Source organism: Leucoraja erinacea, chromosome 35, assembly GCF_028641065.1.
Source record: "Leucoraja erinacea ecotype New England chromosome 35, Leri_hhj_1, whole genome shotgun sequence".
Taxonomy (NCBI): Eukaryota; Metazoa; Chordata; class Chondrichthyes; order Rajiformes; family Rajidae; genus Leucoraja; species Leucoraja erinaceus.
Window position 1 is genome coordinate 4,920,789 of NC_073411.1, and position 288,358 is coordinate 5,209,146.

A 288,358-nucleotide genomic window follows, 5' to 3' on the forward strand; every position below is an offset into this window, starting at 1 on the left:
GGTCCACCACACCCAGCAGCTCTTCCTGGTCCTGCACCCCTTGCATACTCCCGACTTCTTCAGCCAGCGTCCCCTCTTCCTGACCAGCCCAGTCCTGGTCGCCAAAGCTGCCCTCGGGTGAGGGGGAAGCGATGGCCTGTGCACAAGGCGCTGTGGAGGGAGTGCCTGAACTCCCCCTGCTAGAGCGCCCCTCACGCAGCGAGTCTCGCTGGAGCACCTGCTCCAGGAGCTGCTCCATGCGGCTCAGGCGGCTGTCTCTCCCCCGAACGGGTGGAGAGACGTCCCCGTCCGACAAGTCGGAAACCACCGGCCGGATGCTCTTCCTGGTGGCTATACAACCAGTCCGCTGCTCAGGCGCTAGCGGGACTGGGCTCGGCCCGGTGTCGGGGATGGCGGAGCGCCGGGTAAGCGGTCCTACCGCATGCTGCCCCCCACAGACGGAACGCTCCTCCGTCGGAGTCGAGCGGGGGACAGATTTCTTCGAGAGCCTTTTCTTGATCGAACTCATGTCTGAAAAACAAATCAGAAGGCTCTCCTTGCAAAAGAAAAGCCGACCTCAGAGTAACTTACCTGACGGTCCGACTTTTAAACTGCAGCGGGAGCGCCTGACTCCCGCTGCGGCCGCTGTTGCATTGCTGAACGCAATGCCACGCATGCGTGCTGAGCGGGCTCTTCACGTAGTCACTCACGTGACTCCGAAGTAAAATTTACAATTTTACTGGAGTCAATTAAACCTACAAACCTGTATGTCTTTGGAGTGTGGGAGGAAACCGGAGTACCCGGAGTGAACCCACGCAGGTCACAGGGAGAACGTACAAACTCCGTACAGACAGCACCAATGGTCAGGATCGAACCCGGGTGTCTGGTACTGTGAGGCAGCAACTCTACCGCTGCACCACCGTGCCGTCCAAGAACACAACCCAGCTTTCCTGCACCTCTAACCATTCCATTGTTCATAAAACAACCATTTTTATGTTATTTTGCACAGTTTTAAATTCCCTTCTATTGCAATAAAGATCCACACAGCAGCTTAGTCAATGTTTTATTGCACACGGGGAATGAGGAGGTTGTCAAGTGGAAGGGATACACTTCACCGATAATGTTAGTGTGCGGGTGGTTCATTAACCAGTTTCTCCGTTTTCGAAACAAGGAATTAATCTACAAGAGTTCCAGAACCTCTAGTGGAATGCATCTCCCTTCCAAATGTTGGTGGGATGTGCCAACGCTTCCAGGAACCTGCCCTCTACTCTATGTCAATCCCTCAGCGTGACTTACATACTTGTCATCATCAATTGAGCCTTCAGTGTCAATTCCAGGCCACGTGAAAGATGAAACAACAGCAGTCTCATCCGACTATATTTTCCCATCGACAGAGAAAATGTCTTCAAAAGTGCAGTTAGAATGAAACCTTTTGTCATTGGGGATGAAGCACGTTACAGCTGTGTGTTACTCGGCAACATAAATACAAAACTATTTTTGACTGGGAATTGCAACAACACACAATGATTTCAATCACATTCCAATTGGACAAAGTTGCGCGCGACCCAAAACGTCAGCGATTCCTTTCCCTCCCTAGATGCTGCTCGGCCCCCGGAGTTCCTCCAACAGTTTATTATTTGCTGGCAAAAGTCATGTCCAAAATGTAAACTTGCTCTCTGATGCCATCTTGCAGATTGGAGGGGGCGATGGGGTTTTGTTGATAGTACTTAAGCAGACCTCATTTTGCAACCTGTACTTCCACCAAACTAAAGCCATGGATTCATCAGGATTCATTCATTCTTTGAGGCCAAGGATCATTGATTTTCTGTGCGTAATGTGGAGATTTGCAACCTTGTATCCTTGATACTGACCTAGAGCTGGGGCAGGCAGTGTAAATATTCTCAAGGAATATCCCCAGCGAGTATGTACAGCCAGCATCTGACTGGTTTGACCGCACAGGTTTGGAGGGATACGGACTATACGCGGGCAGGTGGGACAAGTGTAGCTGGGACATTTTGGCCAGTGTGGGGAAGTTGGGCCGAAGGGCCTGTTTCCATGCTGTATCACTCTATGACTGCGACCCTTACAGTGAAACACACAGGTGCAAACGTTAGGAGAAAGAAAAAAATAATGTCTAATGCCTCTGTCCCACTTAGGAAACCTGAAGGGAAACCTCTGGAGACTTTGCGCCCCACCCAAGGTTTCCGTGCGGTTCCCGGAGGTTTTTGTCAGTCTCCCTACCTGCTTCCACTACCTGCAACCTCCGGCAACCTCCGGGAACCGCATGGAAACCTTGGGTGGGGCGCAAAGTCTCCAGAGGTTTCTGTTCAGGTTTCCCTCAGCAAAGCTGTTCGGAAACAATTGCCTTTTTTTCCCCCTATTCTGAGATCAAAGGTGCGATTTATCTGCAGTTCATTCTATAAATCTAATAGATACTATCCAGTGCTGGATTTACAGAGCAAGGCTCGTTAAAATGGGAGATATTTTAGCACCACATCAAATCACAGATTTGATCATTTTCTTTAGGATGATTGGTCCCTAAAATCACGAGTATAATTTCCCTCAGTCTGAAGGAGGTTCTTGACCCGAAACATAACCTATTCCTTTTCTCCGGAAATGCTACCTGTTACCCCATATCTGAGGAAGGATGTGATCGCTCTGGAGAGGGTCCAGAGGAGGTTTACAAGAATGATCCCAGGAATGAGTGGGTTTACATATGATGAGCGTTTGTTTGCACTGGGTCTGTACTCGCTGGAGTTTAGAAGGTTGAGGAGGGACCTCATTGAAACATACAGAATTGTGAAAGTCCTGGATAGAGTGGATGTGGATATTTCCACTAGTGGGAGAGTCTAGGACTTGAGGTCATAGCCTCAGAATTAAAGGACGTTCTTTTAGGAAGGAGATGAGGAGAAATTTCTTTAGTTGGAGGGTGGCGAATCTGTGGAATTCTTTGCCACAGAAGGCTGTAGAGGCCAAGTCAGTGGATATTGTTAAGGCAGAGATACTGTAGATAGATTCTTGATTAGTACAGGTGTCAGAGGTCATGGGGAGAAGGCAGGAGAGTGGGGTTAGGAGGGAGAGATAGATTAGCCATGATTGAATGGCAGAGTAGACGTGATGGGCTGAATGGCCTTATTCTACCTATCACTACTGACCTTGTGACTTATGACTCCAGCGTTTTGTGTCTACCTTCAGTATAATCACCGCACAACATTAACCGTTTGTTTATAGGTGAGCATGTTGTGTGTTTAACTGTATTGCTTCGAGACCTCTGAAAACCTTCAAAACCAAAAGGGGGACTTTTAATTTATTGGATATGCAATAGCAGGGAAATGTTTGTTGTGCATTCAAATAGGACTCTTCACACTGAGTGGCTCGAACAGATTGTGATCCAGGCTCCACCGATGAAGAAATAGGATTCCAACGGAATGAATCACTAGTGTCTTCACCTCACTCCCATGGGACCAAACTCGGCTTCACAGCTTTAAGCGTTTAATTGAGGCTGACACCTCCATGATGTCAATGATGCACCTCTGGAGGTCCTTTCGTTTGGATTAAACCCACCTCCCCCTGTGTCCGCTCAGCTGGGGAGTATAGGAGCCCGCCAAGGATCCAGACCAATTCTCCAGCTGTTTCCTGCGGACTTGGTGGGCCCAACTCAATCATGCATTTCTCGAGAGAAAAAAAAAAATTACACTTTAAAAGTACATAATAGATTCCGAGAAGACATGGGGCTCGTAACCTTGTGAGAGATTACATAAAATAAATGTCGAGTCTGAAGAAGGATCTCGACCCGAAACGTTGCCTTTTTGCTTTGCTCCATAGATGCTGCCTCGCCTGCTGAGTTTCTCCAGCATTTTTGTCTATCTATAAATAAATGCAAGTTCTTTCTTCAAAAAGTTTAAAAACTTTCAAGAAATAGTTTGGGATTTTCTTCTTTTCATTTTTTTTGCAGGAATTCAGGTTACATTTTGCAGAATCTCTTTTATCTGCAACCTAACCGGCGACAAGCTATCGTCTCTAGGGATGAGCGGGCTCGGATGATACAGATTCTTCCTCGCCCGCGAAGTACTCGGTCGTGTGTCAATGAGGGGCAGCCCCCGCTGGACTTTGCCTCCTGTGGGCATTCGGAGTTCCATGAGTCACCGCAGGCTGCCTCTGTGTCCGGAAAGTGAAACATTCGAATGCGACAAAGGCCGTTTGAGAAAGATGCCCGTCTCTGTGTGAGGTCCACGTTTTCGTGCGATGGCCAGAGAACCGCTCAAGTCGGGCCTCCATTCACGGCTTTGCTCTCGAATCTCACAATCGGTTTTTCAGGCTGAAAGACAGAAATGTACACTGAATGCTCTAATAGAAACATAGAAAATAGGTGCTGGAGTAGGCCATTCGGCCCTTCGAGCCTGCACCGCCATTCAATATGATCATGGCTGATCATCCAACTCAGTATCCCATCCCTGCCTTCTCTCCATACCATCTGACCCCTTTGGCCACAAGGGCCACATCTAACTCCCTCTTAAATATAGCCAATGAACTGGCCTCAACTAACTTCTGTGGCAGAGAATTCCACAGATTCACCACTCTCTGTGTAAAAAATGATTTTCTCATCTCGGTCCTAAAAGATTTCCCTCTTATCCTTAAGCTGTGACCCCTAGTTCTGGACTTCCCCCAACATCGGGAATAATCTTCCTGCATCTAGCCTGTCCAACCCCTTAAGAATTTTGTAATTCTCTCTATGGCAAGAATGTCTTTCCTCAGATTAGGTGACCAAAACTGTACGCAATACTCCAGGTGTGGTCTCACCAAGACCCTGTACAACTGCAATAGAACCTCCCTGCTCTTATACTCAAATCCTTTTGCTATGAATGCTAACATATCATTTGCTTTCTTCACTGCCTGCTGCACCTGCATTCCTACTTTCAATGACTGGTGTACCATGACACCCAGGTCTCGTTGCATCTCCCCTTTTCCTAATCGGCCACCATTCAGATAATAGTCTACTTTCCTGTTTTTGCCACCAAAGTGGATAACCTCACATTTATCCACATTATACTGCATCTGCCATGCATTTGCCCACTCACCCAACCTATCCAATTCACCATGTAGCCTCCTAGCATCCTCCTCCCAGCTAACACTGCCCCCCCCCCCCAGCTTCGTGTCATCCGCAAACTTGGAGATGTTGCATTCAATTCCCTCATCCAGATGATTAATATATATTGTAAATAGCTGAGGTCCCAGCACTGAGCCTTGCGGTACCCCACTAGTCACTAGTAATCTGAAGCAACTCTATCTCTCAGTCCGAAGCAGGGTCTCGACCCAAAAAAATGTCACCCATTCCTTCTCTCCAGAGATGCTGACTGTCCCGCTGAGTTAGTCCAGCTTTTTGATTCTTATCTTCAGTTTAAACCAGCATCTGCAGTACCTTCCTGAACATACTCCCCCTCATAGTCTCCTCCCCTCCCTCCTTACCCCCTTTCAACATTCCCGCATTGTTTTTACCAGTTCCACGGTTTTACTGTAGACTTTAGAGATACAGCGTGGAAACAGGCCCTTCGGCCCACCGGGTCCATGCTGACCAGCGATCACTCCGTACACTACACACACTAGCGACAATTTGCAGAAAGCCAATTAACTGACAGACCCGTACGTCCTTGGAGTGAGGGAGGAAACCGGAGCGCCCAGAAAAAGCCCACGTGGCCGCGGGGAGAACGTGCAAACTCCCCACAGACAGCACCCATTAGGCAGAATCGAACCTGGGTCTCTGGCGCTGTAAGGCAGGAACTGTACCGCTGTGCCAGCGGGCCACCTGACGTTCTCCAAGAACATTGCCCAATGTTCTCCACATTGTTTCTTGAGGTCACACCTTCTCCAGCCAACAATGGACCTACCAGACACGTCCTGTCTGATCTCTTGTGGCTGGCCTTGATCTTTTCTAGCCTCCTATTCTTCTCCTCCTACCCCACCCCCGACCTTCCTCACCCCCTACTTTCAGTCTAAAGATGGGTCCCGAGCCAAAATGTCACCCACATTTTTCCCCAGAGATGCTGCCTGACCCGCTGAGTTACTCCAGCACTTTGTGTAGGTCTTCTCCAGAGATGCTGCCTGACCTGCTGATTTACTCCAGCACTGTGTGTCTGCCTTTAATGTTAAACCGCTTGGATACATACACCCACCCGATTGTTCTGGCACAGACTGAGGCCACTTGGCCCCTCCTGGCTGTGATACCCCCTTGTGGATAGACGCAAAAAGATAGACACAAAATGCTGAAGTAACTCCGTGTGACGGGATGGTGTGGTTTAAACTGAAGATAAGAATCAAAAAGCTGGACTAACTCAGCGGGACAGGCAGCATCTCTGGAGAAAAGGAACAGGTGACGTTTCGGGTCGTGACCCCTCTTCAGACTGAGAGTCAAGGGAGAGGGAAACGAGAGATATAGACGGTGATGTAGAGAGCATCCTGGAGAGGAAGAGACTACAAAGAGTAGTAAACACTGCCCAGTCCATCATCGGCTCTGACCTCCCTTCCATCGAGGGGATCTATCCCAGTCGCTGCCTCAAAAAAGCTGGCAGTATCATCAAGGACCCACACCATCCTGGCCACACACTCATCTCCCTGCTACCTTCAGGTAGAAGGTACAGGAGCCTGAAGACTGCAACAACCAGGTTCAGGAATAGCTACTCCCCCACAGCCATCAGGCTATTAAACATGGCTCGGACAAAACTCTGAACATTAATAGCCCATTATCTGTTATTTGCACTTGATCAGTTTATTTATTCATGTGTGTATATATTTATATAATGGTACATGGACACACTGATCTGTTTTGTAGTCAATGCCTACTATGTTCTGTTGTGCTGAAGCAAAGCAAGAATTTCATTGTCCTATAAGGGATACATGACAATAAACTCACTTGAACTTGAGATATAGAACAAGGGAATGAAAGATATGCAAAAAAAGTAATGATGATAAAGGAAAGAGGCCATTGTTAGTTTTGTGCACGGTGAAAACAAGTTACAGACAATGAGACTCAACAAGATGTCTTTGAAGTTGGTATGACTTTGGTGGGGGAGGGATGGAGAGAAGGGATACAATACAATACAATACAATACAATTTGTTTGTCACTTGAACCTCATAGAGGCTCAAGTGAAATGTTGTTTCTGCAGTCATACATACAAGAAAAAAAAGACCCAAGACACAACACAACTTACACAGACATCCATCACAGCGCATCTCCACCTCGCTGTGATGGAAGGCAAAAAAAACGTATCTCTCCCCTGCACTTCCCTCTCCCCCCGATGTAAGAGTCAAAGTCAGAGCCCCCGGCAGGCGATAACAATTGTCCCGCGGCCATTTACGCCGCGCCGGGTGATGTAAGGCCACGCTTCGGGTTACTTGAAGTTAGGGAAATCAATACTCATGCCCCTGGGTTGTAAGCTGCCCAAGCGAAGTATGAGATGCTGTTCCTCCAATTTGCATTTGGCCTCACTCTGATAATGGAGGAGGCCCAGGGCAGAAAGGTCAGTGTGGCCATGGGAAGGAGAATTAAAGTGTTTGGCAACCGGGAGATCAGGTAAGTACAGGCGGACTGAGCGGAAAGTGTTCAGCGTAACGATCTTTCAGTAATGCAACATAAAATAGTCTATTACCACTAATTGGGAGTTACCGAAGGTTCAGCTAATAAGATTTGATGATTAAGGCATTCCTGCATTTATTTTAATTAAATTGTTATTTATCTTTTTTTTCCAGCTGATTAACTCCGGCAGTTAATGAATAGTTTTGAGATGAAATGCTGATGTTATTTTCACTGTAGTACGTACCTTCAATGACAGCTCTGTTCTAGGTAGTAATACATTTCTATTAACAGGGCTGTTAGCAAAGCCTTTGAACGACACGAGTCACGGAATCGAAATCAGATGCCGGGGGCTATGCGGCTGTTAATTTGTACAATGCTATTCCTATCCAGGCAGAGAGAGAGGAAAATGTCATCCCAAGAGTGGGACTAGCACAGACTTGAAGCTACAAAGCCATGGGTTCCTAATCAGACAGGAATCAGCACATTAGAATTGTGTATGTAGGAACTGCAGATGCTGGTTTAAACCGAAGATAGATGCAAAAAGCTGGAGTAACTCAGCGGGACAGGTAGTGTCTCCGGAGAGAAGGAATGGGAGATGTTTCGGGTCGAGCCCCTTCTATCTGAGGAATAGATTGTGAATCTGTGGAATTCTTTGCCACAGAAGGCTGTGGAGGACAAGAAAATGGATACTTTTTAAGGCAGAGTTCGATAGATTCTTGATTAGTACGGGTGTCAGGGGTTATGGGGAGAAGGCAGGAGAATTGGGTTAGGAGGGAGAGATAGATCAGCCACGATTGAATGGCGGAGTAGATTCGATGGGCCGAATGGCCTAATTCTGCTTCTCGCACTTATAATTGTTTCTCTCATAAGCCAGTCTAGGCATTCAGCAAGATCTCTATTTTGCAGCTGAGAGCAACTGCTCGACTCAAAATCAATCATTTTCTGTTAGTCTCTGCTGTTCCCTGCAACAGTTCAGCATGAAGCTGATTTGCTTTCATGGTAAGAAGTTTCTCTTACATGGCATTTGAGAATTGTCCACAATTAACTGGATGCACATTATAAAACAATGGTTGGATCAGTGCAGTCGCTAGTCAGTCATACAGCGTGGAGACAGGCCCTTCGACCCAACCCGTCCATGCTAACTAGGTTTTATAACTGCTAGTCCCATTTGCCTGTGTTGGGCCCAGATTCCACTCCACCTCCCCTATCTTCTGGATGCTAAGTTACATGACTTGTTAATAATGGGTAGGAAGGAACTGCAGATGCTGGTTTACACCGAAGATAGACACTAAATGCTGGAGTTACTCAGGCAGCATCTGTGGAGAGAAGGAATGGGTGACGCTTCGGGTCAAGACCATTCTTCAGACTGAGAGTCAGGGGAAAGAGTGATAAGAGATATGGAAGGGTGAGGTGTGAAAAAGACAGTTCAAAGCAGAAGATGTTCAAAGAAATGTAGAATGGTTGACAGATTCCACCTGGTCAGCTTTGGAGACACAAGGAACTGCAGATGATGCTTTGCACAATAAGACACAAAGTGCTGGAGTAACTCACAGAGTCAGACAGCATATCTTGTTAGAAGGGTTGGGACCCTTCTTCAGAATAACTGTAGAGATAAGGAAAAAGGCTGGCTTTCATTCCCCAACTCGCCCCCCTCACAAACAGTCTGAGGAAGAGTCCCATTGTGAAACGTCACTTATCCATGTTCTCCAGAGATGCTGCCTGACCCGTTGAGTTACTCCAGCACATTGTGTCATTTTCAGTTAGATCCTTTCCTTATAAAGCAAATCATTTGATTTATGAGGATGTTGCCAGGACCAGCGGGTCTGAGCTATAGGGAGAAGTTGAGTAGGCTGAGACTTTATTCCTTGGAGCGCAGGAGGATGAAGGACAATCTTATAGCCGTGTATAAGATCATGATGCACAGAGTCCCTTGCTCACAGTAGGTGAATCGAGGACCAGAGGACATAGGTTTAAGGTGAAGGGGAAAAGATTTAACAGGAATCTGGGAGAAAACAGGAGCAGGGGGAGGAAGCCCACGAGGTCACAGGGAGAACGTGCAAACTCCACACAGACAGCAGGATTTGGATCAAACTTGGACATGTACATGGATAGGAAATGCTTCGATGGATATGGGACCGGATCTTGGAGAAAACCTACGCAGGTCACGGGGAGAACGTACAAACTCCGTACAGACAGCACCCGTAGTCGGGATTGAACGCGGCAATATGGTATCCCTATGCGGTTCCAAATAAATGTCAAGATCCTTCTTTATGTTTACAAAGCCCTTAACGGGCTTGCCCCCACCTACATCAAAGGTCTGCTTACCCACCACACCACCTCCAGGTCCCTCAGATCGGCCGACGTGGGGTTACTGAACATCCCGCGGTCTAGACATAAGCTCAGGGGCGACCGCACCTTTGCGGTTGCAGCTCCTAGACTGTGGAACAGCATCCATCTTCCCATCAGTACTGCCCCCTCCATCGACTCCTTTAAGTCGAGACTTAAAACTCATCTTTACTCTCAAGCCTTTCTTGACGTCCTCTGAGTGAGAGCTATATGTATGTATTTATGTATGTACTTAATCTATTAAATAATGTTGTATAACGTTAGTGTCTCCACCAATGTAAAGCACTTTGGTCAACGAGAGTTGTTTTTTAAATGTGCTATTGAAATAAAATTGACTTGACTTGACGATCCAAGCGCTGCTGTGCTAATCTCCTAATCCTGATCCCACAGCCTTTTGTCCTTTCACCTCTGGCCTTTGTCCAACCACTTGCCGTTGAAATCATCCCCCCCCCCTCCCAATCACCTGTTAAATAATGTCCCATCTTCAATACTTAGTTCCCTGTCTGTTGATGGCCAATAAGCCAAAAGCCTGCTTCACCTCCATGTCTATCTGCGATGCCACTTACACAGAATTATGTGCTTGCACTCCTAGTTCTCTCTGCTGCAAAACACTCCCTAATGCTGTGTTCATTTACTGTTTGCGATACTCGATCCAATTGAGGTGATTAGTATCAGGAGTAGTTTATTTAGCGTTGAGGGAAGCTGTTTCTATTTCGAAAAAAAAGACTCGCTCATGGGAGCGTTTATTCAGCTGTGTTTAGCTTAGTTTTTAGTTTGGAGATACAGCGCGGAACCAGGCCCCTCGGCTCACCGAATCCACGCCGACCAGCGATCCCCGCACACTAGCACCATCCTACACATATAGGGACAAGTTACAAGCCAATTAACCTACAAACCTGCATGTCTTTGGAGCGTGGGAGGAAGCCGGAGATCCCAGAGAAAACCCAATCAGGTCACGGGCAGAACGTACAGACAAAACCTGTATAAATAGTCAGGATCGAACCCGAGTCTCTGGCGCTGTAAGGCAGCAGCTCCACCGCTGTTCCACCGTGCCACTCTATTCTCTGAGGCGGTCTTTGAAATCAGATTCTAAAACGCCCTGATTTTATCACAACTGGTTTCAAATTTTTGATTAATAATAATAATAATAATTTTATTTATAGAGCACTTTAAAAACAAACATAGCTGCAACAAAGTGCTGTACATCACTAATCATTGGCAAAAAAGTTAATACACACCAAAAATAACAATCAAAAGAAATAGTAGGAAAAGACATGTAAAATAAAGAAACATCAAAAACACCACAAACAGAAGCAAAGCCTCAGGCATGGTCAAAAGCCAGGGAGTACAAATGTGTTTTAACACTGGATTTGAAGATTAGTACGGATGTCAGAGGTTACGGGGAGAGGGCGGGAGAATGGGGTTAGTAAGGAGAGATAGATCAGCCATGATTGAGTGACGGAGTGGACTTGATGGGCCGAATGGCCTAATTCATCTCCTAACACTTATGACCTTATAAATTCAGATCCACCTCTCTTGTGACACTCATGCAGTCACGGTGGCACAGTGGTAGAGTTGCTGCCTTACAGTAAAATGCAGCGCCAGAGACCGGGTTCGATCCCGACTCCGGGTGTTGTCTGTATTGAGTTTGTACGTTCTCCTCGTGATGTGCGTGGGTTTTCTCCGAGATCTTCGGCGGTGTTCCTTCGCTCCACCGCTTCCCACACTACAAAGACCTACAGGTTTGTAGGTTAATTGTTTAATCGGGTTGATAAAAATGTTAAATTGTCCAAGTTGGCGATATGCAGAGTACTGCCCTGCTGACTACAACATTTCCGAAGGTTCATGCTGAGCGGATTAAACTCAAGAGCCGTCACCAGCATCAGCTTCTTTAGCTGATTGGGGCCGGGCCTGACCTACTTCTACTGCAGTGAAGAGCAGAAGATGTCACTGTGTGATTATACCCACAGCTCTGACATAGGTCAGACAGAGCAAGGGGCTCTGTGCCCTTTTCCCAGGGTTACATCTGCACCTGGGTGGTGTTAGAGAGGGACTACACGCTGCCCACGGGCACCCTGGAGGATTTCCGGCACCGCTGGGCACCGCGGGGGGTTGAATGCATCCGTGACAAGGATCGTAACATCGTTGTTTAGGAGTGTAACATTTAGGAATATTTGTTCAGATAAATATCTAAGAAAGAATTGCAGATGCTGGAAAAATTGAAGGTAGATATAAATGCTGGAGAAACTCAGCGGGTGAGGCAGCATCTATGGAGCGAAGGAACAGGTGAATTTTTGGTTCGAGACGCTCCTTCTTCACCTGTTTAGATAATTGGGTGCTTTTGCATTATGGTGGTGGGTTTGTTTGATATTATTTTGTATTGTATAATATTATTGCAATAATTGATTACGTTTATTTTTGATTAAAAAAAAGATTTGCTGCATGGACATGTATGTACACGAACGCTCCTCCGCCCCCTCCTTCTTCCAACCTATCCCCCAGCCTAACCCCTTCCCATCTCTCTTCCCCACACTCCCTCCTGCAATGCACCCCCCCCCCCCCCCCCCTCCCTCAGCCCGTCTGTCTGTTAACCTACAGCCAGTAAGAACTTGTACAGAGCCCTAGTGAGACCACACCTGGAGTATTGTGTGTAGTTTTGGTCCCCTAATTTGAGGAAGGACATTCTTGCTATTGAGGGAGTGCAGCGTAGGTTTACAAGTTTAATTCCTGGGATGTCATATGCTGGGAGGATGGAGCAGCTGGGCTTGTACACTCTGGAGTTTAGAAGGGTGAGAGGGGGATCTTATTGAAACATATAAGATTGTTAAGGGTTTGGACATGCTAGAGGCAGGAAACATGTTCCTGATGTTGGGGGAGTCAAATCCAGCAGCCACAGTTTAAGAATAAGGGGTAAGCCATTTAGAACGGAGACGAGGAAACACTTTTTCTCACAGAGAGTTGTGAGTCTGAGTTGTGAAATTCTCTGCCTCAGAGTGCGGTGGAGGCCGGTTTTCTGGATACTTTCAAGAAAGAGCTAGATAGGGCTCTTAAAGATAGCGGAGTCAGGGGATATGGGGAGAAGGCAGGAATGGAGTACTGATTGGGGATGATCAGCCATGATCACATTGAATGGCGGTGCTGCCTCGAAGGGCCAAATGGCCTACTCGTGCACCTATTGTCTATCGTCTAATTTCAATGCAGACACCAGAATCGCAGATGCTGGTTTACACAGAAAGACACAGAGTGCTGGAGTAACTCAGCAGGTCAGGTAGCATCGCTGGAGAACACGGATAGGTAACGTTTCAGGTCAGGGCCCTTCCAGTCTGAAGAAGAATTGAATCGTTCCATAGTCGGTATATATAACCATGGTGACCGGCCTCAACTTTCACTCATACGCTCATTGGATATTCCTTCCACTTCCTTTCCCTACACAAGGAGTCTTGTCTTGTAGTCATCACTCCCGAAGAGTCCTCCAGGGACTATACTGGAAGTATCCTACACCCACTAGGGACAATTTTGACATTCACCAAGCCAATGAACCTACAAATCTGTGCGTCTTTGGAGAGTGGGAGGAAACCGAAGATCTCGGAGAAAACCCACGCAGGTCACAGGGAGAATGTGCAAACTCCACACAGACAGCACCTGTACTTGGGATCGAACCCTCGTCTCCGGCGCTGTGAGGCAGCCGCCCTACCCGCTGCTCCTTGAAGGCGGTGAAATTCAAGCCTCAAATGATGAAGTAAAAGAGAGCGATGGGAAGGGATTAGAGATGAAACGGGTTCAAAAGAAGAACACAGAATAAAAAGTAACATTGCTGTTCGTGAGCCACGGGAGCTCTGGGGCGACCAGTGGTGGAAATGGGATTTTCATTGTGAGCTGAGAAGCAGGAAAGCCAAAAGATAAAACCATGAAAGAGAGGATGTGGAAGGGTTCTTCTTGTACCAGACGGACTGGGAGTTGGCAGCAAAGCACCTCTGGGGATCCAGAGCTTAGAGAAGAAGGTACAACATCGGGGATGACCCGTCTGGTCAAGCTGTGCAGTGACAACGCATCTACTGCGACGTTTGACATTGTGGCTTGCGTACTTGATGCACTGAACGTCATCAGGCGTGAAAGGAATTTCCTGCACTGAGACTTCACAAGTTCCCCTCGCTAGGAAAGAACATTTCAGCTGCGAGCCTTTCTGTTGTCATCCAACATCTAGTCCCAGAGGTTTTCTTTCAACTATGCCATCAGGTTTACCTCAGTTTAGTTTACTGTCATGTGTACCGAGGTACAACAACATCCTTTATCTTCTGTCGGTTACCCAGTCAGCGGGAAGAATGTACGTGATTACAATCGAGCCATTGCACAGTGTACAAACACAGGGTATGGCAACTTTAGACTACATTGCAGAGGGTGGTGAAAATTGGTCCGGGTTCCACGCTCGGAGTGGTGGCCAAGTGCGCTGTCTGCGGACAGCGCTTGCCAAGTGCCAGGAGACCCCGGGAGGCGCTTCGATCCCGTTGACTAGCAGGTGGGCGCTTGGCGGCTGTACGGACTTTGCAACGTACCTCGGTCTCCCCCCCCCTGACCCCCCCCCCCCCCGCATGGGTTTTTTCAAATCGTTTGCTATGTCGCTCTTCAAGGGAGATGCTAAATGCATTTCGTTGTCTCTGTACTGTACACTGACAATGAGATCTTCTGCTTCCTCCCACGGAGTTTGCTCCAAAGACGTACAGGTTTTTTTTCCGAATCTTGGCTTGGAGTAAGGTTGTAAATTGTCTCCCTAACGTGTGTATTCGATAATGTTAATGTATGGAAGAAGATGGCGGGACTGTCATATGCTGAGAGAATGGAGCGGCTGGGCTTGTACACTCTGGAATTTAGTAGGATGAGAGGGGATCTTATTGAAACATATAAAGATTATTAAGGGTTTGGGCCACGCTAGAGACAGGAAACAGGGATATCCGGGGGGGGCACCGTTTAAGAAGGCTATTTAAACGGAGGTAACTGATTGGGAGTCTGTGGATGATGTCTCAGAGGGCGGTGATCCGGTTCATTGCTGGCTCGAAGGGCTCTGAATGGCCTACAGGGGATATGCACCTATTGGGGATGATCAGTCATGATTACATTGCTGGCTCGAAGGGCCGAATGGCCTACTCCTGCACCTATTGTCTGTTGTCTATTAAGCCACTGGTTGGCGTGGACTCGATGGGCCGAAGGGCCGTTTCCGTGCAGCATCTCAAAACGAAATTAAACCAAACTAAATAAACCATTAGGCCCCTGTCCCACTTGGGAAACCTGAACGGAAACCTATGGAGACTTTGCACCCCACCCAAGGTTTCCGAGCGGTTCCCAGAGGTTCCCGGAGGTTTTTGTCAGTCTCCCTACCTGCTTCCACTACCTGCAACCTCCAGCAACCACCTGCAACCTCCAGGAACCGCACGGAAACCTTGGGTGGGGCGCAAAGTCTCCAGAGGTTTCCGTTCAGGTTTCCTAAGTGGGACAGGGGCATTATTTACCGTTGGAGTTCTGGGAAGGCAAAGAGGTCCTGTTCTCTCTGGGCTGGTCTGCGATGAGGATATACTGTAGCAGAATAACCTGGGGCAGTGCAGTCTAGGAGAACTGAAACTATTCATCAGTTTTTTTACATGTTGATAAGTCTTTCATTACGCAGCCCTGTCTGCTTCTGCTGGCAATTCATCTTGATCACAGTAAATGTCACCAGAGCCGAGCAAATTAGTAAACAGGGCAATCCGTGGGTGCAGGAGTAGAGCAGGCAATTTCTGAAGTCATCTCACATCGGGCAGTAGAAATGATGAAAGGGTTAAATAATTCATCAAGCAGACAAGCCTCACGGCGCCAGAGACATGGTTTCGATCCTGACCTTGCGTGCTGTGTGCACGTTCCCCCTGTGACCCGCGTGGGTTTCCTCTGGGTGCTCCAGTTTCCTCCCACGTCCCAAAGGCATAAGGGTTTGTAGGTTAATTGCCCCTCTGTACGTTGCCCCTAGTGTGTACGGAGTGGATGAGTAATCGGGATAAGGCACTAGTGTGAACGGGAGATCGATAGTTGGTGTGGAGCCTGTGAGCCTGAGGGCCTATTTCCATGCTGTATCTCTAAACTAAAATGTACATCGACATTGGACCAGAAACCAGAGCACGTCTATACCACATTCCATGAGGGAGTTATGGCTGGTCTTTTTCCTCTCTGCCATCTTCCCACACAATTCACACTCCACCTACTCACACCCTTGTATACACTCCATACTCTTCCATATAGTCTACACATCCACTCTGTTTCATAAAGCAGCCAACATCATCAAAGACTTGCCCCACTCTGGTCATTCCTTCTTCTCCCTGCTCCTGTCTGGCAGAAGGTACAGGAGCTTGAAAGCGCACACTGCCAGACTCAGGAACAGCTTCTTCCCCTCTGTTATCAGGCTTCTGAACGGTCCTTCCATAATAGACAATAGACAATAGGTGCAGGAGTAGGCCATTCGGCCCTGCAAGCCAGCACTGCCATTCAATGTGATCATGACTGATCATCCCCAATCAGTACCCCATTCCTGCCTTTTCCCCATATACCCTAACTCCGCTATCCAGCCCTATCCAGCTCTCTCTTGAAAGCATCCACAGAACCCTGCCTCCACCGCCCTCTGAGGCAGAGAATTCCACTAGGCTGGGGTACTGTCCGATTCACCTCTACCCCATTGCGGACATTGGACTTTGTCTCTGGAACTGTTGCACTACAATGCTGAGAACTATATTCTGCATTCTGTATCTTCCCCTTTGCTCTACCGATTGTACTGTTTGCCTTGATTGTGTTAACGTCCAAAATTATATGTTGATTGGATAGCATGTAAAAAACACAGCTTCTCACCATACAATTATACAATATAATATCATTGTTACACGTGACAGCAATAAACCTAAACCTATACTAACCGCATACAGGGCCTGGGTCGGCACCACAGAGGCGTCTGGAGAGAACCCGGCAGCAATAGCGGAGCGGTCAATGTGTTGGTCGATGATGGCGCCAACCAACGGATGAGGACGGACACGGGGAAGGGAGGACGCCGCTGCCGGGGGACATAACAATGGAGGACCCGGCGTGGGGGGAACGCCGTTAGGGAGGGAGAAGGGGGGCAGAACAAAGGGGTAACTGGCAAGGGGGTACTTTGTAAGTGTCCTTTATGTGGCAACTATTTGCATACCTTGGGTAAAGAATTTCACTGTGACTTGTCACATGTGAGAATAAAGTATTCAACAGTTCAACCCTCTAGTTAGACAAAATTGCTGGTAAGGCAAGGCAGCGCCTTTACCACCTCAGGCAATTGAGGAAATTCAGAGTGTCTCCGAGGATCCTCCAGTGCTTCTACGCAGTGGCGGTGGAAAGCATCTTGTCCGGGAACATTACCATCTGGTTTGGGAATTGCTCTGCCAAGGACAAGAAGGCTCTGCAGAGAGTAGTGCGTTCGGCCAAACGCACTATGGGAACTTCACTTGCCCCCCTGCAGGAACTATACATCAGGAGGTGCAACTCCAGCAATATCATGAGAGACCCCTTCCACCCCTTGCAACGGACTGTTCCAGCTGCTACAGTCAGGCAAACGCCTCCGTTGCCATGCGGTGAGAACAGAGAGGTTGAGAAGGAGTTTCTTCCCAGAGGCCATTCGGACTGTAAACGCCTATCTCACCAGGGACTAACTCTACTGAACGTTTTTCCTTCTATTATTTATTATGTAAAGGTATATGTGTGTTATGATTGTGTTTATAGTTTGTTTGGTTGTTTGTCTTTTTGCACAAAAGTCCACGAGCATTGCCACTTTCATTTCACTGCACATCTCGTATGTGTATGTGACAAAAAAACTTGACTTGACTTGACTTGGAGAAACTCAGCGGGTGTGGCAGCATCTATGGAGGGAAGGAAATAGGCAACGCTTCGGACCAAAACCCTTCTTCAGACTGATGCAGGGTGGGGGGGGGGGGGGCGGGAAGAAGAAATGAAGAGGAGGAGCCAGAGGGCTGAGGGAGAGCTCAGAAGGGGAGGAGACAGCAAGGGCTACCGGAAATTGGAGAAGTCAATGTTTATGCCGCTAGGGTGCAGACTGCCCATGCGGAATATGAGGTGCTGCTCCTCCAGTTTCTGGCGGTGCTCACTCTGGCAATGGAGGAGGCCCAGGACAGCGAGGTCGGGTTTGGAATGGGAGGGGGAGTTGAAGTGCTGAGCCACAGGGAGATCCCTCTAGTTCATGTTCACAGGTCATAGGAGCTGGATTAGGCCATTCGGCCCATCGTCTTCTCTGCCAGTCGATCATGGCTGATCTATCTTTCCTTCTCAACCCCAATCTCCTCCCTTCTCTCCATAATCTTTGACCCTTAATAATCAAGAACCTGTCACTTTCCGTTTTTAAAATACCCAATGACTTGGCCTCCACAGCCATCTGTGGCCATGAATTCCATATATTCACCACACCTTGACTGAAGAAATTCCTCCTCATCTCCTTTCTGAAGGTACGTCCTTTTATTCCGTGGCTGTGACCTCTGGTCCTAGACTGTCCCACTAGTGGAAATATCCTCACCACATCCACTCTATCCAGGACGTTCGCTATCCTGTAAGTTTCAATGTGTCCTCTCATCCTTCTACGCTGCAGCGAGTATAGGCCCAGTGCCGTCAAACATGCAACATACACTCATTGTCCCATTTTTGGTTCATATGATGACAAAACAGTCTTGTCTCTTGCCCTCATTCATTCAATTACAATGGGGATGAGACAGAATGCCCGATGCAAACTCCAGCTGATGTAAACTAAGTTACAGAGATAGGTTGAATAAGTTAGGTCTTTATTCTCTGGAGCGCAGAAGGTTAAGGGGGGACTTGATAGAGGTCTTTAAAATGATGAGAGGGATAGACAGAGTTGATGTGGACAAGCTTTTCCCTTTGAGAATAGGGAAGATTCAAACAAGAGGACATGACTTCAGAATTAAGGGACAGAAGTTTAGGGGTAATATGAGGGGGAACGTCTTTACTCAGAGAGTGGTAGCGGTGTGGAATGAGCTTCCAGTGGAGGTGGTGGAGGCAGGTTCATTGGTATCATTTAAAAATAAATTAGATAGGCATATGGATGAGAAGGGAATGGAAGGTTATGGTATGAGTGCAGGCAGGTGGGACTAAGGGGAAAAAAAAATTTGTTCGGCACAGACTTGTAGGGCCGAGATGGCCTGTTTCCGTGCTGTGATTGTTATATGGTTATATGGTTAATGCCATCCAATATAACCATATAAATGTTTAATGTGTTCGTTTCATATGAATAAAATTGGCGTGTGTTAATACTGTGCGGTGCAAGGATGTCCCTTGTGCTTTACAACCAATTAGCTACATGGCAAATGCAGTTGGCTGTTGGAAAGTAATAACTCGATTTTTTTAACAGCGGCAGTAACTCGATAATTTTCGAAAAGGTTAGCGCTAACATTAAAATAGCAGGTAATAATTCACAAGATGTCATGGCTGTAATGTATGGAAAGTGGAAAATGATGGACGGACAAGCGGGTGACACAGTGGCAGGCCTGGACAGTCACTTTGTTGCATCTGACGTCTTTTTTTTAATGGGAGGATTTGAAGCTTTTGGCACTTGCTGCTTCCGAGTGACTTCTGCACTTCATCAAAAATCCGCAGTACACCAAGGCCGTTGTCACTGAGAATCCAGTAACTAAACCGCTGCCTCTTAAAACGTCTAATGAGGCCCCGAACTACGAACCAAATGAATTGGTATCATTGCAATGAATTATTCTGCCAGATGTGGTCCAGGCGATTACTCCTACCGTGAAAAGCATTTGACCAAAAATGAAGGATAATTTATTTTCCAGAATTTATTCCCCCTGTCTGACCAGGTTGCTTACGACGCTCAACCCGCCTGAACCAACCTGATCTCCAGGTTGCTAAATACTTTAATTCCCCTTCCCATTCGCACACTGACCTTTCTGTCCTAGGTCTCCTCCATTGCCAGAGTGAGGCTAAACACAAATTGGAGGTACAGCATCTCATATTTCGCTTGGGCAGCTTACAAGCCAGCGGTATGATTTTTGATATCTCTAACTGCAGGTAGCCCTCCCCCACTCAAGATGCACCAGCTATTGTTCTCACCTAACAAACATCTAACAATGGCCTGTTTACTCAATCTCCGATACTTTTTCACTTATCTTTTATACATTGTTCTTTATTTCTCCACATCATCGCCGTTATCTCTCCTTTCCCTTATCCCTAACCAGTCTGAAGAAGGATCTTGACCTGAAACATCACCCATCCCTTCTCTCCAGAGATGCTGCCTGCCCTGCTGAGTTACTCCAGCAGTTCTGTGTCTATCCTGCTTGAAATTATTCTCTGAAACTGGACTCCAAGTGTTTTTGTTCCAGATTTCAAATCTCATTTTACAGAGACCTTATTAAGTGCAGGGTAATCTTTTCCAACGAGTCTACTTGTAATAGTGATTATTCCTAGTTACGTCTGGGGAAAATGCAGTTTACATTGAATTCCAAATACTCATGTTAAAATACAAACAGAAGGACTCTTCCATCGCAATATATTTATTAATGATGAAGACAGAATTTTGCTTGTGTATGTACATATCCAAGGATCTAATTACAGGTTATAATAGCTACTGTAGGCTAGATTGATTTAGTTTTTATTAGAGATACTGTGTGGGGATTTATCGAGGGGATTTATCGCAGTCGCTGCCTCAAAAAGGCTGGCAGTATCATCAAAGACCCACACCATCCAGGCCACACACTCATCTCCCTGCTACCTTCAGGTAGAAGGTACAGGAGCCTGAAGACTGCACTAACCAGGTTCAGGAATAGCTACTTCCCCACAGCCATCAGGCTATTAAACCTGGCTCAGACAAAACTTTGATTATTAATAACCAATTATCTGTTATTTGCAATTTATCAGTTTATTTATTCATGTGTGTGTATATATTTATATTATAGCATATGGACACATTGATCTGTTTTGTAGTAAATGCCTACTATGTTCTGTGTGCTGAGAATTTCATTGTCCTATCAGGGACACATGACAATAAACTCACGAACTTGAACTTGAACTTGGAAACTGACCCTTAAGCCCACTGAGTCCGCGCCGACCAGCGATCCCCGTACACATACATTATTTTACACACACTAGGGACAATTTACAATTTTACCCTAGCCATTTAACCTACAAACCTATACATCTTTGGAGTGTGGGAGGAAACCGAGCGCCCGGAGAAAACCCACGCAGGTCACACGGAAAACGTACAAACTCCGTACAGACAGCACCCGTAGTCAGGATCGAACCCGGGTCTCTGGCGCTGTAAGGCAGTGTCTCTACCATTGTGCCACCCCTTCAATACACATATTTTACGCTCTCTAGCATCAACAACAATTTTGACTGAAAAAACATCCCAGATTTTGCTAGGATGTGATGTCTTGCGACTTATTCCCAGACCTATACTGATCAGCTTGAAACAACTTCACTCTGACCATTGGAGAACGTGCTGCCATAGACTGGACATCTCTCCAGCTGGAACTGTGTTGAACAGTGCACCACCTAGTCCTTGCCCTGGAACACACAATTGAAGGGTTCAGATTCAGATTCAGTTCAGATTCAATTTTAATTGTCATTGTCAGTGTACAGTACAGAGACAACGAAATGCATTTAGCATCTCCCTGGAAGAGCGACTAGCAGACGATTTGATCAGTGTCTTGATTGGCATTCACCGAGGTACGTTGTTGAGTAGAGTGACAGCCGCCGGAAAGAAGCTGTTCCTCGACCTGCTGGTTCGGCAACGGAGAGACCTGTAGCGCCTCTCGGATGGTAGGAGGGTAAACAGTCCATGGTTGGGGCGAGAGCAGTCCTTGGCGATGCTGAGCGCCCTCCACAGACAGCGCTGGACAGACTCAATGGAGGGGAGCGAGGAACTGTGATGCGTTGGGCAGTTTCACCACCTCTGCAATGCCTTCCGCCAGAGCAGGAATACCACATGCAGTGGTAAGGGTGCTCTCGATTGCAGGCTGGAGTTCACCAGGATCTGAGGAGACAGATGTTCTTCAGTCTCCTCAGCATGCTGATGAGCCTGATGCTGAAAGGTTGTGTTCCAACCTACATGGAGTGTGTGAGGTTGCAACCTCTGTTCCAATACCTAAGGGGGCTGCTTCTAGCCTTCTGGCTGCATTTCACACCCACCATCCTCATCTTTGGACACCCTGTGCGTAGGTAGGGGAGAGGGTAGGGCCGAGGATGTCCCGATTGGGTTACTCCTGGGCCTGGCCAAGCTGGCTATCCACGAGTCACTTGCCCAGGTGGAAGAGGGCTCCGGAGTTACTCTCGTGCCCGGGTGGTGCCAGAGAGCGCTGTCCACGGGCACCCTGGGGGATTTCCGGGACCGCTGGGCACCGCGGGGGTGGAATGTATCCTGAATATGGATGGTGATATGATTGTATAATAGTTTATTTAATATCTAAGACTATTTGTTATTACGGTGGTGGGTTTGTTTGTATTGTTTTGTATTGTACATAATTTTTGTAAATAATTCATTACAATTATTTTAGGTAAAAAAAAAATGACTGAAGGATTCAGAAAGGAATAGATAAAAAGTGCAGGTGAAATGAAGTCCTGATGAAGCAAGGTGAGACCATTGGATTCCCAGGGTGGAAAGGTCCAACATAGACTCATGGAGTGATACAGTTTCATGAAGGTCTCCTCTATAATATTAAACATAAGAGAGAATTCAGACTCTTGCCATTAACCTTTGTTCTATAAGATTATAATGTGTGTCATAAGTAGAAAACAACAAATTACAATCAGACACACAATGCCTCTAGTTCATGGTTTCTTGTAACATTGAACCACAACATTGGCGTAGTCGAGCGGGTCTTGCTGGGAACAATTTTGGCCGGGGTCTCGAAGAGGGGAAGAAAGTGCACTATCAAACCCTTTAAGTCTGAACTCCTAAGAGTACCCGGGAACATTGTGATCTGGTTCCCTGCTAAGATCTGATTCCCTGCCAAAATTTTTCAGAACATTGAACCACAACATGGAAACAGGCCCTTCAGCCCAACTTGCCCACACTAGACAACATGTCCCAGCTACACTAATCCCACCTGCCCGCATTTGGTCCATATCCCTCCAAATCTGTCCTATCCATGTACCTGTCTAACTGTTACTTAAACGTTGGTATAGTCCCAGCCTCAACTACCTCCTCTGGCAGCTTGTTCCATACACCCACCACCTTTTGAGTGAAAAACAACCGTAGATGGACACAAAACAGCTGGAGTAATTCAGCAGGACTGGCAGCTCGTCTGGGGAGAAGGAATGGGCGTTGTTTCGGGTCGAGACCCTTCTCCATACTAGTTAGGGATAAGGGATCACTAAATACTCTGAAGAAGAGTCTCGACCCGATACATCACCCATTCCTTCTCTCCAGAGATGCTGCCTGTCCCGCTGAGTTACTCCAGCTTTTTGGGCCTGTTTATATGTTCTATGTAATGTGTAAGTGCAGTGGAGAGATAAGTTTTTTTGGCCTTCCATCACAGCGATGTGATGGATGTGTATGTAAAATGTAAATTATGTTGTGTCTCGGGTCTATTTGTTTGTAATGTATGGCTGCAGAAACGGCATTTCGTTTGGACCTCAAGGGGTCCAAATGACAATTAAATTGAATTGAATTGAATTGAATTGAATTGAATTAATGGGCCATTATCTTGATAAAGTGCTGTGAGGCAAATGATGTTGCGTAAATGATGTGCAAATGACACCCACGTGGGACAGGACCCTTTACGTGTCAGGATCGATCCCGGGTCTCTGGCGCTGTGAGGCAGCAGCTCTACCCGCTGCACCACCGTGCCATGTGGTTAGTATGTGTGCAAGAATGCTGACGGAAAATTGCACGTGTGCTTGTAAACTGATCATAATCCTGAAATAAGATAAATACCGAGAGATAAAACCGTTCTTCAATCCACAGTTGAGCCTGCAGAGTAAAGTTATACCTCTGATGCACCCAACAAGGTTACTGCAAAAAAACATGTTCTCTCACTGCATTTCATCATAGTGTCATAGAGCGATACAGTGTGGAAACAGGCCCTTCGGCCCAACTTGCCCACACCAGCCAACATGTCCCAGCTACACTAGTCCCACCTGCCCGCATTTGGCCCGTATCCCTCCAAACCTTTCCGATCCATCAAGGCCAATGACCCACTGCGATAGAAAAGCTACACGCAGAAAATATAAACGGACACAACACGGGGGTGAGCCCTCTGTTTCCTGAGAGGTCGTTGGTGAAGCAAGACATTGCCCTGTGATAATTAAATTGGGAGTTAGCCGTCGAGATCACAAACCCTGTGTTCTCCAGGGAGCAGGAACGCTTCTCTCTGGCTGTTTTTATGTAACCAATTATGAAGCTTGTAATTGCTATTTTAATTTTTAATGAAATGCCTGGTGCCTTCAGCATTCCATTATTGCAGTGTGAATTCCTGACATGACAAGCCTCTTATCTGCCAGCAATTTAGTTTAGATTAGATTGAGTTTAGTTTTGAGCTACAGTGAGCTTCACCCCCCCCCCCCCCCAACGCACACCCTCACCACCCCACACAGCCCCCACCCCCCCCCCCCCACCCCCACCACGCTCCACACAGCCACCACCCCCCCTCCCCCTCCCCCCACCACGCTCCACACAGCCACCACCCCCGCCCCACCGTCTCCGCGCTGACCATTGATCACCCGTTCACGATAGTTCTATGTTATCCCACTTTCTCATCCACTCCTTGAACTACACACTGGGGGCAATTTACAGAGGCGAATTAACCCACAAATCAAGGCTGATATCAGGCAACTTATCACCAACTAGAGAGCGGCGGTGAGCTTTCATCTACTCATTCAAAACCCTCGGACTATCCTTAACTGCACTTTACCTTGCACTAATCGCTATTCCCTTTATCCTGTATCTGTACACTGGTGTTGGCTCGATTATAATCATGTATGGCATTTTCGCTGACTGGTTAGCACGAAACAAAAAGCTTTTCACTGTACCTCGATACTCGTGACAATAAACGAAACAAAACTACATTTCTACGGTGCGCATTTCGATCTCTCGTCGCTGCTTGTGTGCGGTAAGACATCTTGACATTTTCAGATCAAACTTTTGTTTTACTCTTTCAACTCATTCATCTAACACAATAACCACTGTCATCTCAAACAGGCTGGTGCTATAAGCAAAACTCTTGGCTTTTTTCTTAGTCAGTTCCTGGGGATTTGCTGGCTTCCCGCTGGATCAAGACTAATTTGCAGGGATATTGCAGAATCCATAACTCCAATCTCAGCCATCGAGCTCTGCAGTTTGTTTTGATTACATTAGAGATACAGCGTGGAAACAGGCCCTTCGGCCCATCGTGTCCATGCCGGCCAGCAACCACCCGTTCACTCTAGATCAGTTTTATCCCATTTACGCATCCACTCCCTACACACCAGGGGCAATCCGCAGAAAAACAAACAGCCTTCAAATCCACACGTCTCGGGGAAGTGTGAGGAGACCAGTGCAGCTGCAGGAAACCGACACGGACCTCTTTTCCGGTTTTCTCCATCCACCACCTACCCCCCCCCCCCCAACTACAATAAAGTCCGAAGAAAGGTCCTGACGCGAAATGTCACTTAACCATGTCCTCCAGAGATGTTGCCTGACCCGCTGAGTTACTCCAGCATTTCGTTTTTTTGTTGTTGTTAAACGAGCATCTGCAGTTGCTTGGGTTTGCAGGTGACAAGTAAAATGGAAGCGCGGTCACAGGGATACACACTTAAGTCAAATCAAACTCCGCACAGACAGCACCCGAGGACTAGATTTCCACCCTGTCGACCTTATCTATGCCTCGCATAATCTTAATTATATATTTCTATCTCCTCCCCTCAACCACCGATGTTCCAGTGAAAACAATCTTTGCCCTTTTTGCTGAAACCCTCTAATCCAGGTAGCGTTCTGATATCCTTGTAACTCTGGTAATCTGCACCCCCTCCAAAGCTTCCACACCTTTCCTGCAATGGGGGCGACCAGAACTGCATGCAATACTCCAAATGCGACCTAACCAACATCCCATGGAGTTGCATCACGTGTTTGTGGCATCCATCCTAAAATTAATCTTCAAAATTCCAGCCGTGGCCTAACCTGTGATTTTTGTTTAATGGATTCAATGCTAGATTGAATGCAAGGTGAGGGGGGAAAGATTTAATAGGAATCTGAGGAGTAACGTTTTCACACAAAGGGTGGTGGGTGTATGAAATAAGCTGCCAGAGGAGGCAGTTGAGGCTGGGACTATCCCAACACTTAAGAAACAAATAGACGGGTACATGGATAGGACAGGTTTAGGAGGGATATGGACCAAATGCTGGCAAGTGGGACTAGTGTAGCTGGGACATGTTGGCTGGATTAATTTAGAGGTACGGAGTGGAAACAGGCCCTTTTGGCCCACAGGGTCCACACTGACCAGCGATCCCCGCACATTAACACTACCCTATACCCAATAGGGACAATTGTTTTTTACATTTACCAAGCCAATTAACCGACAAACCTGTACGTCTTTGGAGCGCGGGAGGAAACCGAAGATCTCGGAGAAAACCCACGCAGGTCACGGGGAGAACGTACAAACTCCGCACAGACAGCACCCGTAGTCAGGATCGAACCCAGGTCTCCGGCGCTGCAGTCACTGTAAGGCAGCAACTCTAGCTTTGCGCCACCGTGCTGCTGTGGGCAAGTTGGGCTGAAGGGCCTGTTTCCACACTGTACCACTATGAATCTTTTTAGTGGGTATTTTGGTTTAGTGAGTAAGAAAGGGGGAGCTGAGGAAGGTGTACCTCTACTACTCGAGCGATTTTCACTAAATCATGTTGTGTTCATATCCACTCATCTACAGAATCAGCACTTTCATTCTGTGCCAGGCAGTAATTGTCCCATTGTGTTTGAAATATCAGTTCTGCAATCTTTGCACCAAAACCCTTGCAATTTTAATATAGACACAACTTAATGAAAACCAGAAAACTGCAGATGCTGGAAATCTGAAATATCAGCGAAGATAACAATTTAATCTGAGCAAGTGTGTGCGATATACACTTTGCGAGGTGAAATGGGAGGGGGAAGTATATAGTTAAAGGCAGGATCCTTCATACCACGGAATCAAGGGATATGAGGGGGAAAGCAGGAACGGGGTACTGATTATGGATGATCAGCCATGATTATATTGAATGGCGGCGCTGGCTCGAAGGGCCGAATGGCCTGCTCCTGCACCTGTTTTCTATGTTTCTACCACGGAAGGATTTTGTGGTTCAAGTCCATAGCAACCAGAAGGTAGCAACACACGTGGACAGAGAGGTAAAGAAAACGAATGGTGCACCTGTCTTCATCGGTCATGGCATTGTCTTCTTCACACACACGCACGCACACACACACACACACGCACACACACAGACACACACGCACACACACAGACACACACGCACACACAGACACACACGCACACACACACACACACACACACACACACACACACACGCGCACACACACACACACACACACACACACACACACGCACACACGCACACACACACGCACACGCACACACACACACGCACGCACGCACGCACGCACGCACACACGCACACACACACGCACACACACACACACACACACACACACACGCACACACGCGCACACACACACACGCACGCACACACACGCACGCACGCACACACACACACGCACGCACACACACACACACACACACACACACACCACACACACACACACACACACACACACACACACACACACACACACACACACACACACGGAAATAGTGAGGCTGCCTCTGATTTTCAGGGACAGTTTCTTCCCGGCTGTTATCAGGCAACTGAACCATCCTAACACAACCACAGAGCAGTGCTGAACTACTATCTGCCTCTTTGGTGACTCTTGGACTATCTTTATCGGGCTTTGCTGGCTTTATCTTGCACCAAACGTTATTCCCTTCTCACGTATCCGAACACTGTAAATAGCTCGATTGTAATCGTGTATTGTCTTTCTGCTGACTGGATAGCACGCAACAAAAGCTTTTCACTGTACCTCGGTACACGTGACAATAAACTAAACTAAACTAAAAGACTTCTGGTCGCACGACTGTGTACACTCAAACAATGGGCAATGTTTCCTGCAAGCGGGTACCAATGGCTAACAGTATTCATCTCTGAGATTCCTATTAGTGAATTAACATTTAAAAATTGCCTCCTCCCTTTTGAAGAACACTTTTCACTTGACTTGATTTATTTTACATTCTGGGCCCACACAAACGGTGACTAAACAGCAAGTTGGCAGAGAGATTCATGAGGAAGCAAATTCTATTTCTGAAGATTCAAAAATATATTTCATTTGCAACAATATGAATTTTAATACATCTCTTGTTAACCATTTCGGGATTGTGAAGGAGGCTGTTAAATTCAATTTTTGCTCTGGGCAAATCTTATTATATTTGAAAGCATAGAATTGTTATGCTGAGATGGAAGTGTGGCACGGTGGTGCAGCGGTAGAGTTGCTGCCTCACAGCGCCATAGACCCGGGTTCGATCCTGACCATGGGTGCTGTCTGTACAGAGTTTGTACGTTCTCCCCGTGACCACATGGGTTTCCCCAGGTGCTCCAGTTTCCTCCTACACTCCAAAGACGTGCAGGTTAATTGGCTTCGGTAAACATTTACACGGTCCTGTCGAGATGGTGCTCATGTCTCAGAGGTAACGCCTCACAGCGCCAGAGACCCAGGTTCGATCCTGACCACGGGTACTGCCTATACGGAGTTTGTAGGTTCTCCTCGTGACCACGTGGACTTATCTCCGGTACTGCGGTTTACTCCCATATTCCAAAGACGTGCAGGTTTGCAGGTTAATTTGCTTTGGTAAATTGTCCTTAGTAGGATAGAGCTAGTATACGTGATGATGGCAGGTCAGCTCGGACTCGGTGGACTGAAGGGTCCGAGTCCACACTGTATCTCTAAACTAAGATGAAGGCCATTTGGCCCATTGTGTTAATGCTGGCTCCTGGTAGACTAATCCCACAATACAATTTATAGAACACAGAACAGGTGCATCTTAGGAACAGTTCCTTCATCCCACAATGTCTGTGCCGGATATGATGCCTAGATAAACTAATCTGTACGTGATCGATATCGCTCCATTCCTTACACATTCATATGCCCATCTAACATCCTCTTTAACGCCACTGTCGTATCTGTCTCTATCAACACCTCCAGCTGTGTGTTCCAGGTGTGTTCCAGTTTGCAGACGACACAACAGTGATTGGGCTGATCACCAACGGTGATGAAACAAAATACAGAGCGGAGGTGCAGAACCTGGCGGACTGGTGCGCACGTAACAACTTGTCACTAAACACCTCCAAGACCAAGGAGCTGATTCCTTGCTGATTATTGACTTCAGGAGGTCCCATAATGGAGAATATGCCCCAATCTCCATTTACGGGGACAGTGTGGAGGGAGTGTCCAGCTTTTAAGACGATTGAAAAACAGGTAACGCTACTTACTTGGTCTGATGTTTGGACCCCTGCAGATGAGCGTGGTATTGTTCTATGGAGTTCAGGACAACATGACACAAACTGCAGCTGTAACTGCGTTTTAGAGCTGCAAGAGAAGACAGCTTAATCAGACCGTTGTTGGGCAGAAGGTCGATACATACGCTGACTTTCATTACTCCCAGAATCTCACACACCCACCCACCTCACCCTCACCCAACGTTTACACAAACGAACCAATGTCCGAGAGAGGCGCGGTGGCACAGCGGTAGAGTTGCTGTCTTATGCCCCTGTCCCACTTGGGGCCTGTTTCTGCTCTGTATCTCTAAACTAAACCGGCCAACAGGTCCCAGCTACACTAGTCCCCTGCCCTGAACGGAAACCTCTGGAGACTTTGCGCCCCACCCAAGGTTTCCGTGCGGTTCCCGGAGGTTGCAGGTGGTTGCCGGAGGTTGCAGGTAGTGGAGGCAGGTGGGGAGACTGGCAAAAACCTCCGGGAACCGCACGGAAACCTTGGGTGGGGCGCAAAGTCTCCAGAGGTTTCCGTTCAGGTTTCCAAAGTGGGACAGGGGCATTACAGCGCTTGCAGCGCCACCAATCCCCATTATGAGTAATGTCTGTACAGAGTTTCTACGTTCTCCCCGTGACCACATGGGCTTGCTCCGAGATCTCCAAAGACATACAGGTTTGTAGGTTTGTAGGTTATTTGGCTTGATAAAAGGGTACATTTTCCCTATTGTGTGTAGGATAGTGTTAATGTACGGGGATCGCTGGTCGGCATGGACTCGGTGGGCCGAAGGGCCTGTTTCTGCGCTGTACCTCTAACACAGCGGTTCAGGCAGCATCTCTGGAGAGCATGGATAGTTACAGTTTAGTTTATTGTCACGGTGATTGTATGGCGGGGCAGATTTAATGGGCCGAATGGCCTAATTCTACTCCTATTCCTCATGACCTTATGACATGTGCTGAGGTCATGCTTTTCCCACTGAGAGTAGGGAAGATTCAAACAAGGGGACATGACTTGAGAATTAAGGGACTGAAGTTTAGGGGTAACATGAGGGGGAACTTCTTTACTCAGAGAGTGGTGGCTGTGTGGAATGACCTTCCAGTGAAGGTGGTGGAGGCAGGTTCGTTTTTATCATTTAAAAATAAATTGGATAGTTATATGGACGGGAAGGGAATGGAGGGTTATGGTCTGAGCGCAGGTATATGGGACTAGGGGAGATTTTGTGTTCGGCACGGACTAGAAGGGTCAAGATGGCCTGTTTCCGTGCTGTAATTGTTATATGGTTATATGGAGGTACAGTGAAAAGCTGACAGATATGTGACGTTTTGGGTCTGGACTTCTCCACACTGATTGTAGGGTGCGGGGGTGGGGGGGGGGGGGTGTTAAGCAAAGAAAGCTGCAAGAGAGGGGTAAAATCAGGACAACGCCTGGCAGGTTATAGGTGTAGTAGGTGAGTAGTAGGCAATTTATTAACGGGTTTTGGTCACAGCGGACAGAGTGGCCACTAGGGGGTGGCAAAAGGCAAGGGCAGCACTACTAATGAGAATGTACATGGCAAGTTTCCAGATGATACAGAAGTGGGTGGGTTTGGCGGTCACAAATTGCAGCAGGATCTTGATCGGTTGGCCAGGTCGGCTGAGGAATGGTTGAACACAGAGAAATGTGAGGTGTTGCACTTTGGAAAGTCTAACATGGTCAGGACCTACACAGTGTTGTAGAGCAGAGGGATCTCGGAGTACAGGTGCATGGTTCCCTGAAGGTGGACTCGCAGGTAGATAAGGTGGTCAAAAAGGCTTTTGCCACATTGGCCTTCATCAGTCAAAGGACTGAGTATAGACATTGGGAGGTAGACAAAAATGCTGGAGAAACTCAGCGGGTGAGGCAGCATATATGGGGCGAAGGTTTCCTTCGCTCCATAGATGCTGCCTCACCCGCTGAGTTTCTCCAGCATTTTTGTGTCTACCTTCGACTTTCCAGCATTTGCAGTTCCTTCTTAAACATAGACATTGGGAGGTCATGTTGAAGTTGTATAAGACGTTGGTGAGGCCACATTTAGAGTATTGTGTCCAGTTTTGGTCACTGTGTTATAGGAAAGATGTTGTCAAGGTGGAGAGGGTGCAGAGAAGATTTGCGAGGATGTTTCCAGGATTCGAGGACCTAAGGTATGGGAAGAGGTTGAGCAAGCTAGGACTTTATTCCTTGGAAGGCAGGAGGATGAGGGGTGATCTTATAGAGGCGTACATGATCATGAGAGGAATAGATCGGGTAAATGCACAGAGTAGGGGAATCGAGAATGACATAGGTTTAAGTTGAGGCGGGATAGATTTAATAGTAGGTACACAAAAAAGCTGGAGAAACTCAGCGGGTGCAGCAGCATCTATGGAGCGAAGGAAATAGGCAACATTTCGGGCCGAAACCCTTCTTCAGAAACGTTGCCTATTTTCTTCGCTCCATAGATGCAGCTGCACCCGCTGAGCTACTCCAGCTTTTTTGTGTATCTTCGATTTTCCAGCATCTGCAGTTCCTTCTTAAATAGATTTAATGGTAACCTGAGCAGCAACATTTTTACACAAAGGGTGGGTGGTAGGTGTATGGAACGAGCTACTGGAGGAGGCAGTTGAGGCAGGTACTGTCAAAACCTTTAAGAGACATTTGGATAGGATAGGTTTAGAGGGTTGTGGGCAGGTAGGGATAGTATAGATGGGGCGTGTTGGGTGGCGTGTGCAAGTTGGGCCGAAGGGCCTGTTTCCACACCGTATTCCTCTATAAACTAAACCTGAGTTGGAGCTTGAAGCTGCCTCTGGACATGACAGCTATAGTCAGTCCTCTGCTGAGGTTCCATGGATATTTTATCTGCATGAAACAGGCTGCCGGTGGAGTGTGGAGAAGCATTGTGGAGGACGGGGTCGACTGAGGTGTCTGGAAGAGATTCGAACGGTGGGGAGGTCGGGGAGGTATCTGAAGGAATGAAGCTGTGAGCTGGTAATTGAAAGATAATGAACAGTACGCGTGGTGAAAGGGAAGCAACAACCCCTGTGCTACTTTCGACAGTTCCATTAGCACACACAGCGCCTCGCGCATGCTAATTAATTTTTATATGTGGATTTTATTTTCTGAGAAATACTATCTGTCTTGTGATGGTCAGCTGAAGTTATAATTAATATTTGAAAGTGGTATTAAATGAAATATTGCTTCAAATGTACTCACTTCATCCTTTGAGTGTGTATTAGAAACTGCAACAGTGATTTGGCTCTGAAATACATTGTCGCCGCGTTAATTGTCTCCTGATGTCTAGTCTGTCAATAATGCTTCAGGATTGGCACGTACTGCAGCACCAGTTGCCTGCATTGGTGTAGCGCCTTTAGCATGGTGAAACACCCCAAGGAGGGCAATTCTGGCCTCAACCCAAACCGGACGGTGAAAGTGTAGGAAGGAACTGCAGATGCTGGTTTGCACCGAAGATAGACACAAAATGCTGGAGTAACTCGGCGGGGCGGGCGGCATCTCTGGAGAGGAGGAATGGGTGACGTTTCGGGTCGAGACCCTTCTTCAGTCCCGATCCGAATCATCGCACATTCCTTCTCTCCTCCAGAGATGCTGCCCGTCCCGCAGAACTTCTCCAGCACTTTGTGTCTGTCACCGAATGTTGAAAGGCCTGGATAGAGTGGATGTGGGGAGGTTGTTTCCACCAGGCTGATAGTCTAGGACTGTGGGGAAGAAAAGGACACATCTTTAAAAAGGAGACAAGGCGGAATTTCTTCGGTCAAATGTGGAATTCATTGCCAAAAATGTATCTGACATTTAAGAATATTTGTTGAGATAACTGGGTGATTTTGTTTTTGGTGGTGGGTTTGTTTGGTATAGTTTTGAATTGTATTGCAATAGTTGATTGTATTTATTTATGTTTAAAAAAAAACCCCAGCAAATTACAGGAAAAGGTTAAAGTGTTTCTGCTTAAAAATTCCAAGGACAGCGATTGTGGTGGATTAATCGAAACAACTAATTGTCCTCCATTGATTTAATGTTTGCTTGTACTTTCTTCACTCACCTCAGTAGACCTGGTGGTGCTCAATTAAAGGATATAATGAAAGTCCAATTAAAAGGCTGTAAAATGCACGTAAACTACCACAGGATACTGGGAAGGTTAATTAAAGAAAATCTACATATAATGGATGTTGAGCAAGGACCGCTGGGGTCCAGACAAATCCCTTCCAACTTTGTGTTTTAAATTCTTCTTTCCAAGTAGGCTCTTGGAGTCATACAGTGTGGAAACAGCCTCTTCGGCTCAACTTGCCCACATGGACCAACAGGCCCCATCTTCACCAGTCCCACCTGCCCTGCGCTTGGCTCATATTCCTCAACACCTTTACGGTCCATGTACCTGTCCAAATGTCTCTGAAATGTTGTGATAGTCCCTGCTTCAACTATCTCCTCTGGAAACTCGTTCCATACACCCACCACAATAGACAATAGACAATAGGTGCAGGAGTAGGCCATTCGGCCCTTCTAGCCTGCACTACCATTCAATGTGATCATGGCTGATCATCTACCACCCTTTGTGTGGAAAAGTTGCCGCTAACTTCTCTCTAGCTCTCTCTAACGTCTACAGGTGCACAGTCGAGAGCATGCTGGCCAGTTGCATCGTGGCTTGGTTCAGCAACTTGAGCGCCCTGGAAAGGAAAAGACTACAAAAAGTAGTAAACACTGCCCAGTCCATCATCGGCTCTGACATTCCTTCCATCGAGGGGATTTATCGCAGTCGCTGCCTCAAAAAGGCTGGCAGTATCATCAAAGACCCACACCATCCTGGCCACACACTCATCTCCCTGCCACCTTCAGGTAGAAGGTACAGGAGCCTGAAGACTGCAACAACCAGGTTCAGGAATAACTACTTCCCCACAGCCATCAGGCTGTTAAACCTGGCTCGGACAAAACTATGATTATTAATAGCCCATTTTCTGTTATTTGCATTTTATCAGTTTATTTATTCATGTGTGTATATATTTATATTATAGTATATGGACACGCACTGATCTGTTTTGTAGTAAATGCCTACTATGTTCTGTGTGCTGAAGCAAAGCAAGAATTTCATTGCCCTATCAGGGACACATGACAATAAACTCACTTGAACTTGAACTCTTAAATCTTTCCCCCCTCACATTAAACCTGTAGGTATATCCTCTGGTTCTTGCTTCCCCTACACTGGCTAAAAGTGTGCATTTAACCTGTCTATTCCTCTCATAATCTTATACATCCCGACGTGCATTCACCCCATCTACTCCCCTTGTGGATCCAATAGGTCGATGGGAGGTCAGGCCCACTCTTTAGTTGTGATTTGGATGGTTCAGTTGCCTGATAACAGCTGGAAAGAAACTGTCCCTGAATCTGGAGGTGTGCGTTTTCACACTTCTGTACCTCTTGCTTGATCGGAGAGGGGAGAAGAGGGAGTGACTGGGGTGAGACTGGTCCTTGATGATGCTGCTGGCCTTGCCTAACATTAATCAAGGATGTCTCCCCCGGGCACTCCCTCTTCTCCTTCCACAGTGCTATGGCTATCTGTGTTTATTTGTTGTTCTTCATTGAAACTTTATGTTAGTACAGTGTATATATTATCGACTTGCATCTGGTGGCCTGGACTATTGGCCCTGAGAAGTGTTCACACCACATTCCAGCAGCTGGGCAAATTACATTTAAGTAATTTAATTACTCGAGTTGAAATAAATCTGGTATAAGCAGCTGGCGTTGGTAATGGGCATGAAATTACTGGGCGGTTGGAGCAGTGCATCTGGTTCACGATAGTATTTACAGAGTCATGGAATGTGGAAATAGGCCCTTCGGCCCAACTTGCCCGTGCTGGACAGAGAGACGATGCTCACACCGCGGACCCCCGATCGGCCCCACGGTAACTGTGCCGCCGAGAGCGCGGGGGGCCGACAATGAGGTGGGCCATTGGGAGTGAGGTGGGCCAGTGAGAACAACAATGAGGGGAGGGGGGGGGGGGGGGGGGGGGGGGGTGGGGGGGGGGGGGGGGGGGGGCGGGGGAAAACCCGGCAGGTGTCTATCTCCTTTGTGTCTATCTGTGTCTATCAAGCAACTTGACTGTGTGGCCAAGTCACTATGTGTGTGGTATAGCTCATAGTTACATTGGCATCATGGCCTGTGCTTTCCAACACAGAGAAGCTTCTAACTAGTTTTATTTTAATAAATGCCGACTTCCCAGCTTCTAAATGGTGCAGTTGCTGCCTCACAGCGCCCGAGTCCCGGGTTCGATCCCGACTATGGGTGCTGACTGTATGGAGTTTGGACCTTCTCTCTGTGACCATGTGGGTTTTCTGCGGGTGCTCCAGTTTGGTTCCACACTCCAAAGATGTGCTGGTTTGTAGGTTAATTGGCTTTTGTAAATTTACAATGTAGATACATGACATGGGAATAACGTTTAGTGCAAGGTGAAGCCAGCAAAGTCTGATCAAGGATAGTCCGAGGAGCACCAAAGTGATAGATAGTAGTTCAGCACTGCTCTCTGGTCGTGGTAGGATGGCTCAGTTGCCTGATAACAGCTGGGAAGAAACTGTCCCCGAATCTGGAGGTGTGCGTATTCACACTTGTGTACCTTTCGCTTGATGGGAGAGGGGGGAAGAGGGAGTGGTCAGGGTGCGACTCGTCCTTGATGATGCTGCTGGCCTTGCTGAGGCAGCGTGAGGTATAAATGTAGTCAATGGACGGGAGGTTGGTTTGTGCGATGGTCTGGGCCGCGTCCACAATTCGCTGCAATTTCTTGCGTGCCTGAATTATTTTTCTCTGCAGGAGATTAATTGCAATCGATACCGCCAGATCATCATTACAAAGCATCGGCTTGAAAGGGCTCTCACAAGTACAGAGTCACTCATTGTTTGCGCTAAAGCCTCACTCTTCTGTTACCTTGCTAGATGGTGAGTATCAGCTGCGAATCCTGCAAACTGATACCTGGCTGGTGACAGTAAATGAGCGAGGAAGAAGTGTCCTCAAGTACTCTGCTGTTGTCACACTTCAGTGAAGTGAAACAGGCCCTGCATCAATGTGTAAGAAGGAACTGCAGATGCTGGTTTAAGCGAAGGTAGACACAAAAAGCTGGAGTAACTCAGCGGGACAGGCAGCATCCCTGGAGAGAAGGAATGGGGCATCTCATATTTCACTTGGTAGACAAAAGTGCTGGAGAAACTCAGCGGGTGCAGCAGCATCTAAGGAGCCAAGGAAATAGGCAACGTTTCGGGCTGAAACCCTTCTTCAGACTTCTTCTTCACTTGGGCAGCTTACAGCCCAGGGGTATGAATATTCGAACCAGCACCGCCATTCAATGTGATCATGGCTGATCATCCCCAATCAGTACCCCGCTCCTGCCTTCTCCCCATATCCCTTGACTCCGCTATTTTTAAGAGCCCTATCTAGCTCTTGAAAGTATCCAGAGAACCTGCCTCCACCACCCTCTGAGGCAGAGAATTCCACAGACCCACCACACTCCTCGTGTTTCCTCGTCTCCGTTCTAAATGGCTTACTCCTTATTCTTAAACTGTGGCCCCTGGTTCTGGACTCCCCCAACATCGGGAACATGTTTCCTGCCTCTAGCGTGTCCAAGCCCTTAACAACCTTATATGTTTCAATGAGATCCCCTCTCATCCTTCTAAACTCCAGGATCCAGTGGCATGGAGTCCAAGACGACTGGAGACCCTTTTCTGCTGCAGCCTTCATCCGCCTTCTCAGCCGTTGTGATGCTCCACTAAGGTCAGCCATCGTCCTCTGCCTGTTCGATCATTGAGGTCTTGGTTGGATTGCTCTTTGTCCGAGTCCTCCCCCTCGACCTTACTGCCATGGGTGGCCAGACTAGGAGCATAGCTCCAGACGGCATCGCTCTCAGGATCTCAGGACCACACAAGCTTCTCCACCACGACAAGGTGACAATCGACGGAGAAGTGGATGTGGACAGTGAATGAACCAACACACCCCTATTTCTCAATTTCTATTCCTAGGCGGCATTGCACACACAGATTGCATGAATCATCATTGAATTTAATAAAACTCCTTTCCAGAATTGTGGTTTCTGATATAGTTAGTCATAGAGTGATACAGCGTGGAAACAGGCCCTTCGGCCCAACTTGCCCACACTGGTCAACATACCCCAGCAAAACTAGTCCCATCCAACTTCACAAAGGCAGCACCAAAGGTCAGACATGATCCTGGGTTGCTGGAGCTGAGATACAGCAGCCCTACCCGCTGTGCACACTTTTCCAGCAGTGCATGACTATAATAACAGATGAAGTGTTTCAGATGCTCAGGTACCTGATTTTGAATACAGCGGATGTAAGGAAGGTCAAAATGTAGACCATTACATTTAAATAATGAACTGTAGATGCTGTTTAATACCCCCATCAGAAGCCTAAACATGGAAACAAGGGACTGGTTGACACAAAAGGACACCAAGTGTTGGAGTAAAAGCCCTGTCCCACTTACGTGTCCTTGGCACGCAAATTACGCGACCTTGTGGTCGCGTTGAGGAGCACGGGCATCGTGTGGCCGCGCGGGGCAGGTCCCACTGAGAAGTGAGGAGGGGTATGTAGTTGTGCGCGAGATCGCGCGGGGCTCCGAAATTTTTGTAGCGAACTAAATCTTCGCGCGCCAACGGCCTGTCGCGTAACTGACGGCCAAAGTGGGACAGGACCAAGACCCTGGCGCGACGCAACGTCTCACCTCCAACAGCAGCAGAAGCACGCAAACGATCGCCAAGCTCAGCCTGGGGCTCACGGCCATTGCGGTCCAGATCCGCCCACACTTCTACTCCCAGAGCGGGGCCAAGAAAATTGAAGGTGGACACAAAATGCAGGAGTAACTCAGCGGGACCGGCAGCATCTCTGGAGAGAAGGAATGGATGACGTTTCGGGTCAAAACCCTTCGTTCCGACTGAAGAAGGGTCTCGACTCGAAACATCACCCATTGCTTCTCTCCAGAGATGCTGCCGGTCCTGCTGAGTTACTCCTGCATTTCGTGTCCATCTTCAAATGACGTCACGCGCTCCAGACGGCTGTGCGGGCGCATGAAATCGCGGGACCATCACTCCTCAACGCAACCATGAGGTCGCATAATTAGCGTGCCAAGGACATGTAAGTGGGACAGGGGCTTAACTCAGCAAGTCAGGCAGCATCTCTAGAGAACATGGACAGTTGATGTTTCGGGTCAAGAGCCTTCTTCACTTAACCATGTTCTCCAGAGATGCTGCCTGACCTGCTGGGTTACCCCAGTTTAGGTAGGGATGAAATAGTTAGAGGCAGTTCTAAATACTTATTTAAGTTGTAATACAACTGAGTAAGAAAATACAGCGGTAAGCTCAAAGCAAGAGAATTTTGTTTTGTAAGCCTTCTGAACCTTTTTGCCGAAGGGAAAAAAAATGTGCGTAATGTTCTAAAAAATAGAGAGGAAACCAAAAGGGACAAACCAAATGCGATTAATGAACTAAAACGGCAGGAATAATAAAAGCTGAGGAAATGTTCCATGTTACATTTAGACAGAAAATTAAACCAGGAGCAAAATGATTGAAAAATGACAAAATACTTTTTCTGGCAAAAATTAAATTTCATCCTCACAAGTTATAAATCAATTTAAATAAAAGATAAATTAACAAAAATCAAAAGATAACCATCAGGTTTATTTAAAAAATCACTGAATGGAACTAGAAGAAAACATTAGGAAATGAAATGAGACAAATGGCGAAGTGTACAAAAACAAAATTAAATGAGGCTATCAATTATTTTAATGAGTCTGGTAGTTAGTGGATCTGATATTATTTCTCATTATATCATGAATATCTAAATTACACAAACTCAAGGCTATTATTCAAAATGGTTAGTTCAATTAGAATTTTTTTATTGGATTTAGGCTAATGATACAATACATTAAAATTAGATGTGTAGGAAGGAACTGCAGATGCTGGTTTACACCGAAAATAGACGCAACATGCTGGAGTAACTCTGCGGGACAGGCAGCATCTCTGCAGAGAGAAGGAACGGGCGACGATTCGGCCATTCTTTTGAAAGGTTCTTCAGCTGATCTTTTTCTGAAGATCTAAAGATCTCAACCTCAAACGTCACCCATTCCTTCTCTCCAGAGATACTGCCTGTCCCACTGAGTTACTCCAGCATTTTGTATCAATCTTTGGTGTAAACTATCGACCGTGGTTCCTTCTGCCCGCCCATGGCCTCTCACATTGAAATTAGGTCTAGTTTGCCAATGAGTTCTTTTATCTTCTGTCCAAAACAGGTAGCTGGCATGTAATGTATGTCATGCCTTTTACAACCTCTCAAGAAGAGGAGGAATAGCAATAGGTATATGTTAGTGCTACATGTGACTAGGCAGAGTGATATTATTTGCTTGCATACACAATGTATACAAATAGCAGCCACCTATGGTGCTGACACCCCCTTTTGTTCCCCCACGTTGGGTCCCCATTGTCCTTTGTTCCCCACCCCTCTCCCCTCTCCCCGCCCACGTTCTCCCCCCGCCCACGGTCCCCCCTACGTCGGGTCCTCCATTGCTCTCCCCCTCCCCCCCCCTCACAACATCCTCCACTCCCTCATCGATCCACGAGGCAACAATGCCGCCGCTGCCGAAGCCGCCACGAGGCCCCATCACCGCGGGTCTTCACCGCTGCCACCGCCAAGGCCTCACCGTTGCCGACGCCGCCTGTGGTGCCGACCCGGGCCCCAGCCGCAGGCTCCGCGGCTGCTTCGCACGACCTGGGCTTGTACCCGCAAGGCCGTGGCCAGGCACTGACCCGGGCTTCTACGCGGCGATTCGGCATTGGTAACGGCCTCCAGCTCCGTGCTAGCTACAATAACTGCCTTGAACAGACACTTGGACAGGTGCATGAATAGAAAAGGTTTAGAGCGATGGGGACTTAATGGGACTAGCTTTCATGGGGCATCTTGGTCAGCATGGATGAGATGGGCCGAAGGGCCTTTTTCCGTGCTGTATGTCTCTAGTACATCTCACTGGTGCAGATTACTCCGTAATGAGGTACCAGGGAGAGCTCATTTCCAGGAAGAAAGCCATGACAATAAACTCACTTGAACTTGAACTTGAACTTTAAAGGAAAATAAAGGGAAGCACAGTTCCATTTTCAACAAACCGGCGCAGCAGTAGAAACACAAGGTGCGTGTACAAGTATTCTGCTTTATATTACAGTAAAGCAAATGGTAAATGTTTGTACGTTCTCCCTGTGACTGTGGGTTTTCTCCGGGTGCTCCGGTTTCCTCCCACACTCCAAAGACGTGCAGGTTTGTAGGTTAATTGGCTTCGGTAAAAATTAGCATGTAGGATAGTGAGTGCTGGGGGTGATCGCTGGTCGGTGCGGACTCGGTGGGCCGAAGGGCCCGTTTCCGCACTGTATCTCTAAACTAAACCAAGTTAAACACTAGGGATCAATTTACCTACTAACTTGTTTAAAGCCACGATCATATGGTACAGTAGACTCATTGGGCCAAATGGCCTAATTCTGCCCCTATATCTTGTGGACCTTTTCTAAGCCCTTCATGATTTTATACATGGACAGCGCCCGGCCTCCTATGATCCAGGGAAAGATGATTTATCTGAGAGCTCTACCTCTAAGTGCCTCGGGGTCCAGTGTCTGGCCGAGCTGCTCCATTAAGTCCGCCCTCGCGGCATTCTTCTTGTGCTTCTTGCCGTCGTAGTGTTGTTGGGCCATCATGGGGTTATTAAACCAGGCATTACACAGCTGACAGAATCGGGCCGAGTCTCTCCTCTGTCTTGGGGGGTTTGTTATTGTACTGCGGATGGAAGGCAGCTGCTTCGGTTCTGCAACAGAAGAACAGGTTTGTAGGTCAATTGGGCTACAATGTAAATAGTCCCCGTGACAGCGTGGGTTTCCTACGAGAAACTTTGGTTTCCTCCCATACTCCAAAGACATACAGGTTAGTTGGTTAATTGGCTTTGGTATAAGTGTACAAGTGTAGGTTAGCGCTAATGTGCGGGCAACGCTGGTCGGCACGGGCTCGGAGGGCCGAAGGGCCTGTTTACGTGCCGTATCACTAAGACTAAAACAGAAAGATGTGAATTAAAAGAGAAAAATTACTCCTTGTGCTTTGAACTATGATTGACCACTCAATACTCGCGGGTTTCCTCAATCAGACATTATATTAATCGCTAAAAAGCACACACACACACACACACACACACACACACACACATACACACACACACACACACACACACACACACACACACACACACACACACACACACACACACACACACACACACAAACACACAAAACGCTGGAGTAACTCAGTTGGTCAGGCAACATCTCTGGAGGGCACGGATAGGTGACGTTTCAGATTGGGCAATTTTTGCATGTTTTATTATTTCTCATTTTATCATTTCTATCATTTTACTTGGAAACGTGGAAACAGGCCCTTCAGCACACCGAGTCCACGCGGACTGGCGATCACCTGTACACCAGTTCTACCCTACACCCGATTGACAATTTACGGAAGCCAATTAATCTACAAACCTGTACGTCTTTGGAGTGTGGGAGGAAACCGGAGCACCCGGAGTAAACCCACGCAGTCACGGAGAGAATGGACAAACTATGTATAGACAGCACCCGTAGTCAGAATCGAACACAGGTCTCTGGTGCTGTGAGGCAGCAGCTCTACCGCTGCACCACTGTGCCACACAAAACGTCATTAAAACATATTTGATTTAAAATGACAAAATATCACAGAACATGGAACAGTGCGGGTGAGGCAACATCTCAGGAGAGAAGGAATGGGCGATATTTCGGGTCGAGACCCTTCTTCAGACTGATGCCAGGGGAGGGGGTGGGACAAAGATACCCGACCTAATCTACCTGATCTCCCGGTGGCTCAGCACTTCAACTCCCCCTCCCCCACCCATTCCCAATCTGACCTTTCCGTCCTGGGCCTCCCCCATTGCCAGAATGTGGCCCAGCGCAAATTGGAGGAACAGCACCTCATATTTTGCTTGGGTAGTTTACACCCCAGTGGTATGAACATTGACTTCTCTAACTTCAGATAGCCCTCGCTCTCTCTCGCCATCCCATCCCCCTTCCCAGTTCTCCCACTAGTCTTACTGTCTCCGACTACATTCTATCCTTGTCCCACTCCCTCCCCTGCGATCAGTCTGAAGAAGGGTCTCGACCCGAAACATCGCCCATTCCTTCTCTCCAGGGATGCTGCCTCATCCGCTGAGTTACACCAGCATTTTGTGTCTACCTTCGATTTAAACCAGCATCTGCAGTTCTTTCTTACACATAGAGCAGTGCAGCACAGGAACGGGCCCTTCGGCCCACAATGTTTGTGCTGGACATGATGCCAAGTTAAACTGATCTCATCTGCCCATACATAATCCATATCCCCCTATTCCTTGCACTTACATGTGCCTATTTATAAGCCTCTTAAACGCCACTTTCGTATGTGCCTCCACCACCACCCCTGCCATTGCGTTCCACGGCCCCACCGCACTCTGTGTAAAAAAAATGTCCTTTATATTTAAAATAAATCTGCAGATGGATCATTAAGTCCGTAGCACAAAACTTTCAAATCAACATTCCCATAGTAGATTATTCTATTCCAATTACCTACCATGACACACCATCAGTTATCATTCATGTACAACCTCAGGACAAATGTTTCACCAATATAGATTTAAGTCTCTTTATGTGCAATGGGCTGTGTTGACCTGAACTATGGGCTCTCTCCGAAGGGCCCAGGTAATGGGGACACCAGCTTTAACATGTCCTTAGTAGACCCGGCCTGGCCCTTTTAGGATGCTGGTTTGTCAAACTCATTAAAGTCTGAAGAAGGGTTTCGGCCCAAAACGTCGCCTATTTCCTTCGCTCCATAGATGCTGCGGCACCCGCTGAGTTTCTCCAGCACTTTTGTGTACCTTCATTAAAACTAATTCTGTTGGCACTCTAGGAGGCCTCATAAGGTCAGAGGTGATAGGAGCAGAATTAGGCCATTTGGCCCATCAAGTCTCCTCCGCCATTCAATCATGGCTGATCTATCTCTCCCTCCTGGCGTCATTCTCCTGCCTTCATGAACCACATTTTATGCGGGGGTTATGTTCCTCAAAAAGAATTTGTAATTCAAAAACTCATAAATTAAAAATATAACTCTAAACATGAGTAACCTTGAGTGCAATATTTGAAAAATGGAGCACATAAATTACAATTTGCTACTAATTAAACAAGCACGATGTTTCCAAAGCACATTAAATAAAACGTGTAAACCGCCAGGTGCATGTACAAGCATTCTGCTTTATTATACAGTATTTTGATCACAGAGTCCACACTGCCCAGCGATCACCCCGTACACTTGCACTATCCTACACGCTAGGGACACGCTAGGGGCAATTTACTATTTTTACAGATGGAAATTGACCTACAAACATTTTTTCGTTTAGTTTAGAGATGCAGCGCGGAAACTGGCCCACCGAGTTCGCACCGACCAGCGATCCCCGCACATTAATACTATCCTACACACACTGGGAACACTTTACACATACACCAAGCCAATTCATCTACAAACCTGTACGTCTTTGGAGTGTGGGAGGAAACGGAAGATCTCGGAGGTTACGGAGAGAACGTACAAACTCTGTACAGACAGCGCCCGTGGTCAGGATTGAACCCATGTCACCAGTGCCGCAAGCGCTGTAAAGCAGCAACTCCACCGTGGCCGCCCATTTCTGTCAGGTGACCTCCCAACCTGTACGTCGTTGGAGTGTGGGAGGAAACCGGAGCACCTGGAGAAAACCCACGCGGTCACAGGGAGAACGTACAAACTCCGTACCAGTTTCTAAATGAATCAGTTTGAAGAAGGGTCCCGACCCAAAATGTCATCCTATCCATGTTCTTCAGAGATGCTACCTGACCTGCTGAGTTACTCCTGTGTCTTTCCTTGGTAAACCAGCATCTGTAAATCCTTATTTCCAGTCAAAGGTCATAGCTGTAAGCAGCCGCAGCGGAATATGAGGTGCTGTTCCTCCAGTTTGCGTGTGGCCTTATTCTGGCAATGGAGGAGGCCCAGGACAGAAAGGTAAATGAGATGCCAACAGGCCTGCCATGACTGTGTGCGAAAGGACACGCCTCACATGCTGAAACACGCGTGACAGGGCTGACAGGGCAGGTCAGGTGGATTAGCATATCAGGTATGGAGCCTATCAGAGCAACTGGTAGCAATGAAGTGACTGTGGATGTGGAGAGGATGCTTCCACTAGTTTCCTCTAGGGGAAGAGTCGAGGACCAGAGGACACAGCCACAGGATAAAAGGACGTACCTTTAGAAAGGAGATTTCTTTAGCCAGAGGGTGGTGAATCTGCGGAATTTAATGTCTCAGTGGGGGCCACGTCAATGGATATTTTTAAGACAGAGATTGACAGCCCCTTGATTAGCATGGGTGTCAGGGGATATGGGGAGAAGGCAGGAGAATGGGTTTGTGAGGGAAAGGTAGATCAGCCATGATTGAATGGCGGAGTCCAGGCAACATCCTCGTGAATTTCCTCCCCACCATCGAAAGGATTTACCGCAGTCGCTGCCTCGTGAAGGCAGCCAGCATCATCAGAGACCCACACCATCCTGGCCACACACTTATTCCACCCCTGCCATCGGGAAGAAGGTACAGGAGCCTGAAAACTATATCGTCCCGGTTCAGGAGCAGCTTCTTCCCTACAGCCATCAGGCTATTAAACACTACAACCTCCAAATAGATTCTGACTGCGTAGACTGCGGGACTATTTTTTGGCTTTGCACTATTATTGTTTGATATTGTTTTATATATATATATACATTCGTAACTGTCACTGTATGTCATGTTGTTACTTGTTGGCGGAGCACCAAGGCAAATTCCTTGTATGTGAATACTTGGCCAATAACCTTACTTAATATAATATAATATATATATGACATATTTAATTGTTTATACCTCACGGTGACTCGGCAAGGCCAGCAGCATAATTAAGGATGAGTCGCACCCTCCGCTCCCCTCTCCCATTGGGCAAAAAGTGTAGAAGTGTGAAAACACACACCTCCAGATTCAGGGACAGTTTCTTCCCAGCTGTTATCAGGTAACAGTGCCATCCTACCACAACCAGAGAGCGGTCCTGAACTACTATCTACTGTACCCCATTGGAGACCCTTGGACTATCCTTGATCGGACTTTGCTGGCTTTACCTTGCAGTAAATGTTATCTCCTTATCATCTATCTACAGACCGTAAATGGCTCGATTGTAACCTTGTATTGTCGTTCCGCTGACTGGATAGCACGTAACAAAAGTTTTTCACTGTACCTTGATACACGTGACAATAAACTAAACTGAAATGAAACTGATATAACAATATACCACTCTTGACTCATGATCCAGTCAAATCATACTATACATCAGTACATTTGACAGCACTGAGCCTGTACTCGCTGGAGTTTAGAAGGTTGAGGGGAGATCTCATTGAAACTCACAGAATAATGAAAGGCAAAGATAGATTGGATGTGCAAAGGATGTTTCCACTGGTGGGAGAGTCTAGGACCAGAGGTCACACTCAGAATTAAAGGGCGCTCTTTTAGAAAGGAGGTGAGGAGGAACTTCTTTACTCAGGGGGAAGTTAATCTGTGGAACTAATTGCCACAGAGGGCTGTGGAGGCCAAGTCAGTGGATATTTTTAAGGCAGAGATGGACAAATTCTTGATTAGAACGGGTGTCAAGGGTTATGGGGACAAGGCAGGAAAATGGGATTAGGAAGCAGAGATCTGCTATGATTGAATGGCGGAGCAGACTCAATGGGCCGAATGGCCTAATTCTACTCCTATAACATCGGTAAACAATTCATTAGCATTTGAAGATCGATTTATCAGCAGAGTTGCCCACAGCCATTTCCCAAAGATATGCCTGGACAATCTGTATAGGGACTGACCTTGTATTTAGCAAAACATTTTGCAAAGTTACACCAAATATGAAAATATAGCACGTGACAACGAGCAAATTAAAAGCACTATTGTAGCGACATCTGGTGGTGACTTTGGGTAGTCAAACCCTCAGATTGGCTGCATCAGTCACGTGAGCGTGGGGGGGGGGGGCGATATTCGCGCGCTTGTTACCAAGTTGTTGCAGTCTAGTGCCACACTTGTGGAAGTAGCATCGTTTTAGGCTGTCTTACCGACCTGAGTTTATTCGTTGTTTTTAACGTTGCAAAATAAAACTATTCACTCACCGTCTCGACTCGCCAAACTATAATATAAAGTAGAATATTTGTACATGCACCTTGCGTTTTTACATATTTGATTTATGCTCTTTTGAAATATCGTGCTTGTTGATTAACAGCAAAACCTAATTTACGCGCTGTATTTTTGAAATAGATTTTTGAAAGATTAAACTTCAAATATTTGGTTTTATGTTTTTAATTTATGCATTTTTGAATTACATGTTACTTTTCAGGAATGTAATCCCTGCATGAAATACAAACTGCAATAAAGCAAATTGTACAAATTTAATGTTTGCTTTGTGCTACAGCAAATATACAGAGTAAGCGAGCGTTTTTGATAACATTCTATTGTGTGTTGCATAATATTGTTGGGGTGGCTATAAGAGTTTCTGGCTCTCTTGTGCGGCACGGTGGCACAATGGTTGAGCTGCCCTCTTACTGCGCCCAAGACCCGGGTTCGATCCTCACTGCGGGTGCTGTCTGTATGGAGTTTGTCCTTTCTCCCTGTGACCGCGTGGGTTTTCTCCGGGTGCTCCGGTTTCACCCCACACTCCAAAGTCGTACAGATTTGTAAGTTAATTGGCTTCGGTAAGTTGTAAAATTCTCCCTAGTTTGTGCAGGATAGTTTAGTTTAGTTTCGAGATACAGCGCGGAAACAGGCCCTTCGGCCCTCCGGGTCCGTGCCGACCAACGATCCCAGCACACAAACACTATCCTACACACACTAGGGACAATTTACAATTTTAGTGCTAGTGTATGAGGTGATCGCGGGTTGGGGTGGACTCGGTGGGCCGAAGGGCCCATTTCCGCGATGTATCTCTAAAATCTAGTCAGAAGGGTGGCAACATTTTCATTACAGCCCAGGTGCTGCAATAATCAAACACAATCTGTCTGTAGTAACGAAGCATCTGAAGATATCTTTCGCCAAGCCGAGTATCAACACTGACAGACGGATGTTGTAATGGCTGTCGTCTTTTCTTGAGCCATCTCAGTACCAACACTGCTGCCACTGACTACATTTAATGAGGGATTGAAATGGTATTTTTATTGTTTCAAAGAGGCCAACATATTTTTCCACTCAACAGAACGATAGAGGAAACAATTCCAACAACAAGTTTGACCTGGTCAGCAATCCCTCTACAAACTAAGGTAAGAATCTCATTTCATTTTCCATTCCCATATCAGCTATCTTTGCGGGGTGCTGAGTTACTTTGCTATTTTTAATTTTGACAGCTACATTCACATGGATATAAGTGCTACAGTATCACTGAAAGTTTTATGCTGGTCTGGTGCCAAACTTTAATTGATCTCACTGTTGTAAAAGCATCCAATATTTGTGGTGCGTGTCGCCAACCATACAGACAGCGTTGATACAATCGGTTGGAGTTGAATGGATTGCCTTGACAGTCCTGCTTAACTGCTGTTGGAAGACTGAATCGTACTTTCAATAGAAAATACACAGTTGGTTAATTAAGATGATTGCAAATTCAGTGATGGCAACTGAACACGTTTGTCTGAGATGTTTAAGAAAGAACTGCAGACGTTGGAAAAATTGAAGGTGGACAAAAAGTGCTGGAGAAACTCAGTGGGTGAAACTAACTCCTGTGAGTTTCTCCAGCATTTTTGTCTATGCCTGTCTGAAGATGGCTTCCGAACCACAACGTCACCCCTCCACGTTTTCCAAGGATGTGGCCTGTCCCGTGGAGTTGCTCCATCACCTCGTGTCCTTTTTGGTAAACCAGCGCCTCTGGGCACTGGGAATGATCCCTTCTAGGGAGCAGGGAGGGCAGGAGAACGACAGAAACAGCTTGAACGAATAATCCTCCGACCTCATCTATTGCATCCACTGCTCTACATCGGTGAGACCAAGCGCAGGCTTGGCGATAGCTTCGCCCAACACCTCCGCTCGGTTCGCAACAACCAACCTGATCTCCCGGTGGCTCAGCATTTCAACTCCCCCTCCCATTCCAAATCCGACCTTTCTGTCCTGGGCCTCCTCCATGGCCAGAGTGAGGACCACTGTAAATAGGAGGAGCAGCACCTCATATTTCGCTTGGGCAGTCTGCACCCCAGCGATATGAACATTGACTTCTCTAATTTCAAGTAGTCCTTGCTTTCTCCTCCCCTTCTCAGCTCTCCCTCAGCCCACTGACTCCACATCTCTTCCTTTCTTCCTCCCCCCCCCCCACCCTCTCATCAGTCTGAAGAAGGGTTTCGACCCGAAATGTTGCCTATTTCCTTCGCTCCATGGATGCTGCCTCACCCGCTGAGTTTCTCCAGCATTTTTGTCTACCTTTGAAAAAATAATCAATGCACAGAGTCTTTTACCCAGGTTAGGGGAATCAAGAACTAGAGGACATAGGGTTAAGGTGAGAAGGACAAGAGTTAACAGGTAACTTGAGTGGCAACTTTTTCACTCAATGTTTGGCATATGGAATAAACTGCACTCCCTCAGGCCCTCAGGCAGTAGTTGAGGCAGGTACTATGACGAGATCTTGGATAGAGTGGGTGGAGAGGATGTTTCCACTAGTGGAAGTCGAGGACTAGAGGTCATAAAGGGCATTCTTTTAGGAAGGAGAAGAGGAGAAAGCTCTTTAGCCAGAGGGTGGTGAATCTGTGGATTTCTTTGCCACAGAAGGCTGTGGAGGCCAAATCAGTGGATAATTTTAAGGCAGAGATAGATACTTGATTAGTACAGGTGTCAGAAGTTATGGGGAGAAGGCAGGAGAATGAATGGAGTTAGGAGGGAGAGATAGATCAGCCATGATTGAGTGGCGGAGTAGACTTGATAGGCCGAATGGCCTAATTCTACTATCACTTATGATCTTTTGACCTTAAAAGACATTTGGGCAGCTACATGGATCGCAAAGGTTTAGAGTGATATGGGCTAAGTGCAGGCAGATGGGACCAGTGTAGATGGGGCACCTTGTCCGGCGTGGGCAGGTTGGGTTGAAGGGCCTGTGTCCACACTGTATGACTCGATGACAAGGCTGTATCGTGCTGCCCAACAGCTGGAGAACGGCTGCATGGAACAGTCCACCTGATCTCCCAGTTGCCAAACACTTTAATTCTCCTGTGCAGGAAGGAACTGCAGATGCTGGTTTAAATCGAAGATAGACACAAAATGCTGTAGTAACTCAGCGGGGCAGGCAGCATGTCTGGAGAGAAGGAATGGGTGACGTTTCAGGTCAAGACCCTTCTTCCTCTAGCAATTCCCACACTGACCTTTCTGTCCTGGGCCACCTCCACTGTCAGGGTGAGGCCCAGTGCAAGTTGGAGGAACAGCATCTCAAATTTTGCCTGGGTAGCTTACACCCCAGCGGTATGAACATTGACTTCTCTAACTTGCATCCCCCCTCTCAACGTCCCTCCCCCAACCTCGTCATTGTCTAAAGGGCCTGACCCACGGGCATGGGAGTCCATGCGGCAAGCGCGACGTAAAGGGCTGGTCCGACCAGCATGTGCATGTTACACACTAGGCACAATTTACAGAGGGCCAATTAACCTACAAACCTGCACGTCTTTGAATGTGGGAGGAAGCTGGAGTACCGGGAGGAAGATCATGCGGTCACAAGGAGATCGTGCAAACTCCGTACAGAGAGCACCCGAGATCGGGGTCGATCCCGGGTAAGCTATGGTGCTGTGAGGCAGCAGCTCCACCACCGCACCACCATGCCGCACTGCAGTGCACCTACGCACCGTGAAATACACCCACGTGCAAACACTCTCGACCCTTGAATGACTGAACGACACCGGGGCCACAATAGTGAGAGGTCGAATCTCGAGCCCCTTGTCAATCATGCTCCTTACAAAGTTCCCCGGAAAATCAGAGCATCCCGTCTGACGGCGATAGCCTGGGCAGACACCGCCATGCGATCCAGCGGGCAGAGAGATGATCAGGGCTGAGCTGTTCGAGCGTGAACTTCAATGTTTACCACGATCAAGTTACTGGCTCATAATTGCCATCTCTTATTTGTTACTGTGTGTACATTTGATACCGAAGTCTTAAAGTGGATGGATACATTGAGCCAAGCGTTTGACAAGGTCCCACACTTGCGATTAGCGTGCAAAATTAGAGCACATGGTATTGAGGGTAGGGCATTGACATGGATAGAGCACTGGTTGGCAGACAGGAAGCAAAGAGTAGGAATTAACGGGTCCTTTTCAGAATGGCAGGCTGCAACTAGTGGGGTGCAGCAAGGCTCGGTGCTGGGACCCCAGTTATTTACGTATAGGAAAGACATGCAGATTCTGAAGAAGAGTCTCGACCCAAAACGTCGCCCATTCCTTCTCTCCAGAGATGCTGCCTGTCCCGCTGAGTTACTCCAGCATTTTGTGTCTATCCCCAGTTATTTACAATATATATTAACGATTTAGATGAAGGAATTAAACGTAACATCTCCAAGTTTGCGAAGGACACAAAGCTGGGTGGCAGAGTGAGCTGTGAGGAGGAAGCTACGAGGCTGCAGGGTGGCTTGGATAGGTTGGGTGGATGGGCAGGTGCATGGCAGATACAGTATAATGTGGATAAATGTGAGGTTATCCACTTTGGTGGCAAGAATAGGAAGGCAGATTATTATCTGATTGGTGCCAGATTAGGAAAAGGGGGGTGTGACGAGATCTAGGTGTCCTTGTACATCAGTCACTGAAAGTAAACATGCAGGTACAGCAGGCAGTGAAGAAAGCTAATGGCATGTTGGCCTTCATTGCGAGAGGATTTGAGGAGCAAGGACTTGCTGGGAGCAAGGAGGTCCTGCTGCAGTTGTACAGGGGCCTCGTGTGAGTACCGCAGCTGGAGGTTTGTGTGCAGTTTTGGTCTCCTAATTTGAGGAAGGACATTCTTGCTAATGAGGGAGTGCAGCGTAGGTTCACCAGGTTAATTCCCGGGATGGCGGGACTGACACACGATGAAGGAATGGATCGACTGGACTTATATTCACTGGAATTTAAAGGCACGGAAATCCCAATCAAAACATGGGGGGGACACAATTTCTTGGCAGCCGCGCGCCGCATACGCACACACACGAGGCTTCGGCTGTGGGCCCTGTGGAGCCCTCCCCCCGTCCCCCCCCCAGGATTCCCGCCCATGGTAATTTAGAAGGATGAGAGTGGGATCCAGTTGAGGTGGTGGATGACTTGAACACTATTTGGCCCCTTTAAGTCTACAATGGAGGGTTATCTTGCTATGAAAGATGACACACTATCAGCAAAGGTGATTGGGATTGCAACCACATGACTAGGTCTATGGACCTCTTGTGTCATTGTCCACTCAATGGGCCGAAGGGCCTGTTTCTAGACTGTGCCTCCAAAGAATGATCTGATTTGATTGAACAGCATAGAAAACAAAGCTTGTCGCTGTACCTCAGGTGTGTGTAACAGGAATAAAGCCAAACCTAACACCATTAAAACCAACCATCCTTTTCATAAGATCATGTGATAGGGGTAGAATTAGGCCATTCAGCCCATCAAGTCTACTCCACCATTCAATCATGGCTGATCTATCTCCCTCTTTTGACTTGCTAATGTGCGGGGATTAACACTAGGATAGTCTTAATGTGCGGGGATCGCTGGTGGACGCGGACCCAGTGGGCCGAAGGGCCTGTTTCTCTGCTGTGTCTCTAAACTAAACTAAACTAATCAAGAATCTATCTAGCTCTGCCTTAATTATATCCCCGGACGGCCTCCACAGCCTTCTGTGGCAAAAAATTCCACAGATTCACCACCCTCCGACTAAAGAAACGTCTCCTCATCTCCTTCCTAAAAGAACGTCCTTTAATGCAGAGGCTATGACCTCTAGTCCTGGACTCTCCCACTAGTGGAAACATCCTCTCCACATCCATTCTATCCAAATGTTATACAGGAGAACAACATGTGTCAAAATGGAGAGCATCGTTAATCCAGATCGAGAGTTGCCTGTCAGACTGATGATAAAGTGGAACCTCAAACCATTTGACACGAGTTTGCAGAAATGATAAATTGCAAGCTTTCTCTTTAAATGCGGATTTCTTGTTAAATACATTATTCCACATCTTGGCACAATTCGACTGGCACAAAAACGCTGAAACAAATCTGTCTTAGGAAAATGCCATTAAGTGGTGATGCGGAGAGCTGACTAGAATGGGAAATGGCACATTTTTTCTTGTGAGCAAAAATGTGCGTCCTTTGAATCTGTTGTAGAGTTATTCCTGTCTAATCCAACCCAACCCGCTCAAAATGAATCATGCAATTTGGCGATCATCTGTTCTGTTTCTCTGTGAGGAATCACCACTTTTTAAACATTTGATGCTCTTTTGTCTCTGGGTGATGGAGGAGGAATGTCAGAAGATGTTTAGTATTTGGAGGGAGATGGCGCCAGAGGAGGGAGATGGCAGCCTCACCGTCAGTCTGTTCGTTTTTTCATCCTTTTTGTTATTTTTAGTGTTTGTTTAAAGTTGTTTCTGTTTGTTTTATTTTGGGGGGGGGGAAACTTTTTGTTTCAAGTACTTACCTTCCTGGAGAGGTGATCACGTTTCGGATCACATTCTCCAGGCTTTGCGGCCTACCATCGCCGGAGCTGGAAGCCGCCTCGGAATGTCGTGAGCCCGATGGCGGGGCCTGGACTTACCATCGGAGCGGATCCCTTGCCTGGGATCGCTCCCACCACAGCCTGCGGACTTACCATCAGAGGCTCGCAGTATTGGGAGAGGCTAGTCGGGAGCTCCAACGCCGCAGAAGGTTCGTCCAGTCCCAACACGAGGTTTGATCGCCCCCGATGCGGGAGCTGAACGCCTCGACGTGGAGGGCCCCCAACGCTGCCGGCTACGGGACTCAAGACCGTCCCGTCAACGGGGGGCTCGTAGCCCCCGACCGAGGAAGGCCAAAAAGGGAAGGACTTGGAACTTTATTTTCGCCTTCCATCACAGTGAGGAATGTGTCGGAGTCACTGTGATGGATGTTTATGTCAAAATGTGTTTTTTTGAGTCTGGTGCTTTTTTAAATTGTATGACTGACCTTGCCAGTGAATTTCACGACACCAATTCCGTACATTAGCACTATCCTACACACTCCGGACAATTACCAAACCCAATTAACCGACAAACTTGCACGTCTCTGGAGTGTGGGAGGAAACCGGAGCACCCGGAGAAAACCCACGCGGTCACAGGGTGGACATTCAAAGCAAATATAAAATGTGCCAATTCCTTTTCCAGTCAATGCTTTGCAACACAACTTAATGTCATTTTTCAAAGACAGATTTCCTTCAGGTCTTTGTGCCAATCGATTTGTGCCAAGAGGTGGAATAATGTTCCAGAACCAGGGGCCACAGTTTAAGAATAAGGGGCAAGCCATTTAGAACGGAGACAAGGAGACACTTTTTCTCACAGAGAGTGGTGAGTCTGTGGAGGCCGGTTCTCTGGATGCTTTCAAGAGAGAGCGAGATAGGGTTCTTAAAAATAGCGGAGACAGGGGATATGGGGAGAAGGCAGGAACGGGGTACTGATTTGGGATGATCAGCCATGATCACATTGAATGGCGGTGCTGGCTCGAAGGGTCGAATGGCCTACTCCTGTACCTATTGTCTGTTGTCTAATGTATTTAACAACAAGCACAAACTCCGTACAGACAGCGCCTATAGTCGGGATCGACGGCATTGTAAGACAGAGACTCTACCGCTGTGCCACTGTGCAGCCCTGTATTGGAATAAAAAGTTTGCCTGCTGCCTTATAAACAAATGTTATAGTTCAAAGTTCTCGCTTAGAATCCAAAATAATCCAACAGTGTGCCATTTTGATGCAAGTGACCAAAACACTCTACCCAGGCACCAGTCAACGAACGTTAGAGAAACCAACAACATTGCCTCTTTGGCTAACATTGCCTAAAGGCCATCTCGGCCCTTCTAGTCCGTGCCGAACACTTATTTTCCCCTAGTCCCATCTACCTGCACTCAGACCATAACCCTCCATTCCTTTCCCGTCCATATACCTAATATAACCACATAACAATTACAGCACGGAAACAGGCCATCTCGGCACTTCAAGTCCGTGCCGAACACTTATTTCCCCCTAGAATTGTGAATGGGGAACATATTACGCAATGTGTGCAAAGACATATCGTATATGCTACAGTATGCTTGGAATACATTTATGGTGTACAGATGTGAACGCTCTTGCATCCATTAAGTGTCCATGCACTATCCATTGGCTCAGTGGTAGAGTTGCTGCCTTACAGAGCTTATAGCATCGGAGAATAGGGTTCGATTCTGACTACGGGTGCTGTCTGTATGGAGTTTGTACGTTCTCCCCATGACCCCGTGGGTTTTCTCCGACATCTTCAGTTTCCTCCCACACTCCAAAGACATACAGGTTTGTAGATTAATTGGCTTGGTATAATTGTAAATTGTCCCTAGTGTGTGTAGGATAGTGTTAGTGTGCAGGGATCGCTGGTCGGCACGGGCTCGGTGGGCCAAAGAGACTAGACTGGTCGAAGTACTAAGATGGGGGAGGAATGGAGAGAGAGAGAATATAAGTTACTTGAAGTTAGAGAAGTCAATATTCATACTGCTGGGGTGTAAGCTGCCCAAGCGAAATATGAGGTGTTGTTCCTTCCAATTTGTGCTGGGCCTCACTCTGACAGTGGAGGAGGCCCAGGACAGAAAGATCAGTATGGAATGACTGTGAGGGGGAGTTAAAGTATTTAGAAACTGGGAGATCATGTAGGTCTAGGCGGGCTGAGCAGAGGTGTTCAGCGCAAAGATCTACATCAGATGCCCGGAGCTCTGAAAACGAGATCAGTAAATTTAACTGTCATGTCACCTTCATTTCCAAAAGTATCAAGTCTACCCCTGGGAGGTTAGCCCACATCTTGCCTCGGGGCATGTTACAGTTTCAATCGGCTGGAAAAACCACACTGACAATAGCTCCATTATCAACCATTGTAGGTTGACAAAGTGACCATCCCATCTTGAACACACAAGGATAAGGGGCAGAAGAGGATTATATCTTAACCAGGCAAGGATGCATGTCACAGTTCAGGAGTGTGGAGTTCAAGGCTAAAGGCCGCACAGTGGCAGAGCTGTTGCTTCCCAGCGCCAGAGTATCAGATTCAATTCTGACCTCACGTGCTGTCTGTGTGGAGTTTGCACCTTCTCCCTGTGATCCGGGTGCTCCGGTTTCCATCCACATTCCAAAGACCTGGGGCTTTGTAGGTTAATTGGCTTCTGTAAATCGCCCCCCGGTGTGTGTAGGATGGAACGGGCGGCGCGGTGGCGCAGCGGTAGAGTTGTTGCCTTACAGCTTTGTTGTCACCTTCTCCTGCAGGAGTAGGCCATTCGGCCCTTCAAGCCTGCACCGCCATTCAATACGATCATGGCTGATCATCTCCAATCAGTTCCCCATTTCTGCTTTCCCCCATATCCCTTGGATCCGTTAACCCCTTCAGCCCACTGAGTCCATGCCGACCAGCGATCCCCGCACATTAGCACTATCCTATACCCATGCCGCCCTTGTTGATGGTGAGCATGGGCTAGATGGGCCGAAGGGCCCGTTTGTGTGTTTGTGACTGCACTTAGGAAATGGTGAAAAACTGAAATCTGCTGGCAATTACCTGCGTCCCTTCTTCTTTGGGAATAAAATATCCGAGAAGGTTATTATCAAAACTAAACATATGTTTTAAATGACCCGAAGCATAGCTGCCTGTTCATTAAGTTGCAATACTGTACTCAGCCTCGATTAAGAGTCATTACCCTCAGGGGTATCCAGAGAAATATTGTCAAGATTTTAAGATTGCATTATTATGCTGGACGGCAGCAATATGCTCGAAGTTATGCAAAATTAATTTTTGAATTATATGCACTGTCTGGAGCTGCTTTATAGGAATTGAGTTCATTTCTCTCCAAGTTAGGTTCCATATGGTTTGCTTGAAACAACGTAGCCTGTAGATTTCATTGCTCCATACAGTGTCTCCAGCATTTTGTGTTGGCTGTAGACCTGACTACAGTGGAGCAAGGTCCAGTGTGGCTGTTGTCTCCCTGCATTAGTTGCAGCTGAAATCTGCAGGCTTGGCTTAGCTTTTAGTTCAGTGATGCAGCGTGGAAACAGGCCCTTCAGCCCACTGAGGCCGCGCCGAATCCCGTTCACACCAGCCCCACGTTATCCCACTTTGCCATCCATATCCCACACACCAGGTGTGTTGGAAGGAACTGCAGACGCAGGTTTAAAACAAAGAGAGATGCAAAGCGCTGGAGCAACTCAGCGGGTCAGGCAGCATCTCTGGAGAAAAGGAATAGGTGCCGTTTCGGGTCGAGACCCTTCTTCAGACTGAGAGTCAGGGGAAAGCGAAACGAGAGATACAGAAGATGATGCGGAGAGATATGGAACAAATGAATGAAGGATATGAAAAAAGTAACAATGATCAAAGAAAGGTAGAGCCTACAATGGTCCATTGTTGACTGTGGGCTCGGTGATAGTGAGTTATACAGGCTACACACTAGGGGCAATTTACAGCGGCAGGTTGACCTACAAACCTCCATGTCTTTGGTGTGTGGGAGCATGGTTCATGTATACACCCTCAGTCCTGAAGCAGGGACTCAACCTGAAATGTCAACCATGCCTGTGCCTCCACAGATGCTGCCTGACCTTCTGAGTTCCTCCAGCAGTTTGTTTAACAGTTTTAATCAGAAAATTGAGCTTCTTTTTACATTGAACCCAGGAAGATCGCAGGTGGTGGAGGAATCGCGACTGTTGTTTGGCACGGTGGCGCAGCGGTAGAGTTCCTTTGATTCACAGCGCCAGAGACCCGGGTACGATCCTGACTACAGGTGCCGTCTGTACAGAGTTGTACGTTCTCCCTGTGACCATGTGGGTTTTCTCCGGGCGCTCCAGTTTCCTCCCACATTCCAAAGACGTTTTCTTTGTACGTTAATTGGCTTCGGTAAAAATTGTAAATTGTCCCTGCTGTGTGTCGGATAGTGCTAGCTTCTGCAGTTTCCTGATTCTACATACAACAATCATTCTACCCTGTTACATCTTTATTCTAAGTCACTCATAATTACTAGTAACATTCACTTTACTCCATTAATGTATTCCCGATTCCTCCAATCTACTTCCTTGTGGCCCTTGCACTTTTTAAATATTCACACTTCTTCTGCAGCTGCAACACTATTGTTTTCCATTTTATTATTATTTAATAATCCCACTCCGATTATTATCCCTGAAGTCTGAAGAAGGGTTTCGGCCCGAAACGTTGCCTATTTCCTTTGCTCCATAGATGCTGCTGCACCTGCTGAGTTTCTCCAGTTTTTTTGTGTACCTTCGATTCTCCAGCATCTGCAGTTCCTTCTTAAACACCGATTATTATCCCGTTTGCATTCCTTGATGCACTCTTGAATGATTTGATTATACTAGTGTTAGACATGATTCAGGATAGCAGGCAAAACAATGTTTTTCTTTATATCACAGCACATGTAGCAATAATAAACCAATAGTAATAATAAGTCGAAGGTAGACACAAAATGCTGGAATAACTCGGCTGGTCAGTCAGACAGCATCTCTAGAGAAAAGGAATAGGTGGCATTTCGGGTCGAGTCTTCTTCAGACCTTCTTGAAACTTCTTCCGATCTGAAGATGGGTTTTGACCCAATTCCTTCTTCCTACAGTTAACATTGATGTCCATGCAAAACCATCTAACAATGGTAGTCAGGTGTGAGGAGTTTCGAACCAGAACAGGCCAAGTTCCATTGAGGCTTCTCAATGGGTTGAATGACCGCTTTCTTGAGTTGAACTGAGGTGAAGCCCCATGCAATGGGCTCGAGCATCAGACACAGAGCGATAGACAACACACGTGCATGATGTATCCAGAGTACTTTGGTTTGCACAGTTGATATTTAGTGCATGGTTTCTCCATAAACTGGGAAGGTAATGAATTATGTGTAGGAAGGAACTGCAGATGTTTACACTGAAGATAGACACAAAATGGTGGAGTAAGTCAGAGAGTCAGGCAGCATCTCTGGAGAAAAGGTGACGTTTCGGGTCAGAACGTCACCTATTCCTTTTCTCCAGAGATGCTGCCTGACCCTCTGACTTACTCCATCACTTTGTGCTTATCCTCGCAATGAAAAAAACGGTTTGTGGTGTTGATTAATGATTCGATTCATTACATCTTACATCGGGTTAGTTTTGGGTAGAGCTAGAGTGAATATTGAATGAAAGAAAATAATTCTAGCAAGTGACATTTGTGACTAATGGAGAAATTGGTTTATGGCCAGTTTTCAGGAACCAAAATACTAGCGTGCAGTATCTGACTATCTGTAATAAAAGACCGTTTTGTTATCCAACACTGGATTAGAATGGAATGATGTGGCCAGCGTGCAACTCAAACAGCAGGCAATAACTGGGGACTGAAATGTTCAGTTTTATCCGATAATAACCACAATATATAATCCCCTTGGACCTGCGGTTTAAAAAATGTCAATAAACCGTGCCAGCCGCATAGTTTACAAAGTCAACATGCGCTTTGTTTCAAGAATTCAACTTTTGGAAGTGCAGGTTTTGCGCTTGTGACCGATGGCGTTTGTTTGTGTAGAAACAAGGAACTGCAGAAGATAGACACCAAAAGTTGGAGTAACTCAGCGGGGCAGGCAGCATCTCCGGTGAAAAGGAACGGGTGCAGTTTCGGGTCGAGACCCTTCGTCAGATGCCTGAAGGGCTGAAGTCCATATATACAACATCGACAGCTCTGCCCTTATCGACCTTAATGGTCACAAAAACTCAATCAGATTTGTGAGCCACGACCTCCCACGTACAAAACCATGCTGACTATCCCTAATTAGCCATTGTCCTTCTAAATGCCTATATATCCTATCCCTCAGAATACTCTCTGCTAACTTTCCAACTACAGATGTTAAGCTCAATGGACTTTAGGTCCCAGCAATTTCCCTGCAGCCCTTCTTGGATAGAGGCACAACATTTGCTACCCTCCAGTCTTCCGGCACCTCTCCTGTATTTAAAGACGACTCGTAAATTTCAACCATGGCGCCGGCAATTTCCATCTTCTCTGTACGTTTTCCAGCTTGACAACATGTTTCCTATAACATGGTGCCCGGAAATGAACGCAAACTATATCTCAATAAGGCCACCTCTCAGCCTCGAAGGTTCTGAAGAAAAAAGTCATGACAAATGTGTGGCTCCCAACTGTGTTTGATGCAAATGACAGTTTTTGGTGAAAAGAAAGAAACTAAATATTTTTTGCGGAGCCATGTTTGCTGACACTGCACTTTTTTTTGTCTGGATATTTACACAGAGTGTAACAGCAACACTGAGGGAAATATCTACTTGAATTAAAAAGATCATGTTTTGGTGCTTGAGCAATTAAAAGGAAACCAAACCTAAGACAACTGCGGATATCTATCCCGAACTATGGACAAGCAGAAACCATCCCAGCTACTAAACTTCCCTCCAATGTGTTTTAGTAACCGGATATCAGAAGCGGAATTTGAGCCTCCTTGCTGAATCAGTGGTAAGTGTCTTCACTAAATGCAGGTATCACCAGCAACTTCTGTTGTTCTTCGGTTCCGATGCCGGAGTTCCGATCATCCCGGCGAGAGGGTCTGCACATCGGGCCGCCGTAGCGGCGGATGCGGAGGGTTCGAGACCCCGACCATGGGTGAACAAAGAGGAAAGATGACTGAACTTTATTGCCTTCCCCCATAGTGGGAAACGTTGATCCCCCTGTGTGGGGGATGCTCATGTTAGATTCTATCGTGTATTGTGTTCTTTTTATACGTATGGCTGAATGGTAATTCAAATCTCACTGTACCAGTTGGTGCATGTGACAATAAATGTAACTTGAACTTCAACTAGTCCTGGATCTACTTTCTTCGAAGGCTTAGGAAGTTCGGCATGTCCCCAAAAACTCTCACCAACTTCTGCAGATGCGCAGCAGGAAGTGTTTTGTCGGGATGCATCACGGCACGGTTTGGGAACAGCTCTGTCCAAGACCACATGGAATTGTAGAGTTGTAGACGTCGCTAAGACCATCACACAAACCAATCTCCCTTCCATTGACTCCACCTACACTTCACGCTGCCTCGGCAAGGCCAGCAGGACTAGTCTCACCTGTTCTCCCCTCTCCCATCAGGCAAGAGGTACAGAAGTGTAAAAAAAAATAAGCACACCTCCAGATTCAGGGACAGTTCCTTCCCAGCTGTTACCAGGCAACTAAACCATCGTATCACCAACTAGAGAGCGGTCCTCATCTCCCATCTACCTCATGGGAGATACACAAAAATGCTGGAGAAACTCAGCGGGTGCAGTAGCATCTATGGAGCAAAGGAAATAGGCACGTTTCGGGCCAAAACCCTTCTTCAGACTGAAGGGTTTCGGCCCGAAACGTTGCCTATTTCCTTCGCTCCATAGATGCTGCTGCACCCGCTGAGTTTCTCCAGCATTTTTGTGTACCTTCGATTTTCCAGCATCTGCAGTTCCTTCTTAAATACCACATTGGAGACCCTCAGACTGTCTTTAATCGGACTTTACTGGACTTTATGTTGTAATAAACGTTATACCCTATATCCTGTATCTGTGCATTGTGGACGGCTAGGTTGTAATCATTTATAATCTTTCTACTGACTAGATAGCAAACAAATAACCTTGGTACACATGACCATAACAATAAACTAAACCACGTGATCTCCCGGTTGCCAAACACTTTAACTCCCCTTCCCATTCCCATTCCCATTCCCATTCTGTCCTGGGCCCCCTCCATGCCAAACATAAATTACAGGAACAGCTTCTCATATTTCGCTTGGGCAGCTTACAACCCAGCGGTATGAACATTGACTTCTCTAACTTAAAGTAACCCTTGCATCCCCTCACTCTCTGTTCCTCCCTCACACTAGAGATGCTGCCTGTCCTGCTGAGTTACTCCAGCATTTTGTGTCTTTCTTCGGTTTAAACCAGCATCTGCAGTTCCTTCCTCCATGTACTCGTTTCACTGGTGTCTTGGTGAGTTCCTCTGTCTGTATACTCATTGTCAACTATCGTACAGCCTATTGTGTGCACCACATTTCCTTGAGTAGCATTGCTTTTTACATCTTTCATTCATTTCTCCTGTACCCTGTGTAACTCTCGTTCTCCTTTCCCCAGACCTCTCAGTCCGAAGAAGGGTCCCGAAACGGAACATCACCTATTCCTTTTCTCCAGAGATAGTGCCTGACACTGTGAGTTCCTCCAGTCTTTTGTGTCTGCCTTCATTCTATACTCAATAGATGAAGGTCGATGTGCCGAAAGACTTCTTGACCATCCTATCTGCCAGTGCACCACTGTCATGGAACTATCCCCTTTGAATTTGGGTTGATTGTATGTATGTATAGTATTATCTGATTTAGACAATAGACAATAGACCAGGCCATTCGGCCCTTTGAAACAGCACCGCCATTCAATGTGATCATGGCTGATCATCCCCAATCAGTGCCCCCGTTCCTGCCTTCACCCCATATCCCCTGACTCCGCTATTTGTAAGAGCCCTATCTAGTTTTCTCTTGAAAGCATCCAGAGAACCGGCCTCCCCCGCCCTCTGAGGCAGAGAACAGATTTATTGGATAGCCTGATAACAAAGCTATCCACTGTACATGATAATAATAAACCTGAACCTGTTTGAATTTAACCCTTTGAATGTTGTTTTCCATTATATCTTTAATGTTTAATGTTTTATGTGTCGTTTCTAACTGTCACTATATGTTATTGTCACTTGCGGGCGGAGCACCAAGGCAAATTCCTTGTATGTGAATACTTGGCCAATAAACTTATTCATTCATTCATTCAATCATCCAATCATTCATTCATCCAATCATTCATTTATTCAATCATGCATTCAATCATGCATTCATTCATGCATTCATTCATACATACATACATTCATTCATTCATTCATATCTACAATCACATCTTAATTTCTGTTTAGCTTAGTTTTAGTATTAGCTTTAGTTGCATAGAAGCAAGCCCTTCGGCCTACCAAGTCCATGCCGACCAATGATCACTTTACCCAAGGTCTATATTTTACACTAGCAAACCTTTACAGAAATCAATTGACCTACAAATATGTACATCTTTGGAGTGTAGGAAGAAACCGGAGCACTCGGAGAAAACCCAAGAGCTCCCAGGGAGAACGTAAAAACGCCCTACAGCCAGCACCCGTAGTCGGGATCGAACCCGGGTCTCTGGTGCTGTGCAGCAGCAACTCTACCGCTGTGCCACCCCTAAATAATCCGTAAAATAAACGTTGGATCATACAATCAGAAAAACAAAACTCCAGCAAAGAAGAGGCCATTTAGCCCATCAGGTCTGTGCTGGTTATCAGTAGGGCAATCCCTTCACTCTGCTCCTTCCCTGCAGATTATTCTGTCTTCTATCCTGACCCATTTCCTATGTAACGGCCCAAATTCGTTCCATTTCCACACCCGACAGCTGGGAATTCAGACATTAACTTCTCTCTTGTGAAGAATTATTTTCTCACATTTCTTTGCCCCAAATTTTACACGTGCTTCTCCTTGCCTTCAACTGGAAGATGGTTCCCGCTTGTCCCTAATGCCCTGTCCCACTTAGGAAACCTGAACGGAAACCTCTGGAGACTTTGCGCCCCACCCAGGGTTTCCGTGCGGTTCCCGGAGGTTTTTGTCAGTCTCCCTACCTGCTTCCACTACCTGCAACCTCCGGCAACCACCTGCAACCTCCGGGAACTGCGCGGAAACCTTGGGTGGGGCGCAAAGTCTCCAGATGTTTCTGTTCAGCTTTCCTAAGTGGGACAGGGGCATAAGGGACTTACGATACGATATACGATACGATAGAATTTTATTTATCACAGGAGGGAAATTGATCTGCTGACATTCATAAAAACACAAATACACAAAGCAGAAGAAACATGACATTAAAGTGACAGGTGGAAAGTCTTGGGGGGAGGTGCAAATTTGGGGAGGGGGAGGGGAGTCAGTCTCAGTCTACCCCACGACAGAATGCGGAGGAGTTACACAGTCTGATAGCCACAGGGAAGATGGATCTCCTGCATCTTGGTGGAACCAGTCTGTTGCTGAAGGTGCGCTGTGATATTTACATTCAACCTATCTCTATCATTCCATCATATCTGGATAGACTTGTTTACCTCTCTAGAATTTAGGAGATTGAGAGGGGATCTTATAGAAACTTACCAAATCTTAAGGGGTTGGACAGGTTAGAGCAGGAAGATTGTTCCCGATGTTGGGGAAGTCCAGGACAAGGGGTCACAGCTTAAGGATAAGGGGAAATCCTTTAAAAACCGAGATGAGGATCTTTTTTCACACAGAGAGTGGTGAATCTCTGGAACTCTCTGCATCAGTGGAGGCAGTTCATGGCTATATTTAAGAGGGAGTTAGATGTGTGGTCCGTGGCTATAAAGGGATCAGAGGGTCAAAGGCAGTAAATACTGAGTTGGATCATCTGCCATGATCATATTGAATGGCGGTGCAGGCTCGAAGGGCCGAATGGCCTACTCCTGCACCTAATTTCTATGTTTCTATGTTTCTATCTGCTTTCACCCTCCTTAGCTCCAAGGAGGACCTCTCCATCTTCTTCAGTCAGAGCAGGTATGCTTGAGGGGGTTACAGGAGAGTGTGGTCATCTCTCAGTTGTCATCTCACCATGTAAATGCTGCATCGTGGACAATGGCAACGTGTTTCATTGTCCGCGCTAGATTGGTAATATATAGGTTCCCCCCTGCGTCCCAAAGGCGGCTTGTTCTCCAGTAACAGTCTCAGCTCTTGGCGTGGAGAGATCCACGCCTAATGGGGACTGGGCCACCACGGCGAGGTGAAGGACATGTTGCAGAGGGTGCAGCCCCTGTTCTTGTCCACATCAGTCATCGTCTGCCCTGCACAAAGGAAAGAAGCAAACCTTTAGTGGTCGATACTTTACCCCCTAGTCCTCCTTACACCCTTCAAACCATATTCCCTCTCGTGCAGAGATACACCATTCATGAGAGATACACCACTTGTGGAGAAACAGCACGCGGATATATCGCTCTCGTGGAGGTACGCCTCTTGGGGAAATACAGTCCTTGCGGAGTTACAGCACGTTTGGAGATACACCACGTGTGGAGATACACCATGTGTGGAGATACACCACATCTGGAAATACACAACATCGCTCTCGTGGAGGTACACCTCTTGGGGAAATACAGCCCTTGCAGAGTTACAGCACGTTTGGAGATACACATCTGGAGATACATCACATCTGGAGATACACCACACCTGGCGATACACCACACCTGGAGATACACCACATCTGGAGATACACCACATCTGGAGATACACCACGTGTGGAGATACACCACGTGTGGAGATACACCACACCTGGAGATACACCACACCTGGAGATACACCACACCTGGATATACACAACATCTGGAGATACACACGTCTGGATATACACCACATCTGGAGATACACCACGTCTGAAGATACACCACACCTGGAGATACACCACATGTGGAGATACACCACATCTGGAAATACACCACACCTGGAGATACACCACACCTGGAGATACACACATCTGGAGATACACCACACCTGGAGATACACCACACCTGGAGATACACCACACCTGGAGATACACCACACCTGGAGATACACACATCTGGAGATACACACATCTGGAGATACACACATCTGGAGATACACCACACCTGGAGATACACCACACCTGGAGATACACCACACCTGGAGATACACCACACCTGGAGATACACCACACCTGGAAATACACCACACCTGGAAATACCTGTGTGAGCGGTTACTGAAGCTGTCCATTGAGGCAGCAGAGACAAGCTGAATTCAAAAGATAGACACAAAATGCTGGAGTAACTCAGCAGGACAGGTAGCATCTCTTGACAGCAGGAATGGGTGACCTTTCAGGTCGAGACCCTTCTTCCGTCTGAAGAAGGGTCTCGACCTGAAACGTCACCCATTCCTTCTCTCCATAGATGCTGCCTGCCCCGGCTGAGTTACTCCGGCATTTTGTGTCTATCTTTGGTTCAAACCGGCATCTGCAGTTCCTTCCGACACAAGCTTAAGACAAACAGTCGGGAAAAATATCAGTGGCACTAAACATTTGTTAAACAGGCAAAAATGACACTGGAACTGCTCGTCACACAGCGTGGGGCATCTGCTGCGTTACTGAGCATATGCTCTTGGTCACAAACCACTTATCTGTAAAGGATGCAGCAGGCGCGAAAATAAAAAAAACTGCGGAAACGAACAGCTGTCCGCACAGTGGGTCTGTGAGCCGTTGCAGAAAGATTCACCGCGGCCCAATGCTTAATTATTCACAGTCAGCAAGCAGCAAGTTCAAAGGCGGGAGTGGAGGAGAGGGATGATTTCAGCTCCGCTTCGTAACGTACAAAGTTAATGGCCGTCTTTCTGTGGGGGGGTGCTGTTGTGAGTGTTCCCTCGTCAGTCACTTGCTGTTCAACCAAGTGGCAATGAAATCCGTCTGCTTTGTAAGCAAATGTACTCCTCTGAGGAAAAATCTACAAAGGGATTAGGATTTGTAAACTGCTTGTTTAAGAAGGAACTGCAACACTGGAAAATCAAAGGTAGATTAAAATGATTTGTAAACTCAGCGGGTTTAGTAGAAGGAACTGCAGACACGGGAAATCAACGATTCGTCAAAAATACTGGAGAAACTCAGTACGGGTTTGCAGTAGTGACCTCTATGGAGCGAGATGGAACACACCAAAGACGGCAGGTTTGTAAGTAAATAGTTTCGTAAATGAAAAAATGTCCTAGTGGGTATAGGATAGTATTTCCTGGTCGCTCCATAGATGAAGGGCCTGTTCCCGTGCTGTATCTCTAAACCAAACTAAAGTAAATAGTGAAGTACAGTCTGAAGAAGGGTTTTGGCCCGAAACGTTACCTATTTCCTTCGCTCCATAGTTGCTGCTGCACCCGCTGAGTTTCTCCAAAATTTTTGTGTACCTTTGTTAACTGCTTGGTTAGTTTAGTTTAGAGATACAACGCGGAAACAGGTCCTTCGGCCCACTGAGCCTGCGACGACCAGCGATATCCACACACAAACACTATTCTACACACACCAGGGATAATTCACACTTATACAAAGCCAATTGACCGGCGAACCCGCACGACTTTAGAGTGTGGGAGGAATTTGGAGATCCTGGAGAAAACCCACGTAGCCACGGGGAGAATGTACAAACTCCGCACAGACAGCACCCGAGGTCAGGATCAAACCCGGGTCCCTGGCGCTGTGAGGCAGCAACTCTACTGCTGCGCCACCGTGCTATCCTTTTGTAGATGCTGGTGATGTCGGTGCAGTGCGGATGCGGGGAATGCAGTAATTTTTGGAAAACCGCACCGACTATTCCACCCAGGATTCGCACAGCAGCCCAGCGGTAGAGTTGCACCCTCACAGCACCAGAGAGCCAGGTTCGATCCTGACCTCGGGTGCTGCATGTGTGGAGTTTGCACGTTCTCCCCGTACAGTTTTGATCTCCTAATCTGAGGAAAGACATTCTTGCCATAGAGGGAGTACAGAGAAGGTTCACCAGACTGATTCCTGGGATGGTAGGACTTTCATATGAAGAAAGACTGGATAGACTCGGCTTGTACTCGCTAGAATTCAGAAGATTGAGGGGGGATCTTATAGAAACTTACAAAATTCTTAAGGGGTTGGACAGGCTAGATGCAGGAAGATTATTCCCGATGTTGGGGAAGTCCAGAACAAGGGGTCACAGTTTAAGGATAAGAGTCTTTTAGGACTGAGATGAGAAAATCATTTTTTACAGAGAGAGTGGTGAATCTGTGGAATTCTCTGCCACAGAAGGTAGTTGAGGCCAGTTCATTGGCTATATTTAATGTTAGATGTGGCCTTTGTGGCTAAAGGGATCAGGGGGTATGGAGAGAAGGCAGGGATGGGATACTGAGTTGGATGATCAGCCATGATCATATCGAATGGCGGTGCAGGCTCGAAGGGCCGAATGGCCTACTCCTGCACCTATTATCTATGTTTCTATGTGACCGCGTTGGTTTCTTCCAGGCGCTCCGGTTACCTCCCCCAGCCCAAACACCTGCAGGTTTGCTGGTTAATTGTCTAAATTTAATAGTAAATTGTAAATGCTTCCCTAGTGTGTAGGATTGAGCGAGCGTAAAGGAGTGATCGTTGGCTAGCACGGGCTCGGTGGGCCGAAGGGCCTATTTCCAATGCTGTACCTCAAGAACTAAAACTAAAACAGGTGACTAAATCACCATTCACCGTGCTTTCTGATGAGGCTGCAAGCATGATCAGACTGAGGGGAAACTCACAGAAGAGTGGTTTTTGCAACTATCAGCAGCTGTGGAATTTAAAAAAGCATCATAATCCTACCAGGGAAAAAAACTGATCCGAAACGGGGGGGATGGTTTTCTCTATGCACTTTGGATAATAAAAATGTTTATAAAAGGGGGATTTACAGTTTCATTGCACACCGGATGCAGAAAAATCCTTCCTCTGTATCAATCAGAGGCTGCATAAAAGTCTAATCCCCCCTATCCATATTTTCACAATGGTTTCATGCTGAAACCTAATATGACTGAACTAATAGTGTAACAGCTACACTGGTCTATCTCTTTACATTGTCAAAAGCTGCCTGTGATACTAAGCTTTTGATGAGAGCTAGAATATCATGAAAGATTACAGCAGAACTTGGGAACGGCTCAGGGTTTCGGACAACTAACGGAAATCTGCAGAATTCTACAGCAGCATTTTCCATAAACACCAGTGATTGTAAAATGGATGTAATATTTTGTACTGTGCACAATACAAACGTCACCTATCAATGTTCTCCAGAGATGCTGCCTGACCCGCTGAGATACTCCAGCACTTTAGACCTTGTTAGATATTCACATGCATGACACAAGAATGAATAGTTGATGCTGTTGTTTAAAATGTATACAGGAGTCAACAAAATAGAGAGAGTACAGAGGAGATTTACTAGAATGTTGCCTGGGTTTCAACAACTAAGTTACAGAGATAGGTTGAATAAATTAGGTCTTTATTCTCTGGAGCGCAGAAGGTTAAGGGGGGACTTGATAGAGGTCTTTAAAATGATGAAAGGGATAGACAGAGTTGATGTGGACAAGCTTTTCCCTTTGAGAATAGGGAAGATTCAAACAAGAGGACATGACTTCAGAATTAAGGGACAGAAGTTTAGGGGTAATATGAGGGGGAACTTCTTTACTCAGAGAGTGGTAGCGGTGTGGAATGAGCTTCCAGTGGAAGTGGTGGAGGCAGGTTCGTTGGTATCATTTAAAAATAAATTGGATAGGCATATGGATGAGAAGGGAATGGAGGGTTATGGTATGAGTGCAGGCAGGTGGGACTAAGGGAAAAAAAGTTGTTCGGCACGGGCTTGTAGGGCCGAGATGGCCTGTTTCGGTGCTGTAATTGTTATATGGTTATATGGTTATACCTTAGGTATCAATGGTTTGATAAAGCAGGGGAAACAATAACCGATAAACACCATAAAACTTAGGGGCAGTATTAGGTCATTGGGACCGTCAAGTCTACTCCACCATTCAATCATGGCTGATTTATCTTTCCCTCTCAATCCTTCTCCCTGTAACTTTTGACACCCTTACTAATCAAGAACAGATCGAATTCCACCTTAAAAATACCTATTGGCTTTGGACATTAATAAAATTAGTAAATATCAGGTGATAGAAGCAGAATTAGGCCGTTCGGCCCATTAAGTCTACTCCGCCATTCAATCATGGCTGATCTATCTCTCCCTCCCAACCCCATTCCACTGTCTTCTCCCCATAACCCCTGACATCTGCACTAATCAAGACTCAATCTATCTCTGCCTTAAAAACACCCATCGACTTGGCCTCCACAGCCTTCTGTGGCAAAGAATTCCACAGATTCACCACCCTCTGACTAAAGAAATTCCTCCGCATCACCTTCCTAAAGGAACGTCCCCTAATTCTGGGTAGATACTGAAGTAACTCAGCGGATCAGGCAGCATCTCTGGAGAGACGGAATGGGCGACGTTTCTGGTCGAGACCCTTCGTCTGACTGATTCCTACACATTTTGTCCCCAAGTCTGAAGCTATAACCCCAAGTGCTCGACTCTCCCACTCAGTCTTTCAAAGCATTTTCTTATTAAGAAACCGAGGCCACCAGGCTGATTCGGTGCATATTTGTTATGGGCCTGTCCTAATTAGGCGATTTTTTAGGCAACTACAGGCGACTAGTTTGTCGGTACATGTTCGCTGGTGTTCGCCGGGAGTAGTCCCCTCAGTTGCGCAAAACGTCGTAGCATCTTTCTGGTCACCGCTAAATTTTCAACATGATGAACATTTTTCAACGACAGTGGGTTTGACGCCAATGAGCCTAGCTTGACTTCTCCTGACGTAGGTGCTATCGTTGGTTGTCGCCAGGATGGCGTAGGTTGTCGCCGGTTTTTCAGCGACCTGCTACGACTATAACAGTCGCCGTCAGTTGACTAAAAAATCGGCAAGCGGGACAGGCCCATTTGTATTTAAAATGGAGTCAATATCAAAATTCCCAGCAATGTTGCAGGAGGCACGACATGATGAGAAGATAATAGTCTGTCGGGCCTGAACAACTATGGAGACTTTATTTGCGAGTTTAAGAGAGTTTGCGCTCGCCACAAGCTCGCAGCATGGTCGACACGTGGTCGTAGGTGGTCTCTGGTACGTCTCCTTCATGGTCGAGAGGAGTTCCCGCATAGTGGTTACTACTCGCTGCCTCAGTCTGGTCGAGGAACCAGGACGAGTAAAAATTGGTCGGCATGGAGAAAATCGATATTTTTTTACTCGTAGGTTTAGTCGAAGTAGATCGTATTAGGTCGGCATGTTATCGTAGGTAATCAAAGGTAATCAAAGGTAATTGAAGGTAATCCAAGGTAGTTGTAGATAGTGTAAGATAGTCATAGATGGTGTTATATAAGCTGGTCGAAGAAGGTCTTCAACATAGTTGAAGGAGGTCGAAGAAGGTCTTCAACATAGTTGAAGGAGGTCGAAGAAGGTCACATAGTTGAGGTGTTCTACTTAGTCAAAAGATGCCAAATTTTTGGCGATACAACAGGACCATGACACTCTCCTAAACTCACAAATAAGGTCGCCATAGTGGGACAGGCCATTGTCTGATTCAGTGGAGCCTGTGTGAAATATTCTTCTGGCTCATGCACAGAATCCCAATGCAGAGTTGGCATATTGTTGCGTAAGATTATTCTCACACTTCAACAAGACATTTCACCGACCATCACGTTGGTCGCTCTCGTGGACTTTCTCCCGAAGTGGCCACATCACCAACACTCTCAGGAACTTCCCCAGAGAATGTGCAGTGTCCACGAACTCAAAGAACCAAATACCTAAGCATTGACAATCCCCACTACTGCTCCTCTGCTAACAGTTAGTGGTTGAGAGAAAGGTTGTCCACTGTTGATAATGTACATGCAAGAGGTTATTGCTTCACGTCTGAAGAGCCACTGGCAAAAGGTTGGTGATACAGCTGAGTGCCTGATTTTCCCTGATCATTACCACCCGGGAGGCCTTGGACTGGCGGAAGGAACTTCAGACGCTGATTTAAAGCCCTGTCCCACGGCACGAGTTCATTCCAAGAGCTCTCCCGAGTTTAAAAAAAACTCGTGGTAAGCACGGAGAATGTACATAGCCGGTACGTCGGAGCTCGGGGACGTCTCTTAGCGGCTCGTAACGCTAACTGCAGGTACTCGGGAAGACTCGCTAACGGCAGGTAAGCGCGGGAAGACTCGTGAAGATTTTTCAACATGTTGAAAAATGTCCACCAGAGCCCCGAGTATCGACGAGTGGCCATTACCGTAAATCTCCGAATCAGGGCAAACTCGGGAGAGCTCTTGGAATGAACTCGTACCGTGGGACAGGGCTATTGCACCGAAGATCGACACAAAATACTGGAGTAACTCAGCGGGTCAGGCAGCATCTGTGGAGAAAAGGAATAGGTGGCGTTTCGGATCGAGACCCTTCTTCAGTGTCAGAAGAGCTGGGGAGAGAAGGAGGAATCACAGAGGGGGTGCAGCAAGAGAGGGTCGGGAGAGTCGGAGAACAGGAGGGATTACCGAAGGAATCTTCAGAATCACAGTCTGAAGAAACGTTCTTGACCTGAAACATCAGCTATTCCATTTCTCCAGAGATGTCACCTGACTCGCTGAATTACTCCAGCATTTTGTATCAATCTGCAATTCTTTTTACCTGGGTTTCACATCCTCTGCATTCACAGTTCGACACCCACTCCCTACAAACAGGGGGCAGTACACAGAGGGTCAATAAACCTACAAACCCGCACGTCTTTCGGATAAGGGAAAAAAAACGGAGCACTGGAGGAACCCCATGTGTTCACGGGGCGAACATGCAAACTCCACACAGACAGTACGCAAGATCAGGATCGAGCTTGGGACTCTGGATCGAACCGGAGAGGCAGCAGCTCTACCCGCTGCACCAAAGCGTTGCACCAAAACGAACTTTGCCCAATTGCAGTCAGCAGCCAAAATTGTATCATGTACTTGTCACTTCAAAAACAATGAGTACAGCAAAATGAACATTAGGAATAATTCAGCTCTGCATATCCTCTCCAAAAATGATGACCATCTGTATTTGGAATTAATAAAATCATCTCGTTGCTGCGTTTCATTTCTCTGATGTAGCGAGTTGTACTGTAAATCCCTCGGTACAAGGCTGACTGCGAGAATCAAACAGGCAGCAACAGAAAAAACTGCTTCCGTCACTTTTTATTTTGAATTGCAAACAATTTCTTTCTGTTCTGGCAACGTCGCTGTTCCTCAGTTGCTCCTCTCTTCTGATTATGTTAAAACCTGCAGCAGAAACATTGGGGTTATTGGCAAGATGTTTGCCGCGACCATTGTGATTGGACTAACAAGATTTGAATAATGCCATTAGTTAACATGGTGCTCCATGTCTTTGTGTCCACTACCTCAATAGACTGGATTAGAAGGGAAATGTTCCCCATCACTTGTAGTGGATCTGAAGTTCTAACCATTGCTGGAGGATCAAGGCTTTGGTGCACGACCTTTGTTGGACATAGAATTCACGCGACTGGAGAAATGGTCGAGAAAGCACACCAACAGATGAGATAAATGGATATTTAATTTAGAGATTTCAACACTTTGTTAGTTACTTACTTACTTAAATTCCCCCGTCCCACTTAGGAAACCTGAACGGAAACCTCTGGAGACTTTGCACCCCACCCAAGGTTTCCGTGTGGTTGCCGGAGGTTGCAGGTGGTTGCAGGTAGTGGAAGCAGGTAGGGAGACTGACAAAAACCTCTGGGAACCGCACGGAAACCTTGGGTGGGGCGCAAAGTCTCCAGAGGTTTCTGTTCAGATTTCCTAAGTGGGACAGGGGCATTACTGCCTATTATACCTCCTGGCATGTAGGGCAGCAACGACGGCCCTCCAATCCTGTCTGTTCTGGGCTAGCTTCTGGACTAACCCAGGTCAGGTCCATAGTTTTCATTTCCTCCTCTACAGTTCGACGCCAGGTGGTTTTTGGGTCTCCCTCTTTTCCTTTTCCCTTCCGGTGTCCAGTGCAGGGCTATTCTTGGGATGCTGTCTGGTTCTCTTCCTTTCGGCTTTCACCATTGACATTCATCCTAGCATCTGGAAGTCAATATCCCTGGAAGTCCACCAGGCCCAGTAGTGTTAATTCCTTCACTTGCTGTTTCCGTAACATAATTGTTTTACGAGACAGGGCTCTTAGCCCTGTGCTCAACCTCCAACCTGGAGGACCAGTGGATCGCTCTTCGTTTCGCCTCTACCCTTCGACCTGTCCAGCATGGGAGACCCTAACAGTTCAAGTTCAAGTTCAAGTTCAAGTGAGTTTATTGTCATGTGTCCCTGATAGGTCAATAAAATTCTTGCTTTGCTTCAGCACAACAGAACATAGTAGGCATTGACTACAAAACAGATCAGTGTGTCCATATACCATTATATAAATATATACACACATGAATAAATAAACTGATAAAGTGCAAATAACAGATAATGGGCTATTAATGTTCAGAGTTTTGTCCGAGCCAGGTTTAATAGCCTGATGGCTGTGGGGAAGTAGCTATTCCTGAACCTGGTCGTTGCAGTCTTCAGGCTCCTGTATCTTCTACCTGAAGGTAGCAGGGAGATGAGTGTGCGGCAAAGATTGTGTGGGTCCTTGATGATACCGCCAGCTTTTTTGAGGCAGTAACTGCGATAGATCCCCTCAATGGAAGGGAGGTCAGGGCCGATGATGGACTGGGCAGTGTTTACTACTTTTTGTAGTCTTTTCATCTCCAGGGCGCTCAAGTTGCCGAACCAAGCCACGATGCAACCGGTCAGCATGCTCTCTACTGTGCACCTGTAGAAGTTAGAGCGACGAACAGGAGACAAATCTTCCGCTGGCATAGCTCTTGTGGTCACTGAGACACACAAGCTCCCCGACCACGACAAGGTTACAATTGAATTGGGAGCAACACTTTGTTACGGTTCCCCAATTCCAATAGTTCCATCACCCTGCCTCAGGTGCTTCTTGGGCTCAGCTGCAACTCAGGACACCACCCACGTTGGTTATGCCAATTGAGAATAAATGAAACTAGTCTTCTGGATGAGATTCATTCTTGCTCGGGGGAAAGTTCCACAATGAAAAACCCAGTTCTGCTCATGAAAAAGTACAATTATTTTTACTGCTCAGCTATAAAACATTGAAATGACTGTGAATATCATTGTGATATTTTAACGATTCATTCTCTTGGCACGAGCTTTGCTGACTGAGATCCACAGGAATGGACTCCATGGAAAGAGGCTGGTTCCATTGGAATTGTGGAATGGGAGGGGATGGATCCATTGTGGACTTGGGCACTTATTGGCCGTCATGGTTTTGGCAGGGAGTGGAGATAGTGAGACTTGTTCATACATTGTATTCCGGTCAAGTAGAAATTTAAGTTTAGCCAGCCCGTGAGAACTTTAAGTTCATAAATTCTCGTCGGAACAAAATTAGGCCATTCGGCCCATCAAGTCTACTCTACCATTCAATCATGGCTGATCCATCCTTCCCTCTCAACCCCATTCTCCTGCCATCTCCCCATTACCCCCGACACCCTTACTAATCAAGAATCTGTCAATCTCCGCCTTTAAAATATCCACTGACTTGGCCTCCACAGCTGTCTGCGGCAATGAATTCCACAGATTCACCACCAGACTAAAGAAATTCCTCCTCATCTCCTTTCTAAAGGTACGTCCTTTTATTCTGGTCCACTCATGGAACCATCCTCTCAAGATGCACTCTATCCAGGCCTTTCACTATTTGGTAAAAGTTTCAATGAGGTGTCCCCTCATCCTTCTAAACTCCAGCAAGTAGACAATAGACAATAGGCCCAGTGCCTTCAAATGCTCATTCTTCTTAATTCCTGGGATCTCATAAACCTCCTCTGGGCCGTCTCCAAATATTCTGGGCCGCACAACCTTCCCCAGATACAGGGCCCAAAACTGCCCAAAACTTCTTGCCTATTCATATACAACTGTCCTAAGGAAAATATTTTTGAAACATTTTCTCTTTATTTCATCCAAACTTGCTGTGTACTGCAGCCCCTCCACACTTGCCTGCACACACCTACCCAACCTCTCCTCTCCAGCTTTCTCCTCCCTACCACAATCAGTCTGAAGAAGGGTCCCGACTTGAAAAGTTGCCTGTCCATTTCCTCTGCAACGGCTGCCCGACCTGCTGAGTTCCTCCAGCACATTGTGTTTTGCATAAGAATCCAGCATCTGCAGCTCCTTGCATCTCCTGTCCCATTGACATATTTCAAAATTTGTGGGTTCTTTAGACTTTAGAGATACAGTGTGGAAATAAGCCCTTTGGCCCACCGAGTCTGCACCGACCACCAATCACCCTGTACACTAGCAGTATCCTACACACTAGGGGCAATTTACAATTTCCCAAGCCAAATAACCTAAAACCCCTGTACCACACAGTACGAGTTCATTCCAAGAGTTCTCCTGAGTTTGCCCTGATTCGAACTCGGAGATTTACGGTAATGGCCACTCGTCTGTACTCGGGGCTCTCGTGGACATTTATCATCATGTTGAAAAATCTTCACGAGTCTTCCCTAGTACCTGCCGTTAGTGAGTCTTCCTGAGTACCTGCCGTTAGCGCTAAGAGACGTCCCCGAGCTCCGACGTACCCGCTACGTTCATTCTCCGTGCTTACCATGAGTTTGATTTTTTTTAAACTCGGGAGAGCTCTTGGAATGAACTCGCACTGTGGGACAGGGCTATAAGTGTGAGAGGAAACCGGAGCACCCGGAGAAAATCCATGCAGTTACTGGAAGAATGTACAAACTCCATACAGACATCACCCGTGGTCAGGGTCGAACCCGGGTCTCAGACGCTGTAAGGCAGCAACTCTACCACTTCGCCACTGAGCCACCCTAATTGCCCTATTTTCCTCATCGGCCACAGGAGTGGAAGTCCGACATCCTTGATCTTGATCAAGGGATTGATTTGGGAGAACATGGATAGGGAAGGTTTCCAGGGATATGGGCCAAACCCAGGCAAATGGGATGAGCTTAGATGGGGCATGTTGGTCGGCATGTCCATGGGTGTGTTGCTGTGCTTGTGTGACTCGATAACTCTGATTCTATACCTCTCCCATGGTATCATCGGCAGACAGAAAGTCATTTTAAAAACACAAAAATCAGATTCTGAGAAATGTGAAACTGATTTTCTTTTGGCAGTGAAAGTCCAAGTTTCAGATTCAAAGTCAAAGTCAAAGCCAATATTATTTGTCACATGCACCCGGAGGTGCAGTGAAATGAATTTGCCAGCAGCAATACACCAAAAAAGAAATTGCAATACACATTAAGATTTAACACAAACATCCACCACAGCATTCTTCACTGTGGTGGAAGGCAACAAGGTTCAGTGAGTCCTCCTCCTTTGTTCACCCGGGACCCGGGGCCATAAACCCTCCGTAGTCGCCGCTACGGACAGCCGAATGTACAGGCCCTCTCGTTGCGGCGGTCAAATACACTCCGCAGCTTGGAGGTCCTGAATCGACATTTTCCTACCAGAGACCGTGGCTTCAGGATGTTATCGGCCGCGGGCCGGCCTATAAAAGTGATATTGCACGATTGCAGCAAAATAGTGAGACAGACACTTAATTGTTTGAAGAAGTCTGAAGAAGGGTCTCGACCCGAAACATCACCAATTTCCTCCTATCCAGACATGTCTGGATCCAGACGTATCGGAAACGTACAAAATTCTTAAGGGGTTGGATAGGCTAGATGCAGGAAGATTGTTCCCGATGTTGGGGAAGTCCAGGACAAGGGGTCACAGCTTAAGGATAAAGGGGAAATCATGTAGGATGGAGATGAGAAAAACATTTATCACACAGAGAGCGGTGAATCTCTGGAATTCTCTGCTACAGAAGGTAGTTGAGGCCAGTTCATTGGCTATATTTAAGGGGGAGTTAGATGTGGCCCTGGTGGCTAAAGGGATCAGGAGGTATGGAGAGAAGGCAGGTACAGGATACTGAGTTGGATGATCAGCCATGATCATATTGAATGGCGGTGCCGGCTCGAGGGGCCGAATGGCCTACTCCTGCACCTATTTTCTATGTTTCTATGTTGCTGATCCCGCTGAGTTACTCCAGCATTTTGTGTCTATCTTCGGTGTTGACCAGCACCTGCAGTTCCTTCCAACACACTTAATTGTTTCATTTGTCTGAAGTGCTCTCGTACATTATTTAATGCTAAACTATGTGGATTCTGCTCACGGCAAACAGAATTCAACATCATAGTTATTGGTCGTTTTTTTAATTAAGTAACCAACAGATGGGAGGAGGTGGCCCTCACCTTTTGTTACACAGTTTGATTAGATGATGTTATTAAAGATTGCAGATTTTTTTTCCCCTCTCTTTATTCATTTTGTGGCTGGATCTTTGTTGCCTTTTATTATGATGAAAGTAATTAAGGTTTTTTTTGGAAGGAACCAACCAGCCAATAAATCTGGCATTTGCAGCTGTTCCACATCTGTCAACAACCACTGAGGGAGCCTGCTCCACCAAACCCCAACCTTGCATTCCCATCACCGTTGACAGGTATATATGTGGCCATGGGTAGGAGCGGCACGGTGGCGCAGCGGTAGAGTTGCTGCCTCACTGCGCCAGGGCCCCGGGTTCGATCCTGACCTCGGGTGCGTGACCGCGTGGATTTCCTTCGGGCTCCGCTTTCCGCACACACTCCAAAGATGTGCAGGTTTGCAGGTTAAATGGATTCTGCAAATCGTAAATTGTCCCTAATGTGTTGGATAGTGCTAGTCGGTGGGCCGAAGGGCCTGTTTCCATGCCCTATTTCTAAAGAAAAGCCTAAAGGTTCATTGGAGGTGTAGTTTCGGTTTTTTTAGTTTAGAGATACAGAGTGGAAACAGGCCCTTCGACCCTCCGAGTCTGTGCCGACCAGCGATCCCCGCACACTGACACTATCCTACACACACACATTAGTGACAAGTTTACATTTACACCAATCCAATTAACCTACAAACCTTGTTGTCTTTGGAGTGTAGGAGGAATCCGAAGACATTAGCGAAAACCCACGTGGTCACGGGGAGAACGTACAAACTCCGTACAGACAGCACCCGTAGTCGGGATCGGATCCGGGTCTCTGGTGCTGCAATCGCTGTAAGGCAGCAACTCTACCGCTGGAGGGTGCCCGAAAGTCTGGCTGATGAAAAATAGAGCTGAGAGGGATTGCGCCAGAGGCCCGGGTTCGATGCTGACCTCGGTTGCTGTCTGTGTGGAGTTTGCACGTTCTCCCTGTGAACACGTGGGTTCCCCCCGGGTGCTCCGTCTTGCTCCCACATCCCTAAGACGTGCGGGTTTGTAGGTTAATTGGCCCCTCTGTAAATTGCCCATGGTGTGTAGGGAGTGGTTGAGAAGGTGCGGTAACATCGAACCAGCATGAATGGGTGATCGATGGTCGATGCGGGCATGGTGGGCCGAAGGGCCTGTTTCCACGCTGTATCTCTGAACTAAACTAAAGCTAAACAAAATGTCCATTCACCTTGCTGGTTCCAGTCGTAACCCACCAACAGTAAAGCTGTTTCATTTAACTGCGGATCTTCCTGAGTTCAGTATAACAACAAGCTGCTCCGTTTTATCATCCAAACCAATAAACAAACAGCTGGAGGCAGTCTGTGTGAATGGGAGATTGCTGGTCGGTGAAGTCACTTGGACAACTGGCTTGGTTCCATGCTGCAGCTCCAAGCTCAACTAAGTACTCATCAATGACTTACAAACTTCGACAGATCAAGGCTTTCTTCCCCCCCCTCCCCCACCCTCCCCCCCTCCCTACATCAGACTGAAGAAGGGTTTCAGCTCGAAACGTTGCCTTTTTCCTTCGCTCCATAGATGCCGCCTGTCCCGCTGAGTTACTCCAGCATTTTGTGTCTACCTTTGTTTTAAACCAGCATCTGCAGTTCCTTCTTGTGTTTGGTTTGTAGATGAACAGTGTGGCAGAATTAACAATTTGATTGTGACATTGTCTCCAAACTGTTTGAGGAATATTTATTAGACCAGGATATTGCAAAGATTAAAAAAATTCCGTTCTTTTAATATATTGTGAGGGAATTTTGTTTGGATCTAGGGAGGGCTGAAAAGCAGATGAGATTAATAGTTGGTAGACAAAAGTGCTGGAGAAACTCAGTGGGTGCAGCAGCATCTATGGAGCGAAGGAAATAGGCAACATTTTAGAAAGTTGAACATTTTGATCTCAGAAGCTCAAAGCTTTGCTGTTATGTTCGCCGATATTAAACAACATTTGCTTTGTTCCTTCATTTGGATCACGTTGTTCAGAACATCAAAAGGCCAAGTCATTAATATTACAGCATATTGCAGCATTAATATTAATGTGGTACTAATAAAGCTTACACGACTTAGTAATCACCAAGCAATAATATCGTAAAGATATTCTGCTCACAGGATTATGGAAAAAAAAATGACATTATGTTTTTTTATTTAACATTTGACAGTTTCCAGTTCAAGGGCAATAGAATATAATTCTTATTCTCCCCCCACCCCCCCAAAGTCAGTCCGAGGAAGGGTCTCAACCCGAAACATCTCCCATTCCTTCTCTCCAGAGACGCTGCCTGTTCTGCTGAGTTACTCCAGCATTTTGAGTCAATCTCAAAAATATAATGAGTTACTTTACTAATAATTAGGCACTTGTAATAACCAATGCCTAGTTATTAGGTGTAACTAACCAACTCATATTGCTTGGTAGTTCAACGAATATGAAGAACAAATGTCAAAAGTGCTGGAAGAACTCAGTGGGTCAGACAGCAACTGTGGAGGGAATGGACAGTCGATATTTCAGGTCAAACCTAATTTCTTCTCTCCATTGTTGGTATGGAGGTACAGAGGTTGCATCATGGCCTGATTCAGCAACTTGAACGCCCAGGAGCGAAGGAAACTGCAAAATGTTGTGACACTGCCCTGTCCGTCGCCTGTTCTAACCTCCCCATCGTCGAAGGGGTTTACCAGTCGTTGCATCAAAAAGGCAGCCAGCATCATCAGAGACCCACACCACCCAGGTCATATTCTCATTGCACCACTGCCATTGGGAAGAAGGGAGAGGAGCCTGAAAACTGTAACGCCCAGGTTCAGAAGCAGCTTCTTCCCTACAGCCATCAGGCTATTAAACACCACAGCCTTAAATAAGCTCGGAACTACATAGACTATAATTGTTATTATTGCACTATTATTGTTTTTTTTTGTGCGTACGTATGTGTGCGTATGTGTGTTTTTGTGTATATATATATATATATACACACACATATGTGTGTATACATATATATATATACACACATATATATACACACATGATATATATATAATATATATATATAAATATATACACACACACACAGTATATATATATATATATCAGTATGTATATATATACACACAGGTATATATACATATGCACACACACACACATACACACATATACATATATGCGTATTTGTGAATGTATATATACACACTGAACGTTTTATTTTCTCTCTCGTTTATTATATTGTTTACAGAGTACTATGTTTAAATGTTCTGTTGTGCTGCTGCAAGTAAGAATGTCATTGTTTTATCTGGGACATATCACAATAAAACATTCTTGACTTTTCACTCCAGATCTGTAGAAGTTTGAGAGCCATTGAAGAGTACTTAGTCGAGTTTCGAGCTGCAACTCTCATGATTTGGTTCAGGTACGGTAGGTTGCAGCATTGCCAGGTGACTGTGCCTCACTTCATCTCCCAGCAGGTGTGGTAAAGGGTTCAGCATGTAGGCTGAATCTCACAGGCCTTCGGAGTCCACAAACACCAGTTCAAATCTTTACCCGGATACAGATTCACATGCACTACAAATAACATCAGGGATACAAATTGATGTGAGCTCCAGATGCATTTAGATAATGAGTCGGAAGGAACTGCAGATGCTGGTTTACACCGAAGATAGACACAAGAAAGCTGGAGTAACTTAGCTGGACAGGCAGCATCTCTGGAGAGAAGGAATAGGTGACGTCTGACCTGACCCGCTGAGGCTCTCCAGCTGTTTTGTGTCTATGCATTTAGATAAAAGTGGACATACAGTGTTGCTGAAGCAAGACCCTGGCCGTTCGAAATGAGTTCTGATTCCTACAGATTTCTGTAGGAAGGAACAGCAGATGCTGGTTTAAACCGAAGATAGACGCAAAAAACAGGAGTAACTCAGTGGGACAGGCAGTCTCGACCCAAAATGGCACCCATTCCTTCTCTCCAGAGATGATGCCTGAAGAAGGGTTTTGGCCCGAAATGTTGCCTATTTCCTTCGCTCCGTAGATGCTGCTGCACCCGCTGAGTTTCTCCAGCACTTTTGTCTACCTTCGATTTTCCAGCATCTGCAGTTCCTTCTTAAATGCTGCCTGGCATCCCTTTGTCCCAAAAAGTCGTGAAGAAACAGGCCCTTTTCCCAATCGAGTCGGCACTGATCAGCGACTCCCGGTATGCTAGCGTTAACCTACACACTAACCTTGCTTGGGCTTTGGACTTTGTCTCTGCAACTGGTGCGCTACAATGCTGAGAACTATATTCTGCACACTGTATCTTCCCCTTTAATGCCCCTGTCCCACTTAGGAAACCTGAACGGAAACCACGGGAGACTTTGCGCCCCACCCAAGGTTTCCGTGCGGTTCCCGGAGGTTGCAGGTGGTTGGCGGAGGTTGCAGGTAGTGCAAGCAGGTAGGGAGACTGACAAAAACCTCCGGGAACCGCACGGAAACCTTGGGTGGGGCGCAAAGTCTCCAGTGGTTTCCGTTCAAGTTTCCTAAGTGGGACAGGGGCATTACTCTACCTGTTGTACTTGAGTTTGACTTGATTGTATTTATGTAGACCATGATTTGATCTATTTGAACAAAGCTTTTCCCAGTACCTCGCTACATCACAGACTAGAAGACCACAAGATGTAGGAGCAGAATTGGGCCATTCGACCCATCGATCGAGTCTACTCCGCCTCAATCATGGCTGATCTATCTCTCCCTCCTAGCCCCATTCTCCAGCCTTCTTCCAATCACTTCTGACACCCGTACTAATCAAGAATTATCAATCTCCACTTTCAAAATACCCAAAGACTTGGCCTCCACAGCCGCCCGTGGCAATGTATTCCACAGATTCACCGCCCTCTGGCTCAAGAAGTTCCTTCTCGTGACCCTAATGAACCTAAGCATGGTTTATGGTTCAATGATGCCTTTATGGTTACTTGCGCAAACAGCAGGGAAGTTCTTGTCTTACAAACAGTCCAGTAGAGTATTGCCGTACTGAAGCACATCTGCGATGAAAGCTGAACCATTTATCCTCTCCTGTGATTGCTGCGTTGAACTCTAATCTGACACTTCTCTGCGTGAGCTGCTTGGGTGTTGATGGGAATGTGTGCGATCGGGAAAGCAACTCTCAAATGTTTCATCAAAAGGAACTGCAACTGTTGGTTTGTACCAATGACAGATTCAAATTGCTGGGACCAACTCAATGGGTCAGGCAGCATCTCTGGGGAACATGGAGAGGTGGTGTTTTGGGTCGGGACCCTTCTTCAGACCGATTATAGTGAGGGAGGGTGGGGAGTGGTCGAGGGTGGGGTGGGGGGGAAGAACCGATATGTCCTTGTGTCTTTCTCGCATCCAGTGTACAGAAAAAGACACAAAGTGCTGGAGTGACTTACCGGGTCAGGCAGCATCCCTGGAGAACATGGACAGATGACATTTTGGGTCAGGACTTGGGAAGGGCACCTACCTCCAGCTAACAGTGATCTATTCTACATTTTCCTTGACCTTCTTATGTCCCCTTTGATCTCTCATTTTCACACCTTACCCTTCCATATCTCTGTGTCACCCTCTCCCCTGACTCTCAGTTTGAAGAAGGGTCCCGAAACGTCACACATTCCCTTAATCCAGAGTTTATTTACTTTAGGTACACAAAAATGCTGGAGAAACTCAGCGGGTGCAGCAGCATCTACGGAGCGAAGGAAATAGGTAACGTTTCGGGCCGAAACCCTTCTTCAGACTGTACTTCACTATTTACTTTAGTTTGGTTTAGAGATACAGCGCGGGAACAGGCCCTTCGACCCACCGGGTCCGCGCCGACCAGCGATCCCCGCACATTAACACTATCCTATACCCACTAGGGACATTTTTTACATTTACCAAGCCTATTTACTTACAAACCTGCACGTCTTTGGAGTGTGGGAGGAAACCGAAGATCTCGGAGAAAACCCAAGCAGGTCACGGGGAGAATGTACAGACAGCACCCGTAGTCGGGATCGAACCTGGGTCTCCCTGGCCCTGCATTCGTTGTAAAGCAGCAACTCTACCGCTGCACCACCGTGGCGGTGCTGCCTGATCGGCTGAGTTACTCCAACACATTGTGTGTTTTTTTTCTTCTTAAACTGGCACCTGCAGTTCCTTGTTTCTACTGGCTAAATTCTGCCCTAGTTTATTTGAGTCCAGTTGTATAATTGTGAACACACCCAAGAACTATTCTGAAATGTTCTTAGAAAGAATAAAATGCACAATTCAGCCAAGATTGGCCAGAACCTCGGTGTTGTTGTAAGCAACTCGGCTTGGCATCTGCCTAGTAATATAACAGATTGGTTTTGACACTTAGCTGATCATTTGCGCCTGCAACAAGTCAACTGCTCTGCTAATCCAGTGCTCAATTTCAGCTGACGGATTAGTTAGTTATACCTGTCCCTAACCCATTGAAAAGTTTAGTTTAGTTTAGTTTAGAGATACAGAGTGGCAGCAGGCCGTTCATCTCACCGAGTCCGTGCCGACCAGCGATCCCCGCACACTAGCACTACCCCACACACACGTCGAACAATTTACATTTATACCAAGCCAATTAACCTACATACCTGTACGTCTTTGGAGTGTGGGAGGAAACCGGAACACCCGGAGAAAACCCACGCAGGTCTCTGGCGCTGTACGGCAGCAACCCTACCATTGCGCCACCGTGCCGCCCTGAGTTAGTATAGCACTTTTAGATCTACCTGATGAACCGATTTAATTGAGACAGAAGCTGTTTTTACATTAAACCTTGAATTTAAACCAGGGGCCACAGTTTTAGAATAAGGAGTAAGCCATTTAGAACAGGGACGAGGAAACACTTTTTCTCACAGAGAGTGGTGAGTGTGGAATTCTCTGCCTCAGAGGGCGGTGGAGGCGGGTTCTCTGGATACTTTCACGAGAGAGCTGGATAGGGCTCTTCAAAATAGTGGAGTCAGGGGATATGGGGGGAAGGCAGGAACGGGGTACTGATTGGGGATGAGCAGCCATTATCACATTGAATGGCATTGCTGGCTCGAAGGGCCGAACGGCCTACTCCTGCACGAAATCCTCATGCGCCATCTGCATGACGTATCGCGTACGTATCTATTGTCTATTGACTTCAGCGCTCAAACATAACAGCCGCACAGTGGCGCAGCAGTGAAGCTGTTGCTTTGCAACACCAGAGACCCGGGTTCGATCCTGACTGTGGGGTGCTGTCCGTACGGAGTTTGCACCTTCTCCCTGTGACCTCGTGGGTTTTCTCTGGGTGTTCTGGATTCCTCCCACAATCCAAAGACACGCAGGTTTATAGGTTAATTGTCTTCTGTAAATTATAAATTGTCTCGAGTGTGTAGGATAGTGCTAGCGTACGGGATGAGAGATGGTCGACGCGGACTCGATGGGCCGAAGTGCCTGTTTCCACGCTGCATCTCCAAAGCCTAAAACCTAAAGTGAACCGTCTCAATAAAAGCATGTCGATCACTAAAATCGAATCTATTGGTATTCCACAAAGGTTCACTTTGCACTTCACGCTTATCTTCACATTGCTAATGATTGTGTAGTAAGGTTGGCTTCCTTCCGCAGGTAAAAATTGAGTGTTAGGAGCAGTGAGCAAACAGCAATCTATCTTCCAGACACATGTCAGCCAGAAATCTCAAGGTTGTTCCCCATGTCTATTCCAGAAACAGCAGCATCGCCGTTCCTGTGCGAGGCCTGCTAATGAAAGGAGGAGACACCTCACGGCGTTTACCTCAGATAGATACAAATTGCTGAAGTTAACTCAGCAGGTCCTTGATCCCACCTGCTGGTTTACACTAAACGTTATTTCCTTTATCACGTATCTACACACTGTGAATAACTCGATTGCAATCATCTATTGTCTTCCCGCTGACTGCATAGCACGCAACAAAAGCTAGTCACTGTAGCTCGGTACACGTGACAATAAACCAAAGTGAATACTGAAAAGGTCAGGCAGCATCTCTGGAATAAAAGAAAGGGCCTGTCCCACTTGGCCGTCATTTGCGCGCCATTTACGCGGTCTCTAAAAATGTGGCTGTTGCGCTGTGACACACGGGTAGCGTGGGACGGGCGCATGGAGAGGCGTGGAGTAGTGTGGAGTTCAGCGCAGTATCAGGATTTCGTGCTGCACGAAATCCTCGCGCGCCATCTGCATGACGTATCGCGTACGCACGCTGATGCATTGTGTACGCACACTGACGCATTGCCGTTGAATGCTGGCGTCCCGACGTCTCGCATGGTTACGTCACCGTGCATAACCATGCATCACCGCGCGCCGCAGGGTATTCTAATGTCATCACGTGCACCAGACGGCATGATGGCGCGTGATTTGCACACGACATCGCGCGTAAGAACGCATTGGCCTATTTTACATATGACGTGTAAATGAGGAGCAAATGACGGCCAAGTTGGACAGGCCCTGAACAGGTGACATTTCGGGTCGAGACCCATCTTCAGACTGCGCATCAGGGGAGAGGCAAATTGATGTTATTCAAGCAAACCTCAACCACCTTCGCCTGAGGTGGAGGAAGAGGAATCTCAAACCCAAGTCCACAAGGGATTTCTCAGGAGGATATCCAGAGGTATCTAGTTCATCTTGATGAGAAAAACCATTAGCTTCCTGCTGGATCCAGTGTTCACGTACATGATCGGGAAGCGGAGGCGAGGGGTGGAGAGTTGGCATTCAAGCCACCATTTGCCACAGGCATTACATAATTGTGGAATTCTTTGCCACAGAAGGCTGTGGAGGCTAAGTCAGTGGATATTTTTAAGGCAGAGATGGCGAGATTCTTGATTAGTACGGATGTCAGAGATTAAGGGGAGAAGACAGGAGAATGGGGTTAGGAGGGAGAGATAGATCAGCCATGATTGGAGAGTGGAGTAGACTTGATGGCCTGAATGGCCTAATGCTATTCCTATCACTTATGACCTTATGACCCACTCACTGAGCCTCTCATCCGTCAGTACAGCAAGCAAGTAATTGTGTTGGAAGGAACTGCAGATGCTGGTTTAAACCGAGATAGATACAAAAAACTGGGGTAACTCAGCGGGTCAGACAGGATCTTTGGAGAAACGGAATAGGTGACTTTTCGGGTCGAGACCCTTCTTCAGACTGAGAGTCAGGGGGGAAAGTGAAAGGAGAGATACAGACGGTGATATGGAGAGATATAGAACAAATTAATGAAAGAAATGCCATAAAGTAACGATGATAAAGGAGACAGTCCCATTGTTAGCTGTGGGCTGGGTGAAAGTGATTTATACCGACAATGAAACTAGTACATCGACTAGGGCGGGGGAGGGACGGAGAGCGAGGGGAAGCAAGGGTTACTTAAGGTAATTGTAATGTTCACATCACGACACAGGATTGCTGCAATTATTCAATCAGGGTTTTCTGCAAGGATGGAGTAATTGGTTTGATTACACTCTCTGCCCATTGAAGATGAAAGTTTGCAGAATCTACATCATCAGAGGTTCCATATCCTGGCCCCTTCTCAGTAGGCTGAGGCCAGGATGTGATTCGTCCTCGACTAGGTCACCAGCACAATCAAGGACGAGTCGCACCCTGGCCACTCCCTCTTCTCCCCTCTCCCATCGGGCAAAAGTGTGAAAACGCACACCTCCAGATTCAGGGGCAGTTTCTTCCCAGCTGCCATCCGGCAACTGAATCTCCTTCTTCTTGCGTATGGCGTGCACAGCCTAACATTGTAGGACAACTTGTTCTATTTGATCTTACTTGATTGTGCACGCCGGGTTGATTGCATTCGTCGAAACAGGGCGGACCACATGAAGGTTGCAATCTCCCACCCCTGGCAACTGAATCATCCCACCACAATCAGAGACCAGTCCTGAACCTGAGATCGAGTCCACTCCACCATTCAATCATGGTTGATCTCTGCCTCTTAATCCCATTTTCCTGCCTTCTCCCCATTACCCTTGACACCTGTTCTAATCCAGAATTTGTCTATCTATGCCTGAAAAAAAAATACCCACTGACTTGGTCTCCACAGCCGTCAGAGGTGATGAGTTCCACAGATTCACCACCCTTTGACTAAAGAAGTTCCTCTCACCTATCTAAAAGAGCGCCCTTTAATTCTGAGGCTTTGCCCTCTGGTCCTGGACATTCTCACCAGTGAAAACAGTTGGACGCAACTTACTTGGTGTTTGTAGTGTTCAAGAGCCTGATGGTTGCTTGGAAGAAGCTGTTCCTAAACCTAGAGTCCATGTCTGGTCCATATCCCCTCAAACCTTTCCTATCCACGGTCTTTGATTAGAAACATTAACACTGTTTCTCTCGCTACGATGTTGTGTAAGTTCAGTTTAGTTTAGTTTAGTTTAGAGATACAGCAGCGCGGCCACCACTGGGTCCGCGCCGACCAGCGATCTCCGCACATTAATATTTTCCTGCACACACTAATTACCAAGCCAATTAATCTACAAACCTGTGGGTATTTGGGGTGTGGGAGGAAACCGAAGATCTCGGAGAAAACCCACGCAGGTCACGGGGAGAGTGAACAAACTCCGTACAGACAGCATCTGTATTCGGGATTGAACCCGGGTCTGTGGTGCTGCAAGTGTTGTAAGGTGGCAACTCTGCCGCTGGTCCACCGTGCCGCTCTCTGAGCATTTTTTGTAATGTTCTGTCCTTATTTTGGATTGAGAATGAGATAAGACTGCTGCTCTTTGAGGCTCAAGGAACACGTTTCATTCTGTCTGGGCAACGTAGAGTAATGCGATGGAACCTACCAGCCTCAGTCATGGGATTGCTCATTTAAAGTGATATAGGCTCTGAATAAGACTGTTTGGGCATTCACAACAGCTGACAAGACACTACCTTTGTGTCGGAAGGAACTGCAGATGCTGGTTTAAACCGAAGATAGACACAAAAAGCTGTAGTAACTCAGCGGGTCAGGCAGCATCGCTGGAGAGAAGGAATAGGTGTTGAGACCCTTCTTCAGACTGAGAATCAGGAGAAAGTGAAATGAGATATATAAAGTGATATAGAGAGACGAAGAACAAATTAATAAAAGATATGCAAAAAAGTAACGATGATAAAGGAATTTAGAAAGATGAGAGGGAATCTTATAGAAACACATAATTCTTACAGGATTGGACAGGGTAGATGCAGGAAAAATGGTTCCCATGTTGGGGGAGTCCAGAACCAGGGGTCACACAGTTTAAGAATAAGGGGTAGGCCATTTAGGACTGAGATCAGGAAAAACTTTTTCACCCAGAGAGTTGTGAATCTGTGGAATTCTCTGCAACAGAAGGCGGTGGAGGCCAATTCATTGGATGTATTCAAGAGAGAGTTAGATTTAGCTCTTAGGGAGAATGGAATCAAGGGATATAGGGAGAAAGCAGGAACGGGGTACTGATTTTGGATGATCAGTATATTAAATGGCTCAAAGGGCCGAATGGCCTACTCCTGCACCTATTTTCTATGTTTCTATGAATCTTGTTAAACTGTGGGCTAGGTTAAAACGAGTTACAGAGACAATGAAACTCACCAGGTTGACAGTGAAACTAGCACAACGACTAGGGAGGAGGAGGGGCGGAGGGAGAGGGGATGCAAGGATTACTTGAAGTATTTTGTAATGTTGCCATCGTGAAGCAAGGTTGCTGTAATTATTCAATCGGGTTTTTTTTGGAAGGATGAAGTAATTTGTTTGATTCCACTCTCCCAACTGAAGATGAAAATTCACAGAATTTACAGAAAGTTCACAGAATGACACCTATTCCTTTTCTCCAGACAGAGATGCTGTCTGACCCGCTGAGTTACTCCAGCTATTTCCATTCATCTAAGATGCTGTCTTAGTTTCTTCTTCACCCATTCGACCCCTCGAGAGAGCCGGGTCCGACCTCCTTCATCCAAATGATGAAGGACGGACAGTGGCACAGCAATAGTGTGCGTGGGGTGGGGGCAATGAGTGCCATTTGGCATGGGCCTCATGCCTGTCTGCTTCAAAGGCATCTTGATTTGGTGGCCTCTAAAATTGAGGGGGCCTCTGATTGATCTTGGTTTGGGGGGCCTCTAAACTTAAAACTGCCCTGGGCCTCAGTTCGTCTATGAGAGGGCCTGCTTACAGCACTTACAGCGCCAGAGACCCGGGTTCGATCCCAACTGCGAGTGCTGTCTGTACGGAGTTTGTACGTTCTCCCCGCGACTGCGTGGGTTTTCTTTCTGAGATTTTCGCTTTTTCCTCCCACACTCCAAAGACGCACAGGTTTGTAGGTTAATTGGCTTTGTGTATGTGTGAATTGTCCCTAGTGTGTGTGTAGGGTAGTGTTAATATACAGGGATCGCAGGCACGATCCGGTGGGCCAAAGGGCCCGTTTCCGCGCTGTATCTCTGAACTAAACTAAACTAAACATTCACACAGGATACGGACACTTCTGCCAATACCGGTGTTTATGACCCTTCCCTCAGGTCCCCATTATCACAGGAGATAGTTAAGACTCAACCATGTTGGAAGATCTGGAGTCCAAGTTGGAAGACTGAGTCCAGAATGTTTAGCAGGTCTCCTCTCCTGGAGAATACTACTTTACTGGAGAGGTCTGAGGAAGGGCCCCCGTTCAAAAATCACCAACCCATGTCCTCAAGAGATGCTGCTGACTCGCTTAGTCACTCCATCACTCTCTACCCAACCGATTGTGTTCTGAGGACCCTCATAGGTTATTATTAGATAATTCCTTATTAATAGCTAGAGGACTAACTGACAGCGATGCAGCAGGAGAGTTGCTGCCTTACAGCGGCAGAGACCTGGGTTTGATACTGCCTACATGTGCAGTTTGTATGGAGTTTGTATGTTCTCCCCATGACCGCGTGGGTTTTCTCCGGGTGCTCCGGTTTCCGTCCACATCCCATGGACGTGCAGGTTTGCAGGTTAATTGGTTTCTGTAATTGTCCGGGTGTGCAGGAGTACGGGCGATCGCTGGCCGTCACGGACTCGGTGGGCCGAAGGGCCTGTTTCTTTCGCTGTATCTCTAAAGTCAATAGACAATGGGTGCAGGAGTAGGCCATTTGGCCCTTCGAGCCTGAAGCCTAAAGCTTTGTGGCTACCATCACTGAAACTACCTTTAATCACAGATTTATTTAATTACTTGACTTTCAATTCTACAATTACCGCAGTGGGATTTAAATTGATATCCCTTGATTAATGGCCTAAAAGCGACTGTGACTGTGTTACACACTATGCCTTCATACACCACTGAATCATTGAACTATTTCTACCTCAGTAACCAGGCCAGAATCTCACTGGGACACATGCGTTTTATGAAGAGCAGGAGAGGGTTTCAGTTTTACTGCTCTCCTTAGATGCAATCAGCTGCACGATGATCGATTACCTTTTGTAACACGGAAAGTCATTATCTTTTTGTTTCAAAAATAAAATCAGACTCCCTATTAATTAGTCTCGGTCAACTGGCATCGATGTCGCAACAGTCTCTCCCTTGTTCCGCACACACACAGTCCTCATCGACTCAGTTTCGTTCGATCCCAGAGAGAGACAGCCGCAGACACATGGAACTGCAGATGCTGGTTTACAAGAAAAAAGGACCGGAGTAACTCAGCGGGTCAGGCAGCAACTCTGGAGGACAGAGATAGGTAACATTTGGTCTTCAAACTGGGGTGGGAGATTGCAATCTTCACGTGGTCCGCCCTGTCTCAACGAATGCAATCAACCTGGCATGCACAATCAAATAGAACAAGTTATCCTGCAACTTTAGGCTGTGCACGCCATACGCAAGAAGACGAAGTCTTCAAACTCATGTTGTTATGACAGGTATCCCTTGAGTCAGGCTGACCCCAAGGAACGTCTTACATTCTGTCGACATGTTTTTCGTTGACCAGGCAAATCAAAGCAATGGATAAGAAAATACACTAACTTAGATGGACTTAGACTTAGATTCGAAGTCTAATACACTAATGCCTCTGCTTCCTCAGTTCGGCATGTGCCCAGCAACTCTCACCAACTTCTACAGATGCGTCGTAGAAAGCAATGTTATTGGGATGCATCACAGCATGGTTTGGGAACAGCTCCATCCAAGACCGCAAGAAATTGCAGAGAATTGTGGACGCAGCCCAGACCATTATACAAACCAACCTCTCTTCCATTGACTCCATCTACGCTGCCTCGACAAGGCCACCAGCACAATCAAGAACCATTCTTGCCCCGGTCACCCCTACTTCTCCCTAGAGTTACTACCTACCTCATTGAAGACCCACAGACTATCTTGAATCGAGCTTTACTGGACTTTATCTTGCACTTCATGCCATTCCCTTTATCTTGTATCTGTACAATGTGGACCGTTAGATTGTAAACATGGTCAGTCTTTCCGCGGACCGGTTAGCAGAAAAAACCACTTTGTGCTGTATCTCGGTACACGTGACAATAAACTAAACTAAACATGAACGTACACTTTTGTTTGTCAACTACCTCCTCTGGCAGCTCATTTCACACACCTCCAAACTTTTTTTACACAAAGAATGGGATGGGCTGCCAGAGGAGGTAGTTGAGACAGTTACTATCACACCATTTAAAAAGCATTTGGATAGGTACCTGGAGAGGTATGGTTCAGAGAGACATGCGACAAACATAGATGGGTGGGACTAGTGTAGATGGGGCATGTTGGTCGGCATTGGGCAAGTTTAGAGATACAGAGCGGAAACAGGCCCTTCGGCCCACCGGGTCCGCGCCAACCAGCAATCCCCGCACATTAACACTATCCTACACACACACACTAGGGACAATTTTTACATTTACCAAGCCAATTAACCTACAAACCTGTACATCTTTGGAGTGTGGGAGGAAACCGAAGATCTCGGAAAAAACCCACGCAGGTCACGGGGAGAACGTGCAAACTCCGTACAGACAGCGGTAGTCGGGATCGAACCCAGGTCTCCGGCGCTGCATTCGCTGGAAGGCAACTCTACCGCTGCGCCACCGTGACCACCCTGGGCCGAAGGGCCCGCTTCCACGCTGTATGACTCTATTTAAATGTATCTTGCCAAATATTGAAGGTAGAGACAAAATGCTGGCCTAACTCAGCGGGACAGGCAGCATCTCTGGAGAGAAGGAATGGGTGACGTTTCAGGTCGAGAAGCAAATATTATATCGTTTGGCATCACTCAAAGAAGTTTAGAAATTACTGTGAACTTCCATCACACAATGCAATGACGTGAACATCAATTCCTCAAAAAAAAGGCATTGAAGCCTCTGACATTAAATATGTTATTGACATTTTTTTTTAAGTATAAACAGAAAAAAGACTCATTAGCTGTCACACGGTAATGTCGCAGACAGTTGTGCCTGTGCTATATTTCTTCCAAATTAAATGTTACGGCTTGAAGTTGTCATGATTAAAAACCACAAAAGGCAACATTTATTGTCGCCTTATTAATATCATTTCCCATTTGCAACCGGGGAATACATCGCTGCATTGTTCTCTGGTGAGACACATCAATAACTTGTCAAAACTGAAGGTAAAAGGAATCTATTAATGTAAAGTAGATATGTGGATCGTGGAAAAAATAATGCATGCGTTGTTAGCTGCGGAGGTATAGACTGATGTTTGTGTGGGAAGGAACTGCAGATGCTGGTTTAAACCAAAGAGAGGCACGAAATGCTGGAGTAACTCAGCGGGACAGGCAGCATCTCTGCAGAGAGGGAATGGGTGACGTTTCGGGTCGAGACCCCTCTTCAGACCTTTCTTCAGAAGAAGGGTCTCGACCCGAAACGTCACCTATTCCTACTCTCCAGAGATGTTTCCTGTCCCGCTGAGTTACTCCAGCAGCGTTTTGTGTTTATTATAGACTGATCTTGTTTGCTGAAGCATTGTGAGGGAGATGCCGGGAGAGGCTGCAGCCATTTTCATGAACGTTTAGGAAATGGGGTCATAAATGTATATTGGCCCCAAGTGCAAGTAAAAACAATGGGAGGAATTTATAACAGGAACTACTTTGGCAGAAAGAACAAAAAAGCTGTATATGGTTTAAATGGAGTGGGATAGAACAACATAGAATATAGAACAGTTCAGCACAGGAATGGGCCATTCGGCCCACAATGAACATTATACTAGTTAAAGTGTTCTCAACTGCATGTACATGATCCATTCCCTCTAATCCCTGAACTTCCATGCGCTTGTCTAAAAGCCTCTTAAACACCATGGTTCACCACCTCACTGAGAACAAGGAGGGACCCAGTGTGTGGGGGGGGGGGGCTGCAAAGAACAAAGGGGGAACCGGATTGGGGAAGAGGCATCGAAATCGACGAGGGATACTTGGAATTATATTGAACACCTTCAGAACCTTGTTGATGCCCTTTACATGGTGGCTTTTTGCCAGGAGCTTGCCGTGACTAATTACTCAGGGTAGGCTTTAAAAAAATCAGAAACCGCGCATGCGCAGATTGTTCTCCTCTCCGTAAAATTAAAAAATAAAAATAAAGAAAGTTACAATTCAATTTGCCCAAGGCTTCCAAATCTCCTTCATTCTGAATTACTGAATGAATGGGTGTGTGTGGGGGGGGGGGGGGGGGGGGGGGGGGGGGGGGGGGGGGGGTGGATGGCAGACTAGACGGTGGGAAAAAACAGGAGCACACCGGGACAAGTTGAATCAGTGCTGATCTTAGGCCCCTGTCCCACTTAGGAAACCTGAACGGAAACCACTGGAGACTTTGCGCCCCACCCAAGGTTTCCGTGCAGTTCCTGGAGGTTCCCGGAGGTTTTTGTCAGTCTCCCTACCTGCTTCCACTACCTGCAACCTCCGGCAACCTCCGGCAACCGCACGGAAACCTTGGGTGGGGCGCAAAGTCTCCGTTCAGGTTTCCTAAGTGGGACAGGGGCATTATTGAATGACAATAATAAATGAATAAGTTTATACTAATACTAATTCAAGGGACCAATTAGGGGGAGAGCTCCTTTCATAGCATGTGGGGAGTCTGTGCCAAGTGAGTTATTTACGCAGCTATAGACCAAAGATCTCAGAGGAATCTTTGCTATAGACCCACTGCACTGGATGGCCTCCTCCGTTAAGTGTGATTCAAGGGCGCAGGATACCACTAAGGCAACGCTGCTTGTTGATATTATTTTCCAATTTCCACTGAAGAATATGTTTGTAAATTGTTCCCCTGAGTCACATCAGTAGTCTGCTTGGGTAAGAGCGTTCTGTTCCAGAATGTGTGCACAGAGGCGGAATAAAACAAAACCGTGGATGTCGGAGACCAAATATCCTGCTGTAGACTGTTGTGTTGAAGAAGGAACTGCAGATGCTGGAAAATCGAAGGTACACAAAAATGCTGGAGGAATTCAGCGGGCGCAGCAGCATCTGAAGAAGGGTTTCGGCCCGAAACGTTGCCCATTTCCTTCGCTCCATAGATGCTGCTGCACCCGCTGAGTTTCTCCAGCATTTTTGTCTACCTCATGCTAGACTGTAGGCTGGACTTAGTACACAACATGCTGGAGTAACTCAGCGGGACAGGCAGCATCTCAGGAGAGAAGGAACAGATGAACTTTCGGGTTGAGACTCTTCTCCAGTCTTCATTCTGAAACGTCACCCATTCCTTCTCTCCAGAGATGCTGCCTGCCCCGCTGAGATATTCCAGCATCTTGTGTCCATCTTCAGTGTAAACCAGCATCTGCAGTTCCTTCCTTCCCATTAGTATCCAACTCCCGTCCCCACCTCTTTTCCAGCTGTCTCCCTTCTGCTACAATCATTTCTGTAGAAGGGTCCCGACCGGAAACGTCTCGTGTCCATGTCCTCCAGAGAAACTGCCTCACCTGCTGAGTTACTCCAGCATGTTACAAAACGATACGATACGATAGAACGTTATTTACTCCAGAAGGGAAATTGATCTACCAAAAGTTATAAAACACAAGATACATGAAACATGAAATGAAAGTGACGAGTGGAAAGGATTGGGGATGTGCAAAGATTGGGGAGGGAGGTCAGTCTCAGTCTACCCCACGACAGAGGAGGAGGAGTTGTACAGTTTGTTAGCCACAGGGAAGAAGGATCTCCTGTGGCGTTCTGTCCTGCATCTTGGATCCAGTCTGTTGCTCAAGATGCTGCTCAGGTTGACCAGTGTGTCATGGAGGGGGTGAGCTGTATTGTCCAGGATGCTCTGCAGTTTGAGGAGCATCCTCCCCTCCAAGACCAACCTCCCGTGAATCCAACTCCAACTCCAACTCCGCCCCAGGACGGAGCCGGCCTTTCTGATGAGTTTGTTGATCATTTGTGAGTGTGTGCTTTATGCTGAAGTAGCATGGACTTGTCTCTTAAGAACTGCGCACTTTGCACTTTGCAATGACCTACTGGTGGGATGCAAAGGATTAATTAGCTGTGACTCTGAAAGATCCAGAATCATCATTGCAGCGAAAACTCGATTTCGGCGAAAAATTCAATTTGGTGCATCGATGCAGCTTTGGATCTTGAGAAGAAGCAGTTCGGAAATAAACCATCTCCCAACAAGGAAAAACACAAATCTGCAGCCACACAATATAGCATGGTCCAAGGAGCAAATCATTATGAACTTGCACAGTTGGCAGTGTTCACCAGCGTTCCAGCAAGCAACAGAACTATCGCACTCACCACAAGTAGGAATATTACCGATTTACACTGGATATCTTAAAACAATGAGATTTCAGACAGTGACGATGGCATTTTGGGTTTTGCACGTTAAATGGGTTCAAGATATAACCAAGATACAATTGTCTAAGTTTAGAAGCTGGTTTGCACCAAAGATAGACACAAAATGCCGGACTAACTCAGCGGGACAGGCAACATTTCTGGACAGAAGGAATGGGTGACAAATTGTATCAACGTTTACTCCAAATCTTGTTCTCTGGTCACCATACAACGTGGAGAATAAGTTGTGTAGGATGGAACTGCAGATGCTGGCTTAAACCGAAGATAGACACAAAAAGTTGGAGTAACTCAACGGGACAGGCAGCATCTCTAGAGAGAAGGAATGGGTGACGTTTCGGGTCGAGACCCTTCTTCAGACCCGAGACGTCACCCGTTCCTTCTGTCCAGAGATGCCGCCTGTCCCGTTGAGTTACTCCAGCTTTTTGTGTCTATCTTCGGTGTAGAGCAGCATCTGCAGTTCCTTCCTACATATTAAAGATAGAGTTAAGGGCATGTCCCACTTAGGAGATTTTTTGGGCGACTGCAGGCGACAGCCGCAAGATTTTCAACATGTTGCAAGTTTTTCGGCTACAGTGGCGACAATTTTTGCTGTCGTAGGTTGTCGCCAGGTGTCGTAGGTGAATTCCATTAAAACTAGTCCCTGGTGGTCGCCTGCAGAGTCGAGTAGGTGGGACAAGCCCATTAGGTTTCCAAAAGAGTTAAGCTTCAAGAACCCCAAAAAACTTTCTGAAAGATATTATAGTTCCAATCTCTAACAGTCATAAACTTTTACTTTAGTTGCTACCCCAGGCATCTGGATATTGGCTGGAACATTTGCAATCCTGCAACATCGATTGAAGCCAAAAATCTGCAACATATGTGGGATTGGATATTGAATATCTAATGCCTGAAGGGTATCTTATTTTTATCACAACAGAGGACAACAAAAAATTGAAGCAGGTGTAGTCCATTCAGTCCCTCATTCCTGTTCTATCATTCAATAAGATCGCAGACCATTCTTTTTATGCAGCACCAGTGGCATGGCTGGTAGAGCAGCTGCCTCCCAGCTCCAGAGACCCAGGCACCGATCCTGATCTCAGGCGCTGTCTGTGTGGAGTTTGCATGTTCTCACCGTGACCCCGTGGGTTTCCTCCGGGTGCTCTGGTTTCCCACAACAGGGTGGCACGGTGGCGTAGCGGTAGAGCTACTGCCTGGCTGCACCAGAGACCCGGGTTCGATCCTGACAACGGGTGCTTGTCTGTACGGAGTTTGTACCGTCTCCCCGTGTCCTGCGTGGGGTTTCTCCGAGATCTTCGGTTTCCTCCCACACTCCAAAGACGTGCAGGTATGTAGGTTAATTGGCTTGGCATCAATGTAAAATTGTGCCTAGTGTGTGGAATGTAGTGTTAAATGTGCGGGGATCGCTGGTGGCGAAGGGCCTGTTTCCGTGCTGTATTTCAAAACTACTAAACTAATCATTGTGGAAGGGTGCGGGCTAATTGGTATTCATAAAGGTTGCTTCTAATGTGTAGGGAGTGGATGAGAAAGTGGGATTGCATAGAATTGGTGTGAACGGGTGATCAATTATCATTATTGATTTGGTGGGCTGATGGTGCAGGAAGGAACTGCAGATGCTGGTTTAAACCAAAGATAGACACAAAAAGCCCTGTCCCACAGTACGAGTTCATTCCAAGAGCTCTCCCAAGTTCAAACTCGTGGTAAGCACGGAGAATAAATAACGTCAGAGCTCGGGGACGTTTCTTAGTGGCTCGTATCGCTAACGGCAGGTACCCGGGAAGACTCGCTAACGGCAGGTGAAGACTCGTGAAGATTTTTACAACATGTTGAAAAATGTCCACGATAGCCCCGAGTACCGACGAGTGGCCATTACCGTAAATCTCCGAGTTCCAATCAGGGCAAACTCGGGAGAGCTCTTGGAATGAACTCGTACCGTGGGACAGGGCTATTATTCAGCGGGACAGGCAGCATCCATGGAGGAAAGGAATGGGTGACGTATAGATTTGTAGGTTAATTGGCTTGGGTTTGTATACCTGGTATAAGTGTAAATTGTCCATGGTGTGTGTAGGCTTGTGTTAATGTGCGGGGATCGCTGGTCAATGCAGGTTCGATGGGCCTGTTTCCTTGCTGTATCTCTAAACTAAACTAAACTAAACTCAGCGGGTCAGGCAGCATCCCTGGAGAACATTGATCGGTGATGTTCCGAATCGGCACCCTTCTTCAGACTGTTGCCTCCAAAGATGCTGCTTAACCCATTGGGCCCCTCCAGCATTTTGCTTTGTGCTTGTTGCTCCTCACTGCCCAAGCCCCCGTCGCGGGGAAGAGTTACACCAACACACCGGCTTGGCAATTAGAGTAAGACTGCTTACGTTTTCCGCTCTGAGCTTCTTGGCAGGACATCCGCCATCCACGGGATGAAGCATGTAGTACAGACGCACCTTACTCGCGTGCTTCCGGCTCTGTGGGGAAGAAAGTTGACAACATTGTAAAATCCTCATTGTCAACATCCTCGTGAGAGGAATAGATCGGGTAGAATCTCTTGCCCAGAGTAGGGGACTCGGGGACCAGAGGACATAGGTTCAAGGTGAAGGGAAATAGATTTAACAGGAATCTGAGGGGGGGGGGGGGGGGGGGTTCACCTTTTCACACAAAGGGTGGTGGGTGTATGGAACAAGCTGCCAGAGGAGGTACTTGTGGCTGGGACTATCACAATGTGTAGGAAACAATTAGACAGGTACATGGACAGCGCAGGGGAGGTCGGAGGTCTGTTTGGCGCCTTGGGGTCGAGACGGGGTCAGAGTTAGGCCGAGGTGGACGGGTCACGTCGCTGAGGTTAAGTGGGACCCGGCATGGGTGTGCCACTGAGAATAAAGGGGGGGAGGGTGGTCTGGGTTGAGAGGGGGGGGGCAGAGAACAAGGTGGACCTGGTGTGGGGAGGGGCCACCAAGAATAATGGGGGGGGGGGGGGCCTGGCATGAGGGGGAGGGGAGGGGCAGAGAACAGGGTGGACCTGTCGTGGGGAGGGGCACGCCAAGAATAAAGGGGGTCCCGGAATGAGGGGGTGTGGGGGCCGCCAAGAACTAAGGGGGTCCCGACGTGGGATGATGAAGAATGGGCGAGTGCTTTATGTAATTTTCTGGCGACTCCTTTTTGCTCTTTTATCTGCAAAAACAAAGGATGTCACTGCACCTTGGAAGGTACAAAGTGGCAATAAAGTACCATCATTATCACCACCGTGCTTGCAACGGACTCTCCATGGCTGAGTAAACTAAATGCTAACGCTGTACTCTTGGGACACCTTTCCGCTCTGACAGTACACTTGAGATGCAAATTGCACCTGATGTCTGAATTAATTGTACACGGTTTTCACATTTTATTGTTTTCGCACAGTGCTTTTGAGGTTCTGATAACAACGGGCTTGATTAAAAACACAACCTTGATGACAGCCACAATGATAAGACATCTACTTACGAGTTGTGCATCGAATACTGTTTAGCCCCCTTAAGCCAGTTAACCCTACACGCATCATTGACTTTAGTAAAGACCAGCATAATGATAATTACAGCTGTTGCCAGGGACTTAACTTGTTCAAATTAGTTCAGAGTCATAGAATCAGACAGTGATACAGTGTGGAAATGGGCTCTTCAGCCCAACTTGCCCACAAAGGCCAACTGCACTAGTCCCACCTGCCTGCGCTTGGTCCATATCCCTCCAAACCTGTCCTATCTATGTGACCATATGTAAGGCAGCTACTCTACCGCTGCACCACCATGTCAACAAGCTACAGAAGATACAGAAGCTTGAAGGCGGGCTCCATCAGACTCAAGAACAGCTTCTTTCCCACTGCTATCAGGCTTGTGAACGGTCCTTCCATAAGCTAGGCTGCTGTCCGATTCACCTCTACCCCATTGCGGACATTGGACTTTGTCTCTGGAACTGATGCGCTACAATGCTGAGAACTATATTCTGCACTCTGTATCTTCCCCCTTGGTCTACCTGTTGTACATGAGTTGACCATGATGTTATTTATATATAGTACTAGTCTACGTGGGAGGGGGGGGATAGTCCCCCAATACAATGTTCCACCTCTCCACCAATTCCAATATTGGTGGCCAGTGGAGGGGTGGGAGGGGGCGCACTTTCTGGAGCACTAGTATGGGTGTTGTGGGCTGAAGGGACTGGTTTCCAGAGGGCTAGTATGGACATTGTGGGTCAAATGGATTCTTGCGGTGGCAGCTCAGTCACTCAAGCCTGATGTGCTGGCAGCTCACTCACGACTGGTGGGCTGGCAGTTGACTCACGGCTATTCTTTGAAATTCCATTTCAAGCAGGGTGCAAGGCCACCAATTTCAAGTGCAGTTTCATACCACTTCATGCAGGGTGCAAGGCCACCAAACTCAAGTACAGTTTCATTCCACTTCAAGCAGGGTGCTAGGCCACCAAATTCAAGTGCAGTTTCCGACCACTTCAAGCAGGGTGAAACCACCATGAAACCACCATAAAACACCACACTCACAGTTCAGTAGACATTCAGTGCGTTCAGTTGATTCACAGCTCAGACAGTCATGATCTCTTCCTCCCCATCTTGCAGAGACTGGGCCACGCCCGCACTTCCGGGTTTTATAATCCCTCCCCCCTCCCACCGGAAGGGGCGTGGCCTTCATGGCGTGATTGACAGGAGAGAGATCCTCAACATTTTTTAAACACTAATAACACTTTTGTTGTTCATTGAATGGAAGGATCCTCTGCACCTGATGAGTGGAGGAGGACTGAGTAAGATGGCCAAAAATCACAGCCGTAAGTAGTAGCATTTTATCTAAAATCAATATACAGTGCAAACAGGAGGTTGTCAAGTTTAGACTTTTAATCATTTGCCATTTCAGACCAACCACCACCAACCATTTGCTGTGCTTTACTTCAAACCAACCACCACCAACCATTTGTTGTGCTTGATTTCAAACCAACCACATTTTCATTTTCAAACCACATTAAGGGCACTCAAGGTCAGTAAAATCACACTCACAGTTTAGTAGACATGTGTTCAGTGTTATTCACAGCTCAGACTGAGAGACGTGACCCTCTCGCTATACCATCTTGCAAAGACTGACTGAGGCACTCAACACTTCCTGGGTTTATAGTCCCTCCGGAAGGGGTGTGGCCGTCAGGAGAGAGAATCTCAACATTTTTTTTAAACACTAATAACTCTTTTATTTTTTATCGATGGGAAAAATCCTCTTATCCTGCGCAGGGATGGGGACTCTGAGTAAGATGGCCAAAAATCACAGCCGTAAGAAGCAGTGTTCTTTCTAAAATCAATATACAGAACAACAGGAAGTGGTCAAGATCAGAATTTTAGTAACATAGATTATCTGATCTGATTGGAAAACATGCAAAGCCCAGAAACATGCAAAGTGTTTCACTGTACTGAGCTACACATGACAATAATAAACCTAAACTTAAATCAATTGGCAACACTTCACAGCGAGCGGCAGAAAGGATGCTTTGATATAAATTTCTCTGCCTCGTATGGCTTTGAAGGTTAGATGTCATATAAAATTATATTCAAAGCCAACCGATACACCCACAACAATAACATTCCCCCCCATCCTTCCAATCCAAGAAAATCATCTGTTGGTTTAAAATTCACTGAAAGTACTTTTGGTTCTTATACTCCTTTGATATTTTCCACTGCTATATTGACATTTTTGCTCATTTAATATAAAGAAGAAAAATTATAATTTATTAAAACCTGCACACAAAAAATTCTTGCCAGGCTTTATCAACATAGATCGGCTTCATTGAAGTGATGTGGAGTGAAATTACATCAATGAAACAATAAAAGGAAATTATGCAAATTTCAACCATGAACAATGATGGGAAATATTCTTTCATATTTGACCTTAAAAAACCTACATTTCTTTTGTTGTGGAATAATGCAAGTATCGATAATAAAAGTTTGAAGAAGATTCTCGACCCGAAACGGCACCCATTGCTTCTCTCCAGAGAGGCTGCCTGGCCCGCTGAGTTACTCCAGCATTTTGTGTCTATAGATGATAAAACATCTTTATATAAATGTATTATATAAATATAAATGGGCACTTCATGGGCGACACAGTGATGCAGCGGGATAGTTGCTGCCACACAGCGCCAGAGACACGGGTTCAATCTTAACTGCTGGTGCTGTCTGTGTGGAGTTTGCATGTTGTCTCCGTGACCGCTTGGGTGTTGCAGTTTCCTCCCACATTCCAGAGACATGCGGGTTTGTAGGTGAATCGGCCTCTGCGAATTGGCTGTAGTGCGCGGGATAGAACTAGTGTTTGGGTGATGGATAGTCCGAGCGGGCTCGCTGGGCTGAAGGACCTGTTTCCACGCTGTATCTCTAAACTAAGCTAAAATCATCCTTTATCAAATTATTGAGGAAATGCATTGCATTTGCTGGGATTCTTGCACAATTGCCATGGCAACTTCACACACAGAGAAAATGGTGTTGCTTTCTGATTGTCACGTGTACTGAGGCAGTGAAAAGTTCTTTGCATGCTGTCCAATTAAATCAGATCACACTGTACATGAATCCAATTAAGCCAAACACAAGTACAACATCTAGTTCAAAGAGTTGCTGCCTTACAGCGCCAGAGACCCGGGTTCAAGCTCAAATTGATTGGCAAATGTACCAATTAAGGTACAGTGATATTTGAGTTAACATACAGCCATACTAAGCAAAAAGCAACAAGACACCCAGCACATAAAACAAAGTTTAATATAAACATCCACCACACCACCACACAATCCTCATTGTGATGGAAGGTGATAAATTTCAATCATCTTCCTCCTTTGTTCACCTGTGGTCGGGGGTGTTGAACCCTCCGCAGTCGTTGCTGCCGGCGGTCCGATGTCCGAAGCCCTCACGTCGGGATGATGGAAACTCCGGCGTCGGGACGGATTGGAACATTCCGCGGCATGGAGCTCCCGAATCGGTCTCTTCTTACCGGAGACCGCGGGCTTCATGGTGTTAAAGTCCACAGGCCCCCGCGGTTGAAGTTTTCACAGGCGATCCTTGGTAAAGCTCCGCCATGTTAGGGGGGGGGGGTTGGACGGAGATACGATACGGAGAAAAATGGCACCTCCATCGAGGTAAATGATTGATCCTGACTGCAGATGCTGCCTGTATGGAGTTTGCATGTTCTCCCCTTGACCATGTGGGTTTTCTCTGGGTGCTCCGGTTTCCTCCCACATCCCGAAGACGTGCAGGCTTGTAGGCTAATTGGCTTCTGTAAATTGTCCCGAGTGTGTGGGATAATGTTAGTGTCCACCATATATTTGCCCTCATAATTTTTCGTACTTCTATCAAGTCTCTCCTCGACACCTACGTTACAGAGAAAACAATCCAAGTCTACCCAACCTCCCCTGTGGCTGAAACCCTCTCCTCCAGGCAGCCTTCTGGCAAAGGTGGACAAAGGTGCTGGAGAAACTCAGCGGGTGCAGCAGCATCTATTAGCTATTTCCTTCGCTCCATAGATGCTGCTGCACCCGCTGAGTTTCTCCAGCACTTTTGTCTACCTTCAATTTTCCAGCATCTGCTGTTCCTTCTTGAAGCCTCCTGGCAAACCTCCTCGGCACCATTTCCAAAGCTTACACATCTTTCCTGTAATCGGGCGAACAAACTGTACATAATATTCCACCCCCTTCCATTTTTTCTTAATCAACGATTTAGCCATGGGCCCTAGCTCTTTGTAGTGGATGCCTGCCTCTTTGTAGTGGATGTCGAATAATCCATGTTCCAGGCATACATACACCTGCCTTATTAGCTCTAACTCCGCTACATTGACGACTGCATCGGGGCTATCTCCTGTACCCATGCAGAACTCACGGACTTCACTAACTTCACTATCAATTTCCATCCAGCTCTCAAATTCACTTGGATCACCTCCGATACCTCCCTCCCGTTTCTTGATCTCACCACCTCCGTCACAGGAGACAGACTATCCACTGATGTCGATTACAAACCTCCCTTTTCATACCTCTAGTTTCCCTCTCCCCTGACTCTCAGTCTGAAGAAGGGTCTTGACCCGAAACGTCACCTATTCCTTTTCTCCAGAGATGCTGCCTGACCCGCTGAGTTACTCCAGCATTTTGTGTCTATCTTCACAATATTCCAAGTGTGGCCTAACCAAAGTCCTGCAGAGCTGCATCATGACCTCCTGGCTCTTATATTCAAACCTTCCACCCAGTTTTGGATTTAACTTTACCCCCCTCACTCGGTTACAGCAGACAATTGGATATAACAGACACCAGACCTCTCCCCCCATGGACCGCTATGACCAGGGTTCATAAGATCATGTGCATAAGATCATGTGACAGGAGTAGAATTGGGCCATTCAGCCCATCAAGTTATAGCACGAGTTATAGCATGTTATGGCATATAATCATGAGAGGAATAGATTGGGTAGGTGCACAGAATCTCTTGCCCAGAGTAGGGGAATCGAGGACCAGAGGACATAGGTTCAAGGTGAAGGGAAAAAGATTTAATAGGAATCTCAGAGGTTACTTTTTCACACAATGGGTGGTGGGTGTATGGAACGAGCTGCCAGAGGAGATAGTTGAGGCTGGGACTATCCCAACATTTAAGAAACAGTTAGACAGGTTCATGGATAGGACAGGTTTGGAGGGATATGAACCAAACGCAGGCAGGTGGGACTAGAGTAGCTGGGACATGTTGGTCAGTGTGGGCAAGTTGGGCCGGAGTCTATGACTTTAAGTCTACTCCACCATTCAATCATGGTTGATCTAATTCTCCCTCCTAACCCCATTCTCCTGCCTTCTCCAACAGAACCGCTGACACCTGTTCTAATCAAGAATGTATCTATCTCTGCCTTAAATATATCCACTGACTTGGCCTCCACTGCTGTCTGCGGTTCACTGGATCTTTATCCTGTGAGCTGTGCTTTCAATCACTGACTGGACTGGATAACCTGCCTCTCCATCCACGGTTAATTCCAAATCCATTTGTGCGTGCATTTATTTCACGGAGAATAACCTTGCAGATAAAGCAGGTTCCTCCCAATCAGTAATCAGCGAGAAATATTAAAAAGCAAATTGAAATCAAGTTTCAACTTCACAGCCAACAATTCTTGGTGTGGAGGATGCGGTCATTAATGCCATGCCACTCCCGACCACTTGAGCTGTCTTGTTCACTTCTACGCTTGTTATTTTTTGCAACCGAGAAGAATGTGACCTTCCTCATTATCAGAGTCTGCATTAAATAGACTTTGTAACCAAGTGAGGGGTGGAAGATTGCAACCTTCACGTGGTCCGCCCTGTTTCGACTAATGCAATCAACTCGACGTGCACAAACGGAAGATCAAATAGAACAAGTTGTCCAACAACTTTAGGCTGTGCACGCCACATGAAAGAAGAAGTGACAGACACACACATGCCTTGTGTGAAAATGTGAGATCTTAGCCGTAGGTACGTCTATGTACAGTGGCTCTTCCAGTCCAACAATATCCCAAGAGCTCGCAAACAAATTATTGGGCGTCAATTATGGAGTTCAACACTAAGCGTTCATTTTGAAATTTAGTCAAGGGTGGAGTTTACATCCAACTTTATTTAAATTGTGTGGCATTGCGCCTCTTCAGCATTGGTGCCTTCCACAAATAAGTTGTTTCATTTTCCATGACAAAGCGTGGAAATAGTCTCTCAGCCTGCTGAGTCCACGCCGACCATCAATACATGGCAGGGTGTGTCCGAGCCCAACATCCTCAGCAACGTAAGGGCCTGTCCCACGAGCATGCGACCTGCATGCGGCAAGCGCGACCTAAAGGGCAAGTCCCACCAGCATGCGCCTGCATGCGGCAAGCGCGACCAAACCAGAAGCGGGGGCAGCGCGGAGGTCGAGCGAAGTCCGCGGAAAGTTCGCGCGTGACGTACGGCATCGAGGCGGCTGCGGGCCGGCAGGCCATTGCCACGCAGAATTTTTGAACACGGTCAGTTTTTCGGTGCCCCGCGCGATGTCGGGACCAGCTCCGCACAACTCCATACGGCTCCGGCGATCGAAGTGGGACTGGCCCCGCGAGGCCGTATGGAGTCGCATGCTCGGGGGACAGGCCCTTAAGGGTGTCGACCTCCAGCCAGCTTTGATTAACTGCACTTGTCTGTAAGCTGCACACCAGACGCCCAGACAGGACCAGCTACGAAGAACTGTTTCCGCGATATATCTCTAAACAAAACTACACTGGAGGAAACCCGGAGAATGTACAAACTCTGTACTGTCAACACCCATGGTCAGGATCGAACCTGGATCCCTGGCGCTGTAATGCCCCTGTCCCACTTAGGAAACCTGAACGGAAACCTCTGGAGACTTTGCGCCCCACCCAAGGTTTCCATGCGGTTCCCGGAGGTTTTTGTCAGTCTCCCTACCTGCTTCCACTACCTGCAACCTCCGGCAACCACCTGCAACCTCCGGGAACCGCATGGAAACCTTGGGTGGGGCGCAAAGTCTCCAGAGGTTTCCGTTCAGGTTTCCTAAGTGGGACGGGGGCACAAGGCAGCAACTCTACCGCTGCGCCACCGTGGAAAGCTGCGTATTATTCATCGCCCATGAACAAGGACTAAACACATCCGTGTGTTGTGGAAATAGTTTCTTCTGCACTATTCTTCTGCTAAAATGTAACTGCAGCAGAATGAATCATCGGCAACAAAACAAAAAAAACAGATGAGTCACCCCTTATAAACACTGCTTCACACAACCTTCATGACAGACCGCTGTGTGTGACTTACCTTATACTGCTGCTTCTTTGTCGAAGTGGTTAACGTTCAGATACACAAAAGCACAGGCATAATTCAATAGCCTGATTCATCGAACAGACCTCCTAGAACACCGAGCCTATAAATGTCAGACTTATTCCAGGAACAGTCTCTCTGGACATAGTCACAGTGTAAAGATAGGCACAAAAGGCTAGAGTAACTCAGCGGGACTGCCAGCATCTCTGGAGAGAAAGAATGGGTGACGTTTCGGGTTGAGACACTTCTTCAGACAGAAGTCGTAGAGTGATACAGTGTGGAAACAGGCCCTTCAGCCCAACCTGCCTACACCGGCCAACATGTCCCAGCTACACTAATCCCACCTGCCAGCATTTGGTCCATATCCCTCCAAACCTGTCCTATCCATGTACCTGTCTAACTGCTTCTTAAATGATGGCCATTAAGTGTTGGCTAAAGCCTCTGCGAATAGATACCCATCACACCACCTGGCAACTTTCTAAAGTCATGATTGAATGGCGGAGCAGCCTCAATGGGCCGAATGACCGGATTCGGCTCATATGTCATGGTCTTATGGAATCTTTCTCTTGGATGGTTATGGAATCTCCATTCCATCACACAAACCAACCTCCCTTGCATTAACACCTTGAGCTGCCTCGGCAAGTCCAGCAGCATAATCAAGATCACATCGCACCCTGGTCACTACCTCTTCTCCCCTCTCCCATCGGGCAAAATGTATAAAAGTGTGAAAACACACACACCTCCATTCCGGGACAGTCTCTTCCCAGCTGTTAACAGGCAACTGAACCATCTTCCCAACATGATTCCAATGTGGGGCCGCTGCAAGCGGGCAGCCCTGCCAGCAGCGTTAGTTTTTTCTACTTTTTTTGTTTTTTTTTAGTGTGTCTTAATGTGTGTTTTTAATGTCTCTCAGTGTGTCGTGTGGGGGATGGTGTGTGGGGGGGGGGGGGGGGGTTAAGGGGGAAACCGCTTAGGTCGCCTCCTCCACGGAGAGGCGACTTTTACCATGTCGCTTCCCCCGTGGCATAACAGCGAGGATCGGTGCGGCCTTTCCCGGGCTTCAGCTTCAGCGGCGGCGCAGCGAGGACTCATTCGTCGCGGAGCGGGCGAGCCCTCGCCGGGGGTCACCGGAGGGGAGCGCTCCGTTCACTGGCCCGCGGCAGCCTGAAGCCGCGGTCTGCAGAGCTCCAGCTGGCGGCGTCCTGGGCCTGGGGTCCCTCGTTGGGGACCCGGGAGGAGAAGAGCTCTGACCGCTGGCCTGCGGCCTATCTCTACCACAGGCGCGTCGTGAACTTACCATCCGGGGCCTGCGATCGCCCGCCGGGGATCCCTGGATAGGAGCGACCACCGGCCCTGCGGTCTGCGGTGCTTCTGGCTGCAGCGCGGCGGGGACTTTAAATCTACACCAACCTGAAGCTGCGGTCTCCGGAGGGGAGGCCGCAGGCCGGCAGTCGAAGATTTAAAGTCCCCGCCGCGCCGCTGCCAGAGGGTGGTGAACCTGTGGGATTCGTTGCCACAGTGGGCTGTGGAGGCCATCTCCGTTTTTAAAGCTAGGTTTGATACATTCTTGATTAGTAAGGGCGTCAAAGGTTACGGGGAGGAGGCTGGAGAATGGGGTTAAGAGAGGGAAAAATAGATTGAATTGTGGTGCAGTTTCGATGGGTCGAATGGCCCCATTCTGCCCTATTGTCTGATGATCTTATGTTCCTGCTGATGAAGGCAATTGGAATGAGACAATGCTCAGACATTGCACACTTGCAATTGATTAATCAGATAATGAATTACTGTTTAATTTAATTAATTGGCTTCCTCCTATAATTTGTGAACCAGAAATGGAAAGCAAAGATGTAAGCAAAATACTAAGTTTCAGTCATGGACTGAAACAGACCCTTCTGCCCAGAGTGTCCATACTGACCAAGACCATAAACTAGTCCTATTTGCCAGCAAAGTAATGACTGATATTTATGTTCTCGTAATTCCAGCTGCCTACATCTTGAAGTCATAAAGCCCTGTCCCACGGCACGAGTTCATTCCAAGAGCGCTCTTGAGTTTAAAAAAAAATCAAACTCGTGGTAAGCACGGAGAATGAACGTAGCGGGTACGTCGGAGCTCTGGGGACGTCACTTAGCGGCTCGTAACGCTAACGGCAGGTACTCGGGAAGACTCGCTAATAGACATAGACATAGACATAGAAAATGTATAACTTTGCCACTGTGTTATGTTGCGTCGTGGACTTTCTGTGTTTGTGCTTTTTTTAAATTCTATTTTATTTTTTAAATATTTTTTAATATTTATTATTTATTTACTTTTATGATACTGACTGTAAAGGGAAATTCATTTCGTTGTCACTAATTGAGACAATGACAATAAATTTGAATACAATACAAAATAGGTGCAGGAGTCGGCCATTCGGCCCTTCGAGCCTGCACCGCCATTCAATATGATCATCCAACTCTGTATCCTGTACCTGCCTTCTCTCCATACCCCCTGATCCCTTTAGCCACAAGGGCCACATGTAACTCCCTCTTAAATATAGCTATGTCTATGTCTATGTACCGCGGGACAGGGCTAATAGAATCACATAGTATAGAAACAAGACCTTTAGCCCAATTTAGTCCATGCTGATCAAGGTGCCACATCTAAGCTGATACAACTTACCTGCGTTCGGCCCGTATCCCTCTTAAACCTTTGCTTGTCATGTACCTGCCCAAGTGTCTATTAAACGCTGTTGCAGTATCTACCTCAATTACATCTTCTGGCAGCTTGTTCCATACACCCACCCACCACGCCCTGAGTAAAACAGTGGCTCCTCAGGTTCCTATTAAATCTTGCCCCTCTCACCGCGAACCTGTATCCCCTGGTTCTAGATACCCCTACCCTCGGTAACAGACTCCAGAAACAGACCCTTTGGCCCACCTTGTCCATGGTGACCATCTAAACTAGTCCCATTTGCAGTATCTATTCAGCCTGTGTACTCCCTTGATAGTTTTTCTGCCAACGTCAGCACGTCTCACCATGAACGGCAGTAACCACTCTTCACCACCTTATGGGCCTGTCCCACTTAGAGGATTTTTTAGGCGACTGCTGGCAAATAGGACAATGGAATTCACCGAGGTCAGCAACCTGCGTCACCGGGCGACAACCTACGACTACACCTACGCTCATTGGCGTCAAACCCACGGTTGCCACTGTCGCCGATAAGAAAGACGCTACGACTCTTTGGGCGACAGAGGAGGCTACTCACGATCATATAGGCAGCACCCCTGGCGACCATGTGGTGACAGCCTAGTCCCCTGTAGTTGCCTAAAATATCGCCTTAGTGGGACAGACCCATAACTAACTTTCCATGTCAGCTCTCGGTACAAGGAAAAGCGATCGGCGTTTTTCTCGTTTCAGCTCAGTCTGAATATTTGCCGTGTGTTGGAAAGAACTGTTTAAACGGTAGACACAAAAAGCTGGAGTAACTCAACGGGCCAGACACCATCTCAGGAGAAACGTCACCCATTCCTTTCCCCCAGAGATGCTGTCTGACCCGCTGAGTTACTCCAGCGCTTTGTGTCTATCTTCGGGATAGATTGAGGGACGCGATTCCGAACCGTTTATTCTCTGTTCTCTCAGGCACTGAACATTTCTTTCCATTACCAGCTTTCCTGACAAAATAAAAAGGATAATTAATGTACACTTAGCCCAATCAAAACTTATCATGACAAACTGTGCTTCTGTTCACATGAGTGATATGTTGCCCTGACCATCTGTCACAACCATTAAATCGTACCGAAAAAGTTGGAGCAGAACTTACACTTCATTTAAAATTGGCATCAAACAGCAAGGAAACAGGACGTTCAGCCACACTGACAGATACCCATCTGACAGCCACACTGACAGACACCCATCTACACTAGTTCCACTAGCCCACGTTTGGCCCATGTCCCCTGTGACGTTGGAGTAGATGCTGGCTTCGGCAGTGAGCTCACCGACACTCGCAGTAGGGTCAACTCACATGATGTGTTTTATTTACAGTGGTAAAAAAAGTCCAGGACTGCCTATAGAGGCGCGTCTGGTGTCCTGTTGTACGATGACGCTAGCGATTCCGGGGTTGTCCCGGCAGCTCAGTCCTGGTCTTCGAAGGAGGAGGCCTGGCTATCTCAGGCTTCTCCTTGCAGTTCACCCTTGCCTCGAGAGGAGGCGCTGCTGGCCGTCTCAGGTTTCTACCTGGAGGCTCAGCTTTGGGCATGAAGGGGCAACGTTCACCATCCCTGGATTACCCTGGTGGCTCAGTCTTTGCTTCTGTGTGTGTGTGGGAGCAGTCCCTCGTTGTCTGTGGGCAGGGGGTGGTTCTGGCATCTCAGGCTTGCCCCAGCCACTCACTTAGCCTCTGTAGAGGCGCAGCATGTATGGGGGCTGTACCCGGCAGCTCCGTCTTGAACACACAGTGGTCTCAGGTTTGTCCCTGGGGCTCGGACTTCCTCGAACCTGTGACAGAGGAACCCAGCTAGCTGAGAGGCATCGCACTTTGTCTCTCTTTCTCCCACCTTCCCCCTCTGCTGAGAATGCCCGGGTCTTATAGGGAGTAGGCTGACCCAGTTCAAGTGGCCAACCAATATCACAGCGGCATGGTGGCACAGCGGTAGAGTTGCTGCCTCGCAGCGCTTGCAGTGCCAGAGACCCAGGTTCGATCCCGACTCTGGGTGCTGTCTGTATGCGGTTTGTATGTTCTCCCCGTGACCTGCGTGGATTTTCTCCGAGATCTTCCGTTTCCTCCCACCCTTCAAAGATATCAGGTTTGAAGGTTAATTGGCATGGTATAAAATGTAAATTCTCCTTTGTGTGTGTGTGTGGGATAGTGCTAAGGGGTTGTCCCACTGCGGTGAACTAACCTGAGAGTTTAGATGAGTTTGCCCTCGACTCAAACTCACAACATGGTCAACACGTGGTCCTAGGAGGTCCTATGAGGTCACTGGAACTCTCCTTCATGCTCGAGGGAAGTTCCCGAATACTCGCGGCCATAGCTAGGTCGTGGAAACATTTTCAGCATGTCCGAGAGTATAATTTGGTCGGCATGGTTCTTTTTAACTCGTAGTGCAGTGGAGTGGAGTGGGGTCGCTATTTAGTTACGGGCAGTCAAGGGCAGCTATAGGCAATCTCCTTCACTGACCATGCATTTTGATTGACTCACTGGAGCTTTCAGGACCAGGGAAAACCGACCAGTAGGTAAAATGCCCGCTAAATTTTATTAGACGGAATCAAGGGATATGGGGAGAAAGCAGGAACAGGGTTATGATTTTGGATGATCAGCCATATTGAATGGCAGTGCTGGCTCGATGGGCCAAATGGCCTTCTCCTGCACCTATTTTCTATGTAACTATTGTTGCAGCTTATCATCACGGATCATACAATTTCCCAGCCACCTCTGAGTGGACAATGAGAGCCTTTCTGTAACTGTACTGGAGTACTGGAGTAACTCAACAGGTCAAAAATCATCTCTGGAGGCCATGGATGGGTAACGTTTCAAGTTAGAACCTTTCTTCAGTCTGATTGTGGTAGAGTGGAGGAAGCTGGAAGACCTCATAAGTTCTCAGAAGTGATAGCAGCAGAATTAGGCCATTCAGCCCATCAAGCCTAATCTGCCATTTAATCAGGGCTGACCTAACCCTATTCTCCCGCCTTCTCCCCGTACCCCCTGACACCCGTACTAACCAAAATAGGAGAAGGACCAAGTCAGGCAAGTGATCGGTGGAAAAAAGACACAAAGTGTTGGAGTAACTTAACAGATCGGGCAACATCCCTGGAGAACATGGACTTACAGCGCTTGCTGTGTCAGGGACCCAGGTTCGATCCCAGGTACGGGTGCTGTCTGTACGGAGTTTGTACGTTCTCCCCGTGACCGCGTGGGTTTTCTCCGAGATCTTCGGTTTACTCCCACACTCCAAAGACGTACAGGTTTGTAGGTTAATTGGCTTGGTGTATGTGTCAATTGTCCCCAGTGTGTGTGGGGTTGTGTTAATGTGCGGGGATCGCTGGTCGGTGCGGACAGGGTGGGTCGCAGATCCTGTTTCTGCGCGGTGTCTCCAAACTAAACAAAACCGCGTGTTAACTATATCATTCCAGGAATACCAGAATCAAGCGAGTGGCGGGAGCTGGCTGGGAATTTGATGGATGAGGGGTGACAGTGCCATTTTAAGGAATGTGGCCGAGATTTATGGAGGTTTATTTAAGACTGAATGAAGTTGTTCCTTGCTTTGTTCCTGCAATACCCGGGGGAGAACATGGTTGAGCAGCCAACAAATTACTCTTGACTTGCTGCAGTGCACTAGGAAACGGACACCAGTGAGAAATGATCAGTTTAGGCAAGGCCTGCTCATCATCGTCTGACTGCAGAGGCAGCATTAGCTGGTGCCACTATCATGGGCGACCCTGCATTCAATAGTGTCTGAGCAAAGACTTTCACCCTTCCTCAATGTTGGCCTTGGCCAGGGTCTCATAAACAATGCCCTGGGCTGGAGAATGATACGAACCATCCCAAGGTTCAGCGAATTCAATTTTGCTGCAAAATCACTGCTTTTGCAGCAGAGGCTGCAATTAGAATATTTTTTAAAGCACAAACGCGGGAAAGAATTGTAATCTCGGTGGCGAAGAGGGTTTCCTCCCACGCTCCAAAGACGTAGAGGTTACTCTCTAGAATTTAGGAGATTGAGAGGGAATCTTATAGAAACTTACAACATTCTTAAGGGGTTGGACAGGCTAGATGCAGGAAGATTGCTCCCGATGTTGGGGAAGTCCAGGACAAGGGGTCACAGCTTAAGGATAAGGGGGAAATCCTTTAAAACCGAGATGAGACGAACTTTTTTCACACAGAGAGTGGTGAGTCTCTGGAACTCTCTGCCGCAGAGGGTAGTCGAGGCCAGTTCATTGGCTATATTTGAGGGAGTTAGATGTGGCCCTTGTGGCTAAGGGGATCAGAGGGTATGGAGAGAAGGCAGGTACGGGATACTGAGTTGGATGATCAGCCATGATCATATTGAATGGCGGTGCAGGCTCGAAGGGCCGAATGGCCTACTCCTGCACCTAATTTCTATGTTTCTATGTTAGTAAGCGAATTGGCTTGGTAGAATTTCAAATTGGCCCTATTGTGTAGGACAATGTTTTTGTGCAGGGTGACCGCTGGTCGATGCGGACTCAGGTGGCTGAAGGAACTGTTTCAGCGCTGTATTTCACAAGTTATAGGAGCAGAATTAAGGGCCAGTCTCACTTGGGCGTCATTTACGTGGCATAATTTACGCGACAGGACGCGCCAGTATTTTGGGATTCACAAAATCTTCGCCCGCCACCTGCGTGACGCACAAATGGCGCCCAAGTGGGACGGGCCCTTCAACGTATTCAAGATTCAATTTAATTGGCACATGTACCAATAAAGGTACAGTGAAATTTGAGTTACCATACAGCCGTACTAAGCACAAAGCAAAAATACACACAGCACATAAAGATTAAAATCAACATCCACCACAGTGGAATCAACATTCCACACTGCGATGAAAGGTCATCTCGTCGGGATGATCGAAACTCCGGAGTCAGGACTGATGGAGCATGGAGTTCCTGAATCGGCCACTTCTTACCGGAGGCCAGGCCGCTGCTTCACGGTGTTAAAGTCCACGGGCCCCGCGGTCGGAGCTACAGCACTGGCGATCTTCGGCAAAAGATCCCAGGCGCCGCGATGGTGAGTCCGCTCCGCACCCGTGGCTTGAAGCTCCGGGCCTGTCTCCAGGTTGCTCCACTCCATGATGTCGGCCGCAAAGGGAGGAGCAGAGATGCAACATGGAGAAAAATCGCATCTCCGTCGAGGTAAGTGACTGAAAAAGGTTTTCCCCGATCCCCCCCCGGATCCTCCACATAAAACATACCAAGAGACATAAAAACAAACATTCAAGACATACTTAAAATAATAAAAACAGAGAAGGAACAAGACAGGCTGTTGGCGAGGTGGCCATTACATATCACATCTACTCCACCATTCAATCATGGCTGATCTATCTTTCCCTCTCAACCCCATTCCCCTGCCTTCTTCCCGTAACCCCCTGACACACATACAATCTCTGCCTTAAAAACATCAAACATCAAGTTGGCCTCCACAGCCTTCTCTGGCAATGAGTTCCACAGATTCACCACCCTCTGACTAAAGAAATTCCTCCCCATCTCTTTCCCACGCTGTGTCCCACCTGCCACTGCTTTGCCCATTCTCCCAACCTGTCCAAGTCCTTCTGCAGAGTCCCTGCTTTCTCTACACTACCAGCACCTCCTCCTATCTTTGTATCATTAAAGTCTGAAGTAAAGTATAAACAAGGAACTGGCCGTGCTGGTTTATACCACAGATAGACCACAAAATGCCGGAGTACCTCAGCATTTCAGGCAGTATCTCTGGAGAGAAGGAATGGGTGATGTTTCGGAATGAGAGTGAGGGATTCAACGTTTCTGACAAGCTCAAGCCTGAGCTGCAAGCCCTTATATTGAGTGGAAATATTCAAAGCTGATAAAAAATTATTTTCAACCTCTTGCCAAAGCTTGCTCGCAAAATATGGTTTACAATGTAACTTGAAGACGTGTGAAATGAAATGAAATTTAAATCATAAATGGGCAGATGTTGGAGATCAGGAATAACAACAGCAAGTGCTGGAAGCCAGACACATCAGTGGAAATACCAGAGACATCGGCACGGTGGCGCAGCGGTAGAGCTGCTGCCTCACAGCGCCAGAGATCCGGGTTCAATCCTGACCATGGGTTGCTTGTCTGTACGGAGTTTGTACGTTCTCCCCGTGACCTGCTTGGGTTTTCTCCGAGATATCGGTTTCCTCCCACACTCTAAAGATGCACAGGTCTGTAGGTTCATTGGCTTGGTGTGAATGTAAACTTGTTACTGGTGTGTGTAGGATAGGGTCAGTGTGTGGTGATCATGTTCATAGAAACACAGAAAATAGGTGCAGGAGTAGACTGTTCGGCCCTTGGTCGGTACAGACCAGGTGGGCCGAAGGGCCTGTTTCCATGCTGTATCTCTAAACTAAACATCACCTCACGTTCTCTCTCCACAGGTACTGCCTGACATGCTGAGTGTCTTGTTTAATTTAGTTTAGTTTAGACATAGAAATGGAAAGAGGCCATTTGGCCCACCAAGTACATGCTGACCAACAATCACCACATTCACTAGCACTATCCTACACACTAGGGATAATTTACAGAGCCACTTAACCTACAATCTTGTAAACCTTTGGGGTGTCGTCGGAAGCCGGAGCACCCAGAGGAAACCCACGCGGTCACAGAGAGAACGTACAAACTCCACACAGTCAGCAGTACCTGTGGTCAGGGTAGAACCTGGGACTCTGGTGCTGTGAGGCGGCAACTCTACTGCTGCACCACTGTGCGGCTAGGCCAAGTGTTTACTGCATTTTCTGCCATGGAATGGATTATATTGCGAGTCCGAATCTTACCTCATAATGCGCCACTCGCTGCGACTCGGAGATCAGCTGAGCGCTGCAGACCTTGCAGTAGGTGTCTGTGAACAAATCCTGATCCACAGAGCCCGCAGACTTCATCTGTTCAGGGAAAGAGACAAAGGAGATGAGGAGTTGGAAACTGGCAGATAGGCACAGAGTGGTGGAGTATCTCACTGGGTCAGGCAGCATCTCTGGAGAACATGGATAGGTGACGTTTCACAGAGTGCTGGAGTAACTCAGCGGGTCAGGCAGCATCTGTGGAGAACATGGATAGGTGACGTTTCACAGAGTGCTGGAGTAACTCAGTGGGTCAGGGAGCATCTGTGGAGAACATGGATAGGAGACGTTTCACAGAGTGCTGGAGTAACTCACTGGGTCAGGCAGCATCTCTGGAGAACATGGATAGGTTTGACTTTTCAGGTCGGGATCCTTCTTCAGACTGATTGTAGGGGAGGGAGGAACTGGAAGCAAGAAAGGACCAGGACAAATTAGGGCCGGCAACAGATGACCTCAGAGAGGGAGGTTCCCTGATAGGCCTATTGTTGGTTAGGGACAGTGTGATCACAAGAGGGATACAAAGCTGCAAACTGTGGAACTGTTAAATTACTTTTAGTGAGGTGGGTGGGGGAGGGGGGGGGGGGGGGGGGGGGGGAAGGGGGACTAAAGCAATGGGAGGTGGGGAGAGGAATGCTTGGTTAAGTCACCAATAATTAGAGAATTCAATGTTCATACCGCTGGGGTGTAAGCTACCCCAGCGAAGTATGAGGTGCTGTTCTTCCAGTTTGCGTATGGCCTCACCCTGGCAATGGAGGAGGCTCAGGACGGAGGGGTCAGTGTGGGAATGGGCAGGGGAGTTAAAATGGTTGGCAACAGGGAGGTCGAGTAGGCCTTGGAGGACCAGGCGTTCTCAGCAAAACATTCTCAGCGTGTTCAGCGAAACGGTTGCCGGGTCTACGCCTGGTCTCGCCGATGTACAGGAGACTGGAAACGGAGAAACATAGAAATAGTTGCAGGAGTAGGTCATTCGCCCCTTCAAGTGGGAAAGTGTTTCCTCAACTCAGTCCGAAATGGTCTACCCCTTATTCTTAACTAGCAGGTTGAACCACAGAGAGCTGCGATATTTGCATCCATGTTGCTTTTAATGCCTCGATTCATCAATAAAGGCTGTGTACATTGACTTCCTTTGTGTCCTATGTTGCAAAAATACACAATAGTATACAATCCTAATTGCCCTGAATTCTGCCACAATTGAGAACTCAAGTGTGTTATTGTCACATGTCCCAGATAGAACAATGGAATTCTTACTTGCAGCAGCACAACACAATATGTCAACTTAGTACATCGTGAAGAATATAATATATGCGAAAAAAAAGTTCAGCATATATATATATACAGTATACACACACATATACACACACACATATATATGCACACACACATACATAAATGCACACACTTATACACACACATATATATATGCACACACATACATAAATGCACACACCTATACACACACGCATATACACACACATATATATGCACACACATCCATAAACACACACACATATATATATATACATACACACATACACACATATATATATCTAGACACACATATATACACACACATACATACATATATATATACACACACACATATATATATATACACACACACACATACACACACACACATACATATATATATATATATATATATAGTAGAGCAGAATAAGGATAGAGTTGCTGCTTGAAACACTCAGCATGTAAGGCAGCATCTGTGGAGTGAGACACAGTTAAAGTTTCGGGTCTAGGACTCTTCATTGGAACTGGGAAGGGAGGGTGACGTTCGTCGAGGCAGGACACCCACCAGTCCATCGGGCTCCTCCTTCCCTTTTCGCCCTTGACCAAACCCATGACCTTACTCCAGCATTTTGTGTCTATCTTCGATGACAAACTGGAACCTTGATTCCGACAAAGCTACTGGATACAGAAAGCTTCCTCGCTGTGAAGAAAGCCTCTGACCGAGCACCCGATGCGCTTTGACCTTCACGACAACTGACTAGGAACAGGAGGAACACGACTCGCCCATTCCAGCCCATTGCGGAAATGACAAACGGCAGTTTCTGCTCCATCTATTTCAATTCCAATGATTGCTAAGCGGCAGAATGTCGTCTTCCAAGGCACACCATTTCCCAAGCAGCGCGATAATGGGAACACAATTCATCTTCCGTTGCTTGCAAAAGCACGGCAAATGGCAGAGTCTGCAGATTGCAAACGGCTTGTCACTCATCCAGACGTCTGCTGGAGGTTTGCTTTTTTTCCACTTGAAGGTGTCCCGCTCATCTCCTGTCCCGACCATCACCTCCCCAGAGCCCAACAGTGGACACAAGATCAGACATCGAGGAGATGGAGGCCAGAGACAGAGGTGGGGACAGATGTTGGTGGCATTTACACAGAGATCTACCTCTTTGCTGAACTACTACTAAGCTCTTTGACCCTCGGACTACCCTTGATCGGACTTTGCTGGCTTTACCTTGCACTAAACGATATCCCCTTATCTGGGGAAGGGTCTCGACCCAAAGCGTCACCTTGATCCTTCGCTCCATAGATGCTGCCTCACCCGCTGAGTTTCTCCAGGATTTTTGTCTACCTTATTCCCTTATCATGTATCTATACACTGTACATAGACATAAAATGCTGGAGTAACTCAGCGGGACAGGCAGCATCTCTGGAGAGAAGGAATGGGTGATGTGTTTAACAACAGATGCTGGAAAATCGAAGGTACACAAAAATGCTGGAGAAACTCAGCGGGTGCAGCAGCATCTATGGAGCGAAGGAGATCGGCAACTTTTTGGGCCGAAACCCTTCTTCAGACTGATGGTGATGTTTTGGGTTAAGACCCTTCTTCAGTCTGATGCTGCCTGTCCCGCTGAGCTACTCCAGCATTTTGTGTCTATCTTCGGTTTAAACCAACATCTGCAGTTCCTTCCTATACATCTATTCACTGTAAATGGATCGTTTGTAATCATGTGTTGTCTTTCTGCTGACTGGTTAGCAGGCAACAAAAAAGTTTTTCACTGTACCTCGGTACACGTGACAATAAACTAAACTAAATTAAAACAGTCGACTTTGCACTTGAGCCGTCTGCCAATGGCTTTGTGCAGGCAAGTGATATTGAGTGCAGACTCAAAAATAGAGCGTTTCATAATGCAGGGACCTGAAAAAAACCTAATGAGCTATGAGATCGACTAAAAAAAAATAGTCAGACTTGCCAAAAAACCATGGAGACATGAACCGATCGCAGAAAGAAAGAACTGCAGATGCTGGTGGACATAAAGTGTTGAAATAACTCAGTGGGCAATGCAGTGTCCCTGGAAAAAAAAAGATATGGGACGTTTCTAGTCTATCCGTGGCCCTTAGTGTCACCCATCCTTTTTCATCAGAGATGCTGCCTGACCTCCAGGGTTATTACACCATTTTGAGTCTATCTTTGAGACTTGAACTGAATTGGGGCAGGACAGGGGGGTGTAGTAGGGGCAGTACAGTGGCGTAGCAGTAAGGTTGCTGCCTAAAATGCCCCTGTCCCACTTAGGAAACCTGAACGGAAACCTCTGGAGACTTTGCGCCCCACCCAAGGTTTCCGTGCGGTTCCCGGAGGTTGCAGGTGGTTGCAGGTAGTGGAAGCAGGTAGGGAGACTGACAAAAACCTCCGGGAACCACACGGAAACCTTGGGTGGGGCACAAAGTCTCCAGTGGTTTCCGTTCAGGTTTCCTAAGTGGGACAGGGGTAGAGCACCAGACACCCAGGTCCGATCCTGACCACGAGTGCTGTTTCTACGGAGTTTGTGCGCTCTCCCCGTGACCGCGGGGGTTTTCCCCCGGGTGCTCCGGATTCCTCCCACACTCCAAAGACGTGCAGGTTTGTAGTTCAATTGGCTGTGGTAAAATTGTAATTTGTCTCTCGTGTGTGTAGGATAGTGTTAGCGTGCGGAGATCGCTGGCCGCTGATCTGCGCTGTATCTAAACAAAGCTCTAGGAGAGGGAAGTGGTGCTAGATGAAAACTGAGAAGACCAGTAACTACATCCTGACAGACCACAATTGCTTTTGTGGTTTTGGGCCACAGCCTAACCCCATCTTCTCATGGGTTATAAGGATATCCTGCAGTGAGTCACAAACCCAAATGCCAAACACAAATTGAACGACCAGTTCCTCATATTTCGCTTGGGCAGCTTACAGCCAAGCGGTATGAATATTGATTTCTCCAACGTCAAGTAACACTTGCATCCCTTCTCTCTCCATCCCGCCCCACACCCTAGTACTTGTACTAGTTCAGTGTAGTCCTGGTACTAGTTTCATTGTCTGTAACCCGTTTTCACCTAGCCCACAGCTAACAATGGCCTGTTTCCTTTATCATCATTACTTTTTTGCATATCTTTCATTCATTTGTTCTATACCTCTCTACATCACCGTCTATATCTCTCCTTTCCCTTTCCCCTGACTGTCTGAAGAAGGGTCATCTATTCTTTTTCACCAAAGACGCTGAGTTGCTCCAGCTTTTTATGTCTATCGTTGGTTCAAACCAGCATTTGCAGTTCCTTCCTAAACATCATCAAAGACTTGTCAAACTTTGATCAGTGCTTCTTCTCCCCACTCAAATCTGGCAGAAGATCCAGAAACTCGAAACCACCAGGCTCAGGAACAGCTACTTCCCCTCTGTTATCAGGCTTCTGAACAGTCTTTCCAAAAGCTACGGTACTGCCCGATTCACCTCTATTCCATTGCACATGTAGGATTTTGTCTCTGGAACTTGCACTAGAATGCTGAGAACTATATTCTGCCCTCTTTATCTACCCCGTTGCTCTATGTATTGAGCTTGGCTTGATTGTATTTATACATAGTGTTATCTAATCTGATTAGAAGATTGTATCTTGGTACACGTGACAATGAACCAAAACAAGCTTAGAAAGATGAGGGGGAGGTCATTGAAACGCATCAAATAGTGAAAGGCCTGGATGGATAGAGGGGATGTGGAGAGGATCTATCCACTAGTGGGAGAAGTCTAGGACCAGAGGGCACAGCCTCAGAACTAAAGGGCCTGTCCCACTGTACGAGGTAATTCAAGAGTTCTCCCGAGTTTTCCCGATTCGAACTCGGAGAAAGTCCGTAGCGGCTCGTACGACTTTCGAGGTCGTGGATGTCTCGTAGCGGCTCGTACGAGTAAAAAGTAACAATTTTTTTCAACATGAGTATTTTTTTTACGAGTCACGAGTTTAACGGATTTCCCGAGTACCTACCGTTACACGTACGAGCCGCTACGAGACATCCACGAGCCCCTACGGCCCCGCTACGGACATTCTCCGAGTTTGAATCAGGGGAAAACTCGGGAGAACTCTGAATTACCTCATACAGTGGGACAGGCCCTTTAAGGATATACCTTCAGAAAGGAGATGAGGAAGAATTACTTTAGTCAGAGGTTGGTGAATCCGTGGATGGCTGTGGAGGCCAAGTCAATGGGTAAAACGGGAGATAGGTAGGTTCTTCATTCGTAAGGGTGTCAGGGGTTATGGGGATAAGGCAGAAGAATGGGGTTGAGAGGGAAAGATAGATCAGCCATGAATGAATGGCGAAGTAGACTCACGGAGTTATAGAGTCTACTTGTGATGTGAAAACAAAATGTGAAAACAGGGACTTGCCCACACCGGCCAACATGTCCCAGCTACACTAGTCCCACCTGCCCACGTTTGGTTCATATCCCTCCAAACCTGTCCGATCCATGTACCTATCTAACTGCTTCTTAAATTTTGGGATAGTCTCAACTGCCTCAACTACCTCCTCTGGCAGCTTGTTCCATACACCCAGCACTGTTTGTGTGGAAAAATAACCCCTCAGATTCCTATCAAATCTTTTCCCCTTCTCCTTAAACCTATGTCCTGTGGTCCTCGATTCACTTGTTTGATGGGCCAAATGGCTTAATCCTGCTCCTATAACCGAAGAACTTTTCAAGTTAAACCTGAGAGTTGGGGTGACAGATCAGGAGCTCCCTGTACTCTGCCCAGGGCAAGGATATATATATATACACAGTGATAGACCTCCACGCCCCCTTAATGCACCAAGTTAGACCTCTCTGTGAGCTTCAGTGTCTCTGGTCGACACTGTGGGATTAATAAGTAATGCTCATTATCTTTGGAAGAGGACAGAGGAGGGAACAGGATGAGAAGAGATGGGATTGTCACTTGTGCTTAAGGTTCTGTCGTTAAAATGTTCACAGGAGACCAGTTGAACTGGAATTTCCATGATGCCAATTTATTTACGTTTAACGACTTCGCTGGGTTTGGTCATCTCAGGGCCCCAGTGCTGAAACATGCTTCAGTTTTCGAGAACATCTCATTTATATTGAAGGTAGACACAGAATGCTGGAGCAACTCAGCGGGACAGGCAGCATCTCTGGAGAGAAGTCTCTGGTCGAGACCCTTCTTCAGACATGACTCCAGCTTTTTGTGTCTACCTTCGACTTAAACCGGCATCTGCAGTTCCTTCCTACACATCAGGTGCAGAGACGTGTACAGGCACAAGGTGGCCAACTGTGACTCCACTGCAGACACAATTAGTGAGCTGTCAATCAATCGCAAGTCATTCCGGAGATGGGACAATGTGTGGGTTGTAGGTCGGGAGGTTTAGAAGCACGAGGGGGGGGGGGGGGGGACCTCGTTGAAACTTGCTGAATAGTGAAAGGCCTGGATAGAGTGGATGTGGAGAGGATGTTTCCACTAGTGGGAGAGTCTAACACGAGAGGTCATTTGCCGGCAATGGGCCTGTATTAACCCAGTGAGTAGCACGTGAAAGCGGGATAGCATAAAACTAGTTTGAACGGGTGATCAATGGTCAGAATGGACTCTGTGGGCTGAAGGGCCTCTTTCCACTCCATACCTCTAGGCTCTACATGCTAAATGGTGCCCGGCACATCCTGGTTTTTAATGTTACACAGAAATAATAACAATATTTTCAGTGACCCAGATGAAGTGAAAAGGGAAAAGAGGAAATGGGGAGTTTGAAAGGGAAGGGGGGGGATGCAGGACACTGGTGAACTTAGAAACAAAGACCTGCAAAAGAACACAGAGTGCTGGAGTAACTCAGTGAATCAGGCAGCATCGCTGGATAACATGGACAGGTGACGGTTGGGTTTGAGAAAGCTCACTTATCCATGTTCATTGTATCACTGAAGAAGTGTCTCGACCCGAAACATCACCTATCTATGTTCTCCAGGGATGCTGCCTGACCCGCTGAGCTACTCCAGCACTTTCATATGGAGCATTGGAATGGGCCCTGGTTTAGTTACAGCAGTGTTAGGAGGGTAACCAACTGCCCTGTATTAGCCGGGACATCCCGTATATTGGGCTAAATGGGTTTGACCCGTACGGGACCGCCCTTGTCCCGTATTTGACCGCTACTACTCGGGTCGAGGGGACTGTCGGGTCGGGTCGCCGCGTCCGGTCCCGCCTCACCCGTCCCGACGTAGTGCAGCCCGTGGAGTGCAGCAGCAGCGCCTCGCCCGTGGCCCCATTGGTCGACGGCCCGGCCAGCTGTCCGACCTTCGGACCTTCGCTTACCGCCGACACCACCACACCTCCGTCTCACGGCCGATCATCAGTTCACGAGTTGGACGTCACGCCCGAGCCAAAACTCCTCAGCTGGCCCGCCGGCTGGACTTTGTGTACAGTCCAGCACCCGGGACAACTAATCACTCACCCAGCCACAGCCGAGTCGGTCAACGAAATGCCGTTGGGAATTTGTCCCGTATTTTGACCTTTTGTCCCTTATGTGAGAAATCTGACGACCCTAAGTGTGGAGCTTTAATGAGTTTGTGTGGGAAGGAACTGCAGATGCTGGTTTAAATCAAAGATGCAAGTACCCTTTGGACTATCAAAATGGCAACAAAATGGAATAACTGAGTGGGTCAGACAGCATCTCTGGAGAAAAGGAATAGATGACGTTTCAGTGCAAGACCCTTCTGCAGAAGTAGGCCTGAAGAAGGGTCTCGACCCGAAACATCACCTATACCTGTTCTCCAGAGATGCTTTCTGACCCGCTGAGTTACTCCAGCTTTTTGCGTCGAGTTCTGGTGAGTTTAACAGGAGCATAGGGAACAGAATCCCATGAAGTTTATAAGGAACTTAGCAACAGACCCTGATGAGCTTATGAGGAGTACTGGGCCCTGGTAAGCTTGAAGTAAGTGAGAGGAACATCGAACGTTAAACAATGGGGATTTGCTAGCAATTAGAGGTGAAGGGGAAAAGACTTAATAGGAATCTGAGGGGGTAACTTTTTCACACAAATGGCTGTGGGTGTATGGAAGGAGCTTCCAGAGGAGGTAGTGGAGGCTGGCACTATCCCAACGTTTAAGAAACAGTTAGTCAGGTACATGGATAGGACAAGTTTGGAGTGATATGGACCAAGTGCAGGCAGGTGGGACTAGTGTAGCAGGGAGATGTTGGCCGGTGTGAGCAAGTTGGGCCGAAGGGCCTGTTTCCACACTATATCACTCTATGACTCTAGACAGCGGACTATCATAGATTAATGCATCCAGCTAGTCCCAACTCATTTACATCTTTCTCCTTGCTGGTGAACATTGTGATTACATAAAAGTAATTTACAAGGCAAGTACGGTTTTTAATTCGAAGTTGGTCTCTCTAACACCAAAGTGCCTGTTCAACACTAATTAACCTGCAAACGCTTCACGCAAGTGTGTGGGGGTGACATGCAGAATAGCAGCTATTTAGGATTGGCAGTGTTGTGGGGCAGAGCCATCTACAAATCACATTTATCTTTCTTTGAACACCGAGGGTCATCAGAAGCAGCCGACCTTCGGAGTGAATCCATTCTGATGTCCTGCACATTTAAATTAGTTTAGTTTAGAGATACAGCATGAAAACAGGCCGTTCGGCCCATCATGTCCACGCCGACCAACATGTCCCGGCTACACTAGTCCCACCTGCCTGCGCTTGAATGAATGAACGAATAGGGTCCAGCAGGGGGTTTGTGATATTTTTCAGATTGGCCAGCTCAAGTCTCTTCATGACTACAGAGGTCAGTGCGACAGGCCTGTAGTCACTAAGACCAGTAATCCTTGCCTTTTTAGGTACAGGGACAATGGTCGAGACTTTGAAGCAGGCAGGGACTGCATGTTTGCAGGGACTGGTTAAAAATGTCTGTGTAGACCGGTGCTAGCTGTTTGGCACAGAGCTTGAGAGTAAAGGGAGAAACATCGTCTGGTCCTGGAGATTTCCGGCTTTTCTGTCTTCTGAACAGCCTCTCCACCTTCTCTATTTTTATTGTTGATGATGGAGAAGTGATGTTGTGCAGCATGAAGGGGATGGGTAATTGGGTGTGAAGTGGTGATTGGAGAGGGGCGGGTGACATCCTTCCACCATGTCCGCACTGACTAGCAATCCCCACACACTAACACTACCCTACACTCACACGCACACACATGGGACAATTTTACATTTCTACCATGCCAATTACACTACTAACCTGTTCGTTTTTGGAGTGTGGGAGAAAACCAAAGATCTCGGAGAAACCCCATGCAGGTCACGGGGAGAAGGCACAATCTCTGGACCGACAAGCGCCCGTAGTCAAGATCGAACCTGGATCTCTGGCGCTGTTGGGCCATAGCTCACCTGCCACGTCACCGTGTTGGCACATGTTTAAAAAATACTGCTGGAGGCACCAGGGTAAATCCTTGCTGTGATTCGCATTTTGCAGCAATGATATAAGTTAATCAAATGCTGAATGAAACTATTCCATGTTTAGTTTAGTTTAGAGACACAGCATGGAAACTGGCTCTTCGGCCTGTTACAACCAGGAACACACTCTAGAAAGGGGTCAAGGAAAGAGCATTCACATCAAGGCCCTGGTTTCCACCACCACACACAAGAAGTGACAAGACAGGCACCATCGTATGCCGATGCCGAGAAGTATGTCCAGCTCTGGCTGAGCAACTTCTAATCTTGTGCATGTGGGCTCGATAAGAAGAAGAAGATGACACAAAGTGCTGGAGTAACTCAGTGGGTCAGGCAGCACCTGTGGAGAACATGGAGAGGTGACGTTTCACAGAGTGCTGGAGTAACTCAGTGGGTCAGGCAGCACCTGTGGAGAACATGGATAGGTGACGTTTCGGGTCTGAAGAAGAGCCCAGATCAGAAATGTCATTCATCCGTGTTTTGCAGAGATGCTGCCTGACCTGCTGAGTTACTCCAGCACTTTGTGTCTTTTTTCATGTAAACTGCGATACGATAGAAGTGTATTTATCCCAGGAGGGACATTGGTTGCAAACAGTCATAAAACACAAGATACATGAAACATGAAAGTGACGAGTGGGAAGTCCGGGATTGGGGATGTGCAAAGATTGGGGAGGGGAGGGGGAAGGGGGGGGGGGGGGGGGGGGGGGGGGGGGGGGGGGGGGGGGAAAGAGGGGAATCAGTCTACCCCATGACAGAAGGGGGAGGAGGAGTTGTACAGTTTGATAGCCACAGGGAAGAAGGATCTCCTGTGGCGTTCTGTGCTGCATCTTAGTGGAACCAGTCTGTGGCTGAAGGTGCTCCTCAGGTTGACCAGTGTGCCATGGAGGGGGTGAGCTGTATTGTCCAAGATCCTTTGGCAAAGGGTCTCAGACCTGAAACAATAACTGATTCCCTCTCCACAGATGCTGCCTGACCTGCTGAGTGTTTCCTGCCCTCACTGTTTTAATATCACATTTCCAGAATCTAGTCTTGGATTTAATTTAAAAAAAAACCCTGTCTGCTCTTCTACCCTTGTTCTCTGCTGCCTGGAGACAAGTTTCTCTCTTCATCTCTTCTGTTTACTTCTGACCTACTTTGGAATGTCCCCATCAATTTATTAGCATGTCCGTGTTCATTTTAAGATGCTCATTAATATTGGGAAGACCTACCTGTTCCCGTTTTTCTTGGTGTAATAATTCGATGATGCAGCCTAGATTTAAGGCAACATATCTGTACACTGCGGACGGCCTGAGTGTCATCGTTTACAGTTTACAGGTTTATAGGTTTCCTTTATTGTCATTCAGACCGAAGTCTGAACGAAATTTCGTGCCTGCAGTCATACTTGTATTGTATTGTTGTATTGTATTCAAATTTATTGTCATTGCCTCAATTTGAGACAAAGAAATGAATTTCCCTTACAGGCAGTATCATAAAAAAAAAAAAATCACAAAAAAAAAATAATAATAATAAATAAATAAAATAAATAAATAAATAAATAAATAGAAATAAATAAATAATAAAACATACATACATACAATAAAAAAATCCCAACAATAAACACATATTAACATCCATCACAGTCAGTCCACCAAGCACCTCCTCACTGTGATGGAGGCAAAAGTCTTAGGTCTGCAGTCTCTTCCCTCCTCTTCTCCCTCTGCGGTGAGGCGATCGAGGTTGCCAGCTCCGCGCAGACGGAGGCTGAGAAGGGGAATACGACAAAAAAGTCGCATTCCCCCCGCAGGGAGAGACAGCAAGCCCCGTTTCAACCCCCCCCCCCCCCACCCCCCCCCCCCCCCCCACAAACCCAAAAACTAACAAAAACCAAAAACTAGACTAACCAAAACATAAAAAACAACACAAAAAAGCAAAAACAAACAGACTACAGGTGAGCCGCTGCTGCCAGGGCAGCGCCGCCACTTCCGGGAATCGTGCATTGTCTTTCCAGTGACTGGATCGCACGCAACAAAAGCTTTTCACTATACCTTGGTACACGTGACAACAAACTAAACTGAACACTCTGGTAAGCATTTGCCATACACCGGGCCTGATATTTTACACATTTGTGTAGGTCCCAGCACTGAGGGACTGATGTACATTGGGTTGCCAACTGTCCCGTATTAGCCGGGACATCCCGTATATTGGGCTAAATTGGTTTGTCCCATACGGGACCACCCTTGTCCCATATTTGACTGCTACTACTCGTGTCAAGAGGACTGTCGCTGCGTCCGGCCCCGCCTCACCCGTCCCGACGTAGTGCAGCCCATGGAGTGCAGCAGCAGCACCTTGCCTGTGGCCCCGTCGGTCGGTCGGCAGCCCGGCCAGCTGTCCGGCCTTCGGACCTTCGCTTACCGCCGACACCACCACCACCCCTCCTACTCATGGCCGATCATCGGAGCACGAGTTGGATGGGGCGCGCGGCCCGGACCAAATCTCCTCAGCTGGCCCGCCGGCTGGGCTTTGTGTGCAGTCCAGCACCCGGGGCCAACTCACCATTCACCCAGCCTCGGCCGAGTCGGTCAACGAATTGCTTTTGGGAATTTGTCCCGTATTTGGACCTTTTGTCCCTTATTAGGGAGTGAGAAAGATGGCAACCCGAGATGCATTGGAATCAGGGATGCCCAGGAAATCAGGACAGGGATTCTGATAGTTACTTGCTCTTCTCCATGTCAAATGGAGGTAAGCTCCAGACCCTGCCCGCATCCACGACCTTGCAGTGTCACAGCTTCTCCCTCCCTGACAAAGGTTTACTGCCTCTTCAGAACAGCCATCCCACAGAGAGAAAGCCCAGATTCCCCCATAGATCTCTGCAGGCAGCCGACCATCAGGGACTTGAAGGGCAGGTAGAGCCTCTCTCCTTGAGCCTCGTACAGAGAATGAAGAGAAATCCAGGTCCTTGAATGTGATTGCCTGCACACACAAGTTTCCCCCAGGGCGGCAATGGTGGCACAGCGGTAGAGTTGCTGCCACACAGCGCCAGAGACCCGGGTTCGATCCAGACCACGGGTGCTGCTTGTGCGGAGTTTGTACGTTCCCCCCATGACTTGCGTGGGCTTTCTCCGGGTGCTCCAGTTTCCCCCCACACTGCAGAGACGTGCAGGTTTGTTGGCTTGGTATGAGTGTATGTTGTCTTTTTTTTTTATTTTTTAATATTTTATTTTATTAGAAGTAAGCACAGTCATATGGCACCAAAGTGCCTAATATATATTTTTATAATACATTTTATGTTCAACTTCTTTTTTTTTTTTTGTTACATTGTAAAAAGATGAGAATAAGAAAAAGAAGTTAGATAGTAAAGGATAGAAAGATGTGAAATATATAGTATGTGAAGAAAGAAAACGAGTAAATGAAGAAAGTTGAGAGAGAAAATAGTGAAAAGAAAAGGAGATCATTATTTATAATCTTGACCAACCCTCGTCCAGTCCTGAACCCATCAGTCATTTTTACAATTGTGTTGCACCATATGGCAACAAAAAAATCATCCACGAATGGAGACCAACTCGTTATGAATTGGTCTGATTTATCCATTAGGAGGAATCGCATTTCCTCAAGATGAGCGGTGTCCAACATACTTGCAATCCACATTTTAAGCGTTGGTATTGATGTACCCTTCCAAAATTTAAGTATTAATTTTTTTGCTATTATTAAACCATAGTTAAGGAATAGATTTTGAGATGTGTTCAATTTATTCCCATCTTCCATTACACCAAATATAATCATTGAGTGTATGTTGTCTCTAGTGTGTGTGTGTGTGTGTGTGTGTTGGTGTTAGTGTGCGGGGTATCACTGGTCGGCACGAACTCGTTGGGCCGAAGGGCCTGTTTACTCGCTGCATCTCAAAATGAAACTCAACAAATCTCTGCCTTCCTCTGCCGAAGCGATTCCCGATATCCTCATACAGTTCCATTCTCACTGATGTTCATACCTAATATTTTAAGGCCAGGTACTGTTTGATCTTGTGCCAAGTGCTGTGTACCTATCAGTCATTGCAGCTCACAACTTGGCAACGACTTTATCATCCACATATTGCTACAATGCATTCCTTGCCTTTATTGCCACAGGCTTTTTCTTTCTTCACCTCTAACCCTGTGGGGAGAACTGCCGAGCTCTAATGTACTAAAAGCTCTGCGGCTTTTGTGTTGCTTTCAGTACCTGCTCAATATTCCCTCGCCTCTCCTTCACCACCGACTCCCATCCCAACCCGGGAATTTCACCACCTTGATTTCTCACTGTGGTGGCGGGTAGTGCTGCTGCCTCACAGCGCCCGAGACCTGGGTTCGATCCTGAGCTGACTGTGCGGAGTTTGCACGTTCTCCCTGTGACCACGTGGGTTTATTCCGGGTGCTCCGGTTTCATCCCACATCCCAAAGATGTACGGAGTTGCAGTTAATTGGCCTGTATACAATGGCCCTCGTGTGTAGGGAGTGGATGAGCAAGTAGGAAGACATGGAACTAGTGTGATCAGGTGATCGATTGTCGATTCAGTGGACCAAAGAGCCTGTTTCCATGTTGTATCTCTGACTGACTCAACAATAAAAATGCTGGAGATACTCATACAGATGCAGGTAGAAGAGAGAAGCTGGAGCAATGTTTCAGGTTGAAGATGCTTTATCTGATAAAGAATCCCTGACTTGAAACTGCTTCTCTTTCCGCAGATGCTGCCTGACTTATTCCGCTTTTCCAGTGCTTTGTGGTTTTATCTCGGGGTTCCACCGTCTGCAGTTTTTTAGTTTCTTCTTTCCTGCCGTTGGGGTGGGGGGGGCACAGTGGTGCAGCAGTAGAGTTGCTGCCTCACAGCTCCAGAGACCAGAGTTTGATCCTGACCTCAGCCTGCTGTCTGTGTGGAGTTTGCACGTTCTCACTGTGACCATGTGGGTTTCCTCCGGGTGCTCCGGTTTCCTTCCACACTCCAAAGACGTGCGGGCTTGCAGGTTAATTGACTTTGGTAAAAATTGAAAATTGTCCCTAGTGTATAGATAGTGCTCGTGCACTGGGTGAGGGCTGGTCGGCGTGGACTCAGTGGACTGAAGGGCCTGTTTCCACGCTGTATCTCTAAAATCTAAAGACCTGCAATTCTTCTCTACGTTGTTGCCACCTTCGAAGTACATTCCCCCCGACGACAGTACAGCGGTCAAATTGTCCACACCACCCCCCAGGGTATCATAGCACAAATAATTCCCCCTGGGAAGTCAGCTGGGGAATGAGGAACACCAAACGCTGGCACCAGAATTTGACAACGCCTGAGCTGATCATTCAGGAGGACACGTTTGAATCCCACCCATAACAAGGATCTAGCAGAGAGGGTTTAATCGTCATGTGTTTGCAACAACTGCACAATTAAATTCATGCTTACAACTGCAGTAAACACAATACACAGTGATATAACAAACAAAAGTCCAATAAATTAATAACCACAATATTAGCCCAAATTCCTTTGTTCAACCAGAAAGAGCCACGTGTACTGGATGTAAGAGAGTGTGTGTGTGAGAGAGGGAGAAAGGTGAGAGAGGGAGAGAGAGGAGATAGAGAGAGAGAGAGGGGAGTGTCAGTTGCCTGATCGTAACCAGAAACTATCCCTGAATCTGGAGGTGTGTGTTTTCACACTTCTGTATCTTTTGCCTGATGGGAGAGGGGAGAAGAGGGAGTGGCCAAGGTGCCTTGATTATGCTGCTGGCCTTGTCGTGGTTAGTTTTGGAGTCAATGGAAGGGAGGCTGGTTTAGTGTGCTGGGCTGGGCTGCATCCACAATTCTCTGCAACTTCCCAGACCATGCTGTGATCCATCCCCATAATAAACCTAAACTAAACTGAAAGATGAACCAATTGCAGCAGAAGTCTCGCTGGTGACTTGCTGGATCTTTGCTGCCTCAGGTGGTCCCTCCACGGACTCACTGGCCAAGGGACAAATGGCCCACACGGACGACCAGCGATCCCCGTACATGGACACTTTCCTACACCCATTAGGGACAATATTTTTTTAACATTTACACCAAGCCAATTTACCAACAAACCTGTACGTCTTTGGAGTGGAAACGGAAGATCGCGGAGAAAAAAACCCACGGGGAGAAGGTACAAACTCCATACAGACAGCACCCGTAGTCGGGATCGAACCCGGGACCCCGGCGCTGCAAGGCAGCCACTCTGCCGCTGCGCCACCGTGCCGCACAAGTGCGATAATGAAACGAGAGAACGAGCTCCAGAACAGGTTAATGTTTCCCTGAAAATTGGGAAGGAAAGTAACGTGCTCCTATGCGACCAACACTTGGCCTCATTTCAAGGACCATGGAAAGTATGTGCTAAATATAGTAATTTAATGCAATATCGACTTACCAAAGAGAGTTGAACACAGCACTGGGTCTTACCTGTACATCAGGTAATTACATGAATCATGCTTGCTTTAAAATTCCCCCTCCTGAACTTGATGAGGCCATTTTAATTGAAAATCCTTCCATCTTCCCATTCAATTACATTACCTAATATATTCTCGCACTTTCCAGCCTGTGTACAGTGTAAGACCCAATGCCTTGGTCCATATGATACCATAGATCAGGACCTACCCCTGATTTCAGCGGTCACATACCAGCCAGAGAACATAAAGTCATAAGGTCATAAGCGATAGGTGCAGAATTAGACCATTCAGCCCATCAAGTCCACTCCGCCATTCAATCATGGCTGATCTATCTCTCCCTCCAAACCCCATTCTCCTGCCTTCTCCCCACAACCCCTGATCCTCTAATCAAGAATCTATCAATCTCTGATTTAAAAAATATCCACTGACTTGGCCTCCACAACCTTCTGTGGCAATGAATTCCACAGATTCACCACCCCCTGACTAAAGAAATCCCTCCTCATCTCATTCCCAATGGAACGCCCTTTAAATATGAAGCTATGCAAGACCTTTAGTCCATGTTGTTCCCACTAGTGGAAACATCCTCTCCACGTCCACTGCAAGAATTTCATTGTCCTATCTGGGACACATGACAATAAACTCTCTTGACTTGACTCTATCCAAACCTTTCACTAGTCGGCATATTTTAATTAGGTCCCCCCTCATTCTTCTAAACGCCAGCGAGTAGAGGCCCAGTGCCGGCAAATGCTCATCGTATGTTAACCCACTCATTACTGGGATCATTCTTGTAAGCCTCCTTTGGACCCTCTCCAGGGCCAGCGCACCTTCTGCAGATATGGTGCCCTAAATTGCTCACGATACTCCAAATCCATCCTGACCAGCGCCTTATAGATCCTCAGCATCATCAATTTAAAATGTGATGAGACAACACATGGGAGTATGGACAACTTCAGTTTGCAGGTTAGTTCATTGCCACGTGTACTGGGGTTCAGTGAAAAGTGTTTGATACATGCTATCCAGTCAGCGGAAAGACAAGACATGATTACAATCGAGCCATTTAGAAACATAGAAATTAGGTGCAGGATTAGGCCATTCAGCCCTTCGAGCCTGCACCGCCATTCAATATGATCATGGCTGATCATCCAACTCAGTATCCCGTACCTGCCTTCTCTCCATACCCTCTGATCCCCTTAGCCACAAGGGCCACATCTAACTCCCTCTTAAATATAGCCAATGAACTGGCCTCGACTACCCTCTGCGGCAGAGAGTTCCAGAGATTCACCACTCTGAGTGAAAAAAGTTCTTCTCATCTCGGTTTTAAAGGATTTTCCCCTTATCCTTAAGCTGTGACCCCTTGTCCTGGACTTCCCCAACATCGGGAGCAATCTTCCTGCATCTAGCCTGTCCAACCCCTTAAGAATTTTGTATGTTTCTATAAGATCCCCTCTCAATCTCCTAAATTCTAGAGAGTACAAACCAAGTCTATCCAGTCTTTGTTCATAAGACAGTCCTGACATCCCAGGAATCAGTCTGGTGAACCTTCTCTGCACTCCCTCTAAGGCAATAATGTTCTTCCTCAGATTTGGAGACCAAAACTGTACGCAATACTCCAGGTGTGGTCTCACCAAGACCCTGTACAACAGCAGTAGAACCTCCCTGCTCCTATACACTATTTACAGTGTACTAGATACATGTGACAATAAAGTATCATAGAATCATTGTGGCATCTTTGGGGTCACACTTTGAATAAAGGGGAGGCCATTTAAGACTGAGGTGAGAAAAAACCGTTTTCACCCAGAGAGTTGTGAATTGTATGGAATTCCCTGCCACAGAGGTCGGTGGAGGCCAAATCACTGGATGGATTTGAGAGAGAGTTAGATAGAGCTCCAGCGGCTAGTAGAATCAAGGGATATGGGGAGAAGGCAGGCACGGGTTATTGATTGGGGATTATCAGCCATGATCACAATGAATGGCGGTGCTGGCTCGAAGAGCCGAATGGCCTCCTCCTACACCTATTTTCTATGTTTCTTTGTTTCTATGCCATAGTTTAGCTGGCATAATTACTTCCCTTCTGCTTCCCTTCAACACGTATTCCGAAATTTTCGCCACCTCCAACGGGATCCCACCACTAGCCACATTTTCCCATCTCCACCCCTTTCCGCCTTCCACAGAGACTGTTCCCTCCGCAACTCCCTGCTCAACTCATCCCTTCGAACCCAAACCACCCCATCCCCAGGTACTTTCCCTTGCAACCGCAGAAGATGCAACACCTGTCCCTATACCTCCTCCCCCGACTCTGTCCAGGGACCCCGACAGTCCTTTCAGGTTTGGCAGAGGTTCACTTGCACCTCCTCCAACCTCATCTGCTGTATCCGTTGTTCAAGATGTGGACTCTTATACATGGGCGAGACCAAACGCAGATTGGGCGATCACTTTGCAGGACACCTTCACTCAGCCCGCCTGAACCAACCTGATCTCCAGGTTGCTAAACACTTTAATTCTCCTTCCCATTCCTACACAGGCCTTTCTGTCCTAGGTCTCCTCGATTGTCAGAGTGAGGCTAAACGCAAATTGGAGGAGTAGCATCTCATATTTCGCTTGGGTAGCTTACAGCCCAGTGGTACGAATATTGATTTCTCTAGCTTCAGGTTCCTGGGAGTCAACATCTCCGATGACCTCTCTTGGACCCACAATACCTCTACTCTGATCAAGAAGGCTCATCAGCGTCTCTTCTTCCTGAGGAGACTGAAGAAGGTCCATCCGTCTCCTCAGATCCTGGTGAACTTCTACCGCTGCACCATCGAGAGCATCCTTACCAACTGCATCACAGTATGGTATGGCAACTGCTCCGTCTCCGACCGGAAGGCATTGCAGAGGGTGGTGAAAATTGCCCAACGCATCACCGGTTCCTCGCTGCCCTCCATTGAGTCTGTCCAAAGCAAGCGTTGTCTGCGGAGGGCGCTCAGCATCGCCAAGGACTGCTCTCACCCCAACCATGGACTGTTTACCCTCCTACCATCCGGGAGGCGCTACAGGTCTCTCCATTGCCGAACCAGCAGGTCCAGGAACAGCTTCTTCCCGGCGGCTGTCACTCTACTTAACAACGTACCTCGGTGACTGCCAATCACCACCCCCCCCCCGGACACTTATTATTATTTATTCAAATCATGTGCTATGTCGCTCTTCCAGGGAGATGCTAAATGCATTTTGTTGTCTCTGTACTGTACACTGACAATGACAATTAAAATTGAATCTGAATCTGAATCTGAATGTGAATCTGAACTTCAGGTAACCCGGCATTCCCTCTCTCTCTATCCCTCCCGCACCCAAGTCACACCAGCTTCTCGTTTTCACCCAACTAACAGCAAACAATGGCCTGGTTCCTTTATCATTGTTACATTTTTGCGTATCTTTCATTCATTGTTCTTTATCTCTCCACATCATCGTCTATATCTCTCGTTTCTCTTATCACTAACCAGTCTGAAGAAGGGTCTCGACCCGAAACGTCACCCATTCCTTCTCTCCAGAGATGCTGCCTGTCCCGCTCAGTTACTCCAGCTTTTTGTGTCTATCTTCGGTTTAAACCAGCATCTGCAGTTCCTTCCTTCACACAACTTCCCTTCTACCTCTCTACCACTCTAAGATACTCTGCATTGACTAGTCTTTGATCAAGTCTCAATAACACTTACATGGCTTGCCGAGGTTTGTTTGATAATGTCCTTCTGAATTACTATGGGATGATTTGCTCGTTTATATAAGATCATCTGGTTCTCGTGCATTTGCTGTTTGTGGGAGATTGCTGTGGACAAATTGCTGGTAACTTGAGCTGCTGCCTCACAGCTCCAATGACTTGAGCTCAGTCCTCGCCTCAGTTTCGGTCTCAGTTTCATTCATTGTCACGCGTAGCGAGGTACAGTGAAAAGCTTTTGATGCGTGCTAACCAGTTAGTAGAAAGACAATACACGATTACCATCGAGCCGTTTACAGTGCAGAGATACAAGGTAAGGGAATCACGTTTAGTGCAAGGAAAAGCCCGATTGAGGAGAATCGGAAGTGAAGCCAAAAGGGGCTGTCCCACTTGGGCGACCTAATTGGCGAGTTTAGGAGGGTTTGAAAAAATGTCATGTTGAAGACCTCCTTCGACTATGTAGAAGACCAGCTACGACTAACTTCGGGAAAATTTGACACCAAATAGTGAAGAGTGAAGATGACCTCCTACCATCTCCTTCGACTATGATGAAGACTATCTGTGACTACCTTCCACTACCCTCGATTACCTACGACTAACATGCCGACCTACTATGACTAAACCAACGAGTAAAAACGGAATCGCTTTTTTCCATGGCAATTTTTTTTACTGTCGGGTATTTTTTAACATATTGAAAAAAACTCCGCGACCTAGCTGAGGCCTCTAGTACGCGGAGACCACTCTCGAGCATGAAGGAGAGTTACAAAGACCTCCTACGACCTCGTGTTAACCATGCTGCGAGTATGAGTCAAGGGCAAACTCACCAGAACTCGCAGATTAAAACGCTCAAGTGGAACAGCCCCTGTTATTTCCAGAGCTATAGTTGAATGGATTCAACTAATGCATTGGTCTTTGTCAAGTATTTCGAGAGGGAAAAACAAAAATATCAAAAAGGAAATAATTAAGTGGAAGCTTGTAATTTGAGAGCAATGGCTTCTTGAGAGTTCTTCTCAAGCATTGAGTGCCATAATCCTGAGTACTTCAATGACTTTTTATCCCAGTGTTTTTCAGATCACACTAATCAGGCAAAACACACCGCTGTTGTGTGCCAGTACGTTCTAAATGGATAATAAGCTTCCTGTTTTAAGACGATACAAGGCACTCCAAAGCTCTGCACTGGTACGAAGTTGATAATAATTCAGACAAATGCCGACATATCATTTCAAAAACTTTGCGGGTGGTACAAGGATGAAAGGAAGAGCTCGGAAACTGAACACTCGTCAGCGTAAATTATATCAGACTGGGCTTATTTGAAAGAAGGGTTTCGGCCCGAAACGTTGCCTATTTCCTTCGCTCCATAGATGCTGCTGCATCTGCTGAGTTTCTCTAGCATTTTTGTGTACCTTGGGCTTATTTGAGTTTGTTTGGGAAACAACATAGAACATAGGTGCAGGAGTAGGCCATTCGGCCCTTCGAGCCAGCACCGCCATTCAATATGATCCCTGCTTCTGTCGTATGTCTTTTAGACCTGCAGCTCCGTTGAGGCGAGCCAGGCCAATGTGTCATCGTCCAGGTCAATCAGACCTCGTTCACCATTCGGTGGCCGGTGTTTGGGGCAACTGGTGACTATGTGCTCCACTATCTGTGTTGGGTCCCCACACTCGCAGGAGACGCTGTCCACGAGGCCCCACCTCGTCATTGCTACTCCATACCGTAATTCAATATGATCGTGGCAGATCATTCAAAATCAGTACCCCCTTCCTGCTTTCTCCCCATATCCCTTGATTCCATTAGCCCTATGTGCTATATCTAACTCTCTCTTGAATACATCCAGTGAATTGGCCTCCACTGCCTTCTGTGGCAGAGAATTCCACAGATTCACAACTTACTGGGTGAAAACGTTTTTTCCTCATCTCAGTCCTAAATGGCCGACCCCTTATTCTTAAACTGTGTGACCCCTGGTTCTGGGCTCCCCCAACATCGGGAACATTTTCCCTTCATCGAGCCTGTCCAATCCCTTAAGAATTATAAATGCTGCTTTGATTGTATTTAGAAAATGCAATTTTGCAATCATGCTCCTTACTGTTTTTTTTTTTAAAACAAAGTGCTTTGTTCTCTCCTAAGGGACAACAAGTCGATTTTTACTTCTCTTAATTTTCTTCAAACATTTTAAGGTTCACATTTCCTTCAATTACCAGCGGATCAAAACAAACGAGCAGCTTCAGAGAGATCTTGTGACTGAGGTGTTACATAATGCAAAGTGAAGCTATCGGTGTAGGAAGGGACTGTAGATGCCGGTTTATATTGAAGATAGACGCAAAGTGCTGGAGTAGCGCAGTGGGACAGGCAGCTTCTCTGGAGAAAAAGGATGGGTGACGTTTCGGGTTGGAACCCTTCCTCAGGAAGGTGGGGTGGGGGGGGGGGGCAGGGGAGGGGAGGGGCGAAATGATTGATTTGTATGGGTGTTAGGGGTTATGGGGAAACATAGAAAATAGGTGCAGGATTAGAACATTCGGTCTTCGAGCCTCCACCGCCATTCAATGTGATCATGACTGATCATCCAAAATCAGTACCCCGTTCCTGCTTTTTCCCCCATATCCGTTGATTCCGTTAGCCCTAAGAGCTACATCTAACTCTCTCTTGAATACATCCAGTGAATTGGCCTCCGCTGCCTTCTGAGGCAGGGAATTCCACAGATTCACAATTCTCTGGGGTGAAAACGTTTTTCCTCATCTCAGTCCTAAATGGCCATTCCCTTATTCTTAAACTGTGTGTCCTAATCTGGACTCCCCGAACATGGGGGACATTTTTCCTACATCTAGCCTGTCCAATCCCCGAGGTATTTTATATGTTTCTGTAAGATTCCCTCTCATCCTTCTAAATGAAGAAGGGAGGAGAATGGGGTTAGGAGGGAGAGATAGATCAACCATGATTGAATGGCAGAGTAGACCTGATGGGCCGAATGGCTTAATTCTACTCCTATCACTTATGATCTTATGAACAGGAGGTCAGAAAAGGACAGAAAAAAAATCAGGGCCAGCAATAGATGACGAAGGAAGGATGAAGCCCACAATGGCCCATTGTTGGCTGGGGGAAGAGGTGATAATGGAGGGACACGGGAAACATTTTCCGCCTTAGGTACTCTATACCAGCAATCTGTCGCAAGGGGGTAACTAACTAACCAGCAGCCTGGCCGAGACTGGATGATGGATCTGGTCCACATTCACACAGCTTCTTCCACTTCAAGTGGCTGTTGTTGCAAAGTTAAATGCCTGGGATGGAACTGCAGATGCTGGTTTACACCGAAGATAGAAATAAAATGCTGGGGCAACTCAGCGGGCAGGCAGCATCTCCAGACAGAAGGAATGGGTGTCGTTTCGGTTCGAGACCCTTCTTCAAGAAGTATACTTTGCACAAGCCACAGATTATAAAGGCACACTGTATCCCTTCATTTTTTCACCCCCCATGAACAGCAAAAGCCAGTTGTGGAAGCCAGATCTGGCCAGGGGCAACAATAAATATAACTGCTTGCTTCTAAAAGGAGTTTGGCGGAATTTTGTCAATTCAAACCAGCTGCTAAATATTAACTCCCATTTACCACCCTTGCTCCCTCCGTGTGGTAATAACATTAGCCAGCACGCGTTCTCGGTAACCAAGCTGGCATTATTTTTTGACCCTGCTTATTTGACCTCTATGTGTTGCAAAAACATAACACAAACACATGAAGATCAATCATCAAGTTGGACATTTGCACGTTTAAATTTCTCTGTCCGCCAAGAAGAACAGCCTTCAAGATTACTGTGAACACCAAGTTATTTAATTTTGTATTTGAGAACATCATAAATGTTAAATGTGTGTGTGTGGCAGCGGCAGCATATGGCAGGGCAGGCTGATAGGACCAGCAGCCTGGCCGAGACTGGCTGATGGATCTTGCTCTGTAATAGCTCAATACCCGAGCAGTTCCTTCATTCTCGTGTCAAAAATCTGTAGAGTCATTTTTGTTTGAAATCACAAGCCATGCCACTGTGTGTGTGTGTGTGTGCGTGTGTGTGTTTGTGTGTGTGGAAATGTGATTCTCCACACGGGAGGCGTGTCACACCGTTCATTGTCTAACTTAGATTAGACAGCGGCTGTCTTAATGAATTGCAATCAATTAATTAATACAAAAAAAAGTATTGCAATGCACGGTAACGTTTGCACCACTAAATCCTGTCACGCGTCCCCCCCCCTCCCCCTCAAACACTCTGTGTTAAAACGTTAGATGATTTAAACACAGGTTAGGTCAGTGTTCAGCAGGGCACAATAATACTCCTGTGCAGGAATGAACTGCAGATGCTGGTTTTAACCGAGGATGGACACAAAACGCTGGAGTAACTCAGCGGGTCGGGCAGCATCTCAGGAGTGGTCTTTCGGATCAAACGATGCTCCCGCACACAGAGTAAACAACAGTACCAGTCCATCTCGCACACTTACGCATCTGTGTACCTGTCCTCCCCCCACTCCCCAGTAAACAAGCATCTGCAGTTCCTTGCTTCTTAACCTTACCAAATGCTTCCCAGCGATGTGCAACGTATTAGGAGATGCGAACACCTTTGCAATTGGCAACGCCACGTTTAACAAATACTGCAAACTTGTGCCTAAAAAAATTAAAGGACAACTTTTGCTCTTTTTAAAACAAAAAGTGCACGGGTTTATCAAACAGCTTTAAAAAAAAAACCCTTGCAATTAATTGCATAGGGGGGTATATTAGAAAGTTGCATTGCATTTCAAAGAACGCTCTTGTACATTACCTGAAACTGCACGCTTGCTTCTCGGTAGAATCCACAAGGCTCCACACGCAAATCGTGCTGCAGTTTGAGTGAAACACTGTAAGCCATCCACAACAGAGCCTCGCAGTGAGATGGAAGAAAGCAGGATGCAAATTAAAAAAACACATCACCGTATCCTTTATTTTCTCCCCGTAACAATGTGATGCTCGGTGAGAGAGAGTGAGAAAATGCTACACCGAATACATTGGAAGCCCGCCTTAGCACCGCCCGCTGTTCTTTTCCAGCCTCGCTATTAGCTGCAACCCCCGAGATCGCACCACCGACTGGGCTACGATGCTGTCTCTCACCGACGTCTGCCTCCCCTTAGCAACCGAGGCTGATCTGGTCTCCGGGTAACGGGAGTAGAGGGGAGACGAGGAGGTAGACCTTCCGAGGTGGGATTCGAACCATTCCGCCCTGCTTTAAACGCAAGTTCATTAAAATAAAAATGCAGATCGCTTCTCTCTCTCTTCCCATGCACCCAATTAGTGGAAATCATTTGCAATTCGCTCGCAAATTTATTTTGGACTAATGCAGGATTTTTCTGAATTGGGCTTTTCAAAGGATGTCCTTGATATCTGCTGTTATCCCTGAAGGCAAAAAAAAACAAACCCTTTCCCTCATACCCAGTGCAGTGGCTTTGGCAAATTGTAGCAACAAGGAACTGCAGATGCTGGTCGGTACACAAAAGGTCATGCATTAAATACATATGGACTGATGTAGCTGGGACATGTTGGCTGGTGTGGGCAAGTTGGGCTGAAGGGCCTGTTACCATGCTGTATCACTATGATTCTCTGACATGTCGACCTATTACCAGTCACGCTTTGTCATGCCTCTCCCCATTTCCAGCTGCGATTTTCCAATCCCCTTACAGTCGGTATGAAGGAGGGTGCAGACCCGAAACATCACCTATCCATGTTCTCCAGGGGTGTTGCCTGACCCGCTGAGTTATGCCAGCACTTTTTCTCCTTTTTCATAAATGATTGGAGCAGAATTAGGCCATTCGGCCCAGCTTGGCCTCTCCGCCATTCAATCATGGCTGATCTATCTCTCCCTCCTAATCCCATTCTCCTGCCTTCTCCCCGTAACCCCTGACACCCGTACGAATCAATTTTGTGGCATTGTCCCAAATTGGTCACACCATTGAAACTCATCGCCTTCCCATTTGGGAGGAGGAACGTTGATTGTGACTGTTTGGGTGGCGGGGATTAATTTTGGGCGCCGGATTCCAAACCTTGTTGTGCAGCCGAGACGACTGGGAAATTAAAACAAAATTAGAGCACGTCGGTTGAAAGAAAGGAGATGTGACCTAAAAACTAGTCTTTTCTGGTGCTCCAAAGGAAAGCAAGGCAGTCTACGCGTCGAGACTCAGGAGTGTTTTATTGTCATGTGTCCCAGATAGAATAATGAAATTCTTACTTGCAGCAGCACAACAGAATATGTAAACATGGTACATTGTAAACAAGATAATAAACAAGAAAAAAAGTTCAGTATATATATATATATATAATTTGTAGAGAGGAAAATACATCAATCCTGATGTTTATAACACAGTTTCATCAACAGATTCACTGGAGTTTAGAAGGATGAGGGGATCTTATAGAAACATATCAAATTATAAAAGGACTGGACAAGCTAGATGCAGGAAAAATGTTCCCAATGTTGGGCAAGTCCAGAACCAGGGGCCACAGTCTTAGAATAAAGGGGAGGCCTTTTAAGACTGAGGTGAGAACAAACTTTTTCACCCAGAGAGTTGGGAATTTGTGGAATTCCCTGCCACAGAGGGCAGTGGAGGCCAAGTCACTGGATGGATTTAAGAGAGAGTTAGATAGAGCTCTATGGGGCTAGTGGAATCAAGGGATATGGGGAGAAGGCAGGCACGGGTTATTGATTGGGGACGATCAGCCATGATCACAATGAAGGGCCGAATGGCCTCTTCCTGCACCTATTTGCTATGTTTCTATGTTTCTATGTATCAAGTGCGGTTTTACCATATAGTCATTTAGGAAATATGGTCACTATGTATAGGAAGAAACTGCAGATGCTGGTTTACACCGAATATACACAAAATGTTGGAGTAACTCAGCGGGACAGGTAGCATCTCTGGAGAGAAGGAATGGGTGATGCTTCGGGTCGAGTCTGAAGAAGGGTCTTGACCTGAAACGTGAGACTGACTCCTTCCCCCCCCCCCCCCCCCCCCCCCCCACCGCGTCCCCCAATCTTTGCACACCCCCAACCCTTTCCACCAGCCACTTTAATTTTATTTTGTGGCTTTCATGATGGTCGATCAATTTCCCTCCTTGGATAAATAAAGTTCTATTCTATCGTATCGTAAGGTATGAAGGTGGGCTATCTTCAACTCTGGTCTCCGTGGACCACGTGACTCCAGCCAGGTCATTGTGAAAAGCCCACCAGCTGTCCTCAGACAGGCATCAATCTCAGGACCAAGGGGTAGAATTCAGAAGGCAGCAAGAATCATCTAGGATAGAGGACGCCTTCACTTGGGGGTTTAAAAAGGGGAGACATTTCTTATCGGAGAGCCAAGGAGGAACATTGTTCCCCAAGTGGAACTTGCACTCAGTTGCCCGATATCCTGCATTAGTTTAGTTTAGTTTAGAGGTACAGCACAGAAACAGGCCCTTTGGCCCACTGAGTCTGTGCCAACCAGCAATCCCCACACACTAACACTATCCTGCTCCTGCATACACCAGGGACATTTATACCAAGCCAATTACGTCTTTGGAGTGTGGGAGGAAACCGAAGATCTCGGAGAAAACCCACACGGTCACGGGGAGAACGTACAAATTCCGTGCAGACAGCAGCTGTAGTCGGGATCAAACCCTGGTCAGTGGTACTGTAAGGCAATAGCTCCACCGCTGCGCCACCGTGCTGCCCTGGGCTCTTCAATAATTCTGAATTACCTGTGTGGCATGTGTTAATGGCATTCTCCATCTGCCCAGGCCATTCGTCATGACTTTTAACACTATTCACAGCTCTTTTACCTCGGCTATAAGGGAATCAAAGAACCCGGGGGCATAGCCTTAAGGTGAGAGTGGCAAGATTTGATAGGAACCAGAGGGCAAACCATTTCACTCAGACGGTGGTGGGGGTATGGAACAAGCTGCCAGAGGAGGTTGTTGAAACAGGTAGGAGAACAGCATTTAAAAGACACTTGGACAGGTACATGGAAAGGAAAGGTTTAGAGGGACATGGGCCAAACGCGGGCAGATTAAACTCGCTTAGATGGGGCATCTTGGCTGGCATGGATGAGTTGGGCCGAAGGGCCTGTTTCCATGCAGTATCATTCTTGGCTGTGGAGGCCAAGTCAATGGATATTTTTTAAAGCAGAGGTAGATGGATTCTTGATTGGTACAGGTGTCAGCGGTTATGAAGAGAAGGCAGGAGAATGGGGTTGAGAGGGGAAGAGATAGATCAGCCACGATTGATGGGGATTCGGAGTAGACTTGAAGGGCTGAATGGCCTAGAAACATAGAAACATAGAAAGATAGAAAATAGGTGCAGGAGGAGGCCATTCGGCCCTTCCAGCCAGCAGCATCATTCATTGTAATCATGGCTGATTGTCCCCAATCAATAACCCGTTCCTGCCTTTTCCCCATATCCCTTGATTCCACTAGCCCCTAGAGTTCTATCTAACCCCCTCTTAAATCCATCCAGTGATTTGGCCTATGTGGCAGGGAATTCCACAAATTCACAACTCTCTGGGTGAAAATGGTTTTTTCTCACCTCAGTCTTAAATAACCTCCCCTTTATTCTAAGACTGTGTGGCCCCTGGTTCTGGACTCGCCCAACAGTGGGAACATTTTTCCTGCATCTAGCTTGTCCAGTCCTATTATAATTTTATATGTTTCTATAAGATGCCCCCTCATCCTTCTAAACTCCATTGAATACAAGCCTAGTCTTTTCAATCTTTCTTCATATGACAGTCCCGCCATTCCAGGGATCAATCTCGTGAACCTACGCTGCACTGCCTCAATCACAAGGATGTCCTTCCTCAAATTAGAAGACCAAAACTGTACACAATACTCCAGATGTGGTCTCACCAGAGCCCTGTACAACTGCCTAATTCTGCTCCTATCACTTATGAACAAATCATATTCTTGCTCCACCACAATGGGTAACAATTCCCCCTCCCGCACTCCAATTTAAATGCTACCAAAATACAGTTATCTATGAAATGACAACTGCGCACAAGCTGTGCTGATGCCCAAGTTTAATTACAGTTCAGGCTGCAGACCAAGACCTTGTCTTTGCAGTAGGTGGTTCATTAAAAGTCTGAGTTATCATGACATTTGTATTATCTGCCATTAAAACCAGAGAATGCTGGACATACTCAGCAGGTTGGGCAGCGTCTGTGTAAGGAACACAGATAATATAGTCTGAAGAAGGGTCTCGATCCGAAACGTCACCTATTCCTTCTCTCCAGAGATGTTGCTTGTCCTGCTGAGTTGCTCCAGCATTTTGTGTCTAACTTCGATTTAAACCAGCATCGGCAGTTTCTCCCGACACAGTTAATAGAGTCATACACCACAGAAACAGGTCCCTTACCCCAACTTGCCCATGCTGACCAAGGTGTCCCATCTAGGCTAGTCCCATATCCCTCTAAACCCTTCCAGTCCATGTATCTATCCAAATATCTTTATGTTTTAATATTTTTGGTTGATATCCTGCCATCTGAGCTTATAAAGCATTATTTCTTGCCTTTCGCACTAACAGTACTGCAGTCCTTGAGGGAGTGCAGCGTAGGTTTTCAAGATTAATTCCCGGGATGGCGGGACTGTCATATGCTGAGAGAATGGAGCAGCTGGGCTTGTACACTCTGGAGTTTAGAAGGATGAAAGGATATCTCATTGAAACATATAAGATTGTTAAGGGCTGGGACACGCTAGAGGCAGGAAACATGTTCCCGATGTTGGGGGAGTCCAGAACCAGGGGCCACAGTTTAAGAATAAGGAGCAAGCCATTTAGAACGGAGACGAGGAAACACTTTTTCTCACAGAGAGTGGTGAGTCTGTGGAATTCTCTTCCTCAAGAGCAGTGGAGGCGGGTTCTCTGGATGCTTTCAAGAGAGAGCTAGATAGGGCTTTTAAAGATAGCGGAGTCAGGGGATATGGGGAGAAGGCAGGAACGGGGTACTGATTGGTGATGATCAGCCATGATCACATTGAATGGCGGTGCTGGCTCGAAGGGCCGAATGGCCTACTCCTGCACCTATTGTCTATTGTCTATTTTCCATTGCTGAGTTTTTTTGATTGAAAGATACAGCACACAGAATCTGGCCCTTCGGCCCACCGAGTCCATGCTGACCGACGATTACCCATTCACACTTGTTCTCGCTTAGCCCACTTTCGCATCCACTCTCTACACACATGGGGCAATTTACAGAGGGTCGATAAACCTGCAAACCCTGCACGTCTTTGGGATGCGGGTGGAAACTGGAGCACCGGGAAAAAACCCCACACGGTCACAGGGAGAACGTAGAAACTCTGCGCAGTCATCTACAAAGGCCAGGTCTCTGGTTTTGTGAGGCAGCTCTCTATACTTAATCCCTTCACTGTATGCATTGCCAATTCCCCTTGAACTAGGCGGTTCGTTATATATTGGCGGCAGCAGTTATGGGTGATTCACATTGCTAGTGGTTAGTGTTACGTATAGGCCACATCAGTTGCCATTTTAGGGTGTAAATCCCAGTCTCTGGATCATTGGTCTCTTATGTATAGGACGTTAACATTCGCCCAGACCCACACATCATCTGCACAGTCCCTTCCTATTTTAATTTTTTACATTTTTTAAGCAAAAATAATTATAATCAATTATTTACAAGAATAATATTTACAATACAAAACAAAATCCACCGCCATAGCACAAAGTAAAACGGATATTCTTAAATATCAACATATTGAAAATGAAACATTATATAATACGATACTTGTCAAGGATGTATTCCACGTCCCGCGGTCCCGGAGATCCAACAGGGTGCCCGTGGATAGCGCGTAGTCCCTCCCTAGTGCCACCCGAGCTCGGATGTAATGTCGGAAAAGGGGCGGGCAGCCGGCTCGGGCAGAGCCCTCTTCCGCCTGGCATCATCAGTCATGGATGGCCAGTTTGGCCAGGCCCAGGAGCAGGACATCTTCAGCCCTACCCTCTCCCCTACGCACAGGGTGTCCAAAGATGTGGATGGTGGGTGTGAAGTGCAGCCAGAAGGCAAGGAGCAGCCCCTTTAGGTATTGGAACAGGGGCTGCAGCCTCAAGCGCTCCATATACACGTGGTAAACAGACTCTTCCAGCCCGCAATAGTGGCGAGTCTGTGGACCAGGAGAGAAACAGGTTGCACGGGACACCTCGGTGTACTACCCTCCACCCCAACACCCCCTCAGTCCCATCCCAACGGTAGCAGACCATGGTCTGGCAGCACTGAAACTAATCCATTCACACATGCCGCATGCATCTTTGCACCAACTTGCATTGTAACGGCAATGGCAACGGCAAGTGCACACCACGTGGCTTTAGAGAGCGCAAAGACAATGAACTGCAGGTGCTGGTTTACCAAAAAAAAGACACAAAGTGCTGGGAAGCTGCCTGACCCGCTGACTAACTCCAGAATTACTCCTGTCTTATAGAGCATGCTCCATCATGTCCTCTCCTCTCCCTCCTCCACTATCAGTCTGAAGGCCCAAATCATCACCCATTCCTTCTCTCCAGAGATGCTGCCTGTCCCGCTGAGTAACTCCAGCATTTTGTGTCGACCATCGGTCTCTTAATTCCGTGGCGGTTGAAGGGAGACTTGATAAAAGTATATAAAATTATAAAAGGGATAGGCAGCATTAACAGCCAGAGCCTATATCCCAGGGTGGAAATACCCAACACTAGAGGGCAGAGCTATCAGGTGAGAGGGGGAAAGTTTAATGGAGAGATGTGCGTGGCCGGTTTTTCTACACAGAGAGTGGTGAGAGTTTGGAACCTTTTGCTGGAGCTGGTGGTAGACGCAGATACAACAATTTGGTTTAGTTTTATTATGATTTATTATTGTCTCATGTACCGAGTTGCAGTGAAAAACTATTTTGTCGAGAGCTATCCCATCAGGGAAAGACTGTACATGATTACAATCAAGTCGTCCACAGTGTACAGATACGGGATCAAGGGAGTGCAAGGAATAGAGGTATATAGATCATATGTGGGTAATTTAGCCAGGCATAGACTGTGGGTCGAAGAGCTTGTTCCTGTGTTATACTGTTCAATGTTCTATGCTCTATGTTGTCTAGCGTAATAGCCAGCACAGAAACCTACTCTCTGCAATTAGTTGAATTACCCTGGGTTAATAGGAGGGAAAGATCAGGACAAGAAGATAGACACAAAATGCTGGAGTAACTCAGCGGGACAGGCAGCATCTCTGGAGAGAAGGAATGGGTAACACTTCGGGTCGAGACCCTTCTTCAGACTGAGAGCCAGGGGGGGAGGGAGACACAGAGATATGGAAGGGTAGGGTGTGAAAACGAGACATCAAGGGGGACGAAGCTCAGGGAAAATGTAGAATAGATCATTGTTAGCTGGGAGAAGGTCACAACGAAGCAAACAAAGATAAAATTTAATCAGGAAGACAGTCGGACTGATCGGGGAACTTGGATGGGAGACGGATGAAGTGAGAGGGAATGCAAGGGTTACTTGAAGTTAGAGATGTCAATATTTATACCGCTGGTTTGTGAGCTGCCCAAGCAAAATATGATGTGCAGTTCCTCCAATTTGCAATGGACCTCACTCTGGCAGTGGAGGAGGCCCAGGACAGAAAGGTCAATGTGGGAATGGGAGGGGGAGTTGCAATTAATGGCAACTAATGTTTAGCAACAGGGAGATCATGTTGGTTTAACATCCTGCAGGCTGTGCAGTGAACATATTCTATGTTTGTGCGTGGGTGCTTGTGTGCATGCATTGGTGTGTGAAGGCATGTTATAAGGTCATGTCAAAAGTTATAGGAGTAGAATTAGACCATTCGGCCCATCAAGTCTACGCCATTCGATCATGGCTGATCGATCTCTGCCTCCTAACCCCATTCTCCTGCCTCCTCCCCATAACCTCTGACACCTGCACTAATCAAGAAACTATTTATCTATCTCTGCCTTAAAAATATCCACTGACTTGGCCTCCAAAGCCTTCTGTGGCAAAGAATCCCACAGATTCACCACCACATTTTGGGACAATGCTCTCCAACCCTTTGCTGAAGTGCAGCAACTTTGATATCAGAGCACTGTGTGCACCCCATAGACTTTAATTCCTGGAGCATCTTTCAGCACCCCCTCCAGAGCACTTTACAATCAATTAAATCACGTCACAGTATAAACACTGTTGTAATAAAGAGAGTAATATCAGCGAGCGTGAGTCGGAATACTAATTACAGCATGTACATAGACTTGTGAAAAACGTGCAGAAACTGCAACTGTTACAAATTAACACCAAGTTTGGTCGCATGTGCAGGGAATAATGAAGGTTAATGTGTAAGTGAGAAATATTATCCATCCATTCCGGCAACAAATGCTGAATGAATTCCTCCAGCACAGAAGCAGTCTCTTCATCCCACCACGTCTATGTTGTCATTCAACTAGAGGAGGCACGGTGGCGCAGCGGTAGAGTCGCTGCCTTACAGTGCTTGCAGTGCCGGAGACCCGGGTTCGATCCCGACCACGGCTGCTGTCTGTACAGAGTTTGCACGCTCTCCCCGCCACTGTGCTGCCCTTCTATCTTCGCCCTTCAACCTCTGATATTCCAGAGAAAAAGATAACTGTAGCATCGAGTATAGAAGTTGGGAGGTCATGTTGCAGTTGTATAAGACGTTGGTGAGGCCGCATTTCGACTAATTCAGCTGTATTTAGATGGCGCAGAGAAGATTTACGAGGATGTTGCCAAGACTAGATGGTCAGAGCTACATGGAGAGGTTGAGTAGGCTGGGACTCTATTCCTTGGAGCGCAGGAGGATGAGGGGTGATCGTGATCTGACAGAGATGTTTTAGAATCATGAGAGGAATAGATCGGGTATATGCACAAAGTGTTTTGCCCAGAATAGGTGAATCAAGGACCAGAGAGAGGACACAGGTTTAAGGTGAAGGAGTAAAGATTTAATAGGAATCTGAGGAGTAACATTTTCACACAAAGGGTGGTGACTGTGTGGAATAAGCTGCCAGAGAAGGGACTATCCCACCGTTTAAGAAACAGTTAGACAGGTACATGGATAGGACAGGTTTGGAGGGATATGGACCAAGCGCGGGTAGGTGGGACTAGTGTAGCTGGGACATGTTGGCCGGTGTGGGCAAATTGGGCTGAAGGCCCTGTTTCCACACTATATTACTCTATGATTCTATGACTAATATATTGTACAACTGCAACACTAATGCGACTACAGATCCACAGTGTGGTTGGCTCCGAAATGGCCTCACAAGCCTTTTTTTCATAGTGATAAATGCTGTCGCTGCTGAAAGAATGAATTAAAAAAAGAGTTCTGAAACTGCCGTACTTTGTCTAATGCTTGCTTTTGTTCCATACATTATGAAGACTCGAGTTGTGCAGAGACAGTCCGTACAAGCTCAGCAGCACTCTGAGAATTGTAAGAATTCTTAATTCTTTGGATGCACAACTCAAGATGCTATTTAGCCGGAGTAAATCAGCGGGACAGGCAGCATCTCTGGAGAGAAGGGATGGGTGACGTTTCGGGTCGAGATCCACCTCCATCCCGATCAAAGATAGTCCGTGGGTCACCAAAAAGGTTCAGCACTGCTATCAGAGACCCCGGTTCAATCCTGGCCTCCAGTGCCCTCTGTGTGGAGTTTGCACGTTCTCCCTGTGACCTCGAGGGTTCCCTCTGGGTGCTCAGGTTTCCTCTCACTCCCCAAAGATGTGCGGACTTGGCCTCTGTAGTTTGATCCCAGTGCATGAGGAGTGGATGAGAAAGTGGGATAGCATAGAACTAGTTTGAATGGGTGATGGAAGGGTCAGCAGGGGCTTGGTGGACTGAAGGGCCTGCTTCCATGCTGTATCTCTAAATTAAACGATTGGTTTGCACTGTTTGCTACAACTTCAACCATGATGACAGGTAACTGAATCATCCTACCACAACCAGAGAGCAATGCTGAACTACTACCAACCTCAGTGTGACCCACAAACTATCCTTGATCTGTCTGAAGAAGGGGTTCAGCCTGAAACGACCCCATTCCTTCTCTCCAGAGATGTTGCCTGCCCCGTTGATTTACACCAGCATCTCAGGTAGACAACAAATGCAACCCACAAGAGATGCTACACTTGTCGCTTTCCCTCCCCCCTCGACTCCATTCAAGGACCCAAGCAGTCGTTCCAGGTGCGACAGAGGTTCACCTGCATCTCCTCCAACCTCATCTATTGCATCCGCTGCTCTAGATGTCAGCTGATCTACATCGGTGAGACCAAGCATAGATTTGGCCATCGTTTCGCCGAACACCTCCGCTCGGTTCGCATTAACCAACCTGATCTCCCGGTGACTCAGCCCTTCAACTCCACCTCCCATTCCAAATCCGACCTTTCTGTCCTGGGCCTCCTCCGTTGTCAGAGTGAGCACCACCAGAAACTGAAGGAGCAGCACCTCATATTCCACTTGGGCAGCCTGCACCCCAGTGGCCTGAACATTGACTTCTCCAATTTCTCCAATTTCCGGTAGCCCTTGCTGTCTCCTCCCCTTCTCAGCTCAAGATGTTGCCGCACCCACTGAGTTTCTCCAGCATTTTTGTCTACCTTCGATTTTCCAGAATCTGCAGTTCCTTCTTGAAAATTTTATCTACACCAGCATCTATCTCCGGCATAAACCAGCATCTGCAGTTCCTTCTCACTCAATATCCTATTTGCTCTATTTACCATGTCTCACAATTAATATGATGCAGCAAAATTTTCCCCCCTCTATATATTGTGAACCCTTCTCTTGTTTAGTGGACTGTACAATAATTTTGCTGGCTTTGCTATTAACTGGATGCGGTAGAACACTATCATGTCTTTCAGCATAGCAAAATCCTTTGAGCCTTTGCTGAATATTTTATTACTCTTTCAGATGTGCTATTAGAAATTGATAACTTCACATCTCGAGGCCGTGATTCTTCATCAAGTGTAAACCCTTTGAAGGCAGGGATTCATTTTTGGAATCATTCTGTAAACAGGAAGAGTCAAGGATAAAGAGTCGAGAGTGTTTTATTGTCATATGTCCCAGATAGAACAATTACATTCTTACGCAGCAGCACAACACAATATGTAAACATAGTACACTGTCAACAATATAACAAATGAGGAAAAAAGTTCAGCATGTGTATATACACACATACTCACACATACACATACACACACACACACACACATATATATGTACATATGTATAAAAGATAGACACTTATATATGTATACTAGACCAAGTGCAGACCCGTTGGGTCTGCTCCCCCAACGCAGCCGTTCCCTACCCGTAGCCCCCACGGGAGACGTGGTCCTCCAACTGAAGATTCGAGCACTCAGCAGCGCGGCTGTTTTTAAATGGCGTCTTTGAGGCGAGAGGCGGGCGCCAGCAGCCGTTATGGTCGCTGGCCGGCAGGACGTGACAAAATGAGTGAGTGGTGGGGGGGGGGGGGGGGGGGGGGGGGGAAAAGATTTTATTAAATTGTGTCCATAAACACAACAACATTTAATGAGGAGTGGATACTTGGAATTAAAAGTGAAATCTCTACCGAAATGGACAAAAATCTGGGCGTTTGTGGGTCTGGTGTTGGCGTAGCAACGAATCAAAGGCTGGCACCCACAGGCTGGCAACCACAAGACAGGCAGAAACACACACACACACACACACACACACACACACACACACACACACACACACACACACACACACACACACACACACACACACACACACACACACACACACACACACACACACACACACACACACACACACAGTTTTTAATATTATATAGATAGATATAGATAAATAGATATGTATATATGTATAAAATGTATAGTATATAATAGTATATGTGTATATAAAAGATAGCACCCATATATATGTATAAAAGATAGACACTGACTTTGGTGCCTTCCCTCACAGTGGGAAACTTTTGATTCTGCCGTGTGGGGAAGTTTTATGTTGAACTCTATCGTGTGTTGTGTTCTTTATTTTATTGTATGGCTGTATGGTGATCACATTTCACACTGTGCCAACTGGCACATGTGACAAATAAATGTATCTTGTATCTTGTATGCTGGAGTAACATATAACATGTTGCAGTTGTATAAGACATTGGTGAGGCCACATAACTGCCTGTAAAGGGAAATTCATTTCGTTGTCTCAAATTGAGACAATGACAATAAATTTGAATACAATACAATACAATACAATTTAGAGTATTGTGTTCAGTTCTGGGCACCATGTTATAGGAAAGATATTGTCAAGCTGGAAAGAGTACAGATAAGTTTAACATGGATGTTGCCAGGACTTGAGGGTCGGAGCTCTTGAGAGAGGTTGAGAAGGCTGGGAGTCTATTCCTTGGAGCGTAGGAGGATGAGGGGTGGTCTTATAGAGGTGTATAAAATCAAGAGAGGAATTGATTGGGTAGATACAGTCTCTTGCCCAAAGTAGGTAAATCGAGGACCAAAGGAAATAGGTTTAAGGTGAAGAGGAAAATATTTAATAGGGAACTGGGTATATGGGCCAAGCTGCCAGATGAGGCCATTGTGGCAGGGATTATCCCAATGTTCAAGAAACTTTCAGGTATATTGTCAGAAGGTACACAAAAATGCTGGAGAAACTCAGCGGGTGCAGCAGCATCTATGGAGCGAAGGAAATAGGCAACATTTCGGGCCGAAACCCTTCATCAGTCTGAAGAAGGGTTTCGACCCAAAACGTTGCCTATTTCCTTCGCTCCATAGATGCTGCTGCACCCGCTGAGTTCCTCCAGCATTTTTGTGTACCTTCGATCTTCCAGCATCTGCAGTTCCTTCTTGAACAGGTATATTGTCAGGACTGGTTTGGAGGGATATGGACCAAGCGCAGGCAGGTTGGACTAGCGTAGCTGGGACATGTTGACCGGTGTGTTCAAGTTGTGCCGAAGGGCCTGTTTCCACTCTGTATCACTCGATGACACTTTGACACAGCCTGTAGACTTAGAAATGGAAAAAAAAATTGTAAGTAAACATTTGCTGATGTTTCTCAAATCGCACACAAAGCATCTTAAATAAATGAAACAAAGCAAGTGTGTAGGCATTTATTACATACCCACCAGCGACTGAAAAAGTTGCCCCTCAGATTCCTATTAAATCTTGCCCCTCTCCCCAGAAACCATCAAAAACAATGAATGTCTCTGAACCCGTTCAGATTCAATTTCAAGAATCTGACCATATTAAAAATACTATTTCCTCAATTTAACGATTATTGTCTGGGCATCTTTGTGAAATGTCATCATGGTAAAGTCACACTGATAGAGGCATTGAACCCAATGTGGGTGTTCGGGGTACAAAAGTTATTTTCGATTCCTCTCGCCCAAAAAGCACTCACACACACAAATGTTTACACCACGATTGGAGCTATCAGTTTTCAGTTTTCAGTATAGTTTATACTGTTTTACTGAGGTACAAAGGAAAGAATTTCGTAGAATGCTAACCAGTCAGCAGAAAGACAACACATGATTACAATCGATCCATTTACAGTGTACAGATACATGATAAGGGAATAACGTTTAGTTGCTAAAGCCAGCAAAGTCCGATCAAAGATAGTCCGAGGGTCACCAATGAGGTAGATAGTAGTTCAGCACTGCTTTCTGGTTGTGGTAGGATGATTCAGTTGCCTGATAACAGCCGGATAGAAGCTGTCCCTGAATCTGGATGTATTCAAGTTTGTTATCGCACTTCTGTACTTCTTGCCCGATGGTAGAGGGGAGAAGAGGTAATGGCCACTAAAAAAACCCAAAACACCACAATCTCGCAACCAATCGCAAAATTAATTATCCTTCACTCCTGCTGACACAAAAAGATCAGTTTGTCGAGTGCTTTCATCCTCGGCCTTTGGTGAACTGAACCTCTGCCACCGGCTCCTGCGAAACCCGCAGAATCACTTCAGTAAATTTGCTGCAGCTGGTAGATTGTGCAACTGACACAGGCTTGCAGCCGACCACAATGACTTTGGCTCAGTCAGTGGAGAGAAGCATATAATAATGACATGGTAATTGCATTGAAATTAAATCTGGGGTTGGTGAACGGGTCTGTTCTACAGCTGATAGTGCTGTTGTTTGGAAAACGCCGTACTATTGACATTGGGGGAGGAGAGTCCACAGGATGTTGTTCACAAATCTCGCAATGTAATAATTGTGTTTATCTACACATTATTAAAGAATGAAGGTTACTATTGTTCCTAATCGGTACTGGATAGGGATCTTCAGCCTCTGCGCAAAGAGTGTTCACAGTGCGGGACGGCATTGGGGGAGTTGCTGCCTCAAGGGCCTGTCCCACTTGGGCAACCTAATCCACGAGTTCTAGCGAGTTTGCCCTCGACTCATACTCGCATGCATGGTCGACACGAGGTCGTAGGAGGTCTTCCCTACAAGGACGACAGATGGCGCAATGGGCTAAGTGTTCGGCTGGCAACCGGAAGGTAGCCGGTTCGAATCCCGCTTGGAGTGCATACTGTCGTTGTGTCCTTGGGCAAGACACTTCACCAACCTTTGCCTGCGTGTGAATGTGTGTGAATGTGTGTGAATGTGTGTGCGTGACTGGTGGTGGTCGGAGGGGCCGTAGGCGCAGATTAGCAGCCACGCTTCCGTCAGTCTGCCCCAGGGCAGCTGTGGCTACAGAAGTAGCTCACCACCACCGAGTGTGACTGAGGAGTGAATGAATAATGCGATGTAAAGCGCCTTGAGTATCTAGAAAGGCGCTATATAAATCCCATCCATGATTATTATTATTATTCGTAACTCTCCTTCATGCTCGAGAGTGGTCTCCGCGTACTCGAGGCCTCAGCTAGGTCACGGCAGTTTTTTCAATATGTTAAAAAATGCCCACGAGTAAGAATAGGTCGCCATGGAAGAAATCGATACTTTTTTTACTCGTAGGTTTAGTCGTAGTAGGTCGGCATGTTAATCGTAGGTAATCGAGGGTAGTCGAAGGTAGTCGAAGATAGTCTTCATCATAGTGGAAGGGAGGTCGAAGGAGATGGAAGGAGGTCGTCTTCACTCTCCACTATTCGGTGTCCAATTTTCCCGATGCTAGTCGAAGCTAGTCTTCAACATAGTTGAAGGAGGTCGAAGCTGGTCTTCAACATAGTCGAAGGAGGTCTTCAACATGTCATTTTTTCAAACTCTTCTAAACACGCCAATCAGGTCGCCCAAATGGGACAGCCCCTTATACAGCGTCACAGACCCTGGCTCGATCCTGACCTCGGGCTGCCTGTGTGGAGTTTGCACGTTCTCCCTGTGACCACGTGGGATTCCTCCGGGTGCTCCGGTTTCCGGCTTTGTAGGTTTACACTCCCTCGTGTGTAGGGAGTGGATGCGAAAGTCGGATAAGATGGAAATGGTATGAACGGGTGATCGATGTTCTGTGTGGACTCGGTGTGCTGATGGGGCCTGTTTCCATGCTGTAGCTCTCAACTTAAAACCCAAATCTGTTTTATTTGTACTGTAGCCATGGCTCTTTCAGGAGACCACACCTGGAGTATTGTGTGCATTTTTTCGTCCCCTAATTTGAGGAAGGACATTCTTGCTATTGAGGGAGTGTAACGTAGGCTTACAAGGTTAATTCCCGGGATGGCGGAACAGTCAAATGCTGAGAGAATGGAGCAGCTGGGCTTGTATACTCTGGAGTTTAGAAGGATGAGAGGGACTCTTATTGAAACCTATACGATTGTTAAGGGTTTGGACACGCTGAGGCAGGAAACATGTTCCGCTTGGGCAGTCTGCATCCCAGTGACCTGAACATTGCCCTCCTATTTCCAGTAGCCTCTGCTGTATCCTCCCCTTCTCAGCTCTCCCTCAGCCTTCTGGTTCCTTTCTTCTTCCTTCCCCCCCCCCCCCCCCCCCCCCCCCCCCCCCCCCCCCCCCAATCCTGCATCAGTCTGAAGAAGGGTTTCGCCCCGAAATGTTGACTATTTCCTTCGGTCCATAGATGCTGCCGCACCCCCTGAGTTTCTCCAGCATTTTTGTCTACCTAACATGTTCATGATGTTGGGGGACTCCAGTACCCGGGCCACAGTTTAAGAATAAGGAGTAAGCCATTTAGAACGGAGACAAGGAAACACTTTTTTCTCACAGAAAGTTGTGAGTCTGTGGAATTCTCTGCCTCAGAGGGTGGTGGAGGCAGGTTCTCTGGATGCTTTCAAGAGAGAGCTAGATAGCGGAGTCAGGGGATATGGGGAGAAGGCAGGAACGGGGTACTGATTGGGGATGATCAGCCATGATCACATTGAATGGCGGTGCTGCATCTATTGTCTATTGTCTATTGTCTATTGTCTATTAATTCCTCTTTCATTGTCCCTGCAACTTAATTTGACAGCGCACTCACAAACAAAATAACTGGCTGTCCTTCCACAATAAGCATAAAGGTGAAAGCACAACAAATAATCACGGTGGTGCTTGCTAACACCGCATGAAACTGCTGGCTTTAGCACGGAGAATAGCGCAGACCGTCCCGACCCGAAACGTCACCCACCCATGTTCTCCAGAGATGCTGCCTGACCCGCTGAGTTACTCCAGCAATCAGTGTCCTTCAGCCTTACTCTGAGCTCTCTACGTACACAGAACACTTGTGGGAAGGGAAGAGAAGGGGAGGAGGCAGGCCCGTTTCATTTGCTCTCTTGCTCAAAGAGCTTTTTAGCCTCAACAGCAATGCCCGGCTCCTTGAATAGAGCTGTTCAAAGAGAAAGGCATTGCGGCAGAATGAGAAATAAACCTCTTAACACTGTCACACTTGTCATTAAGCGCTGTGATCCATTAGTCTCAATTTGAAGACTGCAGCCGAATTTCAGAATTAATCTATAATATATGCATATGGAGAGATCAAAAGGCTTTGGCATATTCCAACAGTCACGAGGATTAAACATCATTTTCGTCAAATTTTTTTTGTGATTCCATTTCAAACACAGGCTTTTGGAGAAAACGCTAATATCATTTATGTAGGTCATGTTCACGCCACATGCATATTGGGGCTTTTGGGACATATACATTTGCTGTTGAGCTTGTTCCTTGATTATTAGAAGCATAGAAACATAGAAAATAGGTGCATGAGGAAGCCATTCGGCCCTTCGAGCCAGCACCGCCATTCATTGTGATCATGGCTGATGGTCCCCTGTCAATAACCCGTGCCTGCCTTCTCCCCATATCCCTCGACTCCACCAGCCCCTAGATCTCTATCTGACTCTCTCTTAAATCCATCCAGTGACTTGGCCTCCACTGCCCTATGTGGCAGGGAATTCCAGTATTAGTGCTAGGTCTACACACACTTTAGACTTTAGAGATACAGCCCAGAAACAGGCCCTTCGGCCCACTGAGACCGTGCTGACCAGTGATCCCTAGGTCTGAGTGCTAGGGTCAATTTACAATCTACAGAAGCCAATTAACCTGCAAACCTTAGCAATGTTACAACATTTTGAGATTTAAAAAATCAAGTCTGCAATTTATCCCATCAGACAAAGCACAAAAATAAGTTTAATTTGACACCTAATTCACTTTCATATCTTCAGTATTAAAAGAGTTATGGCCATTTTCATACTCGGAAATTAGCATCTTGTTCCCTATTGATTTTCCATTGACTTAACACAAAAGCTGTGATCGAGGACAGTGAAATGGCCATAACTTTCTTAAAAATTAAGAGAACTGAAATAAATTTTCAGTTATTATAGATTGAAGCATTCTGAAACAAATATTAAACAATCTTACTTGGATGACCTGAAATTAAAGCATATAATTAGTTAGTTTCCCAATTGTAGCTAATTCCAAACTTCAATTACTAGATCTAAACATCTTTCCATTTCTTAAGAAAAGATTAACATTTTTAAATAGCCTAAGTGTCCAAATAACATTCACAAAGAATTCACAATAAAACATGATTTTTAAATCTCATTTACATTAGTTTATAGGCCAAATGGAAGGAATTTAGTGTTCAATTGCTGTAAATTAATAGCCATTTAAATCAGCTTTCGAGTGGGATCCTTTGGAACTCTGTGGAACGCGCTGGGTTGGAACATTCCCATTGCGGTAGATTTGTACCCCCAAATGCCCAGAAAAATACTGCGGGATTTAATGGGGCCCCAAATTAGCTACTCACAACATTAAACTTTGTCTAAAGCGATCTTAAGAAGCCCTTTTTAATGTAAAAATAAACAACCTACCTTCCGTTGTCCCCTGTATGAGATCCATCCCGTTGTCGACGGTCGCGGGATTAGGGGTTAATTTTTAACTTACTATAACAACTAAATTAACCACTATAGTTTAAAAATAGCTCCAGCGAAAGAATCTCCCAGCGATTTTTTGTCAGCAACTAAGTAGGCTGAACAAGCTTGATTTGAACAGCCTAGGGAAAATCGCGTTTTAAACCCGCCCCCCTCTCAACGGCGCCAAAACCGCGCACACGGGTCTCCGGCACTGTGAGACAGCAGCTCTACTGCTGCGCCACTCTACGGCCCAGTTAAGGCACATGCATAAAGGCAATGAGACATTTGCAAACAATATCGTTTTTCTGTGCAGTCAAAGCTGGGGGTTCAACTTCGCCCCAATCCTGGTTAGGAATTCAAACTGGGAAGCATTTCATTGAAGGTAGCAGGTAGTGTAGAATCCAGGATTTTTGGCTTGCCGTTTTTCCATTCCCATTTCTCCTGTATTTCATTCATCTTTTTCTCGGTGAGGTTGCCTGCCGTAAGGGCCTGTCCCACTTGGGGGGCATTTGCGGGTCACACAGATGGCGTGCAAAGATTTTGTACATCCCAAAATCCTGGGGCGCCACACGCGACCGCCCGTCACTGCCTACGTCACCACGCACCGTGCGCACCAAGCGCGTATCACGTGATGTCGCGTAAATTATGTGCAAATGACGCCCAAGTGGGACAGGCCCTTTATGAACCTTTGCGCCTTTGCGTTTTACTTTGCCTGCGTATGAATTCACCATTCACTCCACCTGACAACATTGTACTGTGCATATGCCAGGGATCATTGATAATGAAGAAGGGTGTCGACCCGAAACGTCACCCATTCCTTCTCTCCAGAGATGCTGCCTGTCCCGCTGAGTTACTCCGACATTTTGTGTCTATCTTCGATCATTGATACCATTCACTTCCCTTTATGACTGGAATATCCACTGACTCTCCCCAACCCCTTCCCCTCCAGAGACAGACACAGAATACTGGAATAACTCAGCGGGACAGGCGGCATCTCTGAAGAGAAGGAATGGGTGACATTTCGGGTCAAGACCCTTCTTCGGACTGAGAGTCAGGGAAGTGGGAAACTAGAGATATGGGAGGGTGAGGTGTGACAAGGAAATATCAAAGTAGACTACGGGTGCTGTCAGTATGGAGTTTGTATGTTCTCCCCGTGACCACGTGGATTTTCTCCGAGACCTTCGGTTTCCTCCCACACTCCAAAGACGTATAGGTTTGGTGGTTAATTGGATTGGTATAAGTGTAAATTGTTCCTAGTGTGTGTAGGCTTATGTGCGGGGATCGCTAGTCAGTGCGGGCTCGGTTAGTCCAAGGGCCTGTTTCCGCGCTGTATCTCCAAACTAAACTAAATGGACATAAAATGCTGGGACGGGCAGCATCTTTGGAGTGAAGGAATGGGTGACAGTTTGGTTCCCCTTCTCAGCTCTCCCTCAGCCCTCTGGCTCCACCTCCTCCTTTCTCCCTCCCGCCACCCTCCCCCCCCCCCCCCTCACATCAGTCTGAAGAAAGGTTTCGACCCGAAACGTCGCCAATTTCCTTTGCTCTATAGATGTTGCCTCACCCGCTGAGTTTCTCCAGCATTTTTGTGTACCTTCGATTTTCCAGCATCTGCAGTTCCTTCTTAAACATAGAATTGTCTGTCCCTCCAGCACCCTAGTTCCACTGTCCTGATTCAATACTACTGATTGTAATTACCTCATTGTTACCTTCCACTCAGCTAACAATGAGCCATTCTACATTTCCTTTAGCATTATCTATTGATCTGCTATTTTGTGTCTATCTTATTACAGAGTCTGCCGGGCATCCTGCCTACAGCTGGCATGGTCTGCTTCTCTTTTCTTGTCATAATATTGTCTCCAATTAGTATGCACATTTCAGAACAACTTTTCTCTGCTCCTTTTCTTTGAAGATGAAGATGGTGGCCGACTAGGAAAAGGGGAGATGCAGCGAGACCTGGGTGTCATGGTACACCAGTCATTGAAAGTAGGCATGCAGGTGCAGCAGGCAGTGAAGAAAGCGAATGGTATGTTAGCTTTCATAGCAAAAGGATTTGAGTATAGGAGCAGGGAGGTTCCACTGCAGTTGTACAGGGTCTTGGTGAGACCACACCTGGAGTATTGCGTACAGTTTTGGTCTCCAAATCTGAGGAAGGACATTATTGCCATAGAGGGAGTGCAGAGAAGGTTCACCAGACTGATTCCTGGGATGTCAGGACTGTCTTATGAAGAAAGACTGGATAGACTTGGTTTATACTCTCTAGAATTTAGGAGATTGAGAGGGGATCTTATAGAAACTTACAAAATTCTTAAGGGGTTGGACAGGCTAGATGCAGGAAGATTGCTCCCGATGTTGGGGAAGTCCAGGACAAGGGGTCACAGCTTAAGGATAAGGGGGAAATCCTTTAAAACCGAGATGAGAAGAACGTTTTTCATACAGAGAGTGGTGAATCTCTGGAACTCTCTGCCGCAGAGGGTAGTCAAGGCCAGTTCATTGGCTATTTTTAAGAGGGAGTTAGATGTGGCCCTTGTGGCTAAGGGGATCAGAGGGTATGGAGAGAAGGCAGGTACGGAAAACTGAGTTGGATGATCAGCCATGATCATATTGAATGGCGGTGCGGGCTCGAAGGGCCGAATGGCCTACTCCTGCACCTAATTTCTATTTTTCTATGTTTCTAAGATACAGGTCCGCCGTAGATTTTCCGGCACCCTTGGTTCCTGGATTATCGGTGTTGCGGGGCCAAAAGATGTCACGGCCTCCGAGAGGAGTCCAATGGTACCGGAACAGTTTGTCTGAGGGGCTGAGATGCCGTCGGCTGTGGGAATGATTTTGCCGGCTCTGGCCGGGCTGGTGTGCCAGAGTCCCGGCCGCAGGGGGACAAATTCGACCCGCCGATCGGCCGCGGAAATACTGATGAGGTCGAGATCGACTGCCTCACCCAGCCTAGGCACCACATTTTTAAGGGGAGTGGGGGAGGTGTTGGGGGTCTCCCAGGGTGGGATTTCATGTTTGGATTATAGGAGGTGCCAGCCCACCAGGAAAATCAGTGGTGGACGTGTCTTACAGTTAAACGTTGCACTTTAATGCCATTTAACGTAACCAATGTGATATCTTCTGGTTCACAGGTGCTTGTATCTCACTATTATTGGGTCAACAGAAAGTGTCAGTCACTGATTTGCTGCCAATTAAGCCTATTCTCCCTAACCATCCTATTTCTGAAATTGCTTCCAATGTAGATATTTATTTCGAAGGGAACAGCTTGTCCCAGCTTTTCATCCTGACACTGGAAACAGCAGGGAGATTTGTATTGGACTCTTTGCTTTCAAGCTACCAATATCAAATAGAACAAAGTTCCTATTTTCAGCTTGTATTTCACCGTGTGCTAAAGACAGACTTCTTTGGCAATGGATATCACGTTGAATGGCATCAGAAACACATCAATCCTGATGTTCGTAACACAATTTCATCAATTGTGCTTTTAACATATAGTCATTTAGGAAATAGAGTCACTATGTATAGGAAGGAACTGCAGATGCTGGGTTACACCGAATCTGCACAAAATGTTGGAGTAACTCAGCGGGACAGGTAGCATCTCTGGAGAGAAGGAATGGGTGAGGTTTCGGGTCGAGACCCTTCTTCAGACCCGAAACGTCACCCATTCCTTCTCTCCAGAGATGCTGCCTGAACTGCTGAGTGACTCTGGGCATTTTGTGACTATCTTCAGACACTTTTGCAATGAGAAACAAAGAGTGCTGATTTTGTGGAGTTTGCACGTTCTCCCTGTGACCACCTTCTGGGTTCTCGGGTCTACTCCCACATTCTTAGACACACGCAAAGGACACAGAAGGCTGAAGAAGGGTCTCCACCTGGGAAGGTTCACCTGTCCATGTTCTCTAGGGAGGCCGGGTGTCCCGTTGAGTCATCCAGCACTTTGTGTCCTTTCGTGTATTAACCAGCATCTGCAGTTCCTTATTTCTCCTTACATGCGTAGGTTGGTGGTTTAATTGGCTGCTGTAAATTATTCCATGTGTGTGTGTGTGAGTGGTAGAATCTGGAGGTGTTGATGAGAATGTAATAAGGATTCAAAATTTTGAATTAATGCAGGATGAGTGGAAATGGTTGGTGTAGGCTCAGTAGGTCAAAATGCTATCTCTGTAGTTCTCTCGCTATGACTTTAATGAAACAAATAATATTAGAGTTCGAGTTGAAGTGTGTTTAATTGTCAAACACACCAGAAATGAACAAGTATAAAGACTTTTTTGCTTGCTGCAGTTTTACAGGAATATTAGATGCAACGACAGCAAAAGGTCATGAAGTCAAGACGCCGCTTTAGAGGGACTTTGTGCGGCCGCACTTGGAATATTGCGCGCAGTTCGGTGGCGTGCTGGCACAGCGCTAGAGTTGCATCCTTCACAGCACTTGGAGTGCCAGAGACGCGTGCTCAATCCTGGCTACGTGTACGGAGTTAATACGTTCTCCCAGTGACCGCGTGGGTTTTCTCCGAGATCTTCGGTTTCTTCCCACACACCAAAGACGTCCAGGTTGGCTTGGTTAGAGTATAAATTGTCCTTCGTGTGGGTAGGATAGCATTAAGAGGCTGTCCCACTTGGGCGACCTAATTGGCGAGTTTAGAAGAGTTTGAAAAAATGACATGTTGAAGACCTCCTTCGACTATGTAGAAGACCTCCTTCGACTATGTTGAAGACTAGCTTCGACTAGCTACGACTAACTTTGGGAAAGTTGGACACCGAATAGTGGAGAGTGAAGACGACCTCCTTCGATCTCCTTCGACCTCCCTTCGACTATGTAGAAGACTTCATTCGACCTCCTTCGACTATGTTGAAGACTATCTAAGACTAGCTACGACTAGCTACGACTAACTTTGGGAAAATTGGACACCGAATAGTGGAGAGTGAAGACGACCTCCTTCGATCTCCTTCGACTATGATGAAGACTATCTACGACTACCTTCGATAACCTTAGATTACCTTCGACTACCCTCGATTACCTACGAATAACATGCCGACCTACTACGACCTACTATGACCTACTACGACTAAACCTACGAGTAAGAAAAGTATCGATTTTTTCCACAACAACCTTTTTTAACATATTGAGAAAACATGAAGGAGAGTTACGAAGACCTCCTACGACCTCATGTCGACCATGCTGCGAGTATGAGTTGAGGGCAAACGCGGCAGAACTTGCGGGTTAGGTCGCCCAAGTGGGACATGCCCTTGCGGGGATCGCTGGTCGGCGCGGACTCGGTGGGTCGAAGGGTCGAAGGGCCTGTTTCCATGCTGTATCTCTAAACTAAACTAAAAGTTCAGGTCGCCCCATTACAGGAAAGATGTGGAAGCTGTGGAGAGGTTGTGGAGAAGTTTTTCTGTCGGAATGCCACCTTGGTCAGAGGGTTTCTGCAACAGAGAGTGGTTGGGTAGACTTGGATTGTTTTCTCTGGAATGCCACCATCTTACCTGCCTCCACCACCACCCCTGGTCTCATGTTCCAGGTCTCCAACACCCTCAGTTTAAAAAACATGCCCCGCACATCTCCTTTAAAGCTTCACCCTCTTCACTTTAAAACTATGCCCCCTAGACTTAGACAGTTCCACCCTGGGGACAAAGGACCTGACCGTTAATGCCTCTCCTAATTTCATAATCTTCTGCCAGGTGTCCCCTTAACCTTCGACGCTCCATAGAAATCAATCCAGGTTTTCCCAACACCCCCCTTGTATCTAATACATAGAAACTTAGAAAATAGTTGCGGGAGTAGGCCATTCGGCCCGTCGAGCCAGCACCGCCATTCAATATGATCGTGGCCGATCATCCAAAATCAGTACCCCGTTCCTGCTTTCTCCCCATATCTCTTGATTCCGTTAGCCATAAGAGCTAAATCTAACTCTCTCGTGAAACCGTCCAGTGAATCGGCCTCCACTGCCTTCTGTGGCAGAGAATTCCACGGATTCACAACTCTCAGTGTGAAAAGGTTTTTCCTCATCTCAGTCCTAAATGGCCGACCCCTTATTCTTAAACTGTGACCCCTGGTTCTGGTCTCCCCCAACAACTGCAACATTTTTCCTGCATCTAGCCTGTCCAATAAGGGGTTGGACAGGCTAGATGCAGGAAGATTGTTCCCGATGTTAGGGAAGTCCAGGACAAGGGGTCACAGCTTAAGGATAAGGGGGAAATCCTTTAAAACCGAGATGAGAAGAACTTTTTTTCACACAGAGAGTGGTGAATCTCTGGAACTCTCTGCCGCAGGGGGCAGTCGAGGCCAGTTCATTGGCTATATTTAAGAGGGAGTCAGATGTGGCCCTTGTGGCTAAGGGGATCAGGGGGTATGGAGAGAAGGCAGGTACGGGATACTGAGTTGGATGATCAGCCATGATCATATTGAATGGCGGTGCAGGCTCGAAGGGCCGAATGGCCTACTCCTGCACCTAATTTCTATGTTTCTATGTTTCTAATCCCTTAAGGATTTTATTTATTTCTATAAAATACCCTCTCATCCGTCTAAATTCCAGTGAATTTACTACTAATTCAGGCAGCGTTTTGCTAAACCACTTCTGCACCCTCTCCAAAGCCTCCATGTCCTTTTCGTTCTCACATTGCCAGAGTCCTGGGTTCAATCCCAACCTCCGGCGCTGTCTATGTGGAGTTTGCATGTTCTTGCTGTGACTGCATGGGTCCCCCCTGATGTTCTGGCTTCCTTCCACATCCCAAAGCTGAAGTGGAAGGCTGCAAATGAAAAGGCCGTTGTAAAATGGCTCCAATGTGTAGGTGAGGACCTGGGGGGGGGGGGGGGGGGGGGGGGGGGGGGGGGGGTGGGTGTAGGGGGGGAATAAAAGCAAGAGATTGATGTAGGATTAGTTTAGTTTAGTTTAGAGATACAGCGCGGAAACAGACAGCAGCCGTAGTTTAGATCGAATCCAGGCAGCAAGTCTACCTCTATACCAATGTGACCGCCACATTGGTGTGAACGTGTGATTGTCAGTCAGTGTGTACTCAGTGGGCCATTCTACATCATTCTATGTAGAAACAAGGAACTGCAGATGCTGGTTTACAAAAGAAGACACAAAGTACTGGAGTAACTCAAGCAGCATCTCTGAGGAATACGGATAGGTGGCCCTTCAGGTTCTGTACAAGGGTCCCGACCCGATACGTCTCCTATCCATGTTCTCCAGAGATGCTGCCTGACCCGCTGAGTAAACCCAGCACTTTGTGTCGATAACATAACTCAATGACTGTGACACCTCCTGCGGTATTTACTTCAGCTGAACAGGTCACACTCCATTTAAGCTGCAATAATTTACCAGTTAAGGTGTTTTCCGTAGTAATGTTCGCGAAGGCAAGAGAGCTTTCAGGCTTGTGTTTCAGTAATGCTATCAGGCATGTGAATTGGAAGATGGATGCCACTGATTAATGAATCGGACACCTCTGATAACGAAGCCGTCTCTCACTTTTGCACTGCAATACTTTTCTGAAGTCCAGCGTTAAACACGTATCATAGAGTCAGGGTGATACAGTGGGGAAACAGGCCCTTCAGCCCAACTTGCCCACACTGGCCAACATGTCCCAGCTACACTAGTCCCACCTGCCTGCATATCCCTCCAAACCTGCCCTATCCATTTACCTGTCTAACTGTTTCTTAAAAGATGGGATAGTCCCAGCCTCAACTCCCTCCTCTGGCAGCTTGTTCCATGTGCCCACCACCCTTTGTGTTAAAAAGTTTCCCCTCGGATTCCTATTAAATCTTTTCCCCTTCATCATCTTGAACGTATGTCCTCTGGTCCTCGATTCCCCTGCTCTGGGCAAGAGACTCTGTGCATCTACCCGATCTATTCCTCTCATGATTTTGTACACATCTATAAGATCCTCCTGTGCTCCAAGGAATAGAGACCCAGCCGACTCAACATCTCCCTACAGCTCACACCCTCTAGGTCTGGCACCATCCTCGTAAATCTTCTCTGTGTTTCTGTGTTACTCTGTGGCACATCCTGTAGAACTGTGGACGATTTTCTTCAGGATTGTGACTACTTATGATAGAGGGCGGCACGGTGGTGCAGCGGTAGAGTTGCTGCCTTACAGCGCTTGCAGCACCGGAAATCCGGGTTCGATCCATACTACGGGTGCTGCCTGTACGGAGTTGGTACGTTCTCCCCGTGACCACGTGGGTTTTTTCCGAGATCTTCGGTCTGCTCCCAAACTCCAAAGACGTACAGGTTTGAAGGTTAATTGGCTTGGTGTGTGTAAATGTCCCTAGTGGGTGTAGGATAGTATTAAGGTGCTGGGATCTCTGGTCGGCGCGTGCTCGGTGGGCCGAAGGGCCTGTTTCCGTGCTGTATCCCTAAACTAAACTAAATAGACACAAAAAGCTGGAGGAACTCAGAGGGTCAGGCAGCATCTCTGGAGGAAAGGATTAGGTGACATTTCTGGTTGAGACCCTTCTTCAGTCTGATCAGTTAGAATGGCACATAGGTGGAGTAAGTGGCAAAGACTTGAGATGAAAATGAGATGGAAGGGTGTCAGATAAGGAGAGAGGAGAAGTGAAATGTAAAACCTGATGGATGGAAAATGATTCCCAACATGAAACGTCCCACCTCAGATGCTGCCTGACCTGCTGAGATCCTCCAGCATTTTGTGGTACCTTCAAGATTCCAGAATCAGTGGTCACTTGTGTCTCAATTTGAATTCCCTCTTTTTTATGATACTAAAATTATAATAAAATGATTGTTATTATTTTTTATTATACACAGAAATGCCATTCGGCCTGTCAGGTCCATGCTAGCTCCTCAGGAAGCAACACCATTCATCCAGGTCCCATCTCCTTCTTTATAGAGTCATAGAGTGATACAACGTGGAAACAGGCCCTTCGAGAGTTTCTTTAGTCAGAGGGTGGTGAATCTGTGGAATTCATTGCCACAGATGGCGGTGGAGGCCAAGTCAATGGGTTAAACGGGAGATAGATAGGTTCTTGATTAGTAATGGTGTTGTGGGGTTATGAGAAGAAGGCAGGAGTTTGGGGTTGAGAGGAAAAGATAGATCAGCCATGATTCAATGACGGTGGACTCATAGTCATAGAGTGATACAGTGTGGAAATGGGCTTTTCAGCCCGACTTGCCCACACTGGCCAACAGGTCCCAGCTACACTAGACCCACCTGCCCATATCCCTCCAAACCCGTCCTATCCATGAGCAGCTTTCCTCTCTCACATGTAGCCCTGAAACCTCTTTGCCATGAACCCACACAAATAAAAAAATTCCCAACAGCATCATCTACCTCTGGCGTTGTGGGAGGTAACCGGGGCACCAGGAGAAAGCCCAGGGGATCTCAGGTAGAATGTGCAAACCCTAGGCAGGCAGATCCAGAGGTCACAGTAGGCACAGTAGACCCCAGGACCCTGGGCATTGTGAAGCAGCAGCTCCAACCTCAGTCCCACCTTGGCTCACAGTTCAGTAAGTAGAATAACAGATTTTCATTGCACCTGCACCCGACCATACTTGTGAATATGACAATATACTCAACTTGACTTGACTTGATAATGCAGTTATTTTTAGATAGTGACAGCTGTTTTTTGGAATTGAATATTGAAAAGCTGGGAGATATGTTAAGATGTTATCTCATCATGAGCCAAACTCCTACAAAGGCAAAATAAATTACCGGTTTTGTATGTAATTTTCCTATAATTCTAAAATCATTTCTATTTATCAGGCTTTTTTGTAATAATGTGGAATTGAAGGCGGCTGTTCTCTTCAGTTGCTGCTCCTTTGTTGCTGCTCTGCTGAAGACAAGTTCACAAGTTATAGGAGCAGAGTTAAGCCATTCAGCCCATTGAGTCTACTCCGCCATTCAATCATGCCTGACCTCTGTGTGCTGAGCCCCCTCCTCTACTCCCTCTTCACCTACGGCTGCACACCTGTACATGGTACTAACACCATCATCAAGTATGCAGATGTTACAGCGGTGATTGGCCTCATCAGCAACAATGATGAGTCGGCCTACAGGGAGGAGGTCCATCTCCTAGCAGCATGGTGCGCTGACAGCAACCTGGCCCTTGACTCCAAGAAGACCAAGGAGCTCATTGTAGACTTCATAAAGTCTAGGGGCGGCACGCGCACCCCCATCCACATTAACGGGACGGAGGTGGAACGTGTTTCCAGCTTCAGGTTCCTGGGGGTCAACATCTCTGATGACCCACAATACCTCAACTCTGGTCAAGAAGGCTCACCAGCATCTCTTCTTCCTGAGGAGATTAAAGAAGGTCCATCTGTCTCCACAGATTCCAGTGAACTTCTACCGCTGCACCATCGAGAACATCCTTACCAACTGTATCACAGTATGGTATGTCTCCGACCGGAAAGCATTGTAGAGGGTGGTGAAAACTGCCCAATGCATCACCGGTTCCTCACTCCCCTCCATTGAGTCTGTCCAAAGCAAGCGTTGTCTGCGAAGGGCGCTCAGCATCGCCAAGGACTGCTCTCACCCCAACCACAGACTGTTTACCCTCCTACCATCCGGAAGGCGCTACAGGTCCCTCCGTTGCCGGACCAGCAGGTCCAGGAACAGCTTCTTCCCTGTGGCTGTTACACTACTCAACACTGTGCCTCGGTCTGTACCTCACTGTACTCCTTCCACCAGGAAAATAATAATTGCACTACTATGAATGTATGCACGTAAATATATTTATTTATTGCTCATATTCTATGTCGCTCTTCTAGGGAGATGCTAACTGCATTTCGTTGTGTCTGTACTGTATACTGCACAATGACAATAACGTTGAATCTGAATCTGAATCTATCTTTCCCTCGCAACCCCACTCTCAACCCCACTCTCCCGCCTTCTCCCCATAACCCTTGACCGCCTACTATGCAAGAATCTGTTCATCTTTGTCAGATTAGCAGCCAATGTACCTAGGCAGTTTAACGTTCTGTCAAAGGGAATATGGCAAAATCACAACTGCCACTTTTACAAACAAAATATCTTATTAAAGAACTTGGCAAACCAGCAAGGAAATAATAGTGGGTACACAAAAATGCTGGAGAAACTCAGCGGGTGCAGCAGCATCTATGGAGCGAAGGAGATAGGTAACGTTTCGGGCCGAAACCCTTCTTCAGATCTTCAGTACCTTCGATTTTCCAGCATCTGCAGTTCCTTCTTGAACAGGAAATAATAGTGGGCAAATAAACAGTGAAAAAACTTGATGGGTCAGTCAGCATCTGTGGAGGGAATGGACAGACGGCATTTCTGGTCTCATCATCTCTGGCAATCTCCCCCCACAGCCTTCAACTTTACAGTTCCCCCACTGCCCATTGCCATCTTCTATTCATACAGTCATCAAGTGATACTGTGTGGAAACAGGCCCTTCAGCCAAACCGGCCCATGCCGGCCAACATGTCCCAGCTACACTAGTCCCAGCTGCCCGCATTTGATCCATATCCATCCAAACCTGTCCTATCCATGTACCTGTCCAACTGTATCTTAAACATTGGGATAGTCCCAGCCTCAACTACGTCCTATGGCAGCTTGTGCCATACACCCACCACACTTCGTGTGGAAAAGTTACCCCTCTGATTCTTAATAATAATGATAACAACTTTGTTTGTAAAGAGCTTTTCACACAATTGAATGCAACCCAAAAATGTTTCCACAAAAATACAGGTCTAAACAAAAATCTATATAACTAAAAGTCTCATCTTGACCACTTCCTGTTTGCGCTGTATATTGATTTTAGAAAAAACACTCCCCAATATCGCTATGATTTTTGGCCATCTTACTCACAGTCCTCCTCTGCTGAGGCAACCCTGATGATTTGTTCGATCAATGAAAAATAAAAATCTTGAGATCAGCTGATTGGTCCTCTCACCTGTCAATCACCATGATGAAGGAAATGCCCCTTCCGGGGGGTGGGGGGCAGGACTATAAACCCCCGGATGCCTGGACGTGTCAGTCACTCTTGAAGATCGCGAGGGAGAGGCCACAACTCTGATTCTAAGCTGTGAATCAACTGAACCGCGAGTCTGCAATGTACTTGCAATAAATGATTTGTTAGCCCTTAAAGAAAATGAAATGAGTTGTTTGGCCTGCCCTGTGCTTGAAACTGCAATGGAAATGGAAATGAAATGAAATTGCTATGAGTTGTTTGGCCTGCCCTGTGCTTGAAACTGCATTGGAAATGGAAATTAAATGAAAATGCAATGAGTTGTTTGGCCTGTCATCTGCTTGAAACTGCAATGGAAATGGAAATGAAACGATATGAAAATGAAATGAGTTGTTTTACCTCCCCTGTGTTTGAAACTGCAATGGGAATGGAAATAGAAATGAAATGAAAATGAAATGAGTTGTTTGGCCTGGCCTGTGCTTGAAATTGAAATGGAAATGGAAATGAAATTAGTTGTTTGGCCTGCCTGAAACCCCTAATTTCAGCCCACAAGGCCCCGATTTGTCGAGAAACCTGTCCCTTTTGCCCAAAATGCCCTTATTAGCCCAGGAGGAGCATTTTGGCTGGTGATGCTGCCTGTCCCGCTGAGTTACTCCAGCATTTTGTGTCTATCTTTGGTTTAAACCAGCGTCTGCAGTTCCTTCATACACATTGTGCATCTACTCAATCTATTCCTCTCATGATTTTATGCACATGATTTTCATCCTCGAATGTCCCGATTCAATCTTGTCCCCTCCTTGTCCTGTCCCGTTCGACACACATCCACGTTGCTCAAGATTCCAGCATCTGTAGTTCCTTGTGCCTACAAAGATACACAAGTGTATAATTCAGGATGGAGAGTGCATTTGCTAAATTGGGCAATACAAATCAGAATAGAATTATAAATTGTACAGTACAGTAATAGTGCGCCATGGTGGCACAGCGGTAGTGTTGCTTCCTTACAGCCTCAGAGACCCAGGTTCGATCCTGACTGCGGGTGCTGTCTTTACCGAGTTTGTACATTCTCCCCGTGATCGGCGTGGGTTTTCTCCAGGTTCTCCGGTTTCCTCCCACACTCCAAAGACGCGCGGGTTTGTCGGTTAATTGGCCTCTGTAAATTGTCCCTCTAGTGCAAGATATAATTAGTGCACGGAATGGTTGCTGTGGGCCGAAGGGCCTGTTCCCATGCTGTATCTCTAAAACTAAAATACTACAGATAGAGCCATTTGCCAAATTTGTCAGTATCAGCTCTCTGAAAGTGTTATTAATTGAGTCCACTCTCCTGGTAACAACTGAGGTGTTTTCGCTTCAAGTATTAATGCGATGCCTCTCTGCATGCAATTGTATTGATAGTACATTGGTTAACTCCCTGAATGAGCAATCAAGATGCTTTCTAAAAAAAACTTGTCTCAGTCATGGGGCATGAAATTTATTGTAAACGCCCAACAGGTGCACTTCTGTCCTGAGAACATAGTACAGAGCACAGTGCCGCTCAGTAAAGGCCCTCTGGCCCACAGTATCTGTGCCGAATATGATGCCCAGTTGCTAATCTCCTCTGCCTGCCTGCCTGTGATCCATATTGTAGGCTGCATGGTGGTGCAGCGGCAGAGCTACTGCCTTACAGAGCCATGGACCCAGGTTCGCTACAGTGTGGAAACAGCCCCTTCTCCCCATCCAGTCTGTGGATATATTTTTAAGGCAGAGATTGATTGATTCTTGATTAGTACGGGTGTCAGAGGTATGGGGAGCAGGCAGGGTAATGGGGTTAGGAGGGAGGGATAGATCAGCCGTGATTGAATGGAGGAGTAGACATGATGGGCCGAATGACCTAATTCTTCACCGGAGAACTGGGAGAAATTCAGAGACCAGCAGAGGAGGACGAAGGGCTTAATTAGGAAAGGAAAAATGGATTATGAAAGAAAACTAGCAGGGAACATAAAAACTGACTGCAAAAGTTTTTATAGATATGTGAAAAGAAAGAGATTAGTTAATACAAATGTAGGTCCCTTGCAGTCAGAAACAGGTGAGTTGATCATGGGGAACCAGGATGTGGCGGACCAATTGAATAACTACTTTGGTTCCGTCTTCACTAAGGAAGACATAAATGATCTGCCGGAAATAGCAGGGGCCCGCGGGTCAAAGGAGGTGGAGGAATTGAGTGAAATCCAGGTTAGTCGGGAAGTGGTGTTGGGTAAATTGAATGGATTAAAGGCCGATAAATCCCCAGGGCCAGATAGGCTGCATCCCAGAGTACTTAAGGAAGTAGCTCCAGAAATAGTGGATGCATTAGTAATAATCTTTCAAAACTCTTTAGATTCTGGAGTAGTTCCAGAGGATTGGCGGTAGCAAACGTAACCCCACCTTTTAAGAAGGGAGGGAGAGAGAAAACGGGGAATTACAGACCAGTTAGTCTAACATCGGTAGTGGGGAAACTGCTAGAGTCAGTTATTAAAGATGGGATAGCAGCACATTTGGAAAGTGGTGAAATCATTGGACAAAGTCAGCATGGATTTACGAAAGGTAAATCATGTCTGACGAATCTTATAGAATTTTTCGAGGATGTAACTAGTAGCGTGGATAGGGGAGAACCAGTGGATGTGGTGTATCTGGACTTCCAGAAGGCTTTCGACAAGGTCCCACATAAGAGATTAGTATACAAACTTAAAGCACATGGCATTGGGGGTTCAGTATTAATGTGGATAGAGAACTGGCTGGCAAACAGGAAGCAAAGAGTAGGAGTAAACGGGTCCTTTTCACAATGGCAGGCAGTGACTAGTGGGGTACCGCAAGGCTCAGTACTGGGACCCCAGCTATTTACAATATATATCAATGATCTGGATGAGGGAATTGAAGGCAATATCTCCAAGTTTGCGGATGACACTAAGCTGGGGGGCAGTGTTAGGTGTGAGGAGGATGCTAGGAGACTGCAAGGTGACTTGGATAGGCTGGGTGAGTGGGCAAATGTTTGGCAGATGCAGTTTAATGTGGATAAATGTGAGGTTATCCATTTTGGTGGCAAAAACGGGAAAGCAGATTATTATCTAAACGGTGGCCGATTGGGAAAGGGGGAGATGCAGCGAGACCTGGGTGTCATGGTACACCAGTCATTGAAGGTAGGCATGCAGGTGCAGCAGGCAGTAAAGAAAGCGAATGGCATGTTGGCTTTCATAGCAAGAGGATTTGAGTATAGGAGCAGGGAGGTTCTACTGCAGTTGTATAGGGTCTTGGTGAGACCACACCTGGAGTATTGCGTGCAGTTTTGGTCTCCAAATCTGAGGAAGGACATTATTGCCATAGAGGGAGTGCAGAGAAGGTTCACCAGACTGATTCCTGGGATGTCAGGACTGTCTTATGAAGAAAGACTGGATAGACTTGGTTTATACTCTCTAGAATTTAGGAGATTGAGAGGGGATCTTATAGAAACTTACAAAATTCTTAAGGGGTTGGACAGGCTAGATGCAGGAAGATTGTTCCCGATGTTAGGGAAGTCCAGGACAAGGGGTCACAGCTTAAGGATAAAGGGGAAATCCTTTAAAACGAGATGAGAAGAACTTTTTTCACGCAGAGAGTGGTGAATCTCTGGAACTCTCTGCCACAGAGGGTAGTTGAGGCCAGTTCATTGGCTATATTTAAGAGGGAGTTAGATGTGGCCCTTGTGGCTAAGGGGATCAGGGGGTATGGAGAGAAGGCAGGTACGGGATACTGAGTTGGATGATCAGCCATGATCATATTAAATGGCGGTGCAGGCTCGAAGGGCCGAATGGCCTACTCCTGCACCTAATTTCTATGTTTCTATGTTTCTACAACGTGCTAGAGTAATTCAGCAGGTCGGGCAGCATCCATTTCAGCTATCTTGTCCATCGTTCTTCCTCTACCACAATCAGTCTGAAGAAGGATCCATTCGCCTCCACAGATGCTGCCTGACCCGCTGATTTACTCCAGCACTTTGTGTTTTGCTGAAGATTCCAATATTGTAAGTCATTTTCGTTTTGCCGAGACGGCGCAGACCAGCGATCATCCCGTGCACTAGTTCTATCCTACACACTAAGGCCAATTTACAGAGACTAATGTAATTACAAACTTGCACGTCTTTGGAATGTGGGAGGAAACCGGAGCACCCGGAGGAAACCCATGCGTACAATTCCGTACAGACAGCACCCAGAGTGAGGATGGAACCCGGGTCTCTGGCGCTGTGAGGCAGCAACACTACCGCTGTGCCACCGTGCCGCTCCTTGTGGCCTGACATAATGATGTTACTGCTGATAGTCTTGGATCCTCCTTGGGCTGCCAACGTTCTCACTCCTGAACAAGGGACAAAAGGTCAAAGGAATGGACAAATTCCCGATGGCAATTCGTTGACATGACTCGGTCATGGCTGGGTGAACAATGAGTTGTCCCGGGTGCTGGACTGCACACAAAGCCCAGCCGGCGGGCCAGCTGAGAATTCCAGCACCCTATCCAACTCATGAACCGATGATCGGCCATGGGGCGGTAGTGTCGGCGGTAAGCAACTGTCTGAAGGTCGGACAGCTGGCCGGGTTGCCGAGCGACGGGGCCACGGGCGAGGCGCTGCTACTGCACTCCATGGGCTGCACTACGTCGGGACGGGTAAGGAGGTGGCCGGTCACGGCGCTCCGACCCGATAGTCCCCTCGACCCGAGTAGTAGCGGTCAAATACGGGACAAGGGCGGTCCCGTACGGGACAAACCAATTGATCCCATACACGGGATGTCCCGGCTAATACAGGACAGTTGGCAACCCTAATCCTCCACCATAATGCATAGGTAGGTCCATGGGCAGGACCTACCAGGAGATGTTTCTATTGAGCATTACAGGTCAGAAGAAGTGAACTACGGGATGCCTCCAGTATCAGGTCAAACAAAGGTGAGCAATCCTCTTGATTACCACCTACCATTCCTCCTCAGTCGATGAATCATCACTCCTCCATGCCGAGCCACACTTGGCAGAAGCACTGAGAATAACAAGAGCACAAAATGTAATACCAATGTTCCAAGCTGTTCCAGTACAATTGTGTAAGAAGGAACTGCAGATGCTGGTTTAAACCGAAGATAGACACCAAAAGCTGAGCAGACAGGCAGCATCTGGAGAGAAGGAATGGGTAACATTTCGGGTCGAGACCCTTCTTCAGACCTGAAGACGTCTGAAGAAGGGTCTCGACCCAAAGCGTCGCCCATTCATCTCTCCAGAGAGGCTGGCTGTCCCGCTGAGTTACTCCAGCGTTTGGTGTCTGCTCCAGTACAGTTGCAACACTAGTAATAACCTAACAAAGTAGAAGATTGCCCGAGTGTGTCTTATTCAGTAAAAAACTCAATCTGGCTCGTTGCTACCCCTTCGGCCTCCTCTCAGTTCAGTTTAGTTTATTGTCACATGTACTGAGGTACGGTGAACTCCTTAGCTTCTTTAGCCAGAGGGCAGTGAATCTGTGGAATTTGTGAATCTGGGGAACTTCTTTAGCTGGAGTCAATAGTCAATAGATTTATCCGTCACATACACAATGAAGTGCAGTGAAATGAATTTACCAGCAGCGGTACAATAAAAAAGAACACACAATACACAATAAAAAATTTAACACAAAACATCCACCACAGAATTCATCACTGTTTAGTCAGTCCTCCTCCGTTTTCCCCCGTGGTCGGCACCATAAACCTCCGCAGTCGCCGCTGAGGCGCGGCAAGATGTGCAGGCAGGGTAAGTCCCGAATCTCGGAGACCGCGGCTTCAAGATGTTGTAGGCCGTGGGTCGGCAGTCGGAGCTCTTCTCTAGGGATCGCAGGCGAGAGATCCCGCTCCGGATGGTAAGTCCCCGCCGCGCCCACGGTTAGAAGCACCACACACCGCGGCTTCAAGCAGATGTAGGCCGCAGCCCAGCGGTCGGAGCTCTTCTCCTACGGGGATCCCCAACGAGGGATCCCAGGCTCCGGACGCCGCTGGAAGCTCCGCAGACTTTCAGGCTTCAGGCTGCCGCGGGCCAGCGATCGGAGCACTCCCATTTGGCGACCCCCAGCGAGGGCTCACCCGCGCCATGATGAAAAGTTCACGCTGCACCCGCTGCTGAAGCTCCGGGCCCGTCTCCGGGAAAGGCCGTACCGATCCTTATTATAGGCCGCAGGGAAGGCAACATGGAAAAAGTCGCCTCTCCGTGGAGGAGGCGATCGAAAGCGGTTTCCCCGTAACTCTCCCACACAAGACACACCGAGAAACATTAAAACACACATTTGGGCACACTAAAAAAACGGGAAAAGTAGAAAATGACTAACACGCTGCTGCAGAGCAGCCGTTTCGCAGCGCCCCCACTGACCAAGGGCGGTGAATCTGTGGAATTAATTGCCACGGATGGTTGTGGAGGCCAAGTCTTTGGGTATTTTGAAGGCAGAGACTGGGAGGTTCTTAATTAGTGAGGTTACGGGGAGAAAGAATATGAAATCAGCCAAGATTGAATGGCGGAGTAGACTCGATGGGCCGAATGGCCCAATTCTGCGCCTATGTCTTGTTGTCCTATGGTTGGTGGCGTATTAAAGTACTTTGTCTTGCTTGCTGTTCAATTAGATAATATAACAGCGCAAGTAAATGCTATCAAGTTAAACTCAAGTATAATATGGGGAAGATACAAAGTGTAGAATATCGGTCTCAGCATTGTAGCGCACCATGAGAACATAGAAAATAGGTGCAGGAAGAGGCCATTGGGCCCTTCGAGCCAGCACCGCCATTCATTGTGATCATGGCTAATCGTCCCCAGTCAATAACCCGTGCCATAGCCAGTTCCATAACCAGTTCTATAGACAAGGATGAAATAAATGAACAAAGGACAATGTACAGTTTTAATCTGCTACACTCAATCCAGCAGTCTGAAGAAGGGTTCTGACCCAAAACATAGTCTGTCAGATGCTGCCTGACCCGCTGAGTTCTTCCAGCACTGTGTGAGTTGTTAAGATTCCAGCATCTGTAGCCTCTTTTGTCACCAGTGTGGAACTTAAATGATGCAATATTTTCCATTAAATCTTTATTAAATTGACCGGTTAATTTCTAAATGTGTATGTTATTTACTCTATAATTAATTCCTTATGATTTTTTCGATGAAATGTGCTGTGAAGTTTTTAAAAAACATTTTATACTCTTTAGTTTACCAATTACTTTCTTTCTCAGAAAGTGATGGTGACACTCGCTACAGCTGCTGAAACATTCAGAGCACAGAGAAATGCAAATAGGGCATATGTATAATGATGAAATGTGTTTAATTTAGTTTAGAGATAGAGTGGAAACAGGCCCTTCGGCCCAACGAGTCCGTCCCGACCAGTGATTCCCGTACACTAGCACGACCTACACACTAGGGGCAATTTACAATTTGTACCAAAACCAATTAACCCACAAACCTGTATGTCTTTGGGATGTGGGAGGAAACCGGAGCACCCGGAACAAACTCATGCGGTCAATAGACAATAGACAATAGGTGCAGGAGTAGGCCATTCGGCCCTTCGAGCCAGCTGTGATCATGGATAATCATCCCCAATCAGTACCCCGTTCCTGCCTTCTCCTCATATCCCCTGACTCCACTATTTTTAAGAGCCCTATCTAGCTCTCTCTTGAAAGTATCCAGAGAACCTGCCTCCCTGTGAGGCAGAGAATTCCACAGACTCACCACTCTCTGTGAGAAAAAGTGTTTCCTCGTCTCCGTTCCAAATGACTTACTCCTTATTCTTAAACTGTGGCCCCTGGTTCTGGACTCCCCCAACATCGGGAACATGTTTCCTGCCTCTAGTGTGTCGAAACCCTTAATAATCTTATATGTTTCAATGAGATACCCTCTCATCCTCCAGAGTGTACAAGCCCGGTTATGACAAAAACACCATACAGACAGCACACATAGTCAGGAACGAACCCGGGTCTCTGGCGCTGTGAGGCAGCAACTCTACCGCTGCGCCACCTTGCTGCCCCCGTGCTTTATGCGCTTGACCAGATATGAATATAGAAATCGCCTGCAAATTTTCAGACATTGCAACGTTCAAAAAATGCATTTGGTGAACCATCTCTTTCTCTGAATTTTTAGAATACATTGAATCTTTTTATTTCTCTCCCAGTTCCTTCGTTCACGTGCCTATGGACCACCACTGTGGACAATGTAACATGAAAATAAGAAATAAAAGTTGGAGTCTGTGGTACAACCCTCTGGGCTTTCGCCACCATTCAACAATTGCTGCTACAATTCATCAACATTTCTCTCCAATCAACATTTCCCTTGATGTCCTTCACATTCCTCAACCCGCAACAGTCTAAGCATTTGTCAGGCCCAATAATTCAGCATCCAGGCTCCGCTGATATTGACATTTCTGAGATATACTCAAAGAAAATTCCCAACAGCAAAGCCTTCCTCTGCCACCTAGTCCTAGACCAGACAGGACGGCACAGTGGCGCAGCTGGCAGAGCCTCTGCCTTGCAGCACCAGGGTCCCAGGTTCGATCCTGACCTCAACTGCTGTCTGTGTGGAATTTGTACACTCTCGTTGTGACTGCGTGAGTTTCATAGAAACATAGACAATAGGTGCAGGAGGAGGCCATTCGGCCCTTCGAGCCAGCACCACCATTCATTGTGATCATGGCTGATCGTCCCTTATCAATAACCCGTGCCTGCCTTCTCCCAATATCTCTTGACTCCACTAGCCCCTAGAGCTCTATCTAACTCTATCTTAAATCCATCCACTGATTTGGCCTCCACTGCCCTCTGTGGCAGGGAATTCCATAAATTATCACCTCAGTCTTAAATGACCTCCCCTTTATTCTAAGACTGTGGCCCCTGGTTCTGGACTCGCCCAACATTGAACATGTCTGGTTTCCTCCCGCATCCCAAAGACGTGCGGGTTTCTAAAGTCACAGAGTCACAGTGTGATAACGTGTGGAAACAGGCCCTTCGGCCCAACTTGCCCATACCAGCCAGAGTCTCTCAATGCAACCTCATCAATGGAGAAACATAGTAACATAGAAAATAAGCTAATATACTGTCCGAACACCATTATCCTATTGAGGGTATTGGACTTTGTCCATGGAACTGGTCCGATGCGGGAGCTGAACGCCTCGACGCGGAGGGCCTGAATGCCGCCGGCTACGGGACTCAAGGCCGTCCCGTCAATGGGGGGCTCGAGGCCCCCCGACCAAGAAAGAACAACAAGGGAACAACTTGAACTTTATTTTTGCCTTCCATCACAGTGAGGAATGTGTAGGAGTCACTGTGATGGATGTGTATGTTAAAATATGTTTTTTGAGTCTGGTGCTTTTTTAAATTGTATGACTGACCTGGCCAGTGAAATTTCACTACACCAATTGGTATATGTGACTATAAATGAACCTTAGGAACAATGCTGAGAACTATATTCACTCTACCTGTTGTAATTGAGTTTGAACTGATTGTATCTACGTATGGCATATCTGACCTGTTTGGATAGTATGCAAAACATAAGTACATCAATTATAGAAGCAGAATTAGGCCATTCGGCCCATCATGTCTACGCCACCATTCAGTCATGGCTGATCTATCTTTTGCTCTCAACCCCATTTCTCCTGCCTTCTCCCCATAACCTCTGATATCATAGTGATAGTAGAACCAGTCCATTCGGCCCATCCAGTCCACTCCGCCATTCAATCATGGATGATCTATCTCTCCCTCCTAACCCCATTCTCCTGCCTTCCCCCCTATAACCTCTAACACCCATACTGATCAAGAATCATCCATCGCTGCATTAAATATATCCACATATTTTGCCTCCATAGTCTTATGTGGCAAAGAATTCCACAGATGCACCACCCTCTGACTAAAGAAATTCCTCCTCATCATCCTTTCATTCTGAGGCTACTTTTCACTGCACCTCGGTACAGGTGGCAATAATAAATCTAAACTTAAATGTAAAGTAGAAATCTTAGACAGTGCCCTCCTTTGAGCTCTCTATCCCTGCTAGATTTTGTTTTAACGATGATGAACTTGGCTACATTAGGCCTTATCTAAGTCATTAGAACAAATTAGAAACAGCTTGTAATAACAGACTATAAACAAGGATTCTCCTTAGGCAAGATTTGAGTAACAGCCTGCCAATCTGAAGATGGGTCTCTGTCACTGCGTGGGTTTTCTCTGAGATCTTCGGTTTCCTCCCACACTCCAAAAGATGTGCAGGTATGTAGGTGAATTGGCTTGGTAAATGTCACAATTGTCCCAGGTGTGTGTAGGATAGTGTTAATGTGCGGGGATCGCTGGTCACCTATACCTTTTCTTGCTGTCTGGCCCGCAGAGTTCCTCCAGCATTTTGTGCCTGTCCGGTTTAAACCAGCGTCTGCAGTTCCTGAAGAAGGGTCTCGACCCGAAACGTCACCCATTCCTTCTCTCACAGAGATGCTGCCTGTCCCGCTGAGTTTCTCCAGTTTTTTGTGTCTATCTGCAGCTCCTTCCTACACATAGCATTTAGCAGTCGCGGTGGCACAGCGGTAGAGTTGCTGCCCTACAGCAAAATGCAGCGCCAGAGATCCGGGTTCGATCCCGACTACGGGTGCTGTCCGTATGGGGTTTGTACCTTCTCCCCGTGATCTGCGTGGGTTTTCTCCGAGATCTTCGGTTTCCTCCCACACTCCAAAGACGTGCAGGTTTGTAGGTTAATTGTATTGATTAATTGGTTTGATAAAAATGTACAAATTGTCCAAGTTGGCGATATGCAGAGTACTGCCCTGCCGACTACATTCAGAAGGTTCAGAAGGCAACGTCTCTGATTCAAGAGGAGAATATTAGCCGATGTTCCTGATGTTTGTAGGCCTGTCAATGTGATGGATGAGGACCCATAAAAACATAGCCTGCAAGGATTCAACAGCTTGGAAGAGCAGAGGTCATGAAAACATTGGCAAGTAGGGAAGCGCATTCAACTTGTCCAATGAATCTTTAATTACCTCCCTCTTCAGGGCTGGTGAGAAATGTTTACCGAATACAAAATTGTTATGACACCTTACCACCATAATAAATTCACATGTCTAGTGCTTTTCCTGTGGCTGATGTGTAATGGTGGAATTATCTTACTGGGTTCTTGTTAAAAACTAATCTCAGCTCAGTATTTTCAAGTCCTTCACACAGACAGGAAGATATATATCCCCAATTTTGTTAATTATCTCGCAAAGTTTAGAATTTCAATAAAGCATTAGACAGAGAAAACAAAGGCAAGAAAAGGGTAAATAAGAGATGAATATTTCCACAGAGCTGTGAGTCTTGTAACTTAAATTTTAAATAAAACTAGACCGCCTACTTCAACCTCCAACCTACCTCACTATGGACCTTGCACTTTTTAAAATCTGCACTTTCTTCATATCTGATGTTGTAACATTGTGTAGGGCCTGTCCGTTACAGGCGATTGCCGACACCCGTGATAGGTCGTTGAAAGTTCAGCGGTGACTAGAAAGTCGTCACGACTCTTCGGAGACCTATCACGACTTCTCACGACCTATCAATGGTGCCGGCAGCCGCCTGTAAAGGTTGCGTAAGTGGGACAAGCCCTTAACACTGCACTTGGATATATTCTTCTCTTTGTACTACCTGTTGTACGTGTAGTGGGTTGATTGCACCCAGGTATCGTATGTGGGACTAGTGTAAATGGGGCATGTTGGTCAGCATAGGCAAGTTGGGCCGAAGGGCCTGTTTCCATGCTCTATGAATCTATAGCATTGACAGCCTAGAACATATACAAAGCTATTCAAGTCAAGAGCGTTTTATTGTCATGTGTCCCAGATAGGACAATGAAATCCTTGCTTTGCTGCAACACAACAGAATATGTAAACATGTAGTAGGGGTGGGTACCAGGGGGAGGGGGAGTAAGAGAGATATCTGAAAGGGTAAGGTGTGAAAATGAGACATTAAAGGGGACAATTTGACCATGACTGATCTCTCTCCTTCCTAACCTCATTCTCCTTCCTAACCTCATTCTCCTTCTCCCCACAACCCCTGACACCCATACTCATCAAGATTCTATCTATCTCTACCTTAAAAATATCCATTGACAGACTCCACAGCCTTCTGTGGCAAAGAATTCCACAGATTCACCACCCTCTGACTAAAGAAGTTGCTCCTCATCTCCTTCCCAAAGGAACACCCTTTAATTCTGAGGCTATGAACTCTAATCCTAGACTCTCCAACCAGTGGAAACATCCTCTCCACATCCACTCTATCCAAGCCTTTCACTATTCGGTTAGTTGCAATGAGGTTACCCCTCATCCTTCTAAACTCCAGTGAGTACAGGCCCAGTGCCGTCATATGTTAACCCACTCTGTCCGAGGATTCCTGGATTGTCAGATAAGTCACCATTTCTTCTTCAACTCCTCCTCAGCATCGTAGGAAGAGGCCCTTCGTCCCTCAATGGCTGTACTGAACATGATGCCATTCCCTGCAATCTATAAAGGCTCTTAAATGCCATGACAGTATATGTCTCCACCACCATCCCTGGTAACACTAAAACAGAACAGCACAGGAACAGGCCCTTCAGCCCACAATGTCATAAGGTCATAAGTGATAGGAGCAGAATGAGGCCAAGTCTACTCTGCCATTCAATCATGGCTGATCTATCTCTTCCTCCTAACCCCATTCTCCTGCCTTCTCCCCATAACCTCTGACATCCGTTCTAATGCCCTTGCTGAACATGTTGGCATGTTAAACTAATCTCCTCCACCCGCACGTGATCCATATCTTTCCATTCCCTGCACCTCCAGGCGCCTATGTAAAAGCCTCTTAAATGTCTCTTTGATGCAAGATTTCACTCTACAAACATTCAATCTCCTTCTCCAGTCACTTTGTAGATTAAACAACCCACCTCCTATCTGAAGGTAGACAAAAATGCTGGAGAAACTCAGTGGGTGAGGCAGCATCTATGGAGTGAAGGAATAGGTCACTTTTCGGGTCGAGACCCTTCTTCAGACTGATGTGGGGGTGGGGAGGGGAAGAAGAAAGGAAGAGGCAGAGACAGTGGGCTGTGGGAGAGCTGGGAAGGAGAAATTGGGAGAAAGCAAAGACGACCTGAAATTGGAGAAGTCAATGTTCATACCGCTGGGGTGTAAACTACCCAAGCAAAATATGAGGTGCTGCTCCTCCAATTTGCGGTGAGACTCACTCTGGCCGTGGAGGAGGCCCAGGACAGAAAGGTCGGATTCGGAATGGGAGGGGGAGTTGAAGTGCTGAGCCACCGGGAGATCAGGTTGGTTAATGCGAACTGAGCGGAGGTGTTGGGCAAAGCGATCGCCAAGCCTGCGCTTGGTCTCAGTGAAGTAGAGCAGTGGACACCAAGAACAGCGGATGCAATAGATGATGTTGGAGGAGGTGCAGGTGAACCTCTGCCTCGCCTGGAAAGACTGCTTGGGTCCTTGGATGGAGTCGAGGGGGGAGGTAAAGCGACAAGTGTAGCATTTCCTGTGGTTGCAAAGGAAAGTAAACACCTTCCTTCTGAAGGTAGACAAAAGTGCTGGAGAAACTCAGTGGGTGAGGTAGCATCTATGGAGCGAAGGAATAGGTGACGTTTCGGGTCAAGACCCTTCTTCAGACTGAAGGAGGATCTGGACCCGAAACGTCACCTATTCCATCGCTCCATAGATGCTGCCTCACCCGCTGAGTTTCTCCAGCATTTTGTCTACCTTCGATTTCTCCAGCACCTGCAGTTCCTTCTTAAACCTTCCTTCTGATTTAATTTACATGATAATATAATGAGGTGATGGATGCTTTCTCCTCGTGACCACTGATCTAAAGTCTCGAACTTCTTGAAACATTTGTAATTCTATCAGCCCATGTTGTGTGAAACTAGAAACTGAGAAGAACTCTGTTGACATTGAGTAATTTATAATTCAGTTACACAATAAAAGTGCTTTACAATTAGTCCTTTGAGATCCCTGTTTAACATACACTCGGATCACCAATGACTAATTCAGAGCCAGCAGTGTTGCAGAAACTATTCTCAATTGCACAGTCAATATGCTATTAGAAGATGGCAGCAGAGAGTTGGGTCAGGGCTGAGATACATTTACATTTTAATTTCGTAACAGCTATGTGGAAAATATGCACCTATTAAGCTTAACAGGAGGATCTGAAAGTCAGTTCCTCCTGGAGATTTGTATCGGCAAAGGCATTGTTTAATTGTTCAGATATGTTGTGTTTTTGTTGCTGCATGGCTTGCCGGTAGCAGAATTTCAGAGAGTTGGAATTGAATTAACTGTGGACTTACAAGAAGGAATTTTAATTCCTGGAATTCTAATGACAATTCGCTATTTGCCCTCCGCACTGCTATTTTCACAATCTTCCGGCCACAGTTCTCAGGTCATAAATGATAGGAGCAGCATTAGGCCATTCGGCCCATCAAGTCTGCTCCGCCATCCAATCATGGCTGATCATTTCCTTTCGTAAATCCATGCTGACTTTGTCCAATGATTTCACCACTTTCCAAATGTGCTGCTATCCCATCTTTAATAACTGACTCTAGCAGTTTCCCCACTACCGATGTTAGACTAACTGGTCTGTAATTCCCCATTTTCTCTCTCCCTCCCTTCTTAAAAAGTGGGGTTACGTTTGCTACCTGCCAATCTTCAGGAACTACTCCAGACTCTAAAGAGTTTTGAAAGATTATTACTAATGCATCCACTATTTCTGGAGCTACTCACAAACATCACACATTCCTTCTCTCCAGAGATGCTGCCTGTCCCGCTGAGTTACTCGGCCATTTTCTGTCTATCCTCTGGCAGCTTGTTCCATATTCCAATGACCCACTGTGTGAAACCAATTCCACTAACTTTATGTTTTGGTTTTATAAGCCTCAATCTATATTATACGTTACTTGTCACTAAAGAGAAAGCATGGCACTGATGCATCTAGATGCTGATAGTGAGAGAAACTGTAATATTAGGTGGATAAATAATAAATTCTTCAGCAACAAGGGGTGATCAACTAACTGAAGATAGACACAAAAACCTGGAGTAACTCAGCGGGTCAAGCAGCATCTCTGGAGAACATGGATGGGTGACGTTTTGGGTCGAGGACCTTCTTCAAACGTAGAGTCAGGGGAAAGGGAAACGAGAGCTATAGACGGTGGTGGAGCGAGATATAGAACAAAGTAATGACGGTAAAGGAGACAGGCCATTGTTACCTGTGGGCTAGGTGAGAATGAGTTACTGACAAAGAGACTAAACAAGATGACTTTGAAGCTCGTACAACCACGGGTGAGGGAGGGGCGGAGAGAGAGGGAATGGTTACTTGGAGTTAGAGAAATCAATACTCATACCACTGGGTTGTAAGCTGGCCAATCAACTTTTGTTATAGTAAATTAGAGCAATTTTAAATTAAAATATGACATGCATTGACTTTTCTAGAGAATTGATGATATCCTTGGAGAAGAAAATAGGAAATGTAAATGTATTCTCCAGCTTGCAGTCTTCATTTTCTCCACTCATACAGTCAATCACATTTCACATCTGTCCTGCCTTCTCCGGAAGAAAATAGATTGTTAAATAAATTTGTATTTGGAATGCCATTTTACAAGCAATGTCCGATTAATAGCCAAGAAAACAAATAGCTTGAATGTTGCATTTAGACTTGAAAGAGAAATAGAAATCCAGGGATCTAAACAGTAATCAGGTCACTGCTGATGTGAAAAGCTGGATAAAGCATTTGGTTCTGTGGGAGCCAAGATAAACAGGGTGTTGTCTGGAAAACAAAGCATTTTTTAATTTATGGAGGAAAAATAATGTTTTTTTTTCTTTGGAACTGGGCTTGATAAATAAACTGTAAGTTGAAAGCTGTGATAGTGATGATGGCAGATGATTGGAATGTAAATGTAGTGCCAGTGGTTTAGTTTAGTTTAGAGATCCAGCACGGAAACACGGCCCTCGGCCTACCGAGTCCACACCGACCAGCGATCCCCACACATTGGCAAGGGGGTGGGATCTCGTGCAGGACAGAGGCACAGGAGAGACTAGCAGTTGGTATGGAGGGTGGGCTGGGAAAGGTTAATGGTCGGAATAGGCAAAAAGCCAGAGGGCGAGGAAGGAGGGTCGGTTTGAACTGCACGTATTTTAATGCAAGGGGCCTGACGGGTAAGGCAGATGAGCTTAGGGCGTGGATAGGTACAAGCGATTGGGACGTTGTAGCCGTGACTGAAACCTGGTTGAGGGAGGGGCAGGACTGACAGCTCAATGTTGCGGGGAACGGGAGCTTCAGGGGTGAGGAAAAAAGAGGAGGGGGGGGGTTACATTGTTGGTTAAGGAGGATGATTTGAGAATTAAGGGACAGAAGTTTAGGGGTAACATGAGGTGGAACTTTAATCTTTATAAGGGTCTTTATTCCTTGGAGCGCAGAAGGTTAAGGGGGGACTTGATAGAGGTCTTTAAAATGATGAGAGGGATAGACGGAGTTGACGTGGTTAAGCTTTTCCCACTGAGAGTAGGGAAGATTCAAACAAGAGGACATGATTTGAGAATTATGGGACAGAGGTTTAGGGGGAACATGAGGGGGAACTTCTTTACTCAGAGAGTGGTAGCTGCATCTACCAGTGGAAGTGGTGGAGGCAGGTTCGATTTTATCATTTAAAAATAAATTAGATAGGTGTATGGACGGGAAAGGAATGGAGGGTTATGGTCTGAGTGCAGGTAGATGGGACTAGGTGAGAATAAGTGTTCGGCACGGACTAGAAGGGCCAAGATGGCCTGTTTCCGTGCTGTAATTGTTATATGGTTATATGGTTTTATGTCAGAGGTGATGTTACAGACGGTTTGTCTAGTGAGGCTATATGGGTGGAGCTGAGGAACAAGAAAGGGATGACCACCTTGTTGGGGGTGTACTACAGACCCCCAAATAGTCAACGGGACTTAGAAGAGCAAATGTGCTGGGAGATTGCAGACAGCTGCAGGTCAAATAAGGTTGGTGTAGTCGGGGACTTCAACTTTCCCAATATAGCATGACGTTCATGTTAAAATGTGTTGTTTTTTTTAATGACCTGTTGCTTTTAATTGTGTGACTGACCTGCCAATGAAATTCCTCGTATGTTGCAAAACATACTTGGCGAATAAAGTGTGATTCTGATTCTGAAAATTGTAGCGTGAAGGGTTGCCTCAAAAGTGTTCAGGAGAGTTTTCTTAAACAGTATGTGGAGGCGCCCACACGTGAGAGGGCATCGCTGGATCTAGTAGTGGGAAATTGGGAAGGGCAAGATAATGAAGTGTGTGTGTGGAGGAGCCTTTTGGGACCAGTGACCACAGTTCGATTAGGTTTAAGATAGTTATGGATCGGGACGGAGAGGGACCGCATGTTAAAATGCTTGACTGGGGTAAGGCCAACTTTGAGGGTATGAGAGAAGGTCTCGCTCACGTTGACTGGAGCAGGTTATTTGAGGGGAAAGGAACATTGGGCAAGTGGGATGTTTTTAAAAGTGTACTGAAGAGAGCTCAGGGTGCGTACGTCCCTGTTCGAGTGAAAGGTGGGGCAGGCAGCATATCTGGAGAGAAGGAATGGGTGACGTTTCGGGTCAAGACCCTTGTAACCCCAATTAACTTACCAACCTGTACATCGTTGGAATGTGGGAGGAAACCAAAACGGTCATTGTTACTTTTTTGCTTATTTTTCACTCGTATCTCTCCACATCATCGTCTATATCTCTCGTTTCCCTTTCCCGTGACTTTCAGTTTGAAAAAGGGTCTCGACCTGAAACATCACCCATTCCTTCTCTCCAGAGACGCTGCCTGTCCCGCTGAGTTACTCCAGCATTTTGTGTGTATCCCCAGTGAACAGTAGTCAAAAACGTGTACAAGAACTATGGGGAAATACAAATTCAATTCAGTTCTCCAATCCTTCTGTTCTGAAAGATGAACTGTTTCTCCATCCACAGATTCTGCCTGACCCGCTGAGTGTTCCCAAACTAGTCTGCTTGGTTATGTTCTTTCACTGGGAATGTGCAGTGTGACTTGTGGGAGCAAGAAGGTGAAGCTTCTCAACCCGAAACGTCACCCATTCCTTCTCTCCAGAGATGCTGCCTGTCCCGCTGAGTTACTCTGGCTTTTTGTGTCTATCTTCAGTGAAGTGTAGGTAGGCAGCACAGTCAAAGAATGCATCTCCAAATCAATGTAGCTTTTTGGATCAAGCTTTGCAGTCTGCAGGCAGTGAAAGAAAACGAGGTCTGTATCAGATTACCTGTCCTATTTTTCAAGGCTTGCATGTGAAGTTGGATGTAAAGCTGCAACAGCACTAAATAATGAAATGATTTACATCTGGACTTATCATCATTCATCATTCCTAGTATTTTTTGATTTGAAGCCCTGGTTGATATTCGTGTAAGCCTTCTCCATAAAATATACCTCCTGACACGGAGAAACTCTTACCAGTGGGAGTCCCTTTCAAAATCTTTAAGAATTGCTTTTTGAAGGCTGCAAACCTTTGGAGACCTGTGGTTCAGTTTCCAGCATGCAAGAACATGAAGAAAGTAAGACTTTGGCGCTCGGCACTAAACATTTTGAGTGCCTTTCGTGGCCCCGGTGTTCCCAAAAGAAAAGGGGTAGCTGTACATACACAGCGATCGATTGTGCGTGTTAATGAATGGGTTGCAGCAAGGGGTAGTGTGTTAAATGGTGTGTGTTTATGGGCGGCACGGTGGCGCAGCAGTAGAACTATGGCCTTAGAGACCCGGGTTCGATCCTGACTACGAGTGCTTGTCTGTACGGAGTTTGTACGTTCTCCCCGTGACCTGGTTGTGTTTTATCCGAGATCTTCGGTTTCCTCCCACACTCCAAGGACGTACAGGTTTGTAGGTTATTTGGTTTGATATAAATGTAAATTGTCCCTGGTGTGTGTAGGGTAGTCTGGCGGAAAAAGTATGTTGCAAGTAAGTGCCATCTAGGAGGGCACATGTTGACCAGGACATTGGGAGTTGATGTCAAATGCTGCACCCTGTTCCCATTAACCCCTTGTAAAGGGCCTGTCACACTTGGACGACCTAATCCACGAGGTACTGTTTTGGTTGCTGTTCAATTAGATCAAATAACAGCACAAGTAAATACAATCACGTTAAACTCAAGTACAATAAGTAGAGCAAAGGGGAAGATACAGAGTGCAGAATATAGTTCTCAGCATTGCAGCGCAACAGTTCCAGAGACAGTCCAAACAAGGATGAAATAAATGAAGGCAGAGATTGAGAGGTTCTTGATTAGTGTGGGCGTCAAAGTTTGCGGGGAGAAGGCAGGAGAATGGGGCTTTTCCCTGCTGCCCTTCTTGAACGGAGGGAGCACATTTACCATCCTCCACTTCTAGCAACCTGGGACACTGCATCCCTTGCTCACTGGCTCTTCACTGTGGACAATAACTGAGCATTTTCTACTGTCTCCAATTCGAATTCCTATCCCACCGAGCTTGTGACAACCAGTGATCACCCTGAGATTACTCCAACACCATCCTATACACGAGACACATTTACAATTTGACATAAGCCAATTAACCTACATACAAGCCTGTACATCTTTGGAGTGCAAGAAGAAACCTGCAAAGGGGCTGCCTTTGAGCTTCCTGTTACTTCACCGTGACACACACGGCACTATTTTGGCAGTACATTGGAGGAAACCTGAGCACCCAGAGAAAACCCACAAGGTCACGGGAAGAAAGTACAAATTCCACACAGACAGCACCTGTAGAGCATTTATCCCCATTGCCTTGGCCTATATTTATCCCTCATCAGTATAACATGTGGGCTACATGCTGGCAGCTGCAGTGCTATCTATTGGAGTTATAGAGTCAAACAGCACGGAAACAGGCTTGAAACCCGTTTGCCCAACTTGTCCACACCGACCAAGCTGCCCCATCTACACTAGTGAGAAGGAATAGGTGACGTTTCGGATTGAGACCTTTCTTCGGAAGAAGGATCTCGTCCCAAAGCGTCTCCCATTCCTTCTCTCCAGAGATGCTGCCTGTACCAATGAGTTACTCTAGCATTTTGTGTCTATCTCTGGTTTAAACCAGCACCTGCATTTCCTTACTAACCATCTACTCAATATTCACAGTCAAGTGAAGAAACTTACTGCATAGCTGGCAAGTCAGGATTCTGACTTCATTCCAGATAAATGTGTGTAGACATGTCGTAATGTTTCCACAGGCAAAATGAATCCTTTAGACTTTCAGAGATACAGCACGGAAACAGGCGCTTCAGCGCACCGTGTACGAGCCGACCAGCGATCACCCCCGGACACCAGCACCATCCTACACACGAGGGACAATTTATAATTTTACCGAAGCCAAATGAACCTACAAACCTGCACGTCTTTGGAACATTGGAGGAAACCTGAGCACCCGGAGAAAACCCACACGGTCACGGGAAGAAAGTACAAATTCCAGACGGCACCCGTAGTCAGGATTAAACACGGTCTCTGGCGCTGTAAAGGGCCTGTCCCACTTGGCGCTTTTTTTGCAATTGCCGGCATTGACTGGCGTATCATTGACTGATGTATCAGGGTCGCCAAAAGATTTTGAACGTCTCAAAATCCAGCGGCAACAAAAGAAATGATGCGACACTTGAGGAAACACCGTGCATCAACACGTCATCATGCCGCGTCACGCTGCATCACGCTGCAACTTTTTCGATGACCTGACACGTCAGTCAATGATGCCAACAGTCACCGAAAAAAAAATCACCAAGTGGAACAGGGCCTTAAAACAGCAACTCCACAGCTGCGCCTGACCGCGTTTGGCCCATATCCCTCTGAATGATTCTTGCAGTACTGTAAAACTCTGATAATGAAGAATCTGGATTAGCATAGTGGGTTAGCATATGATGAGCGTTTGACAGCACTGGGCCTCCACTCGCTGGAGTTTAGAAGGTTGACGAGGGACTTCATTGAAATAATGAAAGGCATAGATAGAGTGGATGTGGAAAGGATGTTTCCACTGGTGGGAGAGTCCAGGACCAGAGGTCACAGCCTCAGAATTAAAGGGCGCTCTTTTAGAAAGGAGGTAAGGAGGAACTTCTTTAGTCAGAGGGCAGTTAATCTGTGGAACTCATTGCCACAGAGGGTTGTGGAGGCCAAGTCAGTGGATATTTTTAAGGCAGAGATAGACAAATTCTTGATTAGAACGGGTGTCAAGGGTTATGGGGGAGAAGGCAGGGAAATGGGATAAGGAGGCAGAGATCAGCCATGATTGAATGATGGAGTAGACTGGGTGGGCCGAATGGCCTAATTCTACTACTATAATTGGTGAAGTTGTGAATCTGGATGTTTGGATATTGTGATAGTCTGGCATCTGGTCCACTCATTAGTTTGAATGTGACCTTGGATTGTGGAATGCATGTGAGCTGCAGAGACAGAGCTGGGGTCCAGAGGATGGCTGGAGCCAGGATCAAACTTGTTGGCCGAGGATGCAACCAGATGTTTACTGTCGGGACAACTGTCTAATGTGTATACAAAGAAGATAAAGAGGCATGTCTTTAGTCAGAGGGTGGTGAGTCTATTGCTGCAGAAGGCCAAGTCAGTGGATATTTTTAAGGCAGAGATAGATAGATTCTTGATTTGTACGGGTGTCAGAGGTTATGGGGAGAAGGCAGGAGAATGGGGTTAAGAGGGAGAGATAGATCAGCCATGGTTCTATGGCGGAGTAGACTTGATGGGCCGAATGGCCTAATTCTACTCCTATCCCTTATGACCATAAGAAGAGAAATTTCATTAGTCAGAGGGTGGTAAGTCTGTGGAATTCATTGCCGCAGACGGTGGGGGAGACCAAGTCACTATGTATTTTTAAAGTGGAGATTAAAAGGTTCTTGATTAGTAAAGGTGTTGTAGGTTGTGGGGGGGAGGAAGGAGAATGGGGTTGAGAGGGGAAGATAGATCAGCCACGGTCGAATGATGGAGAGACAGACGGAATCGAATGGCATAATTCTGCCCCTGTGTCTTATGTATGTTTGCACATTTCTCACTGACTTTAACTTGACTGGGTTTACTTGAAGATTTGTTGCAGGTAGTTCTGCTGCAACCCAATCGTTGCATTCCTAAGGAAATCTGTGTCGTAGAAAATTATGATATAAAGACAATTGTAACAGTAGGGAGTTAAGGGGCTGTCCCACTTGGGCAACCTAATTGGCGAGTTTAGAAGTGTTTGAAAAAATGTCACGTTGAAGACCTCCTTCAACTATGTAGAAGACCTCCTTCGACTAGCTACGACTAACTTCGGGAAAATTGGACATCAAATAAATGGAAGAATAAGATCAAACCAAAACCTTTCCAACTGGCCATTAGCATTCCAGATGGGATTATCTAAAGGGGCTGTCCCACTTGGGAGACCAAATTGGTGACTTTAGAAGAGTTTGAACAAAATGACATGTAGAAGACCTCCTTCGACTATGTTGAAGACTGGCTTCAACTAACTTCGGGAAAATTGGACACCGAATAGTGGAGAGTGAAGACGATCTCCTTCGACCTCCCTTCGACTATGATGAAGACTATCTACGACTACCTTCGACTACCCTCGATTACCTACGACTAACATGCCGACCTACTACGACTAAACCTACGAGTAAAAAAAGTATCGATTTTTTTTCCATGGCGACCTTTTTTTACTTGCGGGCATTTTTTAACATATTGGAAAAAAAAAACGACGCGACCTAGCTGAGGCCTCGAGTACGTGGAGACCACTCTCGAGCATGAAAGAGAGTTACGAAGACCTCCTACGACCTCGTGTCGACCGTGCTGCGAGTATGAGTCGAGGGCAAACTCGCCAGAACTCGCGGATTGGGTCGCCCAAGTGGGACAGGCTCTTTAGGGATTAGAGAGTTATAGTTTCAACTCACAATAGCAATGTCATTTTTCTAGAAGAATTTTCAAAAATAAAAGTATTTTCAGCAGCAATGAGCTTATTTTTGTTACCGCAAGCTAATAATATTAAAGGCTGTTGTTTTCGTTAGTGTTGCTGCCTTACAACTCCAGAAACTCGGGCTCGATCCTGACCATGGGTGCTGTCTTTGTGGAGTTTGTCTGATGTCCCTGTGACCTGCCTGGGATTTCTCCGGGTGCTTCAGTTTCCTCCCACACTCCAAAGAAGTACAGGTTTGTAGGCAAAATGGCTTGGTATAATTGTAACTTGTCCCTAGTATGTGCAGGATAGTGTCAATGAATGGCCTGTTTCCATGCTGGATGGCCTCCAACCTGGATCTCCAACCTATACTAAACTAAAACTATTCATACAGTGTGCAGGGTAGCCCTCTTTATAGCCTTCATGAAAGGTATACAGATGCCTATCCACAAAAACCTGAACCCCGTTGTACATAGGTAGACAAAAGTGCTGGAGAAACTCAGCGGGTGCAGCAGCATCTATGGAGCGAAGGAAATGGGCAATTTGGGCCTTGTGTCCCCATTTCCAGGGAGTCTGAGCCTGAGTATAATTGTGGCAAAAAGCCTTACATATTTTACATTAGCATAAAATGCTCAATTTTGATCTTGCTAATTTGTTTTCTTTTCATTTTAAATAGGTTTTATTTATTAGAGAGGTTCTACTGCAGTTGTACAGGGTCTTGGTGAGACCACACCTGGAGTATTGCGTACAGTTTTGGTCTCCTAATCTGAGGAAGGACATTATTGCCATAGAGGGAGTGCAGAGACGGTTCACCAGACTGATTCCTGGGATGTCAGGACTGTCTTATGAAGAAAGACTGGATAGACTTGGTTTATACTCTCTAGAATTTAGAAGATTGAGAGGGGATCTTATAGAAACTTACAAAATTCTTAAGGGGTTGGACAGGCTAGATGCAGGAAGATTGTTCCCGATGTTAGGGAAGTCCAGGACAAGGGGTCACAGCTTAAGGATAAAGGGGAAATCCTTTAAAAACGAGATGAGAAGAACTTTTTTCACGCAGAGAGTGGTGAATCTCTGGAACTCTCTGCCACAGAGGGTAGTTGAGGCCAGTTCATTGGCTATATTTAAGAGGGAGTTAGATGTGGCCTTTGTGGCTAAGGGGATCAGGGGGTATGGAGAGAAGACAGGTACGGGATACTGAGTTGGATGATCAGCCATGATCATATTGAATGGCGGTGCAGGCTCGAAGGGCCGAATGGCCTACTCCTGCACCTAATTTCTATGTTTCTATGTTTCTATTTCTCGTAGTTTAATAACTCTACTCAAATATTTTTTAATTGCCTTCTCGTCATTGTTGTTTAAAGATCTTTCAAAACTTTAGACGGGTATAGCTATTTAAATCTCTCCAAATTCTAGCGGAGTCAACACAAAAGGAGTCAGACTCCACATGAGCCGGTGCCTATCTCTGCGATCACACTAGGGCCTCAATGGGACAGAGATATCACCGCCCACCATATCTTACACCTGTTATTATGTGGACCAGGGAGGGAGGGAGGGGTTGGCGAACCGCAAAGTGACTGAAGAAGCATCTCTGCTCCTTGGAGGAGCAGGACCTCATATTCCGCTTGGGCAGTCTGCACCCTAGCGGCATAAACATTGAATTCTCCAATTTCCGGTAGCTCTTGCTGTCTCCTCCTCTTGTCTCCTCCCCTTCTCAGCTCTCCCTCAGCCCTCGGGCTCCTCCTCTTCCTTTTACCTTTCATCTCCCCGCCACCCCCCCCTCTTCCACCCTACATCAGTCTGAAGAAGGGTTTCGGCCCGAAACGTTGCCTATTTCCTTCGCTCCATAGATGCTGCTTGCTGCACCCACTGAGTTTCTCCAGCACTTTTGTCTACCTTCGATTTTCCAGCATGTGCAGTTCCTTCTTTAAAACCCTGTTGTACATAGTTCACTCCAGCACTCTAATACAACCTCATCTGTTTCTCCTCAAGTCCCATTGACTTCTCTCTATAATGAGAACAAAACTGTTTATCGTGGATGACTGCTGACCAGGGAAAGGGTTTCCTGGTAACAGGCTCAAATAAATAGACAAATTATAAACATAAATACTTCTAGTTTGCACATTGATATTTCAGGTGGAGAAAATTATACAAGTATAAATATATTCTTCCTTATTTCCAATCAATCAAATATGGCAGTTCGGTAAATTTTCCTTGATTATCTCGACAATGTTCATTTTTCTTTCAGGCCTGAAGAAAGGTCTCGACCTGAAACGCCACCCATTCCTTCTCTCCAGAGATGCTGCCTGTCCGCTGAGTTGCTCCAGCTTTTTGTGTCTATCGTCTTTCAGGTCAGACTAGCTGCAGAGGGTTCTTTATGAGCAAAAAGAAAAAGCCTCAAATTGCTGGAGTAAGTCAGCAGGTCAGGCAGCATCGCTGGAGAACATGGATGGGTGACGAATTGGGTTGTTCGTCAGACTGGATAACAAGGAACTGCAGATGCTGGTTTACACTGGAGATAGGGTCACTGGGGAACATGGATTGGCAACGTTCCAGACAGGGACTCTTCGTCAGACTGCTTGTAATAGGGGGAGAAAACTGGGAGAGAGGTTGGCAGGGAGGGGATTTGTTAATTTCCTGGCAAATGATAGGTGGACGTAGATGAGAGGGGGAGGGGGGGGGGTGGGGAGGGGGGGGGGGGGGGGGGGGGCCAAATTAAGGAGACATAAATTGTGAGTTAAAGAGATAAGGATAGATGAAGTGTGAATTGTGAAGCCAGAGGATTGAATATAGGTGGGACGGGATGGGTGGGGTGAGGGGTGGCAGGTCAGTTGGGGGAGAGAGGAGGGGTGAAGAATCATGATGGCCACAGGGAAAAGGGGGAGGTGGGGAGATGGGAGAGGAGGGATGAGCTTGCTGGTGAGCTACTTAATATTGGAGAATTCAATGAAGGTACACAAAAATGCTGGAGAAACTCAGCGGGTGCAGCAGCATCTATGGAGCGAAGGAAATAGGCAACGTTTCGGGCCGAAACCCTTCTTCAGACGATGATCATACCATTGGATCGTAAGCCCCCCACCCCCCCAATGGAATATGAGGTGCTGTTCCTCCAGTTTGTGTGTGACCTCACTCTGGTAATGGCTGAGGCCCAGAATAGAAAGGTCAGTGTGGGAATGGGAAGGGGGTGTTAAAGTCGTTAGCAACCCAGAGATCCTGCAGGCATTGGTGGATCTATCGCAAGTGTTGAGTGAAATGGACACGTAGTCAATGCTTGGTCTTGCTGATGTAAGCATTGAGTATAGAAGCTGGGATGTAATGTTAAAATTGTACAAGGCATTGGTGAGACCAAATCTGGAATATGGTGTACAATTTTGGTCGCCCAATTATAGGAAGGATGTCAACAAAATAGAGAGAGTACAGAGGAGATTTACTAGAATGTTGCCTGGGTTTAAACAACTAAGTTACAGAGAAAGGTTGAATAAGTTAGGTCTTTATTCTCTGGAGCGCAGAAGGTTAAGGGGGGACTTGATAGAGGTCTTTAAAATGATGAGAGGGATAGACAGAGTTGATGTGGATCAGCTTTTCCCTTTGAGAATAGGGAAGATTCAAACAAGAGGACATGACTTCAGAATTAAGGGACAGAAGTTTAGGGGTAACATGAGGGGGAACTTCTTTACTCAGAGAGTGGTAGCTGTGTGGAATGAGCTTCCAGTGGAAGTGGTGGAGGCAGGTTCGTTGGTATCATTTAAAAATAAATTGGATAGGCATATGGATGAGAAGGGAATGGAGGGTTATGGTACGAGTGCAGGCAGGTGGACTAAGGGAAAAAAGTTGTTCGGCACGGACTTGTAGGGCCGAGATGGCCTGTAATTGTTATATGGTTATATGGTAACGAAGGCCACAATGGCAATAATGAATGCAGTAGATGAGGTTAGAGGAGGTGCACATAAACCACGATCTCACATGGAAGAGCTGCTGGGATCATTAGAAACATAGGAAATAGGTGTAGGAGTAGGCCATTCAGCCCTTTGAGCCAGCATTAAACTAAAAAACTTTAGTACCAAAGCATTCTGTGTGTACCTTTAGTTTAATGTAAATGTGGATACAAAGAACTGCAGCTTCTCATTTATACCACGGATAGACACAAAGTGCTGGAGTGACTCAGCTGCATCTCTGAAGAAGGGTCCTGACCTCAAAGGTCATCGAGCCCTTATTCTCCAGAGATGCTGCCTGACCCCTATCTTTAGTTTTCTTTAATTTAGTTTCGAGACACAGTGTGGAAACAGGCTCTTCAGCCCAACATGGCCATGCTAACCAGCGATCACCGTTCACTAGTTCTATCCTACACACAGGGGACAATTTCCTGAAGCCAATTAACCTGCAAATGCTCACGTCTTTGGAATGTGGGAGGAAACGGGAGCACCCGATGAAAACCCACACGATAACAGGGAGAACGTACAAACTCCGTACAGACACGCACCCGTAGTCAGGATCGAACTCGCGTCTCTGGCGCTGTGACAACCAAGCCACTGTGCTTTGCTATTTAAAAAAAAATTGTTTTTATCATTGTTTGTTTAAATATTAAAAATATATATTATGTTTACCTTACAAGGGACTAAAGGGCCGGTCCCACGAGCATGCGACTGCATGCGGCAAGCGTGACATATCGTGGTCGCTTGAGCCGTACGGCCTCGCGGGGCCGGTCCCACTTCGATCGCCGGAGCCGTATGGAGTTGTGCGGAGCTGGTCCCGACATTGCGCGGGTCTCCAAAAAACTGACCGTGTTCAAAAATTCCGCGCGGCAACGGCCTGCCGGCCCGCAGCCACATTGAGGCCTACGCACCGTCTCGACGGGCGCGCGCAGCGTCTCGATGCCGTACGCAGTGTCTTGACGCCGTACACAATGTCTTGACGCCATACGTCTTCGCTCGAACTTCACGTCAACTCGTACGGGATCACTCGACATCCGCGCGGCCATCGCTTCTGGTTTGGTCAAGCTCGTCGCATGCTCGTGGGACAGGCCCTTAACTCCTACCTCACCGCATTGAATTGAATACAATTTACCAGGGACTAACTTTACTGTACCATTCTACTGTTTTTTTAAAATTGCTGTTTTTTTTTCCTTTTTCCTTCCTCCCACAATAGGTAATATGTAAAAGAATATGTGATTTTGTTCCATTCTGTTTGTAGTTTGTTTGTTTGTTTATTTTTTGTACAAAGTCCGCGAGCATTTCACTGCACATCTAGTATGTGTATGTGATGAATAGACTTGACTTGACTTGACTTATGAGAATCATTTCACAAGCTTGCTGCAGGGTGGCAAGGAAGAACGTTATTATTCTATTGTTGAGATACATGATAATGAAACACCCTTGACTCTTGGTTCTTGATGTAACCCAATAAATAATCGCAAAATCTTCCTTTTGTTGTTTCCTGGCTTGTGGCGCTGATTTTAGTGTGGCCACCACTCCACAGAAACACTAGACTTCACGGAGACAGCACACAAGTCGCCATGTTTCTGCTGCCATTTTGTATTATTCGTGTCCAAAGTCATTAAAAAGGTTGACTCTTAACTTGGCCGTATGAGGAAACCCAGCGACACATCTGTGACAAGTAGATCTGTGATGGTGACTTCTGGATTTCGGCATGGTAAGGAAAAACTGAACAAGAAGCCTGAACAAGGAGTAAGGCTGACAACATCTGGACCGACAGGCTGACAACATCTGGACTTTCATCCCCACTCTCCCCGCCCCTCCTCCACCCTAGTCGTTGTACTAGTTTCACTGTAGTTCTGGTGAGTTTCATTGTCTGTAACTGGCTTTCACCTTATCCAGCTAACAATGGCCTGTCTCCTTTATCATCGTAACTTTTTTGCATATCATTAATTTGTTCTATATCTCTCTTTATCAACATCTATATCTCTCATTTCCCTTTCCCCCGACTCTCCGTCTGAAGAAGGGTCTCGACCCAAAACGTCACGTATTCCTTTTCTCCAGAAATGTTGTCCGACCCCCTGAGTTACTCCAGCTTTTTGCGTCTATCTTCGCTATTTAGTCTGCTTCTACATTTAATCTGAGGGAGAAAGAATGTTATTAAACTGATAAGCCCGCACAATTTTTCCAGCATCTGCAGTTCTTTCCTAAAACAGCCTGCAAGTTAGTTTTCTATTAAAGTCATTCGCACAGGTTAATCCCAAGTTTATTGAAACTTGCCAACAAGGCAAATTTCGGATATAATTGCATTTCACTTTTCAAAAAACATAAACTTAATAATTCAAATATTTGGCAACAACTCAGAATGTGTATAGTGAAATATCCTCAGTCAAGGTCAGAGGCAGTAATTTCGCAGCTCGATTTCTTATCCCCTGCGGACATCGACTAGCAGTAGGGAAGGAATCAGAGCTCCATTTCACTGACCTCCTGACCTCTTGCACAAGCCCTTAACTGGGGAAACGTGGCCATATTTGATCAGCCATTTTCTCCAGCTGTTCCCCCAGAGTTTTAAACCGTGCATGTGTTGTTTTCCTGAGGACAGGCACCTAAAGCCTGTTGTCCATCTAAGAGCTGGGAAGCGCCCTCCGTCAGATGCCCAGGCAAATGATACCTGGTCTCACAGGGCCAGAGACCCGGGTTCGATCCTGACTACGGGTACTGTCTGTACGGAGTTGGTACCTTCTCCCTATGACCACGTGGGTTTTATGCGGGTGCTCAGGCTTCCTCCCACACTCCAAAGACGTACAGGCTTCTATTTTAATTGGCTTGGTATAAGTGCAAATTGTCCCTAGTATGTGTAGGATAGTGTTAATGTATGGGGATTGCTGGTCAGCATGGTTTCATTGGGCTGAAGGGCCTGTTACCGCACTGTATCTCTAAACTAAACTAATCCTTGACAAAAACAAAAGTGCTAGTGTACGGGATGATCGGTGGTCGGCGTGGATGCAGCGGGCAATGGGACTATTTCCATGCTGTATCACTAAAGCCTAAAGTCCAACAGAGAATGCTGCCTGACTCGCTGAGTTACTCCAGCACTTTGTGTCTATTTTAGATCAAAGCTTTCTTCATTGCTGCTTTGGCTATTGTTAGTTTGCTGCACGTATCCATCCTTCTATAGAAGGCTCATGGACTTGAGATGTGAAGTTTCCCTCTCCGCGGATGCTGCCTGACCCGCTGAGTGTTCCCAGCGATTTCTGTTAATATTTTGGACGCATCTTTCTGCCTTGAACCTGTTTCAGACAAGTACAGTGTTTACAGCGGTGGCATTGCCATTTTAAATTCTATCTCCCTCACCTCCCTGTCATTTTCAAAACAGATTTACCTACATGTTATCAAGCTGGAAAGGATGCAGAGAAGATTTACGAGGATGTTGCCAGGACTCGAGGGCTTGAGTTATAGGGAGAGGTTGAGCAGGCTAGGACTTTATTCCTTGGAGCACGGGAGGATGAAGGGTGATCTTATAGAGGTGTACAAAATCATGAGAGGATTAGATTAGATAAACGCTTGCCCAGAGTAGGGGAATGAAGAACCAGAGAGCATAGGTTTGTGAGGAGGAAATATTTAATAGAGTAACCTTTTTACAAAAAGGATGACGATGAGTGTATGGAACAAGCTGTCAGAGGAGGTAGTTGAGTTTAAAAAACATTTAGACAGGTATATCATGCAGAGGTTTACAGGGCTATGGGCCAACCACAGACAGGCGGGACGTGTAGATGGGTCATGTATGTCAGCATTGGCAAGAAGGGCCTGTTTCCACGCTGTGTGGTTCTAATAATCACAAACACAATGCAAACTTGTCCCTGGAGTGTAGGATGGTGCTAGTGTACAGTGTGCCCTAAGAGCTATATCTAAGTCTCTCTTGAAAATGCCTTATATCGATGCCCCGGAACCGTTATAAAATCACTCCTCAGCCTCCTGCACTCCAGCGAGGGAAAGCCCCAACCTATCCATATAGCTCTATTGTAGTCAACTGTGAGCTTTCCCCATCCCTATCTCAGCTTGGCCGTCCCTTCAGTTTCTCCAGTGTTTGGGTTACCAAAGTGCGATTGATTGCGGAGGTGACCAGCCTTTCATTACTATGGAATTCCCAAGCTTGCGGGGGTCAAGGAAAGAGCGTTCAGGTCGCGGCCCTGTTTCCACCAATCTTTCCACCACCATGCACAAGATGCAACAAGACAGACACCATTGTACGCAGATGCCGAGAAGTGTGTCCAGCTCTGGCTGAACAACTTCTAATCTTGTGTGTGGATTCGATAAGAAGATCAGGCTTGCAATCTTATGCCCCTGTCCCACTTAGGAAACCTGAACGGAAACCTCTGGAGACTTTGCGCCCCACCCAAGGTTTCTGTCAGTCTCCCTACCTCCTTCCACTACCTGCAACCTCTGGCAACCACCTGCAACCTCCGGGAACCGCACGGAAACCTTGGGTGGGGCGCAAAGTCTCCAGAGGTTTCCGTTCAGGTTTCCTAAGTGGGACAAGGAGCATTATAGCCAAAGAGGCTTTTATTGCCATTTGCAATTTCACAGACTTCGAAACAGCTGGTCTTAAAGTCTGCCAGCGCCATATGACTCTCTCTCGAAGCTCAGCACAGAACGATGAAGTGTCAGTTGATTTTTATGGTGTGAAAACGAATTGTCCATTCACTGAAGAAGTTGGTCAAGTCATTCAAGGGGAACGTTTATTGGATTAGGGTGAACGCAAACACTAGCTAGGTTTCAGAATCGATATTGTGTAAACAAGTATGAAAAATGCTCTTTGGTTATTCGACGAGGCTTTTATGAATCGTTTAAACGTCTCTGAGCCAAGTCTTGTGCAGCAAACAAACTTTATGAAATTTTTTCTTTTTTTAAAAAATAAGCGGTAGTGGGTATCGGCATAGGGTATTGACAATACACAGGGCAATATTATTCTGCTGCATCTCGCTTTCTCACAACTCGCACGCTGGGAAAATCGTAGAGAGCTCACGAAAAAGCGACTGCTCGCTCAGTGAGATTTAAGAAGCGCTCGGTGACAATGTGGGTTTGGGAAGCAGAGAATTTTTAATTTAAAACATTTGTTAGTAAAGTCCATGCCGGCCAACAGGATGGTCACAGCCAAATCACGCTGCGACACAGCATAAAGTTAGATATTCAGCAAAGAAAAAACATTTGAAAGAAACTCTGTTTAAGCTCACTCCTCACTTAGAACACAGAACATAAATGCTGCACAAGAACAGCCCCTTCGGTCCAGAATGTCTGTGCTGAGCATGATGCCAAGACCATCACTTATGCACATGCTGGAGTAACTCAGCGGGTCAGGCAGCATCTCTGGAGGACATTGATAGGTGGTGTTTTAGGTTGAGACCCTTCTTCAGACTGATTGTAGTGGAGGGGGGGGGGGGAGAATAATGTCGGAAAATGGGAGAGGCAGACCAAAGTGTGGCAGCTGGTCGCTGGACACAGGGAATTAAACAAGGCTCTATTCCAAAACACTGCACAAATGCACCCCCGCTACTGCAACTGAGGCCAGTGGTGAAGGCAGAGACTCTGGAAGGATATGGACCAGAGGGCAGAGACTCTGAATAAAATGATGTACCTTTAGAAAAGAGATGGAGAGGAATTTCATTAGTCAGAGCGTGGTGAATCTATGAAATTTATTGCTACAGACAGCTGTGGAGGCCACATCATTAGGTATTTTTAAAGCAATTGACAGGTTCATGATTTCTAAGGGTGTCACTGGTTATGTGGAGAAGGCAGGAGAATGGGGATGAGAGGGAAAGATAGATCAGCCATGAATGAACGGTGGGGTAGAATTGATGGGCCAAATGGTCTAATTCTGCTCCTATGATTTATGTCACAGTCATAGAGTCAAAGAGCGTGGAAACTGATCCTTCGGCGCAACTTGCCCAAGATGGCCAACATGTCCCATCTACACTAGTCCCACCTGCCTGCGCTTGGCCTATAATCCCTCTAAACCTACCCTATCCATGTACCTGTCTAAGCATTTCTTAAATGTTGCAATAGTACCTGCCTCATCGACCTCGTTCAATGCACCCGCCTCGCTTTGCATGAAGACGTTGGCCTGAAATTAATAAAAACCAGGATTGTTTCTTCACAATCCTGGGACAGAAATAGCCAGACTGTGCTGGGAAGTATTTTACTCTGTTTCAGTAAATGGTCTCAGCGTGCGATCTGCCATCTGCTGAATGACAGCAGTGATTTTTTTTTTGTTCAACAGATATCTTCACACTGCCCGAACTCAGGTGCGCAAAGATGAAATCTTCTCACCTGTGTGGAAACGCGAACATAAATCACAGCAGCACTGCAAACAAAATCTAACGGGATAGGCCGCTGCAAGATGCCATGGCACGAAGCATATAATTTAAAACATCATTATGCAAATAAATTATGTACTTGTAGACACGTCGTGGCAGTGTGACAGGAAGCAAAGTTCTGATCACAGCCCAAACACTTCCAAAGCCAAACATTTATTGCATAAGAAGTCAAAACAATAAAGCAACCTGCCTGAAACTGCAAATTCCTGCAATGCTTATTTCAAAAACCTTTTTACCCCAGTTTTTTTTCAGGAAAAGGCCATTAAAGTAACGAGCGCCAGTATCATCTACTGAAATAAGAAAAGCTTTTGCGAGCTAAGTCATGTATGTGTGCAAAAGTGTTTTATTTGGATTCAACTTGCATGACATGGATGTGTAGGAAGGAACTCAGATACACACCTGCTTTATCTCTGTGTCTCCCTCTCCCCTTCTCACACCTTACCTTTCCTTATCTCGATATGAGTAATGATTTCTCTAACTTCAAGTAACACGCATCCCCTCTCTCTCCATCCCACCCCAACACAAGTCGTTATATATTAGCTTCAAAGTTGTCTTGTTGCGTCTCATTGTTTGTAACTCGTTTTCACCTAGCCTGTTAACAATGGCCTGTTTCCTCTATTGTTGTTACTTTTTTGCATATCTTTCATTCATCTTTTCGATATCTTTATCACCGTCTACACCTCTCCTTTCCCTCTTCCCTAACTCTCAGTCTGAAGAAGGTCTCGACCCCAAACATCATCCATTCCTTCTATCCAGAGATGCAGTCGGTCCCGCTGAGTGACTCCAGCATTTTGTGCCTTGCATGACTCAGAAGTATATTTTGTGAAATCTCGACCACTTGCCACTGCTGATTTTCAGTCACGTGCTGTTCAAAACAGCTAATTCTGTGGTGAAGTAATTCACTGTTGTTAACATGCATGAGAACATAAGGTGAATGTGGAGCGGCTCCTTGAACTTGCTCTGATATTCAATCAGGGATATTCTATATAGGCCTCTACTCGCTGGAGTTTGGAAGGTTGAGGGGGGACCTCATTGAAACTTACAGAGTAATGAAAGGCATAGATAGAGTGGATGTGGAAAGGATGTTTCCACTGGTGGGAGAGACTTGGACCAGAGGTCATAGCCTCAGAATTAAAGGGCGCTCTTTTAGAAAGGAGGTGAGGAGGAACTTCTTTAGTCAGAGTGTGGTCAATCTGTGGAACTCATTGCCACAGAGGGCTTGGAGGCCAATGGATATTTTTAAAGCAGAGATAGACAAATTCTTGATTAGAACGGGTGTCGAGGGTTATGGGGAGAAGGCAAGAAAATGGGATTTGGATGCTGAGATCAGCCATGAATGAATGGTGGAGTAGACTCGATGGGCCGAATGGGCTAATTCTACTCCTATAACTTGCTAACTTGTTAATGGTACAACAGTACAATAGTTCTTGTATGAGCGTGTGTACAGCGAATTTCCCTTTTTGCATAGAGATCAGTAAGAATATTGGCGTGCATAAGTACAGTCCCTGATTAAGTAGAGGATGTTCGGAAACATCCCACTGAGACCATATACAAGAGTCACTAGGTTTTGGCGCCATTTTTAAAGTTGCAGCTACAGCTGGGCATAAAGGCCTGTTCGTTGCATCCGTCCGGATCGTCCCGCGAACTGTCATCCCTCTCCACGCGCGGTTGCCGTCAGCCTTTCATGCCTCCCGCAGCCGACCTTGAGGGCGCGGAAGGTAAAGGGCCTGTCCCACTTTCACAACCTAATTCACGACCTCTGCCGAGTTTGTCCTTGGCTCACATTCGCAGCACGGTCTTCACGAGGTCGTAGGTTGGTCGTAGGAGGTCGTGATGGTAGTCGTAGGTACTCGTGGCATCAAGTAGGTCGAGGCGTTTTTTCTAGCATGATGAAAAATGTCCACGAGTAAAAAATGTTGTGAATTAGGTCATGAAAGTGGGACAAGCCCTTTAGTAATCTCACTTCCTTCTTACCGGCCCTTTGTCCAGCATCTGCCACCGTCGCTGACTCCCCTCCACCCTCTTCTTCACCACACCTGGAGTATTGCGTACAGTTTTGGTCTCCAAATCTGAGGAAGGACATTATTGCCATAGAGGGGGTGCAGAGAAGGTTCACCAGACTGATTCCTGGGATGTCAGGACTGTCTTATGAAGAAAGACAGGATAGACATGGTTTATACTCTCTAGAATTCAGGAGATTGAGAGGGGATCTTATAGAAACTTACAAAATTCTTAAGGGGATGGACAGGCTAGATGCAGGAAGATTGTTCCCGATGTTGGGGAAGTCCAGGACAAGGGGTCACAGCTTAAGGATAAGGGGGGAATCCTTTAAAACCGAGATGAGAAGAACTTTTTTCACACAGAGAGTGGTGAATCTCTGGAACTCTCTGCCACAGAGGGTAGTTGAGGCCAGTTCATTGGCTATATTTAAGAGGGAGTTAGATGTGGCCCTTGTGGCTAAGGGGATCAGGGGGTATGGAGAGAAGGCAGGTACAGGATACTGAGTTGGATGATCAGCCATGATCATATTGAATGGCGGTGCAGGCTCGAAGGGCCGAATGGCCTACTCCTGCACCTAATTTCTATGTTTCTATGTTTCTTCAGGGTTCCTGGTCCTCAATCAAACAATCAAAGACTTTATTGTCATTCAAAAATACACCAACAAATGCAAGTCTGAACGAAATCTCGTTGCACCTGGCTCACCGTGCAACATAAAACAACAAAAGGATCAAATGGATAAAAAGATGAAATAGATAAAAAGATAAAAGATAAAATTGATAATTGTTGCAGCGCATTATATGGAATTCCATATAATGCCCCTTGGAGGTGAGCAGGAGACAAGCTTTGAATGAGGCTCCCATGCCAGGCGGGTTCCCTGGTTCCATGGCGGGCATGCCAAGCCTGCCGCCTGCCAGGATATGGCAGCACTCCACGGCCCTTCAGGAACTTCTGCCCTGCGCGGCCCTTCAGAAGTTCTCTGTTCATCCCTCTTCCTGCACACCCTGACTCCCTCTAAATGAAATCTCTGCTCTCATCCAGTAGCCTTGAATATCTTCAGCGATACAGCGTGTACTGTTTACTGTGGTGGATAATTACAAAGATTCAGAGCCGATGCCATTGAATTATGTTCCCACTTGTACTTGTTAGTAACATTGTAAAGCAGGTTAGGTACACTTGGCCGAAACAGTACAAGGTATTGCCAGCACTTTGCTCATTATGTGGTTGGTTATGCATGGCTGTTTGCCAATGGTGGAACAACTTTGGTCATTCATTCTCATAGAATCATAGTCATAGTCATACACCATGGAAACGGGACATAATACCCATTTTGCCCATGCCAACCAAGCTGCCATCTACACTAGTCCCACCAACACGCGTTTGCCCCATATCCCTCTGAATCTCTTCCATCCATCACCTGTCCAAATGCTCATTCTATGAACAAGTTGCCCCTCAGATTCCCATTATATCTTTCCCCTCTCCTCTTAAACCTACAGTATGTCCTCTGGTTCTTGATTGCACTACTCTTGCTAGAAGACTCTGTCCGTCGACTCTACCTACTCCTGGGGTAAGAAAATGCACTTGGACATAAATGGATTGGTTAGTAAGGTTGCAGATGGCATCCACGATCGCTCTGGTGCGAACAGTGAGGATGGCTGTTAAGTACACACCGGGATGTAAATCACAGGCGCAGCAGTAGAGTTACTGCCTTATGCCCCTGTCCCACTTAGGAAACCTGAACGGAAACCTCTGGAGACTTTGCGCCCCACCCAAGGTTTCCGTGCGGTCCCCGGAGGTTGCAGGTGGTTGCCGGAGGTTGCAGGTAGTGGAAGCAGGTAGGGAGACTGACAAAAAACCTCCGGGAACCGCACAGAAACCTTGGGTGGGGCGCAAAATCTCCAGAGGTTTCCGTTCAGGTTTCCTAAGTGGACAGGGGCATTACAATGCTTGCAGCACCAGAGACCTGGGTTTGATCTCGACTACGGGTGCTGTCTGTACGGAGTTTGTACCTTCTCCCCGTGACCCCATGGGTTTTCTCCGAGATCTTCGGTTTCCTCCCACACTCCAAAGACGTGCAGGTTCATAGGCTAATTAGCTTGGTATAAGTGTAAATTGTCCCTAGTGTGTGTAGGGAGTGTTAATGTGTGTGGATCGCTGGTCGGTGCGGACTCGGTGGGTAGAAGGGCCTGTTTCTCTAAACTAAACCAAACTAAATGGGCAAAGGAATGGCAGATGGAGTTTAATCTGAACATATGTGGAGTATTGCACTTTGGGAGGTTAAATATAAGGGGAAGGCATACAGTTAAGGGCAAGACCCTTGAACATTAATGCACAGGGAGATCTTGGAGACCAAGCCCATAGCTCCCTGAAAGTTGCAACTCAATAGATAGAGTGGTGAAGAGGGCAGATGGTATGTTTGCTTTTATAGGTCGGGGCTTTGAATATAAAATTCAGGAAGTCATGATGCAGTTTTATAGGATTTTGGTTAAGTTATCTTTCAATTATTTCATGCACCACTCCTACCATCAGGAAGAAGGTATAGGAGGCTGAAAACTGCACCATCCAGGATCAGGAATAACATGTTCACTACAGCTGTTAGGTTATTACACACTATAACCTCCAAATAAGTGTTTAAGAAGGAACTGCAGATGCTGCAAAATCGAAGGTAGACAAAAATGCTGGAGAAACTCAGCGGGTACAGCAGCATCTATGCAGCGAAGGAAATAGGCAACGTTTCGGGCCGAAACGTTGCCTATCTCCTTCGCTCCATAGATGCTGCTGTCCCCGCTGAGTTTCTCAGCATTTTTATCAACCTCCAAATAAGCTCTGAACTGCATAGACAAAAAAAAATTGTTTTGTCTTTTTGAACTATTATTGTGTTTTTTTTGTGTGTGTATATGTGCGTAAATGTGTGTGGAGTCTCGTGTGCAGTTCGGGACATTACCTGGTGGTACTACAGAGAGTGCAGCAGAGATTCCTGGATATGACGACTTTACACATGGGGGAGAGATAAGATAGTGTTTGTTTTATTTGGAGAAAAGGGGTCTGAGTGCAGATCTGTCGGAGTTGTATCAAATGATAAGAGGCATAAATAGGGTAGGTAGTTAGAATCAGATTCCCATGGTCAGTACACAAAATACAATAGTCCACAGGATTAGGATGAGAGGACAGAGATTTAAAGGGCACTGCTTAATTGAAAGATGCAACAGGGAAACAGGGCCTTTGGACAACTGTCTCCATGCCGACCATTCTTCACACTAGTTCTATTTTATCCTACTTTCCCATCCACGTCCTACACACTAGGAACAATTTACAGAGGCCAATTAAGCTATAATCCCGCACATTTTTTTGGGGTGTAGGACAAAACCGGAATACCCAGAGGAAACCCACGCAATCACAGGGAAACCTGCAAACGCCACACGGACAGCACCCGAGGTCAAGATTGAACCCAGATCTCTTGCGGGGTAAGTTTTTCCACACAGAGCATGGTTGATATCTGGGTCTCCCTACCAGAGGAGGTGGTGGAGTTGGAAGAAGGGTCTCGACCCTTTTCCTCGCCACCTATTCCTTTTCTCCAGAGATGCTGCCTGACCCGCTGAATTACTCCAGCTTTTTGCATCCATCTTTGGTGGAGTCCGACACATTTACTATGTTTAGGAGACATTTAGATAGAATGATAGAGTCCTAATGCAGGCACGTGCAATTAGTTTGGATGGGTATAAAGATAGGCATGAGCATTGTGAGCCCAGGGCTCATTTATGTGCTGTGTTACTCAATGAGTGTTAAGATATGGCCTGCGGGCAGGAGGTGTTTAAACCGGCAGGCAGTACAAATTGATCATTGCAGTAAATGGGTGGCAGGTAATTTTGTGCTGAGAATTACACACTAGTATCTAATTTAATTGCCAACGTTCCCCAGTGTTATTCAAAGGATTTAATTGAAATTGCATTGAGCAACCAGTGCTAGTCTGTGGGACTGATGGAAAAATATAATAGAGATTAGATAGCAGGTTTACTGAAAATAGTTTAAATTAAACAGTAACGTTAGAGTTAGTTGTGGATAAATTGTGCTCCAATGTAATGGTACTGATGCCCAGAGGCGTTTAGTGATGGTGTGAATTACAGTATCAGGACTTACATGTTAAATACACATCTCCTAGCTGGCTAGCAGAGGTTTATAGGATTTAAATTATCTGAGTGTATGGGGCCGGGTCATTACCAGGTTGCACATTTAATGATCCATCCCTTCCCTTAACAGCCTGTTCTGTCCGCATTGCATAACTCACTCTTTCATAGACCCATCTGTTTCTCTTTGCGTCACGGCCATTTCCCTTAAAAGGAATAACCGTTCAAGCTGCGGTTCGCAGGTCCCTGGCCACGAGACGCCTGCAACTAGGCCCAAGTAAATGGAAGAATAAGATCACACCAAAACCTTTCCAACTGGCCATTAGCATTCCATTAGGGCTGTCCCACTTGGGAGACCTAATTGGTGACTTTAGAAGAGTTTGAAAAAAATGACATTTAGAACTCCTTCGACCTCCTTCGACTATGTTGAAGACTGGCTTCAACTAACTTTGGGAAAATTGGACACCGAGTAGTGAAGAGTGAAGATGACCTCCTTCGATCTCCTTCGACTTACCTTCGCCTATGATGAAGACTATCTACGACTACCTTTGACTACCTTTGGCTAACCTCGATCACCTACGACTAACATGCCGACCTACTACGACTAAACCTACGAGTAAAAAAAGTATCGATTTTTTTTCCATGGCGACCTTTTTTTACTTGCGGGCATTTTTTAACATATTGAACAAAAACGCCGCAACCTAGCTGAGGCCCCGGATACGAGGAGACCACTCTCGAGAATGAAGGAGAGTTACGAAGACCTCCTATGACCTCGTGTCGACCATGCTGTCGATGGCAAACTCGCCAGAACTCGCAGATTAGGTCGCCCAAGTGGGACAGGCCCTTTATTCACATGCGTTAGGCTGTAGAAATTAGGAAACGCTTTCAGCCAGAAAGCCAGGTGGTTGGAACTACTGAGTAGATGGACAATGGTCAGTATGGACTCGGTGGGCTGAAGGGCCTGTTTCCATGCCATATCTAAACTCTAAACACTAAATAACAGACACAGGAATCTCAGGTAAAACCTTGAACATAGAACAGAACAGTATCGGAATAGGCCCTTCGGCCCTCAATGACAGTGACACGATGGCGCAGCGGTAGAGTTACTGCCTTACAGCGCTTATAGCGCCAGAGACCCGGGTTCGATCCAGGCTACGGGTGCTGTCTGTACGATGTTTGTATGTTCTCCTCGTGGGTTTTCTCCGAGATGTTCGGTTTCCAAATCTGAGGAAGGACATTTTGCCATAGAGGGAGTGCAGAGACGGTTCACCAGACTGATTCCTGGGATGTCAGGACTGTCTTATGAAGAAAGACTGGATAGACTTGGTTTATACTCTCTAGAATTTAGGAGATTGAGAGGGGATCTTATAGAAACTTACAAAAATTCTTAAGGGGTTGGAAAGGCTAGAGGCAGAAGGTTTGTTCCTGATGTTGGGGAAGTCAAGGAAAAGGGGTCAAAGCTTAAGGATAGGGGGGAAATCCTTTAAAACCGATATGAGAAGAACTTTTTTCACACTGAGAGTGGTGAATCTTTGGAACTCTCTGCCACAGAGGGTAGTTGAGGCCAGTTCATTGGCTATATTTAAGAGGGAGTTATATGTGGCCCTTGTGGCTAAGGGGATCAGGGGGTATGGAGAGAAGGCAGGTACGGGATACTGAGTTGGATGATCAGCCATGATCATATTGAATGGCGGTGCAGGCTCGAAGGACCGAATGGCCTACTACTGCACCTAATTTCTATGTTTCTATGTTTCTATGTTTCCTCCCACACTCCAAAGATGTACAGCTTTGCAGGACCATTGGCTTGGTATAAGTGTAAATTGTCCCTGTAGGATCGAGTTAATGTGCGGAGATCGCTTCTTCTTTCGTGTGGCGTGCACAGCCTAAAGTTGTTGGACAACTTGTTCTATTTGATCTTCCGTTTTGTGCACGTTGAGTTGATTGCATTACTTGACACACGGCGGACCACGTGAAGGTTGCAATCTTCCACCCCGCGGAGATCGCTGGTCGGTGCGGCCTGGGTGGGCTGAAGGGCCTGTTTCCGTGCTGTATCTCTAAACTAAACTAAATTAAACTGAACATGATGCTAGGTTAAGCTCAGGTAGTTGAAGTCTGGAACGTCCAACCTGAAGAGATGATGGAGGCAAATACGAATTATCTTTATAAAGCATTGAGTCAACTACACCAAGGCATAAAGGCTACAGATGCAGGTAAATGGGGTTAGTGTAGAAGGACAGACCTGATGCAGGGAAATAGGATTAGTGTAAATTGGCCCATCAGGCAGCATGGGCATGATGGGCCAAAAGGCCTCTTTCAGTCTTGCATGAGGTTATTATTACATGTATTCATTGCTATTCACAAGTGCATGATATCCCATTTCATTCCTCTGTGTTCAGTCTATGCTAATTAATGCCTTTAGCTATGAAGAGTGTTTCTATTGACCATGTTTGAAGCACATTGTTTTTGGCCCCTACAATTAACGTGCTTTAAACTGATGATAACCGTGTACATAGCGCCCTTCTGCATTCTAAGCACTGCGGTACATTCAGATGAAACCGGAGCACCAGGAGAAAACCCACACGGTCACAGGGAGAACATACAAACTCCATACAGACAGCAGCCGGGTCTCTAACACTGTGAGGCAGCAACTCTACCACTGTGCCATCTTGTATAATGCATGTTTTTGAGTGCTGACCAAGTCTATGCTGATTCTATGTGCCAATAGTTTTCAATGTACATCACGCTACTTGTGGAAGTCCAGAGGCGGCACGCACACCTCCATCCACATTAACGGGACGGAGGTGGAACGTGTTTCTAGCTTCAGGTTCTTGGGAGTCAACATCTCCGATGACCTCTCTTGGACCCACAATACCTCAACTCTGATCAAGAAGGCTCACCAGCGTCTCTTCTTCCTGAGGAGACTGAAGAAGGTCCACCTGTCTCCTCAGATCCTGGTGAACTTCTACCGCTGCACCATCGAGAGCATCCTTACCAACTGCATCACAGTATGGTATGGCAACTGCTCTGTCTCCGACCGGAAGGCATTGCAGAGGGTGGTGAAAATTGCCCAACGCATCACCGGTTCCTCGCTCCCCTCCATTGAGTCTGTCCAAAGCAAGCGCTGTCTGCGGAGGGCGCTCAGCATCGCCAAGGACTGCTTTCACCCCAACCATGGACTGTTTACCCTCCTACCATCCGGGAGGCGCTACAGTTCTCTCCGTTTCCGAACCAGCAGGTCGAGGAACAGCTTCTTCCCGGCGGCTGTCACTCTACTCAACAGCGTACCTCGGTGACTGCCAATCACCACCCCCCCCCGGACACCTATTATTATTTATTCAAATCGTTTGCTATGTCGCTCTTCCAGGGAGATGCTAAATGCATTTCATTGTCTCTGTACTGTACACTGACAATGACAATTAAAATTGAATCTGAATCTGAATCTGAATCGGAAATGACAATAAACTTGACTTGAGCTGGTGAGCAAATGGAGATACTATGAACGCATCAGGTATTAGCACATTACAGTAACTCCGAGGGTCTGGCAGCATCCCTGGAGAAAAGGAATAGCTTACACTTCGGATCATGACCCTTCATCAGACGGGGTGACGTCTGAAGAAGGGTCTCGACCCAAAACGTCACCTATTCCTTTTAATATTGTCACCTATGGGGCAGGAGATTGCAACCTCCACTCTGTCCGCCCTGTTTCGATGAATGCAATCAACCTGGCGTGCACAATAAAAAAAAATCAAATAGAACAAGTTGTCCTACAACTTTAGGCTGTGCACACCATACACCAGAAGATACATCTGCAGTTTCTTCTTACACGGAACCTGACCTAACGTCTTATTCCAGAAGAGCAATGTTAATTTATAGATATATGTTGAAAGGACATTGTAATTAATTGAGTTTCTATCTTTCCTTGTATAAATGAGGGATTAGTGTTATGTATGCATGTATTGCATCTTAAGAACAGTAATGAGGTTGTGTGTAATGAGACAGCCTAATCAAAATGAGTAGGTCAGCTGGATATAGACATGGCAAAGCACAGCAGGCTGTTTGTTGAGAGAGTTACTGACTTGTGTGTAATAATGTAGTCAGTGTTCAAATCTCTGCATCACTAGGGAGAAGCTAGAACATACCAGCCCAGTGAATATGCAACAAAATGCCAAGCTAAAAAAATATATATATGAGATGGGGAACATACTGAAGTAATCCCCCGTGGTTTTCGGTGCATGAATGCATCAAGCAAGTATGCAGTGGGAATAAGCTACGGGGAACTTGTGTAAGAATTTGTACTGAAACGAATATAAAGGTTTTTGAGTTTTCAATGTAATTGCTTTTGTAAATCACGTTGCCATTCCAAGGCTAATGCACCATAGGATCCAGTTAATTCAGGCTTGGTAAGGTTTGCAAAAAAGTTTGTCTAGGGTATGAAAAGGTAATAGAAACATAAATAGATGCAGGAGTAGGCCATTTGGCCCTACTAGTCATTCAATATGATCATGGCTGATCATCCAAAATCAGTACCCCATTCCTGCTTACACAAAAAAGCTGGAGAAACTCAGCGGGTGCAGCAGCATCTATGGAGCGAAGGAAATAGGCAACGTTTCGGGCCGAAACCCTTCTCCAGCTTTTTTGTGTAACCTTCGATTCTCCAGCATCTGCAGTTCCCTCTTAAACCCCATTCCTGCTTTCTCCCCATATTCCTAATTCTGTTAGTCCTCAGAGCTATATCTAACTCTCTCTTGAATACGTCCAGTGAATTGGCCTCCACTGCCTTCTGTGGTACAGAATTCCACAGATTCACAACTCTGTGGGTGTAAATGTTTTCCCTCATCTCAATCCTAAATGGCCTACCCCTTAATCTTAAAATGTGACCCCTGGTTCTGGACTCCCCCAACATCAGGAACATTATTCCTGCATCTAGCCTGTCCAATCCCTGAAGAATTTTATATAGAAACATAGAAACATAGAAATTAGGTGCAGGAGGCCATTCGGCCCTTCGAGCCTGCACCGCCATTCATATGATCATGGCTGATCATCCAACTCAGTATCCCGTACCTGCCTTCTCTCCATACCCCCTGATCCCCTTAGCCACAAGGGCCACATCTAACTCCCTCTTAAATATAGCCAATGAACTGGCCTCAACTACCCTCTGTGGCAGAGAGTTCCAGAGAATCACCACTCTCTGTGTGAAAAAAGTTCTTCTCATCTCGGTTTTAAAGGATTTCCCCTTTATCCTTAAGCTGTGACCCCTTGTCCTGGACTTCCCTAACATCGGGAACAATCTTCCTGCATCTAGCCTGTCCAACCCCTTAAGAATTTTGTAAGTTTCTATAAGATCCCCTCTCAATCTTCTAAATTCTAGAGACTATAAGCGCAGTCGACCGATTCTTTCATCATATGTCAGTCCCACCATCCCAGGAATTAACCTGGCGAATCTACGCTGCACTCCCTCAATAGCAATAATGTCCTTCCTCAAATTAGGAGAACAAATCTGCACACAATACTCCAGGTGCGGTCTCACCAGGGCCAACTGCAGTAGAACCTCCTTGCTCCTATACTCAAATCCTCTCACTATGAAGGCCAAATAATGGAGGAACATCTTTTATAATAACATACTGGTGGCATTCATTGCTGCTTATCAACCAGCAGGACTGGCAAGTGTGGACCTGCTCCCTCCCGCCCAGAGGGCAATAGTCTACCTGTCCAGGGTCTCCTCATATCCAAAACACACTGTCGCTGTTGGTGATCGCGGAGGGGTTGTCGGAGAGACGTCATCCGAGCGGGAACCCACGGTCGGTCGAAGACAGGCCCGTGAGAGTCCCGGCGGTTGGTCGAGGACATGCCGCTGAGAACAAAGGGTGACCCGGTGTGGAGGGGCCACCGAGAGAACAAACAAGGACCTGGCCATGCGTGGATAGATACAAAAAGCTGGAGTAGCTCAACGGGTTGGACAACATCTTTCGAGGTGACGTTTTGGGTCGAGACCTTTTGGCAGAGTGGGGGGCTGCCGGGAACAATGAGGGGATCGGCGGTGAGGGGAGGGTGTAGGGGAACGAGAATGATGCGGGACCATTGGGACTACATTGAATACTTTTGTAACTTTGTTGCTGCCCTTTATGTGTCGACTCTTTGCATACCTTGTGTATTGTGTGTAAAAGAAAGGATTTCTCTGTTCCAAGTACACGTGACAATTAAGTAACGATTAATCAATCAATCAAGTGGACCTCTCCTTCTTAGGCAGTCCCTAAGGATGGAGAAACCAGGAACTGCAGGTGCTTGTTTACAAAAAAAAGACACAAAGTGCTGGAGTAAATCAGCAGATCAGGTAGCCTCCCTGGGTTCTGACCTGAACTGCCACCTGTCCATGTTCTCCAGTGATGCTGCCTGACTCACTGAGATATTCCATCTAATGGAGCTACACTTGCCTCGCAGTCCAATTCTGTGCGTATTCACAAAAAGTTTTTCCTTTCGGAATCCTTCGAACCAAATGCTTGCGCTAAGCAGCTTTGGACAAGTTTAGTTTTTGTTTTAGATATACAGCATGGAAGCAGGCCCTTCAGTCCACTGAGTCCGCTCTGGCCAAGAATCATCCGTACACTATCCTACACACCAGGGGCCATTTAAAGAAGCAAATTCAGCTACAAACTCACACATCATTGGAATGTGGGAGGAAACCAGAGCTCCTGGAGAAAACCCACGTGGTCACAGGGAGAATGTGCAAACTCCATACAGACAGCACCTGTAATCAGGATCGAACCCGGCTCTCTGGCTCTGTAAGGCAGCAACTCGACCGCTGCTCCACTGTGCCAGCCTATAATAATTCTGCGATCAACAACAACTCATGATTTAACACAACCTCTCTTAGTAGAATCTCTTACTCCTTGTCAACTCCCTGTCCCACTTAGGAAACCTGAACGGAAACCTCTGGAGACTTTGCGCCCCGCCCAGGGTTTCCGTGCGGTTCCCGGAGGTTGCAGGTGGTTGCCGGAGGTTGCAGGTAGTGGAAGCAGGGAGGGAGACTGACAAAAACCTCCGGGAACCGCACTTAAACCTTGGGTGGGGCGCAAAGTCTCCAGAGGTTTCCGTTCAGGTTTCCTAAGTGGGACAGGGGCATTAGGGGCTCCGACTGGATTTATTTTCTTGAGGTTTACTCGAATTGAATTGAATTGAATTGAATTGAATAACCTTTAATAATCCTTTACAGGAAATTACAGTGCCACAACAGCTTCAAGACAGACATAACACCACACATTTCCTCAGATAGCTTCCATACTTAATAAGTTAAAATACAATGAATGAATACTAAAAAAATCCAAAATTATTTTTGTGCATTATAAAACCTTATAGCAGCTATACAAGACTTCCTATATCTCTCAGTTTTGCACATTGGTGCAATCAGTCTCTGGAGCCTTTTCCATGACTGGATATGCCCACAAGGCAGTGGAGGTTTTAAATCAGAGTTTTCCCTCTCCTAGATGGCCTGCCTTCCCAGGCTGACGAGCCCCATCTGCCCGAGACTCGTGGGGGCGGGAGTGTCTACCTTCCATTGCAGGTCTATAGCACCTGCCCGCTGCCCCAAGGGGGATTGTCTATTGGGCAACAGTAGGGGAAACAGAGAGATGGGAGAGTAGAAGTGCCATGTTCGGCAGATCAAAAACATGCTGTTTGGTTGTATCTTTTCCAAGGGGAATTTGATACAGCCTATTGTCAAGTGGCATGCAGGAATACCAGAATGAAAAAGACACATCACAGAAATGCAGTGTCAGCGATTGCCTACAGAACTGTACTTTGTATGCTTGCTTTGTACAGTTCTGAAGAAGGTCACCGGTTCCTATACGCCGAAGGACCTGCTTCCACGCTGTATCTCTAAACTAAAGTTCAATAATGATGCATGAACAACACTGCCATTATCATGACAGCTGACAAGATTTAATAGATGGAGCGTGCAAACTCCACACAGACAGCGTCCGAGGTCAGGACCAAATACGGGTCTCCGGCGCTGTGAGTTTACTGGATTTAAAACTGACAGCATGTAGCAGCAACGAGGCTGAAGGAGGGTCTCGACCCGAAATGTCACTCAATCCTTCTCTCCAGAGATGCAGCATGTCCCACTGAGTTACTTCCAGCATTTTGTGTCTATCTTCAAGGCTCAATGGACAATGGACAATAAACAATAGACAATAGGTGCAGGAGTAGGCTATTTGGCCCTTCGAGCCAGCACCACCATTCAATGTGATCATGGCTGATCATCCCCAATCAGTACCCCGTTCCTGCCTTCTCCCCATATCCCCTGACTCCGCTATTTTTAAGAGCCCTGTCTAGCTCTCTCTTGAAAGCATCCAGAGAACCCGCCTCCACCGCCCTCTGGGGCAGAGAATTCCACAGATTCACCACTCTCTGTGAGAAAAAGTGTTTCCTCGTCTCCGTTCTAAATGGCCTACTCCTTATTCTTAAACTGTGGCCCCTGGTTCTGGACTCCCCCAACATCAGGAACATGTTTCCTGCCTCGGACTGCAGGTCACTCCTGTAAACAGAGTGAAGTTGGGGGAATCTCTGAGGAAGGAGCGCACAGTGTTGGCACAGTGCCTTCATCCTCACATGCTTCACCTCCCCATTCCCTCTCTCACACACACAGGTTAGTACTATGTGAAAACCCCTCCACGTCCAGGCTGATAAGTGATGCATCAGTGCGTGAAGCTACACGATGGCTGCAGCATAATTAACAGATCTATTTTGTCAAACAGATGAATGATATCCTCAGCTGTCGGCATGTGCTTGCAATTCATGACAGGCTCGTTTGCTGCATTCACTCAACTCGTCAGTAAAGCGTGTGCATTGAGAAGCAATATCAATATCTGTCCCCGTCCAATGTCAGAGCAACTTAGCATGTCTTTTAGCAACGGAGTTAAAATGTACCCAGGCATGTTGCACTAAAATTATTGTAATTTAAAAAAATAGTGAAAAACTTGGACAGAGTAGAGTCATAGAGTGATACAGCGTGGAAACAGGCCCTTCGGCCCAACTTGCCCACACTGGCCAACTTGTTCCAGCTACACTAGTCCCACCTGCCTGCGTTTGGTCCATACCGCTCCAGTGGATGTAGAGAGGTTGTTTCCACTCGTGGGAGGACAACGGATATTTTAAAGGCAGATTGATAGATTCGTGATTAGTACGGGTGTCGGGGTATGGGGAGAAGGCAGGCGATTGAGGTTAGGAGGGAGAGATAGATCAGCCATGATTGAATGGTGGAGTCAACGAGGGGCTGATTAGCCTAATTCTGCTCCTATCACGTGACCTTATTCCAATCAATGCGCTGAGGGTCATTCATCATCACTGAAATCATTGGAATGCTTTAGCCCCATGGCACCATCAGAGGGGAAACCTGCATGTCGCACCTTGGCCTCACCAGCTACCTTGGATCCTATAGAACTGGAATGGAAGCAAGTTATACTTGAATCTCTTGAGCAGGTGACACAATGGAGCAATTGTAGAGTTGCTGCCTAACAGCGCCAGAGACCCAGGTTCGATCCTGACTATGGGTGCTGTCTGTACGGAGTTTGTACGTTCTCCCCCTGACTACATGGGTGTTCTTCGGGTGCTCCGATTTTCTCCCACACTCCACAGATGTGCAGGTTCATGGGTTAATTTGTAGGTACGTTGTAAAATTGTCCCTAGTGTGGAGGATAGTACTCGTGTGCGGGGTGATTGCTAGTCGGCGTGGATTCAGTGAGCCGAAGGGCCTGTTTCCGCATGGTATCTCCAAAGTCTAAAGATCTCGACATACTGCCTTAGAAGAAGACGACAATGATCCAACAGCACTAGGTTTTTTGACGTTTGGAGGTTCGAACCTTTTGCATGTTAGACATTCTCAACAACAAGCTGGTGTTGTTAACTGCCTCTCTTCCGATAATTTCACTTCACTGATAATATACCCAGATACAAATCTCCGGAAGCCACAGCCACGGAATGATACAAACAGCTGGAGTAACTCAGCATCTCTGGAGAGGAGGAATGGGTGATGTTTCGGGTCGAGACACTTCTTCAGACTGAAAGGGAAATGAGAGATACAGATGGTGATGTAGAGAGATAAAGAACAATGAATGAAAGATATGCAAAAAAGTAACGAATGTAAAGGAAACAGGCCATTGTTAGATGTTTGTTGGGTGAGAATGATAAACTGGTGGGAATAATATTTGCATTGTCATGTCAGACTTTGCTAAGAGAATGTACTTCACTTTTCATCTTGAGTTATTTATCCTTCCTGAAATAGATTAGAATCGAGTAATTCAAATGTGCAAATGTTTAATTTGTTTTTCATTCTTCTTGGGTGGAATCATTACTTTCCGTGTTAAATCTCCGTGACTCATGGTCTATTAAGCTGCAGTGGTCCTGACCTTCTGCTTCAAAGACACGATTCATGTCAGGACAAATGCAATGCGGCCAGTAGCCAGTTGGTTTGTGGCCCATTCTGATTTCGGTCCAATTTTATTTTGCTGAACTTCACATCATGAAAGGTGGGGAGACTGAACTATAATAAACTAATCAGTCTGAAGAAGGGTCTCAACCCAAAACGTTGCCCATTCCATCTCTCCAGCAATGCTGCTTCACCCTCTGAGTAAGTCCAGCATTTTGTGTCTACCTTCGATTTAAACCAACATCTGCAGTTCTTTCTTAAAGCCCTGTCCCACGGTACGAATTCATTCCAAGAGCTCTCCCGAGTTTAAAAAAAATCAAACTCATGGTAAGCACGGAGAATGAATGTAGCGGGTACGTCGGAGCTCGGGGACGTCTCTTAACAGCTCGTAACGCTAACGGCAGGTACTCGGGAAGACTCGCTAATGGCAGGTAAGCACGGGAAGACTCGTGGAGATTTTTCAACATGTTGAAAAATGTCCATGAGAGCCCCGAGTACCGACGAGTGGCCATTACAGTAAATCTCTGTGTTCGAATCAGGACAAACTCGGGAGAACTCTTGGGATGAACTTGTACCGTGGGACAGGGCTTTTACACATAATGAGAATGGGATATGCCCAATGAATGTTGGAAGTCTTCAAGAGTGGAGAGATCATGGGATGCATTTCCAAAGATCCCTGAAGGCAGCAGTTCATGTAGATAAGGTGGTTAAAAAGACATTTGGAGTCCTTGCCTTGATTAGCCAGGGCAGAGAATTGAAGAATCGGAAGATTATGGAACAATATATAAAATATTTGATATTGAGGAAGAAACTGCAGGTACTGGTTTATACCAAAGCCGCAGTCATGGTGGCGCAGCGGTAGAGTTGCTGCCTTACAGCAAAATGCAGCGCCACAGACCCAGGTTTGATCCCGACTACCGGCACTGTCTGTACGGAGTTTGCACGTTCTCCCCGTGACCTGCGTGTGTTTTCTCCGAGATCTTCGGTTTTCTCCCACATTCCGAAGACGTGCAGGTTTGTAGATTAATTGGCTTGATAAATGTAAAAAATGTCCAAGTAAGAAATTGTCCAACTTCCAGTATAGCTCCTGGTAGACTCTTCAGAAGGTACAAGGTACAAGGGCACAAATGTTGGAGTAACTCAGCGGGACAGGCAGCATCTCTGTAGAAGATGGATAGGTGAAGTTTCTGGTCGGAAACCTTCTTCCGACTGTAAGATTAGAGAAGGCCAGAACAGAACATGGCTGGCAACAAATGACCTCAGGAAGGGTGGAGTATATGACGGGTGTCCATATAAAACAATAGTCAGTCTGAAGAAGCGTTTCAACCCGAAACGTCATCCTTCGCTCTATAGATGCTGCCTCATCCGCTGAGTTTCTCCAGCATTTTTGTCTACCAGCACTTCATGTCTCCTTTTGTAAACCAGCATCTGCAATTCCTTGTTTTTACAATTTGCCAGGATGTTGCCTGGGGTGAAACGTTTCAGTTACGAGGAGAGACTGGAGAGGATGGGGCTGTTTTGCTTGGAACAGGGGAAGCTGAGAGGGCGGGTGAGTAGTGATGAAATGAAAGACCCGGCAAAGATGCAGGAAAAATGTTCCTGATGTTGGGGGAGTCGAGAACCAGGGATCACAATTTAAGAATACGGGGTAGGCCATTTAGGACTGAGATGAGGAGGAACCTTTTCACCCAGAGAGTTGTGAATCTGTGGAATTCTCTGCCACAGAAGGCAGTGGAGGCCCATTCACTGAATGTTTTTCAAGAGGGAGTTAGATTTCGCCCTTAGGGCTAACGGAATCAAGGGATATTGGGCGAAAGCAGGAACGGGGTACTGATAGTAGATGATCAGCCATGATCATATTGAATGACGGTGCTGGTTCGAAGGGCTGAATGACCTATTCCTGCACCTATTTTTCTATGTTTCTATGTTCTAACTCCGGGAATGAAGATCCAATGGCCACATGCAGCGGAAGACCTGGATCGCTGCTGTGTCGAGGGGCCCAGCAAGCTGGAGAGGAAACTCGGAAACCACGAAGATCAGGGAGTCAAGGAACTGCTAGTTATGGCGGATGCAAGAAGTGGACCAGTCCGTTGTATTACCCTCAGCGCCTTCAAGGTCGGCTGCATGGGCACTCCCGGGACACAGAGGTGGTCGGGCGGGGAGAGCGATGTCGGGTCTTGGACCAGCAGCTGCCTGGGGCTTACCTGGTTCCAGGATCTTCCAGCATGTGGAGCGGTATTTGGACTTGGGACCTTGGACTGTTTCATTCTCTTTGTAAACAGCGATGGGCACTGTGCATTTGTCGTGGTGCAGATGGATTTCACCGTGCTCTGCATTCGTGACAATAAAGAACCATTGAAACATTAAGGGCACATTTAATTTTTGCTTGCATCTTGCCTGAGCTCAGTGGCAGGTGGTGTCTCTCCATTTGTTGCTGGCTGGTGAAAGCCAGGCTAATGTCACAGACTTAGCAGGGAGCAGGTCTGTGCTTAGTGAACGCTGGCATCTCATTAAATCAAAGGCAGACACAAAATGCTGGACTAACTCAGCGGGACAGGCAGCATCACTGGAGAGGACGAATTTGGTGACGTTTCGGGTCGAGACCCTTCTTCGGATTGATGTCAGGGGAGTGGGCTGTACAGAGATAAAATGCAGTCGGAGACAGTAAGACTGGTTGGAGAACTGGGAAGCGGATGGAGAGAGAGGGAAAGCAAGGGCTACTTGAAGTTGGAGAAGTCAATGGTCATACCACTGGGGTGTAAACTACCCAAGCGAAATATGAGGTGAAGTTCCTCCAATTTGCGCTGGGCCTCACTCTGACAGTGGAGGAGGCCCAGGACATTTTACAATTTTACTAAAGTTATTTAACCTACAAACTTGGTGCTCTGGATTCCTCCCACATCCCAAAGACATGAGGGTTTGTAGCATAATTGGCCCTCTGTAAACTGCCCCTAGTGTGCAGGGAGTGGAGGAGAGAGTGGGATAACACAGAACTAATGTGAAAGGGTGATCGACAGTCGGCAAAGCCTTGGTAGGCCGAAAGGCCTGTTTCCATTCTGTATCTCACCAACTTGTAGGGGAGTTTACAGTAGCTTGTTAGCCTTCCATGCCACATGTCTTAAAGTCTTAAGTAATAGAGAAGATTTAGACCATTCGGCCTATCAAGTCTACTCTGCCATTCAATCATGGCTGATCTATCTCTCCCTCCTAACCCCACTCTCCTGCCTTCTCCCCATAACCTCTGGTACTAACCTGGTACTAATCAAGAATCTATCTATCTCTGCCTTAAAAATATCCACTGACTTGGCCTCTACAGCCTCCTGTGGCGAAGAATTCCACAGATTCCGCAATCTGACTAAAGCAATTTTTCCTCATCCCCTTCCCAAAAGAAAGTCCTTTAATTCTGACGTACTCTGGTTCTAGACTCTCCCGCTAATGGAAACATCCTCTCCATGTCAACACTGTCCAAAGCCTTTCACTATTCTGTACGCTTCAATGAGTTCCCCCCTATTCTTCTAAACTCCAGCGAGTACTGGCCCAGTGCCGGCAAGCGCTCATCATACATTAACCTACTCGTTCCTGGGACCTCTTTGGGATGTGGGAGGAAACTGGGGGACTTGTAGTTATGGGGAGAATGTTCAGGTACCCGCCAATTTTCCGGCACTCTTTGGTCGAGAGCCTTTCTGGATTATCCATTTTGCTGGGCCAATGTCATTTGACCTTGTATGTTGAAATGACAGTAAATGGGAAGCTATCTATCTATCTATCTATCTATCTATCTATCTATCTATCTATCTATCTATCTATCTATCTATCTATCTATCTATCTATCCATCCATCCATCCATCCATCCATCCATCCATCCATCCATCCATCCATCCATCCTCCATCCATCCATCCATCCATCCATCCATCCATCCATCCATCCATCCATCCATCCATCCATCCATCCATCCATCTATCTATCCATCCATCCATCTATCTATCTATCTATCTATCTATCTATCTATCTATCTATCTATCTATCTATCTATCTATCTATGTCACGACCTCTGAGAGGAGTCGCTCAGTACTGGAAGGGTCCATCTTTGCCCCAACTTGCCCACACCGACCAACACACCCCATCCACACAAGTCCCACCTGCCAGCGTTTGGTCTATATTCCTCTTAATCTATCCTATCCATGTACCAGTGTAACTATTTATTAGACATTGTGTTGAATGAATGAATGCCTGCATTTTATTCGCCAAGTATGTATACATACAAGGAATTTGCCTTGGTGCTTTGCCCGCAAGTAACAACATGATATACAGTAGACAATTATAAACAAAACATTATAATTTAAACATGTGAAGAATGAAATAAAATACCAGAGCAGAAGGAGGCTAGACTGTTTGTGGGAAAAAAGCTGTTGTTTTTATGTCTGGCTGTGGCTGCTTTGACAGTCTGGAGTCGCCTTCCAGAGGGAAGTTTGTGGCCAGGGTGAGAGGGGTCAGAGATGACTTTCCCCACTCGCTTCCCGGCCCTTGCAGTGTACAGTTCGTGGGGGGGGGGGGGGGCAACAACAACAACCTTCTCGACTGATCGAACGATACGCTGCAGCCTTCCCCCACATGAGCGTTGAGGTGCTGTGGCTTCAATAGTAGAAATAAATCTCATAAGATTGGGATAATTCAGCCTCAAGTTCCTTATTCGCTGCATAAATAAATAAACACACACGTCACCATTTTGGAATAATGATGAAGATGCTGATGATATTGTATTGTGCCCAGCTAGGTGTAGTACCCGGGCCAGCTGCCTGCCCCTTTTCCGGGGTTACGTCCGTGCCCAGGTGGGATTAGAAAGGGAATACGCCCTGTCTGTGGGCACCCTGAGGGAGTTCCGGGACCGCTGGGCTCCGCAGGGTGTTGAATGTATCCTCAATAAGGATTGTATCATAATTGTATAATAGTTTATTATGGATATATGTTTGTATTGTATTTATGGTGGTGGGTTCTGGCTTGTTTTATTGTAGTGTAAATATTATTTTTTAATAATTGAATACATTTTTTTTATTAAAAAAAAAAAAAAAGGCACCAGAAAGGCTCCAACAAAGGTACAGACTCTCCCATTCTTCATCGTCTCCCCCCCTCACCCACGGCCCCCCTTAGTTCTCCGCAGCCTCACCCCCCCCCCGTCCCCCACGCCAGGCTGATCGCACGGAATATTAAAAGCTCTGCTTCACAGTCCAAGTTGGGTTTTCCACCAATACAACTTGTCCCAACTAAGGTGTGAAACTTGATATCTATTTTGCAGCTGAACGCATTCTTCATTCTGCGGGCCACGTGATATTGATCCGTGTTAATGCTAGTGGAACCTGTCAGAGTGATTGAGGCAGCCATTCCGCTCTCTATTATTTGCAGACCTGTAAGGTTTAACAGGATTATGAAAAATATTTTTCATGTGAAATCACATTAACTGTGCAGTGGAGAAGCAATTCATTCTACAATAGCATTCCTCATGAGTTTCGGTGTCACAAATGAAATCTTTGCCTGGCATTGATTAGATTCCCTGGGTCTAACTTGTTCTAAAATCTTAAATCGATATATTTCATTCTTAAATTAATATTTCTCATCTGTATGTACTGTTTCATACAAAGGGTGGTGGGTGCATGGAACCAGCTGCCAGAGGAGGTCGTTGAGGCTGGGACTATCACAACGTTTAAGCAACAGTGAGACAGGTACATGAATGGCCTAATTCTACTCCTATAACTTGTAAACCTGTGGGTACTGTTACAGAACAAAGAGAATGTGGTTCACAGTGGCGCAATGGGTAGTGGTGATGCCTCACAGCGCCAGAGACCCGGGATCGATCCTGACTAAAGGCGCTGTCAGCACGGAGTTTGCACGTTCTCCCCGTGACCGCGTGGGTTTTCGCCGGATGCTCAGATTTCCTCCCACACTCCAAAGATGTGCAAGCATGTAGGTTAATTGGCTTTGATTAGTTCAAAGTTCAAAGTTCAAAGTAAACTTTATTGTCAATTCAAAATAAATTGGATTGAAATTGCGTTTCCCCATACTCCAAATGTGCAAGTAATATTTATAACACAGACAGACAATATACCAATAAGATAGACAATATACATTATTTAAAATATTCACAGTGTGCCAGACTGTAGTAAAATTTTGAGGTATGTTATTAAAGTGCAATAATAAAGGTGCAATATAGAAAAGTGCAAATAGCATACTGCAGACATTGAGTTAAAGTTAAATGTTCATGGAATTTTCTTGAGTGTGTTGAGTAGTCTGGTGGCCTGAGGTAAAAAGCTGTTTTTGAATCTGGTGGTTTCGCTCCGCCTGCTGCGGTAGCGCTTGCCAGATGGTAGGAGAGTGAACAGTTTGTGTGCTGGGTGGGTGGTGTCTTTGATGATATTGGTTGCTCTCTTGCGACAGCGAGATGGGTATAAGTCCTGGATTGCAGGTTGGGGTGATCTGGTGAGTACCGTAAGCTGCTAAATTGTCCCTCGTGTGTGTAGTTTATCGTAGGTCAGCGCGGACTAAGTGGGCCAAAGGGCCTGTTTTCGTGCTGTATCTATAAAGTCTAAAGTCTGAACTATGGGTATGAGTACATAGTTCCCTGAAAGAGGTTATACATGTAGGCACAGTGGGGGAAATGGGTCTGAAGAAGGTCTCGACCCAAAATATCATCTATCCCTTTTCTCCAGAGATGTTGCTCATCTGAAGAAGGGTCCCTACCTGAAATGTCATCCGTTCCTTCTCTTCAGAGATGTTGCCTGTCCAGCTGAGTTACTCCAGCAGTTTGTGTCTATCTTCTGTGTTTAAGAAGGAACTGCAGATGCTGGAAAATCGAAGGTAGACAAAGGTGCTGGAGAAACTCAGCGGGTGCAGCAGCATCTATGGAGCGAAGGAAATAGGCAATGTTTCCTATTTGAAGGGACAAAACCCTTCTTCAGACTGATGGAGGGTTGGGGAGAAGAAAGGAAAAAGGAAGAGGAGGAGCCCGAGGGCTGAGAGAGAGCTGAGAAGGGGAGGAGACAGCAAGGGCTACCGGAAATTGAAGAATTCAATGTTTATGCCGCTAGGGTGCAGACTGCCCAAGCGGAATATGAGGTGCTGCTCCTCCAATTTCCAGTGGTGCTCACTCTGGCCATGGAGGAGGCCCAGGACAGAGAGGTCGGATTCGGAATGGGAGGGGAGTTGAAGGGCTGAGCCACCGGGAGATCAGGTTGGTTAATGCGGACCGAGCGGAGGTGTTCAGCGAAATGATCGCCAAGCCTATGCTTGGTCTCACCGATGTAGATCAGTTGACATCTAAAGCAGGGGATGCCCCCCCCCCCACCGTCCATCAGTCTGAAGAAGGGTTTCAGCCCGAAACGTTGCCTATTTCCTTCGCTCCATAGATGAGGCTGCACCCGCTGAGTTTCTCCAGCACTTCTGTCTACCTATGTGTCTATCCTCTGTTGTCCAACCCTCAGATTTACTCCAGATTGTTGTGTCTATCTGTGGTGAAGATGGTGTTTCACACAATGAACTTCATTGAATATTCGAATTGAGACATCACGTTAGATGTTGGTGAGTTCACATTTACAATATTGTGAGCAGTTCCATTTACTGAACTATGGTTGGAGTGTCTAAGGCTGAGTGGTGACCTTATGCAGGCATATACAATCACAAGGGGACTAGATCGAGAGAGTCGTCACAGTCTTCTTCCTGGAGTCTCGGAGCCAATGGACTAGATTGAGGGTGAGAGTGGAAAAGTTTAAAAGGGATCTGAGGGAGCAATTAGGGTGGGAGATTGCAACCCTCAGGTGGTCTGCCCTGTTTCGACGAACGCAATCAACCTGGTGTGCACATTCAAATAAGATCAAATAGACCAAGTTGTCCTACAACTTTAGGCTGTGCACACCATAGGCAAGAAGAAGAGAGGGGAGCAACTTTTCACACAGAGGGTGGTTGGTATGTGGAACAAGCTGCCAGAATAGGTTGTAGAGGCAAATTCAATTACAACGTTTAAAAGGAATTTTTTATAGGTAGGTGTAGGGAGTACAGAGAAGGTTCACCAGACTGATTCCTGGGATGTCAGGACTTTCATATGAAGAAAGACTGGATAGACTCGGCTTGTACTCGCTGGAGTTTAGAAGATTTGGGGGGGGATCTTATAGAAACTTACAAAATTCTTAAGGGGTTGGACAGGCTAGATGCAGGATGATTGTTCCCGATGTTGGGGAAGTCCAGAACAAGGGGTCACAGTTTAAGGATAAAGGGGAAATCCTTTAGGACTGAGATGAGAAAAAAAAATTTACACAGAGAGTGGTGAATCTCTGGAATTCTCTGCCACATAATGTAGTTGAGGCCAGTTCATTGGCTATATTTAAGAGGGAGTTAGATGTGGCCCTTGTGGCTAAAGGGATCAGGGGGTATGCAGAGAAGGCAGGTACAGGATACTGAGTTGGATGATCAGCCATGATCGTATTGAATGGCGGTGCAGGCTCGAAGGGCCGAATTGCCTACTCCTGCACCTATTTTCTATGTTTCTATGTTTCTAAATGCAGGCAAATGGGACTGGAAGACTTGTGTTATAAGAATAGACTGAATAGACTGGATCTTTTATGGTTTATAGACTGCAAGCTGAGGCAAGCAATTTGGCTGGCACGGATGAGTTGGTTCAAGGAGTCTGTTTCCTGTGCTACGCGACTCCACGGCCCTAGAAATGGATTGGAGTTCGATATTCTGCTGGGTAACAAACTGAGTGATAGACGTAAATAGTTTGTGACTGAAATCTGTAAATACTGGGCTGTCCACTTCAGCCTCAGTCCCCACAGCATCAGCAATTTCACCATACGTTCCTTGGACATGCTCTCAAATCCATCAACTTTCATGAAGGATTATTACTGGCGAGGCTCATAGAGCAGACTTTGATTGAAGCAAGAATTGCTCCTCATACTGGGCCGGAGTAGTCGATGTAGCCAAATATTTGCGTTCAGCTATTGAAAAAAAAAATTACAGGCAACTTTGTGATTTTACTAATTTTGAAATGTGTTACTGTTTTTCAGGCTATAAACATCGCAGGTTCCAAAAATCTGTTTCCAATAAATAGGACAACTGCGATCACTCCTGGTTCACCAGAGAAATGTTGCTAAGTTTCAGGATGTTGAGAGTGCCATAAAGATTCAATGAGTTATCAGTGCTTACTCGCCCCATCTTATCTTGTCCAATACACCTCCTTATCCCCCATTGCCTTCCAAATAACTTTCTCAGATTTGAACTGCGTAGCTTACAGCCCAGCAGTGTGAGTATTGATTTCTCCAACCTCAAGTAACCCTTGCTTCCCCTCTCTCTCTCTCTCTGTCCCTCCCCCACCCTCATTCTCCGACCAGTTTCACTGTCCTCCTGATTAATTTTACTGCTTGTTTGCCTCGTTGTCACCTTCCCCTCAGCCACCAATGAACCATTCACAATTACTTGGTCGTCGCCTGCTTTGATCTGTCGTTTTCATACCTCACACTTCCATGTCTCCAGTTTCCCTCTCCTCTGATTCTCAGTCTTAAGAAGGGTCTCGACCCGAAACGTCACCCATTCCTTCTCTCCAGAGACGTTGCCTGAGTTGCTCCAGCATTTTATATCTATCTTTGGTGTAAACCAGCATCTGCAGTTCCTTCGTAGACATACCCTATTTATTTGTTGGATTAGTGTTTAGTGATACAGACATTTATGTCATAAGGTCAGAAATGATAGGAGTAGCATTAGACCATTCGGCCCCATTAAGTCTACTCTGCCATTCAATCATGGCTGATCTATCTCTCCCTCCTAACCCCATTCTCCTGCCTTCTCCTCATAACCCCTGACACCCGTACTAATCAAAAATCTATCTCTCTCTGCCTCACAAATATCCATTGACTTGGCCTCCGCAGCCTTCCAGGGCAAAGAATTCCACAGATTCACCACCCTCTGACTAACCCACTCCCACACCAGCACCTAATTCCCACTCATTCCCATCGGCATTGGACCAAACACAGTCCTGTGAATTCCGAATTTCTCTCTAAATGATTGATGAATACACGAAGATTTGTGTGTGGGAGAAGTCTTGAGTTTGAGCAAATCTTGTTGAAAAGATCCAGGGGAGGTGTGCCTGTTGATATACAGCAGACCAATGCATGTGGAGTGTCAGGGCTTCTATCGTGAACATAACCCGAAGATTTATTGATTTATTAAAAAATTAATATTTTGTGATTCACCATGGAAACACGCCCAGTGAGTGATTGCCGACCAATAATCACCCCTCTACACTAGTTCTATCCTACACTCTAGGGACAATTTACGGAAGCCAATTCACCTACAAACCTGTTTAAAAGAAGGAACTGCAGATGTTGGAAAATCGAAGGCACACATAAATGCTGGAGAAACTCAGCGGGTGCAGCAGCATCTATGGAGCGAAGGGAATTTCGAGCCGAAACGTTGCCTATTTCCTTTGCTCCATAGATGCTGCTGCACCCGCTGAGTTTCTCCAGCATTTTTGTGAACCTACAAACCTGCACCTCCTTGGAATGCGGGAGGAAACCGGAGCACCCGGGGGAAATCCACGCGGCCAGAACTAGGAGTCTCAGTTTAAGGATAAGAGGGAAGTCTTTTAGGACCGAGAAGAGGAAATCATTTTTTACACAGAGAGTGGTGAATTCTCTGCCACAGAAGGTAGTTGAGGCCAGTTCATTGGCTATATTTAAGAGGGAGTTAGATGTGGCCCTTGTGGCTAAAGGGATCAGGGGGTATGGAGAGAAGGCAGGGATGGGATACTGAGTTGGATGATCAGCCATGATCATATCGAATGGCGGTGCAGGCTCGAAGGGCCGAATGGCCTACTCCTGCTTTCTATGTTTCAATGGGAGAACGTACAAACTCCACGCAGACAGCGCCTGCAGTCAGGATCGAACCCGGGTCCCTGGTGCTGCAAGGCAGCAACTCTACCGCTGTGCCCTGATGTCCCTGTCACTCAGTCTTGCGTGCGGTAAATCCAGCCGTGTATCTTCAGCAAGCACACTTGCCTTTTCTCCGCTGTCTTCATCAGTCGTGGATAGAGAAATTCGGAACTCAGAGGACTAGTTTTGGTAGGTTGCGGATGGGAATGAATGGGGATTAGTTGCTGGTGCAGGAGTTGGGTTACACAATGGCCAATCAATGGTCAATTCATTCTCATATTTGCAAACACACAGAGATTTTTTGTTGTTTTTTTTTTTGCATACAGTTCAGTAAAGTATTGACATACTCAATCCCAATCCCAGATCAGCAGAGTGTACAGTAATGGTTCACTAAGACTGCATGCAAGAATAGTTTTAGAGCAACATTTCCAAAGACCAGCCTGGTCCGTACGATCGACCTCCTGGAGCAGCAACCCGAATCAGGTGAGTCCCAGGCTGCTGCAGGGCCTCCTGCTATCTTTGATTGGACTTTACCTTGCATTGAACGTTATTCCCACTATCCTGAATCTATACGGCCGACTAGGAAAAGGGGAGATGCAGCGAGACCTGGGTGTCATGGTACACCAGTCATTGAAAGTAGGCATGCAGGTGCAGCAGGCAGTGAAGAAAGCGAATGGTATGTTAGCTTTCATAGCAAAAGGATTTGAGTATAGGAGCAGAGAGGTACTACTGCAGTTGTACAGGGTCTTGGTGAGATCATACCTGGAGTATTGCGTACAGTTTTGGTCTCCAAATCTGAGGAAGGACATTATTGCCATAGAGGGAGTGCAGAGAAGTTTCACCAGACTGATTCCTGGGATGTCAGGACTGTCTTATGAAGAAAGACTGGATAGACTTGGTTTATACTCTCTAGAATTTAGGAGATTGAGAGGGGATCTTATAGAAATTTACAAAATTCTTAAGGGGTTGGACAGGCTAGATGCAGGAAGATTGCTCCCGATGTTGGGGAAGTCCAGTACAAGGGGTCACAGCTTAAGGATAAGGGGGAAATCCTTTAAAACCGAGATGAGAAGAACTTTTTTCACACAGAGAGTGGTGAATCTCTGGAACTCTCTGCTGCAGAGGGTAGTCGAGGCCAGTTCATTGGCTATATTTTAGAGGGAGTTAGATGTGGCCCTTGTGGCTAAGGGGATCAGAGGGTATGGAGAGAAGGCCGGTACGGGATACTGAGTTGGATGATCAGCCATGATCATATTGAATGGCGGTGCAGGCTCGAAGGGCCGAATGGCCTACTCCTGCACCTAATTTCTATGTTTCTATGTTTCTATACACTGTGGATGGCTTAATTGTAATCATTTATGATCTTTCTGCTGACTGGATAGTGGGCAACAAATGCTTTTCACTGTATCTTGGTACAGGTGACAATAAACTAAACAAGACTAAACTCCCTACAGACAATGCCCGCGGTCAGGATCGACACTGGGTCACTGGCACTATGAGGTGGCAGGGCAGTTGTGCCGCACTAACCAGTTTTCTATTAAACATAATGTACGTATCGATAGAGGTTCCCGGCCTTGCGGTCTTCCATGTCAAACAGATTCTTGGAACTATGAGAAGTTGTTACAAATTCCAAATTCACTAATTCCATTCTGAATCCTTCAGTTAACCGCAGTGAACACAGATGACTCAAAGGGTTGCTCATTGTAGCTGATGTATGATGATGAGCCAGACATATGTTGCCATGGGGTCAGTTGCAATTTTTAAGGAAAGATTGGGGGAAGATTTCAGCTCAAGAATGGCACAGATCTTCGGAGACAGAGGCGTGCAAAACAGAAGCGGAACTGTCCTCTTTGGCAAACCTACACAGTTTAAAAATCGATCTTATTTATTTCTTATTGCCTTGTTTGCAAGGTTAGAGTAAAGGAGTCATGCAACATGGAAACAGGCCCTTCGGCCCAAGTTATCCATACTGACCAGGCTATGCCCCATCTACGCCAGTCACACCTTCCTGCATTTGGCTCATATCCCACTAAACCCTTCCAATCCATGCACCTCACCAAATATATTTTACATGTTGAAAACCAGCAACTGCAGATGCTGGTTGATACACAAAAGGACACAAAATGCTGGAGTAACTCAACGAGTTAGGCAGCATATCTGGAGAATAGACAGCTGACGTTTCGGGTCAAGACCCGCCTTCATAGAAACATAGAACCATAGAAAATAGGTGCAGGAGTAGGCCATTCGGCCCTTCGAGCCTGCACCGTCATTCAATATGATCATGGCTGATCATCCAACTCAGTATCCTGTATCTGCTTTCTCTCCATACCCCCTGATCCTTTTAGCCACAAGGGCCACATCTAACTCCCTCTTAAATATAGCCAATGAACTGCCCTCAACTACCTTCTGTGGCAGAGAATTCCACAGATTCACCACTCTCTGTGTAAAAAATGTTTTTCTCATCTCGGTCCTAAAAGGCCTCCCCCTTATCCTTAAACTGTGACCCCTTGTTCTGGACTTCCCCAACATCGGGAACAATCTTCCTTCATCTAGCCTGTCCAACCCCTTAAGAATTTTGTAAGTTTCTATAAGATCCCTCCTCAATCTTCTAAATTCTAGCAAGTACCAGCCGAGTCTATCCAGTCTTTCTTCATATGAAAGTCCTGCCATCCCAGGGAATCAGTCTGGTGAACCTTCTCTGTACTCCCTCTAATGCAAGAATGTCTTTCCTCAGAGGCAAGAATGTCATTTGAATGTTGAGTTTGCTCTAGATCGAGGTAGCTATTCCATATTTTGATGCACAATGGCAGAAAACTTATGGCGTTGATGCTGTTTTTTGTGACTTTATGCGTTAACACCCCTCAACCATCAAACGAACCCCCTGATCTCAGTCTACAATTCCAAGTGGCAGTGCAAAAGCTAAGGACCGCCAGATATATACGATCGATTAGGAAGAACACCAGCTTCCCACCTCCGGAAACATAGCCTCTCAGACCAACGGACAACATCAAGTCAAGTTTATTCATCACATGCACATACTAGATGTGCGGTGAAATGAAAAGTGGCAATGCTCGCGGACTTTGTGCAAAAAGACAAACAAACAAACTACAAACAGAATGACATATTCTTTTAAATATTAAATATTGTGGGTGGAAGGAAAAAGGGAAACATGTTCTCATTAGAAGAGTATGGGGAACATTGGCAGTCGCTGCACACGTTGTACGATCTCCCATCAAAACAACAACTCTTCTTATGTATTACAGGAAAAACCTCAATCCTTGTGGTCTGTCACACTGCTGCTAGTTCACATTTGGCACTGGGCCTTTTGAGATTCCCTTAAGGCTTCTGGATTCTTTAATATATTAAAAAGAAACTTTCACGAGAACGGTCTGTGCCAATACTTCATAGACTTCGGTATTCTGGTTGGTAAGTGGACAAGTATCAACAAAATTTGAAAATATATTCCAAATTTCACGTACAATAATCCTACAAACAAGGGAATTTTATCTTTAATGTAATCTAAATCCTAGTGAGTTATTTAAACCTCATTATCCGTTTGGAATTGAATTGTGCAGCTGTTTTTTTCTTTTTGAATGGTTTAACAACTGTTACCTATTTTGGAAGCAAAACTCTGGACCGTGTCACACAGAAAGAGTTATGTATTATTAGTCTGAAGAAGGGTCTCAACCCGAAACGTTGCCTATTCCTTCGCTCTGTAGATGCTGCCTCACTCGCTGAGTTTCTCCAGCATTTTTGTCTACCTATGTATTATGGTAGTTCACATGACATATCGAGGGTACTTGGATTTCAGAGATTGACACAAAGTGCTGGAGTAACTCAGAGGGCCAGGCTGCATCTCTGGGGAGCATGGATGGGTGGCGTTTTGGGTCGGGACCCTTCTTCAGACTGAAAGTGGAGGTGATGGAACTCTAGGATAGCAAGAGGATTTCAGTATAGGAGAAAAGAGGTTCTTCTGCAGTGGTATAGGGCTCTGGTGAGTATTGTGTACAGTTTTGGTCTCCTAATTTGAGGAAGGACATCCTTGTGATTGAGGCAGTGCAGCGTAGGTTCACGAGATTGATCCCTGGGATGGTGGGACTGTCATATGAGGAAAGATTGAAAAGACTTGGCTTGTATTCACTGTAGTTTAGAAGGATGAGGGGGAATCTTATAGAAACATATACAATTATAAAAGGACTGGACAAGCTAGATGCAGGAAAAATGTTCCCAATGGTGGGCGAGTCCAGAACCAGGGGACTACTACAGTCTTAGAATAAAGGGGAGGTCATTTAACACTGAGGTGAGAAAAAACTTTCATGAAATTCTTGCTTTGCTTCAGCACAACATAACATACTGAGCAAGTCTTAGATGCATCTCTCAGCCTTTATGGGAGGTCTACTGTGAACGTGCCACCACCAGCATGATCAAGGACCCTCTTCCTCCCTCTTCTCCCCCCTCCCATTAGGTAGTGGTACAGAAGTGTGAAAACGTACACCTCCAGATTCAGGCACAGTATCTTCCCAGCTCTCATCAGGCAACTGAATCATCCTAACCCCAACTGAAGAGCAGTCCTGACCTTGCATCCCCCTCATTGGAGCCCCTCGGACTATCTTTAATCGGACTTTACTGGACTTGATCATGCTCTAAATGTTATTCCCTTCATTCTGTATCTGTGCACAATGCATAACTTGATTGTAATCATGTATAATCTTTCCGCTGACTGGAGAGCACGCAAGAAAAAAAAGGTTTTCATTGTGTCTCTGTACACGTGACAATCAACTAAACAAAACTGAAATGCCTGCTAAGAAAAACTAGTTCCCAGCCCCCATGTCTTCTGTGCTTCTGCTCTTCGTCACAGTCCTTCCTGGCTTCAGTTGTCTCTCCTCCTCCATTTAAACCACCCTTTGCTTCTACTAATGGAGGTTCCGTAGCTGAATGAGGTTTCACTGAAATGCTGCCGGGATTAGAATGTATTGCCTCTTAGAAGAGGCTGGTCAAACTTGGATTGTTTACTCTCGAACATGGGAGGTTGAGAGGAGACCTGGTTGAAGTATGATGAACTATGAGAGGCACAGATAGAGTAAAGAGTCAAAACCTTTCTCTCCCAGAGTGAAAATGTCAAAGATGAGAGGCGCAAATATCAAAGGAAATGTGCGGGAGCAAGTTATATTATTGATAGCTTATTGATTAGTACGGGTGTCAATGGTTACGGGGAGAGGGCAGGATGGAGAAGGAAAGATAGATCAGCCATGACTGAATGGTAGAGTAGACTGAGGTAAGAAAGAACGTTTTCACCCAGAGAGTTGTGAATTTATGGAATTCCCTGCCACAGAGGGCAGTGGAGGCCAAGTCACTGGATGGATTTTAAGAGAGTTAAATAGAGCTTGTGGGGCTAGTGGAGACAAAGGGATATGGGGAGATGGCAGGCATGGGTTATTGATAGGGGACGATCAGCCATGATCACAATGAATGGCGGTGCTGGCTCGAAGGGCTGAATGGCCTCCTCCTGCACCTATTTTCTATGTTTCTATACTTGACGGGCCGAATGGCCTAATTCTGCTCCTGTGACTTACGAACATACACAGAGAGAAGTAGAGGGTGCCTTAAATGTGCTACCAGGGGAGGTGGTGGAGGCAGACACAGAAAGGTGTTTAAGAGGCTTTTATACAGGCACAAGGATAGGGAGGGGATGGGAGGATATGGATCACGTCCAGGTAGAGCTTAGCTTAGCTTTGCATAATGTTCGGCACAGACATTGTGGGCCGAAGGGCCTGTTCCTGATGTTGTATGTTCTATTTATTTCAACCATCAAGTGTCTGAAGAAGTGTCTCGAGCCGAAACGTCACCCATTCCTTCTCTCCAGAGTTACTCCAGCAGTTTGTGTCTATCAAGTGACAATAGCCCTGCACGTCTGCAGTACTGCATTTCCTATACAAAATAGTGGGAGATAGTCAGCAGGGTAAACAGTGATATGATTGTGCTGCATGGCAACTTCAGTAATAACATTATCTCAACAGTTTGAATTGGATTACTGCAATTCTAGTCCATACCGTCGAAGGGCCGAATGGCCTACTCCTGCACTTATTGTCTATTGTCTATAGGAAAAAAATTAGTGGGATTTGTGCCAATTATGGGCAAATTGGACTAAGGTGGATGGGCATCTTGGTTAGCATGGGCAAGTTGGGCCGAAGGGCCTGTCTCCACATTGTATGACTACGACAAGTAACTGCAGATGCTGGAATCTTGCTGGAAGGAATCTTCACTCTTTCCCTATGGAATGAGATAGTAAAAGCAGGTGTGATACGTGAATAGGAAAGATTTAGAGAGACAAAGGCCAACATGGGCAAATGAGCCTAGCTTATATGGGGCGTCTTGGTCATAATATCACAAGGTTATAAGTGATAGGAGTAGAATTAGGCCATTTGGCCCATCAAGCCTACTCCGCCATTCAATCATGGCTGATCTTTCTCTCCCTCTTAACCCCATTCTTCTGCCTTCTCCCCATAACCCCTGACACCCGCACTAACCAAGAAACTATCTTTCTTTGCCTTAAAAATATCCACTGACTTGGCCTCCACAGCCTTCTGTGGCAAAGAATTCCACAGATTCACCACCCTCTAACTAAAGTCGGTTTGGGCAAGTTGGGCTGAAGGGCCCGTTTGCATGCTGTGTGACCCCATGACTCATGAGATCGTAGATACTGTATATAGAACGAGCTGCCGGAGGAATGTGGTGGTGAACACCAACCTCTATAGTTCCTTTTGTTTTCACATCTTCCATCCAGGTTAAACTTAGTGCAACTCGAGAAAAACGTGACAATATTGCTCTGTTGATGAGTAGCCTAATGTTTATCGAAGATGAAAGTGAAGATTTGAGATTACAGACAGTGCTACACATAGCTTTGTATTATTGGAGCTTGTGACATTGGCTAAAGTGTGATTTTATTTGGAACAGAAGTTCTCTATTAGAGATTCAACAACACAGATTCCGATCACAGATTTGATAATTCCCTCATGTTTATTGGTCCAGTTAGAGTCAAACAGTCAAAAGTCTAGTTGGAACATCGTAGGATACAGAGACGTTAACCAAGGAAAATAACATATTATATTTAGTTCCAGTGAAAAGGTAGTTAGGACCATAGTTTAATTTAGTTTAGTTTTGAGATACAGCGCGGAAATGGGCCCTTCAGCCCACCGAGTCCGCACCACCGATCCCCGCACATCCCCGCACTATCCTACACACACTAGGGACAATTTACGCATACACCAAGCCAATTAACCTACAAACCTGTACGTCTTTGGAGTGTGGAAGGAAAGGGAAGATCTCGGAGAAAACCCATAAGGTCACGGGGAGAACGTACAAACTCCGTACAGACAGCACCCGTAGTCGGGATCGATCCCGGGTCTCCGGCGCTGCAAGCGCTGTAAGGCAGCAACTCTTCCGCTGCACCACCGTGCCGCCCTTGTTTGTAGTTTAAAGACTGAGCGTGGAAAGAGGCCCTCTTCAGCCCACCGAGTCTGTGCCAACCAGCGATCACCTGTATATTGTATTGTATTGTATTGTATATCTTTATTGTCATTTCCTGAGTATTCACATACCCAGAGGAAACAAAAAAACGTTGCTCAACCAGTGTCCATTCAGTGTGCATTAAAAATAAATAGAAATAAAAATACATATATCATGAACAAATTTAACAGTCTACTAAACATTCAACAGGCGTTCCGATCGGCAGCGGCACAACAGTGGCTCTGCTGCAGTGTGTCCAGGTTGGTGGTTGGTGTGCGGTACTTTGGCAGGGGGCAAAGTCCGTTTAGCAGTCTGATAGCCTGCGGGAAGAAGCTGAGGAGCATCCTGCTGGTTTTGCAGCTAATGCTCTTGTACCTCTTCCCAGATGGCAGGATGGAGAATATGTGATGCGATGGGTGGTAAGGGTCTTTGATGATGGAGATGGCTCTGCTGATACATCTCTTCCTGTATATGTCCAGCAGGAAAGGGAGTGGAGCACCAATAATCCTGCTGGCAGTCAGAACTATCCTACACACTTGGGACAATTTACAGAAGCCAATTAACGTCCAAACCTCCACGTCTTTGGAACGTGCGAGGACACCAGAGTACGTGGAGAAAACACACACAGGTCACGTGGAGAACGCATAAACTCCTTGACACTTTGCCCCTTTCACCTTGTATCTATGCCCTCTAGTATTTGATATTTCCACTCTGGGGAAAAGGTTCTGACTGTCGACCCTATCTCTGCCTCTCAATTTTATATACTATCAGCTCTCCTCTCAACCTCCCACACTCCAGAGAAAACAATCCAAGTCTATCCAACCTCTCCCTGTAGCTGAGACTCTGTAATCCAGGCAGCATTCTGATAAACCTCCTCTGCATTCTCTGCAAAGCCTTCACATCGTTCCAATAATGGGGTGACCAGAACTGCATGCAATACTCCAAATGTAGCCTCAACACAGTTGTGTAGAGTCACATCAAGACTTTCTGACTCGTATATGCAATGCCTCTAGCAATGAAGGCAAGCATACCATGTGCCTTCTTTACCACCCTATCTACTTGTGCTGCCACCCTCAGTGAGCTATGAAGGTACACAAAAATGCTGGAGAAACTCAGCTGGTGCAGCAGCATCTATAGAACGAAGGAAATAGGCAACGTTTCAGGCCGAAACCCTTCTTCAAACGTTGCCTATTTCCTTCGCTCCATAGATGCTGCTGCACCCGCTGAGTTTCTCCAGCATTTTTGTGTACCTTCGGTTTTCCAGCATCTGCAGTTCCTTCTTAAACATTCAGTGAGCTATGAATTTGAACACCAAGATCCCAGTGCATGTCAATAATAATAATAATAATAATAATAATAATAATAATAATAATAATAATAATAATAATATTAATAATATAATTTATTGTCATTGCACATAAGCGCAATGAGATTTGGTTTGCAGCTTCCATCCGATGTCATAACTTAAATAACTAATAAAATTTAGATTTAGATATCCCGAGAACATGGATTGTAAAATGAACAGTAAAACAATCAAAACAGTTCAACAGACTAAAGTGCAGATTTGTCTGTGCGACGTGACCATCTGAGGGAGACGGTGCAGAGGGGATGGGGGGGCACTCAGCAGGGCCGGTTCAGAGCTGCTATAGCTCTGGGAATGAAGCTGTTCCTGAGTCTGGAAGTTCTGGCGTAGAAGGCCTTGTAACATCTGCTGGAGGGATGTAGTTCGAACAGTCCATTACAAGGGTGTGAGGAGTCTTTATGGATGCTGACGGCCTTCCTGAGACACCGTGTGTGATAGATGCCCTCCAAGGCTGGTAGCTGTGTCCCAATAATCCTCTGCGCTCTGTGGACGACGTGCTGAAGAGGGTCTTGCCATTAACTGTATGCTCTCTCCTTACATTCAACCTCCCAATGTGCAACACGGCACGCTTGCTCGGGTTAAACTCTATCCGCCATTTCCCCACCCATTTCTGCAGCTGATCTATGTCCCGCTGTATCTTCTGATAGCCTTCCTCACTGTCCTCCAACCTCAGCAAACCTAATCACCAACCTACCTGCAACGATATCTAGGTCCTTACTTTGTCTAAGTCCTTGCTAAGTTCTTGGGTGACGCTTTGGGTCGGGAGACTCCTTCAGACTAATTAAGCCTTAGCCAGCTCCACAAGCCAGTTAATAACAAGTCCACTGCAGAAGAAAACCTGTTTAAATCTTGCCGAGTCCATCCAGAAATCTGCCAACTCGTTCATCAGGAGTCGAAATATCCATGGATGCAACTGAAGGTTGTTGAGAGGGAAAAAAAATAATTCCAATGAAAGACAAAACAATGTGCTTCTGTTTTTTTAAATAATCTGCGGCCATAACCATTTCGTTCCTGGGCACTGGTCCAAAATCAAATTAGAGAGAAGGTTGTAAGGTTTGAACAAAGCATTCTCTTGCTGTATGGCTGACATGATATGTTTAAATAATCCACCCAGAGATCTTGGCACTTGCCCAGCCCACAGCTATTTAATGTTTCATGGTCTGTACAACTGTATGTTATCGCTCAATTGAATGCAAAAGCATAAACCCTACATAAAATGTCGGATCCAGTAGCTGTTACACTACAGAAACTGTTTAGTGTCTTCAGATTATCTTGGTGCAATTATGTTGCAGTCATGATGGAACAGATTACACAGTTTGATGTGCCATTATCTAGAGCTACTAGTACCATGATTCCGCCAGACTTTAGCATGGTGTTGCAAATTACATTATCAGCTCACAGGATGCAAAAGGTTCATTAAATGCTTGTTATCCAATTAGTGCACTGTAGTCTTCTATTAAAGAGTGCCATCAAATCATTTAACTAGTCCTGCGTCCGATATACATGTTCTTTACAGAGCGATTTAGCCCAGAGTTGAGATTGCAAATGTTTAGGTTAGGTTAGAGGTACAGAGCGGAAGACGGCCCTTTGGCCCACCGAGTCCGCACCGACCAGCGATCACCCGTACACTAACACACTGCGCACTGGGGATAATTTATAATCCTTGCCGAAGCGACTGACCTACAAACCCGCACGTCTTTGGAGTGTGGGAGGAAACCGGAGCGCCCGGAGAAAACCCACGCGGTCATAGGGAGAATGTACAAACTCCGTTCTGGTCAGGATTAAACCTGGGTCCCTGGTGCTGTAATAGCTCTGTCCCACGGTACGAGTTCATTCCAAGAGCCTCTCCTGAGTTTTAAAAAAATCAAACTCGTGGTAAGCACGGAGAATGAACGTAGCGGGTACGTCGGAACTCGGGGACGTCTCTTAGCTCGTAACGCGAACGGAAGGTACTCGGGAAGACTCGCTAACGGCAGGTAAACTCGGGAAGACTCGTGTTGAAAAATGTCCACGAGAGCCCCGAGTACCGACGAGTGGCCATTACCGTAAATCTCCGAGTTCGAATCAGGGCAAACTCGGGAGAGAGCTCTTGGAATGATCTCGTGCCGTGGGACAGGGGTTTAAGGCAGCAATTCTACCGCTGCGCCACCGTGCCGCTCAAAAGGTTAAGGCTGACCTTAAACAAATTTAACAGAGGTAAGTAACAGTGTTTATTTTTCGGAAGAAGCCAGCATGGCCAGTGGTTAAATCTTTTCAGTAGGTTATGAGAGCCTTGCTGTGAGGCAGGGCACTGAGGGAGTGTTGTGTGGTCGGAATGCCATCGTCTAGCTGAAAATATATCTGTAGGAACAATGTGCATCAGAAGATATGGACGATTTCAAGCAAAAGTCATCGTCTGCTGTGAGAACACCATCTCCCTTCCTGCTAAGCACTCACCATTATTCCTTCTCTTGGTTTAGTTTAGTTCATAAGGTCATAAGGAATAGCAGAATTCGGCCCATCATGTATTCCACCATTCAATCATGGCTGATCTATCTCTCCCTTCTAACCCAACTCCTGCCTTCTCCCCATTACCTCTGACACCCGTACTTATCAAGAATCTATCTACAGTATCTCTGCCTTAAAAATATCCACTGACTTGACCTCCACAGCCTTCTGTGGCAACTAATTCCACAGATTCACCACCTTCTGACTAAAGATATTTCTCCTCATCTCCTTCCTAAAAGAATGGCCTTTATTTCTGAGGCTATGACCTCTAATTCTAGACTCTCCCACTAATGGAAACATCCTCTCTACGTCCACTCTATTCAAGCCTTTCACTATTCTATATGTTTCAATGAGGTCCCCCCTCTTGCTTCTCAACTCCAGCGAGTACAGGCCCAGTGACGTCAAACGCTCATCATAGGTTAACCTACTCATTCCTGGGATCATTCTTGTTAACCTCCTCTGGACCCTCTCCAGAGCCAGCACATTCTTCCTCAGATATGGGGACCAAAATTGTTCAAAATCGTTGGAAACAGGCCCTTCGGCCCGCCGAGTCCATGCCAACCCGTTCACACTGGTCCTATATTATCCCACATTCTCACCCACTCCCTACATACCAGTGGCAATTTTACACAAGCCAACTACAAAACCTCAAACCTGCACGTCTTTGGGTAGCACCCGGAGGAAACCCACGCGGTCACAGGGGGACCGTGCAAACTCCGCGCGGGCAGCACCCGAGGTCAGGATCGAACCTGGGATACTGTCTCTGTGAGGCAGCTGCTCTACCAGCTACGTCACTGTATTTAGGATCTGACTGGGACTGAATAGCTGGCAGATTTACCACGGCAGCCATTGAATGTTAGAGCAGTATGTTGTAAGCTGAATGCTCTGGACTGCTTCTGTGAGATATAATGTACCACCATAAAAAAAAACATACCTTGCAGTTTAATGAGATTTGACAGGAGATTCTATTGACTTACATTTTCTACCAAATTAGTACTTGCAGGATTGTTTTAAATCTAGGCATCACGCACTACAGAAATGTCACGGTGTCAGGGAGACTCAGGAATTTACTCGAAGTCCATGTTGACAGGCACTGATTGTGAAGATTAACCGGAAGCTGGGATTGTTCTGGTTTGGGTTAGGTGAGGGAAACAGGCCCTTCGGCCCACCGAGTCCGTGCTGACCTGAAATCCCCGCACAATTACACTATCCTACGCACACTAGGGACAATTTGACATTTATATCCAAGTCAACTAACCTACAAACCTGAGGTTACACAAAAAAGCTGGAGAAACTCAGCGGGTGCAGCAGCATCTATGGAGCGAAGGAAATAGGCAACGTTTCGGGCCGAAACCCTTCTTCAGACCCGAAACGTTGCCTATTTCCTTCGCTCCATAGATGCTGCTGCACCTGCCGAGTTTCTCCAGCTTTTTTGTGTAACCTTCGATTCTCCAGCATCTGCAGTTCCTTCTTAAAAACCTACAAACCTGTACGTCTTTGGAATGTGGGAGGAAACTGGAGCTCCCGGACCTGTCCATCAAGTGCCGAGGGGGATGAACCAAGGAGTGGCCTACTCCTCAAGGGGCATTCGGTGCATGTCTATGGGGAGGGCAAGAGTTGCTCAGTGAAAGGACACAGACAGACAGATAGAGAGACACAATGGAGAATTTATGCGGGCGTGAGACATGTGGACCTTGCTTCTTATTGCTGCTTGTCGTTTACCTTGGAAAATGTGTAGGAAAGGATTTTGCAAGAAAAACAGAGCTGCAAATTCTAACCATGCAAGACAATTATTAATTTCTTTATTTTTAATCACCCTAGGGGTCTGGAAATTTTTTGGCCGTTCATACGATACTTATCTGTAAGCCGAGTATTTTGTTTAAGCAAATATTTCAGATAGTGAAAGATAGCATCAAAATAAATCCCAAATGGCAAAGGAAGACAAATATGCTTTTGTATAACAGCCACCTTACAGCCATAATATTCTGATTTTAAATTCCATCTCTGCAGGACCTTGTGCCTTGTTCATTTTGGATTATGAAAGTTATTAAAAAAATATTGGTCCAGGGTATTATTATTACATGCCTCACGCTATAAATAGAATTGCAGCTGCATCAGGCTTTTGCATGGGTTAATAGAAAGGTGAAGCAACATGGATGGGGTGTACTGACATCCGAAGCGATCTTCACCTCTGGTATCTCACCACTGACAGTCTGAAGAAGGGTCTCGACCCAAAACATCGCCTACTCCTTCTCTCCATAGATGCTGCCTCACCCGCTGAGATTCTCCAGCATTTTGTGTCAACCTCCCAACTTCTATACTCAGTATGCTAGTTTTGTTGAAGGAGATGTGTAATGGGCTCAAGGCTTCCCAATGTGTGCCGGAAAATATCGGCACCGGGAAAAGGAGCCGGAATAGTCCGTTTAGACACTTCCACCATTCAATTAAATCACTGCTGATGTTCTGCTTCAATACATTCCTCCCTCTTCAGGTGTTTTCAGGTGAGGCAGAGGTTCACTTCCACCTCCAACCTCCAGGGACTAACTCTACTGAACGTTTTTCCTTCCATTATTTATTATGTAAAAGAATATGTGTGTTATGATTGTGTTTATAATTTGTTTGGTTGTTTTGTTGTTTGTCTTTTACACAAAAGCCCGCGAGCATTGCCACTTTCATTTCACTGCACATCTCGTATGTGTATGTGACAAATAAACTTGACTTGACTTGACTTGACCTCATCTATTGTATCCACTTTTCCAGCTGGGGACTCCTGTATATCGACGAGACCCAGCGCAGGTTCAGCGATCATTTCAGCGAACACCTCCGCTCGGAGGGTTAGATCGGATCGGCACGGAGGCCGGACTGAAGCCTGAACCCAGGACTAGATGAATAGTGCTATGTTCTCTGACCTAAGGACCTATCTCCCAAGTTGTGTTATTGATAGTTTATTCTATTTTTCTAATTTCTTTCTTTCTTTCTTTCTTTTTTTCTATCTATAAATATAAATAAATAATTACAGGCAATGTTAATATGTAACTGACAAAGGAGGATCCCAGCTACTTTGGTAACTGGGTCCCTGGAAACCTGGATACTTAATATGTAACCGTTAAACAAAGTCTGTACCGGTTTGGATTATCTTATGCAGATGCCTCTAATAAAAATGTATTTAAAAAAACCCCACCTCCGCTCAGTCTGCCTAAACCTACCTGATCTCCCGGTTGCCAAACTCTTTAACTTCCCTTCCCATTCCCACACTGACCTTTCTGTCCTGGGCCTCTTGCACTGTCTGAGTGAGGCCCAGCACAAATTGGAGGAGCAGCACCCCATATTTCAGTTGGGCAGCTTACGACCCAGCTTACGACCCAGCGGTATGAATGTAACTTATTTAACTTCAAGTAACCCTTGATTTCCTGCTCGCTCCATCCCCTCCCACTTCCCAGTTCTCTGACTAGCCTGACTGTCTTCATTTACATTTTGTCTCTGTTTGCATTGTTGCCACCTTCACCTAGCTAACAATGATCTAAGGTAAGGTACACAAAAATGCGGGAGCAACTCAGCAGCAGCATCTATGGAGCGAAGGAAATAGGCAACGTTTCGGGCCAAAACCCTTCTTCAATTCTACCTTGATCTCCACCCTCTTTGTCTCGTTTTCACGCCATATATTTTCTTATCTCTGTATCTCCTCTCCCCTGATTCAGTCTGAAGCAGGGTCTCAACCCAAAACATCACCCATCCCTTCTATCCAGAGATGCTGCCTGTCCCGCTGAGTTACTCCATCTTCCCCATATCCCCTGCTGTTGAAGGAGCTACTTGCCTCAGTCTTAATGCATCCTAACCAGTAGCCACAAAAGCTGAACGAATGATTCCATGTTTCATGATCCTTCACTTGAAGTAGGAATTTGGGGAGACACATGAAAATGGTGGATAGGCACAAACAGCTGGAGTAACAAAGTGGGTCAGACAGCATCTCTGGAGAAAAGGAATAGGCGACAGAAGATGGTCTGGATGAAGAGAAAAGCAGTCTCGGTGAACAACAGTTGTACAGGGTCTTGGTGAGAACACACCTGGAGTATTGCGTACAGTTTTGGTCTCCTAATCTGAGGAAAGACGTTCTTGCCATAGAGGGAGTGCAGAGACGGTTCACCAGACTGATTCCTGGGATGTCAGGACTTTCATATGAAGAAAGACTGGATAGACTCGGCTTGTACTCGCTAGAATTTAGAAGATTGAGGGGGGATCTTATAGAAACTTACAAAATTCTTAAGGGGTTGGACAGGCTAGATGCAGGAAGATTGTTCCCGATGTCGGCGAAGTCCAGAACAAGGGGTCACAGTTTTTTTTATTTTTTTTTTATTTTTTTTTTATTAGAAGTACAATAAGTTACAGTAATACACACCACATATATCTTATTACATTTGTTGTACCCCTTCATTTTTTGAGCTTTAAGAAAGATAGAAATAAAATGAGAAAGAGTCGTGAAAGTGCAGGGAATGTGTTGGAAAAAGAAAGCCCATTAGAGAGAAGTTTGAGAAGAAAGTTAAGAAATAGAAGAAAGAAAGCAAGAAAGAAAGAAGAAAGAAAGAAAGAAAGAAAGAAAGAAAGAAAGAAAGAAAGAAAGAAAGAAAGAAAGAAAGAAAGAAAGAAAGAAAGAAAGAAAGAAAGAAAGAAAGAAAGAAAGAAAGAAAGAAAGAAAGAAAGAAAGAAAGAAAGAAAGAGAAACAATCGCTCTATTATAAAAAACTCCGCAAAAAGGGATCTACCAAACATATTTTTCACCCCCCGTTACCAGATCCTGGCACCATTTATTTTTTAAATTACTATTGCACCTTATGCTTGTAGTAAGTTCGTAAATGCAGACCACGTCTTTTGGAAGTGGTCTGCTCTGCCACAGAAAGGAAGTTGAGGCCAGTTCATTGGCTATATTTAAGAGGGAGTTAGATGTGGCCCTTGTGCCCCAAAGGGATCAGGGGGTATGGAGAGAAGGCAGGTACAGGATACTGCGTTGGATGATCAGCCATGATCATATTGAATGGCGGTGCAGGCTTGAAGGGCCGAATGGCCTACTCCTGCACCTATTTTCTATATATTTCTATGATTCCAGTGGGCACCAAGCTGCTGTCATGGCCCCTCACAACACGTCAAATAATAAATCAAATGATTGTTTCAGGCTTTGATAATTTGGGACGACTTCAAAGGGAAGTGTCTCATCGTTTAATTATTGACTCTTGGTCGGGACTGCAATCCATCTCAGTGCTCGATGCCTTCAGGCAGGAGGAAGCAATGCTAGAATAATTACTCATTCCTGCTCAAACATTTATGGCACTTCAGTTGGGGCCGCAAGTTTAATTTCATGACAGTTCCAGAAACGAGAGATTTGCAAGGATAGTGAGTGGCAAAAATGATTTGTAACAGATAAAGTGGATAGACTTAAAAGGGTGGAAATGCTTGAAGCAAAATAGTTGCCTGCTCCGAGTAGTTCCGAGAATGGGAGAGTAAGATTTGGGCCCAATGCTCTTTGTGTGTCGAAGAGTTGGCAGAGGATTGCACATGTTATATCACAGTTCGAACAAGTGATAAAACAGCTGCCATAAACCATTCATCCCAATGTTGGTTGTGGTATATTTATGGAAGCAGTAAACTGGGGCGCTGTTAATTGGCGCTTCAAAAAATATGGATTAATAAATATAAAATGGCATAGCTATGCTAAAGGGGATTTGTGAGTCACTAAAGATTAACGATGCAGCCAGTGTGGCTGACTTTATTGTTAGTCCATAAGTCATAGGAACAGGATTAGGCCATTCGGCCCATCGAGTCTACACCACCATTCAATCTATCTTTCCCTCTCAACCCCATTCTCCTGCCTTCTCACGAAACCCTTACAAATCAAGGACCTGCTTTAAAAAGACCTGGCCTCCACAGCCATCCGTGGCAATGAGTTCCACAGTTTCACCACCCTCTGGCTAAAGAAATCCTTTCTCTTCTCCTTTCTAAAGGCACGTCCTTTTATCCTGAGGCTGTGCCCTCTGGTCCTAGACTCTGCCACAAGTGGAAAGGTTCACAGGCAGCATCTCCGGGGACTCTATCTTCAGTTTAAACCAGCATATTTAAAGAAGATATTTGATATAAGATACATAGCTGGACAAAATTCAAAGCTATGGCATTGTATGTGTAGTGAACACTAGGATGCAAAATTGCTTAGTGGAGCCATAGAGAACCATAAACTAATGCAGGCCCTTCGGCCCACCAGATTTATACTGGCCATCAACCACCTACCTATTCATTAACGCAAACACTCACATTAACCCCATTTTGATCTCGCCCCTTTTTCATCAACCCATTTCAGATTTCACCCACACAAGAAGGGCAATTTGCTGTGGTGAATTAATCTACCAATTCACATATCGTTGGAGGCACCACCCTCTGTGTAAACAACATGCCCCGCACATTTCCTTAATACTTTGCCCCTGTCATCTTAAAGCTATGCCCACTCATCTATGATATTTCAACCCTGGGGAAAAAGGACCTGAGTGTCAACCACATCTATATCAGTCCGACTGTCTTCCCTTGTACAGCTGGCTCACTGCCTACACTATCTCTGCCTTTCTGTCCACATTTTATTGAATGATTGATCGAAATGTGAGGCTGGTAGGTTAATTGGATGTTGGCTTATCTACACATTGGCCTGTGTAGATAGCGGTAGAATTTGTGGGCAGGAGATGAAGAAAATGCAGCGAGAATAAAAAATGGGATTATTGTAGGTTTTATTATACAATGGTTAGTTAAAGGGGGCGGCACAGAGATAGAGCTGCTGCCTGTCCCACTGTATGAGTTCATTCAAGAGTTCTCCCGAGTTTGCCTTGATTCGAACTCGGAGATTTACGGTAATGGCCACTCGTCGGTACTCGGGGCTCTCGTGGACATTTTTCAACATGTTGAAAAATCTTCACGAGTCTTCCCGTGCTTACCTGCCGTCAGCGAGTCTTCCCGAGTACCTGCCGTTAGCGTTACGAGCCACTAAGAGACGTCCCCGAGCTCCGACGTTCATTCTCCGTGCTTACCACGAGTTTGATATTTTTTTAAACTCGGGAGAGCTCTTGTATGAACTCGTACCGTGGGACAGGGCCATAACTGTGCCAGAGACCCGTGTTTGATTCTGACCATGGGTTCTGTCTGTACGGAGTTTGTAATCGCGTGGGTTTTTACCGGGTGCTCCTGGTTCGCCCTCCAAAGACGACAGGTTTGTAGGTTAATTGGTTTTGGTCAATTTGTAAATTGTCCCTAGTGTGTAGGATAGTGTCAGTAAACCGGGTGATCGCTGGTCGGCACAGACTCGGTGGGCCGAAGGGCCTGTTTCCGCGCTGCATTTCTAAAGTCTAAAGTCTAATGGTTAGCGCAGACTAGATGGGCCAAATGGCCTGTTTCCATGCTGTTCCTCTTTGTAGTTCTATTACTCAATCGCAAGATGGGAAGTTGAAACCAATGCAGAACAAACCAAATGTGACAATGATTAACTACAGGAGAAATGAAATCTTAAATGTGTGCAAAGGCAAAGGAACCTAGGTTGAGCAGCAGAAAATAAAGAATGATTTGTTTGGTATTCAAAGTCCTCGTTTTGAGAGACTAACTAAGGAGATATGTTTCTCGTTGAATAGAGGTATGCAACCAGAGGAAACAAATTTAAGATCATTGGCAAAAGACTCAGGGCTTTAAGAAGCGATACTCTTTCACACAGAAAGATGAAATAATTTAGAAAGTGTTGCCTGTGAGAGGTCGGAGAAATAATTTTATAGATAGATATAGATTTATTATATATGCCATTTATTGTCACAATACATGTACAATGAGATTAAAAGCAGCTCGTACTCAGTGTATACATATAATTTAGTACAAAAAACAAGAAAGAAAACAAAACAAAAGGGGGAGGGGGGGGATAGGTGCACAATTCTGCGGCGCTATATACATATCTATAAAGGCAACATGGTGAAGGATGAATATGTAGTATTCTTAGGCAGATGTTTAAAGATTATATTAAATAGAAAAAAAAAAAAAAAAAAAAAAAAAAAAAAATGTGTAATGGATATTTATCAAGATGGAAATATCAACCGGCCCGGATTGTTGAGAGAGAACACGAAGGGAACTGGTTTACACGAGTCCAAGTACATCGCACCGTATACTCCTGTGAATAGATTATTGTCTCCCCATGAAGAACAATGGGCAATGGAAAACCCGGCATAGAGGGTCCGCCATGAGGGAGGGGGGAAGAACAGGGGGGAACTGGTGCGGAGGAGGGGGGGGGGGGGGGGGGGGGGGGGGGGGGGGGGGGGGGAGATTTGTAACGCTGCAAGCGCCCTCTATGTGCGACTATTTGCATGCCTTGTCAAGGTATTCAAGCAAAGAATTTCACTGTGACTTGGTATTCTATTCCATTCTATTCTATTTTATTAAGGGATTAAGCAGCTAATCTTTGAATCACTGTGTGGATGATACGGTAATGCTGCTCATAATCAGGGCTGTGAACTCTGGAAAACTGAATACCTTGTATTCATGTATTTGCTTGGGCAGCTTACACCCCAGTGGTATGAATATTGATTTCACTAACTTCAAGTAACCCTTGCTTTCCTTCTCTCTCCATCCCTCCCCCATCCTGGTTCTCTGACCAGTCTGACTGTCCTCCTGATTAAATTTTATCTTTGTATGCTTCGTTGTCAGCTTCCCCAGCAACAATGATCTATTCTACATTTCCCTTCAGCTTAGTCCCCTTTGATGTCTCGTTTTCACACCATACACTTCCTTATCTCTGTGCCTCCCACTCCCCTGACTCTCAGTCTGAAGAAGGGTCTCGACCCGAAACGTCACCGATTCCTTCTCTCCAGAGATGCTGCCTGACCCGCTGAGTTACTCCAGTATTTTGTGACGATCTCATTTACCTTCTTTTTGTTTGGGACAGTACTATTGATGCAACATTTCTACAGTTTCTTATGACACAGAGTTATAACATTACAACATTTTGACATGTGCACTTTGATCCCAATTCAGTCAGGAAAGTACCATTTACTAAAATCAAGAGGGGCACATATAGAGTGAATGCACGAGTCTTTTACCCAGAGCCAGAGGACATAGGTTTAAGATGAGCTGGGAAAGATTTAATAGAAATCAAACGGATTTTTTTTCACACAGAGAGTGGTGGATATGTGGAGCAAAACTGCCAAAGGATAGACACAAAATGCTGGAGTAACTCAGCGGGTCAGACAGCATCTCAGGAGAAAAGAAATATGTGACATTTCGGGTAGAGACCTTCTTCAGACTGAGAGTGAATTTTCAGACCCTTAGTCTGAAGAACGGTCTTGACCCGAAATGTCACATTCCCTTTCTCCAAAGGTGCTGCCTGACCCGCTGAGTTACTCCAGCATGTTGTGTCTTTCTTCAGTGTAAACCTGCATCTGCAGTTCCTTCCTACAGCCGAACTGCCAGCGGAGGTAGTTGAGGCAGGTGGTATTGCAACATTTATCAGACATTTGGACAGGTCCATGGTTAGGAAAGGTTTAGGAGAATTTGGGCCAAACGTGGGAGGTGAGACTAGAACAGATGGGGCATCTTGGTCAAAATGGGCAAGTTGGGCCGAAGGGCCTGTTTCCATATTGTATGTTTCTATAACTCTATGACTAGGAACTGCAGATGCTGGAAACTTGCTGCAAGTATTGTTCACTCTTTTCCCCCAACATTATATTAAATTATTTAAATATTTTTACAGTATTATGATACACATCCAGTTTGATCTTGACCACGGGTGCTGTCTATGTGGAGTTGGTGCGTTCTCCCTGTGACTGCGAAGGTTTCCTCCGGGTTTTCCGGGTTTCCTCCCACACTCCAATGACATGCAGCTCAGTAGGTTAATTGGCTCCTGTAAAATCTCCCTAGCGTTGAACCGTACGATAGAACCGGTGTACGGGTGATCGCTGGTTGGCGCGGACTCGCTGGGCCGAAGGGCCTGTTTCTGTGGTGTACCACTAAACAAAGCTGAAAACTTAGCATCCCAAAGACGTGCAAATTTATAGGTTAATTGAGTATAGAAGTTGGGATGTAATGTTAAAATTGTACAAGGCATTGGTGAGGCCAGTTCTGGAGTATGGTGTACAATTTTGGTCGCCTAATTATAGGAAGGATGTCAACAAAATAGAGAGAGGACAGAGGAGATTTACTAGAATGTTGCCTGGGTTTCAGCAACTAAGTTACAGAGAAAGGTTGAACAAGTTAGGGCTTTATTCTTTGGAGCGCAGAAGGTTAAGGGGGGACTTGATAGAGGTTTTTAAAATGATGAGAGGGATAGACAGAGTTGACGTGGACAAGCTTTTCCCACTGAGAGTAGGGAAGATTCAAACAAGGGGACATGACTTGAGAATTAAGGGACTGAAGTTTAGGGGTAACATGAGGGGGGACTTCTTTACTCAGAGAGTGGTGGCTGTGTGGAATGAGCTTCCAGTGAAGGTGGTGGAGGCAGGTTCGTTTTTATGATTTAAAAATAAATTGGATAGTTATATGGACGTGAAGGGAATGGAGGGTTATGGTCTGAGCGCAGGTATATGGGACATGGGGAGATTATGTGTTCGGCACGGACTAGAAGGGTCGAGATGGCCTGTTTCCATGCTGTAATTGTTATATGGTTATATGGTTATAATTGGCTTCTGTAAATTACGCATGGTATGTCGGATGGGATAACTTTGAACTCTTGTGAACGGGTGATCGACGGTCGTAGTGGACTGTGTGGGCTGAATTGTTAGTTTCCATGTTGTATCTCTCTCTCCCTAAAAATCACAAGAACTTTTGTGAATTTACAGCTGATTCATGGCAAGCAAGACAGAGTTCCCTGCAATTAACCTTGGCGGTTTAATGTAATAATCCTGCTCTAATTCACTCCTGAGGCAGACAACTGATAAGCTACTAAGCAGCAGCGTGGCATCCAACTGATCACCTCTGTATTCTTTGGCCCTGTGTATTCCATCTGGCAACTTAACTTACAATTAAAACACAACATACTTTACAAAGTTAATTCCCGGGATGGCGGGACTGTCATATGCTGAGAAAATGGAGCAGCTGGGCTTGTACACTCTGGAGTTTAGAAGGATGAAAGGCTTAATGAATGAATGATTGACAATGATAAATGAATGACAATGGATGACATGACTTGATTGAATGAGTTTCAATTATACCTAGGTGCATGAATGAAATTTCGGGATTGACTCTCCAAAATCAGGTAATAGTAAAAAGTGCTAGGTGCGTCCATAAAAATGCCTCATGTGCATGGTTCTGTAAAATATATATAAAAGTTTTTAAAAAGTGTCGATATTTAAAAAGTTCTAGCCTCAGTTTTGTTGATTGTTCAGTAATCTTATGGCCTGGGGGATGAAGCTGTTGCAGAACCTGGTTGACCCGCTCTTCTTATTGAAACATATAAGATTGTTAAGGGCTTGGACACGCTAGAGGCAGGAAACATGTTCCCGATGCTGGGTGAGTCCAAAACCAGGGGCCACAGTTTAAGAATAAGGAGTAAGCCATTTAGAACGGAGACGAGGAAACACTTTTTCTCACAGAGAATGGTGAGTCTGTGGAATTCTCTGCCTCAGAGGGCGGTGGTGGCAGGTTCTCTGGATGCTTTCAAGAAAGAGCTAGATAGGGCTCTTGAAAATAGCGGAGTCGGGGGATATGGGGAGAAGGCAGTAGCGGGGTACTGATTGGGGATGATCAGCCATGATCACATTGAATGATGGTGCTGGCTCTATTGTCTATTGTCTATTATCTACTTCTGCTGTAACACCAGGATAAGCGCTCAACCAAGTAAACCAAGCCCAAAGCTAAAATGCTATCTAAATCTAATATATACAAACTTATGCTAAGGCCAATAAGTAATGTCATATGCAATAACTCCCTACATGTTAGCAAGCTGATCATGTAGATGCTAGTACACACCATCCTGTACACACACTCATCTCCCTGCAACCTTCAGGTAGAAGGTACAGGAGCCTGAAGACTGCAACACCAGGTTCAGGAATAGCTACTTCCCCACAGCCATCGGGCTATTAAACCTGGCTCGGACAAAACTCTGATTATTAATAACCTCTTTTTGTTATTTGCACTTTACCAGTTTATTTATTCATGTGTGTATATATTTATATCATGGTATATGGACACATTGATCTGTTTTGTAGTAAATGCCTACTATTTTCTGTGTGCTTAAGCAAAGCAAGAATTTCATTGTCCTATACAGGGACAAATGACAATGAACTCACTTGAACTTGAACTTGGACTAGTATATTATTTGGGTTATCAAGTGGGCACTTCCCTTCACTGGTGTTTCGTTGAGTTAGGCCCACAACATCTCGGGAAGGCTCAACAGTTGGTTCTGGTGTCCCCAAACAACCCCCTCCCCCTCCCAAATACCGGCTCTCCCCACCGATGCTACCAGTATCTCATCATTGGCGGTCACTCAAAACGAGTATGACTGTCCTCTCCTCTCCATAGGAAAGCATCTACTAAATAAAGTATCTACTAACTAAAGGAAACTTTGGACGAATGGTAAAAACTCACATCCTATCTTCCACTTATTCTAACCCATCCTTAAACTGGTAATACCACAAATATTGGCTGGCCTGTGATCTGAATTTGAGTGGATGAGAGGAAGCGGTGAGAGAAGGTGGGAGCATGGTTAAATGATGAATGATTGTATTCAGTTGCAACAAATGAATATGATCTCAACGGTCTCCAGGCCAAATGTAACTGCTGACTCAAACTTGCATTAAATAATTTGCTAGCAGCTCGAACATTCATAATACAATTATACACTGTTTCTCTAACAAGGATAGATGATCCCTGAAATCCATCCAAGACCACAAGAAATTGCAGCGAGCAAAATCAAGGACGAGCCTCTCCCTGGTCATTCCCTCTTCTCCCCTCTCCCATTGGGCAAAAGGTATGGAAGTGTGAAAACGCACACCATCAGATTCAGGGACAGTTTCATCCCAGCTGTTATCAGGCAAGTGAACCATCTTACCACAACCAGAGAGCGGTGTTGAACTAGAAACATAGAAAATAGGTGCAGGAGGAGGCCATTCGGCCATTCGAGTCAGCACCGCCATTCATTGTGATCATGGCTCATCGTCCCCAATCAATAACCCATGCCTGCCTTCTCCCCATATCCCTTGATTCCCCTAGAGCTCTATCAAACTCGCTCTTAAATCCATCCAGTGACTTGGCCTCAACTGCCCTCTGTGGCAGGGAATTCCATAAATTCACAACTCTCTGGGTGAATTTTTTTTTTCTCACCTCAGTCTTAAATGACCTCCCCTTTATTCTAAGACTGTGGCCCCTGGTTCTGGACTCGCCCCACATTGGGAACATTTTTCCTGCATCTAGCTTGTCCAGTCTATTTATAATTTTATATGTTTCTATAAGATATCCCCTCATCCTTCTAAACTCCAGTGAACACAAGCCAAGTCTTTTCAATCTTTCCTCATATGACAGTCCCGCCATCCCAGGGATCAATCTTGTGAACCTACGCTGCACTGCCTCAATCACAAGGATGTCCTTCCTCAAATTAGGAGACCAAAACTGTACACAATACTCCAGATGTTGTCTCACCAGAGCCCACTATCTGCCTCTTTGATGACCCTTGGGCTATCCTTCATTGGGCTTGTTGGCACGATACATTATTCCCTTATCATGTATCTAAACAATGCAAATGGATTGGTTTGTAATCATGTATTGCCTTTCTGCTGACTGGTTAGCACATAACAAAAACTTTTCTCTGTACCTCGGTACACGTGACAATAAACTAAACTGAACTGAAATGTCTTTTTTTTCCGGAGACATAAAGATATCATTGGAACATAAAGTTGAAGATGGTAACAATTGTTCCACAGATGCTGCCGCACCCGCTGAGTTACTCCAGCATTTTCGTCTTTGCTTGACTTTCCAGCATCTGCAGTTCCTTCTTAAACATCCAAATGACTTTGGACAGTTTTACAGCCATGACCTTTTATCCTCTCCAGGCTGTATTGGAATGTTGGAAATAGGTTAAAGTTCCTGACAGACATTGTCCCAAGACATTATAAAATGCCTTTGTACTTTCGGGGAAAATACCATTAAAATCAGGAATCTGTTACTCAAATGTCAAAGAAACGCTTTATTTTTTGTTCGTTTATGTTGGCTCTCCTCATTTACTGCTCCACTCAACCCCAAACGTCACCCATTCTGGGGACTCTCCAGAGATGCTGCCTGTCCCACTGAGTTACTCCAGCATTTTGTGTCTATCTTCGATTTAAACCAGCATCTGCAGTTCCTTTGACTACATATCAGGTGCTGACGTTGGCTTAGGTTCATCACTTGCTTAATATTTCCCCTGGTAAAGGGATATCTAATAGCCCCTGGCAGGATTTGCCAATCAAATTCCTGATCAATTTTCCCAGCACAGGAGCTCCTCAATAGTTACGCAATTTAAGATTCAGTGGGTGATCACAGTGTGATACCTGAACCCATGAAACAAGTACTCCGCTCCCACCTCTGTCATCGAGTCATAGAGTGATACTGTGTGGAAACAAGCCCTTTGGCCCAACAACTTGCCCACACCGGCCAACATGTCCCAGCTACACGTCCCACCTGCCTGCATTTGGTCCATATCCCTCCAAACCTGTCCTATCCATGCATCTGTCTAACTGTTTCTTAAAACGATGGAATAATCCATGCCTCAACCACCTCCTCCGGCAGCTTGTTCCATACACCCACCATCCATTTGTGTGAAAATGTTACCCCTCAGATTCCTATTAAATCGATTCCCCTTCACCTTAAACCTATGTCCTCTGCTCCTCGATTCCCCTACTCTGGGCAACTCAGTGCATCTACCCAATCTTTTCCTCTCATGATCCTATACACCTCCATTAGATCACCCCTCATCCTCCTGCAGTCCAAGGAATAGAACCCCAGCCCACTCAACCTTTCCCTACAGCTCACACCCTCTAGTCCTGGCAACTTCCTCGTAAATCTTCTCCGTACCCTTTCCAGCAACACAGCATATTTCCTACAACACATTGCCCAGAACTGTACCCAATACTCTAAATGCAGCCTCACCAATGTCTTATACAACTCCACCATGAACTCCCAACTTCTATACTCAGTACTCAGGCTGACTAAGGCCAATATGTCAAAAGCCTTTTTCACCACCCAATCTACCTGTAACTCTACCTTCAAGGAACTATGCACCTGTACTCAAAGATCCATGTCTGGGATATAACTTCCCCACAGACTCAGTTTAGTTTAGTTTAGTTTAGAGATGCAGCATGGATACAGGCCCTTTGGCCCATCGAGTCCTTGTCGATCACCCGTACGCTAGTTCTATATTCCAGTGTCAATTTACAGAAGCCAATTAACCTGCAAACCCGCACATCGTTGGAATGTGGGAGGAAACCAAAGCACCCAGAGAAAACCCACGCGTTCACAGCGAGAATGTACAAACGCCGTGCAGACAGCACCCGTAGTCAGGATCGAACCTGAGTCTCTGCCGCTGTAAGGCAGCAACTCTACCGCTGTGCCACAGTGCAGAACAAAAACACTAAATGATAAAGGAAACGAGCCTTACGACAACAAGATGTGATGTACAATGTAATAACTCCGAAGGTCAACTACATCTTCTGTGCTGTAATCTAAAAATGTAATCTGATTTGATGTAATGGATAATTTGATTTGATAAAAACAAATCATGATTTGAATGGAAAAGGCTACAGAGAGCTGCAGCACGAGGGGATTTGATTCCTGTACATTGCCGGTAGAAAGCTGGCACAGGGATGTGGCAGGTAGCTGGGAAGGCACGGTGGCGCTGTGTTAGTGTTGCTGCTTTACAGCGCCACTAGACCCGGGTTCGATCCCGACTATGGGTGCTGTCTTCACGGAGTTTGTACGTTCTCCCCATGCACCAGTTTCCTCCCACACTCCAAAGAATGCGGGTTTGTAAGTTCATTGGCTCAGTAAAATTGTAACCATTTTCGCTAATGTGTGTAGGATAGTGTTAAGGCGCTGTCCCACTTGGGTGACCTAATCCGCGAGTTCTGGCGAGTTTGCCCTCAACTCATACTCGCAGCATAGAAACATAGAACATAGAAACATAGAAATTAGGTGCAGGAGTAGGCCATTCGGCCCTTCGAGCCTGCACCGCCATTCAATATGATCATGGCTGATCATCCAACTCAGTATCCCGTACCTGCCTTCTCTCTGTACCCTCTGATCCCCTTAGCCACAAGGGCCACATCTAACTCCCTCTTAAATATAGCCAATGAACTGGCCTCGACTACCCTCTGTGGCAGAGAGTTCCAGAGATTCACCACTCTCTGTATGAAAAAAGTTCTTCTCATCTCGGTTTTAAAGGATTTCCCCGTTATCCTTAAGCTGTGACCCAACATCGGGAGCAATCTTCCTGCATCTAGCCTGTCCAACCCCTTAAGAATTTTGTAAGTTTCTATAAGATCCCCTCTCAATCTCCTAAATTCTAGAGAGTATAAACCAAGTCTATCCAGTCTTTCTTCATAAGACAGTCCTGACATCCCAGGAATCAGTCTGGTGAACCTTCTCTGCACTCCCTCTATGGCAATAATGTCCTTCCTCAGATTTGGAGACCAAAACTGTACGCAATACTCCAGGTGTGGTCTCACCTGTACAACTGCAGTAGAACCTCCCTGCTCCAATACTCAAATCCTTTTGCTATGAAAGCTAACATACCATTCGAATTCCACCCTCCTTCATGCTCGAGAGTGGTCCCGGTGTACACGAGGCCTCAGCCAGGTCGCGGCCTAATTTTCAACATGTTAAAAAATGCCCAAGAGTAAAAAAAAGGTTGCCATGGAAAAAATAGATGCTTTTTTACTCATAGGTTTAGTCATAGTAGGTCATAGTAGGTTGGCATGTTAGTCGTAGGTAATCGAGGGTAGTGGAAGCTAGTCATAGATAGTCTTCATCATAGTCGAAGGGAGGTCTAAGGGAGGTCGAAGGAGATCGAAGGAGGTCGTCTTCACTCTCCACTATTCCGTGTCCAATTTTCCCGTAGCTAATCGTAGCTAGTCACAGCCGGTCTTCAACATAGTCAAAGGAGGTCTTCAATATGACATTTTTTCAAACTCTCATAAACTCTTGTAACCTCGCCAATTAGGTCGCCCAAGTGGGACAGCCCCTTTAGTGTGCTAGGATCGCTGGTCGGCACGAACACGGTGGGCCAAAGGGCCTGTTTCCGTGCTGTAAAGTCTATTTGGTTTAGTTTAGTTTGTTATTTTCAACTATACTTAGGTGCAGTGAAAACCTTTTTGTTGCATGTTTCTGTGCTGTATCTCTAAACAAAACTAAACTAATCTTGACTTGCACTTGAAGACTGGGAAAGTGCATTTGGCTGTGAAAACACTTAAAAATGAAAGAGTGGGATTCTGGACGGTAACACCCTTGCCCGACCAAATAGCTGACAGTGAGTCTTTCACACGTATTGAACTGGACAGGTAGATGCAGGGATGATGTGGCCTAGAAACATAGAAAATAGTTGCAGGATTAGGACATTCGGCCCTTTGAGCCAGCACCACCATTCAATATGATCATGGCTGATCATCCAAAATCAGTACCCCATTCCTGCTTTCTCCCCATATCCCTTGATTCCGTTAGCCCTAAGAGCTATATATAACTCAGGTGCCTACCACTGGTAGCGTTTACAATCACAAGTCCAAGTCTCTAAATAAGAGTTTGGCTTTTCTGAACTAAGATGAGCATTAGGTTTTTCATCCAGTGGGTATATCGTCATTTGGAATACTCTACCCAAGAGGAATCTCACTGATGGATTAGATTCAAGACAAAGAGCAATAGGCTATTGCTCATTTAGGTAATCAAGGGTTCATTGAACATTGAACTGCAGTGCAAACGTGATCGGCCAAATGGTCTACTCATGCAAAGGTTCACTTGTACCTCCTCCAACCTCATCTACTGTATCTGCTGTTCCAGGTGTGGACTCCTATATATCGGCGAGACCAAGCGCAGGCTTGGCGATCGTTTAGCTGAACACCTCCGCTCAGTCCGCCTAAACCTATCTGATCTCCCGGTTGCTCAGCACATCTACTCCCCCTCCCATTCCCCACATTGACCTTTCTGTCCTGGCCCTCCTCCATTGTCAGAGTGAGGCCCAGCGCAGATTGGTGAAACAGCACCTCATATTTCGCTAGGGCAGCGTATACTGCAGTGGTATGAACCATGACTTCTCCAACTTCAAGTAACCCTTGCATTCCCTCTCTCTCCGTCCCTCCTCTTCCCACTCTGACCAGTCTTACTGTCTCCGATACATTTTATCTCTGTTTGAATGAATGAATGAATGAATGATGTATGTATGTATGAATGAATGAATGAATGATTGAATGAATGAATGAATGGATGAATGAATGAATGAAAACTTTGCCTTGTTGTTCCCTTCTCCCAGCTAACAATGATCTTTTCTACAGTTCCCTTGATCTCCATTCCCTTTGTCCTGTTTTCACACCTTCACACTTCTTAACTATGTACCTCCCTCTCCCCTGACATCAATCTGAAGAAGGGTCTCGATCCGAAATGTAAAGGGGATGTCCCACAGTACGAGCTAATTCAAGCGCTCTCCCGAGTTTAAAAAAAAAATCAAACTCGTGATAACCACGTAAAATGTACGTAGCGGGTACATCGGAGCTCGGGACGTCTCTTAGCGGCTCGTAACGCTAACGGCAGGTACTCGGGGAAACGCTGTAAGCTCGGGAAGACTCGTGAAGATTTTTCAACATGTTGAAAAATGTCCATGAGAGCCCCGAGTACCTACCAGTGGCTATTACCGTAATTTTCCCAGTTCGAATCAGGCGAAACACGGGAAGAACTCTTGAATTAGCTCGTCCAGTGGGACAGCCCCAATAACCCATTCCTTCGCTCCAGAGACACTACCTGGCCCGCTGAGTTACTCCAGCTGTTTGTGCCTATCTTCCGTCTATTCCTGTTTCTATTTCCAATCAGCAGTCTCCAGGCTTAACGTTTGGGAGTTGAGGAATTCTAAAATGTGTTCTGAACCTTTTAATTATTTCCTTTGGACCTTTATATGTACCTGGGTTTTAGTGGACTGAAGAACCATATTTCCCTTTGACATTTTCCTAATTTGCTTCGATTATTTTCAATGTTGCTCTGAAATCAAACGTAAACGGGACTGACGTTAATAGTTTACAGCTTGGATTATTCTTGCCTGCAGGAAACCATCCTGTCCATTTGTATTTAATTGCCAAACTGCATTGTCTTCATGGCACACATGAATTATATTTGCGGTGATGATTCTGGACTGACCTCCTCCGAGTTTTTTTTTAATGATAAACATGAATCATATCACGGCTGAGTATTAAATCACGTGCTGATTTCACAAGGCCTCGTTAATAGGTCAGACTGCGCTGACTGATGGCTCCGTGTTCTAAAGGGAATCACTGCTAGCAGTTGTTTGTCGCCTTGTACGTCTCACGTTTCCGTGTATACCTCCAGCTGCCCACTCAGCCAATGCGCTTAAATTAGTTCCAATATTTTGACACGTCTTTAGGAGAAGTTGACAACAAAGCATACAGAGATAAAATTTAATGAGGAGGAGAGTCAGACTGGTCAGAGAACTAGGAAGAGGGAGAGATGGGGAGAGAGGGAGTGCAAGGGTTACTTCAACCATATAACCATATAACCATATAACATTTACAGCACAGAAACAGGCCATCTCGGCCTTTCATGTCCATGCTGAACACGTATTCTCCCCTAATCCCATCTACCTGCACTCAGACCATAACCCTCCATTCCTTTCCCATCCATATACCTATCCAATTTATTTTTAAATGATAAAATCGAACCTGCCTCCACAACTTCCACTGGAAGCTCATTCCACACAGCAACCACTCTCTGAGTAAAGAAGTTCCCCCTCGTATTACCCCTAAACTTCTGTCCCTTAATTCTCAAGTCATGTCCTCTTGTTTGAATCTTCCCTACTCTCAATGGGAAAAGCTTATCCCACGTCAACTCTGTCTATCCCTCTCATCATTTTAAAGACCTCTATCTATATCAAGCGGAGGTCCCCCCTTAACCTTCCCCCTCCCACGCTCCAACAGAACCGGAAATTGGAAAGCCCTAACTTGTTCAAACATTTCTCTTTGTAACTTATGTTGCTGAAACCCCCAGCCTTCGGGCTCCTCCTCCTTTTCCCTTTCTTGTCCCCGCCCAATCAGTTGAAGAAGAGAAACGTTGCTAAATTCTTACCGCTGGGCTTTTTTTTGTGTAAGCTGCATCCAAGCAAACACATGAGGTGCTGTTCCTCCAATTTGGGCTGGGTCTCATTCTGACAGTGGAGGAGACCCAGGACAGAAAGGTCAGTGTGGGAATTGGAGGGGGAGTTAAAATGTTTAGCAACTGGGAGATCAGGTAGGTTTAGGCGGACTGAGCGGAGGTGTTCAGTGAAACAACTGCTGAGCCTGCGCTTGGTCTCGCCAATACATAGGAATCCTCACCTGCAACAGCGGATACAGTAGATGAGGTTGGAGGAGATGCAAGTGACCAGTGTCCACACAGTTAAGAACCCCCATTTTTAATTCATTTTAAAAACTGCAGATACCTCTACCAATATTTTTTTGCTTTCAGTGTCGAATATTGGAATTGATCAAACCAGTTACCGCAGGGCACAAACTAAAGAAGAACATTCTTTCCAGAGAGCAATTTCAACTAAAATTAATTTTAACAGGCCATTTATGCTTAATAATTTATAAAATGTGAATGATCTGCCATGCAGACCTGGAACAGAGCAATATGTGGCACACAAAATGCTTAACTCGTGATTATTTCATTAAAAACAGAAGAGACTATTATATTTTACTCTCCCAACTATAGCAGAGTCAACACAAAAGGAGTCAGACTCCAAGTGAGCCTGCGTTATCTCTGCAATCTCACCACAGTCTCAAATATCTCCTCCGTTCATCATATTTTCCACCCGTTCAATGTGTGTGAGGGAGGGAGGGAGGTGTTGGTGAACCGTAAAGTGGCTGAGGAGGCGTCTCTGCTGTGTGAGGTGTTCACCATTCCTCAGTTTGCCTGTTCTCCCTGTGTCTGCGTGGGTTTCCTCCGGGTGCTCCGGTTTCAAAGACGTGCGGGTTTGTAGGTTAAATGGCCGCCGTAAAATTGCCCCTAGTTTGTAGGGAATGGAAGAGAAATTGAGGTAACGATGAACTAGCGTGAATGGGTGATCGATGGTCGGCGTGGACTTGCTGGGCCTGTTCCAATGCTGTATCTCTAAACTAAACTGGACTTTAGTCGAGTTTCGTTTAGTTTGGTGATACAGCGTGGAAGCAAGACCTTCGGCTCACCGAATCAGCGCCGACCAGCGATCCCCGTACACTCGCACTATCGCACACGCTAGGGACAATTTGCGATTTTTAACCAAAGCCAATTAACCTACATCTGTACGTCTTTGGAGTGTGGGAGGAAACCAGAGCACCAGGAGAAAACCCGCACAGTCACGGGGAGAACGTACAAACTGAGGAATGGTGAACACCTCATACATCAGAGGGAGGAGAAAGCAGAGATGTGTTTAAGAAGGAACTGCAGATGCTGGAAAATTGAAGGTAGACAAAAGTCTGGAGAAACTCAGCGGGTGCAGGAGCATCTATGTAGCGAAGGAAATAGGCAACGTTTAGGGCCAAAACCCTTCTTCAGACTGATGTAGGGTGGGGGGGAGATGAAAGGAAAAAGGAAGAGGAGGAGCCCGAGGGCTGAGGGAGAGCTGAGAAGGGGAGGAGACAAGAGGAGGAGACAGCAAGAGCTACCGGAAATTGGAGAATTCAATGTTTATGCCGCTAGGATGCAGACTGCCCAAGCGGAATATGAGGTCCTGCTCCTCCAAGGAGCAGAGATGCTTCCTCAGTCACTTTGCGGTTCGCCAACCCCTCCCTCCCTCCCTGGTCCACATAATAACAGGTGTAAGATATGGTGGGCGGTGATATCTCTGTCCCATTGAGGCCCTGGTGTGATCGCAGAGATAGGCATGGAGTCTGACTCCTTTTGCATTGACTCCGCTAAAACTTGGAGAGATTTAAAAATCCAGACCTGTCAAAAGTTTTGAAAGATCTTTAAACATCCCCGACGAGAAGACAAATTTTAAAATATTTGAGTAAAGTTATTAAACTACGAGAAATAAAACCTATTTAAACTATAAAGAAACAAATTTGCAAGATTAATTGAGCATTTTGTGCTAATGTAAAATATGTCAGGCTTTTTGCCACAAGTGCTCAGACTCCCTGGAAATGGAGACACAAGGAACTGCAGATGTTGGAATCAAGCTTAGTATTTATTTCATTTCATTTATTGTCACGTGTACCAAGGTACACTTTTTGTTGCCTGCTAACCAGTCAGCGGAAAGATTGCATATGATTGCAACCGAGCCGCCCACAGTATATCAATACAGGATAATCGGAATAACATATAGTACATAATAAAGTCTAGTGAAGTCCAATTAAAGATAGTCCGAGGGTTTCCAATGAAGTAGCTGGTAACTTGGGACCGCTTTCTAGTTGGTGTTAGGATGGTTTAGATGCCTGATGGCAGCTGGGAAGAATCTGTCCCTGAATCTGGAGATGTGTGTTTTTTTTGTTTTGTTTTAATAAATGTTTATTAGAGCCCAAACCAATACAGACTTTGTTTAACGGTTACATATTAAATATCCAGGTTTCCAGGGACCCAGTTAACAAAGTAGCTGTGACCCTCCTTTATCGGTTATATATTAACGTTGCCACTAATTATTTATTTATATTTATAGGTGTGCGTTTTTAGACTTTTGTACCTCTTGCTTGATGGGAGAGGTGAGAGATGAGAAGAGGGAATGACCAGGTGACTAGTTCTTGATATACAAAACACAACGTGCTGGTGAAACTTAGTGGGGCAGGCATCTCAACCTCATCCATCCATTCCCTCCACAGATGCTGCCTGGCCCGCTGAGTTACTCCAGCACTTTGTGTTTTGTTGCCCATGTAATGACTGGATTCATGCCTCGATCTCCAGCTCTCCCAGCCACAGAGTGCAGGAGATGATGCTCTTGAACAGAGGCAGTTCTTGGGCCTGCAGTGCATTCACTTCACTTCACCTGCAATTTACTGTCCACAAAGTGTGGAGTGCAAACATTTTGTGTCTCCAGTGCCTTCACCTTAACCTCCCTCCAGTCTATTTCAGAACGGCTTCTTTCCAGAGAGCCTGAGCTGAGATTGTCATAAGGCCATGTGATAGGAAGAGAATTAGGCCATTCGGCCCATCAAGTCTACTCCGCCATTCAATCATGGCTGATCTATCCCTCCCTCCTAACCCCATTTTCTTTCCTCCCTTGACACCTGTACTGACCCCTACTAATTGTGAGACGCAAGCACCCCCACACTTAGTCATAGTGTGATACAGTGTGGAAACAAGCCCTTCAGCCCAATTCGCCCACACCGGCCAACAATGTCCCAGCTACACTAGTCCCACCTGCCTGCGCTTGGTCCATATCCCTCCAAATCTGTCCCATCCATGTGCCTTTCTCACTATTTCTTAAACAATGGGATAGTCCCAGTCTCAACTACCTCCTCTGGCAGCTTGTTCCATACACCCACCACCCTTGTGTGAAAAAAATACACCTTGTATTAAATCCTTTCCCCTTCACCTTAAACCTATGTCCTCTGGTCTTCGATTCTCCTACTCTCGGCAAGAGACTCTGTGCATCTACCTGATCTAACCCTCTCATGATTTTGTATACCTCTATAAAATCTCCCTTCATCCTTCTGTGCTCCATGGAATAGAGACACAGCCTACTCAATCTCTCCCTATAGCTCACACCCTCTAGTCCTGGCAACATCTTCGTTATTCATTTCTGAACCCTTTCAAGCATGACAATATCTTTCCTATAACATGGTGCCCAGAACTGAACACAATATTCCAAATGCGGTCTCACCAACGTCTTATACAACTGTAACATGACCTCACAACTTCTGTACTCAATACTCTGACTGATGAAGGCCAAAGTGCCAAAGGCCTTTTTGACCACCTTATCTACCTGTGACTCGATCTTCAAGGAACCACGCACCTGTACTCCTAGATCCCTCTGCTTTACAACACTCCCCAGAGGCCTAACTGTGTAGGCCCTCACCTTGTTCGACATCAGCTCACATTTCTCAGTATGATCTATTTCTGTAACACAAAAACTGAAAGAAAAGTGGAAGAAAGTGTTCTGGAAATGTGCCACGGATCCTTATTTATTTGTGTTTCTGCTCTGTGGATGATCAGTACCTCGGAAAAAAAGTTATCAGAGCAGTTGGGAATATTGGTGTTGGTCCAATGCTAGCAATTTACTCCAAATAACCTCCAAAATTGGTAGGCAACAGGGAATTTCCAATTTTTATAATGCCTGCTCCAAAGAGAAAACAGGACTATTCATGAATCTCATCGCGCAGTTGGGAGAATTTTCTTGTAGATTTTGATCCTCTCTGTACTAATGGAAACCTGCTGTGGTGTGTGACACTTTGAATAAACACACACTATTCCAGCACTCACCATTGAAATCTGAAAGTGTACCTGGTGCCGTTTTAGTTTGAGTTTTAGAGATAGAGTATGCATGCAGGCCCTTGGTACGCTGTGTCCACGTCGACCTTCGATCTCCCATTCACACTAGTTCAATGTTATCCCACATTCCCATCCACTCCCTACACACCAGGGGTAATTTATAGCCAATTCACCTACAAATCTGCGTCATCTTTGGGATGTGGGAGGAAAGCCACTGCGAGGAAGTGCAAACTCCACAAAGACAGCACCCGAGGTCAGAATCAAACCTGGGGTCCCTGGTGTTGTGAGGCAGTGGCTCTACCAGCTGCACCACTGTGCTGTGCTAATGGCTTGTTCGTTCGTGTCTCAGACAATGTAGCTCGTTGTTGGCTTCTGTTGTCGTCCAACATGTTGACCGAATTGTCGCCCGAAGCATCACAGAGTGTATCACGTCGCTGCTTCCAGGGATCGACACAAGGAGGCCTCTGTCACAGATCCCCAATGGCTTGTTAAAAGCACATCTAGTAGCAATGGGCTTCCGGAGTGTCAGTCAGAAGCCTTCCCATTCAAGAGTCAAGAATGTTTAGTTTTGTTTAGTTAGATACAGCGCGGAAACTGGCCCTTCAGCCCACCGAGGCCATGCTGACCAACGATCCCCACACATTAACACTATCCTACACACATTAGGGACAATTAAGTACAATTATACCAAGCCAATTAACCTACAAACCTGTACGTCTTTGGAGTGTATTGGAGCTATTGAGGGAGTGCAGCGTAGGTTTACAAGGTTAATTCCCGGGATGGCGGGACTGTCATATGCTGAGAGATTGGAGCAGCTGGGCTTGTTCACTCTGGAGTTTAGAAGGATGAGAGGGGTTCGCATTGAAACATATAAGATTGTTATGGGTTTGGACACGCTAGAGGCAGTGAACATGTTCCCGATGTTGGGGGAGTCCAGAACCAGGGGCCACAGTTTAAGAATAAAGAGTAAGCCATTTAGAACGGAGACGAGGAAACATTTTTTCTCACCAAGAGTTGTGAGTCTGTGGAATTCTCTGCCTCAGAGGGCGGTGGAGGCGGGTTCTCTGGATGCTATCAAGAGAGAGCTAGATAGGGCTCTTAAAGATAGTGGAGTCAGGGGATATGGAGAGAAGGCAGGAACGGGGGACTGATTGGGGATGATCAGCCATGATCACATTGAATGGCGGTGCTGGCTCGAAGGGCCAAATGGCCTACTCCTGCACCTATTGTCTATTGTTTTTTGAGTGTGGGAGGAAACCGAATATCCCGGATAAAACCCACGCAGGTCACGGGGAGAAAGTAAAAACTCCGTACAGACAGCACCCATGGTCGGGATCGAACCCGGGACTCTGGCGCTGAGCGGCAGCAACTCTACCGCTGCTCCACAATGCCGCCTCATGTTTAATTGTCATATTGGCCGGGACTGGAACAATGAAATTCCTACTTACTGCAGCTTGTAATTATTAGTTCTAATTTAGTAAATTTTCAGTGTATGAAGGAGAGTTCTAACCGGAAATGTCACTGATCCATGTTCTTCAGGAATGCTGTCTGACCCGCTGAGTTACTCCGGCATTTTGTGTCTTTCTTTGGTATGAACCAGCACCTGCAATTCCATGCTCTTATAAATGATCGTTTATTCTAGGTAAACTAGACATGGTGGTGCAAGCTAAAGTACTTGGTTCAACCATAAGGAGTGCAGAGTCCATGGTAGTGGTTTGGTAGGGAAGTTTCTCAGGCTCTGTACCTTTGTCACATTGGTAGCTGCAAGATGAGGTCATGGTCTGGTTACTTTTTAGTTTAGTGTAGTTTAGAGATACAGCACGGAAACAGGCCCTTCGGCCCACCGTGTCTGCACCGACCAGCGATCCCCGCACATTAACACTATCCTACACACACTAGGGACAATTTAGAATTTCTACCGAAGCCAATTAACCTATAAACCTGCAAATCGTTAGAGTGTGGGAGGAAACTGAAGATCTCGGAGAAAACCCACACAGGTCACAGGGACAACGTACAAACAGACAGCACCTGTAGTTGGGATCGAACCCGGGTCTCTGGTACTGTAAGTGTTGTAAGGCAGCAACTCTACCCGCTGTGCCACTGTGCTGCCCGTAATTTGGGTCTTTTTCGATTTAAGCTTCTTGAGGAGATGTTTCTTGTAGATCTTTTTGATGGTGGTGAGCTCAGGTGACACAAAGGCTTAGAGATGGGTAAAAGATACATTGAGCTTGTGAGGAAATGCTTTACTTTGCAAATAGTGGCGATGATTTTGAGAAAAGATAGACATAAAAGTGTACGCAGAGTAACACACCGGGTCAGGCGGCTTCTACGGAGAAAAGGAATAGGTGACATTTCGGGTTGAGACCCTTACTTTGATACACTCATGGGACTATGAGGGGGAGAACTGGATATTTTTAGTGCCTTCCCTCACAGTGAATTCTGCTGTGGGGGGACGTTTCTTGTTGATTTCTTTAGTGTACTGTTCTGTGCCTTTTTTTCTTTTTCTTTTTTATTTTGTATGGATTTATTGACATTTAATCTATTCAATTAGTTTAATCAATCTCTGTAAAGCACTTTGGTTCAAAGTGATTTTGTTTAAAAGTGCTATATAAATAAATAATATTATTATTATTATTATTACACGGCTCCAGGGACAATGGAGGGAGAATTAGATCGGCAATGAAGGGGTGAAGCAGAGAAATGGGACTGAATGACTTTCTCTGTGGAGAACTAGCATGGACTTGATGGGCTAAATGGCCTCCGTGCCATAAGTATTCCATGACTCAACTGCACAAAGTTCTCAGTTTCAGTTCAGTTCATTGCCACGTGCACCGAGGTACAGTGAAAAGCTTATTGCTGCGTGCTATCCAGTCAGCGGAAAGACAATACGTGATTACAATCTAGCCATCTACAGAGAGGACCACAGTCTAGGTTCCTTTCGCTGCTGGACATGGGGGGGCAGGGTGTGGTGGAGACCCCCCTCAAAATAAGGGAAGGGATTCCACGCCAGTGGGCCATGAGTGGCAAGGGCGTGGAGTAAAATTGTAATTTGGGGAAACTGTATTGAATGTAGGTATAGCCTCCGAGAATGTGGGATGGAGTTTTGTAAGGATCATGTATTGTATCTATTTATTTCTCAAATATAGTCTATTTTGAAATTAAAAAATAAATAAAATTACAGTGTGATACAAGATCAGGGAATAACGTTTAGTGCAAGGTAAAACCAGCAAAGTCCGATCAAAGATAGCCCGAGGGTCCCCAATGTGGTAAATAGTAGTTCAGGACTACTCTCTAGTTGTGGTAGGATGATTTGCTTCTGGTACTTTTACCAATTATCGTAAATCAATAACCTTCAGCTTCTCATATGGCTGAAATTTTTCATCCTCACCTTTAGTTAACTGGCCGGCACTCACCGAAAGCATTTGACTTGTCCCCAGTCGAGGTTCCTAGTCAGAGATGCTGCCTAACATTGCATCAGCAACCTCCACCGACACACATATTGTTGAAGGAAAGCTTACTTTTGGACCCAATTCTTTTGGCCTGAAGGTAGATTTGCGTAGATTCTTTCAAGTAGGATACAGCGCACGGGATTACACTCTGTGAATTTAATTAAAAAAACTACAGATGCTTGGAATTCCCGGTTAATTCCCGGGATGGCGGGATTGTCATAAGCTGAGAGAATGGAGCAGCTGGGCTTGTACACTCTGGAGTTTAGAAGGATGAGAGGATATCTCATTGAAACATATAAGATTGTTAAGGGTTTGGACATGCTAGAGGCAGGAAACATGTTCCCGATGTTGGGGGAGTCCAGAACTAGGGACCACAGTTTAAGAATAAGGAGTAAGCCATTTAAAACGGAGACGAGGAAACGCTTTTTCTCACAGAGAGTGGTGGAATTCTCTGCCTCAGAGGGCGGTGGAGGCGGGTTCTCTGGATGCTTTCAAGAAAGAGCTAGATAGGGCTCTTAAAAATAGCGGACGGAGTCAGGGGATATGGGGAGAAGGCAGGAACGGGGTACTGATTGGGGATGATCAAACATGATAATTTTGAATGGCGGGGCTGGCTCGAAGGGCCGAATGGCCTACTCCTGCACCTATTGTCTATTGTCTACTATCTATTGAATCTAAAAGAAAAACAGAAACATGCTGGAAACACTCAGTGGGTCAGGACCCGTTGGTGGGAAGAGCAAAGTTGACATTTCAGGTCAATTATACTCAGCTGAGATGAAGGATCCCGACCCAAAATGTCAACTGACCACTTTTCTCCACAGATGCTGCCTGGCCTTTTGAGTTCCTCCAGCATTTTTACCCTTGATTATGTTCGATAACGGTATAATAAACTTGCAACTGATTTCTTTTTTCTTGCATCTGTTCATTTTTGCCTGGCAAAAGAACTCTGGCCAAAGTATTTTGAAGTGAAGTTCCATTTTGGGTCCAGGTGAGCTGTGTGTGAAGTAACCTGCAGAAACAAGGAACCGCAGATGCTGGTTTAACCAAAGAAAGACACAAAATGCTGGAGTAACTTAGTGGGTCATGCAGCAGAAACATCTGGGAACATCTGGAGAACGAGGGAGGCACGGTGGTAGAGTTGCTGCCTGACAGTGCCAGAGACCCAGGTTTGACTACGGTATGAAGTTCATAAGTTCCCCCCGTGACCACGTGGGCTTTCCCCGGGTGCTCTGGTTTCCTCCCGCTCTCCAAAGGCATACAGGTTTCAAGGTTGTCCCACTTGTCAACACTTGTCCCTTTACCTCCCCCCTCGACTCCGTTCAAGGACCCAAGCAATCGTTTCCAGGTGCGACAGAGGTTAAACCTCATCTATTGTGTAAAGATCTTGTCCAAGCGGTTGTGTAGGAACACCTGCTCGTGCAATAACCAAGTGCGGGCTCAGCATCATTGTCTCCGACCTCGTCCTGGGTCTCCAGACACGGCAGCACCGGAAATGGGGAACTCACCTCTGCGTTATCTGCATCCGGGGGCTAAACTAGACTCCCAATTTTGTTAGTCCTTGCTGTCTCCTCCCCTTCTTCAGCCCCCCCTGCCCTGTGAGCTCTCTTCTTTTCCCTGACTGCCCTGCAGTCAGTCTGAAGAAGGGTTTCGGCCCGAAACGTTGCCTATTGACTGGTTTCTCCAGTGTAACCTTCGTCTCCAGCATCTACAGTCCCTCTTAAACACAGGTTTCAAGGTTCGGTAAAAAATGTGTAAATTGTCCAAGGTGATGGTCCGCAGACCCCTCTTTTTGCTGAGTTACTCCAACAAACCTAATCCCTGTGCCTTCTTCTGACTAGTCTGAAGAAGCGTGACACGCACTATCCATGTTGGCGGTTGAGCCTGACCCGCTGAGAAGCACCTTGTTTTTCTATAGGCTGCACGCCTATGTTGGCGGCAGAGGAAGAACATCTTTTTACCTCGCACTTTAATGCCGCCTTTTTTTTTGTTTCCTCCTCAGCTGTGTTGAATTGAACAGATTAAAATGAATATGTCCTTCCCTTCAAATGTCAGACAGAGGATTAAACAAATCTTAACATTTTTGTCCGATACATATGCCATTAATTATTATAGAATTACCTGGAAAACCAGTTGCGTTTTCAAATGTGGATCCACTTTAGCCGAGCATCACTTGAAGCAGCAACTGCTTCCATCTGTCTGAAGACTGGCTCTCAGTTGTAAGGCCACAGTTGTGAAATTACTTGATTTCATCTTCGAGTCTTGCTTTACTCTCTTTTTTTAAGGATTGATAAAGCATTCGCCCAACTCTCAGCTTTTAACTTTCTCCAGAAAGTTGTATTTTGTACATTTAACCCCCCACTTTCCCTGTTCAAGTTCCCCGCTGGTCTTCTGCTCCTGTAGTGACTGAAGCATCGGCATGGGTCCACATTGCAATCGAGAGATAGGTCTATAGTTGGAGGGAATCCCTACTGTCCGAGGCTATGGTATGTACGTACTGCAGGGAGGTTCTACTGCAGTTGTACAGGGTCTTGGTGAGACCACACCTGGAGTATTGCGTACAGTTTTAGTCTCCTAATCTGAGGAAATACATTCTTGCCATAGAGGGAGTACAGAGAAGGTTCACCAGACTGATTCTTGGGATGTCAGGACTTTCATATGAAGAAAGACTGGATAGACTCGGCTTGTACTCACTAGAATTTAGAAGATTGAGGGGGGATCTTATAGAAACGTACAAAATTCTTAAGGGGTTGGACAGGCTAGATGCAGGAAGATTGTTCCCGATGTTGGGGAAGTCCAGAACAAGGGGTCACAGTTTAAGGATAAGGGGGAAAACGTTTAGGACCGAGATGAGGAAAACATTTTTCACACAGAGTGGTGAATCTGTGGAATTCTCTGCCACAGAAGGTAGTTGAGGCCAGTTCATTGGCTATATTTAAGAGGGAGTTAGATGTGGCCCTTGTGGCTAAAGGAATCAGGGGGTATGGAGAGAAGGCAGGTACAGGATACTGAGTTGGATGATCAGCCATGATCATATTGAATGGCGGTGCAGGCTCGAAGGGCCGAATGGCCTACTCCTGCACCTATTTTCTATGTTCTATGTTTCTATGTACATATCCACTCCCTCTTCTCCACTCTCCCATCAGGCAAAAGGTATAGAAGTGTGAAAATGCACACCATCAGATACAGGGACAGATTCTTCCCAGCTGTTATCAGGCAGGTGAATCATCCTACCACAACCAGAAGGCAGTACTGAACTACTATCTACCTATATGACATCCCTTGCATTATCCTTGACCGGACTTTGCTGGCTTTACCTTGCACTAAATGCTATTCCCTTATCATGTATCTATCTATACATTGTAAATGGCTCAATTGCAATCATGCATTGTCTTTCTGCTGGCTGGTTAGCACGCAACATGAAGCTCTTCACTGTACCTCAGTACACGTGGCAATAAACTAAACTGAACTCCCATCTGCACATTCCAAGCTAGGCATTGGAGATATATCTTAGTCCCAAACCTCTCAGCAAATGTAACACTGATGCGTTGGATCGAAGGGTCTGTTTCATTTCCCTCACACTTGGTTTTACTTGCACTTTGTTGCTTTTGTGTCACAAAAGAACCAGACATCTTTAGGCAATGCCCTCATCACCTTGCTACCTCATATTTCCTTCTGGAATAGAAGGGAGGCTTTTGGCCCATCCCAATGGTATGAAAATGGAACTCTCCAATGTTAGGTAACTATACAACTCTCCCACTCCCCCTTCTTCCCCTTGAACCTCCCCTCCCCCGATCCCTTGTCTTACCTCGACTCAGATGCAATGCATCTAAAATGCAACGTCATGCAATCCAGGCTCACGGCCAGATGGAGCAAACGTCCTGGCACAACTTCTTGCACTTTTAGGACATTTGGCAGAAAATTTGGGGCCAACAGAAAGGCCTATTTGTCCCCTCTCCCTCCCCTCCTCTTCCATCTACATTCCATCCTCTAGCTTCACAATTCACAACTTTTCATTCATTTTGTCTGACATCTTCTGTCTTTTCATCGCTAGTCTGTCAAAACTGGCTGCATATCAAAACCCCCCCCCCCCCCCCCCCCCCCCCCCCCCCCCCCCCCCCCCCCTCCTCCCCTCACCTGTAACAACACATTACCTTGAGGAGTTTCAGGTCTAATGAAGGTGGATGACCATCAGGGGGAGTCCAAGAGGATGGGATCCGTTGGACCCGTCCGAAATGTCACCCATTCCTTCTCTCCTTCTCTCCAGACATGCTGCCTCACCCGCTGAGTTACGTTTTGTGTCAACATCTTACCTGCCAGCTTTGTCCTGCCTCTCTTAACTTTCATCATCCCCCCCCCCCCCTCCCCCATTCAATCAGTCTGTAGAATGGTCACGAGGGTTGGATGCAAAATGTTGCCCATCCATATTCTCCAGAGATGCCCCGCTGAGCTACTCAAGCACTCTGTGTCTATTTCCCAGTCACTTGTTCTCTCTCTAATACCTCACTTGCTCAGGACCACTCCCCTGCACTAGGGGTCATTTGTAGTAGCCCACCAATACACCTTTGGGAGGTGGGAGGAAACTGAAGCACCCAGATAGGCAGCACACAAGGTTAGAAGTGAGCCCTAATCGCAGGAGCCTTGAGTCAGTAGCACTACCTGCTGCCACACTGAGTCTCTCCTGCAACAATGTATTGGAAGATATTGCTTAGGTAACCAAAGAATAAACCCATGCTGTTTTTTTCTTGATTGTGCCTTATGGTACAGGTCCACCATCAATTTTCCGGCACCCTTGCCTCCAGAGGCTTTCTGGTTGATCCATTTTGCTGGACTGCACTCTCACAATTTTGTCCTGATCAAAGGATCGGATCAAAGGAACATATAAAATTAAGGGGTAGGACATTTAGGACTGAGATGAGGAAAAACTTTTCTCACCTAGAGTTGTGAATTTGTGGAATTCGCTGCCACAGAGGGCAGTGGAGGCCAATTCACTGGATGTTTTCAAGAGAGAGTTAGATATAACTCTTAGGTTTAACAGAATCAAGGAATATGGGGAGAAAGCAGGATCAGTCTGAAGAAGGGTTTCGGCCCGAAACGTCGCCTATTTCCTTCGCTCCATAGATGCTGCTGCACCCGCTGAGTTTCTCCAGCAATTTTGTGTACCTTCGATCTTCCAGCATCTGCAGTTCCTTCTTGAACAAGCAAGAACAGGGTACTGATTCTGGATGATCAGCCATGATCATTTTGAATGGCGTTACTAGCTCGAAGGGCCGAATGGCCTAGTCCTGCACCGATTTTATATGGTTCTATGTTTCCGGAAAATCGGTGGTGGATCTATAGTACAACAGGGATCGCCGAGTTTGTGTCTCACGGAATGGTGGAAAACTGGGATAATTTGTAAGAACAAAGACTTATCCTCCCGGACTGTGACTCTTGAAGTAAATCTTTGACTTTAAAAGACTAGGAAGGCAAAGTTCTATTTTCAAACAGATTTATTTTTAAAAAGCAGGTCTACTTACAAGGAACTACAAATGAAGCAGCTCTTTAATTGAACAATTATCCAAACCGTATGAAATAAGGCCATTTGAAAGCAATAGTTCTCCCGATACCTTTTCATAGCAGAACGAAATATTCACAGTGCACCTAGATCAAGAAGCTCAACACAGGTACATTTAAGTTGTGCGTCTTTCACCTTAACTCCTGCAACTTTGACTAAATGAACTGATAACAAATTTAAAACCAAAACGGAAGTAAATCAGTGTGATATTGAAACACATTGTGCCATTGCTTGGTTGAGCAAACATAATTCTGGAAGGAAATAAATGATTATAAAGCAAAATAAAAATACAAAAATGAAGAAGATACTGATAGCTGATTGAAGTTTCCACGGATTCACTTTCGGCATGTGGCTAATTTCTTGGGAAACACCAGAAGCAGCGTGGCTCGCTTCTCATGAACCCGACCTCGCGTTCTCAACCCTACAAGAATAGTCAGTTCTTACTGAAGCATCTCCGAAAAGTTTCCTAATTTGTTCATTACGCAAGATTCATTTTCCAAGCCGCTCGTTAATGCTAGATGAATATTTAAGAGGTTTCAAAGCTCTCAACCATAACATATGCGTGCCAGCAGGAGATGAAAGTCTTTGGATGCCGTCCAAACACTTTGGCGCATGAAATCTGATGATTTTCGAACAAAACAAAAAAACAATATTTTTTGAAATATTGACAACAATAATTTTTTGTTGTTGTCGTCGTTCAGGGGGAAAAAAATGACGATTAGTTGACACGTTCAAATTGCAACGGTGAGCGTTTGCAGTTTGGGGATTTGGCTCCATGCCAAGTGGTTTTCCTGACTGCTCTGCATTCTCAGAGTCCCTGAGCCAATGTAACTTTTCTAGGGAAATTGCAACACACAGTGGTCCAGGCAGGGTTGTATAACGCAATAAAGTCTTCTCACTTGTGTTTGTTTACAGTGTGTGATTCCAACGAATACTCTGTGGTGCTGAGGGAAGGGTTCTTGCGATATTCCAAAACCATCTCATTTCCTTGTTCTTATCTTCTCCCAGCGAAAAAAGAATCTATACATTTTCCTTTCTCCCTATCCCCTTTGTCCCATTTTCACACCTTAAACACCCTTATCTCGGTATCTCCCTCGCACCCTTACTGCAGTCTGAGGAAGGGTCTCGACCCGAAACGTCACCCACTCCTTCTATCCAGAGATGCTGCCTGTCCCGCTGAGTTACTCCAGCATTTTGTGTATATCTCTTTTCCGAAATCCATTCATTTCACTCCTTTTGACACCCCTGTTCCCCTCCATTTCCAAAACCACTACCTTTCCTATATTTTTTGGACGTGCTTAAAAGCCTCAGAATTCGTCTTGATTTGCAGCCTCAGAGGGCAGTGGAGGCGGGTTCTCTGGATGCTTTCAAGAGAGAGCTAGATCGGGCTCTTAAAAATAGCGGAGTCAGGGGATATGGGGAGAAGGCAGGAACGGGGTACTGATTGGGGATGATCAGCCATGATCACATTGAATGGCAGTGCTGGCTCGAAGGGCCAAATGGCCTACTCCTGCACCTATTGTCTATTGTCTGTTGCGCCTCCTTGCTGGCTTATTAGTCTATGCTACCATAATGTATTAACGGAGAGAAACATACAAAGAATCGTCATTATTACGCGCACAGAATCTAAAATAAAAAGGTGGGGGAGAGGAATCATAGTTTAAAGGAGAAGATTCTATCTTATAGAGAAAAGAAAACGTTTAATATTTTTTTTTAAGAATAGCATGTGCAAGTTCAGATTTAATTGTTTGATTTAAAGAGCAGGCCGATAATCATTTGAAGACCCCCTGGAATGTGGGGACACACGTGAGTCTTCATTTTCTTCACAGCTTTTTTCACCTCTTTGCTCTTTTTATCCCACCTGTGAATAACCGTCAGGAGATTCTGTTTGTTCACTTTGCGGCCCATGATGAGAAAGTTACTGTTAAGGTTATCCAGCTGGTGGCAGGGACAGTCTGCCCCGTTCTTAATGTACAAGGTCAGCTTCTTCAGATCCTTCTTCTTCAGCGGCCCCAGCTTCAGAGGCTTTTTCTTCTTCTGCGGAATGATCTTCCGGTCACCGTTCTCCTTCTTCACTTCCTTGATCTTCATCTTCAGAGCTGTAACAAAGTAGCACATTGATGATCAGTGGGAGAGTGAGGTTTGGCGAAAATTTCGAGATACAGCGTGAAATTTACTCCAGAATTTTGGCCCACCCTTTCCTCCCCGTCCAGCCTTCACGCTAGTTGTACCCAAAGATCCTATAGCAAGCTGTAGGATCTTTGGTTGTATCTCAGGCAAAAGGTATAGAAGTGTGAAAACGCACACCTCCAGATTCGGGGACAGGTTCTTCCCAGCTCTTATTAGGGAACCAAATCATCCTACCACAACCAGAGAGCAGTCCTGAACTACCGTCTACCTTACTGGTGACTCTCGGTCTACCCTTGATCCTGGCTTACTTCAAACTAAATGTTGTTCCCTTATCATGTATCTTTACACTGCAAATGGCTCAATTGTAATCATGTATCGTCTTTCCGCTGACAAGTTAGCACGCATGGTTAGTGACTCTATGCCCTCCCTTCTATCAGTTTATCCAGTTTTTCACCTTAGTTATTAATACTTCTATCAGTAAAATCATGTTTCTTAAAGGGTCTGCCCCAGCAGCATGCGATAGCATGCGTCTAGCGCGACCTAACGTGGTCACTTGAGGCATACGGCCTCGCGGGGCCAGTCTCACTTCGATCGCCAGAGGCGTATGGAGTTGTGCGGGGATGGTCCCGACATCACGCGTGGCTCCAAAAATCTTGCACTGTCCAAAAATCCCGCGCGACAACGGCCTGTCGGTCCGCAGCCACATTGAGAGCGTACGCAGCGTCTTGACGGCGTACGCCTAGCGCGTGGCGTTGCGTGATGACATCACCGGCCGGCGTGCCGTGCCGTGCGTGATGACGTCACCGCCCGACGCTGTGCGACGTCAAAATTCAGTCGGCCCGCCTCCTGTCCAGCTGATTGGTGAGTTTGACGTAAATTATGTCACTCGCAAACTTTGCACGTACTTACCGCGAAATTAGCGTGAACTCCGCTCACGTTTGGTCGCGCTAGATGCATGCAATCACATGCTGGTGGGACAGGCCCTTTACTGGGTAGAGTAGTGACTAGGTAGAAGCGCAACAGTAGAGTTGCTGCCTTACAGCGCGTGAGACCCGGGTTCGATCCTGACTACGGGTGCTGTCTGTACGGAGTTTGTACATTCTCCCCATGACCTGCGTGGGTTTACACCGGGATCTCCGGTTTCCTCCCACACTCCAAAGACATCCAGGTTTATAGGTTAATTTGCCTGTTTAAAATGGTAAATTGTCCCTAGTGTGTCAGATAGTGTTAATGTGCGGTGATCACTGGTTGGCACGGACTCGGTGGGCCAAAGGGCCTGTTTCTGCCCTGTACTCTCAATAATTAAACAAAACTAGGCTTGACATACATCTCAGTTTAATCTTCCGTCAGCCTCCTTTGATCTTAAGAAGAAAACATCAGCCTGACCAATCTCACTTCATAAACAATACTTCTTTGGTTTAGTTTAGTCTATTGTCACGTGCACCGGAGTACAGTGAAAAGCTTTTTGCTGCGTGCTATCCAGTCATTAAAAAGACTATATATGATTACAATCAAGTGGTCCACAGTGTGCAGATGCAGGATAAAGAGAATAACATCCAGTGCAAGATAAAGTCCAGAAATGTCCGATGAAAGATAGTCCGAGTGTCCCCAATGAGGTCGATGATAGATCAGGACCGCTCTCTAGTTACTGGGAGGATGGTTCAGTTGCCTGATAACAGCAGGGAAGAAACTGTCCCTGAATCTGGAGGTACGCTTTTTCAAACTTCTAAACTTCTTGCCTGATGGGAGAGGGGAGAAGAGGGAGTGACCGGGGGTGAGAATAGTGTGCAGGAAGGAACGACAGAAGCTGGTTTAAACCGAAGAGAGACACAAAAAGCTGGAGTAACTCAGCGGGACAGGAAGCATCTCCGGAGAGAAGGAATGGGTGACGTTTTGGGTCGAGACCCTTCTTCACACTGGTCCTTGGTTGTGCTGGTGGCCTTGCCGCGGCAGCGTTGGAAATGTAGATGGAGTTGCAGGTAGTTGCCGGAGGTTGCAGGTAGTGGAAGCAGGTAGGGAGACTGACAAAAACCTCCGGGAACCGCACGGAAACCTTGGGCGGGGCGCAAAGTCTCCAGAGGTTTCCGTTCAGGTTTCCTAAGTGGGACACGGGCATAAACTATTCATCCAGTCCCAAACTCAGGCTTCAACCCTGATTCTGTGTTAAACCAATTTACCTTTTCAAATATTCAATAAATGGAGACCATATTCTAACAAAAAATTCTGGTTTGTTAATTAAGCCAAGTCTTTTTTTTTCCCAGAGGATGTTGAATTTTACATCCTATTTGTGAGGCAAAGATTTTTGCTCCAAGTGTTTTTAATTGAGCAAATTTAAATTCCTCAGTTACAATGGTGGGATTTCAGCCCATGCTTTTGGAAGTGTAGTTCAAGCCACCGGATCCTTGTGTAAATAACTTAAAACTGTTCACTCCGTTCATCTAACAAGTCATTTTACTGTCCTGGGGCCAATTCTGCCCACAGAATATCAGGCCCCCGTGCAGAAGTGATTAGAGGGCTGGGGAACTCTGAGACAGTTTGACTATGTGACAAGGTGGTATACAAATATGTGGCAGACCTTGCTTAATTGGTGCCGGGTTTTATTTTGTTCAGCTCTATGCCTCCCTTACCGCACAACAGCAGCCAGCCACAGAGCAGTCACTACATGTTAGTGGATTTCAATTACCACTGTGTACTGATTATGTGCTTTCATTATCTGCCGTCAACTTTGCAAAATCGTTCTCCTGGGAGGGTGTCTCACTGGGAGACCATATCTGGAATACGTTAAATGGATGTAAACAAATAGAAGGCTCTCTTGTGTGTTCTGTACGCCGTTGCAGGACAACTAAGATTCCCCCCGGTAGATAATTCCGTATGAAAAGGACTTTCAGGTTTATAAAAAATAGCAGTTTATTTGGAATATTTATTTGGAATCACAGTGAAATTCCTAGTTTGCTTACCCACTGTATACAGACAGCATACACCTACAGCACGGACAAAGTTCCCCCCCCCCCCCCCACACACACACACACAGCGGCATGGCAGTCGAATGGCATGTTGGCCTTTATAACAAGAGGAATCGAATATAGGAGCAAAGAGGTCCTTCAGCAGTTGGTCCTTCAGCCCTAGTGAGACCCCACCTGAAGTATTGTGTGCAGTTTTGGGCTCCTAATTTGAGGAAGGATATTCTTGCTAATGAGGGAGTTCTTGCTAATGAGTAGGATATTCTTGCTAATGAGTAGGTTTACAAGGTTAATTCCCAGGGTGGTTGGACTGTCATATGGTGACAGACTGGAGTAGCTGGGCTTGTACACTCGGGAGTTTAGAAGGATGAGAGGGGTTCTCATTGAGACATATAAGATTATTAAGGACTTGGACGGGCTAGAGGCAGGAAACATGTTCCCCATGTTGGGGGAGTCCAGAACCAGGGGCCACAGTTTAAGAATAAGGAGTAAGCCATTTAGAACGGGGCTCCCGTGAGGCCCCATCAATACGAGGCTCCACCATTGCTGCCACAGAGGCCCCATCACCACGAGGCCTCTAGATTTGCTTCAGAACAGTTTTGTGGCTGGGTTACGTCATTTATTTTACTGGTAAAATCAAACTCACAAAGGTAGGTTTAGAAATTCATCGAGTCATACCGGGCAGAAACAGGCCCTTCAGCCCAACTTGCCCATGCTGGCCAACATTTAGAGTGGCACATGATGGCCAGAATTCTCTCTCTTCCCCATCCCTCAACCAGGAGAGATATCATCGCACAAAATTATGAAATGGAGTACAGGCAGGAGAAGTAAGTAAAGTGGAGATAGACTCTGTGTAAAAAAACATTGCCCCATACATCCCCATTAAACTTTCCCCCTCTCATCTTACATCTAGTGTTGGACATTTCCACTCTGAGTAAAAGGTTCTACCCTATCTATTGCTGTCATAATTTTATACACTGCTAACAGGTCTCGCCTCAACCTCAGATGTGTCAGAGAAAACAGCCAGTCTATCCAACCTCTCAATATAGTTGAAACCTAATCCAGGCAGCCTCTATTCCAATCCTCTAATTCTTCCGTCAGGAGAGCCCCAGAAACAATTGTAAGACCTTTTTGCACGGTTTGGATTAGTTGAGAGATACAGCGCAGAAACAGGCCCTTCGGCCCACATGGTCTGCACCGACCAGCGATCCCCGCACATTAACACTATCCGACCCACACTAGGGACAATTTACATTTACACCAAGCCAATTAAGCTACAAACCTGTACGTCTTTGGAGTGTGGGAGGAAACCGAAGATCTCGGAGAAAACCCACGCAGGTCACGGGGAGAACGTGCAAACTCCGTACAGACAGCACCCGTAGTCTGGATCGAACCCGGGTCTCCGGCGCTGTATTCGCTGTAAGGCAGCAACTCTACCTCTGCACTGCCATGCCGACCAAGTTTGTGACTACTGTTCATTTCAGCGAATTGTGAACGCAGCCCAGACCATCACACAAACCAACCTCCCTTCCATTGACACCATTTATACCACACGCAGCCTCGGCAAGGCCAGCAGCATAATCAAGGATGAGTTGCACCCCGGCCACTCCCTCTTCTCCCCTCTCCCATCGGGCAAAAGGTATAGAAGTGTGAAAACGCACACCTCCAGATTCAGGGATAGTTTCTTCCCAGCTGTTATCAGGCAACTGAACCATCCTACCACCAGCCACAGAGCAGTCCTGAACTACTATCTACCTCTTTGATGACCCTTGGACTATCCTTGATCGGACTTTACAGTCTTTACCTTGCACTAAATTTTATTCCCTTATTACGTATCTACTGTAAATGGATGGATTGCAATCATGTGTTATCTTTCCGTTGACTGTGCTTTGTTTGCAGTGATGCTTCTGGTAAGAGCAAAGGAAATAACTTTAATAACTTTAATAACTTTAATTGTCATTCAGGTATACACATAGACACAGTGCACATTGAACAAAATTTCGTTGCATTGACTCTTCAAAGTAGCAGCAAAATATAACATTTATATTTATATCAGGCGATCAGTAAAAGTGCTTAATGTGCCCATAAAAAGTGCATCATGTGCATAGTTCTGTAAAATAGATATATAGGAAAGTTTTTAAAAGTGGCAATGTATAAGAAAGTTTCTAGCATCGGTTTGATTGTGAGTTCAATAGGAACAGAAGTCAAATATTCACCCCCCTCCCTCATGCACGTACTCCCGATCAATATGACCAGAACTGAACTTTTACCTCAGCACTTCTTTCCTGCTCTCACCCCAGACACTCGATTCCCTTAAAATTAAACAATCTAGCCATCTAGTTTAGTTTAGTTTAGTTTCAGGTTGCAGCACAGAAACAGTCCCTTCGTTCCACCCGAGTCCGCACCGACCAGCGATCCCCGCACACTAACACCATCCTATGCACACTAGGGACAATTTTACATTAGCTCAGATAAGCTTGACTATTGAGCTGGTTAGGGGAGAAAAGGAATGTTGTGTCTATCTTCAGCATCAACCAGCATCTGCAGTTCGTTCCTACACAAACCTGAAGAGACCATGTTTAACGAGGAAGGATTGGAAAGGTGATCATTTACGCGGAACCTTGCCTAACCTTGCCAAATGTCCCAAAGAGCTTCCCAATGAATGAAACATTTGTGATTTATGGCCAAGTGCTGTCTTGTTAGTACCATGACGGTCAATTCATCAATCATCCCCAACACCATTTGATTAAATGTCTAAATGTTGTGATGAAAAGGTCTTCTTATTTAGGTCAAAGTCAACTTTACTTTTATAATTACTCCTGAAAAGCATCTGCTCTGAATAAACGCTAACGTTTTTCTTGTTTACTTTATCTCGGACACTGAGTACTATTTTCCTAAGGCCAATTCTATCTGAGCCTGAATGATTAGGAAGGAACTGCAGATGCTGGTTTACACCGAAGATGGACATAAAATGCTGGAGTAACTCAGCGGTACAGGCAGCATCTCTGGAGAAAAGGAATAAGCGACGTTTCAGGTTGAGGCCTTCTTTAGACCAAGTTTTGGGTCGAGACCCTTCTTCTGATTGAATTCTATCTGTAAATAACAATTCCTTTTTTCCAGCGATGCTGTCTGAACCGCTGAGTTACTCCAGCTTTTGTGTGTCGATCTTCTCCTTAGGTTTGACTGATTGAATGTTCTAACGGTAACCTATTTAAGCCAAGAGTATCCGTTGTCATGACTAACTCTTAAATTGCATGTCATTGCTGTGGTAAATCAAATCTGCAGTTGGTTCCTGTAAAACACACTTTGCAGAATGCCCACTTGAGTCAAAACTAAATTACATTTGGCAGATACGGGAAAGCCATTGTGAATTCTCATTACTTTTTTTTCTTTCTGTGCATTGTTTGCCTCCTAATTGCACAGACGTTGACCAGAGTAGGATTTAACTACATTGCGGTGCAGTGATGCTTCTGGTAAGAGCAAAGGAAATAGGAACAGAAGTCAAATATTCACCCCCCTCATGCACGTTCTCCCGATCAATATGACCAGAACTGAACCTTTGCTTTAGCACTTCATTCCCTTAAAATTAAACAATCTATCCATCTAGTTTAGTTTAGTTTAGTTTCAAGATGCAGCACAGAAACAGTCCCTTCATTCCACCCGAGTCCGCACCGACCAGCGATCCCCGCACACTAACACTATCCCACGCACACTAGGGACAATTTAACATTTATATCAAGCCAATTAACCTCCAAGCCTGCACGTCTTTGGAGTGCGGGAGGAAAGCAAAGATCTCGGAGAAAACCCACGAAGGTCACGGGGAGAACGTGCAAACGCCGTGTAGACAGCACCCGTGGTCAGGATCGAACCCGGGACCCTGGCGCTGCAAGGCAGCAAATCTACCATTGCACCAACGTGCCGCCCCAATATATTCTTGAATATATTCAGTACTTGAATCTTCACAAAGGGTCGGGAATTTCAAACATACATTACTGGCTGGGTGAATAAACTTTTTCTCATCTCACCCAGCAGTGGCTGAGGGAGGCATTACCATGGAACTCTGGTACCAGTCAGGAGAAATGTTCCTGACTTACTAACATTACAGACATTACCAATTCTTACCACCTTCACCGTAGAAAGCATCCTATAAAGAAGCACGTGTTGGAAGGAACTGCAGATGCTGATTTACACCGAAGATAGACGCAGAATGCTGGAGTAACTCAGCGGGTCAGGCAGCATCTCTGGAGAGAAGGAATGACATTTTGGGTCGAGATCCTTCTTCAGACCACATCACCGCTTAGTTTGGCAACAGCTCTGCCCAAGACCGCAAGAAATTTCAGAGAATTGTAGACGCCGCCCAGTTCCATCACGCAAGCAAAACTCTCCCCCTCAATTCCTTCTACATTTTACGCAGCCACGAGAAAGCAGACAACATAATCAAGGACCACTCACACCCCAGCCATTCCCTCGTCTCCTCTCCTCTCCCATCAGGCAGAAGATGCAAAAGATATAAAGTATGAACTTCCAGATTCAGGAACAGCTCGGATGGCACAGTGGCACAATGGTAGAGTCGCTGCCTACAACGCCAGAGACCCAGGTTCGATCCTGACGACGGGTGCTGTCTGTACGGAGTATATACCTTCTCCCTGTGACCTGTGTGGGTTTTCTCCGGGTGCTCCGGTTTCCTCCCACACTCCAAAGACATGCAGGTTAGTAGGTTAATTAGCATGGTAAAATTGTAAATTGTCGATATGGACTCAGGAGTTAAGACCCTGTTTCCGCACTGTATCTCTAAATTAAACTAAACTAAGCTTCTTCCCTGCTGTTGTCAGACCACTGAACAGTCTTCTCATAAGCTAGGATGCAGGCCCGATCTTCCCCCTACCTCACTGCAGACGTGCACTTACTTTCACCTGCACTTTCTCTGTATCCGTAATGCTATGAAGCTGTAACGGGTTATTCTGCGCTCTGAATTTTTCTCTTTGGGCTACATGTTAGAAACATAGAAAATAGGTTCAGGAGTAGGCCATTCAGCCCTTTGAGCCAGCACCGCCAATTCAATATGATCATGGCTGATCATCCAGAATCAGTACCCTGTTCCTGCTTTTTCCCCATATCCCTTGATTCCATCCGTCTGCAGTGCTAAGAGCTAAATCTATCTCTCTCTTGAAAATATCCAGTGAATTGGCCTGTTGTGGTGGGAATGTGTCTTGAAGCAGTTGGTTGGAGATTCATGGGAGTGCTTGTTGCTGTTACGTCTGTGTTGACAATGTGCTATAAATGTGCGGACAGTGCAGGCCAATTGCATCTGGAAAATGTCAGGATGCAATGCCGTCAAACTGCCGTTAGAAAGCTGCTCATTCTGTGGTCTACCTAGTTATCAACTTACCCACACTTGGCCCCAGGCACAACCTGCCACCCAGGACTCACATGCCTGCGTCCCTGCTGCCAATTCATGTTCAATCCCACATCCCGATTCTTGGGGAATATAGGGGGGAGCAATTGTACTCATTCTTTTTTGCACTCTTGAATAATGACGCGCCTGAGGTAAATATCAACCCAGAAGTTGGTTGGGGCAGCGCGGTGGCACAGCGGTAGAGTTGCTGCCTTACAGCACTTGCAGCGTGGGACACCCGGGTTCCATCCCGACTACAGGTGCCGCCTGAACGCAGTTTGTACGTTCCCCCCGTGACCCGCGCGGGTTTTCTCCGAGATCTTCGGTTTCCTCCCACACTCCAAAGACGTACAGGTTTGTAGGTTAATTTGCTTGGTGTATGTGTAAAAAACGTCCCTAATTTGTGTAGGATAGCGTTACTGTGCAGGGATCACTGGTCGGTGCGGACTCGGTGGGCCGAAGGTCCTATTTCCGCGCTGTAGCTCTAAACTAAACTAAACTAAACACAGCCATTTGCTTCGGCAGTTTCAGCTTCATGGTCTGAATTCCCAGCAAAGTTTTTTTTGCTGAAATGCAGACTGGCTAAAAAAAATCATTGATTACCTGCTGTTACTCCCAGCCGGTTGAAAAACACATTTCAAACTAGGTGACAAAATCACCCTTAGAGCGGCCAGGGTCATTAAGCATTGGTCTGTTGACAAACTTCAATACATTTCAGACACAAAGGCTTTTCAGTTTCCCAAACATTTTGAGTGTTTACAGAGGCTTGATATTAGTAATAGTCACAGAGCATGGAAACAAGACCTTCTGCCCAACTTA

General features: G+C 46.3%; 2 protein-coding genes across 2 annotated transcripts in view; both read right to left on the minus strand.

Annotated features, from left to right (window-relative positions):
• Window positions 1-810: 810 nt before the first annotated feature.
• On the minus strand, window positions 811-142,028 carry LOC129713217 (zinc finger matrin-type protein 4-like). The gene is made up of 10 exons (XM_055662141.1): window positions 141,144-142,028; window positions 116,530-116,634; window positions 98,637-98,733; window positions 64,534-64,603; window positions 50,917-50,934; window positions 43,175-43,223; window positions 34,755-34,758; window positions 32,811-32,834; window positions 29,481-29,577; window positions 811-4,297 (listed from the first exon to the last, which is right to left on the minus strand). Exons 1-10 carry the CDS (start codon window positions 141,228-141,230, stop codon window positions 4,279-4,281), a joined length of 570 nt encoding a protein of 189 aa, XP_055518116.1. The 5' UTR covers window positions 141,231-142,028; the 3' UTR covers window positions 811-4,278.
• Window positions 142,029-276,971: 134,943 nt separating this feature from the next.
• LOC129713218 (secreted frizzled-related protein 1-like) overlaps window positions 276,972-288,358 on the minus strand; it is a 105,182-nt gene continuing 93,795 nt past the window's right edge. Inside the window, 2 exon segments of the mRNA XM_055662142.1 lie at window positions 276,972-278,853; window positions 278,855-279,153. Of these exon segments, the coding sequence (XP_055518117.1) occupies window positions 278,827-278,853; window positions 278,855-279,153 (326 nt within the window). The 3' untranslated portion in view covers window positions 276,972-278,826.

Coding starts and splice junctions, on each gene's coding strand:
- LOC129713217 (XM_055662141.1), bottom strand. CDS start 141,230: ATGGCTTACAGTGTTTCACTCAAACTGCAGCACGATTTGCGTGTGGAG. Junction 116,635..141,143: donor AAGCAAGCGTGCAGTTTCAG/GTAATGTACAAG, acceptor TTCCCTGAACAG/ATGAAGTCTGCGGGCTCTGT. Junction 98,734..116,529: donor AGCGAGTGGCGCATTATGAG/GTAAGATTCGGA, acceptor TCTTCCCCACAG/AGCCGGAAGCACGCGAGTAA.